This window comes from Bos javanicus, chromosome 7 (assembly GCF_032452875.1).
Source record: "Bos javanicus breed banteng chromosome 7, ARS-OSU_banteng_1.0, whole genome shotgun sequence".
In the NCBI taxonomy this organism is placed as follows: Eukaryota; Metazoa; Chordata; class Mammalia; order Artiodactyla; family Bovidae; genus Bos; species Bos javanicus.
Genome location: NC_083874.1, coordinates 38,166,731 through 38,446,538, shown reverse-complemented (window position 1 = coordinate 38,446,538; position 279,808 = coordinate 38,166,731). Strand labels below are relative to the sequence as shown.

Below are 279,808 nucleotides of genomic sequence, written 5' to 3'. Positions count from 1 at the left end.
AGGAGGCAGGTGCTGGGGTCTCCATTTCCTAGTTGGGGAATCACAGTTCTTAGAGGTCAAGTAAAACTTGCCTGGTGGCACACAACCACTGGCAACGTGGGGTGAGGCCTGCACTGTCTCCACGCACCCGGGGCCTCTGTGAAAGGACCCACTGAGGGGAGGATGTGGTTCCCACACGGAGGGTGTGGTTCCCACCCAAGGGATTGTGGGTCAGCGGTGGTGTTCCCGTTGGTGTCATGGCTGGTCAAAGGTGGTTCAGGACGTGAGGAAAGCTCACAGTAAGTGCCACGTGTGGCAGCCTCTGCGGCTCACTCCCAGTGCAGCTGGCTGCTGCATTCAGTCTCCCCTGACCCCCGCCCACCATGGGACGGGCCCCCATCCAGCCCAGCACCTTCCCACTCCCAGATAAACATTTCAGCCACCACTGACTTTTATCATGTTCCTTCTCCACAGAGAGAGTCATGGGACATCCGATAAATTGAGAGTGTTTCTTCACAATCTCCTTTATTCTTCTTTCCTCCAAGAACTTGGTTAGGTCTTTCAGACACAGAATAGCCTTTGTTCTTCGGCCCATAGGTTTGCCTCTAATGGTCCTAACTGGACGATCCTCCTACAGAAGGCTCTAGTGGTGATAACAGCCACTTTCAGTAGCCAAAGAGGTAGAATAAAACCCAGCACCAAACTGTTCTGTCACAGAGAGCTCTGTAGCAGCCTGCAAAGCCTCTATGAGTGCCTTGGTCCCAGACTTGCAATAGCACCAGGGTTATCGATCAGCACATCCTTGGTCATCCCTATTTTGGTGTCCACCGCCCTGAGGGTTCGATTTTACTCGTCTGGAATGAGGTTAATGTGCAGCTCTTTCCCACATTTTAGTTTACTGGTGTCTGTCAATCTTTTGTATCATAATTTTGTCCAGAGCATCTGATGATTTAGAACAAAGCTCCCTCAGAGATGACTGTTTGAGTGGTAGTTATTGCTGCTCAGTAACATCAACTGGGTAATTGCTTCCTGAAAGGCAGACATCTCAACCTCCTCCTCTGTCAGTTGGTCTGGGGTCTGGGTTTCCTCAAACATCTTGGCTAAAGAACCACACGGGTTTTTTTTTTTTTTTTTAGCGTCAATGCAGCACCAGGACACAGAAGCAATAGAACCTCCATCTTAAAGCAAGCGCAAACGCTCGCTTCCAGTTGTGGGCAGGCTTTTTGTAATTGACATTATCAGACTTTCATTGTAGAATAGGTAATGTAAAAGTAGATGAGGTGAAGAGTGAGAACTTATTTTCTCAGTCTTTCAGGCTCACTCCCAGAGCTCTTAGTTGGTCTACTCTTAACCATCTCCTGTCCCCCTCGATGTTTCCTGTGTGTATGGCTTAGGTGTAGAGAGATTGTTCACACACTTGACTTCGAGAGGTCTGAGCTGTGGTTCCATCATATGGGTTTGGGAGCTTGTTCATGAAGCCATAAGAGTAAATATGCTGTTCCTCACTGAAATGTTTTATTAAGCACTTACCTCAAAATGGTTTCTTTACTCGAAAAGTAGCTAATGTGGAATGTGCACTTTGTGCCCAAGGATTTGGTTCTAAGCGGTTGACAGGGGTTAACTCACTTCACTCCATGCCCTTGTGGATGCAGGAGATCTGTAGGGAGAGCTTGTTGAGGCTCCGCCTCATTGAGCATTTCCCTCTTGGAGAGGAGCTCCATGTCCACACTGACATGCACAGCCGAGGCCTGGAGCCTGGACCCCCCTCCATGACCGCAGCAGCCATGTCATCTGCAGCCCACTCGCCATACTCTGTGTTCCCTGAATTCCTGACGTAGACAAGTTGGCATCTGCTACTCTATAATTCTCACCCTTGACTGTATGTTAAAGTCACCAAGACAAGGAAAGTGAGCCTGCCTTCTTCTCCAGCTCTGGTATAAAAAGGTGGGGCCTCGGCAAGGGCAGGCTTTTTTGGCTTTGTTTTTTAAATATATATATATATTTATTTATTTTAATAATTTTATGTATTTAGTTTTTGGTGGTGCTGGGTCTTCATTGCTGCAGGCTTTTCTCGAGTTACAGAGAGTGGGGCTGCTCTCTCGATGCAGTGCTCAGGATTCTCGTTGAGGTGGCTGCTCTTGTGGAACGCGGGCTTCAGCAGTTGCAGCTCCTGGGCACTAGAGCACAGGTAAGTAGTTGTGGCACCTGGGCGCAGCCACTCTGTGGCATGTGGGATCCTCCTGGACTAGGGATTGAACCCATGTCTCCTGCATTGGTAGGTGGATTCTTTGCCACCGAGCCACCAGGGAAGCCCAAGGGCAGTTTTAAAAGTACTCCCTCCCTCGCCCAGGTAATTCTGATGAGAATCCAGGCTTGAGAACCAGCAGGTGTCAGGTCACTGATTTGAAGGCAGAGCGTAAAGTGATGGTGTTGGTCTTTGCTTGACTGTCAGGGTCTTGTTTATATTCCTCTCAAAATTCACACCCAGGGGTGCTTCCTCAGAAAATTAGATGGTTAGATGTATGTTCTTAATATGTCTTTTCATACCTGTGGGGTCATGATGCTGTAATCTATGTTTTTGCCAAGTGTGTTTAAAAATTGAGTTATTTGATCATCTGAAAGTTATATCTAAATGCATATCCCTGGACTTGCTGTGCGGTGTGAGAAAAAACATTTCAAAATGTTTCATACCTCTTCATTCTCTGCCCTAAACCTGTGCCCTCCCCTCAGATGTGACCACTGCTGGTTCTGACTTTTTATGTGTTTCTAAAAAATTTTACCATGGAAGTGTGTATCCCTCAGTACATAGTACTATTTTGCATTTAAAAAATTACAAATGGTACACAGATGTATTCCTCAGTGTCTATTTATTTTTGGCCTCACCACTTGGTTTGCAGGATCCTCATTCCCTGACCAGGGGTTGAACCCTGGCCTGTGGCAGTGAAAGCTTGGAGTCCTGACCCCTGGACCACCAGGGAATTCCCTTTCTCAGTGTTTAAAAGTCAGCGTTGTTTGTGAGCCTTTGGACTACATGTAGCTCAAGATGTGGCCTGAGCAGACTCCAGTTCCATTCTGCACTGCTGGACATTTAGGCAGTTTCCAGGATTTGCCCTTAGAGCTCTGCTCTGCACAATTCGTGAGCAGTCTTCATGCACAAGTGTACAGGAGCTACTGTTGTAACCCCCATGAGTTTCAGTTTTATTACAGGTCAGGATGCTCTCCAAAATGGGTCTCATCCATTCCACACCCATCTTGGCTGCCAGCCCACTGCCGCTTCTCAGCACTTGATGATGTTAAGAGTGCTTAATTTTTGGTAGTCTGATGAATATACAAAAGTCTTCATTTGTTTTTCTTTTCTCGTCAGTAGAGGATCTTTGTATCCTCAAAGAGGCATTAAGAAATTGGGGTGCCCTTTGGTTGGGGCCCAGACTTTGGAGAAGGTGGGACCTGGCAGATACTTGGACTCCCAGCAGGGAGGGAGCGCAGTGTAACAGTTGCTTCTGCTGACGAATGGGGCAAGGTCTGTGCTGCTGTGAGTGCTGAACGGGCGGGAGCCTCTGGCTACTGCTGCTTCCCTTGGAAAAAAGGAGAGCAGTCCCATCTGTCTGTTCTCCTAGTCTCCATCCAGGACTTCCCAACAGCAGAACCCAGCAGGAGGCTGGCTGGCTAAGGAGCATGGCAAGCATAGTTTACAGAGTTCCAGACACAGCACCACACAACAGTATAAAAATGTGGGCTTGTGGCTTAGAGACAACGACTAACCCGCAGACAGCAGGCTGCTGGGCACGCGGCTGCCTGGGGGGTGGCACACCAGGGTCTCTGGGCCCGCCACTGCTGCAGAGGGCATTCACAAGGAGAGAAGTCAAACTTGCATGCGTGTGTAGTTTCCTTTTACTCATGGTTGAAGTTAATTCCAACTCAAGCAAGGGTGATCAGAAGGAGAATCTAATATGTACAAGGAGGAATGACGTTAAATGGCTAAGTTGGTAAATTTAGTAGAAACTTCACTTGTCATTGAGAATGTGGGAGGGAGTGGATCTCGTGGAGAGGGGATGTTAGGAGGGGAGTGGGCAAACCCTGCTCTGCCTTGCTTGAAGCCTTGTGGAGGAAACAGGGATTCATAATAAACTGGGTGGCTTGAGGCAGACGCTCCCAGTCTTAGCTGATGCACTCAGACACCACTGCTTGGCTGAGCACTCCAGAAATCTCAGTGCCTGAACTGGGGTCCCCTCAGTATCCTGTGGTACTAATCTTAAGTAATCAGCATTAAACCGCCATTCTGAGGGAGGGGCAGAACAGGAAACCAACAGAAATTGTTTGGGATTTTGGTTATAAATGGCTGTTTTAAAAATATGCACTGACTTGCCTTCCTGGTCTCTTTGCTCTCCAATTCTTGTGTTCCAGGTCCTTTTGCATTTTGTGTTGTGTTTTGTGGCATATGCCTATTAGATACTCTCTTAGAGATGGTTCAGGGGAAGTTATCATTCTGAATTCTTCTCTGCCTGAAAACAGGTTTATTTTGATTTTATACTTGTGTTTAGTGAGGTCAACTGTAAGTCTGATGTCATCTTCTGATTCTTGCTCCTCTCTGATTCTTCTTTCCAGAAGTTTTTAGGAGTAGTTATATTTGATGGTTTGAAACATGGCCAGGATGTTTCTGGGTCTGAATCTTTTTTCTTTTCTTCTCCTCCTTGGCACTAGGCATCTCCTTTCAATTTGACATTTGTGTCTTTATTTAGCTCTGGGAAGTTTTCTTCTGTTACTGTCTTATATCATTCACTCTTCTGATGACCTGCTGTGTTCGTTTTACAGCACTGCCCAAAGTTCTTTCATGTTCCTCCACTCAGGAGGTAGGGTCCATGCTCTGTCTGTCCCCTCCTTGAGTCTGGTGGGTTTCTGTTTGCTTCCGTTAGTGGAATGTGGCAGAGGTGAGGTGCTGTGACTTCTGAGGCCGGCCTTAAAGCCCAGGCAGCTTCACCCGCTTGCCTGGGACACTGGCCCTGGGAACCCCGAGCCACCATGGAAGCAGGCCTCCAGTCCCAGCTGGTCCCGTCCCTCACCCTCCGGGTGCTGACATGTGAGGGAAAAAGCCATCCGGGCTCCTGCATCAGCTGTCAGGTCCTTCAGCAGAAGCCCCAGATGTCGTGGACTGGATGTGGAGCAATTCATTTGCTCCTTCCACATCCCTGAACCACAGAGTCCTAAAGGGATTTCTGGGACTTACCCGGTGGTCCAGGGTGGTCCAGGGGTTAGGACTCTGTGCTTCTACTGCAGAGGGCATGGGTTCAGTCCTTTGTAGGGGAGTTAAGATCCTGTGCATGCCCGTGGTACAGCCAAAAGAAAAAGAAATATTCTGAATGTCCATCGGTAAGTGAACGAATAAACAAATTGTTAACAACAACAAAAAGAGATTGCTGTTTTCCATCACCAAGTTTCAGGGTGGCTTTTTATGCAGCAGTGGGTAATTGGACCATGCACACACCCCCACCACTGCTCCTCACCATCTCCTGGTTCTCTCCCGAGCTCCAGTTGAGAGGAAGTGCCTTGGCCTTGATCACCCTGCTGTCCTGGGCTCTTGGTCATCCAGTTGTTGGAAGACAGTCATTTCCCCCAGCAGATGTGAGCCTCTTGCCAATGCCTTGAGTTGACTCTGCTGACCAGATGGGCGATGTTTGGACTGACATGTGCCAACCCTTAGGGACATCACTCTCGGCCTCCTCCCACTTCTGGTGGTGGGGAAGGGCAGTCCCTGCACATACAGGGCCACAGGGTGGCTGTCGGGTTAAGTGGCTGCTGACCTCCTCCACCTGCGTTAACATACTGTAGGCATGCTTGCAGCTAATAAAGGAGAAGTCCATCAGAGCACTGGGTGCCAAAGCCCAGGTCTTTGAGGACTGTAAGTGTTCCCCTTTCCCGTCTTGGGAGGGCTGGGTGCAGACATCCAGGTATCAGCATAAGGTAGACCATGGCTCTCAGAGTGGGGTCTGGGGGGCACCAGGCCAACTGACCCAAACTGCTGGGGGGCAGAGCCTGGGAATATGCATTTTTTTAAAAAAGAGGACGTCTGTGCACACCATAGACACTGAGTCAGCTGTCCATGTTAGCATTCTCTGGTGGCTTCCACAAACTCACTACAAAGCATTCTGAAAACCTATGATAACAGTAAAACAGTCCAGTAGAAATATTGCTTTATCTAGGATGAAACTGGAGAAATTTCAGTGTTCATCATCTTGGACCCAAAATCCATTTGGTAACAGTACTCCCTACTCTCCCCAAGAAAGCAGACAAGCACAGCATTGTAACTCAAGAGCCCAAGCATCAATCTCCTTAACCAATCTCCATTTAAGGGTGAGTGCAAGGAACAGGGTCAGGACAAGCCCCAGAAAGCACTCCTTGGCAGCTCATTCCTGCTAACACTCCAGTCAAATATTACCTAGTAAGGTAATTCCCAAACTTAGGATGGAATCGTTAGAATTTTACTCTCATATTCTGTCTCTTGGAGACCCAGTGTCAGAGTTCCCTCAGTTTCCAAGAACATGGTCTCCCTTGAAGGGAACTTCATTTGAGGGAGAGCCTCCACTTTTTCCTGTGCTAGTGTTTGAAGTCCCAGATTTGTGGGCTGGAGTGACATTTTGTGGCAGCTCTGCAGCCTTGAGCATTCTGATTCAGAATTTTGATAAGGAGACTCTAAAATCTACTTACAGAAATATAAACCTGGAATGCAAAAACAAATGCTTTTAGGATGCAGCCTAATTCTTAACATTGCTTGAATTGCTTATGTTTCTATTCATCCATGCACATCATCTGAGAACAAAGTTAATGTCACGTAGAGTGTGCACAGCAATACAAGTTCCTGTAAATAGGCCAACTCGCCATTTAAGTAAGAAGGTGTCATCTCCCTGACAGACTCTAGAGAATCACACCCCAGAAACATTTGTGACTGAGAAAGGAGACCCCCTCAAAGCAGAAACTTTATCAATCACATCAGGAACTGAAGTTTTTGCCAAGGAGAAAAAAGACTTTGCTAAAAAGAATTACATGGGTTCACTGAAATAACTTACAGGTAGTATCAATTCTGTTGTGTGTTTATTTTAAAACACACCAAATAGGGACTTCCTTGGTGGTCCAGCTAAAGCTGAAACTCTAGGACTTTGGCCACCTCATGCCAAGAGTTGACTCATTGGAAAAGACTCTGATGCTGGGAGGGATTGGGGGCAGGAGGAGAAGGGGACGACAGAGGATGAGATGGCTGGATGGCATCACTGACTCGATGGACGTGAGTCTGGGTGAACTCTGGGAGTTGATGATGGACAGGGGGGCCTGGCGTGCTGCGATTCATGGGGTCACAAAGAGTCGGACACGACTGAGCGACTGAACTGACTGACTGAACTTGGTGGTCCAGTGAAGACTTTGCCTTTCAGTGCAGGGGATACAGATTCATTCCCTGGTTGTGGAGCGAAGATCCCACATGCCTCTCAGCCCAAAGACCCAAAACATAAAACAGAAGCAATTATTGTAACAAATTCAATAAAGACTAAAAATGGTCTATATCAAAAAGAAAAATAAAACCCACATCTAATAATACATGAAATGATTTAAAAATCAAATATATCAAAGGCCATAGCAGCAGCAACAAAAATGACCATTCTCCACGATCCCCAGTTCGCTCTCCAGGGGCAGGGAGTTTCAACTCTTTTAGCTCTTTTTCCTGGCAGTTAGTTTTGTGTTTCTAAATGATATGCCTGTTTTGTCTGAATATCTAAGTGTTCAGCATTATGTATTCACTTCCTTGTACGATACTTGAGGTTCAGCTCTTTTACATCCGCCTTCTCCCCAACCTCCAAATGTGATTATGTCCCTATTTTTAGCTAAATAAGTGATCATTATCACGATGCAAATGTATTCTACTTTCAAGCCAGGTAGAGCCGACCCAGTTCCAGTGCCTGACTGTGCAGCTTTGAGCTTTTCCTTGGGTTGCCACTCGCCTCGTTTTTAACTTGCAGTGTTTCCCGTGTACAGATCCTCAGGCCTCCCTAAAGCTCCTCCACAGCATTTCCGCCTCCTTTCCCAGTTGTTCCCCCTCCAGCCCAGGTGCCCCATCCCTAGGTTCTTTGCCCTCCTGAGTCAGAGCTCCTCCTCCTGGGCTTCATTCTCTTTCTTCCTAGGCACGAGTGCCTACTTTAGCTAAAATCTAAACTCTGACCCCTGGTGTGACCTTGGGTTGTCTTTCTCCTCCCAACTCTAGAGATAGGACAGACAGAATTTCAATCAAGCGTCCGCCTCAGCCTGTTACACGCACCCAACAGCTCCAGACCCCTCCTTCCCAAACATACCTTAAAGACAGTACCTTGACCCACATGTTACATGTCAATGGTACCTCAGCAAAGCTGGGAGGAATTATGTGAAATTTTAGATTGAAATACTGACAAGTGCAGTGGTTGTAGATTTCTGGCTGTGTTTGAATCCTTCCTTCACCCTTGCATCTTGAGAGGAGCAAGTTCAACTCCTGGGTGTCTCTGTGTCATCTTAATAGGGGGTCAGGTGCATCTGCCTCAGGATTGCTGAGAGCAACGCGTGCATGAACCCATGACATGGAATAATAATGTCTGTCTGCCAAGACAGAGCCCCCAGTAACTGTTACTGTTAATACAAATTATGCTGCTCTTTCCTTCCATTTTGTAACATGGACTCTCTGGCTGTGGAAATTAGTTGTCCCTCAGTAAAGTTGGTAGTTTTCTATCTAAAAATTCCTATTTCTCATGACTTTTATTCTAATTATTTTATTGTATGTTGAGCTCAATCTAGTTTTATCAAATTTTTTCTAATATATTTCCTGATCCCTCTTTTAAAAAATAAGCAATTTTAATTTTGAGCTAGTTGGAATCCAATAGCTTTTTTTTAACTTTCTAATCATATCACCCTCAAACCATAAAAGATTTTCTAGATCTGAAAAATGAAAAATACCCACAGGCTTCACACACTCAGTTGGGGGAACGCTGTCTTCCAGATAGGTGCTATCTCCTTCATGCCGGTCAAAACCTAGATTTAATCCAGGGTGACCTTTTCCAGCTCTGTTGCTGGTGAGGTTAGAAGTTAGTGGGAGTCATCAAGTGGTGCTTCCAGCATGTTCTTTGAAGGGGCTGGCTCAGCCTGACGCTCACCCTTCTGCCCCTGCCCCTGCTCCTTCCTGGGATGTCCACCTAATGTTTGGAAGTGCGGTGGCCATGCAAGAGGTGAACTCCAGGACAATGTCCCGTGTCACAGCAGAAAGGCAGGAGTTGCTGGCTGCAGCAGTCCTGCCAGCCCTGCACACCTGATGCTGAGAGAAAAGCAAAATATAACAAAACAGACTGGGACTTCTCTGTCCGTCCAGTGGTTAAGACTCCACACTTCCACTGCAGTGGGGCTTGGGATCCCAGGTCAGAGAACTAAGATCCCGCATACTGCTCATTGTGCACCCGCCTCCCCCGCCCCCTGCCCCGCCACAAAGCCAAACAGAAACAGACTCACAGATACAGGGAGCAAACTGCTGGTCACCGCAGAGTGGGGGTAGGGGCAGGGGCGACATCAATGGAGGGGATTAAGAGGTACAAACTACTGTGTATAAAGTAAATAAGATGCAAGGGTATAATGTACAGCACAGGGAATATAATCAATGTGTTATAATAACTTTGGTATGCAATTTATAAAAATATCGAATCACTGTGTTGTGCACCTGAAACTGATATAGTTAAAGTCACCCATACATCACTTAAAAACAATTAAAAGCCCTATGGGACTAAGCCCCAGGTTGGCCCTCTGTCACTGGCAGCCTAATTCAGTTTCAAATGGCATCACTGCCTCAATGGACAAGAGTCTAAGTAAGCTCCGGGAGTTGGTGATGGATGGGGAAGCCTGGCGTGCTGCAGTCCATGGGGTCTCAAAGAGTTGGACTGCACTGAATGGATTCATGAGAGACTTCAACTATTTACTGAAAAGACTGGTTTCCCTAAAGGATGATTCTGAAAAGTCACAGTTAACTATGAAGTGATGTACGTTTACACGAGAATGTGTCTAGGACCTAATTCTTCATTCCGGTTCACTGCCTGTTTGTAGTATGTTTATTTTTATTGAAGTATGTTGATTTACAATGCTGCGTTAGTTTCTGCTGTACCGCTAAGTGATTCAGTTATATATATATATATATATTTATATATAATATATAAATACAAACTCTTTGTGTGTGTGTGTGCATGCTAAGTCGCTTCAGTCATGTCTGACTCTTTGCAACCCTATGGACTGTAGCTTGCCAGGCTCCTCTGTCCCTGGAATTCTCCAGGCAAGAATACTGGAGTGAGTTGCATGCCCTCCTCCAGGAAAAATTATATATATATATATATATATTCTTTTTTAAAATCTTTTCCATTATGGCCTATCATAGGATACTAAATATAGTTCTCCGTGCTATATACAATGGGCTCAAGCCATATTTGAAAGTAGAAAAGGAATAGCTGCATTTTCACTAAAAATGTTTATGATTCTGCTGTCATCTCTTGTGTGCTGTGAGTCTCACCTAAAGGCTCACGTTTACTCAGCTGTTTCTGCTTCTGTTTCCCGTTCCCTGAAGTTTTTCGGTTCTTTCTAGAGCTCTCTACTCCCCCGGATATTTATACCCAGTCTACTCTGGTCTGCTCCAGGATCTGCTCACTATTTGTAGAGGAAATTACATGCCCACCTCCCTAGACCAGACAGATGGAAACCAGTGTCTTACTTTGGTTCTCTTTCGTTGAGTGCTGTCCACCCGAGTCGCTTCCTACTCGTTCTCCTTGGTGTTGTGCTTAACCTCTGAATAGTCTCATCCTGTGTGTTTTGGGCTTTTTTTGGTGCTTTCATTTTTCTGTGAGTCTGTACTGAACTTCTAGAAATTTCTCTCGAAATTATGGGATGTGTGTTTTCTAATGATTTTAATGGGGTTTTTGGAGAGGAGAGAAGTAGATGCATGTGCCTTCGCTTGGGATCTGGTCTGTATTCTTCTGGTAGTGAGGTGAGCTTTTCTTTGTGGTGTAAAATGTAGATTAGCTTTTGCATTGTGATCGCACAGTTAGTTTTCAGAGGTGGAGTTTGATCTGTCTGTGTTAGATCGGCCTTGTTCTATTCCTCAGATGCTCTGTATTTTTCCTTTTAGTTTTGTGTGATGAAAAATGAGAAAAACCAACTGAGGTCATTTGTTTTAGAATACTGTTGGTATTTCTGATAACTTTTTATTCATGCATGAACATAGGGGTATTTTTTTTTAATGTTCTTTTTTCTGAGCAGCATATGAGGAAGCACTTGACCTTTTTTCTTGCCTATCTTTAGTCTTTAGCTTACCAGGCTGTGCTTGTACAAACTAGAATGAAGCAGTCTGTGAGTGATATATTGTTCCAACTGAATGAGAACTGTCAGTACTAAGGAAAAATATCCATTGGGAGATCATGTAGATTATAGGCTAATAATTAGAGATCTTAATAAGATATTGATTCTTTGAAAATAGGACGTATTGACTTGGCTTTATCTATAAAACTTGGAGGAGGCAATGGCACCCCACTCCAGTACTCTTGCCTGGAAAATCCCATGGATGATGGAGCCTGGTGGGCTGCAGTCCATGGGGTCGCTAAGAGTCGGACACGACTGAGCAACTTCCCTTTCACTTTTCACTTTCCTGCATTGGAGAAGGAAATGGCAACCCACTCCAGTGTTCTTGCCTGGAGAATCCCAGGGATGGGGGAGCCTGGTGGGCTGCCGTCTATGGGGTCGCACAGAGTCGGACATGACTGAAGTGACTTAGCAGCGTAAAACTACCCAAGTTTGTGGACTTAGTACTGACCACATTTTTATAAAAATTTTTAATAAAATGTACATAACAGTAACCATTTTAACCATTTTTCAGTATACAGCTTGGTGGCATTAAGTTGTGTGTTCACAGTATTATGCAACCATCACTATCGTCCATTTCCAGAACTTTTTCTTCATCCCAAACGGAAGCTCTACCCATTAAATAGTAACTCCTCTTTGCCCCACCTCAGCCCCTGGGAACCTCTGTTCTACCTTCCGTCTCTGAATTTGCCTATTGTATATTCCACGTTTAGTGGAATCATGTAATATTTATCCTTTTGGGTCTGGCTTATTTCATTTCACATGTTTTCAAGGTTAGGATTAGGACTTCAAGTTAATGAGTATCAGGGGGACTTCCCTGGTGATTCAGTGGCTAAGATTCCAAGCTCCCAATGCAGGGGGCCTGGGTTGAATCCCTGGCCAGGGAACTAGATCCCACATGCTGCAATGAAGGTCAAAGATTGAGTGTGCGGTGACCAAGACCTGGCACAGCCAAATAAATATTTTTTTAAAGGTTAATAAGTATCAGCAATGATGACCAAATAGTGTTCCATTATATGGCTATACCACATTTTATTTGTTCATCTGCTGATGGACACTTGGGTTGCTTGCACCTTCTGACTATTGTAAGACTGCTGTGGGGCCACTGAGCCCATGCTGCTCTGGGGCCAGGGAGTCACAACTACTGAGCCCACGTGCCACATGCTCTAGAGCCCGTGCTCCACAACAAGAGAAGCTACCACAGTGAGGAAACTGAGCACACAGCTAGAGAGTAGCCCCACTCACCGCAACTAGAGAACGCCCAGGCAGCAAGGAAGACCCAGCACAGCCAGATACGTTAAAAAGGCTACTGTGAATGTGGGTGGACAAGTATTTCTGTTTGAGCCTCTGCTTTCAGTTCTTTTGAGTATAAACCTAGGGTAGCATTGCTGGGTTTTATAGTAATTCTGTGTTTAACTTTGTGTTTAACCTGACTTTGCCTGGTGCTGTAATCTTTGGCATAGGCCCAACCAGGCTGCCTTCCTACTGCTGGATAGACTGGACTTGTGACTATGACTCGCTCAGCTGTGTCCCACTCACTCAGGGCTGGCTGCCCTCCAGGGAACACACATGGAAAAGATACCTGCAGAGTATTTCAGGAAGCTGACCTGCTGCTGGTTTATGGCCTGCGTAGTCCCAGTCTACAGGCAGTAAGGAGGTCACTTCCTGGCAGGTCAGACATGCTGGCGAACTTGGGATCTCAAGAAAAATGATACCCCTCTAGTTAAAGGTTATGCCCATGAAACCTGGTAGAGGCTAGTTGTGATAGCCCTTGGTTCCTGAACTCAAAGTGGAGGAACTGACGAGAACCTTAGCTAATACTTCTGGCTTTATGGAAACTGTGACTGGGGGCTTTAGCAAGCCCCATACTCAGTGCCAAGGTGGAGTGTTGTCAGCTTCCTGAGGAGGCTCTAAGTGTTAAAGAACAGCTCTTACCCTATAGGGAAAATGCGCCAAATAGCCCTGCACATCAGGGTAATTACATACATTCAAAACATGGTGACGGTTCCCACCTCACTGGTGGAATTCTTGGTTCCTTGGTGTAGTGTCAGGATGAACGGGTTGGCTTTTCCAAGGAACAGTGTTGTTGGTGATCAAGTTGTAACTGTCTGACGTACTTGCACGTGTGTTGTGATTTTGTATCACAGTATCTTATTGAGCAAATACTGTTCAGTCTGTGCCGAATGCCCGGGGGCACCTCCTTCCTCTTGGCCATTTTGAGCCTCAGTGACCTACCGAGGTTACCGGGTCGCCGAAACCCCCTGGTATTTGTTGACTTCCTTGCCTCTCGCTCTCATTTCCTTGGCCTCCATTTCTGTTTATTTGGATTGTTTATCAAAGTAACCCAGTCCAAAGCACACAAGCCCTGGTGGCAGCCACAGCTTTCAAGGAGGGGAAGGACCTAGCCTAGAAACCCATCTAGTCCAGCCTAAACACTGACACCTAATGCTTGTTCCCATCCCTGCCAAGTGCAGAATGTGGCCAAAAGGGAAACTTAGGAAGGCCCTGACCACAGTAAGTATTGGACCCTGTCTTTGTTTGGTTCCTTGCTCTGGGTTGGCTTTGCCACCATCAGCAGAGGACAGGCAACAAATGGGCACAGCTCCCAGAAAAAACAAAATGTCATAGACTGGATAAGCCAACACAGTCTTCTGGAAAACCGCAAGTTCACAGATTAGTAACCAGCCCAACCCAGCCAGTCCTGAATGGACCACCCACAGGCTTCACTAAATGGACCATTCAGTCTGGAGATTGTGGTTTTTGATCTTGTTGTGGCCTTTGTAAGCTTTGCCCTTGTGCTTTGTTCAGGAGAAAATCTTAAGAGAGGCTGTTCCCTCTGGCGTGAAAAACACCAGTTCTATGGTCCCCACCCTCCCAGGGAACAACTTTTTAAACTCTTCTAGTTGTTTCTTCCAACCCGGAAGAATAGCAGTGGGCGGACACAGGCCCACAGAGAGGCAGAGGCTTAAGAAGCGCCTGCCCCGATGAGAGCAGAATGACACAGGACTCGGGGTGGGAGTAGATTGGGGGTGGTAGCAGCATATCCTGGGGACAGAACATCTGAGAAGAGAAATGTATTAGGTTAAGAAAAGTGCACACGAAATATATTGGGTTTTAGGGTTTATTAAGGTGTATGTATGTGATAAGATGGGCTTGGAAATAGTCTATGATATGCCTGGTGAAACAGAATTAATGGACTCATGAGCACATAGCTTGGTTCCTGTGCTAGTTTTCTATTGCTGCTCTAACAAATGCCTGCAAATGTAGTGACTTAACACAGATTTCTTTCTTACAGTTCCATTGGTCAGAAGCTCAAGGTGAACCTCAACCAATTGAAATCGAGGTGTCATCAAGGCCCTGATTCTTTCTGGAGGTTCTAAAAGAGAATGGTGTGCTTGCTTATCCAGGTTGTTGCCAGGATTCACTTCCTTGCAGACATAGGGCTGAGTCCCTGCTCTCTCACTGGCTGTCGGCTTAGGACCATCCCCTGCTTCTGCTTCTGGAGGCCAGCCACATTCCTTGGGTCGTGACCTGCTTTCTCCATCTTCAAAGCCCTCGATACCAGACCAGTCCCTCTATACTTTGAGTCTCTTCCATCATTGCATCTCTCCATCTTCTGCTGCTGCCTTTGAGAGCCCATATCATTACATTGGGCCAACATGGAAAATCCAGGATAATCATCCTATTTTAGAGTCAGCTCATCTGCCACTCTAATTCCCCTTTTGTGATGTAGCATTAAGATATTCACATGTGTGATGCCAGGGGTTAGGATATGGACACCCTTGGGGGTCATCGTTCTTTCTACCGTGGTCCCTAAGCTGAGAACAGGGTAAAGCAGACAGAATGGACTGCTAAGGATTTATATTCAACATCTGCTGGGAGGGCAGAAGCCTGAAACACAGAGTAGCTGCCCTAAGCAGAGGGTCCCCTGGGTCTGAGCTTCACAAATATCAGGGCTTTTCCTACTGTTTGGATTTTTTTTCCACCGTAGACTAGTCTTGCCTCCTTTAGAACTTCTTCTCAATGGAGTCATACAGTATAATTTTTTGTGTAAGGTCATTTTCACTCAGAATAATGTTCTTGAGATCTGTCTTGGTTGTGGTGTGTCTTAGCAGCAACATGTCATAGATTGGGAGATGGTATTCACACATAACTGTCAAAGAACTTGATCTAGGATTTCCCTGGTCGTCCAGTGGTTAAGAATCTGCCTGCCAATGCAGGGGACGTGGGTGATCCCTGGTTTGGGAAGATTTCACATGCTGCAGGGCAACTAGGCCGTGCAGCACAGCTACTGAAGCTTACGTGCCCTAGGGCCTGAGTGCTGCAGCTGCTGAAGCCTGAGTGCCTAGGACCAGCGCTCTGCAACAAGAGAAGCCACCATGATGAGAAGCCCCTATTCGCCCCAACTAGAGAAAGCCCACACACAGCAGCGAAGACCCAGTGCAGCCAAAAATAATAATTAATTAAATAAAAAACTTGATCTAGAGTCTATGAAGAGCTCTTAACACTCAGTGATAACAGTGTTTTTTCTTATGCAAATGAATCTGTGTGCATTCTTTATTGCCAACTTTTTATACTTAATGATAGATTGTGGGTGTTGTAGGCTGATTAATGGCTTCCACAAAGATGTCCACATCCTGATACCTAAAACCTATGAATATGTTACTTTAGATGGCAGAAGAACTTGGAAGTTGTGATTAAATAAAGGATCTTGAGATGGGAAGACTGGCCTGGTTACCTAGTTGGGCCCAGTGTAATCACAGTGACCTTAAAAGAGGGAGACAGAAAGGGCAGAGTCGGAGAAAAACAGATTTTTGAGGATGTTACATTCTTGGCTTTAAAGATGGAGGACTGGGTTACAAGTCAAAAAACACAGGTGGGTTTGGAAGGTGGAAAAGGCATGGAAATAATGATCCTCTAGGCTTTAGGGGGATCCCAGTCCAGCTGTCCCTTTGATGTTAGCCCAATGAGATTTCTGATCTACCTGACTATAATATAATAAGTTTATGTTGTTTTAAGCCAATAAAACTCCACTCAAAAGGCAGTAATAAGACAGTTGATTCAATATTACAAGTGCAAAAGATTTGAACATACACTTCACAAAAGGAGACATACATATGGCCAGTGAGCACGTGGAAAGTACTCGGCATCACTGGCCCCGCCTGCTTTTCTGGACCTTTCTCTCCCAGGAAAAATACTTAATCTTCTGGGTTTCCTTTCACTTTATTTAGGGTGTCCTTCACAAGTTTTACATTTTTAAAAAATAAAATTTTGATTTTAGAAGAGTTTTACAGGAAAATTACAAAGATTGTACAAAGAATTCCCATATACTCTACACCTGGGTTCCCATGTTATTAACATCTTACATTGATATGGCACAGTTGTTACAATTAATGAACCAATATTGATACTCTATTCTGATTTCTTCCATTTTTACCTAATGTTCTGCGTCTGTGCCAGGACCCCATCCAGGGCACCGTGTCACATTTAGTCATCATGTCTCCTTAGGCTCCTCTGGGTGGTGACAATTTCTCAGACTTTCCTTGTTCTTGATGACCTTGACAGTTTTGAGGAGTACAGGTTAGGTGTTTTTTTTTTTTTTAGGATGTTCTTCAGTTTGAGTTTATCTGATGTATTTTTCTTTTTTTATTTTTAATTGATGTATCTCTCTTAATTAAACTGGAGTTATGTCCACACTCTGTGCAGCCTCCATGTAAGGACTGTGGAGTTATGCCAACTCCTTGAGGGCAGAGTAGCCATATACATTATTTAGAATTCTTTTGCATGGGTGACTTGTCTCTTCTCATTTATTTAGTCAGTTGTTTATCTGTATCAGTATAGACTCTTTTATACACCATGACAACTTTATTTTGTTGCTCAAATTGTTCCAACTCTGCTTTCAGCTTGTCCTGGGTTCCTTTGACATTTTCCCATCACTGTGTGTGTGTGTGTTTGTTCATCACTTACTTACTTTCTGGCACTATAAGATGTTTCAGTCTCATCTTATATAGTTACTACCTGGTCCTACAATCAGCCATTTCTCCAAGGAGCCCTGGTTCCTTTCATTGGAGAATGGTATTTGAAATCAAGATCTCTAGTTCATCAAGTACTAGATGTACTCATGAAGTTCAATTTATCTGTGTTTTGTGTGTGTGTGTGTGTTTGATGTCAGATCTAAAGAGGCTTTGCCTAACCCAAGGTCACAAAGGTTTACTTTTACACTTTAAGAATTTTATAGTGTTAGTTCATTGATCTAGGCCCACAATCCATTTTGAGTTCATTTTTGTGCATGGTATATGAAAGAGGTCCAACTTCATTGTTTTCCATATGGGTATCCAGTCATCCTGGCACCATTTGTTGAAAAGACTTTTTTCCCATTGAATTGTCTTGGCACCCTTGTCAAAAATCAATTGATATTTCTTTTTTTAAAACATTTATTTATTTTTGATTGCACTGGGTCTTCATTTCTGTGCATGGGCTTTCTCGTTGCAGACAGCAGGGGCTATTCCCTACTTGGAGCGCCTGGGCTTCTCATTGCGGTGGCTTCTCTTGTTGCGGAGCACAGGCTCTAGGCATGCAGCCTTCAGTAGTTGAGGAATGTAGGCTCAGTAGTTGTGGTTCTTGGGCTTAGTTGCTGCACCATATGTGGGATCTTCCTGAACCAGGGATTGAACCCGTGTCCTTTGCATTGGCCAGTGGTCTCTTAACCACTGGAGGGGAAGTCCCTCGATTGATATTTCTTCAATTCTTGAATGTACAATTGGAAAAGAGATACCTGGCAACTGGATGAATGCTGATGTTGGTTCCCTTCCCCTTGGAGTGAAAGCTCCAGAAGCTGCTCCTCTGTACCAAAATAGGAACCTGGAAACAAGACTGCCTCCCAAGGGGAGTTGCAGAGCTTAATGCCACATCCCCACGTAACTCAGCTGTTGGCTGCTGGTGACTCAGATTGCAGCTGCTGTCCCAGGCGTCACTGGAGCCTGTCACTGGAGCAATTCAGCACATCTCCTGACAGTTGGTAGCTGTTGATCTAGCTAATGCCTTTCTCTCTATACCAATTTGTAAGGCTCTCCAAAGACAGTGTTTTTTTTTCACCTACTGGGACCAGCAACTTGCCTTCGGTCTTACCTCAGGGATATGTCAGCTCTCCTGCTCAGTTGTAATATAATCCATAGACCACTTGACCACCTTGACGTTCTAGAAAACCTGATGCTGATCCTCTGCACTGACGTGATGTTGACTGGTCTGATAAACAAGAAACAGCAGATACTTTTGATATCTTAATAAGATGCACGCAAGTCATATGGTGAGTAGTATGAACCTCATAAAACCTCATAAAATTTCAGGAGTCCACCCCTTCTTCATTTGGGAAGTCTAATGGTCTGGAATATATCTCTTCTCTGATAAAAGACAAACACACCTTCCACAACCTACCACCAAAAAAGAGAGGCACAGTTCTTGGTGAGTCATTTCATAGTGGAGAGACAACACTCACCATGTTTGTGTCTGATCCCTTACCCAGCGAGACCCGCCTGGAAAGCCACCTGTTTTTTATATTATTATTATTATTTATCTATTTGGCTGTATCAGGTCTCAGTTATAGCACTCTTTAGTTGCAGAATGCAGAATCTTTTAGTTGAGGCATGTGGGATCTATTTCCTTGACCAGGTATCAAACCTGGACCCCTTGTGTTAGGAGCTTGGAGTCTTAGCTCCACCAGGGAAGTCCCAGCCACCTGGCCTTGAGAGACCAGAACAAGGGCAGGCTGTGCAGCAGTAAAAGCTTCCCTAACACTTGGGCCTCATGATCCAGCAGAACCAATGACACTCGCTGTGTCTGTGACAAATAGGAATGCTGTGCGGAGCATCTGGAAAGCACCAAGAGAATTACAGTGCAGACCTCAGGGTTTTAGAGCAAATTCTTCCCCTCCTTTGCATATAGAACCATTCTCCCTTTGAGAAATATTTTCTGGTTTTGGGTTGGAAAGGCCTAACCATGGCACATCAGGTGATGATGCAGCCTGAGCTGCCCACAACAAACTTGGCGTTGTTGTCCTTATATTGTCCTTTGGTGCACCCAGCAGCAACAGAGCAGACTAGAGACTGGGCTTGGGCATGTCCAAAGGCACACATAGGGTACACCATGGGGGGCTTGGACTCCTTTGCTGCCAACTCCTGTGTTTGCCTCTTGCCATCAGTCCAGGCCTGTGACCTCATGGAGAGCCTTCCTGGCCAGTTGACTGAGAGAGAAAGAACTTGAGCTTGGTTTCCAGATGGTCTGCTTGAGAAGCTTTTGACATTCAGAAGCGGACAGCCCTATTGTAGGTCAGAAATCTCACAGGCTAAATCGAGGGGACAGCAGGGCTGGGTTCCTTCTAGACACTCTAGGGCTTTATCCATTTCCTTGCCTTGTCCAGCTTCTAGAAGCCACCTGCATTATTTGACTTCGAACTTCTTTCTCCATCTTCCAAGCCAATTGTATAACATCTTCAAATCTGTTTTTCCCTGACTCTGACCCTCCTGAATTGGGGTCAGAGGTGAAGAGAAATCCTCTGGGCAGCACATCTGGCTGTGCACTTTGGAGTGAGAAATGCCTGGAAGAATGGGTGTACCATGATTTATGGGCAGTGGCTGATTATTTGGCTGGATTGTCAAAAGTCTTAAGAGGATCAAAATTGGAAAATGAATAATGAGGACATCTGGAGAAGAATATGTTTGGACCTCTTGGAAGGAAGCAGACTGTGAAGTTTTTGTGTTCTGTGTGGATGCCCACTAAAGGGCATCTATGCAGAGGAGGCTCTTCATAATTAGGTGGACAAAATAACACCTGTGGGTGTCCATCAACCTTTTCCCAGCCACAACAGGCTCAGTGGACCCATGAGCAAAGTGGCCTTGGTGACAGCAGTGGAGCCTGTGCACGGTTCAGCACCACGGACTTCTGACCACACCTGATTGGGGTCATGCCCCTGCTGAGTGAGCTGGGTGACAGCTGCAGAGACCAGCCCTGAGCCCCTGATGAAGGAAGAGTAGCCATTTTCCTGGTTTCTGGTTGACTGTATTCTCTTTTCCATAATGGAGGGGAAAGAAATTCACTCTTACAGAAATAGACACAGACCCTTAATCTAGATCTGAATGTAGATTTGTCTTCCTTGGCATATCTTTGGGCGTCCCTGGTGGCTCAGATAGTAAAGAGTCTGCCTGCAATGCAGCAGACCCAGGTTTGATCCCTGGGTCAGGAGGATCCCCTGGAGAAGGAAATGGCTACCCACCCCACTATTCTTGCCTGGAGAACTCCATGGACAGAGGAGCCTGGTGGGCTACAGTCCATGGGGTCGCAAAGAGTTGGACACGACTGAAACGACTGCCACTTTGACTTCACTTGATCTAGATCTGAGACTAGATTTGTCTTCCTTGCTTCTGATGCTTCTTTTAGCTCCACCGTTCTGGACTCACACGATGATCCACCCACTATCAGGGTGCTCGGCACAGTGTTGCTTCTGACCACGAAATTAATTCCACTACAAAGACGCAGCATTGGGTCCATGCTAATGGCATTAACTGGTCTTGTTACTGAGTCCAAGCTCCTACTCCTCCCTGCATATTATTGTTTGGTTGAAAATTTGTGTCCAACTCTTTTTGGCATCCCCAGGGACTATAGCTTGCCGGGCTCATCTGTCCATGGGATTTCCCAGGTAAGAATACTGGAGTGGGTTACCATTTCCTTCTCCAGGGGATCTTCCTGACTCAGGTATTGAAGCCGCGTTTCCTGCATAGCAATCTCCTGGATTCTTTACCTCGAGTCACAGGGGAAGCCCCAAGTCCCAGCATGACTGGCCAATAAATCAAGAGACAAGGTGTTGATACAAGGAATAACGACTTTATTCAGGAAGCCAGCAGACCAAGAAGATGATGGACTAGTGTTCCAAAGAACCATTTTACCCGAGTTAGAATTCAGTCTTTTTTTGTACTAAAAGGGGAGGAGGTGTGACTGGTTGTTGCAGACTTCTTGATTCTTTAATCCTTTGTTCTTGCAGCTGTCTGCATAGATCTGTTCACATATAATCTTCCAACAAGACAGTTGTTACTTTCTGTTCTACAACTTTTTATCTCTATTTGAATGGAAAAATGTTATACTTGTAAAGCCTGTGAGGCAGAGCATTGAGAAGGAGCTAGTATGTATATTTCAGGCTGCAAGGAATATTCTTTTACAGATGTTCAGAACCAGCATGACCAGGCACAGGCAACACAGTGCAGAGGTCACAGCTACAGGAGTAGATCCAATATGCAGGCAGGTTTATTCTTCTCTGTCATAGTCTTACCACATAGTCTGTCATCCAGAAGTGGCTGACTCAATGGAAATGTGGAATGGCTCTCTGAAGACTCAGCTGTGGTACCTTCTTGGAGACGGCACCTCGAAAGAATGGGATTCTGTCTTGCCAAATTCTGAGCGCTGCAATGAAGAGTAGCCTCCCTTGCTGCAACTAGAGAAAAGCCTGAGCAGCAACAAAGACCCAGCATAGCCAAAAATAAAATAAAAATAAATATAAATAAATAAATTAAATTAGGTAATAATATTTTTTAAAAGAAACAGTGTATGAGAGTGTAAACCAATAACTTTATATGCAGACAAGTAATCCTTTAAGTATTAAGATGCTAGGGAAAAAAACAGCTTTAAAAATACAGAAACAGGGAATACCCACTCACAGGTCCTTTGAGGATGAAATTTATCCAAAAAGGAGATGATTTGAGAAACTGGCAAAAACCTCTTGATGCCTGGAATATGTCATCTGTGGGTCAAACTATAAAACAAAGATAGGAAAAAGGGTGGAGAAAATATGTGTAAACCTCGTGTGTGCTGACAGTGACTGAGCAGTGGGGGTGGGGAGAGCCTGGGGAAAGCATGGTGAGCTCACAGATTCTCACAGAGAGAACAGGTCAGCATCCAAGGATGGCACTCAGAGCTGGCAAATAAAATAGCAGAAACCTAAATGAGGACAAAGGCCTGAGGGCCTCATGGAAGTAATTAACCGAAAAATAACCACTAACCGGAAATACAAACCTCCTCACCTCCAAAAGAAATACAAAAACAAAAGCAAACTAATCATACAGAGAATTTGTTGCTGTTTCAGTCACTTCAATAGTGTCTGACTCTTTGTAACTCCATGGACTGTACTCTGCCAGGTTCTTTCCATGGGATTCTCCAGGCAAGAATGCTGGAGTGGGTTGCCATTTCCTTCTCCAGGCGATCTTCCCGACCCAGGAATCAGACTTGGGTCTCCTGCATTGCAGGCTGATTTTTTACCACTGAGCCACCTGGGAAGCCCTAAAAATAAAACAATGCGGAGTGAATATGACATGGCACAAGATAGTTGACACCACAAAGTATCAGTTATATCAGTAAACGTAGATGAATTGAACTTACGTAACAGAAAATTATGTATAATATATAATAGCGGAAATGAAGTTAAGCATTTCAGTTTCAGTCATTTGACCTTGAGTGATCTCAGGGCTTGCAGACAGAATACATGAGTCACAGGAGTGAGAGAGCAGGGAGGAAGCAGGAGTGAATCACACAGTACGTCTCATAGAAAACGGCTTCTGCTGGGGCTTCCCAGGTGGCGCTAGCTGTAAAGAAACCTGCCTGCCAGTGTACTGAAGAGACGTGGGTTAGATGCCTGGGTGGGGAAGATCCCCTGAAGGAGGGCATGGCAACTCACTCCAGTATTCTTGCCTGGAGAATCCCATGGACAGAGGAGCCTGGCGGGTTATGGTCCATGGGGTTGCAAAGAGTCAGACACGACTGAAGTGATTTAGCACACACACACAGGCGCGCACACACACACACACACACACACACGGCGGGGGTATGTGGGGAGGGGGTGAGAAAATGCAGAATGATGGGGCCAAAATGTACCTGAGAGGCCTCAGCCCTGAGGTGTAGTCTCCCCCACAGTAGGTTCACCATCAGGGCCGAGTTGACAGTACACTCACTTGGGCCTCTTTTATTAATACCAGGCAGGTAGGACTGTGGGTCCTCCAGGGATCTGAGACTTGCAGGAACTGCAAAGAGGAAATGGAACAACGGGTACTAGTGAAGCCACCTGCATAGACCTGCCAGTAAGGATTTCCTCAGACCCAGGAGGCTGCTGAACATGAAGAAAGAACAAGCAGTTAGAAAGAATCTGCTGGAGATATGGGGCCTGAAATGTGTCATTGTTGACATAAGGAACTCAGTAGATGGGTTGAGTAACAACATGTATTCAACAAACTAGTAAATCAAAAGATCCAGTCAAAGAAGTGTGGATGAAAACAATAAACAGTCTATAATAGGACTAGAAAAGAATTTTATTTGAGCCAAACTGAGGGCTACAGCCCAGAAGACAGCCTCTCAGATTACTCTGAGGGACTGCTCCAGAGAAACATGGTTTATAGCACGGTTTTATGTCTGGTCAGAGCAAAGAACATCAAAGTCAGGGTTACAGTCCTTCAGGATTTTGTTTAAAAAAAAAAAATCAGATCAGCACATATACATTGAATCAGTATGACCTTGGCATGTGAAACGTAGTCTTATCATCTAAGGGTACCAGCATTGGTGTTCCAGGAAGCGAGAGACATTTCAGTTCAGTCACTCAGTTGTGTCTGACTATTTGCTACCCCATGGATTGCAGCAGACCATGCTTCCCTGTCCATCACCAACTCTTGGAGCTTGCTCAGACTTATGTCCATAGAGTCGATGATGCCACTGAACCATCTCATCCTCCATCATCCCCTTCTCCTCCCGCCTTTAATCTTTCCCAGCATCAGGGTTTTTTCAAATGAGTCAGTTCTTCACATCAGGTGGCCAAAGTATTGGAGCTTCAGCTTCAGCATCAGTCCTTCCAATGAATATTCAGGACTGATCTCCTTCAGGATGGACTGGTTTGATCTCCTTGCAGTCCAAGGGACTCTCAAAAGTCATCTCCAACACCACTGTTCAAAAGCATCAATTCTTCAGCGCTCAGCTTTCTTTATGGTCCAACTCTCACATCCATACAAGACTGGAAAAACCATAGCTTTGACTAGACAGAACTTTGTTGGCAAAGTAATGTCTCTGCTTTCTAATATGCTGTCTAGGTTGGTCATAGCTTTCCTTCCAAGGAGCAAGCACCTTTTAATTTCATGGCTGCAGTCACCATCTGCAGTGACTTTGGAGCCCAAGAAAAGAAAGTCTGTCACTTTCCATTGTTTCCCCATCTATTTGCCGTGAAGTGATGACACCAGATGCCATGATCTTTGTTTTCTGAATGTTGAGCTTTAAGCCAACTTTTTCACTCTCCTCTTTCACTTTCACCAAGAGGCTCTTTAGTTCTTTGCTTTCTGCCATAAGGGTGGTGTCATCTGCATATCTGAGGTTATTGACATTTCTCCCAGCAATCTTGATTCCAGCTTGTGCTTCTTCCAGCCCAGCATTTCTCATGATGTACTCTGCATATAAGTTAAAGAAGCAGGGTGACAATATACAGCCTTGACGTACTCCTTTTCCTATTTGGAACCAGTCCATTGTTCCATGTCCAGTTCTAACTGTTGCTTCTTGACCTGCATACACATTTCTGGGGAGGCAGGTCAGGTGGTCTAGTATTCACATGCCTCAGGGCAGCTAAGCCTGTGCTCCACAACAATTGAACCAGCTGTTTAGAGCCCATGTGCCCTAACTACTGAGCCTGCAAGTCCTGGAGCCTGTGCTCCACCACAAGAGAAGCCGCTGCAAGAAGCCCAGACACTGTGACAAAGCATAGGCCCTGCTCACTGCAACTAGAGAAAGCCCAGGCACAGCAACAAAGACCCAGTGCAGCCAAAAATACGTAAGTAAAAATGTTAAATATATATTAAAAAATCAGTAATAGAATTTAGAAATGATAGAATCCATTCCCACAGAGTTGGTTCACTGGATGCATAAGGAAATCAAAAGTAACAAGAAATAAGCAAAAACAAACAAACAAACAAACATTCTGCCTTGGTTATTATCTGTAATTGCTAAAATGAAAGCAAAAGAGTGTTGCAGATCCTGAGACTGGGCCAAGCTTGGATTACAGCTGGTCTGAGCTACAGGCACTAGTATCAGGGCCACTATCGAAGGGAGAAATGATACTGGAACCACAGTGAGGATATGTATATATTATATATGTTATATTATGGGCTTCCCAGATGGCGCTAGTGGTAAAGAACCCACCTGCCAATGCAGGAGACGTAAGAAATGGGGGTTCGATCCCTGGGTTGGGAAGATCCCATGGAGGGATGGCATGGCAGCCCACTCCAGTATTCTTGCCTGGAGAATTGAAGTTATATATATTTTTAAACTTGGAACGCTTTACAAATTTGCACGTCATTCTTGCACAGGGGCCATGCTAATCTTCTCTGTATCATTCCAATTTTAGTGTATGTGCTGCTGAAGTGAATACAAGCTCTGATAGTGAAGGGCCCTAAATAAGTTTGCTTTATTTATTCTTTGTGGAGGAATTTTTAAAGCTGGAAGACAAAGATGGCTAGAGGCCTCCAATTATCTGGGGCAATGGCCCTGCAATATAATCAAGATAAGAACTGACCCCTGCTGGAGACCCAAGGCCATCCGAACTTGAGTGAGTAAAATGGTCAGAGGATGGAGAAGAGACTTTTCTGGGACTCCTTGATATGGGAGCCCCGTGCACTGTGATTCCAAAATCTGTATGTGAAGTCCTAACAGTGCTATAGCTAAACTGGGAGGATAAACGGGATAAAGGTGAAAGTCTGGATGAAAATCTAAGGCATGAACAGACTGTATGAAGTGGTTGCGTCTACTTTGTTGTTTAGTCACTCAATCGCCTCCGACTCTGTGACCCCATGGACTATAGCCCGCCAGGCTCCTCTGTCCATGGGATTTCCCCAGGCAAGAACACTGGAGTGGGAATCTTCCTGACCCAGGGATTGAACCCACATCAAGACTGTATGAAGTGGTTGCGTCTTCTTTACCTGAATGTATTGTGAGGATGGATACTGTGTCTGACTGGGGAAGGCTTCCCCTACCAGCATTGTAAAACAGGAGGCATGGAAATCTACCCTTCTTCCAATATGGATTGGAAACATTAAATGGGAACCTGTGAGAGTGCCTGAGCCCACACAGGTTGTTGATTTGCAATTCCAAAGCCCAGTGTGCAGAGGAGACTGGCGTTTATAGCAAAAGCCTGTGAGTGCCACCTAGTGGCAACTTCTGGGATTTGGGACCAGAACATTCACATTTGAGAGAAAATTATTTCTGAAAGACTTGGACAGGACTGAGCCTCTAAGCACACACACACAGCTTGCTATTGGGCTTTGAGATTTCCCCTATGACTGGGAGACATCAAATGACCTTGAACCTGAAACACTCATTATGCCTTGGGTGATGATGGAGAAATACTCTAATGGGGAGGGCAATGCCCAGGAGTGTTCCGTCATACAATGGAAGTGTTTCGTACAGGAACATGCCACAGAATGCCAGGTGATACTTACTCTTTTCCTCTAGGGCTGACTCGGAACCACCTAAAGAGCTGCTGGATCATCATCAAAAAATTCTCAAACAACAAATGAAGGGAACCTTCCAACACTGTTGGCAGGAATGTAAATTGGGACAGCCATTATGTACCAGGTGGTGCTAATGGTAAAGAACCTGCCTGCTAATGCAGGAGATAAAAGAGATGTGGATTTAATCCTCGGGTCGGGAAGATTCCCTAGAGGAGGGAGTGACAACCCACTCCAGTATTCTTGTCTGGAGAATCCATGGACAGAGGAGCCTGGCGGGCTACAGTCCATGGGGTCACAAAGAGTTGGACACAACTGAGCGACTTAGTGCACGGCCACTGTGGAGAACAGTATGGAGGTTCCTTAACAAACTAAAAATAGAGCCACCATATGACCCTGCAGCCCCACTTCTGGGCATATATCTGGAGAAAAATATGATCAGAAAGGATACATGCCCCCCAGTGTTCATTGCAGCACTTTCTTACAATAACCAAGACATGGAAGCAACCTAAATGTCCATCAACAGACAGATGGATAAAGAAGGTGTGGTAAATATATACAATGGAATATTACTCGGCCATTAAAAAGAAGGAAATAATGTCATTTGCAGCAAAATGGATGGACCTAGAGAGAGTGATACTGAATGAAGTAAGTCAGACAGAGAAGGAGAAATACTGTAGACATCTCTTATATGTGGAATCTAAAAAGAAATGATGCAAATGAACTTACAAAGCAGAAAGAGACTCATAGGATTAGAAAACAAACTTATGGTTGCCTGGGGAAAGGGGTGGTTAGGAAGTTTGGGGAGGTTATGTCACAGTGCTGTATTCAAAATGGATAATCAACAAGGACCTAGTATATAGCACATGGAACTCTGCTCAATGCTATGTGCCAGCCTGGATAGGAGGGGGCTTTGGGAGAGAATGGATACATGTATGCATGTCTGCTAAGTTGCAAGTCACTTCAGTCCTGTCTACATCTGTCTGTTTATGGACTGTAGCCCACCAGACTCCTCTGTCCATGGGATTTTTCAGGCAAGAATATTGGAGCAGGTTGCCATTTCCTCCTCCAGGGGATCTTCCCTACCCAGGGATCGAACCTGCATCTCCAGTGACTTCTGCATTGCAGTGGATTCTCTACCGAGCCACCAGGGAAGCCTGGATCCATCTACATGTATGGTGGAGTCCCCTCACTGTTGACCTGAAACTACCACAACGTTGTTAATCGGCTATACCCCGATACAAAATAAAAAGTTTGAAAAAAAAAAAAAAAAGAGCTGCTGGATCTTCTGGCTACAGGCTACTTGGGCAGTGCCCTATGAGCCGTTTGGTTTGCGGGCAGAAGCTCCACAGTGAGTGGACACCTTCCTCTTTGGCAGGCTACCACTCTGATAGAAGAAAATCAAAGCAAGTCAACTCAGGGGGCTGATTTGCATTTTTCCTAGCAGTGGTGGAAGGACTTAATAGTAAAAAGACCCTATATTTGGGTTTTTACTGACTCACAGGCAGGGTCCAATGGCCTGGCCATATGGCCAGGCAGAGAGCAATGGAAAGCTGGCCTGTTAACAGGATGACCATATGGGGTGCATAGGACATGTGATGCCCAGCAGAAGAACACCTGCCGGATTTGGAAGATGATTTGAATTAACAAATAGGTTTCCTAGGGTGCTCATTTGAGGTGGCCACCTGGGTCCATGAAGTAGATGGACAGAGAGATGTCATCCTCAGAGTAAGTTTGATGGAGAAATGCACAACTGAAACTTCTTTTAAATTGAAGTATAGTTGATTTACAATGTTGTGTTAGTTTCAGGTGTACAGAAAAGTCTTTCAATTATATTTATAATTATATATAACTATTCAATATCACGGTAATCCAAGCCTATGCCCCAACCAGTAACGCTAAAGAAGCTGAAGTTGAACAGTTCTATGAAGACCTACAAGACCTTCTAGAGCTAACACCCAAAAAAGATGTCCTTTTCATTATAGGGGACTGGAATGCAAAAGTAGGAAGTCAAGAAACACCTGGAGTAACAGGCAAATTTGGCCTTGGAATACGGAATGAAGCAGGGCAAAGACTAATAGGGTTTTGCCAAGAAAATGCACTGGTCATAACAAACACCCTATTCCAACAACACAGGAGAAGACTCTACACATGGACATCACCAGATGGTCAACACCGAAATCAGATTGATTATATTCTTTGCAGCCAAAGATGGAGAAGCTCTATACAGTCAACAAAAACAAGACCAGGAGCTGACTGTGGCTCAGATCATGAACTCCTTATTGCCAAATTGAGACTTAAATTGAAGAAAGTAGGGAAAACCACTAGACCATTCAGGTATGACCTAAATCAAATCCCTTATGATTATACAGTGGAAGTGAGAAATAGATTTAAGGGCCTAGATCTGATAGATAGAGTGCCTGATGAACTATGGAATGAGGTTCGTGACATTGTACAGGAGACAGGGATCAAGACCATCCCCATGGAAAAGAAATGCAAAAAAGCAAAATGGCTGTCTGGGGAGGCCTTACAAATAGCTGTGAAAAGAAGAGAAGTGAAAAGCAAAGGAGAAAAGGAAAGATACAAGCATTTGAATGCAGAGTTCCAAAGAATAGCAAGAAGAGATAAGAAAGCCTTCCTCAGCAATCAATGCAAAGAAATAGAGGAAAACAACAGAATGGGAAAGACCAGAGATCTCTTCAAGAAAATTAGAGATACCAAGGGAACATTTCATGCAAAGATGGGCTCGATAAAGGACAGAAATGGGATGGACCCAACAGAAGCAAAAGATATTAGGAAGAGGTGGCAAGAATACACAGAAGAACTGTACAAAAAAGATCTTCACGACCCAGATAATCACGATGGTGTGATCACTGACCTAGAGCCAGACATCCTGGAATGTAAAGTCAAGTGGGCCTTAGAAAGCATCACTACGAACAAAGCTAGTGGAGGCGATGGAATTCCAGTTGAGCTCTTTCAAATCCTGAAAGATGCTGTGAAAGTGCTGCACTCAATATGCCAGCAAATTTGGAGAACTCAGCAGTGGCCAAAGGACTGGAAAAGGTCAGTTTTCATTCCAATCCCAAAGAAAGGCAATGCCAAAGAATGCTCAAACTACCACACAATTGCACTCATCTCACATGCTAGTAAAGTAATGCTCAAAATTCTCCAAGCCAGGCTTCAGCAATACATGAACTGTGAACTTCCAGATGTTCAAGCTGGTTTTAGAAAAGGCAGAGGAACCAGAGATCAAATTGCCAACATCTGCTAGATCATCAAAAAAGCAAGAGCGTTCCAGAAAAACATCTATTTCTGCTTTATTAACTATGCCAAGCCTTTGACTGTGTGGATCACAATAAACTGTGGAAAATTCTGAAAGAGATGGGAATACCAGACCACCTGACCTGCCTCTTGAGAAACCTATATGCAGGTCAGGAAGCAACAGTTAGAACTGGACATGGAACAACAGACTGGTTCCAAACAGGAAAAGGAATACATCAAGGCTGTATATTGTCACCCTGCTTCTTTAACTTATATGCAGAGTACATCATGAGAAACACTGGGCTGGAAGAAGCACAAGCTGGAATCAAGATTGCCGGGAGAAATGTCAATAACCTCAGATATGCAGATGACACCACCCTTATGGCAGAAAGTGAAGAGGAACTAAAGAGCCTATTGATGAAGGTGAAAGAAGAGAGTGAAAAAATTGGCTTAAAGCTCAACATTCAGAAAACGAAGATCATGGCCTCTGGTCCCATCACTTCATGGCAAGTAGATGGGAAACAGTGAAAACAGTGTCAGACTTTATTTTTAGGGGCTCCAAAATCACTGCAGATAGTGATTGCAGCCATGAAATTAAAAGATGCTTACTCCTTGGAAGGAAAGTTATGACCAACCTCGATAGCTTATTCAAAAGCAGAGACATCACTTTGCCAACAAAGGTCTATCTAGTCAAGGCTATGGTTTTTCCAGTGGTCATGTATGAATGTGAGAGTTGGACTGTGAAGAAAGCTGAGCACCGAAGAATTGATGCTTTTGAACTGTGGTGTTGGAGAAGACTCTTGAGAGTCCCTTGGACTGCAAGGAGGTCCAATCAGTCCATTCTAAAGGGGATCAGTCCTGGCTGTTCATTGGAAGGACTGATGCTAAGGCTGAAACTCCAGTACTTTGGCCACCTCATGTGAAGAGTTGACTCATTGGAAAAGACCCTGATGCTGAGAGGGACTAGGGGCAGGAAGAGAAGGGGACAACAGAGGATGAGATGGCTGGATGGCATCACCGACTCGATGGACATGAGTTTGAGTGAACTCCGGAAGTTGGTGATGGACAGGGAGGCCTGGCGTGCTGCGATTCATGGGGTTGCAAAGAGTCTGACACGACTGAGTGACTGAACTGAACTGATATATATCATATATATATTATTTTTTAGATTATTTTCCATTAGAAGTTACTACAAAATATTGAATACAGTGTTCCCTGTGTTACACAGTAACGTCTGTTGTTTGTCTATTTTATATAACATGGTGTGCTTAGTTGCTCAGTCGTGTCCAACTCTTGTGACCCCATAGACTGTAACCTGTCAGGCTTCTCTGTCCATGGGATTCTCCAGGCAAGAATACTGGAGTGGGTTGCCGTTTTCTTCTCCAATATAACATGGTGTGTATCTGTTAATCCCAAACTCCTTGTTTAATCCTATACCACCCCCTTTTCTCCTTTGATAACTGTAAAGTTTATTTTCTATGTCTGTGAGTCTGTTTCTCTTTTGTAAATAGGCTTATTTGTATAATTTTTAAAAACAATTTTATTTACTTATTACGGGTCTTCATTGCCACGTGCGAGCTTCCTCTAGTTGTGGCGAGCGGGGTCTGCTCCGTCGTGGAGCGCAGGCTCATCGTGGTGGCTTCACTCGTGTGGAGCACAGGCTCTAGGCATGTGGGCTTCGGTGGTCGCAGCACACAGGCTCAGCAGCTGTGGTCAAGGGCCCTAGAGCGCACAGGCTCCGTAGTTGTGGCGCATGGGCCTGGTTGCTCAGTGGCATGCGCAGTCCTCCCAGACCGGGGATCGGCTCTGTGTCCCCTGCATTGGCAGGCAGATTCCCATTCACGGTACCACCAGGGAAGTCCCATCTGTACCATTTTTTAAGATTCCACATATAAGCGACACCATATGCTGTTTGTCTTCCTCTGACTTGCTTCACTTAGTATGATCATCTCCAAGTCTATCCATGTTGCTGTAAATGATGTTATTTCATTCTTTCTATGACTGAGTAATATCCCGTCATGTATCTTCTTTATCCATTCATCTGTCAATGGGCACTTAGGTTGCTTCCATATCTTGGCTATTGTAAATAGTGCTGTGGGTATATGCGCAGAAGTGGGCTTTCTCTGGCAACTCTATTTTTAGTTTTTTAAGGAACTTCCATACTGTTTTCCACAGTGGCTGCACCAATCTACACTCCCGCCAGTAGTGTAAGAAGGTTTGCTTTTCTCCAGCATTTATTTTTTATAGACTTTTTGGGATGGCCATTCTGACTGATGTGAGGTGACACCTCATTGTAGTTTCGACTTCCATTTCACTAACCACTAGCAATGTGGAACTGTTTTGGAGGTCTAAAACATGGGGAAATGAAGGCATAAACGGCTGGTTTACACACCATTATGAGTGTGGAGTTATACACAAGTGGGTGGGGCAAGGGATAGTCCCCCCTAGTTAGAGTCCTCTGCTTTTGGGGGGATGGTATTTGGGAAAGAGGAGGTGGGAAAGATGGTGGTATCATTCTTTTTCTTTTTTCCTCACATCACTTCCACCTCTTTTGTCCTACCTGATGCAGTGGTCCAGGACCAGGGCTGCAACTGCAGGTGCTGAACGCAGGGATGACCCCTAAGAAACTGTCACTATGCCTTTAAATTTTTATGTCAGATTCTTAAGGGTCTGATGCGGTGGGTTGTGCCTTCACCCAACTTGGCAAAACTGGGGCTGAGGGTGAATACTGCTGTATTGCTTAGTGGTTGGGATAGCCCACCAGTTCTGTGTCCTTTCAACCCTACCCACAGGAATGAGAGTGGCCTTGGGGAGGGTAGGTGCTAGATGAGATTTGTATTGCTGCTGGCAGTCTGGACCAGGACAGTGGCCACCGCTAACAACCCTCTCCCCAGGTGGGAACATTAGGGTTTGAATGGAGAGGAGGAAGAGGAATGGGGTGTGTGTGTGTGTGTGTGTGTGTGTGTGTGTGTGTGTTGGTCTCTCAGTAGTGTCTGATTCTTTGTGACCCACGGACCTACCAGGCTCCTCTGGCCATAGAATTCTCAAGGCAAGAATACTGCAGTGGGGAACCATTCCCTTCTCCAGGGGATCTTCCTGACCCAGGGATTGAACCTAGACCTCCTGCATTGCAGGCAGGTTCTTTACCATCTGAGCCACCAGGAAAGCCTGTGAGGAATGGTAGCTGAACATAAAGTTTAATGATTTATGCAGTTTACATTGGTACCTCAAGAGAGGCTCAGAGAAAGATGTTATTGTCTCTTAGCTCAGTTATACCAGATGCCTGAAAGGATGATGACATGTTGCTGAGACCACTCCTGCTTTTACAGCCTGCAACAATTGAATGGAAGTCGCCAGCCTGAATGACATCCATCACTCTGGGAGACATTTCCATCACTGAACTAATTCTCACTGGCTGAGTGGGACTCTGGTCATGTGCCAGAGGTTTTTCAGGATATGTCTGCTGCCACACCGCGATAGTGTGCAACACTGGCCTTGTTATAATACTTATATTCATAGTCACATGTATTGGGGAAATTCAGTTAAAGCCCCTTGAGGAAGTCAAATAGGTGGAAAATGACTGGTCTCAGGAAGAACTGGATTTACCTAATTATTAGCTAATTTCTAAGGTAAATAGTTCTGTACAACTGTATCATAAGATACAAAGGGGACAATGAACAATTGAGTTAGTACAAAAATATGAAAATGCTTGTAGGACAGATGAGCTGTTTGTTTATCCCTACTCTGACAGGGACACTTGACCCTGTACTCAGGTCAGGGAGCAACAGTTAGAACTGGACATGGAACAACTGACTGGTTCAAAACTGGGAAAGCAGTACAACAAGGCTGTATATTGTCACCCTGCTATGCAGAGGACATCACACAAAATGCCAGGTTAGATGAAGCACAAGCTGGAATCAAGATTGCTGGGAGAGATATCAACAACCTCAGATATGCAGATGAAACCACTCTACTGGCAGAAAATGAAGAGGAACTAAAGAGCCTCTTGATGAGGGTGAAAAAAGTGGGTGAAAAAACTTTTTTGAAACTCAACATTCAGAAAACTAAGATCATGGCATCAGATCCCATTGCTTCATGGCAAATAGAAGGGGGGAAAATGGAAGCAGTGACAGATTTTATTTTCTTGGGCTCCAAAATTACTGCAGATGGTGACTGCAGCTGTGAAATTAAACCGTGTTTGCTTCCTTGGAAGGAAAGCTATGATAAACCTAGATGGCATATTAAGAAGCAAAGACATCACTGTGCCAACAAAGGTCCGTCTAGTCAAAGCTATGGTTTTTCCAGTAGTCATGTATGGATGTGCGAGTTGGACTATAAAGAAGGCTGAGCACCGAAGAATTGATACTTTCGAATTGTGGTGCTGGAGAAAACTCTTAAGAGTCCCTTGGACAGCAAGGAGACCAAACCAGTCAATTATCAGGGAAATCAACCCTAAATATTCGTTGGAAGGACTGATGCTGAAAGTGAAGCTTAATACTTTGGCCACCTGATGCAAAGAACAGACTTAATGGAAAAGACCCTGATGCTGGGAAAGATTGAAGGCAAAAGGAGAAGAGGGCATCAGAGGATGAGATGTTTAGATAGCATCACCAACTCAGTGAACACAAATTTGAGCAGACTCTGGGAGATAATGGGGGACAGGGAAGCCTGGCGTGCTGTAGTCCACGGGGTTGCACATCATTGGACATGACTTAGTGAGTGAACAAGAGCAACAACCTCAACACTTGTCCCCCAGCTGTTAGGCAGTTTGATCATTTTGCTGTCAGAGGCTTGGCCACAGGCAAAGGTTGTCCTGTGTCTTAAAGAATTTAACTGTCCCAAAAGAGGTCTGGCTTTTGCCCTCAGGTCCTGGGAGACACCTTTGTTTTCCCTAAATTATGCTTTATTTTCTGGGAGTGTTGGGCTCAGTTCAGTTCAGTCGCTCAGTCGTGTCTGACTTTTTGCTACCCCCACGGATTGCAGCACGCCAGGCTTCCCTGTCCATCACCAACTCCCAGAGCTTGCTCAAACCCATGTCCATAGAGTTGGTGATGCCATCCAACCATCTCATCTTCTGTCATCCCCTTCTCCTCCTGCCTTTATTCTTTCCCAGCATCAGGGTCTTTTCAAATGAGTCAGTTCTTCACATCAGGTGGCCAAAGTATTGGAGTTTCAGCTTCAGCATGAGTCCTTTCAGTGAATATTCAGGATTGATTTCTTTTAGGATTAACTGGTTGGATCTCCTTGTAGTCCAAGGGACTCTCAAGAGTCTTCTCCAACACCACAGTTCAAAAGCATCAGTTCTTTGGCACTCAGCTTTCTTTGTATCCAACTCTCACTCTGTACATGACTGCTGGAAAAACCATAGCTTTGACTAGACGGACCTTTGTTGGCAAAGTAATGTCTCTGATTTTAATATGCTGTGTAGGTTGGTCGTAGCTTTTCTTCCAAGGCGAGTTGGGCTAGCCAGAGAAAAAGACCTGATTTAGGGTGGGTGCTGACCACACCTCAGGGTGGGGACTACTCACACCAGAAAAACCGCACAGGTGATTTAGGGTCACAAAGTGTCAGTTGATCTGCAGACTGAGATCAACCAATCAATGTCTTGCCTGAGTAACTCAGAACAGCCTCCTGAGTGCACAGTACACTGTGTATGTCCTGGCTATACAGAGAGGAGCAGACGTCCCACATTCCCACTTCCGTAGACTCATGAACTTCTTCACTTTATATCTTAATTTGTATCCCTTCTCTGTAAGAAACTGTATAATACAGTGTATATAGGGAGTATAATAGCTTTGAGCAGGTTCTGTGAGTCCTTGAAAATTGCCACTCCCAACAGTGCTTTGGTGAAACCGCTGAATTTGCAGTTAGGGTCTGAAGTGATGGTGGTCTCATGTGAGTGTGATCCTTCTCATCTCTAACCTGTACCGTTTGTTAATCTTCTCACAAAGCTTAGTAGGAATCTGAATGATGAGCCTCTCCCTCTAACTGCCAAACAGGTAAGGACTTGCACTCTTAAGAAAGTAAACAAAACAAAATAATATAGGACTTCCCTGGTGGTACAGTGGATGGGAATCCATCTGCCAGTGCAGGGGACATGGGTTCAATCCCTGCTCAGGGAGGATTCCACATGCCACGGCACAACTAAGACCCGTGTGGCCCAATTACTGAGTCAGTGCTCTAGAGCCCGGGAGCCGCAGCTTCGGAAGCCTGTGCACCTAGAGAAGCCACTCCAGTGAGAAGCCTGCACACCGCAGTGGTGAGAGCGGCCCTCACTCACACAACTAGAGAAAGGCCGTGAGCAGCAGCGAAGAGCCAGCACAGCCAAAAAATAAATAAATTGAAAAAAAAAAACCCAATATATACTTTGATATGGTTATACTCCATTATATTTCTCTCACTTTTTATATTCTAGAATCAGTAAAAAATTATAAGGCATGAGAAGAAGCAAGAAAACATGCTTTATAATAAAGAAAATATAGTCAATGGAAGCCCCCCTCCCAAAAATAAAACCCTAAGTTATTGGAATTAGCAGGCAAGGACATGCAACAACTATTATAAATATATAAACTAATTAATAGCAAAAGAATAATTGGGATAGAGAAGGGGTAATAATAAGTTGGATAGTGTCCCTCAAAAACTCATGTTCACCCAGAACTTCAAATGTGACCTAATTTGGAAATAGGATCCTTACAGATATAGTTATAAAATGAGGTCAGTCTGGGACCCTCAGGAGGGAACCAACCCTGCTGACACCTGGAGTTTGGACTTCTCCAGAACTGTCAGAGAACAAATTTCTATTGTTGTAGGCCACTCAGTTATAATATGTGCTATAGAAGTCCATAACACATGGGTAATGTGATATTCTGGGATATGGGTAGAAAACTTTACATAAAGGACTAAGTGAAAATTCTAGATCTGAAAAATACAGTAGCTGAAGTAAAAACTACAATGGGTGGGCTAAATGCCAAATTAGATGTTACAGAAGAAAGAGTAAGCAAACTTGAAGCCAAGTAAATAGAACTTATCCACAGTGAAGCAGAGAGAGTAAAACACACACACACACACACACACACACACACACACACACACATTAAGAATGCTGTATTGTAAAGAATTAGCCTTCAATTTAAAAAAATAAAAAAAATTAACAGCATCAATTCCCCTTGATATATTATGAAACTGGGAAACATACATGAAATTGAGATCAGATTAAGAGAGGGGAGGGACAAGAGAGGTGGAGAAAAATATCTGAAGAACTAAAGACTGAAAAACATTCCAGATGCTTAAAACACAGCAAGCAAGGCAAACTCAAAGAAAACCACATGCATGGGTGTGTCATAGCCAATGAAAACGAGAGTGAAAGTTGTTCAGTCTTGATGAACTCTTTGTGACCTCATGGACTGTGGCCTGCCAAGCTCCTCTGTCCATGAGATTCTCCAGGCAAGAATACTGGAGTGAGTAGCCATTCCTTTCTCCAGAGGATCTTCCCAACCCAGGTCTCTGACATTGCAGGTGGATTCTTTACCATCTGAGCTACCAGAGCCAATAACTGAAAAAAAGAAAAAAATTGGAATAGAGGAAATAAATACATTACACACAGCAGGAAGTGCTAAGAATTCTGGCTGACATGGAAAAGAAATACTAGTCAGAAGGCAAACCAGTAACATAATTAAAGTGCTGAAAGGCAGTCAACCTAGAATCTTATAGGTAGTGTAAATACGCTACAGAAATGAAGATGAAATAAATACATTTTCAGTGAAGAAAAGCTGGTTCAGTTCAGTTCAGTTCAGTCACTCAGTCATGTCCGACTCTTTGCAACCCCTTGAATCACAGCACACCAGGCCTCCCTGTCCATCACCAGCTCCCGGAGTTCACCCAGACTCACGTCCATCGACTCAGTGATGCCATCCAGCCCTCTCATCCTCTGTCGTCCCCTTCTTCTCCTGCCCCCAATCCCTCCCAGCATCAGAGTCTTTTCCAATGAGTCAACTCTTCGCATGAGGTGGCCAAACTACTGGAGTTTCAGCTTTAGCATCATTCCTTCCAAAGAAATCCCAGGGCTGATCTCCTTCAGAATGTACTGGTTGGATCTCCTTGCAGTCCAAGGGACTCTCAAGAGTCTTCTCCAATACCACAGTTCAAAAATATCAATTCTTGGGCTCTCAGCCTTCTTCACAGTCCAACTCTCACATTCATACATGACCACAGGAAAAACCATAGCCTTGACTAGACGAACCTTTGTTGGCAAAGTAATGTCTCTGCTTTTCAATATGCTATCTAGATTGGTCATAACTTTCCTTCCAAGGAGTAAGCGTCTTTTAATTTCATGGCTGCAGTCACCATCTGCAGTGATTTTGGAGCCCAAAAATAAAGTCTGACACTGTTTCCACTGTTTGCCCATCTATTTCCCATGAAGTGATGGGACCGGATGCCATGATCTTCGTTTTCTGAATGTTGAGTTTTAAGCCAACTTTTTCACTCTCCACTTTCACTTTCATCAAGAGGCTTTTGAGTTCCTCTTCACTTTCTGCCATAAGGGTGGTGTCATCTGCATATCTGAGGTTATTGATATTTCTCCCGGCAATCTTGATTCCAGCTTGTGCTTCTTCCAGTCCAGCGTTTCTCATGATGTACTCTGCGTATAAGTTAAAGAAGCAGGGTGACAATATACAGCCCTGACATACTCCTTTTCCTATTTGAAACCAGTCTGTTGTTCCATGTCCAGTTCTAACTGTTGCTTCCTGACCTGCATACAAATTTCTCAAGAGGCAGATCAAGTTGTCTGGTATTCCCATCCCTTTCAGAATTTTCCACAGTTTATTGTGATCCACACAGTCAAAGGCTTTGGCATAGTCAATAAAGCAGAAATAGATGTTTTTCTGGAACTCTCTTGCTTTTTCGATGATCCAGCGGATGTTGGCAATTTGATCTCTGGTTCCTCTGCCTTTTCTAAAACCAGCTTGAACATCAGGAAGTTCACGGATCACATATTGCTGAAGCCTGGCTTGGAGAATTTTGAGCATTACTTTACTAGCCTGTGAGATGAGTGCAATTGTGCGGTAGTTTGAGCATTCTTTGGCATTGCCTTTCTTTGGGATTGGAATGAAAACTGACCTTTTCCAGTCCTGTGGCCACTGCTGAGTTTTCCAGATTTGCTGGCATATTGAGTGCAGCACTTTCACAGCATCATCTTTCAGGATTTGGAATAGCTCAACTGGAATTCTATCACCTCCACTAGCTTTGTTCGTAGTGATGCTTTCTAAGGCCCACTTGACTTCACATTCCAGGATGTCTGGCTCTAGGTCAGTGAAAAGCTGGTAGAATGTGTTGTTAAAAGACCCGCACTGCAAGGAAGGCCAAAGGCAGCTCCTTTGGCTGAAGTAAGATGGTACCAATAAAACCCAGCTCTATAGCACAGAATGAGGAATGCTGGAAATGGCAAAAGTATGGTGAAATATAAAAGATTATTTGTTCTTAATTTTTAAAAAGTCAATTGACTGTTTAAAGCAAGATTGTAGCAATGTATTCTAGGAATTTTAATACATATAGAAATAAAATATATAATAACAGTAGTAAAAAGGATGGTAGAGAGTAAATGAAGCATAATGATATATGTTTCTTACCTTATATTTTAAATTGTATAATATTGATTCAGAGTAGACTGCTAATTTAAAGACATTTGTTATTACAGTTCTTAAAGTGAATACTTAAGAGACCACTTGAAAGAGGAAATGATAAGCCAATGCAAGGCTGACAAAGACTCAAATAATCCAAATTAAGTCAGAAAAGGAGGGAAAAGTGAAAAAGGACAGATGGGACAAATGTAAAATAAAAATCAAGATGATAGACCTTAAAATCAACTATGTCAAAATAATTGTATTAAACACAATTTAAAGGCAGAGATTATCAGCCCACAGGGGAAAACTCCCCAGTCATATGCTATTTGTAGGATAAACATGTTAAATACTGAGACACTGTTAGGTAAAAAGTAAAAAAGATGGGAAAAAACACGCAATGAGAGCACTAATCAAAAGGAACTCTTGTGACTATATTAATATCAAAGCAGTGTTAAAGAAAAGATTGTCAAAGATAAAGAGGGATATTTCAGAATGCAAAAATAATGAAGTCAACAAGAAGATAAAACAATCATGAATCTATATGCACCTAGAGTTTCACAATATATAAAGTAAAATGTGATAGACAATTTCACAATTAAATTTGGAGATTTTAACACTTACCTTCTACTAATTGATAGAACTAGTAGACAAAAAAGATCAGTAAGGATATAAATTTTTTTTTTATACAACACAGTCAACCAACTTACTCTGATGCTTTTAGAACACTGCAGGTAACAGCTGGAGGATGCATGTTATTTTACATGCGTATAAAACATTCATCAAGACAGGTCATATACTGGAACACACAGGCTTTGATAAATTTGGTTAATCAAATGATCAAATCATAAGAGTATATTTTCTGACCACCACAGAATTAAATTACAAGCCAATAATAAAAAGACATCTAGAAAATTCCCAAGTATTGGACATTATGGAAAACACTTCAGGTTACCCACAGGCCTCAGGTCAAAGAAAATTTCTAAAAATATCTCTCTGTGAATGAAAAACAAAACAAAAACAACACCTTAAAGTTTGTGGGACGGAGATAAAGCAAGTGCAGAAAAGAAGAAAGGAAGAAAGCGAATTATGCACATTTCCATGTTAAGAAACCTGGTAACAAAGGAGCAAAAGAAATCCAAAGTTGATTGTTTAAAAAAAAATTAACAAAATTGGTACACTCCCAGCAAAACTTATCAAGGGTGGTGGTGGGGAATCTACCTATATCAGGAATAAAAATGTGGACATACTACAGGTCTTATAAAGGCCTTTTCCCGGCGACCCCACCCAGATAACCAGGACTGTCAGCGGCTTCTGAGACGTAATCTAGCCAGGCCTGGCCTCACAACCTGTTCCCCTGCACTTGCAGAGGGAGCAGAGCCTTCCTGACCATCAGTCACTGTGTTGTGCAGCTCCTGACAACATGCCTGGAGTGGCATTCCGGCTGTGGCCTCCAAGTTGGGGGCCTGTTGATTGCTATGCCACTGGCCTCCTGTGTACATAGAGACCCAGGCCCACCACGATCTGCTGTCCCCTCCCCCACGACAGCTTGGCCAAACCCCTTTCTTAGTACAGGCTTCCTCTATTGCTGTGCTCATAGGCAGATAGAGAAGGCTGACCCTGAGGGACACAGAGCCACTGCTGTTTTCAGAAGGATGCTCTGCTGTTTTCAGAAAAATGGAGGCCTGAGGACTTCCTGGAGGAAGTGACATGTAAGCCAAACTAGCAGGGTTAGGGAAGTGGGGCAAGGGCAGTGCATGTGGCCTGACAGGTCAGAAGGAAGGCACAGCCAGCTTGAACTTGTCCTCAGGAGTCTTGGAGGGACTTTCAGCAGGGACACGGCCTGGTTAGCTCAGTGACCATGGAATGCTACTCTCTGGGAAGAGGGGAGGTGAGTGAACTGGGAGAGGCTGGGACAGGGAGCATAGAGAAGAGGCTGGGCAGGGTCCCGGGTCTGAGGCAGGCCTCAGCTCCGGTACTGTCCCAACCCTCCCCCCTGCCCCCACTATTACTCTCACCTGCAGGGAAGGAGGTTAGAGGGTCCTGGGGGAACGGCAGGAGCTGTCTCCTCAGGCATCCTGTCCATAGCGTGAGAGAGCATGGTGAGCCCGGGGCTGAGGCCCTGAAAGCTGCCCTCTTCCAGATGTCCTGACTGGGCCAAGGCAGCAGGGTGGGGGTCCCCTTCTCCCCTCCCACTCAGGGCACAGATGCAGGCTCTGCCCCTTGGAGCCCAGAGGACACTGGTTTCGGACAGAATCTGTACTGAAGTGTGGGCAGTAAGGGCTGAGGGGTGGGGAGGCCATACGCCTTCAGTGTGCAGGCTGAGCTCGGCAGGACCTGGGGGTCTGGGGAAGAGGCTCTAAGAACAGTCACTGCTGAAAGGGCAGGACCACTGGAGGCCTCTGCCCAGCACTGTGCCCAGATGAGACTAGTGCTAGCGTTGCCTTAAAAGGGCCCAGAAGGGCATCCAAAGGTTTGGGGCAGGCGCCCTGTCCTCCCCTGCTTGCCCTGCTCCCTGGGAAGGATTGTTTCCTGCTCTTCTAGTTAGTGGCCCTGGGAGGCCTGAGGGCCATGTTGTTCCCTAGCTCAAAGCCTACCCTTCTAGGATGAAGTCCAAACTCCTTGACATGTTTACTCAAGTCTGCTTTGCAGCTTCTGCCTCACTTCCACAACCTCCAGTTGGAGCAGCCCTAACTCTGAGCTTCCCTGGTAGCTCAGCTGGTAAAGAATCTGCCTGCAATGCAGGAGACCCTGGTTCGATTCCTGGGTCAGGAAGATCCTCTGGAGACAGGACAGGCTACCCACGCCAATATTCTTGGGCGTCCCTAGTGGCTCGGATGGTAAAGAATCTGCCTGCAATGTGGGAGACCTGGGTTAAATCCCTGAGTGGGAACATCCCCTGGAGGAGGGCATGGCAACCCACTCTAGTATTCTTGCTTGGAGAATCCTCATGGACAGAGGAGCCTGGCGGGCTACAGTCCATGGGGTCCCAGAGTTGGACACGACTAAGCACACAGTACAACTCTTTAAGAGCTCCCTCCTGCTGCTGGGAGCTCTTATCCTTCACAGCTCTCCCCGCCCAAGGCTGGGCCACCTGGGACCCAGATATCTTACTAGCTGGTTTGTGCCTACACTGTGTGGGTGCTGACTTTAGTGAAATAAAATGGGAAATTCATTCACACGTCTTGTAACTCTTTTCTGTGGACAAAATTAATTGGGGGTGGGGGTTTGGGGAACGCTTCAGTCTCTTCTGGGCCCTGCAAGCCTCTCCAGTGTCAACCTGCACCATTATCTTTGATCTCTCTATGCTGGCCACATTGACCTTCTTTCCATCTGCATACATCCTTTCAGTCCCAGGGCCTCTGCACCTGCTATTAGTGTGTCTGGAATTCTCATACATTCCTCCTATACGTAGATAACACCTACTCATCCCTGCCCCAGAAAAACCTTTGACCTCTCTGATTAGGTCAAATGCTCCTTTAGGAAGTGCGCTTACATTGTGTCTTTTCCTATGTGGACCTGTCACAGTGTATCTTTACGGTGTGATTACTATGTCAGTCTCCCTCATGCAAGAGCTTGTCAGAGGGAAGGACCCTGTCTGGTTCTGTCCAACCTTGTGTTCTCCAGCCCCCAGCACATTGCCTAGGGTCCTGAAAGTTCTCAGCAAATATTTCATGAGTGAACGGGTGGGTGAAAGGGTGGATAGTCCCAGGCAGCAGTTCTTGGCTGAGCATGTCAGTGATTCCTCTAGAAGTGACTCCTAGAGAAACTCAAAGGTTTTGTCCAAAGAACTGAGAGGACGGACTGCCGTGTGCCATGTGTTTACCCAGGGCTGTCTATAAAGAATCTAGTTCCTCCTCCCTCCTCTCCATTTCCGGGCCATAGATTCAGCCCCAGCCTAACAGTAATGCTCAACTCTGTAACAGCTGCTTTCATCTTCCGGGCTCCACCCTTAGACTGTCACTGTCTTCGCAGGGGCGGTGCTGCCCCTAGAAGTCACTGCATCATCTCCTTCTAGAGGCTAGACAGTCAAGTCAAAGAAGGGCTCATTGACTCTGGGTAAGGCAACTATGGGCTCTGTGGGAGGAAGAAGCCTGTGTCCGGTTACAAAATCAGCAGCTCCTACAAACTGCGCACGGCTCTGATCCTTCAGTGCCCGGGTCTTCAACGACAACGGTTTCGCAGGGCTTCCCGAACTTACAGGAAAGAGGGCACTTCCCGAGCCACACAGCTGAGAAGTAAAGGTGAGAGAACTCAACTCTGGTGGCTCCAGAACCCAGGACTCTAGCCATCTGGTTCTCATAAATCGGTACCCTTCTGACGTTTTCGTAGCAACAACAGCTTCCCTGCAGATGAGGAGAAGCCGGGAGACTATTCCCATTCGCCACAGTAGGAAGCTGAAGCTCAGCGAAGAGCTACGGGGGCAGAGGGCAAGCCTGCAAGGATACTAACCCTCTAGCGCCCGAGCCAGATCCGCGCCCCCTCCCCCGGCGCTTGCGCACTGCGGCCCCATTCCGCCCCCCCCCCCCCCCCGCCCGCTTAACCCCGCCCCCACCGCCGGGGTTTTCAAATTTGAAACCTGCTCCTTTTCCCGCCCGAACTTGTTGACCAGCGGCGGGAGAGGGAGGAGCCGCGCGCAGCCAATAGTGCCTCAGAGGCCCTCCTGCTCCGCCCACAAGGTGACGTCAGCGAGCCACAAGCGGTGGAGAGCAAATGGGCGAGGGTGTCAGCCGGCCCCGCCTCCGCGGCGCCCACGTGCAGCGGCAGAGCCCGGGGCCTCGGGTGGACCACCCGCCCCCAGAGCACCATTCAGCGTGCGGGCTTTTGGTCACCAGTACTGGGTTGGAGACTGAGGCCCAGAAACACCAAATGATCGGCGCGGGGTCGCTGAGCGAAGCGGCAAGACGCGGCACCCCAACTCCAGCCCGGGCGTTCGCCCGAGGGCCGGGCCTAAAGCCGGCGTTGGTGGAAGCCCTACCGGAGTCCTAGGGGCCGGGCAGGTGGGCGGAGGGTGGGCTACGGTTCCAGGGCGCGTTCCAGGAGGGCGGGGCCAAGAGCTAGGCTGTCCCGGGGCGGGGCGTCTTGGGGGCGGGCCCGGCGCCTGTGTTTGTTGCCCCGTGTCAGTTACATTGTAACAAAAGTGGTGCCGCCGCTGCTCTGGTCTGCACCCCAGGCCCGCCCGCCTCCGGCTGTCGCCGACATGGAACCGGTGGCCAGCAACATCCAAGTCTTGCTGCAGGCGGCGGAGTTCCTGGAGCGCCGCGAGAGAGGTGAGGAAGAACCTTTGATCGGACTCCAGGCGGCGACCTCGCTGACACTGGCCTGGGCTGGGCTTGACTCCCGACTTGAAGAATGCATGGCTTTAGGGCAGTAGTCCTGCGGCACCGCTGCGCTCAATTTAAGAGGGGTCCGCGGGCAGTGGGCTGGAGGGGTTGGGGAAATGGTCCTGTAGCCCCAAATCCCTTTCTGACGGTGCCGTGCCTGGGGCGCCCGCTGGGACCAGCCTGACGCTGGCGGGGTCTCTCTCTGGCAGAGGCCGAGCATGGCTATGCGTCCCTGTGCCCTCACCGGAGTCCAGGTCCAGTCCACAGGAGGAGGAAGCGGTCTCCCCAAGCTCCTGGCGCGCTGGACAGTGGGCGGTGAGGAGGGCCGGGGGCAGCGGGGAGTAGGGGGATGGGCGCCGTCCTTCATCGGGTCTCTCCACTGCCCACTTCCTTCTTGTTGCTTGCATCTTCTGGGCCAAGTACCTTGCTCTGGAGGCAAACGGACTCCTGTCGTTTCCCCATCCTCCGAACACACACTTCGTTCAAGGACTATTTCTCAAGCACTTCTGATGTGTTTGGAACTGTGAATAATAGTTCTGGGTCCTGCTTCCACTCACACTCCTAAAACAAACCACTTGCTTTCCTTCACAGGCATTCTTCTTTTCTCTCCTCTCAACCCTTTGCACACGCGTTCCCCCTCAATTTGAATGCCTCTCCCCCCACTACTCTTTTTGGGTGACTTGTGTGGCTGGGCTTAGCTCAAATGTCACTTGTGTTCAGGAAGCCCTTCCTGATTGTGCCTAGGGGACTCTCTTTGAACCTCACATCACCTGGGCAGACCTCTCTCAGCATTTGACCTCCTTACTATCTCTGCCTCTGCCTAGGACTCAGCTGTCTGAGGCCAGCACAAGGTTCCCACAGTGGGCTAGTTTGGGGCACACATCTGTAGTGAATTTTGAGCCCCTGGGGACTCTGGGACTGAGGGTGTGGACACTAACTGACACTCCCTCACCCCATCCTCTCTGGCATTGGCAGGTCTGTGCACAACGAGCTGGAGAAGCGCAGGTGAGTCCCAACCCTGCCCTGAGAGCACCAGTCCCCAGGAACAGCCTCCCTCTGGCCTTCCTTCCCCTGCCATCCCTCATCTGGCCAGCGAGCCTGGGCTGGCACTGCCCTCTAGACCCCTCCCTCTGCAGGAGGGCCCAGCTGAAGCGGTGCCTGGAGCAGCTGAAGCAGCAGATGCCCCTGGGGGCTGACTGTGTCCGATACACCACACTGAGCCTTCTGCGCAGGGCCAGAATGCACATCCAGGTAAGACACTACCCTGGGGCCCAGGGCCAGCTTGCCAGGATGCTGGTAGAAGCGTAATAGAGAGAGACTGTGAGGAACTAGGAGCGAAGTCTCATGTAACAGACCAACTGTGTGACAGTGGGCTCTGTGCTTTTAGTTTCCAAGTTTAAGTAGGAAGAAAAGCAGGAAGTAACCCAAGAGGATTGTTCTGAGGCTTTAAGCAAGTTTTCCCAATAAATGTTCACTTGTTATTACAACGATTATTACTTGAATCCCAACTGTGAGACCTGGAGCGAGTTAGGTAGCCTCTCTGGACTTCATTTCCTCCTCTGTATGGGGGACATTCTGTGATGGGTCACTATAAGGGTCCCTCAGACTGGAGAGGGCTGTTTCTCACTCCTCCTCTCCTGCATCCTCAAGGCCTCCTGTTCTGAGGGGCCTGTCCTGCTTTGAGAGGCAGGTCCAGAGGCCAGAAGGGGGAAAAGGGTTGAGAGGACGCCAGTGACCCGTCCTTCCCGGACTCAGCTCAGCGCCCCCTGGTGGATGGGAGTGGGATGTGCTGACTCAAGACGAGGCATCACCACGGAGTGGGGGCGCTTAGAAGCGACTTGGAAACAATGGAGGCCTTTTCCTGCCCTCCTGGCCCTTTTGACAGAGGAAGAAATGGAGGCACAGCCGGCTGATGAGAGGCAGATTCAGAACTGAGGCCTGTGTCTCTTGACTTGCATTCCTTTCTGCAACAAGTGCACATCTGCTCTGCCAGGCCTTGTTGTGGGCACAGGCAGCTGTGGCAGAGAAGGCTGGAGGGGCTACGCAGCAAATAAAATGGTGTGGAAACTGTTAGCACTGTCCTCACAGTGCCTTATGGTTGAATAACACCCTGGTTGGAAAGTGGGCTCCAGTGTCTCACGTGGAGTTTGCCTGACTTGGTTCTGAGGGATGTGTGTCTTGGGTGCTGGCTGTCCCATGGGCGGGACCTAGGGATTGCTCCTCTCTGGACTCCCTGCTTCCTGTTTTGCCTCCATCTGGCTGTCCTCCCCACCTTGCCCTAGAATGTTCTTTGCTGCTCATAGATCTGTCCAGGTCTGTCCCCTGCTGAAAACCTTCCATGGTTTCTGACAGGACACTTTCAGTTTTTTACATCCTGTGAAACTCAAGGCCCTTCACAACACAGGCCTTGCCTCTGGTCTCATCTTGCCCCATGTCCCACTAAAAAGCTGAACTCTCCATACTCTTCCCGTTTTCACTCTGCCTGGATGTTTCCTCCTCCATCTTTACCTGGATAGTGCTTATTCATCCGTCTATACCCAGTTAAAATATCTTCTCAACCAATTCTCCCCTTCTCGTTGACTGAATGCATGTTTTTGCCCACTGAGGGCCTGATGGGAGAACCCTTGGCCCTCCAGTCCCTGGATCTCAGGGCTGGCAGAGCTTGCATGGAGGCGGCAGGAGGGGACAAATACTGAAGCCTTAGAGTTCCTGGGGGGGTCTTGAGGAGGAGTTACAAACTGGTAGCCTTTGTTTAATTTCTTGTCATTTAGTTGCTCAGTCGTGTCAGACTCTTTGCAACCTCATGGACTGTAGCCTGCCAGGCTCTTCTGCCCATGCGATTACCCAGGCAAGAATACTGGGATGGGTAGCCATTTCCTTCTCCAGGGGATCGTCCCTACGTCTTCTGCATTGACAGGTGGATTTGTAGCTTTCTAAAAATAGTGGATGCAGGTTCTATGTCTGGTCAGGGAATGAAGATCCCACATGCTATGTGGCGTGGCCAAAACAAAAACAAGCCCTAGGAGATCTGGCAACACTGGGCTTGTTTCCACGTGGCAGTAACTGCCTGGGACACCTCCTCCGAGCCCTAGTATGCACTTGCTGGTGTGCCTCAGTCCCTCTCCCGTCTCCATCGCCTGATACCAGCACACTCCACTCCTTCACATCACTTGACAGCCCTGAGGGCCTTTGAGATTGTGCAGCCCTCCCTCCCAACCATCCAGACAGAACTCCCAGGCCACTTACGTGAGATAGGAGGGCAGCAGGCCCTGGCTTCCTGCAGGATGTGGGAGCAGCCCTCTGGCACCCACATCTAGTGAGCCTGTCACATCACTGGTCTGCTACCGAGCGGTGCATGAGCCCAGCCCCTTGCTCCCCTGGATTTGCAGAAGCTGGAGGAGCAGGAGCAGCGGGCCCGGCAGCTCAAGGAGAAGCTGCGCAGCAAGCAGCAGAGCCTGCGGCGGCAGCTGGAGCAACTCCGGGGGCTGGGCACGGTGGGCGAGCGGGAGCGCCTGCGGGCGGACAGCCTGGACTCCTCGGGCCTCTCCTCCGAGCGCTCCGACTCAGACCAAGGTAAGTGCCCTGGAGTGGAGGGGTCGGGTGGGATGAGTGGGCCAGGCCTCCTGACTGGTCCTCTCCCTGTGCAGAGGAGCTGGAGGTGGACGTGGAGAGCCTGGTGTTCGGAGGTGAGGCTGAGCTGCTGCGGGGCTTCAGCGCAGGCCAGGAGCACAGCTACTCACACAGTGGCAGTGCCTGGTTATGACCCTCACCGCCCAGAGCGGCCTCTGCCCTCAGCCCACTCTGTGCCGTCAGGCCAGAGCCCTCACAGAGCCTCCAGGGCTGCTTGGAGTCACTGTTGGAATGGACTCAAAGGACCCTGTGTGGGAGCAGGTGCTCCTTGTACCCTGCTGCTGGCGGCTGGCAGTCCCACCTGGGAGAGGGGTGTTGGGCCCCCTGAGCCCTGCAGGGCAGGCAGCTTGGGCCCAGGCCACCCTCCCAGGCATGTTTATAGCACTTGGCCCAGCTGCCCATGGCAGCAGGAAGCCTCTTGGGCCCTCATGTTCCTTCCTAAACAAGGGCCCCTGGCCTTTGCCCCACGCATACTGTATTTTCATTAAAAGCCTCTTTCTTAACTTCCTGTCCATGGTCTTGCCTGATGAAAATGTGGGAACTTCCAGCCACAAACTGGAAAAGAAGAAATGAGATTCAAAGCCACCACAAACCCTACTGACCACACCGGGCAGCGCCCCTTTACTCTCCACAGTTTGGAGGGCATCTGTCTACACTTCAACAGTGGGACCAAGGCCGAGTGATGTGACCAGCCTGAGGGCCAAAGCCAGAAAACAAGTGGGGTCAAGATTCAAGCTTTCTGACTCCAGAGCTGGGTCCGATTGAATTCAACAAGTATTTATTGAGTGCCTGTTACACGCAAGATTTTGTTTCAGATACTTGGGACACATCAGAGGATAAAACAACGGTCCCTGCCCTCATGGAGCTTACAGTCTAGCATTCATGACCACTTCACCTGGATGCGGTGACCGTGGGCAAGTCACTGTGCCTCTGTCCTCAGCCACCCGATGCAGGGGTAAGGAAGCCCGGCTCAGATATGGGTAACCAGCTGGCTGTGCTGGAGATGCCAAACAGGGCACCTACCCTCAGCCCACCACCCAGACAGTCGAGAGGGCTAGAAGCTGGCTTTTAATAATAAAGTACAAGAGGAGGGGGCACAGGGACTGGAGCTGGTAGTCTGCTAGGCTGCTGCTTCAGGGCCTGGGCTGGCTACACGAACTGCTGCTGCTGCTGCTGCTTCTTGGTGGCTGCCTTGCTGGCAAGGTCCTTGGCCTTCTCTGTAGCTGCCAGTGCCGTCTCCTTGGCCTTCTCCTTGGCTTCCTTGGCTGTTTCAACAAGGGTTTTGGGAGGGGCCTCACCTGGAGCAAAGGGTGGGGGCTGGTTTTAGAGAATGCCAAGAAAACCGACCTAAATTACTTCTCAGGACATTTATCTCCTGGGGGCCAGGCTCTGAAGGAAATACTCAGGGTACAGATGAGTTGAGGGTGGGCTCAGAGTAGGCTCTGGCCCAGTCATGGCAGTTAGGACTTGACAGCCTCTGTCTGTGTCCCGAGCCCTCACCTTGCAGCTTGGCCAAGATGTATTCAAAACCCTTCATAGTCTTGGTCACGTTGCTTTTGAACCGCGCGAGACCAAATTCCTGGCAAAAAATGACAAGGGGAAGGATTCAGAGTTGCCCATGGAACCCCAGCCCAGACTCGATGATAAATGGCTTTGGCCCCAGCACCCCAACGCTGCTCACCTGGACAGCTCTGGAGACACCAAATAAGCTAGAGGAGACCCAGGCTTCCCGGCGGATTTCGGTCCAGCCGCTATTATCAGAGTTCACACGGTAAACACATCGTTCCTCCACCACCTGTGCAGGCAGGCAAGTCAACCACAATCGCGTGGGAGTCCTTCACTTGGCCAAGTTACACATCAATTTGATCCCCTGCCTCTTTTCATGAAGGAAAGCATTCTTTCCCTTACCTTACTGCAGTCTCAAATGGCACTTCAGGAAGAGAGTAGGAAGATAAAAAGAAAAAGTCATTTTGCTCTCTCAAAATGACTCTCTTTCCTCTGACCCTTTACACTAAAAGGCACATAAACTCAAGAAATGTCTGTGGTGTTTTCAGCCTGCCTGCCAACCATTTTGGGCTTCCCTTGTGGCTCAGATGGTAAAGAATCTGCCTGCAATGAGGGAGACCTGGGTTTGATCCCTGGGTCAGGAAGATCCTATGGAGAAGGAAATGGCAACCCACTCCAGTATTCTTACCTGGAGAATTTCAGGGCCAGAGGAGCATGGTGGGCTACAGTCTATCAGGTTGTAAAGAGACACAGTTCAATTGAGTTCAGTTGTGTCTGATTCTTTGTGACCCCATGGACTGCAGTACACCAGGCTTCCCTGTCCATCACCACTGAGCAACTAACACTATGACCACCCTCTTTGGCCCTTAAGCTGCCAGCAATCCAAAAACAGAAAAGGAAATCTGGCAATTACCACAGCTATCCTTATCAGAGAGGAGAAAGTGGACCTGCACATCCAAGAGAAACACTTAAAAAGACACCTGTCACAGCTGAATTGAAAGGTCTCAGAGATCTTATCTTAGTAATTTACAAAACACAGAGATAGGGCCCTCAGATGACTCTGGGGCAAAGCATTAAGGTGACTCATTCTGTGATTTTGCAGCACACTTCCCCTCCCTGAACTTCACTATTCTCTTTGCACAATAGAGTAAGACCCACTTCCCTGTGTTACTGTGCCGATTAACAGAGAAAGAGAATAAAAGTGTCCTGAAAGCTTTCAAGGTACTCATAGATGAAATGTTCCTTAAACTAATAAACCATGGGTTTTCAAGTCTTTTTTTTTTTTTTAAGCAAGAAATCAAAGGTATGTGGAACTTCCCTCTCCTTGCCCTAAAATCTCAGGCAGAAATCCATTACATTAGATTGTCAGAGAAGGGGGCAGGCCCAGTCCTCTCCCCTCTGAGGTACCTGCAAGGTACCCTGGAGGCTTGATGTTTGAAAACCACTGTCTCCTCTCAGCATGACGCCTGTGGCCCAACCCATACTCCTGCCAGGCACAGTTTGAGTGCCCTGCATTTAGCACTTACAAGTGGAAAACAGGTATTCCTTCTCCACTGTATGAACAAGTTAGAAGACAGGCCTAGAGAAGGTAACCGGCTGGAAAGACCACCCGAGTTTGTACTCTAGAGCCATCACTATACAGATCTGCTTGAACCATAGAAGCTCTCTCATGGTTCCTTAGCCACATGTATCCAGAGCTCTCTAGTTTCGGGGGGGGGGGGGGGGGGAAGTGAGAGGGGTCTCACCATCAGCCGGGCGTGGTTGATGTTCCAGGTGAAGGTGGTCATGGTCTGGTTTTGTGGGTCCACAATAGAATCCTCCAGGATGTACACTGAGTGAGCAACATTGGCAGGAAACAGTCGCTCAGCCCAGCGGGGCATCCTGTTCGTCTTGGTCAGGAGTCGTCGGGACAGGAGCTTCTGGTCAGAGGTCACCTCTCGGTGCACTATGTCTTCCGTCAAGACATGTTTGCTGCAGGTGTCAGGGTGAAGGTCACCCTCAGGAGCCTGACCCTGGGAGACTGCCTGCTGAGGTTCCCATCTGGAGCCTCCACGCTCAGAATGGCCAGGCCCTTTTCCAAACTTTCAGAGTAAGCTGTGGTTGTGGCTCAGACCTAAACTGGAGCCCTTGAGCCTCTCCCAGGGCAAATTCCAACTCCCGCCCCCTCGCTGACCTGGATTCCTGGGCATTCCAGCAGGGATGGACCTCCAGATTTATTGCACCACTGGAGAGCAGTCAAGGGCAGAGAAGCAGGCAAGTGCTCAGACTTCCAACCCCAAGATCCCTCCCCAATTCCTGTGCTGCCTCCTCTTCCTGTCTCACCACACTGAGATGAGAGAACCTTAAGACTAGGGCTTCAAGTAATCCACTGCCCAGGCCCAGCCTCCTTCCAGTACCTTGCGGGCCTAGTCCGGCCGCTTATCCGATAGGGTTCTTCTGCCCTAAACATGGCCAGGCTCTGGAGATCCCCCCACTCGAAGTCGATTCTTTCCCGGCCCCCAGACTCCGATCTCCAAACAGCGAGGTAGGAGGGTTGCTCTTCCCAGGACCACGTACCTATAGGGATTCGGGTACCGCTGCCAGAAGGCAGCAAACACTTGGTCCCAGGAACTCCGGAGCACGCTCTGGCCCAGGAAATACTTCACCATCGTCCCGGCCGGGGCGGGCTCAGCGCCCGAGCAGCATCAGGGGTGCGGAGCCCGAGGGGCACGCGGAGGCCGGGCTGGAGCTCGACGCTCAGCCGCCAGGCTAGCAGCAGATCAATCGCTACAGCGCCGCACCCAACCAGCCGCCGCCGCCGCAGCCGCCGCCATGAGGAATTATCGGGCCGCGCGCCACTTCCGGCTCAGCAGTGAAGTACCCACCTCTTCCGGTGCCTGCCCACGTGACCCGAAGACCCCGCCCCCAAACTCTCCTTCCCCCTACACCCCTCTCCCCTTCCCCGCCCCCGCCACCGCTGGAGTCGCGGCGCTGCGGGCCGGAGCTGGGTTGGAGGAGCCCCCTGGCTCGGTGGGGAATCTGTGCCGGCGCGGCCTCTAAGCTAGGTGGGCGAGCGAGCGGCAGAGCGAGCTAGCAAGTCGGGCGGCGGCGTGCGGCGCCGTTAAGGGCGCTGCCCCGCGCGCTCCCAGGCCGCCCCGGGTCCCAGGCTCTTAGGAGAATTCCTGGGCCCTAAAAGCCGGGGCGGACGGAGGCGTTGTCGTCGCTCAAGCTCGTTGCGGCGTGTGGAACCTTAGATTGGCGCCTGGGGTCGGGGACTGAGGTTAAGGGCGCTGCCTGTCGGAGCGGAGATCCCGGTTTGCCTCGCGCCCCGGCTCAGGACCCTGACGCGGGTGAGGCGGCCCCGGGAGCATGAGCGGGCAGCGCGTGGACGTCAAGGTGGTGATGTTGGGCAAGGAGTACGTGGGCAAGACGAGCCTGGTGGAGCGATACGTGCACGATCGCTTCCTGGTGGGGCCTTATCAGAATGTGAGTGCGCCCGAGGGGGCCCAGCGCGGGTGTTGAGGGGGATGTGGGGCTAGCCGACACGCGGGGTTCTGATCGCTTCCCCTTGGTTGCAGACCATTGGGGCCGCCTTCGTAGCCAAGGTGATGTCTGTCGGAGACCGGACGGTGACTTTGGGTATTTGGGTAAGTTCTCTGGGCACATAATCTGGGAAAACCCATTCTTGAGGAGGCGTAGGTCCTGCCTTGTACTGACTTGTGGGCTCACGGAGGTTTCTGTTCTCTAGACCCCAATTTAAAAATAGGGGTCTGGAGGACATATTAGTTTGAGGTCGTGGGGAGTATAGCTCCGTAACTCAGGCCAGGGCTGAGCCTCCCCCTGCCCTTCAGGACACAGCAGGCTCTGAGCGCTATGAGGCCATGAGCCGAATCTACTATCGGGGCGCCAAGGCTGCCATCGTCTGCTATGGTAAGAAGAGTTTGGGCCTGTTCCTCAAACAAGAAGGGGAGGATGCCAGGCTGGCCTTACAGAACAGCTCCTCACCCTTGGTTGTGTTTCCTGTGTTCCACACCAAGACCTGACAGACAGCAGCAGCTTTGAACGGGCAAAGTTCTGGGTGAAGGAGCTGCGCAACCTAGAGGAGGTAGGTGGCCTGACCTCACCAGACCAGGCAGGGGCTGGGGGTCTGGTGGTCCAAGGGAAGTGACCCTGACCTTGTCTTCTGCTCCAGGGCTGTCAGATCTACTTGTGTGGCACCAAGAGTGACCTGCTGGAGGAGGACAGGCGGCGGCGACGAGTGGACTTCCACGACGTTCAGGATTATGCAGACAGTAGCTGCTCCTTTGCTCCTTGGGTTGGGAGTGGGGTGGGGATGGAAGTGGCGGCTTGGGTGGGTCACAGAAAATGGGGGCTGCCTTGGCAAGATCCCCCACAGTAGACTTTCTCCGGCCTCCCTGCATCTGTGGGGTTCGGAAGAGTCCCTGAACTGCTAGTCTGTCCCCACCTAATTCTCAGGTAAGAGGCTTTAGTCATTTCTCTTTACAGATATCAAAGCTCAGCTCTTTGAAACATCCAGCAAGACAGGCCAGAGTGTGGGTGAGTGCTGTCCTTGGCCTCACAGCAGAGCACACAGGGGCAACAAAGGAGGCAGAGAAAAGCCCAGAGGGCTGGGTTACTATGTGATCCCTGGGCTCCTAGCATCTGGTCCTCACTGATCGCCCTTTTTCCTGCCAGACGAGCTCTTCCAGAAAGTCGCAGAGGATTACGTCAGTGTGGCCGCCTTCCAGGTGATGACAGGTGTGTCCTTCCTTAGCTCCTGTGGAGACTCCCTTTAGGCCCATAGCACCTGACCCCCGCCCCCCAACAGTATGTTGAGCTATACCACCTCTCTCTTTGACAGAGGACAAGGGCGTGGACCTGGGCCAGAAGGCAAACCCCTACTTCTACAGCTGTTGTCATCACTGAGTCACCACTCACTTGGCCTGGGGGGGGGATTCTCCCAGGGAAGCTGGCCCTAGCTCTTGTCGGGCTTGGGTGATCAAGCATCTGAGCTACCTGGTTTCCCATGGCAGCAGAGGTGGCACCTGCCTGTGCTGGCCCATGGAGTGGAGACAGCATTGGGGCTGACTGATGGGCACAAAGAGGGTAAGGGCTGATTTGGACCCCAGGCTTCTGCCCTGGACAGCAGTTGTGTCTACAGATTATTTAAATGGCTTCTGATTTGTAAATAAAATCAATGCACTGTGAATTACACTCAACCCCTTTCCCTGCTGTCTGGATTGGGTGTCAGGACACCTAGGACTTTCTGGGGCCAACTGGTTGGCCTCACTTCCTATAATCAGGGTTCTTCTCAGGTCTTATTTTCCTGAAGCCAAGTGGCTTCACCCTAGGGTTGCAGCTGAGATAATGGAGAAGCAAAAGGGCCCTTTGCTGGGTTCTTTGGTGGGGGCAGAGATAGGGTGAAAAGCTGGAGTTGGGGCAGTGCAAAGTTCACATGGTTCCTTCTTGGTGTTAAGAACTTGAAAGGCACTCAGGTGGTATCCAGAGATCAAAGGGTCAAGCATTTCTGCCTCAGACTGGCTGGCTCTACTGCACCTCTGTCACGTCTAGGTCTGTGAGTCATCCCTGTGGCTCAGAGCCTAAGCTTCCCAGCAACATGCTATAATGTGGCTTAATAGTAGACAAATTACAGGTTCTGCAAGACTTAGAAAGGTCTTAAGAGATCCAGATTGGGCTCTAACTCAGCTACCCAGAAAAGGGACTCAAACTTGGCTGTGTTCTCCATTTAAAATGAGGTGACTAGTACCCAGTTCAAGACTATGAAGAGTATGGTTGAAATGTTAACTGCAGGACTAAATGCTTGTTTTCCCCTATTCTTTCCTGGGGCAGGAAGTTCAGGACAAAGTCAAAAAGGGAAGTGATTTCCAGGGTTCCCTGAAAGTATTATTTTCGGGCCTTGGTTGTCAAGATACTTCAGAAGAACCAGATGTTACTGTCCACAGGACTGACCTTTCCTTTTCACAAGGAAGCATTATAGCAGCCCTCCCTTTCTGGCATGGGATGCTCAGCCTCTTTGCCTCACTATCCCATTTTAGGCCTGGGCTGGGTCTTCTGCAGTGCTTAGCACCTGCCTCTTTAAAAACTTGGCCAAGATGGCTAGACTCATAATCAGAAAAGTGCTTTGGTTCCAGTTCCTTTTTAAAAACCAATTCCTCAAAATAGCCCTTCCTTTGTGTGGGTGATGGAGGCCTCCTGGGCAGGGACTGAGACTGACACCAGCCACTCCCAAAAGCAGCAGAAAGACATTCTGACAGCAGTGGCTACTGGGAGGAAACCCACACCACTTCCCTGAGAGGCTTGGAGGAAGGGCTCAGCTCCATGTCCCCATCTGGGAACCACCTCAGAGTCTGGCTTCTGCTCTCACGCCACACCCTCCCTCCTGTTAGGCTCTATCTCCCCACGGACAACAAAACAAAACACAGGGCAAGGGCCATAAGAGTAAAGTTAAACTTTACTTTACAGTAATTTTTTTTCTATATACAAAGAATTACAGTACATGTTTATGGGGACTCCTAGCACAGGCTCCCCTCTTTTTCACTAAGAGTTTCACTTACCGCTGACAATCTATTGGGGTGAAGGGGGGCAAAAAGAGTGATGGACCTCAGCTGACACCCCCTTTTGCCCCTTAAAAATATAAAGAGATCTCTTATTGTCAGCTTATTTTTTTTTTTTGCCAAGACTTAGAAAGCTGCTCTTCCATGAGCTCCTGTGTGCTGCACTCGCCCATCTTCAACACTCTCACCTACATGCACACAGGCAGCACGCATCTCAGACCTGGAGACTGCCTGTTCTCTGCCCCAACCCTGCGAGTCTAAAGCACCAGAACCAATCATTTCTGCTCCTGCTCCCTGGGCTCACCTCTTATCTGCAAAGGTTTGCTGGATTTCCAAGGTGTTATACCTGAAGCCCCTAAAGAGCCTGATGTTTTGAGAGTCACAGGAAAGTAACTCTAGAAAAGGGACCACATGTGCTATTTTTGCTTATGTTGATAGGAAATGTTTCTGCCCAGGCTGTGGATTTTTAATTAAAATAAACTCTTTCCACTTCCTTAAGAAATAATATCCTTAGTCTTCATAAGCAATAGAGGTGCTCCCATGAGAGTGAAGAGGTAGTGGGGCAGAAGGTATCTGAGGGAGATCCCACACCTGGAGCTCTCTACCAACCTGTTCAGGCAGTGTGGACGGAGGCTGTGGACAAGGTAACACCAGCCCTGAGAAACTCAAAGAATTCCCTCATCTGCAAACAGCGTGTATTCCGCTTCTGGACTGCACTGGATCACCCCAGGGTCGGGTGCAGGACTCACCAAGGCTCTACCTTCTCCTAACAGAACCTCGAGGAAACTAAGACATGAGATCTCTTCCTCCCAAACAGGATTCTAGGTTTCTCAAGTCACCAGTCCTTCAACCCTTGGCAGTGCTTATTTTTACCAGGAAATTAGCACCATCATTACATTTTTGTGTGTGTACAAAGCAAATTACCTATTCTTTTTTCAATTTACACTATAGCAACCGCTGGCCCTGCTACACTAGCCCTAGGAAGCTCAGCTGAGAGCTAATGGGCCACAGTCAATGAAAGTCTCATGCAGCAGCTACTGAGCTCTAAATGATCTGGAATGTCGGACACATGGAACAGCCCAGTCATTATTCAGGAGGAACAGGGGCTTGTCCCACCTCCTTTCCTGGTATGGTCTCAGAGAGGTGAGGACACTGGGCTAACTCTGACCTCCTGGTTGACAAATACCAAGAGGATGAAGATATCCCCCCCCAAAAAGCCTTGGAGAAAACCCACTTTTTATAGGAGCTGATGCAAAAAATAAAATAAAATCCATCCACGTTTAGTGCTCTCCTGATTCTTCTCCACAGGGGAAGCTGCCAGGACCAACTTCCTTCCTGCCACTCTGTTTCTCATGAGGCAACGTGCGAGTCCAGCTCCAGTGAGTAGATGCTGCCAAGCCTGGAAAAGGATCGCTGATGCACTTCATGCCCTGACTGTAGTGTGGGGTGGAGAATGTAAAGAATAAAACAACTATTTATATCAATGCTAAAGAGGTGGATTTGGTAGTTGTTCAGAAGAGTATCAACACAGTGATTTAAATCACTTCAAACTTAGTAACTTCAGGGGGAAGCAGACATTTAAAAAAACCTAAATGCTGTTGTAGCAACAACTATTTTGCTATGAGAATGGGTTTGCTCCAGTAGAGAAGCAAATGAGGCTTTGAATACAAATTTCAAGTCTTCATAATTTTCTTCTGAACAGGGCTAAGGGAGGTATTAGTTCTCCAGCTACTTGTGGAAGCTATGGCTTCCTCCTCAAAAAGGCTTCCTGGGGAACCAGCTTAGAGGCAGACTCTTTGAGATCCTGATTTATAAGCACTTGGCCAAATGCCAAAATACCACCTTACACAAAGATCAGGAGTTTCTAAGAGTAAAGATTTCCTGTTAACTGCCAATTCACAGTCCCTGGAGAAAAGGTCTCAGTACAGGCTCCAGGAAAATCCCCAAAGGCTGGCAAGGTCACCACCCCCCTTTCAATGCAGGAGTCTCTTTTTCCAAAAGTCTTTCTGACTCTGCTTCTAATTGTACAGTGACTGCTTTCATGATGTCAACAATCTAGTATCCAATGCTATTCATGGGCCTGAGTTGAATGTCTAGTTTCCAATCAATCTAAGAATCTTTCAATGGCCCCCCCAAAACTCTGGCTGGCTGTCCATCCATTTAAAGAGCTACCCTGCCTCCCCCAATCCAAGCACAGTTCAGAAGTTGTTTACTAGGCAGGTCTGGAAGGAAGCTTCCAGTGAATGATGGAGAATGGAAAACTGAAAACCACAGAGTGGTCCACCTTTCCCTCACTCCTTCCTGTCCTGTGAGACATCTAGAGTGGCTGTCAAGTCAATTACCTACCAAAGCCTATATCAGAGAAGCTACTTCATGATCAGACTTCTCCTCTTAAAAATTTTACATAGCCTGCATACCCACCCCCCCAAAAAAAATTCACAGTTTATTTCATGAAACAAAGAGCTACGGTAATTGAACACACAACATAGTGGAAAGATTCTGACAGCGCAGTGCAGTTATCTTTTTCTGATCACAACTACAGATGACAGGAGAAAAAGGGCACAGGACTGGCACCAAGCAGATCCTACTCATACAACCTAAGAGATTAGGGAAAGGGACCTACTAGCTGCAGTTATATACTTCTTATTCTCACACATGATAAATACTTAATATAATGAACTTTAATGTTTTGGGTGGATTTCTTTAAAAATATCTTTTCCATGGTTTAAAATTTTTTAAAAGAAAATAAGATGCTTTGTTTTCTCTTCCTCTTAAACAAAGAGCTTTTCCTCTCTGATGATGTGGGAAGAGAGAGGATGAAAGGGGAGAACTAGGCAGGTGGAATTTACAGAGGAGAGTCTGAGGTCTAAGTGAGATGCAAGAATAGGCCCCTAAACTCAGGGCAGCTCTGCCCAGCCTCTTGTCTCTGCCTGAGTTCAAATGTCTCAACCCCAGAGACAGACTTTGGGAAATAAAAGCAAATTCTTTTTAAAATCTTTATATAAAGCGCAAATGCTTCTAAAACAACTATTGTTCCCTCCTTAGAAGTGACGGGAATAACCTCAATAAAAACTCAGGAGGAAGAAATTGGGACAATACAGAATCCTGTTGAGGGTATAAAAGCCATAACTGAGAGACAGAAATGGCCAGGAGACACTGGGGCCAGGAGACGGCCTGTTGGCTAAAGCTGCTGGCTGCATTGGCGAAGCAGAGGTAAACATGTTTGGTCTAGGGACGAGGGGGTGGGTGAATGGGAAGGAACTGGCCAAACAGCACTTCCTGTTGGCAGTCAGTGAGCTGGGTGAATGGTAGGGCGGGGTAGCACCAACAGATTTCCCAGCCCTTGGGCCCCAGCTCAGGGCAGCAGTAACAGATAATCAGCAGTTATGAGGAGTCATCTCTTAGGCTGGACATTGCTCTGTACGCCCCATCTTGCCAGTCATAGGGGAGGGGTTCTGGCTTGCCCTTAGGCTAAGTCAGCAGGTAGGCGCTCTCAACACGGAACACACCATTTCTCAGGGAGAGGGTGATAGGATCCACTAGTGAAGATGACGACTCCTCCATTCAGGTAGGAGGGCAAAGGATCAGAAGATAAGTAATTTCTCGCCAGGATCTGGCATTCTTCCTGAGCTGGTGGTGGATCTAGCCCAGAGTTTGCCAGATTCCCTAGATCTACTGCCCGAGACTCTGAAATCTGAAAGCACCTGAGTGTTTGGGGGACAGGCTTGGGGTGAGTTGATGTAAAAGGAGGAAAGTTTGTAGAAAAGGAAGGTAAGCTTGCCAATTGCCTTCTTACACCGAGGGAAAGCTGTGTCCTCATAGAGCCCAGCCCCTCAACCAACTGCTCCACCAAGGACAGATCTTTAGACTCTGCAGAGCCCAGCCAGAGGCAGCACCGGCTGCCTAGCCACAGCCCTTGGCTTTGGTGCAGCCCCCTCCTGCCTATAGAGGAGACCTCTGCATGAGCTTGCATGCATGCACACGCACACAGGGACACCTGACCAGGAGACACTCAAGAACAACCACTTCTGGGGCCACAAAGGACATTACAAAATGAGCCCAGAGCCCCAGGGCCCCTCAAACTTCCTGTTATTTATTTCCTGGTCAAAGGTTCTTTAAAAACAACCTGAGAACCCAGGCAGGCATGTTAGGCTCACAGGGATCAGGTCTTAGTTATCTCTATATTTCCTGCCAGTGACTAGTACCACACCTAGCACACACAGATGTTCAAGAAATCACCACCGACTTGAATGGGTATTAGTTCCTCCCAAGGATTCATCAGGTACCCTCAGTGGGGCTTGGCAGGATTAGATAGAGCTTTGAGAGCCCTACTACCTTCCAACCTGACCAGTGGAATTGAATCCCATGCTTGACTCCAGAGTGGACTTTTTATTTCAAGTTCACCATGAGTAAAGGTCGGGGGGAAAGAGACCCGCGTCTGTCTGTTTCCTTGGCTGGGGCCCACTTGGACTTCCATACATGGCTCACACAACCACAAGCCCCCCCACTGGCTAATGTCACAAGAGTTCTGAATGCTGGGATATAAGGAAAGAATAACAGTGGAAAAGTGTTGGGGTCTGTTCTTTTTAAGAGGGAAAAAGATTTTTCCCTTCCCCAAGAACCCTGGGGGTGGCTGGTCTGGTCACGTGGCATTTACTGGTGTTACTTCTGTTCTGACTCTGCACACTTGTGACTGGAAGGAGCCTGGTTAAGAGCTGGAAGTGTACTTTGCTCTGGTTTAGGGTCTTTCCCTCTTCCAAGAGACCAGCAAGTCTGTGCCAGTGTCTGTGTGCTCCCGGAGGACCAGCAAGACTGTGCCAGTGTCTGTCCAGCCACCATGGGCCAGAGCCCTGGCCCTGGCGAGGCCTTGCCCAGGGCCCAGGGACTCTGCTCTGTGGGTGCCAGCTTCTTCTCTTCAGTGGAAAGGGATGACTTCCCAAGAGGCCTGAAGGACTGCCCACTCTTGGCAGCAAGTCCAGGTAGTTGCTGGCCCCCAGCCATCTGCTTCACCTGCTTCACCAGGCCTGGCGCTTGACTGGGAGGCCCTGGGGTCTGTTCAGCCCCTGCAGGTGCTCTTCCTGAGGCCTGAGTTGCTGGCTCATATAAAAAAGCCTTGGCAGGGGGCTGAGAAAGAAGTCTGGCCTGGGTGAGTGATTTAACAGCTTGCCAGGAGTGTTCTGAAGTGGCCGCTGCTTTGCCCAGTGGCTGAAGGACAGCATCTGACACACTGCCTCTCTCAACAGCTCGTGGTATCTGTCCTAGACCTTTGCTGGCAGGCCATGAGCTCGACTCCAACACCGGCATCTTCTCATCAGCCTGTGGTGTGAGCTCATGGGGTGAACCTGCCCGATCCTTCTGGCGAGGAGTTAGGTCTATGAGATCCATCACCAAAGCAGCTCTATTTTTTGACTGAGTATTCTGGTCCACGGGCCTCAGTGCTTTTTCTTTAGCTACCAGGGTCTGGACCACAGCTGACAGTACTTTGTCAGGAGGTGGAAGTCTCTGGGACAAAGAGACATGGGATTTGTCAGGGGGTCTGTCTGAAGTCTGGGGTTTGGGACCGCTGGTGACTAGCAGTTTCTCTGGCGGTGGAAGTCTCAGGCCCGTAGGGACAGGGGTTTTCTCCAGTGACTGGGGCCTTGGGCTGGCAGCACCTATGGATTTATCCAGCCTTGGGTCAGCTGTCCCCAGAGGTCTTTCCAGTGGCTGAGACCTGACTGAGGGTGAGGAGCTTGGGCCGGTCACGGGAGAGGGTTTGTCAGATAATTGGGGTCTTGGTCCTGCCACTGCAGGTGGCCTGTCCAATGGCTTCTGGCTGGATACCAATGATTGGGGTTTGGTCCCTGACCCAGCAAGGTCCCTGACCCTATCTACAGGCTGGGGCCTGGAGTCAGTTCTGTCAGGAGGCCTTTCAGGCAGCGGGGGCCTCTGACAAGTCCCTGCCAGAGCTTTTTTGGACAGCGACAGCGACGGGTTGGTGTCAGCGGATGGCTTGTCCGACATCTTGGGCCCTTGAGCAGCCACTCCTGATGATTGCTCTGCCAGGTGAGTGCTTGGGCCTGGAGGCAGTGGTACTGGAGGAGGTACATACTCACGGATCTCCCCCGGTTCCAGAGGGTTGGGCCCACAGGGATCATGCTCAGTACAAGACAGGCGCCCATCCAGTTTGGAGATGAAGAGCATCCCTTCCCGATGCTGCTTGCAGAAGGAGCTGGGACACATCTCACAGAAGGAGGCTGCTTCCTTTCCGCATATGTCACACTGATGCCAAGGACACTCCCATTTCCCTGAAAATACAGAAGTGAAACACAAACTAAGGAAAACAAAACATGCCTGAGATGGGCCACGGCTCTGGAACGAAGTCAAAGGAGTGATTGCAAACTGCTGCCTCCTGCGGAGAGCTTGTGCCCCTTGCCCACATCCCCTCCCTCAGGATCTGGGCTTTACTTTCTGCGAAATGTGTACAAATAATAGCCAAATATTGTCACAACTAAGTATCAATTAAAAACCAAGCAGGAGTAAACAATAGCCAAGGAGTAAACCTTGATTTCTATGACTACTTCCAACAAGGAGAGAAACAAGGACAACAAAACAAAACCGACCTGGTTTTTAATTGATACTCAGTTGTGACTTAATATTTGGCTGTTGTTTCTACATGTTTTGCAGAAAGTAAAGCTGAGATCCTGAGGGAGGGGATATGGACAAGAGGCACAAGCTCTCTGCGGAAGGCAGCAGTCGGTAAACAACCAGCACCAAGGAGTAAGCCCTGATTTCTATGACTAATTCCAACAAGGAGAGAAACAGCAACAAAACCAAACCCAAAGCTCCCCTTAGATGGAATGTGAACATATTACTTTTCTATATTTAAAAATTACATTTGTCCTACGTGGCCTTTAAATATTTAACTCTAGGGGGAAAACATCAGCCAATTAAACTGCTTACTTCATTGTTACTAGGAATAGGGAGTAGATACACACGGTGAACAATGGAAACAGATTTCTCTCTGCTCAACATTAAAACTGGAAATTAGAACAAATTTAATCTGTGTTGTCTACAAAGAATCAGCAGAAAAGACCCAAAGCCAACCTAAGCTGTTCTCTTTTATCCTCATTTCATGATACCAGAGTCTCTGACATGGACAGCTGTTTCCATCCCAGCTCCTTCCAAGTGAACTATGCTAGAGCTCACTCCTGGCTCTAGAATTGGCAAGATGAGGTCTATCACAACCCATGCCAGCTATGACCCCGAGTAATTGCTTCTGAAACAATTCCCCATTTCCTGGCACTGAAATCAGTGTTATGGCCTTGCCCCCAAGGTATCTCAGTTTCTATTATTTCATTATCCTGGCAACCACATACTGAAGAAAACCTAATTTTCAGACAAACTCCTCTCACTCCCAACCAAAGTTCTCTTTCTGCAGTTCCCAGAAGCAGGCCGCTAATGGTGCGTGTCACCCAGAATAGTTTCTCACCTTTGTTGTTTAAAATACATAGCACACACCCAAATCCCTGAACTCCTCTTACGTCAAATTATCATCCAAAGATCAGTGACAATTTTTCAAGCCACATATTTCTGAGTACCACACCTGCTTGCATAGGTTCTCCTGTGTTTACTAACACAACTGCATCTCTTTCAGAGGGAAGTGAGCCAGAGGGGGCTATAATCACCTAGAAGCTCCACTCTTTCTCAGCGTCTCTTTCTCTAGAGAGTGAACATGATGTAGTGGGCTTAAAGTCAGAAAACTTGTGGCTTCAAGCCAGTCCCTGCATCTATACGCTTTAATGTGACAAGTCAAGACTCAAGTTTCCTCATCTGGAACATGGGAAGGTAAAAAGGCCTCATCTTTACGGGCTGGTGGGAGGATAAACTAACGTAAAATGCTTCATGGAGCAAATGAGTTTCTGTTCCCTTTTCTATAGTCTTTGTTGTCATTTATTTTGATAGTGAGAACATGAACCATACCACCCCTCAATATTATGCATGGGAAGACCAAAGGGCTCTGAGAATTCTAGCGGAGAACAAAGAGAACTCTAAATGGATTTTGGCACCAACCTGCTGGTCGCTTGGTTAGATTGAGACAGTCTGCATGGTAAACTTTGGGGCAGCCTGGCTTCTTACAAGAGACGAGCTGGCCAGCATCCCCACAGCTGAAACATTCATCCTCTCGCTCCTTTGTGACTTCACCCTGGGTTCTGCGCTTCCCCTGTTGCTTCTTCTTGAATTTCTTTGACTTTTCCTCTGTGGCAATGGGTTGATTCTAGAGGTCAAATATTGTTGACACATTAGTTGTATGATCTTGACCAGGTTAACTAATCTCTCTGTGCTTCAGACTCTCCTCTGGAAAGACAGTCCTCATAGACTATTGTGAAGATAAAAAAATGCAGAAAAAGGCACAGGGCATATCATTGGTACCCAATAAATGGTAGCACTAAGTGTATCTGACATCAACTACTCCTACCACCTGAGTGCAATAAAAGAGAAATATGCTGCTTTATGTTGACACACAAGACTGGTATTAAAGATCATCCTTTAATGATACGTTTTATTTTTATTCTTAAGTTTGTCTAATTTCAAAACTAAGGGAGACTTCTCTGGGTCACACACATTTCTAAATTTATTCAACAAACCTTCACTGAGCTCTTCATATGAGCCATGTTCCAGCAAGACACAGAAAACTAGTGTGTGGTCTTTGCGTTTTTATCTACATCAATTTAGGTTCGTATCCACCACTTGCCAAGACAGACCCTGGAGCAGCCAGCAGGTCTACTGTGTGCTCCCTGCAGCCCACATGCGGCCACCAAACTGCATGGTTTTATCACATTATTTACCTTGGCCTAGAAACATCCAGGACCAATCCAGTTTATTGCCAGCCCACAGTGATCTCCTCCCATTTCTAAACTTCTGTTCTCAAATTTCTCTCTCACTGATTCACCTGTGAAGTGCTACACAGACCTTAAGGATACAGAAACAGACATCCCAAGTACACCAAACACCATTAAATTCTGTTACTATTTTAATTTACAGGGACTAAATCCACTGAATACCTTAAGAAACAAGACCATTTAACCAACCAACAAAACAAAAAACAAAATCCAATATACATTTTCTTATTTAATAGATAAAAGAATAATTACTGGGTGTTCTTCATATATTATAGGTCAAAATGATCCTTTTATTAAATAGTTTCATGCTAATTTTCACTTTTCAGTTCTTAATGTTGACTTCACTATCAAAGACGTATAATAAGAAATACCCAATTGGAGTCACTGTGTACTTTGTATCAAAGTTAAACTTCAATTTTTAGCATGCTGTTACTTATGGTAAGAGTAACTCAGGAAGCATCCAGATAGTCACCTATTATGGTTCATTCAATATATAAAAACTTTAACAGTCATTGAAAATGATGGTTAATAAATAATGTAACAGCAAGAAAGTATTTTAAAATAATATCTATGAATTATAAACAACAATTTTTAACATAGAATTATAATTCAGTTAACGTATACATAAAAAAACAGGATATAAGATACAACAAAGTTTATACTCTGTTACATGGCACATGGTTAAGATTAAGGGTTCTTGTATGTATACACTGTTATTCAGCTATACTTCAATACAAAATAAAATGTTAAAAAAAAAAAAAAAAGATTAAAGGTCCTTAAGAAAAAAATAAGGGTCCTATGTTTATCTACAATCTTATACTACATTTATAATCTTAAATTCAATATCAGATTCTCTAATATCTTTAAAAAGAAAGACACAAAGAGAGACTGAGAATCTAAGTAGTTTCTTAGGAAATGTAAGACTGACTAAGAGCAATAGAGATATGGGAAGTAACCTACCTTATAGATTCCTATTTTACATCTTTTTTAGCTTCAAAGGTATCATTAATTAGAAGTCAGATTACTCAAAACACTTCAACAATACCCAAAGACCTTCTCTAGTGTACCAAACTGGTTATTAGAAGGCTTAAATTGCCAGTGTCCCTAATGACAAATATTCAATGTCATCATTTCAAACAGACACCTTCTTAAATACTCAGTCCTGCCAACAGGTTAGGAGAAATGACCACACCATTATCCTTGATGCAAACGTTTAACAGGTACCTTTGGCCTTACACCCAAAAAGCCACTGCAGTTTGGGGCTCCACATTTGCAAACGGTCTTTCCATTCCCAAGACATTCTAGATTGTAGTTGAAGGTAAGTTCAGTGCCTGCATAAGAGACCATGAAAATATTAGTATTAATAGTTTTAATTACAACAGTTCTGTATTAACCACAAAAGATACAGACTACCAAGAGAACAAGGTTAGTTTTTAAGAGGAATAAAAGGGGCATATTAACTTTAATCCCACTATATTAATAACATGTTAATGAATTTGAATCTAATAACAATATTAATCAACTAACGTAACCGAACAACAGAAAAACCTAACAAGTATGACCTAACAAGTAATACTTAAAACAATTTTTACCATCGAGGTGTTACCCAAGTTGTTTTGAATTTTTTTTCTAACCATTCAGATTCAAATTGTATTATTACCAAAAACAACAAAATGCGATTTATGCACTGATGTGCCAGGCATCGTGAAAGCTAAGTGTGAAGGAAGCCTGTCTGTCGTCTGTCCCAAAGTGAACATCTTACCTGGCAGCACTCGAGAGACAAGTCAATACAGAATAGTATTAGGAACTCTAGACAACAAGACCTAAGCCCTGGCTTTACATCCCAGTTACACCACAGTCTAGCTGGGTGAGCTGAGCCTGAGAGTCCATTTGTTAAATGCAGATAACAATCTTACAAGCTTACTGAGAATGACATACTGCACACAGCAGGAATATGTCAACTTTAATAGGAGAATTACAAATTTAACATACAAAAATTCCCCTTTTTCTCACAAGTGCATTTCATCAAAATTGAGAGCAAATAAATCACACAAACATTCAAAATCAAAGTGTGTTAGGGAAAGCCTAACAAACAGAAGAATTTTACAGAAATATACAACGAGACTGTCCCTGGGTAGGGGTAATGGCTTACCATTAATGTACAAAGTGATAATTCTTCAGTTAAAACTGTCAAAACTGAGGAAGATTTCCCACTGCAGAATGATATATTTTCTATCAGTGAGATTAATTAATATAGATTTTCATCTAATATTGGAAAGAGATTATTATTCCTTAAATTTGGTTGAGTAAATTATAAAGCAGCCGGCTTCTATTTAGGAATTTTAATGGTACTAATGCTAGAATTACTTGTGGCCTGGTAAGAGGTTCACATTGTGAAGAGCCTGAAGGAACTGAGACTGACCAAGGGTATCAGCAGGGTCATATCTAACCTCTCACACCCACTGTGAACTTACTGGACTGAATGATGGGTACTTTTATTCACACTAACCTTTTTTAAAATTTTCTGAATATATAGCTGAATTTTCACAAATTTAATGGGCTTACAATGCAACTCAACCAAATACACAAGTATAAGATAGCAGGATACTTGTTATTACCTGCTGCTCACTCAACATCCATTATACAAACAAAACTACAGGAGGGGTTAATCAGAGGGTATCAGTGTGCACACAGGAAAGCCATTCTAGAAAAGAGTCCAAAATACAGATATCTGCAATTTGGGGGGAGAACAAAGGGCACTGGAGAAGAGATAAACAAGGAATGAGAACAACACGTGGAAGATACCCCTGCAGTTTGGGAGGACAGGAACAAGGTCGGTCAGTTCCCACACAGCGCTAGGAGCAGAGAAATTTGTGGCTGCACATGGTAGAACAGGCATCCCCACAGACACAGACTAAAGTCTGAAGTGGAAGTGTGGTACTAAAAGCAGTCAGGACAGAGATAGGCACTGAAATCATATGACTAACATTTGAATAATTAATACAGAGGAACACTGCCCCTTCTCCCCCTAGGGTGATTAGAGAGAAAAACAGGTAAAAGATGGAGAGAAAGATAAGGGCAAAGAATGCAGACAACACAGGTATGATAACACATAATTTATAGTACTTTTTTAAGGATTGGACTTCCCTGGTGGCTCAGATAGTAAAGCGTCTGTCCACAATGCCGGAGACCTGGGTTTGATCCCTGGGTCGGGAAGATTCCCTGGAGAAGGAAATGGCAACCCACTCCAATACCCTTGCCTAGAAAATCCCATGGATGGAGAAGTCTGGTGTCCATGGGGTCGCAAAGAGTCAGACACAACTGAGCAACTTCACTTTCATTTTGTAAGGATTAAACAGCAAGCTTGGAACAAAGTTTGGCATCTGATAAATGTAGCTCTTAACAGCATTCAGTTGATAATTCCTCTTACAAATCAGAAATCTACCCAATTTACTCTGAAGCCATCCATTCTAAAAACCTGATACACACTATGATTTTTAAAATCAGTTTCATTTAGTCAGCAGAACATAAGTGCACAGTGATGCTCAAATATTGTTACTTTCATCATTTAATACCTCATATGAAGCAATGCAAAACAGGAGAAAGGAACTAGTGGCTCAATTTTAAAAACAGGAAAACTGTCAAATTTTAAAATTCTAAAGAGCCTAAAAGACTCCTGGGCAGCAGTATATTTAAATTAAAGAGAAAAAATATATGGGGGAGGAGGGGGGAAGAAGAGAGGAGAGGTTTTCTACAGATGAAAAAAAAGGGAACAGACAAAAAGCTGACCAAATTACTCTTTATTTCGATTAGTGTTTCTTGAGGTAAACATGAATAACACTGACTGGGCTCATATAGGATTTCCACTTTGAGAATCATTGGACTATGCTACTGTCAATTATGAACTGCCCAAGCTGCGAGTTGCCCTCCAAGGTGCAACAACAGCAAAGACAGAACTCATGGTAACAATGCCGCAGCAGTTGCCCGCTGAGCACAGGGTGGGCACCCAGGGACGGGGGCCGCCAGGGGCTCCACCAGTAAAGTCTGTTTTGACGAGAGGAAAAAAAACCCTACTCAGGCCAGTCTCATTTTGAGTTGGTGGGGGTGGGGGTGGGGCGGGTAGTAGAGAGAGAGAGAGACAGTGTATGTGTGCGCATGTGCTCAGTCTCTCAGTCGTGTCTGACTCTGTGCAACCCCATGGACTGTAGCCCACCAGGCTCCTCTATCCATGGGATTCTCCAGGCAGGAATACTGGAGTGGGTTGCCATGCCCTCCTCCAGGGGGATCGTTCCCACCCAGGGATGGAACCTGCATCTCTTATGTCTCCAGCACTGGCAGGAGGATTCTTTACCAGTAGCACCACCCGGGAGAGTGATCTTTAAACACTTTGCTAGTACTCCTGCAAAAACTTACTTTGAAAAATTAGGTATATCCTTACACTCAAACTTTACATAAGTCTAAATATTAAAAAAAAATTTAGAGCGTGTCATATAATATGTTTCAAATTTTTCATAAAAACCTTGACACTAAATATGAAGTTGCTTTAATTGATGGAAAATATCCATCATATACGTTTACGTTCAAACCTCTCAATCTTACCAGATGTACTTCCAGTTTACTAAACATTTGAATATTGTACTGAACACAACAGGCTCACTTGTTCACTCTGAACTCGCAGAGGCATGGGCATCCAGGCCAGCCACAACATAAAAGTGCATTCTCCAAACGTCCAGTTCTTTGACACCCAAGAGGTGAGGGATTTTGTTTTTCTTAGCTTTGGGCTCATAAACCATAAAGTTCAGATGGGTGAGAGATGGCTATTTGGTTTACAAAATGGATGAAAGTCAACTGTGAAAGGAAACCTAGACTGCTGACGATTTTTAAGGCAGCCCGATTTTTATGGAGTTCATATAAGTTATGGAAAGGTCTGGAAATTCATTCCTTTAAAACCATACAGGGAATTATCTGGCACTTCAGTGGTTAGGACTCAGTGCTTTCAATGTCACAGCCCCAGGTTCAATCCCTGGTTGGAGAGCTAAGATCCTGCAAGCTGCATGGTGCGCCTGGAGAGCATGCCCAAACCATCATGCTAAATAAAATTAGTCAGTCACAACAAAACAATTATTATATGACTGCACTTACATGAGATTCCTAGAGCAGCTAAAAAATCAGACCCAGAAGGTAAAATGGTGGTCACTAGAGGCTGGGGGAGTGGGGAAAGAGGGAATTTTTGTTTAATGGGTATCTTCAGTTCAGGAAAAGAAAAAGTGCTGGAGATGAATGGTAGTGATAGTTGTACAACAATGTGAATGGACTTAAACGCCACTGAACGGCACACTTTAAAATGTCTAAAATGGTAAATTTCAGGTTACATGTGTCTTACCATTCCACCACCAATAAGAACAGACCTGGTACCCGCCAGGCACCACCAATACAGTCTTGTGTCCTCGGGGGTTTGCAGCCTCATTTTGGATTACAGGACAAATGGGGTTTTTAGATAATAAAAACTGGTCCTAGTCCTGGTTCCAAAATCCTTAAATGAGTCTTACCTGCTTTAATGTCACTCAGGGCAAAAAGGCCAACCCGGGTGTCTCCATTCACAGACCACTTCTGTGTTTCACAGTTAGGCTGGCAGCAGTGATTCATGAATCGAGCATAGTTTCCTTTGGGGCCAGCATCAATAATCCGGTCCTAGAATTCCAAGAGATGCTGTTCAGCAGACCTCCACTATTACTGAGTAAAATTAGAGTATTTTAATAAGCTGGAGTTTCTATTTGTAAACTTTGACTTTTCCAGAATGTAGTGCCTAGACTAGCTCTAGTTATCACCACCTCGGAATCCACTAAAAACGCAAAGTCTTTGGTGGCACTTCAGAGATACTAAAGCAGGAACTCTGAGGCCCAGCAATCTATGTAGTAACAGCCCTCTCGGTGTATCCTCTTCTGAACCCTGGCTATACATTAGTAATCACCTAAGATTTTAATAATGACATCCAGACCTCATCCCAAATGATCAGAGAACCTTGAGCTGAGGATCTCACAAACCATCAAAGTACAACTGGGTAAATACAAAGTTTCACACTAAGAAAAGTCTATTATAAAAGCTGGGGACAGGGCAAAACCTAACAGAACCCAATACTCAGATACAAAGAGGAATCTCAGCATACACAGAAACAAAATGCATTAGGATGCCAGAATTAGAAATAAATCCCATAAGCAACAAGGTCCCACTATATACAGCATAGGAAACTATATTTAATATCTGGTGATAAATCATAATGGAAAAACATATGTATATGTATAACTGAATTACTTTGCTGTACAGAAATTAACACACCATTGTAAATCAACTATACTTCAATAAAATATTTTTAAAATAATAAATTTTAAAAAAGAAATATGAAACATGTTGGAAATGACATATGGAAAAAAAATAAAAATCCCAAATATAATTCTAGACACTAGTGGAACACAGCTCATCAGAAATTTCAATAATTGGAGAGCTGACTTGGGTTTGTAAGATTGAGTTCTATAGTCAATTTTTATGACTTTCTCAATGTACTAACTAAATATTAACAAGTCAGTGTTTCAATCTGTAAAATAAACAGTAAAATAATTATTATTTATTTTTCTGGCTTCAAGTTTTAATCTTATAGGAAAAACACTAAAAGAACTCATCCCAAACTTATGTTGGACAGTTGAAAAGCAGCTTTAGTGCCTTTTGCTCATGGATATACAGCTAGAAATGAGTAACCTTATCCAACTCCAGGACCCTGAGCAAGCAATTCCTATGAACATGGGGGAAAGACACTGTTTTATGCAGTAAAACCCTTTTTAGGCATGTATGACATGCCTACACAGAATAGCTGGGACAAGACTAATTAAAAACAAGCTTATAACAGCGGAAATAGCACTTTCCATTACTTACTTTGTCTAGAGTTAGCATATAAAAATTAGTGATATCATGTTCTTGGGCATAACGGATTCGAGCTCTGCACTCTTCTTCATCTATTAGCTCACCCACATATTCATTCACAAATTCACCCTGGAACGAGAAATAACTTAAATGGCAAAAAGTGCCAACAGTGTTCATAGGTATACCTTATTTTTAAAAAATTAAAGAAAGTAATAGATTCACAAAAGCTTCCCTGGTAGCTTAGACAGTAAAGTGTCTGCCTGCAATGCAGGAGACCTGGGTTCAATCCCTGGGTTGGGAAGATCCCCTGGAGACGGAAATGGCAATCCACTCCGGTACCCCTGCCTGGAAAGTTCCATGGACGGAGGAGCCTGGTAGGCTACAGTCCATGGAATCGCAAAGAGTCAGACATGACTGAGTGACTTCACTCTGTACTTTTGTACTTAACAAAGGTTGTGGCTCAGATGGCAAAGAATCTGCGTGCAATGCAGGAGACCCAGGTTTGATCCCCAGATCAGGAAGATCCCCTGGAGAAGGGAATGGCTACTCCAATAGTCTTGCCTAGAGAATTCTATGGACAGAGGAGCCTGGGGGGGCTATAGAGTCAGACAGGACTAAGCGACTAACACATTCACTTCACTTATTCAAGATAAAACATAAATATGATGCTTCAACTATTAAACAGTAAGAATGATCTCCCCACTCGTACCACAGCCAGCAGCAGAAAACTTGGAATTCACCTTAAGATCAAAATGGATGTTAAATAAACTAAAGCTCCACTATAATGGTTTATCCCTTTACCTATCTAAGAAGCTAAAAGTCAATTTTCCTAAACTATATTCTTTTTTCATGGAACATGCCCTGCCTACTGCCCATCCACATTTCACACCACTGTCCTAATTATTCAGTATACTACTGTCATACTGGTTTTCTTATGTGCTGTCCCCTCTACCCAAAATGCTAAAATGTTCCACCAGCTTAAGCCAACAACTATTTATCTTTCAAGTCTCAATTTAAAATATTCTCAGAGATAAGCTAGCTTCAGGCCCTTTGTCACATGCCTACAGAACCCTTTGTGCTTCCACAGTGAGTGATTACTTGTTCAATATCTCTCTCCATCTAGAAAGTAACCTTTAGGAAAGTATGGAACATGTCTTTCTTACTGAACACTGCATCACACAGCAACATGCCTGGCACAAAGGAGATATACAATAGTTACTCAGCAAATGACTAAAGGAGACCAACCAAGTCATATTCACCTCCTTTCCTAGAAATAAACTTCAATAAAATTCTTCAGAAAATATAATCAGAGTAAGACTTATTACATTCAAATGTCAAATATGATTTATTCCACTCAGAGACTGTATGCTGCTGCTAAGTCACTTCAGTCATGTCGGACTCTGTGCAACCCCATAGACGGCAGCCCACCAGGCTCCCCGTCCCTGGGATTATCCAGGCAAGAACACTGGAGTGGGTTGCCAATTCCTTCTCCAATGTATGAAAGTGAAAAGTGAAAGTGAAGTCTCTCAGTCGTGTCCGACCCTCAGCGACCCCATGGACTGCAGCCCTCCAGCTCATCTGTCCATGGAATTTTCCAGGCAAGAGTACTAGAGTGGGGTGCCATTGCCTTCTCCCAGAGACTGTATAATACTATCTATTTATCAGAAATTTGTAGGTCCTTCCAAGTTTCAAGTTGAAGATGTTACTGCATTTTCATTAGAGAAGACCTAATCCTCTTTTCCTTCATGTTCTATGAACCCAAACCTATTTTTATCTAAGTAAAAATAAACTTTATTTCATTAGTTGATGATTAACACCTGTATCACACTCTTTCTATTCTCTCTCTTAACTACAAGTTACAGGATTTCCACAAATGAGTGGACAAAACCATAGTATCTCTATGAATTTCCCTCATTTTTTTCATCCTCATACATAATGAACATGATCAGTAAGTGAACATCATATAGAAAAGAGACCATATAGTCTACAAGTCGGAGAAGGCAATGGCACCCCACTCCAGTACTCTTGCCTGGAAAATCCCATGGATGTGGGAGCCTGGTAGGCTCCAGTTCATGGGGTCGCTAAGAGTCAGGCATAACTGAGCGACTTCACTTTCACTTTTCACTTTTATGCAGTAGAGAAGGAAATGGCAACCCACTCCAGTGTTCTTGCCTGGAGAATCCCAGGGACGGGGGAGCCTGGTGGGCTGCCGTCTATGGGGTCGCACAGAGTCGGACACGACTGAAGCGACTTAGCAGCAGCAGCAGCAGTCTACAAGTCTCTCAATTTTGGAAGGATATGGCAAGATATTATAATAAGGCTAATCCTTACACTTTAATATTAATCAGAAGAATTACTTGTATTAAGCAATTGCAAAGAAGGAAAAAAAAACTGAAGATTAAGTTTCCTCACCTTTTTAATATCTGTTTTTGTTCGGAGACCCCAGCCCCTCTGTAATGTGCGAAAAATTTCCACCTCTGGGTACTGGCGCTTGGTAAAGCACTGGTTCTGGCAGCGACCTCCAGCAGGGCACACGGTAGGGTGGCACTCATACAGCAGCATGCGGTTGATGCACTCAGAGTCTATGCCGCAGGGGTTCTCATCCGTGGCTTTACAGTTGCAACGGGGGATCTCAGACAAGTCTGCAGTGAAGATCTGTACCCTGCCAATAGGACGGTTCACCTGGAGAAGAAACACATACTACAGTACATCAGGCAAGTCAACTAAGGACAGTTCAGGGCCTGTGAAAGGCAGATTTCTTTAAAGTTGAACATCACATTTTACATGATTTTGAATTATCAAGATTTGGCAGGATTATTCATAACATCTAAAATATGGCAACAACGCAAGTGTCCACCAGTACATGAATAGATAAGCAAAATGTGGTAAAAATAATGGAGTATTATTCAGCTTAAAAATGAAGGAAATTTGACACACAATACGCAACATGGATAAACCTGGAGGACATTATGTTAAACGAAATAAGTTAGTCAAAACAAACAAATACCACATAGACACAAAGAGATAATGGCAATAGTTATACACATGAATGCATTTAATGCCACTGAAATGTATAGTTAAATATGGTTAAGATAAAAAAAAACCTATGTATCTATATTTTTACAATTAAAAAGGTGAAGGAAATAAAAATCTAGGCAGTTTGATATAAAAATAAAGCCTCACTCAATACATAAAATATAAATACCACAAATAGGAAAAAAAAAAAAAATCATCTCTGGGCTACCCCAGTGGCCCAGTGGATCAGAATCTGCCTTCCAATGCAGGAGACATGGGTCTGATCCCCGATGTGGAAAGATCCCACATGCCACAGAGCAACTAAGTCCACGCATCACAACTATTAAGGCTGTGCTCTAGAGCTGGGAGCCACAATTACTGAGCCCACGTGCCACAACTATAGAAACCTACACAGCCTACAGCCCACGCTCCAAAACAAGAGAAGCCACCGCAGTGAGAAGCCCTTACGTTGAAAGAAGAGTAGCCCCTGCTTGTCCCAACTAGAGAAAGCCCATGCATAATGAAGACAGAGAAAAGCCTGCATAGCAACGAAGACCCAGCACAGTCTAAATAAACATTTAAAAATAAATCATTTCTAAAGAATTCATAATTTCCAGCCTGGGTTTCCCTGGTAGCTCAGTGGCAAAGAAACCAATTGCCAATTCTGGAGACAAGAGTTCTATCCTTGGGTCGGGGAAGATCCCATAGAGAAGGAAATGGTAATCCACTCCAGTATTCTTGCCAGGAAAATCCATGGAGAGAGGAGCCTGGCAGGCTACAGTCCATGGGATCACAAAACAGTCGGACACAACTGAGCAACTAAACAAGCGAAGTCAATTGTAAATTTGAGTTTCCACTACTGCCACATGGTGGCGCCACATTAGCTTCTATATTAAAAAAAAAAATTCACCTTTCTCAAGTGGTAAATCTTTAACATGAAAAGGTCTCTGAGTAATTGAGTTACAATATATGAAGATATATTTTAAAATTGACTATCACAACTTGAAATCTTTTTAATAGACTACAACAATGTCACCTAAGCATTCATTTTTAGTGGTGCTAGTCCTGAATATCCAATGTGGTAGAACAAAGGCCAATTGCTATGATACTGAAGCCATTACTTACTAACAACAGTGTTGGAAAAAAGTAGACATTCCATAATACAGAGAGACTTATGCACTATAAGAATGAGTCCTGGGGACCTCCCTGGTGGTCCAGTGGGAGACTCAATGCTTCCAATGCAGCGGTCGGTGGTTCAATCCCTGGTAGGGGAACTCAGACCCTACGTGTCCAGCTACATAGCCAGGGGTGGGGGATTGGGAGTCTGGGATTAGCAGATGCAAACTATTATATATAGGATGGATAAACAACAAGGTTCTACTACATAGCACAGGGAACAATACTCAATACCCTGTGATAAACCATAATGAAAATCCATGTTTTATATATATAAAACTGATTCATTTTGCTATAGGCAGAAATTAACACAACACTGTAAATCAACTATACTTCAATAAAATTAAAGGAACGAGTTTCCTCTACTTGATATTATCTAAATGGGAACAGTCAAATCACGAGTCTTCAAAAACCTATCCTATATATAAAATTTGATTGTCTAGGAATTGCATTATTTGGTGAGTCAATTTTTACTTGCAAGACCTAAATTCCAAGACTGTTGTGGGGAATAATCTACAATCTGTGTGTAAAAATATACTGTCTTCAAATGTTCTCCAGAACAACTTAAAATGACAGTAAGTCTCACTGCCAGATCTCTTCCCAGCTTCTTCAAAATACTGGTAAATGCTTGACAATGGAGGAGCACTCTCACCACATGCCACTGCAAACCACAGACCTACTAAGGCAAACTCCAAGGCAGCAGACCAGGGCTGAGCTCAATCACCTGGTCCCACATAGGGCCATCTGAATATTCACCTTGATTGAAGGTTATCTTTACCTGACACTCCCCATCCAAAATAGTTGCATTCTACTCCTTTTTTCTACATAAAGGTATGTTTCAATCATTCTTCCTTGACATCTGATCTAAACTGATATTAATCTCAAATAAGTTTCTTGCCTAACATAATATAAAGCAAGACAAAACCCCATACATGGTTAAGTAAGAACAACATAGAGATATATTTGTAGCATTTACACTCACTCTGGGCTGGGGATTGACAAACCTTTTCTGTAAAGGGTCAGACAGTAAATATTTTATGTCTTCAGGACATAGATCTCTGGTGCATGTTGCTCAACTGTCACTGTAGCTCCGAAGAAGGAGCAGACCACATGTATATGAACAAGCATGGCTGGGTGCCAATAAAGCTTTAATTATGGACACTACTATTTGAATTTCATAAAATCTTCATGTGTTAGAAAAAACTCTTTGGAAAAAAAAAGTTCTTCTGGACCATGCATGGTAGGCCAGAGTTGGGACTATAATTTACCAACCCCTGGTTTAATCTTTTCCCTGGAAATACATCTTTGTTTTAAAGATGGAGAAAGAAGGTGGTGTCTAAATTTTATGATTAGATCACACAGGACATTAGTTGGTCTCTCAATACTCAGGTTCAATATGGTTGACAAGCTACCCTGAAGTGCCTAACTTCTGTTATATGTGACATCTATGACTGTGGAAACAGGAATTACTTTCCCTTTTATTGAGGATGAACTACAATTCAGTGTTGTGTTTCCATGAACAATTAACTCCATTTAACTCTCAGTCTTTGCAATTTTAAGTTTTCTTTTTTCTTTTCCAATAGTTTTAACTATTTGTAAGGACTGATATTTTAACTCATTCTATATTGCATACTACCAGGCAGATCCATTATGCTCTTTTATAAATTTAAGCTTCATTATGGAGTTTCAGTGTTCTAAACACTAAATGTTTAGTGTTTCCTTTTCCTGTATCTCATAATTCTTTACTATTTCATCACCCCATTTTGTTACTCAATGATTCCCAACTATTCTAAAAAAGACAAAAATAAGTGGAAGAACGACAGAATCGTAAAGGCTTGATGGGACAGTGAAACAGGCACAGTTTAGTTTCTGCACGGCATTACTCAAAGTACTATAATATCTTTCCAGAAAGCAGAGAAGACAGGAGATAATATCAGTATACCTTTAGTGGGATTGTTCGACTTAGCAAGTAAAAATCTAGGACATACAACTGAATTTGAACTTCAGATAAATAACAAAATAGTTTAAGAATGTCCCACAGACATTAAACACTTAAACACACTAGATTCTAAAAATGGTGGTGAAATTGATCTCTAAGTGAAAACCTCAGACTTCAGAAACTCATTAAAAGAAAAAAAAAATCAATGAGTACACAACTAATTCATTACCAATGACAAAAATAAATATATATAGTTGTCTTATCCAGGAATGACAAACATTTCACAATAAGAACTTGGGCAATTTCATTTTGTTAATAGAGCTTACAGTATTCTTTCATGTGGTCTGATATTTGAGCACCAAAACTAACTTGATTAAAAGGTTTTCAAAAGATGTTTTAGTACTTAGTAAATTAAATTCTTCACTGGGCTTCCCTGGTAGCTCAGATGGTAAAGCGTCTGCCTACAATGCAGGAGACCCGGGTTCGATCCCTGGGTCGGGAAGATCCCTTGGAGAAGGAAATGGCACCCCACTCCAGTATTCTTGCCTGGAACATCCCATGGACAGAGGAACCTGGTAGGCTACAGTCCATGGGGTCGCAAAGAGTCGGACACGACTGAGCGACTTCACTTCACTTCAAATACTTCACTAAGATTTCTAATACGTTTGTTCCTCACTATTCCTTTATTTTTACCTCTGTAAATTCTTCATAAAAATGACTTAACAATTACAAATACACAAGGTCTACCAGACCCAGATGATAAATGACAATGACTTTTACCAAGTAGACTAGCATACCTAAGTACACTTAACATGAATTCTTGTGACTTTGGGAATTCTAGTCAGACTAGTCACCTAAAATATCTTTAGTATCAGCTACTACCAGAAGAAATTATCATGTGTATTATTCGCACTATCTCAGGGCCGTTTATCATTTTTTATCATGGCTCTTTGGTGCCTGCCATTCAAACCGCAAGATGTTGACTGTGAACAGAATCTATTCCATTCACTTTATGAAGACTTTCCAAAGCAACAATAAAACAGTATCATCAGACAGTTGATTTTATAAAATATCAATACAAACAATGTCCTAAAAATGGTCCTCTGGCACTTTGTTCTTGTATTCCTTTAAGCTCATGCCTCTACCTAAAAGCAACTGTGTTTGTGCTTCCAGTTCTCACCATGAACAGAGTGGGAAGGGGGCAACCTATCACATGGTCGCTCCTGAAGTCTGTTCTCACCTTTATATGTTTGTAAGGTGGTGGCTTCTTGTCATTCTTTCGATCTTCCTGCAGCTGTCTTAGCTCTTTTTGGGCCTTCAACTCCTCAAACCTTGCTGCAGCTTCCTGAAGAGCTAAGAAAACACAACACAGTCACTTTCTCTCTGGGTAGAGTGATTTTGCCTTTTCTCCATTATAAGTTGGAGAAAATTCATGTTTTAGACAAAAATCTAAGACATACATACAATTTCTATTTTCAAGTAAGTCACAGTCCCCAGGGTATTCATATATGGCATTAAAATAAAACATAACACATTACTCAATGGCCCTATATGGACTACCAGTTTCAAAGGAAAATTTAAAACAAAACAAAAACATAGTTAAATAATCTGAAAAAGCTCACATATAATATCTCCTAACAACAACCAGGCTGCATCCACTCAGCAATGTCACTGCCTAGAACCCCAATTCTTTTCCTCAGACCCCAATTTTCTGCTTCCACAAATTACGTGCCTCATAGGTGTCCAGAAAATATAGTGTGTTCCTTTGGAAGAAATGAAACTTTTCTTTTTCTTCCTATCTATTCTCTGGAACACCTAGCCTACTCTTCTTCTAAAACTCATTCTGTAAATATCAGTGGTTATCCCAATACAGCTTCCTAGGTGGCATCAGTGGTAAAGAACCCGCCTGGCAATGCAGGAGACAGAAGAGACTTGGGTTTGATCCCTGAGTAGTAAAGATCCCCTGGAGGAGGGCATGGCAACCCATTCCAGATTCTTGGCTGGAGAATGCCATAGACAGAGGAGCCTGACAGGCTGCAGTCCATGGGGCCACAATGAGTCAGACACAACTGAGTGACTAACACACACACACACACACCAACCCTAACACAAAGACAGATCTTCACAGCTCATCTTCATTCCAGTCCTGTACTTTCATATGTTTAAAAGACTGGAGTATCTGAAAAGTCCAACAAAAACCCTAAGAATCTCATTCTTCTCCACTTAAAATTTTAATTAATCACTCTTGATTCAGGTTAAAAACTCTGAAAAGAATTCCAAAATTTCCCAGTTTCTTCTGTTGCTCTCGCCATGATCTGTCAAAACAATAAAGAATATCTTCCCTCTGATCCACCCCTTCTTTCTCCATTTCCTCATTACCATCCAGCAGTTTATGTTGCCTGCAGTTGTTCCCTCCTTCCTTTATCCTATTATTTGGCATGTGCTACCTAGCTGATCTACTTACTGTCTAAATAATCTGAAAAAGCTAAATACCCATCATCCTCTCCACCCCACGGACTAGTCCCTGTGACAGTCACATCATCTCTGCTTCAAACTACTAAAACAGCTATCTCATCGACATTTCTGGCTATATAGCCTCTCACTTTCCATGGTCCTGAAATTCTACTCAGACTGAGACTTATAAAAATCTATTCTGACCATGTAACTAAACTACCTTATCAGTAAACAGTGGTACTCGCCCAACCCTACGCTTAAACTCTACCAAATACTTAGAGATCACTAACTCATCATGTTAGACTCAAGGTGCACTTTTACATACGCTGTCTTCTTGTTACATTTTAATGTAACTTTTTCATAGTCAGTGTAGTGGTTAAGAGTGTGGATTCTGAGGTCCAACTGCTAGAGTATGAAATCTTCCCATATCACTTACTGGCACAGGGACTTTGGGCAACAAATTAAACTTCCTTTTGGCCATGCCATGTAGCTCGTAGGATCTTGGTTCCCTGACCAGATACTGAACCTGGCCCCTCAGCAGTGAAAACACATTGTCCTAATCACCAGAGAATTTTCCCAATTTAACTTTTATGTGCCTCAGTTTCCACATTAGAAGATAAAGATAATAGCATCTAACTTATAGGGTTGCCTCAAAGATTTAAAGTGGGAAAACAAACTTTGAATAGGGACTGGCAAACAAAAAATGGTAATTATCTTGAAAGCATCACTTAAGAAAGAAGTCATCCACGACTTCCATACTGTCATCCTCAGCACTGTTTTGCATGCTCTTGGTTGGCTCCCACAGCATAGCATGCACATTTCTGCCACAACACTCTCAAAGAACGACCATTTGACTGTGTCCTCCCACAAAACCTTGTGTTCCTTAAAGGCAGAGGCATCCAGCCAGCCGAAGTTCAAGGCATAGAGAGCAGAATCACAGAGCTTCAGCAGGCTCAGATTTGCAATATTTCCTACACTCCAACTTCAGCCCTAGCCTTGATGGTGGCCAGCTCTACACAGGCAAAGATGTTGGTCACTTGGTCCTTGACCATCTGAGAGTCTAAGGCTCAAGACCAAAACTCCTGTACTATTAGTACTGACAGCCCATATCTGCACAGAAAGCACATTCCAACAGGTAAATGAGGACCCTTGAAATAACAGGAGGCAAACAAAACTTCTGTCAAACTTGTTCCTTATGTACATCATCTTCATTCCCCATCTAAGAAGTTCTACCTGCTTGGAATCTCTTCACCTCATTATGTAGACAAAATATTACACATCACTGTCCAAACATATTCAAATAATAAGAGATACCTGTATTGCCTTTTAAAGGACAGCTAAAGGAAGAAGCTAATTATCATCGATGGGATACCAACTATATGTGTTGCAGGCTGATTTTTATATTATCTCACTGAATTCTCAAAGCAACTCTTACTCATTACATAGGGAGAGATATCGCTGTCAGACCCTCCTGGCCTCAAAAAAGCCTCTTCCCCTTCACTGCTAGGCCAGCTTAAAAAAAAACTCTTGATTTAGAAAATGTATGTGCTTTCACTATCTTATATTGTTCTAAAATTTTGGTTGAATTTCATTTCTTCTTAACAACAACAACAAAAAAAACAACTCTCCTTGGAACAAATGTAGCTCTGCTAGAGATTCTGGTCCTTGCCAAGCAAACTGAAGTATTTATTCTATAAAACAGTTCCAAAACTCCAGTACTTACTTGATGGGATGCTGATAAAACAGGATTGATAAGAAACACCCCTTAAGGAAATTCTAGTTAAGTAAAGGTTAGCTTCAAAAATACTGATTTATATGGGTCAACTTGTCTGCAAAATTCTATAGCTGCAGCCACATACTGCTCCAGAGGGTAGAACACAGCTGCTAATAGACTGTATATAAATTCTAAAACATTTAATTCAAACAGAGAGCAGATACTCAGGCAACAGAGATCTACATTGGCCTAAGAAACAAAAAAGATAAAGTTACCTTTTTTGTATGTCCCGTCGACTCCTTTGCCCATCTTATCCTTGCTGCTCACATCCCCCTCCATGTAAGGAAAGACTCGGGCCTGGTGAGTCCACAGATAGTCATTAGACCCAAAGAAGAGCACAGGGAACTCGCCTACATCATGTCTCATCTTGTCAATATTGGAAGGTACAGCTCGAGGATGGCAGATCTCAGCTGGCCACCACCTGGAAAATGTAAAAACAAGGAAGAAAACCTCTAGAAGGCTGCAAGGCACTAAAAAGAATCCTACTTTGGAGAGAGGAATAAAGAATAGCAATGTCTCCCTAACCTACATTAATGTCTGACCCAGGGCATCCTTACAATATAACTAGAGAAGAAACAAGCAGTATGTGCCAAAAGCCTGGAGAGGCCGCCCTCACGCACATGCTCACAGACCCAAACATATGCCCTCAGATTGCTGTTCTACGTCAAGGAATGTATAATAGGAAGTAATTAGAGACATGGACAAAACTTTACGACTATAGTGTTCACTGAGGAATCTGAAAAAATGAAAATCTGTAAACAATTTAAATATTCAACATTAAGGGAATGATGGAAGTTGCTGTGGGACACTATACAACAAAATATAAATTGGCCTTTAAAGAGGGCAACTTTGAAAAATTACTAGAAGTATACAAAAATGGAACCCCCCAAATAATACCCCACCCCCATCAGCTTGGCAAAGCAAGCATATAAATTACAACAACAACCTTTAGGAAGACAATGCTATTCTACTGTGAGAATGCGGTAAATAAACTCCCGTGCATATATACCAAGAAACACAGACAAAATGTTTATAGTTCAAACATGAGAATACATAAATAAATAAATACACCACACTGCATGTAAACATAAAGGAACACTCTGGAAGAGTGAAATACAAATGAACCGAGCACTGCACTAACCATAATATCTAAGGAGCAAAAGAAGAAATAAAAAACCATGCTGCAAGAAAATACAGCAACAATTCCTTTATATAAAGGACTAAAACATATAGAATCAAACACACATATGGTAAATGTATACAGTCAGGCAAAGAAAAAACACAAAATGCAGTACTGCAGTTACTTCTAGGGATGGGGAGAGAAGATTCAGATAGGGGCAGAGAGGGAACCTCAAAGGTGCTATTTTTTTAAACTGGGAGGTACACACACAAGTATTTCTTTAAAATCATGCATGTTATTATATTTTTTGTGCACTCAACATCATGTGAAATTCCGGGCTGGATGACTCACAAGCTGGAATCAAGAGAGCTGGGAGAAAAATCAACAACCTCAGATATGCAGATGATAGCACCTTAATGGCAGAAAACGAAGAGGAACTAAAGAGCCTCTTAATGTGGGTGAAAGAGGAGACTGAAAAAGCTGGCTTAAAACTCAACATTCAAAAAAGATCATAGCATCCGGTCCCATCACTTCATGGCAAACAGATGGGGAAAAAGTGGAAACTGTGACAAATTTTCTTGGGCTCCAAAAGACTGCAGCCACAAAATTAAGAAACACTTGTTCCTTGGAAGAAAAGCTACGACAAATCTAGATAGCTATTAAAAAGCAGAGACATCACTTTGCCAGCAAGTCCATATAGTCAAAGCTATGGTTTTTTCAGTAGTCATGTACAGATATAAGAGTTGAACCATTAGAAGGCTGAGCACTGAAGAATTAATGCTTTCAAACTGTGGTGCTGGAGAAGACTCTCGAGAGTCCTATGGACTGCAAGGAGATCAAACCAGTCAACCCTAAAGGAAATCAACTCTGAATATTCACTGAAGGACTGATTGATACTGAAGCTTCAAAACTTTGGCCACTTGATGCAAAGAGCCAATTCACTTGAAAAGACCATGATGCTGGGAAAGATTGAAGGTAGGAGGAGAAGGGGATGACAGAGGATGAGATGGTTGGATGGCATCACCAACTCGATGGACATGAGTCTGAGCAAACTAGGAGATAGGGAAGGACAGGGAAGCCAGGCGTACTGCAGTTCATGGGGTCACAAAGAGCTGGACATGACTTGGTGACCAAACATCAACAATATGCAATACAAGTAATTTTAAAAAGAAAAAGCAACACATACAACTGGGTACAAATAACAATAGGTCAGTTATCTTGAAGGTGCATGTATTGGTGTGTCTGAAAGTAAATATGCCAAAATGTTAGCGATGCATCTTCATTGTTTGTGATATTATGGGTTTGTTTTCATTAATAAAGCTTCTACAGATGATATATAGTTTAGTATATAGTTTTTTTCTTTTATGATGGAAAGTTAATGGGGGAGTGGGTAAACCTTCTTTAATTAGGCCATTTATTTAAAAAGTTAAACACAAGAAACACAGGCTGGTGAAAGAACTGTCAGTCTCCTTCATGCTTACTCACCTGTATCTTCCAACTTTTACCCAGACAATTTCTCTGTAATGTGGCTTTTTGCCTGCCTTACAGTCATTGCAATACCAGTTTCCTTCAGGGATATCAATGTTCAGGCATTCACGATGAAAAGCAGCAGGGCAAGAATCACAACACAGAAGGCTGCCTCCTGTGGGAATCAAAAAATCTGGCACTCAGAATCACAAGGCTGCATACAAGGACCCAGCTGAAATAGGTTTTGCTCAGTTCCTAACCAATTATCCTGCAGCCCAGGGCTTGGTAATTTAATTAGTTATTTACAAAGACTTTTACATAAGAGTATTCCCTCTCCAATGTACTTGAACCATACCCCTGGGGATCTGTTAAGAGTCACAGCAAATCATGAGATCTTACTGGCAAAATTAGGTTAGGGCAATGAGGGCAGAAGTAAATCCCTAAAAGTCATGTATGTACACAACCCGCCTCCCCCCCAACTTCTTCATTAAAAGACAACACATTATAAATAAATATCAATGATACACAATGACCAGAGTATAAAGAGCACAAGCTTTAAGTGATATCAGATTTGAACTCTAAGACGTATCAGTCTGGGGAATTCACTTTCCTTGCTGAACTTTAACTTCTTCAATGGTAAAGTATTTTCTGCAATGAACACTAAATAATCATACCTATCTGAGAACTAAATAAGAAAATTAATTGCCCCACAGTGCCTGGCACATTAGTAGTCTCTATAAGGTCAGTTCTTTCTCTTTTTTTTAAATTACTTTTTAATCATTTTTTGTTGGGTTCTCTCCTAACACCTTAAGGGCCCTTTGCAGAATAAACTTTATAAATGCATAAAATTAATACAAGAACATAGAATAAAATGAACAGAATGTTAGAACAAGACATTAGAATTATATACAGTCCTCTGTAACACACAAATAAGATCTAGCAGTAGTAATGACTGGACACAAGGTTTCAAGATATCTATAATAATATCTGATTTTTACTGGTGACAGAAATCACATGTACTACTGTGATTTTTTGCCTGAACTTCAGTTAGACATGAGATCTCCCCTTTCCTGCTAAGTTTTCAGATACCAGATTAATTATATACATTGCAACGAGAATGAATTTTCACTTCTTAAAAGATTTTTACTCAAAATGACTCAGTTTACATATCTGAATGTGAAACATCATGGTTACAGATAAAGAATTTCAGGTAAAGAGATTTCACGTATACGTAATATGATAAATGCCTTATTTATCTCATGCCAGAAACTAGCATGTTCAAACACGATAGACTCAAACATGTAATTGCAAGTTTCATCCTGAAGAGATAATGAAGGACAAAGCCATAAGCAAGGTATACATGTGCATCTTCCTGGTTTAACTGTGCTTCTTTTCCCACATAAAAATCTATGAAAAACTTACTTTTGTGACACCATCCTCAAATGATTTCTACTGGGCCTTTCCTTTTCTCAATAAAACAAATTTTGGGGCATTTGTTTTGTTGCGTCCAGAAATGTGCTTTTAAGACCCAACTCTGGCTTCAACTAGAGAAAATCTTCTGTTTTGTACACTGGAGTTCAGATTCAGAATAAGGCTTCATTTCATAAGAGGTTCTGTTGCTACAAAACAAGTTTCCAGAACTTGTTTATTTAACACATATAAGCTGTACTCTATGCTCTCAAAAGTCATATTTGGCTATCCTTGTACATTTTATGGAGAGGGCAATGGCACCCCACTCCAGTACTCTTGCCTGGAAAATCCCATGGACGGAGGAGCCTGGTGGGCTGCAGTTCATGGGGCTGCTAAGAGTCAGATATGACTGAGCGACTTCACTTTCACTTTTCACTTTCATGCACTGGAGAAGGAAATGGCAATCCACTCCAGTGTTCTTGCCTGGAGAATCCCAGGGACGGGGGAGCCTGTTGGGCTGCCGTCTATGCAGTTGCACAGAGTCGGACACAACTGAAGTGACTTAGCAGTAGCAGTAGTAGTGCATTTTATAGATGGTATAAACAGTCAGCACAAGACATAGAGTCACATGAGTTTAACCACCCCAATAATGGAATACCCTCTAGAAAATTCCTCTCTATGCTTATGTATCTGCTGAGTCAAAATTTAATAACATGCTAATTACATGGCCTTTGTAAAACAGAAAAAAAAATCCGCCTTTTATTCACCTGATATTCATGACAACTACAAAATATATACAATAAGGCATTTGAATTAGGGCTTCAAAGAAGGCATGGGAAAAAAAGTCTGGATTGAAGAATAACCAGTGATGAAAGGCCAAGGGTGGGAAGCACAACAGTTTTGCTGGGAAGGACGTAATGGGATGAGCTAAGGGAGGATATGAAAAGAAACTGACAGGATTACTCTGGGTGATGAATGGGAGACAAGCAGGAGGATCTGTCTGGTGGGAGTAAAGGAAACACATAGGAAAAAGAGAGGAAGAAAAGAAGGAAAATCACATGAACCATCTTAAGAAACCAAAAGATGAAAAGATGGTATTTGGTGCAATAAGGTAAAAGAAAATAAAGTGTAAATAGATTCTTGAATCCTAGTAATAGATTACTTTCTAATTTATGATTTACCATATTATTACCCTAACACTGATAACCACCTTCAGTTTTCTCCTACACATGGACAAAAAAAAAATGACTTAAGACTACTCTTTCCTTGTCTTGTAACAGCAGGATAATCTTAGATACTCAGGCCTTTTAATAAAACAGTTTGCCAATTACATGGCCTTGGTAGAAAAATCTTCCAGGAACATGTTATAATCTTGAAAAATAAGGAGATTCCCAGCGAACTTTTGTTGATATGGGCTAAAAATAGTATTAATTCATTAAAAAGTAACAATGAACCTATTATGTTAACATTAAGTAACACTTTAATGGATAACTTGGTGATTGTGAATAGTGCTGCTATGAATATTGGGATGCATGTATCTTTTCAAATTAGAGTTTTCATCTTTTTTTGGACACATGCCCAGGAGTGGGACTGCTGGATCATATGATTAACTCTATTTTTCGTTTCATAAGGAACGTGCTTCAGAAGATAAAGACTCTGCCTGCAATGCTAGGAGACCCGGGTTTGATCACTGGGTCAGGAAGATCCCCTGGAAAAAGAAATGGCAACCCATTCCAGTATTCTTGCCTGGAAAAGTCCATGGACAGAGGAGCCTGGTGGGTTACAGTCCATGGGGTAACAAAGAGTCGGACACGACTGAGTAAACATTCTATGCTGTTCTCCATACACCAATTTACATTTCTACCAATAGTGTAAAAGAGTTCCCTTTTCTCCACATTCTCTTCAGCATTTATTATTTGCAGACCTATGATTTTGATCAATGGCCATCATACTTTTTTGCAAATATTTTTTTACTTGAATTTCTTGCAAAATGTGATCTGGTGAAGAAAATCTGGTCTCTCACAAATGAACAGTTAGAGAAAGGGTACTGTAATTCTCCTTCTTTGATACTATACACTAAAACCTCACAGGGTAAACCTTAGTTGGTGTCAACTCTGAAACTATAACAATAAACTTTCAGTACTATTACATTAAAATTCATTGATCTGTCTTGCACTTTGAATGGATCCTTTACATATGCCTGGTTTTTTAAAATCATGCATTGTTCCTATGGAAAATATTAGTTAACTGAGTCTGGCAGATCTTCCAAATATTTTTAATACTTATTTCTATTTATTTGGCTGCACAAGGTCTTAGTTGTGGCACACTGGATCATCAATCTTCACTGTGACATGTGAACTCTCAGTTATGGCATGTGGGACCTTGTTCCCTGAAGAGGGATTGAATTTGCGGCCCCTGCACTGAGAGCATGGGACCAACAGACCACCAGGGAAGTCCCAGACCTTCCATATTCTGACCTGTTTCATTACATACTACTAAAATGTCACATTTATTAGTGTCACCGTGATCTCATCAGTAAATACTAGGAAGTCATTAAGCTCAGAGTCAGTAGGTATAGGTTTTCCAAAATTCTAATTTCCACTAAAGAACTCAAATTTTATCATTGGCAACACTTTGTCAGTTGTTTTCCCTTGAATTGACATGCTCATTTTTATCCATTCCAAGAAAATATCTGACAAATATCCAAGAATGAAGAGCCATGGTTTTTCAGTAATTTTTAAGACTAAAAATGGTGTTCCACAAACAAGGCAGGTAGTTCAGATTGCAACTCAATTACATGAATGCTTAACTTTAGATCATGATCAGTATGCAACAGAACTGCTTTATGTATACCTAAAACCACATCTATGTGAGAGTTGATATTTAATAAACTTTACTTACTTTTTGCATCACTGATTCGATGGACGTGAGTTTGAGTGAACTCCGGGAGTTGGTGATGGACAGGGAGGCCTGGTGTGCTGCAATTCATGGGGTCGCAAAGAGTCGGACAAGACTGAGCGACTGAACTGAATTGAACTGAACTGAACTTACTTTTTAAAATCAAAGACATTGTGGGACTTCCCTGGTGGTCCAATGGTTAAGCCTCTGTGGTCCCAATGCAAGGGGCCTGGGTTCGATCCCTGTTCAGTGAACTAGATCCTGCATGCAGAACTAAAGAGCCCGCATACTGCAACTAAGACCCAGTGCAGCCAAATAAGGAAATAAATATTTTTAAAAACTAAATAAATAAAATCAAGGATACTGTTACATGAAACTTCCATGTTTTTACTGCAAGTGGGTAAGTGACACAGAACACAGTTACTGCTTTTACTTGTACAGTTTAGAACCACCACCTGGATTTGTGTTAAGGTGTTGGTAGTTTTACTATTGGCTATATACCACCAGTGCAAATGTCAACAAAGTAAAAAAGGCAAGTAACATCTAGGAATTATTATGAAAAGAGCTATGATGTCATGAAGGCTTCTGAACGTGTCTCTGGGTCCTCTCCACTTCCCAAGGATTCATGGCTCACATTTTCAGAGCCACTGCTACAGCTACTATGTTTTCTTGGGTACTCATTACTATGCCACAACTTAAGACTGCCATCACACAGAAACCACACTACTTTTGAAACCATCTCATACTACTTATGTAATTAAAAACAGTCTAGTGCTAAAGCTGTTTTATCTCCCCATTTTCATGAAACATGGAAAAGTTTTGGAGCCTGCATTTCAGCCTCTCAGACAGATGTCTACCTTTTCATTCTAAGAGACAAGACAATCACAAAGCTAACATGTCTAAAACCAAATCCAGCACAATCCTTTGTGCAGTAAAATATCCATAACTACATAAAAATTCCATTTCTACCCGAATGATTGCATTTAATACTCTATTTATTCTATATTAGCACCATAACTTAAGGATGTATTGATGCAAACCCTAGTCATGTTACATAAATCTTAAGAGCAACAACAACAAAGTCCTGATTGACCATTTTCCATCACATAAAGCAGTCATAAAACTTTTTTTGGCTTTAGCACTCTTTAGTATATACAAATTTTTCAAAAGGGATGCTAATTCAAATACAAATGCTGACTCTTAAAAATTAATCCCTCAGAATGTTTGCAACCAGTCAAATTTTCATGCAATTGTATCACCAGTAAGTAGATCTTAAGAAATAGAAAAGTCAAGAAAATTGTTTCCCTCAAATTACTAACCAACAAATTTTAGTCAATTTGAGAAGGAAATAAAAAAACTAGATAAAAGGATGTTGGTACCACCCTCAACACTAAAAATTAGTAGAGTAATATCCTTAAAAGTTTTAGAAAAAGAACAAGTGGCCAACAATCTTATAGTAGCCCAATGTATGCTTCTAGAACAGAGGTAAAAGTTGAACAGTCTCAAGCAGAGAAACGCAGGCCTCCTGGGTGCTTCTCAGAAGTCTGGCCAACTAAGAGAAAAATTGAAATAAGGAATTCAGAACTATAAGCACCACAGTAAACAGACTGGTGGAGTACTAAATATTCCACTTAATGTAACTAGCAAAAATCAGGCTGTGTTTAAGAAGGAAAATATTGATTCTGCTCTAAATTAGAAGTAAGTATGTTTTAAGTAGGGGGTGTAGGGGAGATACAGATAAAGGCATATAACTTATTCTTCCTTCATAGAAAACTTTATAGAAACTAATATATGTTATAGTGAGGAAATATTTAACAGAAGTTCATAAATTCTTTTACTTTCCCCTTATTTATTCCCTTTTAAATATAAAATTGATTTTAAAAAACCACACACAATCACGTAACACCAACTTCTAGAGCTATTTCTATCCAAACTTCTGCCCCTTCTACTTACTTATATGCACCTCTGTCTGGAGTGTTATGACCTAATATTAAGCAATGTTTTTTTCTGATATAGGACTTGGGGCTATTCAGGGTTTTTAAAATTTCTTATTTACTTCCAATTTATTTTTTACTCGCCTCCACCTTTACTGAGATATAATTAACATATAATATTGTGTACATTTAAAATGAACAACATATATGTACTTGATATGTATATATACTGTGAAAAGATTACCACAATAATATGAGGTAACACATTCAATACCTCACGGACTTCCCTGGTGGTGTGGGGTTAAGAATCCACTTGCCAGCGCCAGGGATGCAGGTGTGATCCCTGGTTCAGGAAGATTCCACATGTCGTGGGCCAACTAAGCCCCATGTGCCACAACTACTGAAGCCTGTGTGCTCTAGAGTCTGCACGCTGCAACTGTTGAGCCTGTGCTCCACAACAAGAGAAGCCACTGCACCACAAGAGAGCGCAGCATGCAGCAACAAAGACCCAGCAAAGGCAAAAATTAAAAACACCTCAAACAGTTACAATTTTAATCAGTGTGTCTGTGTGAATTTAAGATCTGATTTCCCAGCAACTTTCAAAAATATAGTATCATTAACTATAGTCACACACACACACACAAAAACTATAGTCACAATATTGTACATTATATCCCCTAAATTTATTCATTTGACAACAATCTCAAATTTTCCAAGAATGACTTTGTTTTTCTCTTAATCTTTTTAATTGTTTCAACTGTTTATCATTTTGTTAAAATTAAATCATTATTCAAAATAACAAAAAAAAAACTTCTCCCTATTAGGGAACAAAACCACTATACTGTTATCAGTAATTCAGGACATCATTTCCCAATATAGTTTCTAGTGGCAATGGAAGAAAACTATATATTTGTTGCAATTTAACACTGCTAAATTAATCTCTCTTTACACTATCCATACAGCAACAAGTTAAGTCTTACCTTCAGAGCACACAAAACACCAGCTAACATTAACATGCTCATGATTTCGGCAGCCACGCCTAGGGGTAAAGTGATTAGGGCAGATGATGCTATTGGATGCAAGGATCTTTGACCCAGCAGCCAGGCAAAAGTCATTGGCATGGTATGCCACTGGGCAGCGGACACAGCGCATCAGTCGACCTAAAAATACAAGAAGCAGAAAAACCAGGGAGGGACAAAAGAAAAAGAGATTAAGTATAAAGACAATGTGAGTGTAAGTATAAAAGCAATGTTATTCAAGTCTATTTGCTAGCACTGGGAAAATGACACAAACAAATGGAAGCACTACTAGGTCAAGAGATCTTAAACACTCAATTCTCTATGAAAAAGCTGAGATGGAAACCATACAACAAACAGCCTTAAGGAGTCAAAGACACCACAACAGTAAGCAAGCCTGCTTCAGCAAGGATAAGCCGTACTCAAACCGCTGTCCTGACTCTTTGGAAAATGGAATCAGCTGCAGACTAAACAGTGGTGGTACGTGTGTATATGATCAGACTAAAAGACCAGATAGTAGAAACATTAATGGTTGCTTTTGTTGACTTTTACTCTGTGATTCTTTTAGATGAATGAACCTCTCTACCTCAAACCCACTTGAGATATATCTTCTAACGTACTTTACCAACTAAAAACCATTACCAAGTCACCTGAATGCAATCTGCAATAGCAAATGAGAAGGGGAAAGTAGCTGATGGTTAAATTGCAATTTTGGTCAAGAACGTTATGGTATCTACAGGGCCAGGAAATCATCTACAGAAGGTACTGCCAGTCTGCTTAAAAGAAAAGCCAACACTGCTGCATTTTTCCTGCTCAGTCCCCATAGGGAGAAGGGAGGCTCTTTGGGCAAATAAGGATTTAATAGTGGAGACACTATATTTGACTTTCAGTGAAATCAGTAAGAGACCCACTATTACTAAGCAGAAAGAATTTAGACACTTGAGTTTACCTGTGCCCACATATAGTTTGGAAAGCTCAGCTCTCAGCCTAAGTATGACAGACTAAAAAATTTTCAGGATAGGAATTTCCATTTTCAAAAATAAAACCAATCAGCACAAAATAAATTCTGCCCTATATCATGTCCGAATGATATCACATCTGGTAGCCACAGATACAGGGCCCACAGGAGAAGAATACATTTTATTCTAATGGAGGAGGACATCCAGCAGAGGGAACTCCCTACCAGTCCAGTGGTTAGGACACTGCATGTTCAGTACCCAGGGCACACGTTCAATCCCTGGTTGGGAAACTAAGATCCCACAAGCTGCATGGTGCAGTCAAAACATGTAAGATATCCAGCAGAACACCTTTGCAAACTAAATGTCACTTGAGTTCCAAATATTTACTGGGCTTCCCTGGTGGCACAGTGGATAAAAATTCACCTGCCAATGTAAGGGAAAGATTTGATCCCTAGTTCTGGGAAGATTCTAAATGCCAGGGAACAACTAAGCCCACGTTCCACAACTACTGAGGCTGCACTCTGGAGGATACGAGCTGCAACCGCTGAGCCTATGTGCCACAACTACTGACATCCATGCACCTAGAGCCTGGGCTCTGCAACAAGAGAAGCCACTGCAATGAAAAGCCTGTGCACTGAAATGAAGAGCAGACTCTGCTTGTCACAACTAGAGATATCTGTGCAAAGCCAACGAAGACCCAGCACAGCCATAAATATATAAATATTTTAAAGCTACTACGTAATGCCAGGGCTCCAAAAAGCACATGTAAAAATGTGGTGGCTGCTAGACTTGTCTATTATTCTCTGACCTCTCACGGTAGATGCTGGTACGCTAACAAAAGCTAGACACCATGAAGATAGATAATAGATTCCATCTGGAAACATCCACTGCCAACGAAGCTGAGGTTCTGTAATTAGATTGGCCCACACAAGAAACACATACCTTTAGACGCAGAAACACTGGCTGGATTGGCAGCATGGCAGGTAGTACATATGTGGAGGGAACACCGGAAGCCCTTGTTCTGCATCACGGTGGGGGGGTACTTCTGGACGCACTCTTCATGGTAAAACTTTCCACATAAGGGCAGAAGGCACCTTTTCACATCTTCCCCACTCTGCTTGCATACAAAACAGGTATGTATTCCTAGGAAACAGAAAGAAAACAAATTAATATAAAACACGAGGATTCACTCAATGCTAACCCATTAGGTGGAGAGTTAGTGAGTACACAATTACGCATGAAATTCCAGCATGGGGTGGGGATGGAAGGTTGCCCACACCACAAAGCAACTCTCGGACACCAGCTGGTATCCTGCAGTTCAACTCAATTCTGACACTATCAACTTGGAGGTAGTATCAGATTCCTCAGGTTAAATAAGGGCTCAGTCCTATAAGACTGTCCTCCACATCCACTCTTTCAGACACCAGTTTTAAGACAAGGTTGTCATCTGCACTTCTGACCAACTGGCTATAAATCAAATGCTGGGTTCGATTACCTTGCTCAGGTGGCTCATAGAACTCAGAGAATCATTTTACTTACTAGATCATCAGTTTACTAAAAAAGAATATAATTCAGGAACAGCTAGATAAAAGAAATACACAGAACAAGGTATGGGGAAAGGGCTCAGAGCTTCCAGGCTCTCTCTAGGCATGTCACATTCCCCTAATCTCTATGTGTTCACCAACCCAGAAGCTCTCCAAACCCCATGCTTTTGAGGTTCAATGGAGGCCACATTACTTAGGCATGATTGATTAGATCACAGGCAACTGAGGACTAATCCAACCTCTAGCACTCTCCCCTCCAAAAAAGTCAGGGGGAGATGGATCCCTTTAATCATACGATTGGTTCTCCTGGCAATCAGCTCCCATCCTTTAGGTAGATCCAAAAGTCATCTCATTAACATTAAAAAAAAAAAGGGACAAACATCTTTATAGCTCTCATCACTTAGGAAATTTCAAGTGTTTTAGGACCTCTGTACCAGAAACTGGACAAAGACCAAATATGTATTTATTTAAAATCATAATATCACAGTAAAGAACGTTATAAGACTGGTCAGGATGACAACGTGAACCCACTGAACAATCTTAGTGTTATTATTAAGTAGAAATTTTAATACACACTTGCTGAAGTGATGTAACAGGAAGTATACATCCCCCACAAAGTACTCTTGCCAAAAGAAAGCTGACCTGACCTAACCCAGCCTCCAGATCTAACTACACGTTTCTGGGAAATATGGAGGATAGATGAACAAATTAAAAAGATACATTAAGGATATATCAACCAAATTTAGAATATGGAAAACTTAGCAGACAAAGGTGCTATTCCAAGAAATAAAGAATACTAAAAATGGGTGAAGGGCCCCTGAAATATGTGCAGGTATTTGGGTCCAGCTATAAGGTTCGTCATGTAGGGGTGACAGGTAAGGTATGGTTTAGCACAGGTGCAACAGGGAAAGCACAGGTGCATACTAAGCACTTAAAATGGGACTAGTCCAAACTGAGATGTGTAGTCAGTGTCAATACACACTGGAGCTTGAAGACCTGGCAAGCAAAAAAGAATGGAAAAAATTTCAGTCATTTCCATATTAACACATTATTGACTGAAGACAATGTAACACCATGGGCATTACCTTCTGCAAAAATTCCCCAGTCAATAATGTGTTAATTATATTTTTTAATATACTGGACTAAATAAAACATATACTTCTCTTGTGGAAAAAAAAATCAGGTGAGGGGAATGGTACTGTTGTAGACTAAGAGAAATTCAAGAGATGAATTTTTTTTTTATCAAAAAATACAATACAGGGACCTTATTTGGATCTCGATTCAAAACACTATATAACAATATATTCAAAGACAAAGTGGGAAAATCTGAAAGTGGGATTGAGTAGCTGAAGACACACAGGAGTTACTGTTTATACTGGATATTATTTAAGTTTAAAAAAAAATATGCTAGTTACATATATTTTGAGTAAAATGAGGCCAAATGTTGTAATTACTGAAGCTAAGTGATGAGTACATTCAATCTTTTATACCTTTATCTTTTATAGTTTTCTCTCTACTTCTGTGTATGTCTGAGGAATTCTGTAATAAAAAATTTAAGACAGAAAAAAAAAATCTACCTCTCTCTGAGAAGCAGCGTAATATAAGGGAAACAGCCCAGGTTTGAGAGGCAAGACAGACTTGAACATGAAGCCTGCTTTTGGCACTTGCTGGAAATAGGAACATATTAAAATTACCCACTTAAAATCTTTATAAATAGTGATATCACCCAAATAATAATGACTTTATGAAAAAAATCTTAAATAAGTATTTGAAAAGAAGCTATCTACTTGCCTGATGTTGAATAACTGGCAGCCAATACTGAAGTGGAGTAACCTAAGTTATGGTGTGTTCATCCGACTACAGGAAAACAGGGTGAGCCAAGTAAGAAATGACTCCTTTATGCTTACTCTATTCACCTTTACTTAAACTAGGGTAAAATTTTCTTCATTCAAAAATAATAACCTTGGATTTCCCTATGGTCCAGTGGTTAAGAATGTGCCTGCCAATGCAAGAGACATGGATTCGATCCCTAGTCTGTAAGATTCCACATAATGCAGACCAACTAAGCCCGTGCTCTAGAGCCAGAGAGCTGCAACTGCTGAAGCCCACAAGCCCGAGAGTCCGAGCTCTACAGTAAGAGGAATCATGGCAAGGAGAAGCCCATGCACCACACCCAGATGCCCACTCACAGCAACCAGAGAAAGCCTACACGCAGCAACAAAGATCCAGCACAGCCAATAATAAATAAATAAATAAAACATCTCTCTTACCTCACATAATACATAAAAAACTTAATTCAACATAGACTATAGACCTAAATGTGAAACCTAAAATTATAAAACTTTTCAGAACAAAATCTTTTCAACACTGTGTTTAGCAAGATTTCTTAACCAAAAAAAGAAAAAAGATTTAATCAATTAAAACAAAAATTTCATAAACTAACCTCAACATTAAAGAAAAAACCAAACCCAATTTTAAAAAAGCTTTGAGCATTCTTTCTTCCTCAAGACAGAAAACTAAGCACATAAAAAGATGTGCAATATCATCCATCATGAAATGCACATTAAAACCACAGTGAAATACCACTACTCATCTGTCAAATGGCTAAATTAAAAAGACTGACACTACCAAGTGTTGACGAAGATACGGCAGAATTAAAACTCTCACACATTGCTGATGTGAAGCAAAATGGTACAAGGACTGAATGTTTCTTAAAAAGTAAAGCTGACCATATAAACCACCATTCTGCTCTTAGATAAATATACAACAAAATGCATGCATTCAAAGGATACACAGTTCTTTGTTTAAAATAGCCTGACCTGAGATCTATCCAAAGGTACATCAATAGATGAGTGGATAAACAAACTGCTATATCCAAACAATGGAACACCGCTGGCAATAAAAAGGAATGAATTCTCAATACCAACAACAGTGTTGTTGACTCTCAAGATAACTACAACAGAGGGATGGTTTCAAAGGTGTGTACACACACACACACGAAAAACTTATCAAAATATACACTTTGTGTAGTTTACTATACACCAATTAAACCTCAGTAACACTATTTTAAGAAAGAATGAATTACTGATACATACATCAACACACATGAGTCTCATTATGGTGAGCTGGACACAAACTCTAAAAAAACGTAAATCTAATGTGCTATGAACAGAAAGCAGATCACTGTTAACCTGAAATGGATGATGGGGGTGAAGGGGTGAGGTGCAAAAAGACTGACTGGATCTGATCACAAGGAAAGTTTCTGGCATCATGGCAATGTTCTAAATCTTCACTGTGGTCATGGTCGCATGGGTGTATACATTTTATCAAACCTATCAAAACATGTATTTAAAAGAAGCACATTTTATAGTAGGCAAATTGAACTTCAATAAAGATGATTTTTAGCTAGCATATGATCCTGAAATCCCATTCCTGGGCATTATCCAGAGAAAAACAAGGTTCAAAAGGACACATGAACCCCAGTGTTCACTGCAGCACTGTTTACAAGTCGAGATACGGAATCAACCTAAATATCTATAGACAAACAGATAAAGAAGATGTGGTACCTCTATAAAATGGAATATTACTCAACCATTAAAAAAGAATGAAACACTGCCATTTGCAGCAACATGGATGGACCCAGAGACTGTCACACTGAGTAAACTAAGTCAGATAGAGACAAACAAATACAGTATGATAGTGTTTATACACAGAATCTTGAAAAAAATACAAGTGAATTTATTTACACAACAGACTCATAGACTTAAGAGAAAAAAACTTATGGTTACCAGTGGGGTAGGGATAATTAGAGAGTTTGAGATAGACATGTATAGAGTACAATATCTGAAATACATAACCAACAAGGACCTACTGTATAGTATAGGGAGCTCTGCTCAATACTTGTAACCTAAATGGGAAAAGAATTTTAAAAAAATAGATACAAGTGAATCACTGTGCTGTACACCTGAAACTAATACAACATTGTTAGTCAACTACACTCCAATATAAAATGAAAGTTAAAACAAAATTAGAAAAAAAAAAAAAAGATCTTTCTAACAAGATAAGGATAACAGAGATATGCACATACCTAAAATTTGTTTCTAAATTTCATTTACAGGGCTAGATGGCACCATATGGCACAAAATGATCAAAAGCCCAACTATGCAGAAGGCAAAATTAGCCCACAACTATCTTGTCTTCCAACTTTTGTTCCTATACTGCTGAAAGTGGTGGCAGAAAGATGAAACAACTCAATCTGACATAGCCATCTACTTACAGACACCAGTTAATTCTGTCTCTTATTTTCCACAAGGGCTAGTCTAAACCTATACTCTTTCCTTCAAGTTACAAAGTTACAAAACCTTCCCCACCACTCTCACCATGTCAAGGAAAATGTCTGTCTTCCTCATAATTACACTGTACATTCCTCTTTAATCTTTTCGTCTCTTCAAGACTATCCTCTCCTGTCTCTGTGACTGTACTCCATCAATAATTTCCCCTCCTATTATGGAAATTTATTTCCCTACATAATTCTCAACCTTCATTCTACTAAAGATGTTCTTCCTCCTGACCCTAAAACATCCTACCTTCAGCTCCTTTTCTCAATGAAGTTAAGTTTCTGTAATACACAGTGTACACTGCTACCCATTCATCTTTCAGTCTGGTTCAGTAAGGCACTCTCTCTTGCTTCCAAAAACAGATTTCCTTTTCACTCCAGAACCTCCTTGGTCTATCTGACATGTCTGCCTCTCTACGGATATTCTTTTTTGACTAGTTCCTCAGTAGCCACATTTAAGTGGATATCTCCAGGTACTGTTATTAGCCCTCTTCTCATACTACAGATGCTTTCTATTTGCATGACATCATGCACACCTACAGTTTTAATGACTTATAAGATCTTTATTATCAGCCCTATTTTCATACTGTAACATCTCATAATGCTGAAAAAAGAGCCATCTCTTTAGCACAGCTGTGGGGTCTCATCTGACCACTCCTACTTACTGACCCGATATATATATCTTGTAACTCTCACAAAACAGCTTTCTCATTTTTTTGTTAAACAATTTGTGCACTTTGTTAATTATACATTAATAAAATTGTTTAAGTTCACAAATAATCATGAAGTGAATACATTTCTTACCAGTCAGATCAAGAAACATAAAATATCAGTAACCCAGAAGTCCTCCTCATCACTCCCTATGCCTCACCTCCTCCCTAGAACTCCAAACATACTGAACTATGTTATCTATTCCCCAAATAGTTTACATCTTATTTACTGGACCTTCCATCCTTCTCCTCCACAGACCAATTTCTATTTCTCTCTTTAAGCCAAACTCAGACACCTTCTTCCCTGGCACTATGCATCTTCATCACACAGCACTTTAATGTTCACAACACTGTTTGCATTACGTGATGCTACACATTCATTATTCACTTTGAGTTCTTTGGAGGGCAAAGACCACAGAGCACCTATCTCTGTGTCTGTAGGAATTAGTTAAGTATTACCACAAAAAAAGTGTCTCTAATAAACAATTTTTTCCTAAAAAACTTAAAGCTCAAAACTTCCCTGGAAGAAGACCTATCTACTTTACCTGTGCGACATTCATTGCAGATAAACTTTCCTCTGGGCATTTCAGTTAATCCAAGGCACTCCAAGTGGAAAGCCCCACAGCACTGAGCCTCACATAATAGCAGCTCACCCAGTTTCTCACAGTTCTGTTAGGAAAAAGAAAACAGATCTGTCTATAGAGAAAGGTTTTAAAAATCCCAAGCAGAAAGTCTTCATTAAAGCAAAAATTAAGAAGCAGCTCTGGCAGAAACAAAAAATACCACCATTCATTCAGCTAGTATTTAATTACCTCCTTTATGCCAGGAACAACAAGGTCCTGGCTCCCATCATCCTTACATTCTAAGGATACGAAGATACAAGTAAATGAATAAACAAAAATATCAGAAAATAAGTATCTGGGTAGAATTCAAATAGCAAATTTGGACTAAGTGGTTAGGATTGGCCTCTTAGACTGGCCTCTGAATAAGTCAGCCATGTGATATGAAGAGACCAAAATGACAGAAAGTACAGAAAGCCCACAGATAAGAAAAACCATTGCATGCTTATGAATCACAAAGTCAACATCATTGGACAAAAGCAAACAAAAGTTAGAAGTGGTAGAAATGAGAAAAAGACAAACAAGAGCCTGGCTGTGTGGTCTTATAGATTATTGCACAGAGTTTCAGATTTTATTATAGTTACAAAGGTGTGTCATTATAATGAGAGCTATACCAAGGGAAGGTTGAAGTTAGGTATTTATCTAAGCACAGGTCCCTATGACTACATGAAAAATTAATTGAAGGGGGGAAGCAGAGATAATCAAAGAGGCTACTGCAATCATTCAAGCAAGAAATACTGCCCAGTTGGGTTGGGGTCACAACAGTCCAGAAGGGCTCTGGTTGACATCTGAACAACCCTTGAGATACATCAAGAACTGTATGAGAGAGATCACCTTTCTAAATTAATCTCATCTAAAACAGGGTGTGAATGATGATAGAATCTTAGGAAATAAAAATCTGACTTTGTTGCTTTGAAAACATTTAAAGAGTTATTAAAATTCTGGAAATTCCCAATATTTATTACACCTTTAAATATTTTCCCCCATAGTGATTTTCCACTTGTTTCCCTATAGTAATATCAGCAGAAAAATGCTAAACATGAAAAAAGTCTTATACTTATTTTGTAAGACAAGAAAAAGGGAAAGATGGCTAGGCAAGTCTAACATTTTCAAGAACCGAAAGAAACAGAACAGGTCTTGGCCACCTAACATCAAAGTTTAAATAAGCAAGCAAGGAGAAAAGCTTTGGGAATAAAGGGCTAGAGACAGCCAGGAATTAAAAGGGGAACCGCAAAAGATCCTGAGCCAGTATCACGTTTGGCCCTCCCATCATCTACTATTCATACAAATCCACCTTCATCACTCAAACAGGAAAACTTCAAGTATACTATGTACTGAAGAATAGATTTTTCAAATTAACCATATATTACAGACTAATCCTTTAATTGGGATGACCATGTAATTCATCTTTCCAATTGGGACACCAGAACATGAAAGAAGGTGCTGTCAATAAATAAGTTATACAAGCACAACAGACTGAAACAAAGACTGATCCAAACAAACCAGGACCACAGGGTCATGATACCTTATATTATATGACAATTTTGGTGGGCTTAAGTCTCTGAGGACTAACACCACGAGCAGGACTGAATATAATCAACAAGAGACAAACTGAGTTGAAATTATATTGGCCATAATAATAATATTTTATACCTGGAGTACTTTTATTTTTTAGAAGTTTCAATTAGGAAAAAAGACACTAATATTTTCAACTTTCTATATGCAAGTTTTAATGCATTTACAAGGGTAAATTAAGACTGTGAAAAGAGAATATGTTACCAAAGCATCCATTTAATTGACTCTATTCCCAAGTAAGATAAAGGCATTTGACATTATAGCATCACATTTCACAGAAAAGCAAGACAACATAGCAGTTAAGGCTCAAATCCAGGCAATATGGGTTTGAATCCTAGCTTCACAAAGTGACTACAAGCAAGCTATTTAACACCCAGTGCCTCAATTTCCTTATACAGTGTATTAAAAAGCAAAGACATCACTTTGCCAACAAAGGTCCATATAGTCGAAGCTATGGTCTTTCCAGTAGTCATGTACGGGATGTGAGAGCTGGACCATAAAGAAGGCTGAGCGCTAAAGAATTGATGCTTTTGAATTATGGTGCCAGAGAAGACTCTTGAGAGTCCCTTGGACTGCAAGGACTCAATCCTACAAAAAATCTATCCTGAATATTCACTGGAAGTACTGATGCTGAAGCTCCAATACTTTGACCATTTGATGTGAAGAGCTGACTCACTGGAAAAGACCCTGATGCTGGGAAAGACTGAAGGCAAAAAGAGAAGAGGGCAGCAGAGGAAGAGATGGTTGGATGGCATCACTGACTCAATGGACATGAATTTGAGCAAACTCTGGGAGACAGTGAAGGATACTGCAGTCTGTATGCTACAGTTGATGGGGTTGGAAATAGTCGGAGATGGCGTGGCAACTGAACAACAAAAATGACGATAACAAAATCTTATGAGATTGTTATGATACCTAAATGATGCAGTATTCAAAAAGTGAATGTAAAAACACTTAACATATAACAAAAACACTGTATGCTTATTAAACAGAAATACAAACTGTAGGTTCGCTAAAGTAGTAATAACTCCTTACGCAAACAAAACAAAACAGACCAAGAAGATCTCAAAGTGACAATTCTCCTTGAAAAATTCCCTAGAAACCCAAAGATTCTTACACCATGAGTGCAGCAAAATTACCTCTGGCTGAGCAACCACAGAGTCTCTGCCACCTCAGATCTAACTTTATGTTATCTACCCAGGGACAACACTATTTTACTTCTCTTTTTGTGGGGAGAGAGCAGAGTTAAAGCCTTAAAGAAGATAAGTAATTCCACTGGAATCATCGCAGAAAATTTTTATTCTAACCATGACTAAGTCATCAAGAGATGGGAGACAACGATTTCTCTTAAAAGATAAGCATGCAATCAAAATGCAAGTTGGCAAACATTCTCTACCTGACAGACATTCTCCTTGAGTGCGGCTCCACCTCCTCGTTCCCCCTGCAGCTTTTTAGATGCAGGCATTCCATGGTCGTTTTCTACACCCTCCTCAACAGTCTCCTTGGGGCTTGCAGCTGTCCTGTGTGTCATCAGTTCTCCCTTGCAGAGAAAAAAATAACATCCCACATCTGTATTATTGATGTCTCCGCCATCTGACCCCCTCCCTCTGGGCTGCTATTTGTCTATCCATTAAGCACTTACAGATGTTCAGCCAATCACGCGGGCGGACTGCATGCAATGTTAGTTCTAACCCTGCTGTGATTGGGCGGGTAGTGGGCGCCTCATGCCCTGCCACTAACTGCTCTGAGGCTGTTCCACTGGAACTTTTTGAGCTGTTCCATTTTAAGGTTTCACTAAGGGAGAGAAAACATTCTTAAGTTTATTTGATTACTTATTTGTCCTTCCAAGATCAGTATTTCCTAAATAATGCCCCCCTTGGGCATTCTATTCATATTGTCCTGGAAAGAAATGCTCTGCACCATGTGTGATGCTGACCTGACTTGTTCTAATTCTCTCTTAACCTGAATTGGAAAGTGAGGGATAGCATCAATGACTTCAGTGATGCTCTGTAAGGAAATGGCTTTAAACTTCTGTTTCCTAAAAGTCACCGTTTACAAACATTACTCTAAATTAAGTAGTTGGCAGTTTCAATATATAAGCAAATGAGTTTTTCCCTTAATTGTAGCAGTCTCAACGTTTAAAGGGCAATATCCAAGTTCATTTGGATCATGTATTTTCTTGGTATTGGTGCTCTCTGGTTTTAGAACAATTTTACTTCATGATGAAACAAATTATGTATTTCATCTGACATTTAGAGCATGAGGTGTGATCTTTTAAAAAGGTCATGCCCACAGGTACCATATGTGTTTTGACTTACTTCTACTAGAATCAGGTTCTCCTTTTCTCCAGTATTCCTTATCACTACTAACAATAGAATACTATTTTCAGGTAAACTCAAGGGAAAGAGGGGTGTGGACTCTACTGTGAAAAGAAGCTTCACTATGGAAGGTCAAAAGATGAAGAACTGAGTAATACCTCAGAGTTTGGAGTTTCTTTTGATGAGATGTCATTTTTCACTTTTTTACAATGCAACTTGGCTGTAGCATGCCTCTGTCGTTTTCGCTTCCTTGGTTTATCAAACAGCTTGGTGGTGCCTAGGATAGGACAACAGGTGTTACCTGATGGCTGATAATGTACATGTCTAAGAACTTCTAATCTCGATTAAAGATATCTCCTAGAATTATGGAATGTCAAGAGTGAAAACCAACCTTAATTTTAATTCTCTGACTTTGTAGATGAGGAAAACAGGGGAAGAGAAAAAAAAAAGAGACTTACCCATTAGTATATATGTAGCTGGGGAAATGGCTATACACATACATATATATGTATGTATGAAGTGAAGTCGCTCAGTCGTGTCTGACTCTTTGCGACCCCATGGACTGTAGCCTACCAGGTTCCCCATCCATTGGATTTTCCAGGCAAGAATACTGGAGTGGGTTGCCATTTCCTTCTCCAGAGGATCTTCCTGACCCAGGGATCGAACCTGGGTCTCCCACATTGTAGGCAGACGCTTTAGCATCTGAGGTACAGGGAAGTATGTATGTATGGGTGTATATATATGTTCTGTTTCATACAGATTAAACAGTAAATGTATAGATTATTAAAGCAATTTCATTTTATATGATTGATATGAAAGACTTTCTAATTCCAGAAAGGACTTTAATATCATTCAGATAGGGAGGAAATGCATTTAGTAGTCAGGTAAAGATAACTAAAACCAGGCCTCCAAGATTAAAGACAATAAAGTATATCACTCTCTGAGTTAAGGATTAAGATAAAAAATTGAAATACATAAGATGTGGCTTACAGGAGGAGAGAAGAACACCTCCCTACCCCAACCAATACATCTATCAGCCAAAAGGATATATTCATGCAGCGGTATTATAACCTCGACCATCCAACAGGGTAAAATAAATGCCTAGTCTGACATATTTAGAAAATGGTCTAGACTCTCCTTCAATTTATATTCTACATATTTCAACTTTCTGTTATAGAAACATTAGGAGGACTCTAAAGAGGTATTTTGTAAAATGTTCCTGGATATTTAGGCTAGATACCAATGTGAAGGTTGGACTTTGGAAGACTGCTTTAGGGTTCTCTTCTTGAACTGCCTGATCGAGATGGAGAAGCTCTGCTATCAAAGTAGCTGTCAGACTAGACTAAAAAGGAAGAGTCAATATGGTAGCAGAATAAAGGTTCAAATTTCTCACAATGAAAACACTTAGATGAAACTTACAAAGGATTACGTACGGGCAGTAGATTTTACAAAAAGCTGAAGTACAAGTGTATATGGAAAGAGCAGATATCATTTTGAAGGTACTTTTTGTTTTAAATCAAAGAAACAAATTCACCACCCTATATTATAGCTGCATACAGGGTTAAAATAAGTTAATATACTGCTAAACTTACTTGCTGAAAAACTTAATAATCACAGATCACATTTACAGAAGTGTACACTGAAGACCACAAAAAATACAATCTCCCTATAATACCTTTTGCTGATAGACCATATCTGATGTACTGTGCTCAAATATAGGCTAATATTTCAGGGATGACACATTAATACATGGCACTGGCAGACAACATGATCAAAGGGGTAGAAAGAATTCGAATGGAGAAAAAAGAAAATACAGAGTGGATAACGAGACAGTAGTGTGACAATAACTTTGGTCAGATTTGAATATCCCAACTCTGCCAGCCTCTTTCATCTTCATGTTTCTTCTACAAATAGGGATAATATAGATAATATCCCAATTCTTGTAATGCTTTAGACTGATTAATGATAACAGTCCTTAAGCAAAGAACCTGGTAGATACTATAACTATTATTATTTCATCTGTTATTGAATGAAGCACTGTCAATTCTTCCTGTGGGCAGAAACAAGGTGACCAAACAGAAGTTCCAGGAAATAGATTTAAATTTAATCCAGAAGATTCCCAAGGCCTTAGGATGCAACTATAATAGACTAGGCTCAAATGTTTAAACTCTTCTCTGACCAAGGTCACGGGTGTGATAAAAGAATATAAGACTATAAAAGACTTAAGATGATTTGCAATTTCCCCTTAACTCAAATTCTCTATTTCTATTCTACAGAAATAAGAACTGAATCAAAGCCAAGAAAGTAATGAATGATGCAGTATAGAGAATTATCTAGTAAGAACAGGAACTGATTTTTCTCTGCTATTCCTAACATTTCCTTAACGCTAATATAATTCTAATAACATTTAACTAATTTCAACATAAAGATGGAAATGCATACAATTTCCTAGTGTTATTTGAAGCACATATTCAGCAAACAAGTCTTAGAACTTGCAATCTCACTGTTCTCATTAGCCAACTTCACAGTTATTTCTGTAATACACTTTTTAAATCTCAAGATACTCACCTCCACCAAACTCTTTAGAACGAGGTGCAGCACATGATTCATTAATGTCATTCTCCAAGTGACCAGCTTCATAACACTGTAAATAAGTAAAGTGCATCATGTTTTACACAGGAGTAGAAATTAAATCCTTTACATTATGTGCCAAAAGTGGGACTGCCTATTGACATAGATATAGAATCTTAGGTATTTTGGACAATTAAAGGAACAGTACAATAATAAAGAAACTTTGTGAGTAAAAGCATCAGATTTTTTAAATGCTCTAAAACTCAGGAACATCACATGGGGCAGACAGGCACTGGCTGGGCGGGACACACACACAGGACACTGGTGTACTCAGAGATTTCCAGTGTTTAGAGCATATGCAGAACACTGTTCTAATTGAAGTGGGAGTGAAAAAGTATGTACTCATATACCCACCAGCTCAATTCTATTCCACGCCACCCTGTTTTTAAAAATCTACCTTCCTAATATTATACTTACGGCCACTGGATTTTACAGACTTATTTACTTGGTGAAATCTAAACATAAAGTTTGTATCATGGAAAGTCCTTCTAATTCAAGTTGCTGTACATTAAGAAATATAAATTAAAACAACACAGAAACTAAAAACAAAACACTTAAAATATTGTGAATTCCCTGGCAGTCTAGTGGTTGGGACTCCATGCTTTCACTGCCAAGGGTCCCTGGTTGGGGAACTATTAATAGGATTCCGCAAGCCATGCAGCATGGCCAAAAAAAAAAAAAAAAGCCAACCTTAAACATCAAGAATAATTTACTATGCATTTTATTCCCCTACTACTAATGCCTGTATCAATTAGTTCTATTCCAAGAAAATGTCTTCTCCTACAAGAATAATGTTCTTCATCATGACTGTAAAAATTTAGTGGCCACAAAAGCAAATTTAACAGACGTTATTCTTGCTATGAAGTTCCCAGAGTTTGAGGTCAAAACAACATAAAATGCAGCTGTGAATTTCTGAACGCTTCTTATATACATTAATAAACTATAAGAATATAACTTTCGTCATGTTCAGTGTAAATCAGTCTTATAAAGTCAAATAAAATCAAAGAGCTAATGTTAGTTATCTAGTTAAAAGGAATAAAACACCAATAGAGAAACACATAAAAGAGATTACATAATTTAAAGAAAATTACCATTTATATTACTTTGATAATTGATTTATACTTCGTTTTTTAACACTAACCCAAAAGTTGTGGTACAAAAAAAAATCAGAATGTTCCCAAAACTATAGTCAGAGAACAATACAGAAAATATTCTCATGTCTGATATCAACAACTTTGTTAAGTTAAAATATAAATAACAAGGTACATACACACAAATCACACTATGTGAATAAAAATCCATTTGCTCTGCTTGTAATAAAAAAGACCACAGAACTCTGTAAGTGCCTTAGAGAGTACATGAAAGATTCCATTTATTTTATGTGTAGCCTGGTATGGATATGTATTAAGTCAGTGCACTCTTAAGGTACCAATACCACAATAGACTACCTCTTTCTCTGAGCCACCGACTGATCCATTTATAGGAAAGATGTGGCCTGACTGTTAAGCCATGACGTAGTCCCAAGATTGAGCTGAATCATGGTTTCAACCTGATGGTTTCAAAATACAGTTTGGAGTAGCCAGGAATTTAACTGTGAAGTTGACTAGGTCAGACAGTAGAATTGACTTAGAGGTCACTTTTCTCCAGAGTCTGGGTCTAACCATCACCAACAATTCTAATTTTCACTTGTTCTAACACCAAACCTGATTCCTATCTCCCTACCAAAAAACTAAAAATTCAACAGTGACAGGGTCATTAATTATATTTAATGCTTAAAGAAACCAAAAATATGAAAAATAATTGGATAGCAATAGAGGTTTTTAACTAATGGTACTAAAACAATTGGATATGCACTTCAAAACTCCATCTCAAAAAATGAAGATCTACCCTGGAGAAAGAAATGGCAACCCACTCCAGTATTCCTGCCTGGGAAATCCAAAGACGAGAGGAGCCTGGTGGGCTACAGTCCATGGTGTTGCAAAGAGCTGGACATGACTTAAGGACTAAACAACAACAGCTTCAAACAAAATGACCTCATGGGCTTCACTTCCCAAGTGGGATTTTTGGATGTGAGTGGCTTGTACCTCCTCATTCAACGGGTCATCATCTGCATATTCTTTTTTTATTTTGGGGTTTTCAAACTCTTTTTTTAATTAATTTTTTAATTGAAGTATAGTTGATTTACAAATGTTGTATTAATTTCAGGTATATAGCAAAGTGATTCAGTTGTATACAACACATAACTTTTTTCAGAATCTTTTCCCTTATAGGTTATTAGTAATACAAAATATTGAGTTGAGTTCCCTGTGCTATACAGTAGGTCTTTGTTGGCTATCTATTTTATATATGGTAGTGTGTATATGTTAATCGCAAACTCCTAATTTATCCCTCCCTCTCCTTTCCCCCTTGGTAACTATAAGTTTATTTTCTTTGTGTCTGCGTCTGTTTTTTATATGTTCATTTGTATCATTTTTTTTTAGATTGCACATGTAAGTGATACCATATGATATTTGTCTTTCTCTTGTTTACTTCACTTAGTATCATCATCTCTAGGTCCAAGCATGCTACTGCAAATGGCACTGTTTCATTCTATAATCTGCAGTTTTCATTCAACACACTAGCTCCGGCTTCTCAATACACCTGCAGGAGCTCAGGCAAAACAATGCAGACACTTACTGGTGCGGGGCTGAGAGAATCAAAGTGGACCCTGGGGTCTGAGTTAAAGTGACCACTGACCCAGATAAGGACTCTTCTTCCAGGCATCATGTTGCTGGTCAATGGAGGTCCCAGGATCCCCTTCATTCTTATTCAAACTACAGAGATGAATCCCCGAACCCTCCCCTGAGACCATGTGTATGAGTATGAGTGAGTGAAGGAATGAGTGTATGACATCAGAAAAAGATGACTGTCTTAGCCTCTCAGAGCAGGACATGCTCAACCCAGGTAGAAGAATTTGAAAAAGACCGTGTCCCGGCGGATTCATGTCAATGTACGGCAAAACCAACGCAATATTGTAAAGTAAATAAATAAATAAATAAATAAAACTAAAAAAAGAAAAAGAAAAAAAGACTGTTTCCCATTTTGATTATTGATGGCACCCGCTCTGCCTTCCTTGGAACTGGGCAAGACTGAAGTCCTACTACAATGGAACCTCCAACTTTTATCAGTCTTTCTCTCTGGACAAGACATTGAAGAGCATGGGGGCTACCAATTTTCCTGGGACTTCCCCCAGATCTCCTCAGAGGCCTGTTGACCCAGAGGACAACACCAAGCATGCCCAGGAGCAGGGGTACCTTCAGGAAGACCAGGGGCAGGAAGTGGATGCTGCCCAGCAGGGACCTGTGGGGGAACACGGTGACAGGAAATGAGTTGCTCCAGGCCCCCTCCTCCCAGCTCTCTGGGTGCCTGGGTCCTGGTTCCAATAACCTACATGAGGGTCAGCCTGGGACCCTACGGTAACAATGGACTTCACTCCCCCAGACTCTCCTTCATTTCTCACTGTTCATACCCTTGCTGCTCTACTGGGCAGGAAAGGACTAGTGTCCTCATAAGAAGAGCTTAGAACATAGACACACAAAGGGGAAACCACGTGATGCCCCCAGGGAGGAAGACGGATGTCTACAAGCTACGGAGAGAGACCTTAGAAGAAAGGAATTCTGCTGAAACCTTGATCCCAGACTCTGGTCTCCAGAGTTGTGCAAAAATTAATGTTGTGTAAGCCGCCTGGCCTGTGTTGCTTTGTCATGGCAGCCAAATTAATACAAGTATTATCCCTTATTCTTCACTCTTCACAGAAATCTATTGAATAAAGTCATTAATCAATTATTTTTTTTAAAAAATGAAGATCTACACATAAAATCAAAATCATAAAATCCCTAAAGAAATCATAACAAGTACATCTTTGTGTTGATGTGGTAAGCAAAGATTTCTTAAAATAAACACAAAATATAAATCATAAAAAAAAACTTTAAAAATTCCTTTTCATGAAAGATACAACTTAAAAATGAACAGGCAACCATCAGACTGGGAAAAAATATTTACAGTATATATACCTGACAACAGACTCATATTCCAAATACAAAAAGTACTTCTAAAAAGGCAACTATAAAAAAGCTGAACAGCCCAACCAAAAATATGTGTGCTTGAATAGTTGTTATGGACAGTAAGCACATAATAAGGGGCTCAAAATCATTAGTCACTAGAGAATACAAATTAAAACCATAATTAGGTATCATTTCATATCCACTACAATGGCTAAACTTTAAAAAGACCAGTAAACAAAACGCTGTTAAAGATGTGGAGCAATCAGAACTTTGATATAACGCTGGTGGGAATGTGAAGTTGCACAAGCACTTTGGAGAAGTGTTTGGCATTTTCTTTAAAAGGAAAACATTTATGGGCCAGCATTCCCAACCCTAAGTATTTACAACACCAAGGAAAATGAAAATATGTGTATACAAAAAGATTCTGAGTATATTCATATCAGCCTTATGATTAATAGCCCCAAAATGAAAACACAAATGTGCCTCAACAGGAAAAACGACAAGCAAACTGTACTTGAACTACTACCCAGCAATAAAAGGAAATGAACTACTGAAATAGCAACTTTGTGGATGGATCTCAAATAAGTGTGTTGAATAAAAGTAGCCAGCTAACAAAAACAAAACAAAATATATGACATTTAAGAACAAGCAAAACTGGATTTCCCTGATGGTCTGGGGGTTAAGAATCTGCCTGCTAATGCAGGGGACACAAGTTCGATCCCTACTCCAGAAAGATTCCACAGACCACGAGGCAACGAGGCCCATTTGCGACAACTATTGAGGCTGTAATCTGCAACTATGGAAGTCCATGCATTAGAGAGCCCATATTCTGCAACAAGAGAAGCCATCACAAGAGGCCTGCACACCACAACCAGAGAAAGCCCACCTGCAGCAATGACGACCCAGCGCAACCAAAACTTTAAGAACAAGCAAAACTAACCTATGGTAACAGAAGTTAGAAAGTTTTGCCTCTCGAAGAGACGAGAATGGATAATTAATGAAAGGGGGCACAAGAGAACTTCTAGGGGTAGTGGATTTATATAGCATACTTAGTTTGGCTGGTACTTACATGGTATATTCAACTGTCTATCAACTGACATCAAACAATTAAGATCTGTGCATTTTATTGGTGTAAATTAAATCTCAAGAGTTCTGGGACACATTCGCTTATTAAAATTAAGTGTATTAACTATATCAGCATCCAAGGTGGAACAGTGGAAAAAGGTTCCACCAGGAAATGCAGAAGAACACTGGTTTGATCCTTGGGTCAGGAAGATCCCCTGGAGTAGAAAATGGCAACCCACTCCAGTATTCTTGCCTGGGAAATCCAATGAACAGAAGAGCCTGGCAGGCTACAGTCCATAGGATCACAAAGAGAAGGACACAACTGAGCAAGTGAGCACACACACACACACACATCAACTAAACCATGTGTTTTCTGCCCCCTGAAGTAGAAGTGAGGACTCTTTTAACCACTGGACAGCCAAGGAAGTTCCAACTAAATCATGCTTTTTATCCTCTTAAATTTCAGATTAGAAACCTACTTTGGACAGAGCAAGGTTACACAGATTAACTTTTTTAAAATACAATTTTAAAGGTCTCCATTTACAGTTATTATACAACAAATTAACACTATTTTTTAAGTAACACAGTCTCAAAACCTCAAAACTGAGGATTCGAATTTCATCTTATTTCTTCAAATCATTAACTTAGGTATGTCAAATATAGCTCCGTGGAGCTTCCCAGATGGCAGCAGTGGTAAAGAACCTGCCTGTCAAGGCAGGAGATGTAAGAGACACAGGTTCAATCCCTGGGTCGGGAAGACCAACCCCCTGGAGAAGGAAATGGTAACCCACTCCAGTATTCCTGCTTGGAGAATCCCATGGACAGAGGAACCTGGTAGGCTGCACTGCACAGGGTCACACAGAGTTGGACATGACTGAAGCAGCTTAGCACAAAATGGGAGGAGGGGATCATTCACTTAACTCGCCTGAATTCTTACTTGCTTTTGATATTTGCAGTGCTGCACTTCTAGCAGTAAGACAACAGGCCTCCCATGACTCACCTATTAAATCTATCATCTGACTGCAAAAGTCACTTCCATGCTCAACTGAATCCCAGTTTCCCTGGCCCTTTTCCAACAATCTTGCAAAGTGGCTATGATTTGAATAATACAAGTCAGGAGAGAAAGCACTGCAGGAGATATTCTCAGCCTTACTAGAGTATAAGGAACAACAAGAGGTAGTGAGTTGGAGACATATTGTCACTGAAGGTTGCACAAACTGCAGAGAAAATGCAGAGGGCAGGAGATGAACCTAAGAAAAACTGAAAAGTCCATGTCACATAAGATTGCTTTGAGAAGAAAAACTAAAGTACATAAAATGACTTTTTAAAATAATATATTAATAAAAATACAAATAAACTTTACATTTACTGGTGGGTGACTAACAAAAACAAGGGGACTTAATATAGGATTAAAGATTAGAAGTTTGCCAGGGCTAAGAAAAGAATTCCAGAAACTCAATTTATTTATGACTTGATTACAATCTTACATTTTTTCTTTAAGGAAAAAGAATTTCTAAAAACAGGAAATCTGGCGGTTTCCCTGGTGGTCCAGTGGTTAAGAATCTCCTTGCAGTGCAGGGGATGCAAGTTCGATTTCTGGTCAGAGAACTAAGATCCTACATGCCACAGAGCAATGGACGCCATAAGCACTGAGCCCAAGTGCAAACACTAGAGAGTCTGTCCACCATAATGAAAGATCCTGTGTGCCATAACTATTGTAAGACCAAATGCAACCAAATAAATATATATATATATTTAAAAACAGGAAATCTGTGCATCCTACAACTGAAACTTTAACATATACTTTTTCCTCAAATACAAAAAGAACAGGATATATCCTAAGAAATCAATATCCAGTTATCATCCATTATAGAATTAGAAAATAATTTTCTATTTCTAACTACTATAGAATTATGCCTTCTTGGCTAATTGGAACCAAGTTCACAAAACTGAAGATGAAATGTTTCTGCCTGGAATATAGTTGAACAGGGTCTTCTCTGAGGTATTACACAGACAGTGAATGCAATGGCATTAACTTACAGTGGCTTGTAGAGACAGAAGTGAAGTAGAAATCAGGTAAGAGGTTTTGAGCCCAGAAGAGAGATTACAACAAATGCAAACTTTACTCAACTGTAAAGGCTTTTTTCATTCTCACTTGAAAAGAAAATCTAAAACCAACAGGTACATATGTCCATGCAAATGCAAAATGGTCTTTTAATGTAGAATCACTCAGATCAACCATATATATTCTGACATTCTAGAATTTCTATGTACATGTTATAGGTATTACTAAAAGATTTGTTTTTAAAATCCCCTATTTCCTGGATGCAACCCTATTTTAGAATTGACTAAAATTAACATACCTTTTTAGTAAGGCCAAGATCCCCTTTCTTGGGCATAAATCCAGGGTCTAAATCATTGGATTCAAGAAGTTTCTTAGTTGGTTTTCTCTGACGCTTACTTTCATAATTTCCTGAAATGCATGTATCTTTTCATTAGATGATTTAGAAACTGGGCACAAGCTGATTTCTTAAAAAACCTATATATCATGCAAAAATTAGTCATCCTATTTTTTTGTTTTTCTCATGATATTCTGGGAAGAGACAGGGTAAAAATTTATGTATTCTAAAATACTAGTTAATGTAAAACAAAATAAGAAAATAGTTCTGAATATAGACACAAACTAATGTGAGGCTGTTCTTATGTCAATGTGTGTGTATATACACAAATGAACTAAGGGAGAAATCGCAAGGGCAGAACTGCCTTTAGAGTAATCAACTGGTGGTTTAAAAAAAAAAAAAAGAGAGAAGTGAATTCAACAGAGCCAGAATTCTGGGCATAAATGGACCAAAAGTAGAACTTTTGTTCTGTTCCTAAATAAGTAGAGACACTTATTTACTATATAGGACTGCTCTTAAGAATTATATAAAACAGCCAAATAACAGTTTGGCGCATAATGGGGAATGAACTGCTGACCATCTTTATTATTCTTTTTGATTCTGTCTTGTTTGATTCTGCACAACTGGACACCTTTCTAAAGAATAACATCACAAGCAATTCTTGGGAATTTAAGAAAGTTACATGCAGAATTTTCCTTGGCTGACTACAATACTCAATAGTCAGTATTAAAAAATATATAAAATTAAAAACACCTTCCCAAGTAACACAAAGATTGGTAAAATCAGTATCTGAAGTATAATTTTTATGTGTTTACTCAACGAGTATGCAGTGCTCTTCCCCAGAATCCTAGTCTGAGTGCTGATTCACACTGTGGTTGATCAACAATTATGAAGAGCAGTAACAGTATAAGGTGCCTAGTTTTTTTTTTTTTAATATGTCTTCCTGACAGTACACCACCAATTTATGATCAGTAGCTGTATCCATTAGCCAATACTATTAGAATTTCCCAGGATCAAAATGGATAGTTTGTTGTACACAGATACACTACTGGCTTTCCATCAAAATATACTAAAATCTCCTGCGTCCTCCAAGTATACCCACTTACATACTGAGACCCATCCCCATCTTACCTGGTGGTTTAACTAGCAATTCCTCAGACTCAAGGGCAGGCCGTGGAGAGACTTCCGGAGCCACAGGTACAGATAAGGTCAGCTGTGGCAACTCAGCATGTCCACCTCCAAGTTCTGACTGAGCCAAGGGCCCTTCCAAAAATGGAGCCTCCCTTTCAAGAACTGGAGGCTCTTCTTTGGTTGAAATCAAAGAATTCTCATCCACCTGTTTGTTCTGAGCACTAGATCGACATCGGGCTAAAAGGCTTTCCTCTTCACAGCGGGAACTTACCTAAGAACAAAAGATAAACGGGCAATCCATAGGCCAAAAGTGTTGTGGTTTAAGGGTTAAAAAGAATAATGCACTTATAAAGGAATGAAATCCTGACACATGCTACAAATGGGAGAAACCTGAAGACATAACATTAACTGAGATGAGCAGACACAAAAGGACAAATATTGTATGAGGTGAATTCTGTAAATAGGAAAATGCACAGGACAAAAAAATAGAATGGTGGTTGCCAGGGGTTAAAGGAAGGGGGAAGTGGAAACATTTTAACAGGTACTGAGTTTCAGTTTGGGAACATGAAAAAGTTCCAAAGACAATGATGGCATACTTAATGCCACAGAATTTTACACTTAAAAAATGGTCAGGGACTTCCCCGGTGGCACAGTTGGATAAGAATCTGCCAGTGCAGGAGACACAGGTTCAATCCCAGGTCTGGGATGATTCCACATGACACAGAGCAACTGAGCCCGCTGACAACACTACTGAGCCTGTGTTTTCGAGGCCGCACACTGCACTACTGAGGCTGGCACGCCTAGAGCCTACGCTGCACGAGACAAGCTACCACCATGAGGAGTCTGTGCACCACAACAAAGTGCACCCACTACGTGCCACAACTAGAGAAAGCCCACGTGCAGCAAAGAAGAGCCAGCACAGCCAAGAACAAAAATAGGCAAAAATTGGGAGGAAAAAAGGTTAAAATGATCAATTTTATGTTATATATATATATATTTCACTATAATTTTAAAGGGTAAAAACGTCATTGACAGATACAACAAAAACGACAAAATGATCTCAGGGACGACAGAATGATCTTGGTTCGTTTCCAAAGCACATCATACAACATCACAGAGACTGAGAAACACTAAAGCTATAAAAATTCATTAAGGCCATAGTGATGATCTAAAAAAAGACAAAAAAGATTCCCTAAACTGAAAGTGTTAGTTTCTCTGCCGTGTCCGACTCTTTGAGACCCCATGGACTGTAGCCCGCCAGGCTCCTGTCCATGTAATTCTCCTGGCAAAGATACTGGAGTGGGTTGGCCATTTCCTTCTCCAAAAGATTCCCTAATGTGTCAACAATAAAAGCAGCTAATAATAAACTTCTAACGTTGAACTGATACATTAATGGGAAAGAAACATACCCATTTCTATACTATAAAATGAGACTGCCAGATAATATAAGCAGAAGAAATAATAAAATCTGAAAGTCTTCAATTTTATAACCTCAAATGAAATTATTGATACAGACAAGGAATTATAATTGATTTAAAAAATCAGGGAAATAGCTGATGGGAAACAGGATATTCTGTTGGAGTCAAATTAATTATACATGTAGTGTTGCTTGATCAAAAGAGGTGAAGCATAACTCAAACCACAGACATCAGTTAATCACCATTTTGAGCTAGTGGAGGTTAAATACTTTCCAATGTCATGCAACAGCTATGATGTAATCTAGCCAAAATGTTTAACTTGAATCTATCAAAATATTAGTTAAAACCACCACTTAACAGGGAACCTAGAAGCAAAATGAGAAGGCAGATACTCTTAATATGTCACTCTCATCACTTACATAGGGTCATGAAAGCGGGGACTGTCCCGGATTTAAAGTGATTTAAGAAATACAACAGTAAGATATAAAGTGTAGCCCTGGACTGGATCTTGTTTCAGATAAATTAAATGTAAAGGTTAGGAAATAACTGGAGAAATCTGAATAAGGATTTGTCATTAGATTTTTAGAGGTGCATATTACCTAGGCAAACAGAGTCAAAATATCTCTTCTGCTGCTACTGCTGCTAAGTCACTTCAGTCGTGTCCAACTCTGTGTGACCCCATAGATGGCAGCCCACCAGGCTCCCCGTCCCTGGGATTCTCTAGGCAAGAACACTGGAGTGGGTTGCCATTTCCTTCTCCAATGCATGAAAGTGAAAAGAGAAAGTGAAGTCACTCAGTCGTGTCCGACTCTTCGTGACCCCATGGACTGCAGCCTACCAGGTTCCTCTGTCCATGGGATTTTCCAGGCAAGAGTACTGGAGTGGGGTGCCATTGCCTTCTCTGCAAAATATCTCCTATTTACTTTAAAATATTTTGAGTTTCAAGCAATTCAAGTGAAAAATAAAGCAAATAGATACTGTAACATTTGTTGACAGAATCAGGATCAAGCTATTATTTTTATATTATTTGTATTATTTTTTACTAAATATTTTATCACAGTAATACTTCTAAATCATTAAAATCATTTCAAAAGCAAAAGGGGAAAATATACATACACACACTATATACACATAGTATGTAGAATCATTTATACCTTTTCTGTATATGCTAAATACTATGCCAGAAACTGGAAATAAAAAACTACAAAACAAGATTCCAGTTAACGAAACTATTGTCCCGTTAAGATGAAACATGATATTGAAGGCAAAATTGCAGTATCCTAAAATGACTGATAAAACATTGTTGAAATGTTGGAATATACCTTGTGCACCTGTTCCTGTGTCTTCTTTTGTTTTTTCTTAGGAGCAAATATCTGATCATATTCTTCTGTATATTCCAGAAGCCACTTGCTTGGCTTCCTAAGGCGTTTCTTCTCTGATCGCACAGCTAAAACAAGAGGCACAAGTTCAGTATTAAACAAAAAGTTAGAGAGAAACCCAATGTTTTCATTATAACCATCTCTGCATTCCCAAAGGAAGAGAAATAGGAAATTCACAAAAAACACCATGATTTAAGCTCCAGGAGCGTAAAAATGATTTGCTATGGTTTATCTTATGCAAAAATTGGGAGGAAGGAAGACCTTTGTTGCTCTATCCACAAACAGCCCTCCTAATCTCAAGGAAATTAAACTGAAACTAGTCCTATAGCAGCTTCCCTGGTGACTCAGATGGTAAAGAATCCACCTGCAATGCGGGAGACCTGGGTTTCATCCCTGGGTCAGGAAGACCCCCTGGAGGAGGGCATGCCCACCCACTCCAGCATGCTTGCCTGGAGAATCCCAGGGACAGAGGAGCCTGCCAGGCCGCAGTCCATGGGGTCGCAGAGAGTCAGACATGACTGAGCAACTAGGCACAGCAGAGCACACAGCGTCCTACAGCAACAGAGCTAATAATACAATACAGATTCTAAATCAGGCAAGTTCATAAAGAACACCACGTAGCATCTCTCTTAAGGGGGTTCCCAGGTAGTTCAACGGTAAAGAATCTGCCTGCCAAAGCAAGAGACATGGGTTTGATTCCTGGGTTGGGAAGATCCCCTAGAGAAGGAAGTGGCAACCCACTCCAGTGTTCTTGCCTGGGAAATCCCATGGACAGAAGAGCCTGGTGAGCTATAGTCCATAGAGCTGCAGAAGAATCACACAACTTAGTGACTAAACAACAACTTCTCACTGGATTATGCAGAATATTTGATGAATATCCAGATAGAATATTTACCCAATCAGTACTACAACATGAATTTCAAAAGCATTTCACACGTACTTTCTATCACAGTTGTGATGAGTTTCACTTTAGAAACATCAAAAAAATAGTTATCCATATACCATTAAATGTATGCCAATATAACATTTTAAAATGTATGGCATGTACCCCAACAGAAAAGATAAGATATAGAATTCTGGGTACCTGCTTTAAAAAAATAGCTCTTGCCATGTTTTATAACCAAAATATCAAAGTACCATACCATTTCTCTTTGAATTAACAGTGAAACAAGTATCTATTATAATTTCCCTATAAAACTTTATCCTAGTCTTAATATACTTCACACGTTGTAATCACTTTATTTTTCGTACTGCAGAGGATGAGACAGTTAGACAGCATCACTGACTCAATGGACAGGAATTTGCACAAATTTTGGGAGATTGTTAAGGACAGCAAAGCCTGGCATGCTGCAGTCCATGGGGTGGCAAAGGGTCAGACAAGACTTAGCGACTGAACAACAACAAGAATCATTTTACTATACCATAAACTCTTTGGGAGCAGAGGCTAATGCCTACAGAATGCTGGATACAATCTACTCAAGGGGCCAGGAGTACTTCATATTATGGTGACTTCAGAGAATGTTATTCCTGCCTCATTTTAATGTGGCAATATGGGTGTTCTCTTAATAAAAGGAACACAAAAGAAAAGGTCACAGGCTTAGCAAGCACTGGGGTAAACTAGGGTACAGCACCCAGGGCAGTCAGCATGGGGGCCCAAGACACTGGGCACAACAAAAAGAGGGCAAGCGTTGGAAAGCAGGGAACAGGTAAGCAGAGCCATCCATATCTGCGGCCCGGGTGCCCAGGTGCTAGGTGCACAGAATATAGGGTTCTCAAGACATAGAAAGTTATAAAGTAGGGGTGTTTTAGGCATGGGGCACCCTGAATGTGGGATTTTCCTGGCAGGTGCAGAGAAAGATGAGGTGCCCAGCATGCACAGGACATGGGGCACGCTTGTTGTGGGAGTCCCCGAGTGCAAGGTAGGATGTTCAAAGTGAGGAACACGCTGGAAATGAGAAATATGACATCAGGGACATGGGTAATCCTGGGTACACTGCCAAAATGAGTAAGATATTGCTACATGCCACAATATTAGTAATCCACAGAAACATTATATTAAATGAAAAAACAAAAAGATCATGCATTGTATAATTCCATTAATATAAAATGTCCAGAAAGAGCAAATCTATAGAGATAAGAGAGTAGACAAGTGGTTGCCTGGGACTAGGAATAGGAACAGGGGCTAACTATGATGTATCTTACAGAAATGCTGCTGCTACTGCTGCTACTGCTAAGTCACTTCAGTCGTGTCCGACTCTGTGTGACCCCATAGACGGCAGCCCACCAGGCTCTCCTGTCCCTGGGATTCTCTAGGCAAGAACACTGGAGTGGGTTGCCATTTCCTTCTCCAATGCATGAAAGTGAAAAGTGAAAGAGAAGTCGCTCAGTCGTATCCGACTCTTAGCGACCCCATGGACTGCAGCCTACCAGGCTCCTCCGTCCATTGGATTTTCCAGGCAAGAGTACCGGAGTGGGATGCCATTGCCTTCTCCACAGAAATGCTATAAATATTCAAAAACTGATTTATAGGGATATTTGTACAACTCAGTAAATTTACTAAAAAACATTTGCTTGCACACTTAAAAAGTGTGTGACTTTTGTAGAACGTAAACTTTACCCTGAGTAAGTTTAGATCTTTTCTTCAAAACACTGGTATTTTCCAAGAAACTAGAATACTAACAGCAACATCAATCCACCAATACAGATTTTTAAATCCTCTACTTCTCTGGTTCTGGGATCTCAGAGGAAAAAGAATTTAAAGGGGGCGGGGGAGGCAAAAATATAAACAACTGTTCATAATAATGGCAAGTTACTCAGCCCAAATCACCTGTTGAAAGTAAATATAAATACTGCGTAAATATGTTTAAAAATCTATCTTAAACAAAGTAAAAACTGACTAAACTGTAAAGAATTATAAACCAAAATCCAATGGAAAGTAATAGCCCACGGAAATAAGGAAAGCACTGAAACTGATTTTGTCCTGAGGACTTCTTGGCAACCCTGTTGGGAGGCAGGAGTTTAAAGGAGACTAAACTTGGGCCCCAAAAGACTCTATCCTCAGAGTTACAGTGAAACAGAAGTAAACTGTATCCCAATCCCCAGGAGACCACAAGGAAAGGTGCTTCGGCACCAAGTAGAAGGGGAGCAGGAGAGAGGACAAGTCCTTGAGAAATCGTGACTGATCCTCCTGTCGGTTTACAGTCTGATGGACAGGAAAATTGAAGCCCCCATAAGAAAGTTAATAGGTCATATTAAACGAAATAAACAGGAATAATCATCTCAGTAAGCACACAAAAAAAATCTGAAAGACAAACTAGCTATAGAAGGGAATTTTCTCAGTATGAAAGGCTGTGTATCAAAATCCCAGTAAATAAATATCATAGTTAAATGCTGAAATCCCAGAAGCTTTCCTCCCTAACATCAGGAGTAACACAAGAATGTCTGTTCACTCTACTTGTCCTCAACAATGCACTGAAGGATTAAGCTAGGGCAACTAGGCAAGACAAAGAAACAAAATGTACCCAGATTAGAAAGGATGAAACAAAACAATCTCTTTTGGCTGAAGACATTGCAACCCCATGGACTATAGCCTGCCAGGCTCCTCTGTCCATGAAATTCTCCAGGCAAGAATACTGGAGTGGGTTGCCATTTCCTTCTCCAGGGGATCCTCCTGACCCGGGGATCGAACCCAGGTCTCCTGCATTGCAGGCACATGCTTTACCATGCGAGTTACTAGGGAACCACAGGAAATCCTAAGGAATTCAGAATAAAATGATTAGAGCTTTTAAAAAAAGTTCAGCAAGGTTGCAACACATAAGATCGATATATAAAAGTCAACTGTGGGAACTCAAACTGGAGCTCTGTAACAACCTAGAGGGGTGGGATGGGGAGGAAAGTGGGAGAGAGCTTCAAAAAGGGAGGGTACATATGTACACCTATGTCTGATTCATGTTGATGTTTGGCAGAAACCAACAATTCTGTAAAGCAACTATCCTTCAATTAAAAAAATAAGTAAAAAAATTTTTTTAAGTCAACAATATTGTACTTGTACAATACTTGTACAATACTCATACTAGCAATGAGAAATCCAAGAATGAAACTAAGAAAATAATCTTATTTATAATAGCACCAAAAAAGGATATAAATATTAAGGGATAAAATGAACAGAAGAAGTGCAAGAGTTGTACACTGAAAACTACAAAATATTGTTGAAAGAAATCAAAGATGACCTAAATTAATGAAATGCCATCTCTTGTTCATAGGTTGGAAAACCTAACATTGTTACAATGCCAACACTGCTCAAACTGACCTATGATTCAGCACAACCTCTATCAAAATCCCAGCTGGCTTTTTGGTAGAAACGATAGGAAGCTCCTAAAATAAATACAGAAATGTAAAAATCCAGAAGAATCAAAATAGTCTTGAAAAGGGATAAAGTTGGAAGACTTGCACTTTCTGATTTCAGAACTACAATAATTAATTACTAAAAGATTAAGAATTTGTGGTACTGGCATATAGTTAGACATATATATTAATAAAAAAGAATTGAGAGTCCAGAAATAAACCATCACATTTATGGTCAAAAGATTTTCAAAGAGGGTGCCAGGACCATTCAATGGGGAAAGAATACCCTTCTCCACAAATTGTGCTGAGACAACTGGATTAAGCAATGGTTACTTAGCTATGACACCAAAAGCACAACGAACCAAAGAAAAAATAGGCAAATCAGACTTTGTCAAAATTAAGAATGTCTGTGCTTCAAAATATATGATTAAGAATATAAATGGTGACCCATAAAATATGAGAAAATATGTGCAAATCATACCTAATAGTGGACTTACATATAGGCCATGTAAAGAATTCTTACAATTTAATAATAGAGACAAACAGCCCAATAAACATTTTAACTGATCAAAAAACATATAAAAAAAGATGTTCAATATTGTCAGTCGTCAGGGAAATGCAAATCAAAACCACAGTAATGAGATAGCACTTGACACCAACCAGGACAGCTTTGTTAAATAGGTGCATATGTAGAGGTAGACACCTTTGCAAAACATTCTGGCAGTTCCTCAAAACTTGTATGGCAGGAAGGCAGAATCAGTTAGGAAGTTACAGTACCCCAGGGCAAGTACAAACCCATGAAAAACAGCACTGAAATGGATTAAAAGAGCCAATCCACTTTACCTGAGACTGCCACTCCAAAAGCAAGCACAATTGAGCTCCCCCTTAAAGCTGAATGTTGGAGGTGTCCAACATTGAAGTTTTTGCGTTTCTGTCTAATCTGTCTGGGAACCCAACAGAAGTCACATAGTTTGGACTCTTGGAGGCACTACAAATAAGGGAGAGAGGGAACAACATGTTGTGGAACCAGAGGGGCTATAGTGACATAGACAGGGGCCAGATTGGTAAGACTGGGAGAAAGTACTAAAATCCTGGCTTCTCTCTACAAAGGGAGGTAAAAGAGGGAGCATTTGGAAATCTGGGTTTTTAGAAAATTGCCCAAGGGACTAGTACCTGTTTGGCCTGCTTGTGGGAGCTAACAGAGAGCTGGCTTCTTTAGATACCTGGGAGCTGCTGAGAATTAAAGACAGTGAGAAATCTTGTTGCAATAGCAACAACTAACTTGCAGTACTGCAGAAAAACACAAGATGAAGCAAGAGATTGCAAACTCCTGAAAAAGAAATAGACAAACCTCTCTGATTAGGAAACTACACACACAAGCCCACACAAACCCATTCTACAAAAAAGACTCCAGAGGTCCCCAGAATCTCTAGCCAAGATGATTGGTATGCCTTCCCCTATATGAAGCATCTCTGTAAAGACTCAGAAAAGTGGCTGTTTAATCAAATTCAAATGCATGAAAATAGGGGCAGGGGGGTAGGGGGAGGAGGGATTATGAAATATACGAAGAAACAGGGAAACACATCCCAAAGAATCAAAATAGATCTCCAGAAACTAATCATAAAGTAACAGAGATCTATGAATTATCAAAGAACTCAAAACAATTGTATTCAGGAAACTCAGTGATCTACAAGAGAACACCAATATCTAAAAGAAACCATGACAGTCAACAAAAAATAATAACAGTCAACAAAAAATACTAGAATTCTTTAAGACTAAACTACCATTTTATAGAAAAACCTGTAATCACTTTTTAAAATCCAGATGGATATCAAAATTATCTTGGAATTTCTTGAAGAATACAAATGCCCAAGTATTACTTTTTTCTCCAAAGCTCCAGATGTGTTTCTAATGAGCAGTCATGTTTAAAAACAAGTATACTCTATGATGATTTTTACTTTTATCTAGTTTATTTTACTTCTTCTATTTCAAAATCAGTGCTACTATTTCATTCAGCATGTTTTCCAATTTCTCCATCCTTTTTAAAAAAATTTTCTTTCTTAAGTCTTTATAAGCATAATAGAAAAGCTTTTATGTGGGTGTATGCATATATATATATGTGTGTATACATATATATACACACAATATGTATAACATGTATTTTGGAAAAAATGAGTTATTGTCTAGCAAAAAATTTTATGACATTCATTCCATTTGTTTGACTTAATCTGAATGCGAGATTTCTAATTTATATTCACTCAAAACTTTGATATAATTTCATGTATTTTGGCATCAAGTATTACACCTAAAAGTCTAGAAAGCTTATCTTCTTAGTGATTTAAAAACATTTTTTGAATGAGGCTTGACATTTCTAATTCAATTCTGAGAACCTAAAGAAATACTATGCTTTGTAAAAACAAACAAAAATAGGAAATTAACATGTACAACATTATTAACTACAGATTTTGTTCAAAATTTCACAAATTTTTATCCTAGTGTCCATTATTTGCTTTCTTTTCATACCTTATTCAAAACTCCACGTTGTATTCAACTACACTGAGCATCTGAAGCTGCATGCAACAAATTCTGGAAAACTCTCTTTGCATTTTTATTTTCTATTTTCTATTTCCTTGCTATGGCTTCTTAAGATACACCCACTGTTTAAAACTGGACAATTAATTTCCAAATACATGGGATTTTTAAAGTATCTTTGAAATAAATTTCTCATTCTGATACTAATTGCTCATTTAAATGCTTACTTCTCTGCAATTGCCCTTTGTGCTTTTTCAGTCTTCTAACTTTACTGAAGCTTTCAATGGCTAGGTTAAAAATCTTTCTTGGTAAATGACACATTACACTTGAAAATATATGGGTTATTTTCAAATATCTTTTGCTACTGATCTCTAACATAATTCCACAGTAATAAGACAACACCCTGATTTCAATATCTTTCAGCTCAGTTCAGTTGCTTTGGACTCTTTGCCACCCCATGGACTGCAGCACATGAGGCTTCCCTGTCTATGATCAACTCCCGGAGCTTGAGCAAACTCATGTTTGAGTAAACTCGTGTCTATCAAGTCGGTGATGTCATCCAGCCATCTCATCCTCTGTTGTCCCCTTCTCCTCCTGTCTCAAATCTTTCCCAGCATCAGGGTCTTTTCCAATGAGTCAGTTCTTAGCATCAGGTGGCCAAAGTATTGGACTTTCAGCTTCAGCATCAGTCTTTCCAATGAATATTCAGGACTCATTTCCTTTAGGATTGACTGGTTGGATCTCCCTGCAGTCCAAGGGACTCTCAAGAGTCTTCTCCAACACCACAGTTCAAAAGCATCAATTCTTCAGCGCTCAGCTTTCTTTATAGTCCAACTCTCACATCCAACCTAGATAGCATATTCAAAAGCAGAGACATTACTTTGCCAACAAAGGTTCGTCTAGTCAAGGCTATGGTTTTTCCTGTGGTCATGTATGGATGTGAGAGTTGGACTGTGAAGAAGGCTGAGCACCAAACAATTGATGCTTTTGAACTGTGGTGTTGGAGAAGACTCTTGAGAGTCCCTTGGACTGCAAGGAGATCCAACCAGTCCATTCTGAAGGAGATCAGCCCTGGGATTTCTTTGGAAGGAATGATGCTAAAGCTGAAACTCCAGTACTTTGGCCACCTCATGCGAAGAGTTGACTCATTGGAAGAGATTCTGATGCTGGAAGAGATTGAGGGCAGGAGGAGAAGGGGACGACAGAGGATGAGATGGCTGGATGGCATCACTGACTCGATGGACGTGAGTCTGAGTGAACTCCGGGAGTTGGTGATGGACAGAGAGGCCTGGCGTGCTGCGATTCATGGGGTTGCAAAGAGCTGGACACGACTGAGCGATTGATCTGATCTGATCACATCTGATCTGATCACATCCATACATGACTACTGGAAAAACCAGAGCTTTGACTAGACGGACCTTTGTTGCCAAAGTCATGTCTCTGCTTCTTAATATGCTGTCTAGGTTGGTCACAGCTTTTCTTCCAAGGAGCAAGCGTCTTTTAATTTCATGGCAGCAGTCACCATCTGCAGTGATTTTGGAGTCCAAAAAAATAAAGTCTCTCATTATTTCCATTGTTTCCCAATTTATTTGCCATGAAGTGATGGGACCAGATGCCATGATCTTAGTTTTCTGAATGCTGAGTTTTAAGCCAGTTTTTTCACTCTCTTCTTTCACTTTCATCAAGAGGCTCTTTAGTTCCTCTTCACTTTCTGCCATAAAGGTGGTGTCATCCGCATATATGAGGTTATTAATATTTCTCCCAGCAATCTTGATTCCAGCTTATGCTTCATCCAGCCCGACATTTTGCATGATTTACTCTGCCTAGAAGTTAAATAAGCAGGCTGACAATATACAGCTTTGACATACTCCTCTCCTGATTTGGAACCAGTCTGTTGTTCCATGTCCAGTTCTAACTGTTGCTTCCTGACCTGCACATAGATTTCTCAGGAGGCAGGTAAGGTGGTCTGGTATGCCCATCCCTTGTAGAATTTTCCACAGTTTTTTGTGATCTACACAGTCAAAAGCTTTGGAGTAGTCAATAAAGCAGAAATAGATGTTTTTCTGGAACTCTCTTGTTTTTTTGATGATCTAACAGATGTTGGCAATTTTATCTCTGGTTTCTCTGCCTTTTCTAAATCGAGCCTGAACATCTGGAAGTTCACGGTTCACATACTGTTGAAGCCTGACTTGTAGAATTTCAAGCATTACTTTGCTAGCATGTGAGATGAGAGCAGATTCAGGATAAAACCCACATCTCTTGCCTCTCCTGCTTTGGCAGGATATTCTTAACTTGTGAGTCACCTGGGAAGCACCACCATCATCTCAATTGGTGCAGAAAAGACTGAATTCAACACTTTCTCCTAATAGAAAACACTCAACAAACTAGGAACATAAAGAAATAATCTAAAATAAAGGTTATATATGAAAATCCCACAGCTAACATGAGCATCTATAGTGAAAAACTGAAAGATCAGGAAGAGGGCTAGGATGCCCATTCTTGCCAATTTAACACAACACTGGAAGTCCAAGCCAGAGCTATTTGACAAGAATTATAAACAGTTATAAATAAAAGACATTTTATAAATAAAAGACATTCAAATTGGAAAGGAAAAAGTAAAATGATCTCAGTTCATAGATGCCATGATCTTATGTAAAGAAAACCCTGAAGATTCCACAAAAAAGAGCCGTAAGAATAATAATGAATTGAGTAAAGCTGAAAGATAGAAAAATCAACATTTAAAACTCAGTTGTGTTTCTGGGCTTCTCTGGTAGCTCAGTGGTAAAGAATCTGCCTACCAATGCAGGAGACATGGGTTCGATCTGTGATCCACAAAGATTCCACATGCCAAGGAGGAGCTAAGCCCGTGTGCCACAACTACTGAGTCCAGGAGCCACAACTACTGAAGCCTGCTCACCGTAGAGCCTGTGCTCAGCAACAAGAGAAGCCACCGCAATGAGAGCCCTGAACACTGCAACTAGAGAGTACAGCCCCCACTTGCCACAATTAGAGGAAAGCCCTCACTGCAATGAAGACCCAGCACAGTCAAAAATAAACATTTTTTTAAAAAAACATCAGATTGTGTGTTGATGTTTAGTAGAAACCAACACAATACCGTAAAGTGATTATCCTGCAATTAAAAATAAATGAATTAGGGTACACGTGTCTCTTTCCCTTCTGGTTTCCTCAGTGTGTATGCCCAGCAGTGGGATTGCTGGATCATAAGGCAGTTCTATTTCCAGTTTTTTAAGGAATCTCCACACTGTTCTCCATAGTGGCTGTACTAGTTTGTATTCCCACCAACAGTGTAAGAGGGTTCCCTTTTCTCCACACCCTCTCCAGCATTTATTGCTTGTAGACTTTTGGATCGCAGCCATTCTGACTGGTGTGAAATGGTACCTCATAGTGGTTTTGATTTGCATTTCTCTGATAATGAGTGATGTTGTGCATCTTTTCCTGTGTTTGTTAGCCATCTGTATGTCTTCTTTGGAGAAATGTCTATTTAGTTCTTTGGCCCATTTTTTGATTGGGTCATTTATTTTTCTGGAGTTGAGCTGTAGGAGTTGCTTGTATATTTTTGAGATTAGTTTTTTGGGGCTGGTGCACTGGGACAACCCAGAGGGATGGTATGGGGAGGGAGGAGGGAGGAGGTTCAGGATGGGGAACACATGTATACCTGTGGCGGATTCATTTCGATCTTTGGCAAAACTAATACAATATTGTAAAGTTTAAAAATCAAATCAAATAAAATAAATAAATAAATAAATGAATTATATAAATTAATTTTTAAAAACCAGTTTGTGTTTCTATATAACAACAAACAATTCAAAAAGAAAATTAAGAAAATAATCTCACAATACAATAAAAAAGAATAAAACACTCACAAATAAACTTAAGCAAGGATGTGAAGGAGTTGAGTACTAAACACAAATAAATGAAAAGACAATCTGTTTCATGGATTCAAAGATTTAACATTAACAAAACATCATACTACACAAGTGATCTTCAGATTCAGTACTCTATCAAAATTCCAATGTCATTTTTTGCAGAAATAAAAAAAAGCCATCCTATACTCAAAATACTCTTAACAAAGACTGATCATACATTGTTTTCAAAACATACTACACAACTACAGTAGTCAAAACAAACTTGTTATTACCATAAAGACAAACATACAGATCAACAGAACAGAGAGTACAGAAATAAACCCTTAAACGTATGTCAAATTATCTCTGACAAAGGATTTCCAACACTTTGGACACGTGAAGCAAAGCCAACTCACTGGAAACAGACCCTGATCCTGGGAAAGATTGAAGGCAAAAGGAAAAGGGGGCGACAAAAAGAATAAGATGATTAGGTAGCATTACGAACTCAATGGACATGAATCTGAGCAAACGCCAGGAGCTGGTAGAGGTCAGAAGAGCCTGGCATGCCAGGGTCCATGAGGTTGCAAGAGTTGGACACAATTTAGCGACTGAACAAGACTATACATACAATGGGGAAACGTACAGCATACTTAATAAATGGTGCTGTACAGTAATGCGCACACAGTTAAGATTGTAGTATATACTTTCAACTTGTTCAGAAGGTAAATTCATGTGTTTTTTACCATAATAAATATAAAGTGCTGATATAAACACAAAGCAAAAAAACCCAAAGTACCACATATTATATGATTCCATTTATATGAAATGTATAGAACAAGCAAATCTACAGACAGGGCTGAGATGAAGAGAGATTGATAAAGGCTGCAAGATTTCTTTCTAGGGTGATGCAAATGTTCCAAAATTAATCATGTTTATGGATGCACAAGTCTCTGAGTATACTAAAAACCACTGAAGTACCAATTTTCAAAAGGTGAACTTTACGATATGTGAATTATATTTCAATAAAGCTGTTAGAAAACAGAATCTACATGGAGAAATCTTTTAGGGAAAGTCAGTTCAATGCATAATACTTATATTTTGAAAAATGTATGCTGCTTTCCTTCTGCAGCTAAGGTAGGATACCCTGGCATTTCAGATTTTTAAAAATTTATTCTCAAACTTCATTCCAGAAGGGATGCAAGACATCTAAGTTCTTCAAATAAGTACCACGAAACAGTCACATTTTTTCAAAAACATATCCCCTTTGTCTATATAACAGGAGAGCCTTCCTTAAGCTGTAAGAGCTTAACATTCAATAAAATCTATTTGCTTTCTGTAAACTAACAACTAGATTTTAATCTTACACTCAGAACCTCTCAAATACAGCATCCCCAAAAGCTCACAGATTTAAAAAGGTATGAAATGGGGAACAGATCTTGATACTTATTAAAAGCAAAAGAAAAAAGAGCTTCTTGGTAAAACGTAACTTCTGAAAGTATGTGGAAACCTGGTCATCAAAATTCTGACCCTTCTACATAAAGCCCTTTTTTCGCTTCAAGTAATTAACCCTTCCCTCCCAATTTACACTTAGGTCTTCCGTGAAAACAGACCACACTTGGTAGGGTATCATTATCGTCACTTCATCTAGTCCCTTTCTTTCACAGTTAGGAATCCTTACCTGGTTCAGGGAGCTCAGGTTGAGGAGTCAAACTGGGAATTCCTGGCTCCTTTTCCATCTCCTCATTGCTAGCATTGGATTTATCACAAACATTCAACCGCGGCCCAGCTGAATCTAAGTGGTTGGCATGATTTGGATCTGTCAGTGCATCCTCTAGTTTGTTTGTCGAAGCAGGAGGTCTCTGCTCTGGGAACTCATCTTCCTTCTTTACAGGGTCAGCAGAAAGCAAGACCCCAAAGGCACCCTCAGAGTTTTCTTTTTCCTTAAATCTGTTAGTGCGTTTACGAGGTTTAGTGCGCCTTTGGTTTAAACGTTGCCATCGCTTTTTAGGCACTGCTTCATTTATACTACTGAGTTCATCATTCTCACTGTTCATTTCAGAGTCCAGCTCTGGGACTTTCCTGATTTCAAAAGAGGGGCCTTTTTCAGGAATTTTTTCAGGGTCAGACTGGTTGACTTTATTATCAAAACTAACACTGGAAAAATGGGCACCATCTTCACTTGTTAAATGGCCCATTAATTGAAGGGTTGGTTCTTTACCAGGGTCTTCTGCTTCACCTCTGGAGGAGCTGTTCTCTGAACCCCTACTCTCTCTGTCTCCCTGTAGTGCAGCCTCAAGAGTCACAGCTGGAAGCTCATTCAGTTTTCTTCTGCGTTCTGTTTTTAAGGCTTTACGGTTCACTGTGTTCTTTCCCATCTGGGCTGAAAAACCATCTCGAAATTTGGATGGCTTTGATCGACCACAGTTGCGCCTAGTAACGCAGTTTGAACGATTTTTGCCAGAAGCAGGGAGGTCTCTTTTATCAGACCCCAAGCCAGGCAGGGAAGTAGACAGCTCCCCAGACAGTGCAGAGTCACCCCCACCAGGGCCAGGGTGGACTGGATCCTGAGTCCCATCTCCACTTTTTTCTGAACTGTGATTGGAGCCTCCTGAAACCAAGACCTTAGGAGCTGACACAGGACTGCTGGTAGAACAGTCCCCAAGACCAGGACTCCGATAAGAGACCAAGTTCTGAGCTGTCATTATTCGTTGCTCCTTGGTCTTACTATCATGCATATCTTTCAACATCATTAGTAATGTACTGAATTTGTAGTCTGGTTCAATAGGTATGTGATTCTGACCAGAGGCAGAAGAAAAAAGTAATGGTTTCGATGGCTTTGACGTTCCGGAGTCACTGACATCTTCACTTAAGGATCTGTAAGAGAGCTCCTTCAACTCTGACAGAACGTGTTTCACCACTGCTGTTTCTATGTCACTCGAATCCCTGGTTTTCTCATGCATGTTGCTCAGTAGTTTCAGTCCATCCACTTTCCCGCTTTTAGAAATGCTGGCCAAAGGAGAGCCTTTGTTATCAGAAGAGCAGCATTTCAAACTGCAGTCCTCATTTGCAACTGGAGGTTCTGCTACAACTGGGTTTTCTTTATGTTTGCACTTGATACTTCGAATTTTGGGCTGTTTGCTTTTTGAATGTAACAGAGCTTGATTTTTAGCCCCACCTTTTATTATTGAGTTCTCACTGGAAATACTTGATGATGTGTTGAATTTTGGAGAAAATCCATCGTTTCTAAAATCTGGTTGGGGTTTTCGGACAAGAGTTGACACTTTAAGATCAGAGAGATTAATCTGAGACATCTCAGTTCCAGGCTCTGTTGTCTTGGTACAATTTATTAGGTGGTCCGTGTGTGAGTTAGTAATCAGAGACTTCTGCTTTGCTTTTACCTTAGTGTTTGTGGCAGGATACCTAGAATACTTTACCTTTTCATTTTTCTGCACAGGTAACAAGTTCTCTGATCTATCAAAAGCATCTGTAATTTCAAGGACACTGTTATCAGACTCTGAACTATGATCTACAGGATCCAAATCACTGCTTCCATCATCAGAAGTGGTACAAATACTAATGGAATCACTTCGTTTTTCTTCATCACCTGCTCCAATATAGCAGAGCTGTACTTTCGAACTACACATCAGACCTCGCTGGAATTTCTTCTTCTCTCCAGAACGTTTAGAGATCAAGGCACCCTCAGACAAGCCCAGTAAAGAGTCACAATTTGAAGTCTCAAATTCTTTCTTTGCAGTGTTTTTTGCACAAGAAGAAAACAGGAAACTTCCTGGAGCAGTGCTGGGCCCTGTGAGGCTGTTCGCTATCCGGGAAAGTTCATTCGAGGCCTGCTTATCAGACACATCCCCAGAAATAAAGTTTAAGCCAAGGTTTTCTGGAATCTTTCCCCTCCGTTCTTCCTTATGTGTTTCAAATTGCATATGGCCCTTTTTCACACTAGTCCTTTTTGGATTATCAGAGCTCTTTCTGGCTCGAGACTTAGCACAAGGTTTTTCCTTCTCATCTGCAGAATGTTCAGAGTCAAAAGCCAGAGATTTCAAGCAGCCATTAAGCAACAGGTCATGTTCTGATTCAGGATCATTTGTACAGTCCTCAAATGGCATATCCTCCTCACTGTCCAACTTGATTGAACTGGTGACACACTTTCGGTTCTTCGACCCTTTGGGAATATCATACTGCTCAGCAAGACCAACACTGGCTTCCCATTTACTCAAAATCTTCTGAGGAACCTTAAATGTAAAGAAAAAAAGATGATTACTCATCTAAGAAATAGAAGAGGAAATAGGGAAATGATCACTGAACACCTCTCAAATCAGAAGCTTTTCAAGCCTTATTATATTTCTTTGAGGCTCTTTTATGGGACTGTCAGGCTGTTACCTCCCACAGCCCAGTCAGACCTTAGCTAATGGGGATTCCGCAACACTTCTTCTATCACTAAGATCTATCACTGGAGATCCTGGAAACCCTCCACTCTCCTTACCAGTAAAAGCACAAAAAGTGGACCATAAATTAGACTACTACATTACATTACTAATCAACATTATATTACTAAGTCAAGGAATAACCAGATGACTCCTACTTACTCTGCCAATCATAAAGATTTCCTTCCTGAATTATGAAGGCCAAGCACTTGCTGAGTTGCATAAAAGAGAAAACAAAAGGCTAAAGAAGATGAATGTGGAAAAACTAGAACTGGAAATGAGTTAAGTCAGATCTGCCCTAGAAGACCTGAAATTTGAAACTCAGATTATCACCAGGCCCTTGACTAATCAAGAATTTTCTATACGTTTTATATACAATCTGGATTATAATCAAACAGTGTCCTGGGCTTAATCATGTAGTGCAGAGACACCAATACACCCTGGATAGCTTAACAAGTTACACATGCTCTAGAATCCTCATAGCATAAGGTGGAGAAGGAAATGGCACCCACTCCAGTATTCTTGCCTGGAGAATCCCAGGGATGGGGGAGCCTGGTGGGCTGCCGTCTATGGGGTCGCATAGAGTCGGACACGACTGAAGCGACTTAGCAGCAGCAGCAGCATAGCATAAGGATATCGAAGCTCTGTGAAATATATCTAATTTTCGAGACTCTTATTTCCCTCCCTGGCCTCATACAATAGATGTTAGTCAAGGTTCTAACTATCATTTAGTGTCCACAAATACTTTAATACTTGTGAAAGAGATGTTCTGCTGACCATGTAACAATTCAGGCCACTACACAGGTAGCCTCTTCTTATAAAGCAATATACAGATCATCTGATTTACTTTAGACACAAACACATAGCCATTAATTGTCTAGCTATGGTCATAGTACATCAATTTTCCAGAACCTGAAAGCCCAAGCAAACTCTTTTGAAAGGGGGCTTGTTTAATACACATACTTAAAAGGCTTGACACAAAAACTTTGATATCTCCCCACCACCAACTACCCAAAGTATTAGAAAGGATGCAGTTAGCCTCCTGTATCCTAATAGTAGCACACATTAGTTGTTTCAAAGCATGAATACTGTGACATACAAATTATTTATTGCTAATCCTCACGAGAGTTCAACAAGGTATATATTACTACCTTAGTTTTAGAGACGAAGAAACTCCAGTTGGAAATAGCAGGGACTGCATACTGACTCAAAATTATCCAAATTATGATTTTTATATAATAGTCTAAAAGTAGGAAATACAAATTTAAAAGAAACTATTTCCCCTTTTAGAATGGACTAAAACACAACATCAAGCAAATGAAACAAAAACATCATGTTCTTTATTAAAACAACAAGGTTTGAAACTATAATCTTAAGCATTGATAATCACACACGAAAACCAAAATACAAACAAAACAAGAATGTTCAAAGCCTTATATTTGTCATTTTTAAGAAAAATAATTAATCTAGAGAGGGAGAAGAACATTTCATTTTGATGATCATTTTCTGCTTAAATTAGATAGACCCAAACATGACTGGTCGTGCCATTTTGTACTATCACATGTAAGTGACATGGCAAAAGTAAGCTGAAATCACTTCTCAAAAAAATTGAGTAGAAATATTTGGAAGGTTAGCCCTATCTTATCCCTGCAAAAAAAAAAAAAAATGCTTTCTGACAATTTTCTCACCAACTTGTATTTCAAAAATTATATTTCTTCCTTTGGCTGATCCCATAAACCAGGGGTCCCCAACCCCCAGACTGATACTGGTCCATGACCTGTTAGGACCTGGGCCACACAGCAGAAAGTGAGCGACAGGTGAGTCAGCCCCCATGGCTAACATAAACCACCTGAGCTCTGCCTCCCATCGATCAGCAGTGGCATTAGATTCTCGTAGGAGTGAGAACCCTACTGTGAACTGCATGCTCCTTACAAGAGTCATCCCCAAACCATACCCTCCACCTTGGTTTGTGGAAAAATTATGCTCCCTAAGAGTGGTCCCAGAAAGGCTGGGGATTCCTCCCTCTCTAACCCTAAGAACATAATCTGAGATGCTTTAAAAAAAAAAAAAAAAGAAAATACCTTATGCCTATATCCCTTCTCTTTCTGCTTCCCTCTTCTCCTAAGGACAGGTAGCTCTTCAAATTGATGTCTGCCTTCGAACATAACGATTGCTTTTCCAGCCACCCAGGCTCTCTCAGAAGGATCTCCAAAAGCCTCCACGTAGTACTGTCGATAGGGCCTGCGGTTAGAAACTAGATAAAAACAAAAACCACAATGTCATTACTTAAAAAAGAAAAAAAAAAAAAAGACTACTCATCATCAAGGGAACAGCAACATAGCAGTTGCAAAGAAGCCTCTTGTCACTTAAAAGTAACATAAAAAACAAGCTAAAAACCTATAGAAAAAGAAACTTTAAGGTAGGTCAGATAGAAAGTAAAATTTCAATTTATGTGACAAGAAAATGGTTAAGATGTTAATGAAACAATATAATGTTTTGCTCTGGTGATATGCTATCTATTCCAAACCAGAAGTTTTATACCCTCATTACCAGAAATCACAAAGGGCATATAATAAGTTGCAGTATTGTAAAAATGACAATTACCAAGAACTAACCACTAAACAAACATAAAATATTATGCTAAAATATAAGGAGGAAGACATGTTTCCACATATGATGTGCTAACACTTATGGCACAGCTATTTTGGACAAGCTGCTTTTCATGTATTCTTCACAATCAACTCTAAAAAACAAGTGGTATAACCTCCATTTTACAGACAATAATAAATTCAACAACTTCAGAGAGAACAAATTCAGAATGAAACACTGGATTTGCAGAGAAAGTGGGACTTGATAATTCAAACTACAGAAATTTCTGAAAAATAAAGAAAAGGAAATAAAAAACTAAATAACTATTATTAATAAATAAATAACTTAATAAATAAATTATAAATTAAAAACTGCTGGGGAAAAAAAATCCAGTTATTCTACAGTTTCTTCACTGTCCTAAGTTATATGCATGCAATTATCAAAAATCAATACAAATCTCATCCAGAAAAGATTACAATCTAATTTACATAATATATGTACTTCTATACATTTATTTTCTTATCATTTTTCATATCAGTAAAAAAAAATAAGGTCACAAAAGAAATACAGCCAGGGCTACACAGGTAAAATGATTTGTCTCTATTTAAAAAAAGGAAATTGTTTTATATAAAAATTCACTTTAACTCACACTGAATTACAACCTGGTTAAATTTTGTTTTATTGTACATTTTATAAACAAGTTCTATTAAAAAAAAAAACACACACTGAACTCCTTAGTCTCTATCTAGTAAACACTTCAACAGAAACCACCTATAAAGGAAGACTAAATGTACACATACACACACACACACAGGTTCTTAAAGTCAATTTGAAAAGTCATTCTCCCAAAAACAAGTAAACTCAATTAGTACAAACATTTATGATGTGCCAGCATACAGAGAACTGAAAGCACTTGCTACACAGAGAACACCATACAGAGAGGCAAAATACTCACTGTTACAGACAACGGAAAGAATTCACTGCCTGAGAGGTACGAGACACACAGTATAAAGAGAGTAAAACAGCATGCTAATTGATGTAACATGAACACTGTTTTTTTTTAATCTTTGAGTGCATTGCATACACTCAAATTTATCATTTGATGGCATGTATTGGCAATGGCATTTCTTAACATTAAGGTATAATTAGTTTCAGGTATGCAACATAATGATTTGATGTTTATATCAATATAAAAATTTTTTTTCTTGTGATAAGAACTTTCAAGATCTACTCTCTTAGCAAATTTCAAATATACAATGCAGTATCAACTACAGTTGCCACGTTGATATCCATGTGACTTATTTATTTCTTTTATAACTACTACTTTGACCCCCCTTTCACCCATTTTGCCATTCCTGACCCACCCCACCCTGGGCCTCTGACAGCGAGCAACCTATTCTCACGATCTATGAACTTGGTTTCGTTTTCTGGATTTTGGGTTTTTTAGATTCCACATATAAAGGAGTTCATATGGTATTTATATTTCTCTGACGTACTTCACTTAATACAATGCCTGCCAGGTACTTTCATGCTGTCACAAATAGAAAGGGTGCTTTCTTTGGAATGGGTGAATAATATTAAACTGTGTATACATACCACATTTTCTTTATCTGTTCATCTACTGATGGACACTTAGGTTGTTAATATTCTTTTTTTTTTTTAAGTAAAATCATTAATTGGAGGACAAATGGGACACCTGAGTAGAAAATTTTTAAAGGGAGAGAATTGAGGGAAGAATTCCTATAAGAGGGCCCAGAACGCTCAAAGACATAAATGAACAGAACAAATGAAACAGCTACGAACAATAAGTAGCTCAGAACACTAAATCAAAAAGTTGAAGGAAAGGGAAACTACCTGAAGAGGTTGGATGCCATGTTAAGAGTCTGACCATTATCCCATTATTACTGAACTGCATTTAAACGGTAGAACTACAGGTTCAGTTCTGTACCTTAGAAAGATAAATCTCCTTGACCAATGAATATTACATTTAAGAGGAAACAAAAAGGAGACACAGGAGACCAGAAATTACCACTGCTGCTGCTGCTAAGTCGCTTCAGTCGTGTCCGACTCTGTGCGACCCCATAGATGGCAGCCTACCAGGCTCCCTCGTCCCTGGGATTCTCCAGGCAAGATCACTGGAGTGGGTTGCCATTTCCTTCTCCAATGCATGAAAGTGAAAGTGAAGATGCTCAGTCGTGTCCAACTCTCAGCGACCCCGTGGACTGCAGCCCCTAGGCTCCTCCGTCCATGGGATTTTCCAGGCAAGAGTACTGGAATGGGTTGCCACACCACTAGTGTATACTCAGGATGACCAGAACATAAACTAAGGTGGCTGCAGTGGGGGAAAACAAAATTCGAAAGATTTGCTTAAGAAAACAAATGAAAAGGACTAGATATTAATAAAAAGTCAGATAGGGAAGATAGCTGAACACCAATGTTCATAGAAGCATTATTCACAATAACCAAAATGAGAAAACAACCCTCATATCCACTGAAGGATGTAAAGATGAACAAAATGAGGCATATATATATAAATGAAAATCACTGAGTACCTAGAATAGTCAAATTCATAAGAAAAAGTAGAATAGTATTTACCAGGGGCTGAAAGTTTTGTTAAATTAGTAGAGTTTTAGTTTAAGAATATGAAGAAGTGCTAGAGATGGACAGTGCAAATAATTTCACAAAAATGTTAATGTACTTAATGCCACTAAACTATAAACTTATAAAATGGATGAAATGATAAAATTCTGTTATATATGTACACTGTTTACTTAAAAAAAAAAAAAAAACTCAGGTAACAATTGGTGCTAAGGATGTAGAGAGATGAGAATCAAAGAACTGCTGCTTTCAAACTGTGGTACTGGAAAAGACTCTTGAGAGTCCCTTGAACTGCAGGGAGATCAAACAAGTCAATCCTAAAGGAAATCAACCCTGAATATACACTGAAAGGACTGATGCTCAAGCTCCAATACCTTGGCCACCTGATGCAAAGAGCTGACTCACTAGAAAAGACCCTGATGCTGGGAAAGATTGAAGGCAGGAGGAGAAGGGGGGACAGAGGATGAGATGGTTGGATGGCATCACAGACTCAATGGACATGAGTTTGAGCTCTGGGAGACAGTGAAGGACAGGGAAGCCTGGCATGCTGCTGCTGTTCATGGGGTCGGAAAGAGTTAGACATGACTTAGCAAATGAACAACAAAGAGCAATTTTTATAAAAGCAAACGGGGGTGAGGCTCAAGAGGGAGGGGATGTATGTATAGTTAATAGCTGATTCACATTACTGTATAGCAGGAACGAACACGACATTGTAAAGCAATTATCCTCCAAATAATATTTTTTTAAAAAGATACAAAATATAAAATACAGGAAAAGAAACAATAAAAATTTGGCAAAGCTGAAAGTCAGATGGTGACAAGAGTTAAACCAAATGAATGAGAGGTCAGCCTTGAGAAAAGCTAAGAAGTAATCTGATTTACATTTACCCCTAGATTGCTTTGCAACGGGAACTCCAGAAGTGGAAGCACAGAAAAGCATAAAATATAGAAAAACATAAAAACAAGACTGGCTAAAAGTCTATTCAAGATGAAGTGAGAGTATTTCCAGGTCAAGATGAAGAATTGAGTAAGCACTTCTAAATTCACTCCATCTCCTAATCTCCACTAACACTACAATAAAGAGATGTTCAAGGATAGGCTCATTAAGGACAGGAGAATAAGAGGGAACAGGTGAATAAATTATTAGCATGCAGGTATGTTACACAGTTTCCGAAGCTGGGAAACACCTGGATGAGGATTATGTTAACTTACATAAGAGATACTAAAATCTATCAATCAACAGTGAGCATGGACTTCCCTGGTAGTCCAATGGTTAAGAATCTGCCTGCCAATGAAGGGGCCACAAGTTCAATCTCTGGTCTGGGAAGATTCCACATGCCATGGAGCAACTAAACCTGTCTCTAAAGCCGGTGTGCCCTAGAACCCATGCTCTGCAACAAGAGAAGCCACAGAAATGAGAAGCACCCACTCAAAACTAAAGAAAGCCCATGCACAGCAACAAAGACACAGCACATCAATTAATTAATTTTAAAAAAGGAAATTTCTTTTAAAAAAAACAAAAAGTGAGCAAATCCATGAACCAACTACATCAACACACTCATGTGTGCTCTACTCCATGAAGTAGAGCAAAACAAAAAAAATTCAACCAAAAAAAAAAAAAAAAATTAGTTCAATGCAGAAAAGTCAACATGTGAATAAGACTTACAGGAAAATAAAGGAAGGAAACAATCAATGAAAAAATTCAAGAAAATGTTCCAGAACTAAAGAAAACTAACCTTGTAGATCAAAAGGGGCTTACTAAGTACCCATTACAAAGAATGAAAACAGACTCACAGCAAGGTATAGTCTATGAACTATCAGACCAGAAGAGACTACAAGCTTTCAGAGTAAAGGACAAAAACCACATGCAAAAGATCATAAATCAAAATAATCTCAGATTTAATAGAAAACTCTGGAAGCTAAAAGACAATGGAGCAATGCCTTCAAAGAATTGTGAGCAAAAATTATTTCCAGCCTAGTTATTTTATACAGCTCAACTACCAAACAAGTACAGGAAAAGAACAGAAATATGTCCAGATCCCAAAGGTCTCAAAAAACTTTACCTCCGTGCTTCCTTTACAGGAAACTACTTAAGGGCTTACTATGTATTTTATATAATAGTAAGCAAATCAAAAACAAGGAAGAGATGAAATTTGACACAAGAGTATTGAGGGCAATCTCCAAGATGATAGCTCTTCACCAGGCACAGAAGGTAACCCATGTCTACTGAAGGGACAGAAAAAGTTCCAGGTGGTACTTCCTCAAGATGATGAAAAATAACAAATTACTGATGCATCAGTTCATATGGAGAGACAACAGAAATTAGGAGAGATTGACTACCAATAATAAATACATAGAATACTAAGAATTCTTTCCCTTACCAATACACACATACACACACACACTTCAGCCACAATTGTACCATCAAAAAAGATTACCAGTGATCTCCAGCTCCTTATACCTAATGGACTTTTTATCTCATCTCTAGGCACCGTTCAACCAAACTGACCACACTTGCTTTATAAAACAAATCTAGTCACCAATACCATATGCTTCTGGTGTTTCCCTTTTATCTCTGATTTTTTTTCCATCTCTTTTGCACACTCAGTCTCCTCCACACAGACCTCAAATGCTGGCTTCCTCAGAGCCACCTTTTTTTCTCACCATATTATCTTCTCCCAAGGCCAACACATCCATGCTTTCCTCACGGCTTCAAATAATATTAACAAGAAGATGTCACCTCCAAGTTGTAGATGTTCCAGTGCTCTCAGGAAATGGCTACATTTTTACATGCTGGTGTAGCTAAAAACTTGGGGACCATCCTGAGATACAGAAACCTTAGCCTTCATTCTCCCTCACTTCCCATTATCCATCCATTAACAAATCATACACATTTTACTCCCTAAGTAGTCTTCATTTCCTCTTTACCACTATAATCTTGACATAATCACTGTGAAAACCCATTTAATCATCTCCTGTGCCCCCTCCAAATCATTTTCCACACTGCACTAAGTGAACTTGAAAATATATAGATCAGATCACATCTCCCTCTGCTCACAGCATGTTAATGGTACTGTTCTTAGGAAAAAATACAAAATATTAATGAAGTCTACAAAATGCTACATGATCTGAATCACATCTATTTCTCCAGCCTCACGCCGTACCACATTCCATAACTCTATGGGCTGCAGCCCTCACAGGAGCAGAACATATACTACTTTCTGTGCTTGGAACCTTCTTTTCTACTTGCCCTATCACATCTCAGATCAAACATAACTTTACAGCAACACTGGCCCCGACGACCCTACACCACTGGCCCTGACTACCCCGCTCCAAAAGTTCAGGTTAGGTACCTTCACATCATCACCAACATCACTTCACATCATCAGTATTTTTCCTTGAACACACCTCTCTGTTAAGTAATTAGTTATTTCGTCTATTTGGTGGTGCCTTCTCTTTTCACCTGGACTCTAATTATATATAAGGGCAAGCAAAATGCGTTGCCGATGACTAGATCCCAATACCTAGCACAGTACTTCTAGAACATACTGATTACTTGTTGAACAAATGACATCGACCCAACTACTGCACATAAAGGACACCACAATGAGTAAGAAACCAGCAATGTCACAGGCATAGAAGGGCAGAGGGACTAAAAGAATTTTCTACAGAAGAACTTAAATGTCCAAGGAGGTCACAAAGTTAGGTATCATTTTCTTTAAACAGTGAGCTATAAAAGTATTTGGGTACTTCAATACTAGTATTCAAAATATAAAATAAAATCCAGCATACCACTTGTGGTAAATCATCCTACAGATAAAGACATTAAATACAGTTATTGTTTATAACACTGTTTTGTATGCACACAAACACGTGTGTATGTATATGTATAATATTTTCAACCCAAGATTAAAAACAACCTAAACATCCATCAACAGGGAATGGTTATAATCTCCAAGAAGTCAAACAGGTGAAAAAACTGTACCTACAATATGCTACGTTTATGTTAAATAAAAGGAGGATAGGGAGATGAGAATACATAGTTGTATTTACATAAAGCAAGTTTAGAAAGAAACATTAATAACAATTGGCTACTCTCTGAAAAGAGGTAAAGAATCGGACAGATCAGAGATCTTTTTTTTAAACCTTGTGCATATGTTAGTGAAAAAAGTGCAAGTGAAAGTCTCTCAGTCGTGTCTGACTCTTTGCGACCCCATGGACTATACAGTCCACGGAATTCTCCAGCCAGAATACTGGAGTGGGTAGCCGTTCCCTTCTCCAAGGACTCTTCCCAGCCCAGGGATCAAACCCAAGTCTCCTGCATTGCTGGCTGATTCTTTACCAGCTGAGCAACCAGGGAAGCCCCATATGTGTTAGTAACTTAGTCAAAAACTAAAATACATACATTAAAACTACAATAAAATCACAGAATATCTTAATAGGAAACAGGGAGAAGTTAAGACATTAAGATACAAACAGAATAATCAAGTAACAAACAACAGTAACTGAAGAAAATATTTTAAATCAAGATTTTAAAATTCAAGATAATTTATAAGCATTCTTTGTAATTATTTCAGCTTTAAAACTAACAAATGACACAAATCTGAAGACTGAAGTAGAAAAACATAAATATACTGAAAAATGATTCTGAATAATATAAACTTTACACAATAAAGCCTAACATTTTTCTGGCATCTACAGATAGACTAAATGAGAATTTTTAAAATCATAGAGCAAAATAAAACAAACCTTTTTAAAAGAAATCCAAAAGAGGTTAAAATACATAACTATACACTACTGAACTGATCAAAAGTAAATATAAATTGTTACTAAAGGCAACTGCAAGTTTATAATTCCACACTATATTATATAATCATCAGCTGCAAGTTTTACCTTTCATTTTTGAGTGTGTATTAATCAACGGATCAGAACAAATCCTGCAGGGCCACCATGGGCGTCTCTTGAATTTTGCCCAGATGAGATCTCCAACTTCATACTTCAGCGGCGTAGCCTTTTTCTTGGGTTGACACTTTAGACAGACAAAACATGGAGCATCAATAAAAATCAACACTTTTTAAAACAAGTGTTTAAAACATCACCTTCCCACATGCCTTCTGAGACAAAATGACCTAAAGAATACTAAATGAAACACTCCACCTTAACAACAATTACAAAATAAGTAGAACTAAATTATTTTGTCTTAACTGTTTATAACATATTCCAGTTGGTAGTAGCTCTCAATTTATATTTGCTTGACATAAGCAATCTACCTGCATTCTAGGAAAATAAGTATTTTAAATTCTAAAAAACTAAAAACTGAGTAACAGAGAAACAGAATCATCCCAAGGAAAAGATATCTTTGCCTTAGTCCTTGGATCACAATACAACACAGGGTGGAAGCAGGGAGCCCAAGAAAAATGTTAACAATATCAAGAGACTTTGATCCCATTACAGTGTTACATGCCAACTACATCTCAATAAAACTGGAGGGTGGGGAGGATACCGTGGTCCCTTGGGCAAGTGATACTCTCCATTCTTCTCACACATAGACATTTCTGTTAATTAACTAACAATAAAGGGCAAGTGGTTAAGAATTCTCCAGTCATTGCAGGGCATATGGGTTCAATCCCCAGTCCAGAAAAATCCCACAAGCCAGGGAGCAACTAAGCCCATGTAACAGAACTACTGAGCCCAAGTACCACAACTACTGAAACTCACATGCCTACAGCCTGTGCTCTGCAGCAAGAGATGCCACTGCAATGAGAAGCCTATGCAAAGCAAAGGAAGAGCTGCTCCGGCTCACTGCAATTAGAGAAAGCCCAAACTGGAAAATTCTTAAAGAGATGTGAATACCAGACCACCTTACCTGCCTCCTGCGAAATATGTATGCAGGTCAAGGAACAATAGTTAGAACCGGACATGGAACAACAGGAGTATATCAAGACTGCATAATGTCACCCTGCTTATTTAACTTACTTGCAGAGTACACAATGTAAAATGCTGGGCTGGATGAAGCTCAAGTTGGAATTAAGATTGCCAGGAAAAATATCAACAACATCAGATATGCAGATGACATCATTTTAATGGCAGAAAGCAAAGAGGAACTTAAAAAGGCTCTTGATGAAGAAGAAAGAGTGAAAAAGGTGGCTTAAAACTCAACATTCAAAGAAGATCATGGTATCAGGTCCCATCACTTCATGGCCAATAAGTGGGAAAAAAATGGAAACAATGACAGATTTTAATTTCTTGGGCTCCAAAATCACCGTGGATGGTGACTACAGCCATGAAATTAAAAGATGCTTGTGGCTTGGAAGAAAAGCTATGACAAACCTGCTAACTGCTAAGTCACTTCAGTCATGTCCGACTCTGTGCGACCCCATAGACGGCAGCCCACCAGGCTCCCCCGTTCCTGGGATTCTCCAGGCAAGAATACTGGAGTGGGTTGCCATTTCCTTCTCCAATGCATGAAAGTGAAAAGTGAAAGTGAAGTCGCTCAGTCATGTCCGACTCTTAGCGACCCCATGGACTGCGGCCTACCAGGCTCCTCCGTCCATGGGATTTTCCAGACAAGAGTACTGGAGTGGGTTGTCATTGCCTTCTCCAATGACAAACCTAGACAATGTATTAAAAAGAAGAGACATCACTTTGCCAACAAAGGTCTGTATAGTCAAAGCTATGGTGTTTCCTGTAGTCATGTACAGATATGAGAGTTGGACCATAAAGAAGGCTGAACACCAAAAAAAAAAAAAAAATCAGTGCTTTCAAATTGTGGTGCTTGAGAAGACTCTTTAGTCCCCTGGACTGCAAAGAGATCAAACCAATCAACTCTAAAGGAAATCAACCTTGAATATTCACTGGAAGGACAGATGCTAAAGCTCCAATACTTTGGCCATCTGATGCAAAGAACCAACTCACTGGAAAAGCCCTTAATCTTTCCCAGCATCAAGGTCTTTTCCAATGAGTCAGGAAGAGAAAGGATTGAAAAAGGATAAGATGGTTGGATGGCATCACTGACTCAATGCACATGAGTTTGAGCAAACTCCGGGAGATAGTGAAAGACAGGGATGCCTGGAGTGCTACAGTTCATAGGGTCACAAAGAAGTCACACACGACTTGGTGAATGAACAACAACATCATCTTTAACATCCCATCAACAGTACAGGTCTCCTGCCCTGAGAGAAAGATGACTTTGTGTTTACTAGGACTGAGTTTCCCACCTGATAAACCACACAAAGGAGTGGCACATATGCCAAACTGTTTCTAGGTAGCTAAAAACAGCACCTAAGATACTTGGACGAAGGATCTATACATTTACTCCAAGAAGGCAAACAAACAATATGACTTTCCATAAATTCCAAGTCTCAAAAGAGGCTTGATGAGTTCCTGTTTCAGACCTGATTGTCCCTGCTTACTGCCCACAGAAGTACCCACCTGAAATATATTGAGTGTTCAATAAAAATATGCTGAATAGGGTCTTCCCTGGTGGTCCAATAACTAAGACTCTCACTCTCAATGCAAGGGGCCTCAGTTTGACCTCTGGTCAGGGAACTAGATCTCATGTGCTACAACTACGAGTTCAGATGCTGCAACTAAGACCAAGCACAACCAAATAAATAAATAGGAATTAAATGAAATATTTGTGAATGAAAAGAGTGAAATCATTCAAATAAAAATAATGATCAGTAATATCTGGGGCTCAAGGATACCAAAGTACTAGGCTCAATTCCATGATTTGTAAGTTACCATTCAACTGTAAGACTGCATTCAGAGAAAGGTAATTCTCACAGAATACACTTACTAAAAATAGTCTCAGGCATCCCTGGTGGCTCAGTGGCAAAGAATCCACCTGCCAAGGCAGGAGACATGCATTCAATACTTGGTCCAGGAAGATCCCACATGAGAAGGAACAACTGAAGCCTGTGCACCACAACTACTGAGCCTGTGCTCCAGAGCTCAGGAGCCTTGGCTACTGAGCCCATGTGTCACAACTACTGAAGCCCACTCATCAAGCCTGTGTTTTGCAACGAGAGAAGCCACCACAATGAGAAGCCCACACACTTCAACTACAGAGTAGCTCCTGCTCACCACAACTAGAGAAAAGTCTGCACAGCAATCAAAACCCAGCACAGCCAAAAGTAAAATAGTTAAAAATAATACTAATGCCTAGTGTGTCTGTCAGATAGTAGGTGCTTAATAAATTTTTAAAAAACAGTGTCATTAGTTCTTCATGTATATACAGTTACTAGGAACACAGACAGAAGCTACAATGTTTTTTTAAAAAAACTTTTTCAAAAGCACCATGCAAAGGCGCCATTTTTGCCTATTATCATTCTGTAAGTTATTAGGGGAAAAAAAAATTACTTCAAAGCTAGCAATGGCTTCAAAACTTTAAAACCATGATACCAAGATGGGACAGAAAAACAAATCTGGTCTTTCTTGCTGGTCCCATGGTTAAGAACCCACCTGTGAATGCAGGGGACATAGGTTGGATCTCTCTAGGCCAGGAAGATTCCACATGCCATGAAGCAACTAAGCCTGCGACCCCCAACTACTGAGCCAGAGTCCAGAGTACCACAATTCATAAGGCCCACACGCCATAACTACTGAAGCTTGTACACCATGAGCCTGTGCTCCACAACAAGAGAAGCCACCACGAGAAACCCATCATAATGAGGAGCAGCCCCTGCTCACAAATCCCACATGCTGCAACTAAAAATGCCACACAGCCAAATTAATGTTTAAAAGGAAGACAGAAGATCTGGACAGATATTTCTCCAAAGAAGATATACAGCAGGCCAATAGGCACATGAAAATATGCTCAACACTGCTAGTTGTTAGAGGAATGCAAATCAAATATGCAAAGCTATAACAAAGTACCACCTAATGCTGATCAGAATGGCCATCATTGAAAAAATATATATATCTACAAATAATAAATGCTGGAGAGCTGTGGAGAAAAGTGAAAACTGGAAAACACTTCGGAGGTTTCTCAAAAACTAAAAAGTAGAGCTGCCATATGATCCAACAATCCACCTTCTGGGCATTATCCAGAGAAAATTCCAATTGGAAAGATATATGCACCTCATGTTCACAGCAGCACTATTTACAATAGCCAAGACATGAAAGCAACCTGAATGTCCATCAACAGATGAATGGATAAAGATGCAGTATTCATATACAATGTAATTCTGAAAGTGAAAGTGTTAGTCGCTCAGTTGTATCCGACTCCTTGCGACCCCATGGACAGTAGCTCGTCAGGGTCCTCTGTCCATGGGATTTCCCAGGCAAGAGTACTTGAGTGGGTAGCTATTCCCTTCTCTAGGGGATCTTCCCAATGCAGGGACTGAAGCCAAGTCTCCCAAATTGCAGGCAGATCGGCAGATTCTTTACCATCTGAGACATCACGGAAGCACAATAGAATTTCTGCTCAGTCATAACAAGGATGAAGTAATGCTCTTTGCTGGAACATGGATAGAACTAGAGAGTTTAACACTAAGTGAAGTAAACTGGGCTAAGAAAGACAAACAACATATGATATCACTTATATATGGAATCTAAAATGTTACAAATGAACTTATTTACAAAACAGAATCAGACTTAACAGAGTATGAATTTATGGTTACTAAAGGGGGAAAGGAGTATGTCAAGGCTATATATTGTCACCCTGCTTATTTAACTTATATGCAGAGTACATCATGAGAAACGCTGGGCTGGAAGAAGCATAAACTGGAATCAAGATTGCTGGGAGAAATATCAATAACCTCAGATATGCAGATGACATCACCTTTATGGCAGAAAGTGAAGAGGAACTAAAAAGCCTCTTGATGAAAGTGAAAGTGGAGAGTGAAAAAGTTGGCTTAAAGCTCAACATTCAGAAAACTAAGATTATGGCATCTGGTCCCATCACTTCATGGGAAATAGATGTGGAAACAGTGGAAACAGTGTCAGACTTTATTTTTGGGGGCTCCAAAATCACTGCAGATGGTGACTGCAGCCATGAAATTAAAAGACACTTACTCCTTGGAAGGAAAGTTATGACCAACCTAGATAGCATATTCAAAAGCAGAGACATTACTTTGCCAACAAAGGTCCGTCTAGTCAAGGTTATGGTTTTTCCTGTGGTCATGTATGGATGTGAGAGTTGGACTGTGAAGAAAGCTGAGCGCTGAAGAATTGATGCTTTTGAACTGTGGTTTTGGAGAAGACTCTTGAGAGTCCCTTGGATGCAAGGAGATCCAACCAGTCCGTTCTGAAGGAGATCAGCCCTGGGATTTCTTTGGAAGGAATGATGCTAAAGCTGAAACTCCAGTACTTTGGCCACCTCATGCGAAGAGCTGACTCATTGGAAAAGACTGTGATGCTGGGAGGGATTGGGGGCAGGAGGAGAAGGGGACGACAGAGGATGAGATGGCTGGATGGCATCACTGACTCTTTGGACGTGAGTCTGGGTGAACTCCGGGAGCTGGTGATGGACAGGGAGGCCTGGTGTGCTGTGATTCATGGGGTCGCAAAGAGTCGGACATGACTGAGTGACTGAACTGAACTGAAAGGGGAAAAGGGGGGTTGATAAATTAGGGCGTTTGGGATTAGCAAATACAAACTACTATATATAAGGTAGATAAACAAGGTCCCAGTATAAAGCAAAGGGAACTATATCCAATACATTATAACAAACTAAAATGGAAAAGAATCTGAAAGGAGAATGTGTATAACTGAATCACTTTGCTTTACGCCAGAAACTAACGCAATATTGTAAATCAAATGTACTTCAATTTTTTTAAAAAGTTAACAACCAACAAGAGGCCTATTAAACAAATTAGGCAGAAAACAATGAAATACGCAAAGTGCAGATGAAGTTAAGGGATACTGAAAGTGTATTACAAACCTTACGTAAGTTATACCAACTATTTAGAAATTATGCCTGAACTACAATGATGAAAAAAAAAGTCGCTGAGAAACACAAAAGTTTCATTAAACTAAAGGTATCATGGGTGAAGATCTTCATAAACTTGAAACATTAATTTTCTCATTATTTAATTCATTTACCAGGACAACCAAGAAAAAAAAAACAATATGATAACCTACTGGGAAAAAAAGCCTATACAAATACATATTAGTAATGAACAACAACACCCAAATACTAGTGATCTTTTTAAATTAAAAAAAATTGTTTTTAGTTATTTTGGGTTAGCTGCAATATCTTCATCACAGCACATGATCTTAGCCCCTCCAAGAAATATGGGATCTTAGTTCCCAGACTGGGATGGCACATGATTCCCCTGAATTGGAAGGCAGATTCTTAACCACTGGATTGTCAGGGAAATCCCTATAAGTGACCTCAATATATAAAAAATTAGAAACAGGCAAGAATTTCAGACCAAAAACAGGCTTCCAAGCATGAAAATAGAGAAAATAAGGACAAAGGAAAATTAAAGGGGGGAAGGGATATGACTCCTCAGAAGCTTAAAAATACCTCAGATAGAAAGACTCTGGAACAACTCCTTGTAAAAGCCCATAATTCAACTAAAAACCTACATACAAAGCAAAACAAGAAACACAAACATGAATTCCTGACTCCAAAATTCCTGGACAATAGCAACAAAGACTAGAGTGAAGAAGTGTCATCTAAGCTTAGAATGGAGGACAGGCATTATTGCAGAACAGCTCAAGTGGCTCAATGGTAAAGAATTTGTCTACTAAGCAGCAGTCATGGGTTTGATCCCTGGGTCGGAAAGATCCCCTGAAGAAGGAAATGGCAACCCACTCCAGTATTCTTCCCTGGGAAATCCCATGGAAAAGGAGCCTAGCAGCTATAGTCCATGGATTCTCAAAGAGTTGGACACAACTTTAGTGGCTAAACAAAAACCTAAAATATAAGGAAGTGATGTGAAGGCACAGGGAGAATGCTCTCTACAAACCAAGGTTCGACAGAGGCCACCAGACATTAAGAAAGGCATGGGACAGATTCTCACCACCCTCAGAAGGAACCACCCCTTACCAACAATTACTGGACTTCTAAACTCCAAAACTTTCACTTTCCCTTGAATTTCCATCAAGAGATCCAAACCAGAACTATAATGGTTTTCTAAGATGAAACAAGCTCAGGTGGTACAGGCTAAGTTGTGTTCTACCTGAATGCTACCACAGAGTAGATAACCCTTAGATACCAGATTCTTCCCAGGCATACGAAGTAAACTATTCTTCAACCAAATCATACTACAATAGTATCTTTCTTCCCTTTAATTAAAAAAAATTTTGTAGTAAGGATAACTGGGCTTCTCTGGTGACTCAGTGGTAAAGAATCCGCCTGCCAATGCAGGGGACAAGGATTTGATCCCCAATCCAGGAAAATCCCACATGGTGAGGAGAAACTAAGCCTGTTCACCACAACTATTGAGCCTGTGCTCTAGAGCCCAGGAACCACAACTACAGAAGCCCCCGGGCTGCAACTACGGAAGCCTGTTTTCCCTAGAGCCTGTGCTCTGCAACGTGAGGGGTACTGCAGTGAGAAGCCAGAAAGCTACAATTGGAAAGTAGCCCCCACTTGCCACAACTAGAGAAAAGTCCACACAGCAACGAAGATCCAGCACAGCCAAAAGTAAATTAATTAAAAAATAAAAGAAAAACTTAACTGAGATTATCCTCTTAACAAATTTAAAATATAAAACCCATTAGTATTGTATATTGGTATATCAAACAATATCTTCTAAAATAACTTTTTAAGAGTGTACAGTGAGGACTTCCTTGCTAGTCCAGTGTGCTTAACCTGCCAAAATAAAGGATACTGGCTTGAACCCTGGTCCAGGAACTAAGATTGCACCTGCCTCAGGGCAACCAAGCCTGTGCACCACAACTACTGAGCCTGCGCACTCTAGAGCCCGAGCTCCGCAACAAGAGAAGCCACTGTGGTGAGAAGTCCATGCACCACAAACTAGAGAATAGCCCCCGCTTGCCACAATTAGAGAAATAAACAAGAATGTACAGGGATATAGGTCTTAATGTGGGGAGAAACTAACACTGTCATGACAATTATCAGAGGACTCAGTTGTCATTTTAGGTAACAATAACTGCATAAAATTAAACTCACATTAGAAGACAATAGCAATGTGTAAGACAAAATGCATCTCTTTAGATGCTTGATTATTTGATATCTAAAAACTGATTTCGGAGAAGGCAATGGCACCCCACTCCAGTACTCTTGCCTGGAAAATCCCATGGACGGAGGAGCCTGGTAGGCAGCAGTCCATGGGGTCACACAGAGTCGGACATGACTGAGCGACTTCACTTTCACTTTTCACTTTCATGCATTGGAGAAGGAAATGGCAACCCACTCCAGTGTTCTTGCCTGGAGAATCCCAGGGACGGGGGAGCCTGGTAGGCTGCTGTCTATGGGGTCGCACAGAGTTGGACACGACTGAAGTAACTTAGCAGCAGTTCAAACCATCCATTTTGAGAACAACTTCAACTCAAACAGAGTATACATACATAATCCTCTCTCTGGTTTATAAACAAGTAAAAATCATATACCAAAGATCTGTTAGCAGTCTGCTACTGCTTCTATCAGGTTTCCCTGGTGGTTAAGTGGTAATGAATCCACCTACCAATGCAGGAGACATGGGTTTCAATCCCTGTCAGGAAGATCCCCTAGAGAAAGAAATGGTAATACACTCTAGTATTCTTGACTGGGAAATCCATGGACAGAGGAGCCTGATGTGCTAGAGTCCAAGGGGCTCTAAAAAGTCAGATAAGATTTAGCAACTAAACAATAACAACAACTGCTTTTATCAATTCCAAAAGGAGAAAAAAATATGTTTAGTAACTTATTTAAAATACCAAGTTTGGGGACTTCCCTGGAGGTCCAGTGGTTAAAATCCTGTGTTTCCACTGCAAGGGGCAAGGGTTCAATCCCTGAAAACTAAAATCCCCCATGACTCAGGACACAATCCAAAAAAAGCTAAAAAAATATTACAAAATACCAAATTTTAAGTATTATTCTAAAGAATTACATTATACAGGGCTATCTGAATTTTCCTTTGGAATTTCAACTTTTTCCTACCTGTTCCTTTATTCTTTTTTTTTTTTTTTAGTTCTACCAGTTTATTGCTACCAACCCGTGACCCTCCACCCTCATGCACACATGCTCAGTCATGTAACCCCATGGACTGCAGCCTGCTAGGCTCCTCTGTCCATGGACTTTTCCAGGCAAGAATACTGGAGTGGGCTGCCATTTCCTTCTCCATGTTCCTTTATTCTTATGCTGAAAGTAGGTAGTTTCAGTATTTTACAAGTAGGACACCTAAGGTGACAGATTACATAAAACTCACACTGTTGTTCCTTTAAGATACGAATTTTTTGAGTAAATAAAGTAAAAATAATCTTACATTTCTGTAAGTTGGGTGGCTTATAAAGCACTTTCCAATATGATTTCATTATAACATGATAATAGCAAAGCTTATCTTTAAGTCTACAGGTAGTAGACCTCAGAGACTATAGTCACCTTAACGAAAAGGAGACCTCTCACACTATCTGTGTCCAACACTTAGCCCTAGCAGTACTTGGCAAACAGTGGGTGTTCAATAGTTACTGTCTGGCTAATTCCCCAAAATAACTAACATGATATTCTTTATTATTGAAGAAACACTTAAGCATATTATTATTGTTGTTCAGTCACTCAGTCAAGTCCAATTCTTTGTGACCCCACGAACTGTAGCAAAAGAGGCTCCCTCTGTCTACTGAATTTCCCAGCAAGAATACCAAAATGAGTTGCCACTTTCTCCTCCAAGGGATCTTCCTGACCCAGAGATAGAACCCCTGTCACCTGACTCTCCTGCACTGCCGGCAGATTCTTTAAGATGGAGCCACTGGGGGAGCCCCAAATTTCAAGGGACTTCCTTACCAAATCTGCCCTATAAGAAATACCATTGAGGGGCTGTGGTTCAGTGGTTAAGACTCCGCCTGCTCATTTAAAGGACACGGGTTCGATCCCTGGCCTGGGAAGATTCCACATGCCAAGTGACAACTAAGCCCGTGCATCACAACTACTGAGCCAGCTCTCTCTAGAGCCCATGCTCCACGAGAGACATTGTTAATAGAGCAGTATGAGCACAGCCCTTATCAGGCAGCCAGTGCTGTGCCTTATTATTCTGCACCCTATTACTAGGCAACAGTTCTTGCTCAGCCATTGGTCGGTGCTTCGGTGGACCCTGCCCACAAGCAACCATCAATGAGGAACCATCAGGGAAATGATTCAGCCAAGGGTCAGTGGTGTGTGGTGGTCATCAGGTAGAGTGTGAGGTAAGAGTCAGATTCAGGCCTTGTCCTAAAAGGCCTCCAGCTAACTTAGCTTCTAGCCAGCAGGTGAGCTGGAGGCCCCAAGGAACAGACTGGGGACTATGTCCTTCAGGGCTTCAGAGTCCTCACTAAGGCCCTCCACTAGCCTTGGCCCAGGCTTTGAGGAAGTGGTGAACCTCTCCCCCACCCTTGTCATTTGTCTAGGCTGCAGTCAGTGAGACCTGGTCTCCCCTATTTGGGTGGCCTGAGGATACTGAGGGCCATTTGGGTTCGGTGCCTGGCTCCCTCAGTGATGACAGCTGGGCAAGATGTGGGAACCTGGCCCTGAAGGAGCTGCCGACTGAGTTCTGCCTCCTCTTAGTCAGGACTGAAAATAGTCCTGAACATTCATTGGAAGGACTGACATTGAAGCTGAAACTCCAATACTTTGGCCACCTGATGAGAAAAACTGACTCATTGGAAAAGACCCTGATGCTGGGAAAGATTGAAGGCAGGAGGAGAAGGGGACAAGAGAGGATAAGATGGTTGGATGGCATCACCGACTCAATGGACATGAGTTTGAGTAGGCTCTGGGAGCTGGTGATGGACAGGGAGGCCTGGTGTGCAGCAGTCCATGGGGTCACAAAGAGTCGGACACAACTGAGCAACTGAACTGAACTGAGACCTTGGAGAGTACAAGTAGTGCCTTGGTACCTTGCCCTTTCTTGTAAAGACAGAGAATAACATTCATTTGGTAGAGATTTATAGGAACCCTGTTACCTGACCATCACCTGACCTCAAGAACAAAAGATCTAGCACCAAGAAGTTTGAAACAACTAATCACACCCCTCCCCCATCTTTTGCTTTTAAAGGGGCTTGTGATGTAACAGTTATGTGAACCTAGCTGGGATGGCAGGGGGCTTGCTGATAGACTGGATGTGTATGCTAAAACAGAGAACTCAAGGATCACTCCTTTATGCCTTAAATACTGCAAAGATGGAGTTCCCATTTATTAAAATGGAGAAGACTACAGGAAAAGCAGGTTTGGGGAAATACAATCTGGAATTTGGTCTTGAACAAGTATAAAACTCCATGGGACTCCCCTGGAGGTCCAGTGGTTAAGACTCCCCACTTCCCACTTCCACTGCAGAGGGCACAGGTTTGATCCCTGGTTGGGGAACTTGAGTCCCACATGCCTCGGGACAACTAAACCTGCATGCCACAACTGAGTCTGTAAGCTCTAGAGCCCATGCTCCTCAACAAGAGAAGCCTGCACACTAACTAAAGATGTACTTCAAGAGGGTTAAAGTGTATCCCAACCACATCATACATCGAGTAACTGCTAAGGAAAACAACTATACTAAGTATAACAATCTAGCCAGGTACATTTAGGCACAATAAAAAATCAGACACTTTGCTGAACACTTAATTATTTCTGATGTCACAGTAGCTTCCAAGAACAGGGTAGGAGGGTGTTTTTCTCCATAGCATGCATGCAAAAACTGAGGCAGAAATTAATTCATTTACCCAGGTTCACAAAACTATTAATAAAATATCAATGCAGGGATTCAAATCTAACTCCAATAAAAATGCTTTTAACACTGCATCATCTATTTGCTGAAGATAAACCAAAATTTTCTTTACATAAGATTTTACACTTTACAAATAAATTTTCCACACTATTTAAATATATCGTAACCCCCTAACCATTTTAGAAATTCAAATATTCCCCCATCTAGAACAGCTATTGGGTTGACCAAAAGGTTCATTCGGTTTTTCCCATAAAATGGCTCTAGTAGTGCTTAGTTGTCTTTAACTTCCTTCAAAACAATTCTGTTACACTGCATTGTTATAGCTGTCATATCACCATGCATTAAAAAAAAAAAAACTTATCAAGATTGGTGACTTGTTGTGTAGCAATTTAATATTGAAGATGGAAAGAAAAAAGCAACACTTTTGGCACACTATGTTTTATTAAAGAAAGGTAAAATGCAACTCTTCCTCTTGAGAAATTTGTATGCAGGTCAGGAAGCAACAGTTAGAACTGGACATCGAACAACAGACTGGTTCCAAATAGGAAAAGGAGTACGTCAAGGCTGTAGATTGTCACCCTGCTTCTTTAACTTATATGTAGGGTACATCATGAGAAACGCTGGACTGGAAAGAAACACAAGCTGGAATCAAGATTGCCGGGAGAAATATCAACAACCTCAGATATGCGTATGACACCACCCTTATGGCAGAAAGTGAAGAGGAGCTCAAAAGCCTCTTGATGAAAGTGAAAGTGGAGAGTGAAAAAGTTGGCTTAAAGCTCAACATTCAGAAAACTAAGATCATGGCATCCAGTCCCATCACTTCATGGGAAATAGATGGGGAAACAGTGGAAACAGTGTCAGGCTTTATTTTGGGGGGCTCCAAAATCACTGCAGATGGTGACTGCAGCCATGAAATTAAAAGACGCTTACTCCTTGGAAGGAAAGTTATGACCAACCTAGATAGCATATTCAAAAGCAGAGACATTACTTTGCCAACAAAGGTCCGTCTAGTCAAGGCTATGGTTTTTCCTGTGGTCATGTATGCATGTGAGAGTTGGACTGTGAAGAAGGCTGAGTGCCAAAGAATTGATGCTTTTGAACTGTGGTGTTGGAGAAGACTCTTGAGAGTCCCTTGGACTGCAAGGAGATCCAACCAGTCCGTTCTGAAGGAGATCAGCCCTGGGATTTCTTTGGAAGGAATGCTGCTAAAGCTGAAACTCTAGTACTTTGGCCACCTCATGCGAAGAGTTGACTCATTGGAAAAGACTCTGATGCTGGGAGGGATTGGGGACAGGAGGAGAAGGGGACGACAGAGGATGAGATGGCTGGATGGCATCACTGACTCGATGGACGTGAGTCTGGGTGAACCAACCGGGATTTGGTGATGGACAGGGATGCCTGGCGTGCTGCGATTCATGGGGTCGCAAAGAGTCGGACACGACTGAGCGACTGAACTGAACTGAAAAATGCAACTGAGATGCAAACAAAGATTTGTGCAGTATGTGGAGAAGGTGATGTGACTAATCAAATGTGTAAAAAATGGATTTCTAAGTTTTGCACTGGAGATTTCTCACTGGGCAATGCTCCACAGTTGAGCAGACCAGTTGAAGGGGATAGCAATTAAATCAAGATATAGAGAACAGTCAACATTAGACCATGCAGGAGACAGCTGACATGATGAAAAGTGGATAATATATAATACTGTGGAATAGAAAAGATCATAGAACAAGTGAAATGAACCCCCACCAACCACACCAAAGACCAGTCTTCATCCGAAGAAGGTAATGTTGTGTATACTGTGCTATTGGAAGGGGATCCTCTACTATGAGCTAATTCTGGAAAACAAAACAATTAATTCCAACAGGCACTACCCCCAGTTGGACCAACTGAAAGCAGCGCTTGACAAAAAATGACCAGAACTAGTCAACAGAAACCACGTTATCTTCCATCAGGATAAAAGCAAGACTACATTGCATGTTTCTTTGATAACCAGACAAAAACTGTTACAGCTTAGCTGGGAAGTTCTGATTCATCCACTGTATTCACCCGACAAGGCACCTTTGGATTTCTATTTATTTCAGTCTTTACAAAATTCTCCTAATGGAAAAAATTTCAATTCTCTGGAAGACTGTAAAAAGTACCTGGTACAGTTCTTTGCTCAAAAAGATAAAAAGTTTGGTAAGGTAGGATTATAAAGTTGCCTGAAAAATGTCAGAACGAAGTAGAACAAAACGGTAAATGTGTTGTTCAATAATTCTTGGTGAAAATGTGTCTTTTATTTTTACTTTAAAACCATAGGAACTCTTTGGCCAACTCAATAACTTTAGGGAATTCCTCGGAGAAAAGCCTCTTGATGAAAGTGAAAGAGGAGAGTGAAAAAGTTGGCTTAAAGCTCAACATTCAGAAAACGAAGATCATGGCAGCTGGTCCCATCTCTTCATGGGAAATAGATGGGGCAACAGTGGAAACAGTGTCAGACTTTGTTTTTTTGGGCTCCAAAATCACTGCAGATGGTGACTGCAGCCATGAAATTAAAAGACGCTTACTCCTTGGAAGGAAAATTATGACCAACCTAGATAGTATATTCAAAAGCAGAGCTATTACTTTGCCAACAAAGGTCTGTCTTGTCAAGGCTATGGTTTTTCCAGTGGTCATGTATGGAAATGAGAGTTGGACTGTGAAGAAAGCTGAGCGCTGAAGAATTGATGCTTTTGAACTGTGGTGTTGGAGAAGACTCTTGAGAGTCCCTTGGACTGCAAGGAGATCCAACCAGTCCATTCTAAAGGATACCAGTCCTGGGTGTTCATTGGAAGGACTGATGCTAAAGCTGCAACTCCAGTACTTTGGCCACCTCATGAGAAGAGTTGACTCATTGGAAAAGACCCTGATGCTGGGAGGGATTGGAGGCAGGAGAAGGGGACGACAGAGGATGAGATGGCTGGATGGCATCACTGACTCAATGGACATGAGTTTGAGCAAACTCCGGGAGATAGTGAAGGACAAGGAAGCCTGGTGTGCTGCAGCCCATGGGGTTGCAAAGAGTCGGGACATGAATGAGCGACTGAAGAACAACAAATACATTTGAATGCTATACAGAAATTTTCTGGGGCTTCCCTGGTGGCTCAGTGGTAAAGAATACGTCTGCCAATGCAAGAGACGGGTTCGATCCCTGATGTGAGAAGATTCCACATGCCATGGAGCAACTAAGCCCATATACCACAACTACTGAAGCCCGGGCACTCTAGGGCCTGTGTTTCACAACAAGGAAGCCATCACAACGAGGAGCCCGTGTAGCACAACTAAAGAGTAACTCTCCGTATCTAGAGAAAAGCCTATGTAGCAAGGAAGACCCAGGACAGCCAAAATTAATTAATAAATTTAAAAAAACATTGACTCTCTGAAGTCAAACTTACAAAGTTATAAAGGGCCTAACACAAAGTTACAACTCAAAAGCAGCTGCTATATTATTATTCACTGTGTTTCTTTGCAAAGGTATTATTTCAATTATTTTAAGAATTAATATGGCAGCACAGGCACTTAACCTCCATTTAACACTATGTTTAGAGAAATATTTCAAATTCAAAATAACTGACCTAAAAATATTTAAATAGAAACACAATTCCAATGCTATTATGTAATTTACATAGTATTATAACTTATTAAGATTCCCTGGTAGCTCAGCTGGTAAAGAATCTGCCTGCAATGTGGGAAACCTGGGTTTGATCCCTGGGTTGGGAAGATCCCCTGGAGAAGGGAAAGGCTACTCACTCCAATATTCTGGCCTGGAGAATTCCATTCAGTCGTAAAGAGTCGAACATGACTGAGCGACTTTCACTTTCTGCTGCTGCTGCTGCTGTCACTTCAGTCATGTCCGACTCTGTGTGACCCCATAGACGGCAGCCCCCCAGGCTCCCCTGTCCCTGGGATTCTCCAGGCAAGAACACTGGAGCGGGTTGCCATTTCCTTCTCCAATGCATGAAAGTGAAAAGTGAAAGTGAAATCGCTCAGTCGTATCCAACCCTCAGCAACCCCATGGACTGTAGCTTTCCAGGCTCCTCCGTCCATGGGATTTTCCAGGCAAGAGTACTGGAGTGGCGTGCCACTGCCTTTCACTTTCTAGAACTTATTAAAAATGAGTGTCCTCTCTGAGGGATAAACTACTCCCAAAGAGACTGTGAAAGACAGAGGGACCAAATGACTTGCCCATGACTATGAGATAAGTAGGGTAACAAGATAAATAGCTATACTATTCTGTGCATATGTAATTCACTAATACTTTGGCCACCTGATGAGAAGAGCTGACTCATTTGAAAAGACCCTGATGCTGGGAAAGATTGAGGGCAGGAGGAGAAGGGGACGACAGAGGATGAGATGGTTGGATGGCATCACCAATTCAGTGGACATGGATTTGGGTGAACTCCGGGAGTCTGTGATGGACAAGGAGGCCTGGTGTGCTGCGGTTCACGGGGTCACAAAGAGTTGGACACGACTGAGTGACTGAACTGAACTGAACTCAGAGTGACTAAATTTAAAGTCTTAATCCTTCATATACATTTGCTTATAATTAAATGAGGAATTAAATACACTGCCAGTCAGCATAACAGAAATGTACGGGCTTAACTCCTGCTATGCTCTTAAACCACCTGTGAGACTCTGAAGAGTTACTCTACCTCTCTTAGTTGGCAGTTTGTTTCTCTGCCTGTGAAGTAGGAGAATACCTCCAATTTTGTAGGAGGCTGAACAACTCTAATACTATTTTTAATTCAGTACAAGAAATCAAAAATAAATTATAGCTATTTTTAGTCAGTGATTACAATTCTTCTACCTTATGAGAATTGTGATTTCCTTTCCCATTATCAACCAGAACTGTAAAGGAAATGTTCAACTCTAGAATAGAAAGTAAAATAGTACTTTAAGCATCTGCTTTACTCCCACCTTGCTCACAGCTACATAGTCAAATAAATGTTTGTGTGTATTCTAGTTGTCAAAGCTCTTTTAACATCCATTTGATCATATGAATCTCAAAAACCACCAGGTGAGGTAGGCAGCACAGTTTTTATTATCCCATATTTACAGCAGACCAGGAAAGAGAGACAAAGAGTGATCCTGTCAGAAGTGTAGAGAGCTTTAACAAAAGGTGGGGATTAGAAGTCAGCATCGTCTGATCCCTACTTCACCATACCAATCACAGAACAAAGGAGTGAACTGGAGTCCTTAAGTCTCCTCTCACCAATCCTCTCTACAGTGCAGATGGCAGTCAGAGCTACGTCTATTAACTTTCACTGAGAAAAAAAGGGGATCTGGGACCCATGTAGCAAAAAAAAATCTAGCAAAGAGTAGTTAGATAAACGATTTCTGGCAGCATTACAATTTTAACCTACAGCAAGCTGAGGCAAAAGACTAAAGATTATTGTGTACAACTTAATTGTTATGAGTAAGAAATGACCTCTTGTTTATTGGCTAAGTATCAGAAACAAAAGATCAAAGAGAAAGTCATTGACAATAGATCAAAGAAAATCACTGAAGTCTTGGAAAAGGACAGCAGAAAAGCAGGGAACTGGTCCACTGAAAGCTGGAAAGTAGAGCAGCTGCTAGGCTAGTCATGGAAACAGGTGTATTGAGGACCACACAGTAATTAAGGCTGAGGCTAGGAGACTATCAGTGGAAGCCCCGCCTGGATGTAGCATGAAGCTGCTCACAAAGGGCAGCCTGCTCACAAGGTAGAACAGAAACATGCAGGCCAAGGCATTCCTGCTTAGCCCAGACCTTTGGCTTTATGCCATAAAAATTCTCAAACCCACAATAAAACAGGTTTGATAACAGCACAGAAGACAGGCCTGAAAGGGTGCAGCCCTCTACAACCCCAAAAGGCTAGAACGAGAGAGGAGAGCTATACTCTCTGGCCTGATGCAAGAAAAGAAAATGGCATGTATGCCATTATGTCTGTACGTTATACTGGAACTGAATGATTTAAACATTAGTTTGGAGATATCCTTGAACTCTTAATCTGGAGAATTTCGTAACACTGACAAGAAGCATTTTTGCTACAATAGAAAACTTAGTGCCAAAACATTACAGCATAAATCACTTCATTTTTCACAGTCTTTCTGTCCACAAATTTTTCTTTCACTGTTTGAGAAGCTATTATGTCCCCACGATTCCCATTCATCATTATACCATGTAACTATTGGGTACGACCTGGGGCTTATTTCCCCTCTGACTTCTGCTTTAGTCTATGCCTTTTACGGATTTGCTTCTGCTTCAGAAGAAGCAGATCAACGGTTCTCAATCCTAGCCAGACCCTCATACCCACCCACAGGCCTGGAGACTCTGATTCAATATACACAAAGTGAGGTTTTTGGCATCTAGTTGTGCATCTGATGAACAGCCAAGGTTGAAAACAAACCATATAGCTAGCTAGTATTTTATTGTAATTACAGGCCTGAGTGAGTTTGTTTTGGTGGGGGAGAACAGGTAAGAAAAATTTTTTAAAAAGGTATTCTGACACCAGCAAGAGGTAACTGACTATACAATTCCAATGTAAAGTCACACAAGAAAAAGGAAGTGTTTTTCTGATACTCCAAGTAGGAGAAAATGAAAATGTATATTCTTTCTATTTTAAATCTCATAGTGACAATGAGGCAGATATCAATTACTATCTGTTTTAGGTGTAGAATCTGAGGCTCAGAAATGGGAAGTGAGCTGGTAAATGCCAAACAGAGCCATGTCTGTGCTCTGTTCAATTGCCCATACTCTTTTCACTAGATCACAACACAGAAAAACAAATAAAAACATGAGCCTTTAGTATCTGTAACTATACTCAACCTCAACACAATCAGTGACCTTACTCTCTCATTCAATAAGGGGATTCTGCTCATAAACTCTCACCAGGTAATGTTCCTCACAACACCTTTACATCATAATTCAACTAACAGAAGATGCCTCAGTCTCTTCAAAAAAGACATCTGTTCTCCTTACTGTACTTCTTTATCTGAGTCAAAATTAGTCAATACTGTTAAGAGAAATTAATCAATACTGTAAGGAGACAAGTCACTAACGGATAGTACTAAACTTGAGTCAGCTCAAGTTTAAAACAAAGATGCCCTCAGAAAACACAGTAAAACAATTTGTATAGCTTTCTGCAATTTAAAAAAAGGGGCAATAAAACTGGCATGGAGAAAACATAAATAAATAAATAAAAGGCAAATTTTACCCAATCTAACTTTATATGTCCCCATGTACCTTAAAAAAAAAAAAAAAAAAAAAGCAATGTTTTTTGCCATACCTAAGTGATTTCCTCAAGATAACAAGAAGACTAGAATATGTGGCCTTCTATTCTAGTGTCTTTTCCCTAAGGCTATGCTGTCTTTCCAGTCTTAATACCCTACAACACCAGCCCTCTCATACAATGGAGAGACCCAGGATGCATGAATTTTGGTACAAGCTGTGATGATCTACAAACCTCATGTCTTGATTATTTTGAAGCAAATCCCCAGATATATTTTCCTTCATGATACTTCAGTATGTATCTCTAAAGGAACGTTTAATTAACATTTATTATCTATTAATAGACTATTCTAAAGAACAGAAATAGACAGCCCAAACACAGGTGAACTGGCTTCCTTCCCCCTTGCCCTCCTCCACATGTGACACCAACTGTTTCCCCCTGTAACAACACATTTTACATTTACTGGTTCAGGTGATCTCTCCCTCTGGACTTCTCAAAATCCTTGTGCTGAAACTCCATCCAAAAAGTAGTTTCAATTGTGTTCCTCAGAGAGTGTATCTTGAAGAGTCCCTCAGGGTCTGCCCAAGAGAGGAAGAAGAAAATATGCCTTTTCTCCATCCCAAATTAAAGCAGCGCCATCTTTTTTCTGTTCTATACTGATGTTCTGGATGAGATTCCATTTCAAACATATGATATTGATTATATGAGGAAATTTTTTTAAACGACATAAATTAACTTATTTACAAACAGACTCAGGGCCTTACATAACGAATTTATGGTTATGGGGATTGTGGAATAGACCAACTGGAACTTTGGAATTCACATGTAAACATTATTATATTTAAAATAAACAGGGAACTCTCTGGCTGTCCAGTGGTTAGGACTCCGTGCTCTCATTGTGGAGGGCCCAGGGTTCAATCCCTGGTGTGGGAACTAAGATCCCACAAGCTGTGTGATGTGGCCAAGAAAAAAAAAAGAAAGAAAATAGATAACCAACAAGGATGTATAGCCCAAGGAATTCTGATCAGTACTCTGTAATAGTCTAAATGAGCTGAATCACAACATGTTAATCTAACTGTACTCCAATATAAAATAAAAATTCTAAAAAAAACCTAGTTATTAAAATATTTTTACACTAAAAAAAGTAATAGTGTGCACCACCATTATTTAAAAACAAAAACAAAATGGAGTGAATAATATATGCATTTGCTTATATATGTATAAAATATCTCAAAGGATAACACATAAGAACTGATAAACTGATTTACCAGGGACAGAAACTGGCTGATTTAAATACTTTTCACTATAAATCTTTTATAGCATATAAGGTTGTAAAATGCCATTTTCAAGCAGGAAACAAAAAAGAATGGCTCTAAAATCTTAACTGAAACAAATAATTTATTTAGAAGGCATCATGAGAGAGAGAGGAAAATCTGGGCATTGGTATAAAGAGTTTCCTCTCACCATAGTCAATGTGAGTACACAATCTATCTCTGAATTAAAAAAAGAAAGGAAATCTGAAAGGCAGATTCTCAGGATGCCCAGGATTCAATCATAAGCTCACAGACTTTGCACAATTACTAAATTACTGTAGTTCCTTTTAGCCTTTACTCAAGCTTGTTCCTCTGCCTAAAATGGTCTTTTAGTTCCCTTCCCCCCTATAAAAAGAATGAAATAATGCTATCTGCAGCAACATGAAAGGACCCAGAGATTATCTTACTAGTGAAGCCAAAAAAACAATCCTATCATATACATGTGGGATCTAAAAAACTGATACAAATGAACTTATTTACAAAACAGAAATAGACTCACAGACACAGAAAACAAATTTATGATTACCAAAGGGGAAAGAGAAGTGGAGATAAAGTAGGAGTTTGGAATTAAAATATACACACTACTATGTCTAAAATAAATAACCAACAAGGACCTGTTGTACAGCACATGGAACCATGTTGTAATAACCTATAATGGAAAAGTATCTAAAAAAAGAATACATGTATAACTGAGTCACTCTGCTGTACACATTAAACTAACACAACAGTGTAACCATATTTCAATAAAAAATTTAAAAAGAAAAAAGATACACATTCAAGAAAAAGAAAATTCATTTCTCCCACTCTCACCACTACCCTCCCAATCTCTTTTATGTCCAGTTAACTCTTACTTAATCTTTGGATTCCCAGTCTCCACATTCTCAGGGAAAACTCCCTAAGTAAGCACCAAACTATATCAAGTCTTCCTGGGATGCAAGCTCCAAGTTCCCTATACTTTTCCTCTCCCCCTCCCCCTTTCTTTCTTTGTGAGGGCGGAGGTGGGGATCGCACAGTGTGGCTTGTAGGATCTTAGCTCCTGGACTAAGGATCAAACCCAGGCCCCTGGGAATGACAGAGTCCGAACCACTGGACTGCTAGGGAATTCCCTACTTCCCTTCCTAATCCTCAGTTTAACTGTAGTTACATAGGTATTGTGAAGTATCCAGTTTAATGTTAGCCTCCCACACAGTACTCAAAGGAGGATCACTATATTCCCAGTACTTAAAACAGTGTCTGGCACATTGTTAATGCTCAATATTTGTTGAATAATGAATGAATAAATGAAAGATAAAAAAATAACTTAATGAGATATTGTAAAAGTTTGTATCTTTCATTTTACTCCCTGCAACATAAAGCAGCTTTAAGTCCTACTTACATGTAAGTGGGAAAACAACAGCTGCATGCACAGAGGTGCAAAGTACCTGCTAAAGTGTCACACTCATTTAAAAACCACAGCCAATGGGCATTTTCTCCTTTGGCTGCCAGTAGTCTACTTGGAATATTCCAGAAATTTAACTAGTCCCCTTCAGTAGTGTATGGTATGATTCCCACACAGAATCAGAAATAAAAATACAAAGATCTGTTGAGAAAAGAAAGCTACAGCATGTGCTAAGAGGACCCTGATACAAACTGGAAGGAACCAGAAAACAAGTTTCACAGTTTATCCATGTAGATTCTCAATGCTAAACCTGTTGCATTTATGAAAATGATGTATCTGAAGTTTCTGGTGAACAAATAGGATCAAACACCAACTCAAATGATGAAGAGCCCACAGGTCTTAAATCTACTGAAGTTAAGTAAATATGCTGAGCTAATCGGTGACCCACATAGCTTGAAAACCCAATGTTTGTGGATCAGTATTTGACTCTTTAAAGAAAAACTTTGACCCTTTAGAAATTGGGACCAACGTGAATCTTTGGTTTAGAGGAAAAAACATTTCTGAAAACCTTCAACCATGTGCCAAGACCTTTTACATGTAATATAATGGAATCATAAAAAATGCTAATAGGTGGGGTATTAACCTCCATTTTACTACTGAGAAACCCAAAACAGAAAATTTCCAATGGGACATCATTAATTGTTGAGCTCAATTCTGACTGATTCCCAAAGTTTGGGTACCTACCATCTTGCTCTCTGCAAAAAGTCTGGGCTTGGACTCTGAACTAAGATCTAGAGTTAAAAGAAAAACCTGAGCATATCACCAGAGGCAGATTTTTGAAAACCAAATTTTTTTTTTAATTTTTCTAAGTTAGTATAAACTCTTTCAACACAATCCTTTTAGATTTATACTGTACTAATCAGGAAAAGTAATGATAAAACCTATTTTAAACATATCAAATAAAATGTAGACAGTATTCAAAATTTGCAATCATAAAATTTAAAAGAACAATTTAGTTTTTAACACTTCAATTTTGAAACACTGTTTGAAGAAACTAAAATGAAGAAAAAGTAGAATTTTCTAATTTGAATGTTCACATCACAAATAAGCTTTACTGTAAAATGCAGACAGGATGTATCACTTGCCATTCTAGAGATATTTTTAGAATTTTACCTTGTGTATTATTATTTTAAGTGACATACAAAATATCCTTTTCCATGTGGTTTAAATACTACTATGTATCATAGACAAAGCTTTAACACTATTTGCCCTTCCAAGAATAACCTCTGAATAAGACTTTAAATACTATTTCCAATAACGTAAATGCAATTCAAATTATCTTTCTACTGACCACAGAAAATTAACCCTCGTTTTTTGTGATCACATAGTTGATGACACAGCCCCAAAACAAAATCAATGAAGTAATAAATACGTACAATCTATACTTTGGTGAGTTAAAAGATAGTAACAGTTTTGGCCAGTAGTATTTGAATGTATAACAATTTCCTACAACTGATTCAGTCTCTGACAAGACCCTACTTATTTTAATTCACATCTCTAAAATATACATCTAGATTTAATCTCTTTCCTCTCTGAGGATCAAGAATGAGAAATGACTTAGATATTTCTCTAACAGAATATTCATTCTTTCCTCCTAAAAATATTTGTTGCTTACCTACTTATGAGAAACTGTAGCAGGGCTCAAAGATACAAAATAAAGACAACACAATCCCAAGCTTGAAGTTGTAAGTTTACTGGGGGGATACAGGACAGAACAATAATCAAAACATATATGAAAAATGCTGTAACAGTATTATGGGAACACAGAACTTTTTATCCACCTTTCTGAAAACCAAGGAAGAGTATTAAGAGAGTAAGAAGAAATGCTAACCAAGTAACAATATGAGTATCAGACTACCTATAACATCTTTCCCATTAACCAGCAAAGTTGTATCTGTAGTTAATTTAACTAATGAATTAGTTTTAATTCATTAAAACTTAAAATATGAGATGTGTTTATGAACAATATTTTGACATAACACACCAGAATTTGTAAACAAGTATGGTCCTTACAAGACCATTTAAAATAGTTCTCAGGATAACTTACACAGGAGAGTGATAACTTTTTCTGTTAACGTCCAAATAGTAAATATTTCATACAGTCTTTTTCCCAACTACTCAGTTCTTCCATTATAGTACAAAAGTAGCCACAGACAACACATAAAAAACCCAAGTTTCAGCAGAACTTTTTGGTTACTGAAATTTTAATTTTGTATCATTTTAACACGGTACATAATATTTTCTTTTTGATTTGATTTGATCCCATTCAAAAACAAAAAAACTATTCTTGGCTGGTGGGCTGTTACAAAGACAGGTGGTAGACAGATTTATCTGTAGTAAAAAACTACTAACAAGTCAACTCTACATACCACATGATAAAACTCTTTCATATTAATTACAAATTACATGCAGAACCTAAACTACTATCTATCAGTTTAACTTCTTCACCAGATTCCATTCTTACTTGATTTTCCCTAATAAAAGCAAGGTCTGGGGACCTTCTCCAGTGGTCCAGTGGTTAAGACTCCCCTCTTCCACTGCAGGGGGTACAGGTTCGATCCCTGGTCAGGGAACTAGGATCCCACATGTCGTAAGGTGTTGCCAAAAAGAGAAAAACGAGGCCCAACAATGAATACAAAAAATAAACTCCCAAAAAACTGCACAAAGGCTGTAACGGTCAAATATGTCTCGAATGGCAACGTTAAAGGCCAGTCCCTCCACAAAAATAACAACTCAACAGGAGAAAGAAAAACTACCACAAACAACTACACAACCATCCTGAACAACTAAAAAGGCCTGCAACAATCAAGCAAAACATTAATCAAGAAAAGGGGCGAGGCTGCCAGCTTTTTATACTCAGTACCTGTGGGACACCCAAGTAGACAATGGGTGCCCCCAAGGCTAGGACAGGTCTGGCCTTAGCAGATGTGGGCTGTGTGGGAGTATGCACATGGAGGCTGGGCCAGGGTCTGAGCTGCTTCCATAGTTCCCACACTGCAATTACTCTGGTCCTGGTACCAGACTTCACTGGATCTGAGCTGGTAGATACACACCGGTAGTTTTGTAAATGCAGTGCCTGAGGGACACCAGGGCCTACAATCAGCATTCCCACAGTTGAATCAGGGATGAGGACAGTGCCAGCAACAGTGTACTTTGTGAGCTTACACAATAGGTTTTAGGTGACACCACAAAGCACACTCCCCAGTGGACAGCTCCAGCAGAGGAATACTCAGTGGCTCCTCTACCAATGGGAATGCTCCAATCCCATCTACCTCACAGCACAGCTCAGAAACTGAGGGCTTCTACTCCTACAACTATGGGCTTCCCTGATAGCTCAGTTGGTAAAGAATCCGCCTGCAACGCAGGAGACCCCAGTCAATTCCTGGGTTGGGAAGATTTGCTGGAGAAGGGATAGGGTACCCACTCCAGTATTCCTGGGCTTCCTGTGGCTCAGATGGTAAAGAATCTGACTGCAATGTGGGAGACCTGGATTTGATCCCTGGGTTGGGAAGATACCCTGGAGAAAGGAAAGGCTACCCACTCCAGTATTCTGGCCTGGAGAATTCCATGGACTGTAAAGTCCAGGTGGTCACAAAGAGTCGGACACGACCGAGTGACTTTCACTTTCGCTCCTACAACTAAGGAGCAGACTCTGCCCATAACAGGGCTATGACAACCACAGAGCAAAGAGGTGGCCACGCTCAACTTCCAGTGCAGGCTCTGGTCACAACACAAGGTACACCCCTTTATCAAGGGGATAAAAGTCAGCACACACTGAGGAAAGAGGTAGCAGGCATCCATACTAAAAACAGCCCTCACACCAAAAATGTTAAAACTTGGAGACTACAAGGGATGCTCCCACATAAAAAGACCCCTCGAAGACCACAGCAAAAAACTGTTTTTCATAAACTCATAGAGTAAGAAATATAAGTAAAATAGAAAAGCAAAGTTACCACTACCAATTATAAGATCAAGAGAATTCCCCTGAAAGAACAAACCATGAAACAAATCTCTTCAGTTTAACAGACACCAAGTTCAAAAAGGAAGCAATGAAAGTAATCAAGGAATTAAGAAAGGCTATCAATAGAAATGTGGACTACTGTAAAAAGAAACTAGAAACTAGAAAGGGAAGCCAAGAAAAATTAGGAAACTCATTTGCTGAGACAAAACCCAAGCTACAGGCAATAAATAGCAGGTTAAATAATGCAGAAGAATGAACATGTGATCTGGAAGACAGAATAATGGAAATTATCCAATCAGACTATCAGGCAGAAAGCCAAATGGAAAAAAGAAAACTGAAAGCAATACAAGAAACCTATGCGATATATATATATATATATATAAAATATAGTGTGCCAATCTACACATAATAGGGATTCCAGAAAGAGAAGAAACAAATCAAATATGTATTTGAAGAAATTATAGCTAAACATTTCCCAAACCTCACGAATGAAACAGATAATCCAGGTAAGGAAGCATTAACGGGTCCCAAACAAGTTGAATCCAAAACAGACCTATACCAAGACATATTATAATTAAAATAACAAAAGTTAAAGAGAGTATGGATTCTTCTCCAAGGCAGCAAGAGGAAAACAAAAGTTAACTACAAGAGAAACCCTGTAAGGCTATCAGCTGATTCTCTACAGAAATGCTGCAGAGGCCAGAAGTGGCAAGATACAATCAAGGTACTGATAGGGAGAAATTTGCAACCTAGAATACTCTACCCAACAAGATTATCATTTAGAATATAAGGAGAGAGAAAGAATTTCTCACACAAGCAAAAACTGAAAGAATACAATACTAAACCTATTCTAAAAGAAATACTGAAGTCTTCTCTAAATAAAAAAGGAAAAAAAATCAAGCAGCTATAATAGAGAGAAAATCACAATTCTCAAGTAAATTATTTAAATAAGCCAGTATACAAATTAAAAGAAAAAATAAAATTTTCTGAAAGTTACAATCAATATGAACAACAACAACAAAAAAGAACAGCAAAATAAACACAAAGATGGAAAAGAGGACATCAAAATCAGAAAATGTGGATGAAAGTAAAAACAAAAAGAGAACACAAGCATAACACAAAAGAAAATCATCAAACCACAAAAGGAAAAAGGAAAGAACAAAAAAGAAATACGAACTCAAAAGTAAAACAAGGATTAAGATGGCAATAAAAACATATCTATCAATAATTACTTTAAATGTCAATGAACTAAATGCTTCAATCAAAAGATATGGAGTAGGGAAAAGCAGTCCAGTGGCTGGGACTCTGCCATGGGCACAAGTTTGATCCCTGGTCAGGAAACTAAGGTCCCACAAGCCACTAGTGCAGCCAGAAAGAGGAGAGAGAGAGAGAGACCCACTTTAGGGCAAAGAGAACACACAGACTGAAAGAGAGGGGATGGAAAAAAATGGAATGCATGACAACAAAGCAAGGCTGTCAATATTCATATCAGATAAAACAAAGGCCACAAAGAAAATGATAGAAGGATCAACACAAGGAGGGGGTATTACACCCATCAGCATGCGGCCAATATAGGAACACCCAAACACATTAAACAAATAGTAACAGACAGAGAGAAACTGATGGGAATATAATATTAGGATACTTTAATGTCCCATTTAGATCAACAGATGGATCTTCTGGACAGAAAATCAATAAGGCAAGAGATCCTAAATGATACAATAGAACAGTTAAAACTTACTTGATATTTTCAGGAAATTACATCCAAAAAAAAAAAAAACCCCCACCAGAATACACGTTCTTTTCAAGTACATATTGAACATTCTCTACAGCACAAAACAAGCCTCAACAAATTTAAGAATACAGAAATTATTTCAAGCATCTTTTCTGACCACAACGGCATAAAAAGTACAAATCAATCACAGAAAAAGAGAGGAAAAAAAAGATTACACGGAGACTAACCAACATGTTCCTACAAAACTAATGGGTCAACAATGAAATCAAAGAGAAAATTTTAAAAAATACTTTGAGATAAATGAAAATGAAAACAAAGCAACACAACATCTATGGTATGTAGGAAAAGCAGTTCTTAAGAGAGAAGTTCACAGTAATACAGGCCTTCCTCAAAAAACAAGAAAAATATCAAATAAACAACGTAAGCTACCGTCTAAAAGAATCAGAAAAAAGAACCAACAAACAAAACCTAAAAGTCAATAGAAAGAAAGAGATAATAAAGATCAGGTAGGAAATGAAAGAGATTTTCAAAACAATAGGGGGAAAAAAAAATCAATGAAGCCAATAGCTAGTTCTTTGAAAGGGTAAACAAAATTGACAAACCTCTAGCCAGGCTCACCGAGAAAGGACCCAAATGAAATAAGAAATGAAAAAAGAAAAATAACAATTGATACTGAAGAAATGCAAAAGGTCATAAGACAACACTATGAACAATTGTACGTGAAAAAAATTCAACAACCTCTAAGTTTCTAGAAACTTACAACCCACAAAACCGAATCCAGAAGATATACATAATTTAAACAGACCAATCACTAGAAGTGAAATAGAATCAGTAATTTTTAAAAAAATCTGAAAACCTCTCTACAAACAGTACAGAATCAGATGGCTTTCACAGTTCAATTCTAACAACCATACAAAGAACTTATACCAATTCTTCTCAAACCTCTTCCAAAAGACTTAAGAGGGAAAACTCCCAGACATTCTATGAGGCCACCATAACCCTAATATTAAAACTAGACAAAGACACTACCAAAAAAGAAATCCACAGGCCAATACCTTTGATGAATATTAATGCACAATTCTCAGTAAAATACTAGCAAATTGAATCTAACAACACCTTGAAATGATCATACACCATGGACTTCCGATTCAAGACGGCGGAGTAGAAAGACATGCGCTCATCTCCTCCTGTGAAAACACCAAAATTGCAAAATTGCAACTAGCTCCTCCTCCACAGGAGGATGCTGGAACCACCAAAAAAAGATACCCCTTGTCCAAAGACAAAGATGATGCCACAGTGAGATTGTAGGTGGGGCACAATCACGATAAAATCAAATCCCATATCCACCGGATGGGGGACAAACAAATAGGAGAACAGTAATAGCAAAGTTATCCAACTGCTGTGAAGGTTCTGAACCTCACATCAGACTTCCCAACCTGGAGATCCGACAAAAGGACTGGGAACCCCCATGGAATCTGGCTTTGAAGGACAGCGGGATTTGATTATAGGACTTCCACAGGACTGGGGGAAACAGAGACTCCAGTCTTGGAGCACACCAACAAGGTCTTCTGCACACCAAGATCCAGAGGAAAGGAGCAGTGACCCCACAGGAGACTGAACCAAAAATACCTGCTAGTGCTGGAGCATCTCCTGTGAAGTGCGGGTCAGCGGGGGCTCACCACAGGACGGAGACACTGGCAGCATTAGGCCAGGAAGGTCCCCCTTGGCGTAAACCCTCTTGGAGTTCACCAGTTAATTCTACCGCACAATTGCACTCATCTCACATGCTAGTAAAGTAATGCTCAAATTCTCCAAGCCAGGCTTCAGCAATATGTGAACTGTGAACTTCCTGATGTTCAAGCTGGTTTTAGAAAAGGCAGAGGAACCAGAGATCAAATTGCTAACATCCGCTGGATCATGGAAAAAGCAAGAGAGTTCCGGAAAAACATCTATTTCTGCTTTATTGACTATGCCAAAGCCTTTGACTGTGTGGATCACAATAAACTGTGGAAAATTCTGAAAGAGATGGGAATACCAAACTACCTGACCTGCCTCTTGAGAGATTTGTATGCAGGTCAGGAAGCAACAGTTAGAACTGGACATGGAACAACAGACTGGTTCCAAATAGGAAAAGGAGTACGTCAAGGCTGTAGATTGTCACCCTGTTTATTTAACTTATATGCAGAGTACATCATGAGAAACGCTGGACTGGAAGAAACACAAGCTGGAATCAAGATTGCCGGGAGAAATATCAATAACCTCATATAAGCAGATGACACCACCCTTATGGCAGAAAGGGAAGAGGAACTCAAAAGCCTCTTGATGAAAGTGAAAGTGGAGAGTGAAAAAGTTGGCTTAAAGCTCAACATTCAAAAAACGAAGATCATGGCATCCGGTCCCATCACTTCATGGGAAATAGATGGGGAAACAGTGGAAACAGTGTCAGACTTTATTTTTCTGGGCTCCAAAATCACTGTAGATGGTGACTGCAGCCATGAAATTAAAAGACACTTACTCCTTGGAAGGAAAGTTATGATCAACCTAGACAGCATTCAAAAGCAGAGACATTACTTTGCCAACAAAGGTTTGTCTAGTCAAGGCTATGGTTTTTCCTGTGGTCATGTATGGATGTGAGAGTTGGACTGTGAAGAAGGCTGAGCGCCAAAGAATTGATGCTTTTGAACTGTGGTGTTGGAGAAGACTCTTGAGAGTCCCTTGGACTGCAAGGAGATCCAACCAGTCCATTCTGAAGGAGATCAGCCCTGGGATTTCTTTGGAAGGAATGATGCTAAAGCTGAAACTCCAGTACTTTGGCCACCTCATGCGAAGAGTTGACTCACTGGAAGAGATTCTGATGCTGGGAGGGATTGGAGGCAGGAGGAGAAGGGGACGACAGAGGATGAGATGGCTGGATGGCATCACTGACTTGATGGATGTGAGTCTGAGTGAACTCCGGGAGTTGGTGATGGACAGGGAGGCCTGGCGTGCTGCGATTCACGGGGTCGCAAAGAGTCGGACACGACTGAGTGACTGATCTGATCTGATCTGATAGAGCCCAGGGCTGAGTTGCCTCAGGCCAAACAACTACCCATCAGCAATCCACCCATCAGCAGATAATGTTAAAGCTTTACTGAGTGAGGTTCTGCGCACCAGTTTTTCCCATCACCCATCCCTCCCATCAGGAAGCATACACCAGTCTCTCAGCCTATCCATCAGAGGGCAGACAGAAGAAGCAAGAAGAAGCACAGTCCCACAGAAAAAAAAAAAATTTTTATTTTTGTTACAGAAAATTAGACTACAGAAAACTAATCACGATGAAAAACAGAAAGTTATGTCCCAGATGAAGGGACAAGATAAAACTCCAGAAAAACAACTAAATGGAGATAGGCAACCTTCCAGAAAAAGAATTCAGAATAAAGATAGTGAAGATGATCCGGGATGTTGGGAAAACAATGGAGAAGAAATGCTTATTAAAGACCTAGAAGAACTAAAGAACAAACAAACAGAGATGAATAATACACTAGAAGGAATCCATGGCAGAATAACTGAGACAGAAGAATCGATAAATGATCTGGAGGACAGAATGGTGGAAATAACTGCCAAAGAACAGAATATAGAAAACACAATGAAGAGAAATGAAGACAACCTAAGAAACCTCTGGGACAACATTACATGCATGAACATTTGCATTATAGGGGTCCCAGGAGGAGAAAAGAGACAGAAAGGACCTGAGAAAATATTTGAAGAGATAAGAGCTGAAAACTTTCTTAACATGGGAAAGGAAACAGTGAACCAAGTCCAGGAAGCACAGAGTCCCAGGAAGGATAAACCCAAGGAGGAACACACTGAGACACATAGTACTCAAACTGACAAAAATTAAAGACAAAGATAAAACCAAGAATACTCTATGCAGCGAGACTTTTATTCAGATTCAATGGGAAAAATCAAAAGCTTTTCAGACAATCAAAAATTAAGAGAATTCAGCACCACCAAACCAGCTTTACAACAAATACTCAAAGAGCTTCTCTAGGCAGGAAACACAAGAGAAGGAAAAGACCTACAGAAAGTAAACCCAAAACAATTAAGAAAACAGTAACAGATCATACACATCAATAATTAACTTAAATGTAAATGGATTAAATGCACCAATCAAAAGACACAGACTGGCTGAGCAGATGAAAACATGTGCATGTACTTACTTCCACTTACCACATCTGCTTGACTCCGGCCCGCCCCCCCCCGCCCTCAAGTTGTATGTAATTATTTTATATTGTTAAGTTAATGTTCCCATTATGGCTTACAACTGTAATTATCTTTTATTTTTGCCTGGCTATTGATTGAGAAAACTGATGAACATCTTTTACTATTGTGATTGTGTAACTATTACTCAATACTATTGTATCATGATTGGTTTGGTGTGTGTCGTGTATGACTCTTGCGACCCCATGGACTGGAGCCCACCAGGTTCCTCTGGCCAGAGGATTTTCCAGGCAAGAATACTGGAGTGGGTTGCCATTTCCTTCTCCAGGGGATCTTCCTGACCCAGGGGTTGAATCCAGGTCTCCTACATTGCAGAGATTCTTTACTAACTGAACTACAGACCCCACATAGTGTATCATGATTGGTCAACAGAAAAATTATAGAATTCTCTATCACCAAAACTACCATTTAATAGAAAAACCTGTAATCACTTTTTAAAATCCAGATGCGTTATCAGAATTACCTTCCAATTTTTGAAAAATACAAATGCCCAGGTATTGCTTTATTCTCTCCAGAGGTCCAGATATGCTTCTAACGGGCAGTCATGTTTAAAAATAACTGGACTGTGGGTTGCCATTTCCTTTTCCAGGGATCTTCCCAGCCCACAGACTGAACCTGGGTCTCCTATATTGCGGACGGATTCTTTACCTTCTGAGCCACCAGGGAAGCTCTAACCTATTAACCACTTTTACTCGGAAGTGCAAGATTGGTGGGTTATCATCCAGTTAATGTACAAGTAAGGTGAATTCCATGGACAGAGGAGGGTGACAGGCTACAGTCCTTGGGGTTGCACAGAGTCGGACATGGCTGAAGGGACTTAGCACACACAAAGGGTTACTATAAAGTAGGACTCATTTGTGTAAGTAGTTCATGGCATTACATTTCGTCGTCACAGCTTAAATTATTTCAGTGATGGGGACTGATGTGACGTCAGATTTTCTGATGTGTGGGTCTTTAAATAGTCTTCATGATCCTTTACAGCAGCTTAGCTCATTTCTTTTACCTGTTCTAATACTGTTGACACTTTTGCCATTTATAAGGTAATAGAAACCATTAAAGCAAAATAAATTATTATAAAAAAAACTGGACTATATGATGATCTTTTATTACTTTTATCTAGTTTGTTTCACTCTATTTCATATTCAGTGTTTCCATTTCATTTAGTTTATATTTTCCAATTTCTCCATCTCTTTTTTTGATATTCTTTCTCAAGCCTGTATCGGCATAGCAGCAAAGCTTTTGTATAATATACATAAATAATATGTATAATATATAAATTTTAGAAAACTTAATTTTTGCCTAAAAAGTTTGACATTTTGATTCCACTTGTTTGACTTAGTATGAATAGAATGCTAGATTTCTAATTTAAAAAAACAGATATGCAACAAGCAACAAAGTATTGTATAGCACAGGGAATTGTAGTCAGTATCTTGTAATAACCTATAATAGAAAATAATTTCAAAAAATACATGTGTATAACTGAATCACCCTGCTGTGCACCTGAAACACTGTAAGTCAATTATACTTCAATAAAATAATATATATTTTAAAACAACTAAAAGAAAAAAATAAAAGGCTACAAAAAAAAAAAGACCATACACCATGATGAAGCTGGATTCATCTCAGGGTCACAAGGATGGTTCAACATATACCAATCAGTAACTGTTACACTTCACATCAACAAAAGAAAAAACAAAAACCATTTCAACATCATTTCAGCAGATGCAAAGAAAGCATCTGACAAAACTCAACTTTCATTCATGATAAAAACTCTTACCAAAGTGGGAATAGAGGGCATATTAGGTTGGTGCAAAAGTAACTGCAGTTTTGTATTGCTGAACTTAGCTGTTTGATATTGGAATACACTCAAATAAATGTGGTTGTGTTATATATCACTTTAATGTGCATTTCTCGCCTTATTTTTTTTGCTAATGACTTATTACTTGCTATTTATTTTAGACTAGGGAAACAATGTTAGACATAAAGCAAATTCAAGCAATTTTCTTATTCAAGTTTAAAATGGGCCGGAAAGCAGCTGAGACAACTCGCAGCATCAACAATGCATCTGGCCCAGGAAGTGCTAACAACATACAATGCACTGGTGGTTCAAGAAGTTTTGCAAAGGAGACAAGAGCCCTCAAGAGGAGGAGAGCAGGGGCTGACCACTGGAAGCTGACAACGACTAGCTGAAAGAATCATCGAAGCTGATCCTCTTACAACTATACAAGAAGTTGACAAAGAACTCAATGTTGACCATTCTATGGTCATTTAGTATCTGAAGCAAACTGGAAAGGTGAAAAACCTCAGTAAATAAGTGCCTCATGAGCTGAATGAAAATAAAATCGTCATTTTGAAATGTCATCTTCTCTTATTGTATACAACAACAACAAATCATTCATTTCTCAATCAGGTTGTGACATATGACAAAAAGTAGATTTTATATGCAACTTGGAGACGACCAGCTTTGTGGCTGGACCGAGAAGAGGCTCCAAAGACCTTCCCAAAGCCAAAAACTTCCACCAAAAAAAGGTCATGGTCATTGCTTGGTGGTCTGCTGCCTGTCTGAACCACTACAGCTTTCTAAATCCCGGAGAAACATTACATCTGAGAAGTACGCTCAGCAAATCGAGATGCACCGAAAACTGACACGCACGCAGTGGGCATTGGTCAACAATATGGGCCCAACTCTTCACAAAAACGCCTGACCGCACATCACATAATCAACGCTTTCAAAGTTGAATGAATTGGGTTACAAAGTTTTGTCTCATCCACCATATTCACCTGACCTCTTGCCAACCGACTACCACTTCCTGAAGTATCTCGACAACTTTTTGCAAGGAAAATGCTTCCACAACTATCAGGCAGCAGAAAATGCTTTCAAGAGTTCTCTGAATCCCAAAGCACAAATTTTTATGCTACAGGAATAAACAAATGTATTCCTCTTAACATCTTACCTTAATATAGCACATACATTAGAACTGATGAGTCTATGTGCTCAGTTGCTTAGTCTTGTTCAACTCTTTGTTCCATGGACTGGAGCCCACCAGGCTCCTCTGCCCATGGAATTTTCAGGCAAGAATACTGGAGTAGACTGCCATTTCCTATGCCAATTGATGAGCCGATACTGAATTATTATTAGTTACATTAGGGTTTATACTAGAATTTACTCTTTGTATTGTACATTATGTGGGATTTTACAGTTTATGATGAGGTACATGAGGATTCTTTGTCTTTTCCACTCAATTTTTCTGTAAACCTAAAATTGCTCAAAAAACAAAACCTAATAATTGTTTAGAAGGGCTAAGAAAGTGGGGAGCAGTAAGTTCACACTGAAAATTGCAACAAAAAAATGTAAAAGAAAAATGAAAAGTTGTAAACTGTAAGGCAAAATTTCTCCCTTGGAAATCTTCAAATATGAATAAAAATCACTCCCAAACACCAAAAATTTTAAAAAAACTTATTTCTTGTTGGCAAAAATGTGTTGATTGTAATGGTTCTTATTTTGATTAATAAAGATGTGTTTGAGCCTAGTTATGACTGGAGAAGGAAATGGCAACCCACTCCAGTACTCTTGCCTGGAAAATTCCATGAACAGAGGAGCCTGGTAGGCTAGGTAAGGCTATACAGTCCATGGGGTCACAAAGAGTCGGACACAACTGAGCGACTTCACTTTCACTTGTTTTCATGATTTAAAATTCATGGTTCAAAACCGCAATTACTTTTTCACCAACCTAATATCTCAACATAATAAAATAAACTAATAAGTCATTTTATTTATCAACAAAATAAAAGTCATTTATGCCAAACCCACAGCCAAGACAATATTCAACACAGAAAAACTGAAAGCCTTCCTGTGAAAATTTGGAACAAAACAAGGATGTCCACTCTCAACACTTGTATTCAAGTGTTGGAAGTCCCAGCCACAGCAATCAGACAAGGAAAAGAAGTAAAAAGTTTGCAAACTAGAAGGGAAGAGGTAAAATTGTCATTATATATAGATTGACATAATACTATACTATTACAGAAAACATGAAAGATTCAACACAAAAACTACTAGAACTAATAAACGAATTCAGCACGGTAGCAGGCTATAAGATTAACACATAAAGGTCAGTTGCATTTCTTTACACTATCAATGAAATATCAGAAAGGGAATGTAAAAAAAATAAATAAATAAAAATAATGGAAGCAACCTAGATGTCCACCAGATGAATGGATAAGAAAGCTGTGGTACATATACACAATGGAGTATTACTCAGCCATTAAAAAGAATACATTTGAATCCGTTCTAATGAGGTGGATGAAACTGGAGCCTATTATACAGAGTGAAGTAAGCCAGAAAGAAAACCACCAATACAGTATAATAATGCATATATATGGAATTTAGAAAGATGGTAACAATAACCCTGTATACGAGACAGCAAAAGAGACACTGATGTACAGAACAGTCTTTTGGACTCTGTGGGAGAGGGAGAGGGTGGGATGATTTGGGAGAATGGCATTGAAACATGTATAATATCATAGCATTGAAACATGTATAATATCATATATGAAACGAGTCGCCAGTCCAGGTTGGATGCACAATACTGGATGCTTGGGGCTGGTGCACTGGGACGACCCAGAGGGATGGTATGGGGAGGGAGGAGGGAGGAGGGTTCAGGATGGGGAACACGTGTATACCTGTGGCAGATTCATGTTGATACATGGCAAAACCAATATAATATTGTAAAGTTTAAAAATAAAATTAAAAAAAAAATCCTTTTAAATTAAATCCAAAAATATTCTTAGGAATAAACCTAACCAAGGAGGTAACTGAAAACTATAAAATATTAATAAAACTGAAGATAATTCAAAGAAATGGAAAGATATCCCATTCTACTAGATTGGAAGAACACTGTTAAAATGGCCATACCAAAGGTATCTACAGATTTGATGTGGTCCCCATCAAATTACCCATGACATTTTTCAAGGAAACAGAATAATCTTAAATTTTATATGGAACTATTAAAGACCCAGAAATGCCAAAGCAATCCTGAGGAAAAAGAATAAAGCAAGAGGCGTTACCCTCCCAGACTTCAGATGATAATACTATAAACTGAAATCACTCAGTCGTGTCTGACTCTTTTGTCACCCCATGGGCTGTAGCCCACCAGGCTTCTCTGTCCATGGAATTTCCCAGGCAAGAATACTTGAGTGGGTTGCTATTTCCTTCTCCATAAAGCTAATCAACAGCATGGTATTAGAACAAAAACAGACATCCTGATTAATGGAACAGAATAGAGAGCCCAGAAGTAGACCCACATACCTACGATCAATCTTTAACAAAGAGACAAGACTACACAATGGGAAAAGACAAGAGTCTCTTCCAGCAAGTGGTATTGGAAAAGTTGGACAGCCCCAGGCAAATCAATGAAGTCAGAAAACATCCTCACACCATACACAAAAATAAACTCAAAATAGCTTAAAGACTTAAATACAAGACATGACACCATAAAACTCTTAGAAGAAAACAAAAGCAAAACATTTTCTCTGACATAAATCATATCAATGTTTTCTTAGGTCAGTCTCCCAAAGCAATAAAAATAAAAGCAAAAACAAACAAAAGGGGCCTAATCAAACTTACAAGCTTTTGTATAGCAAAGAAAACCATAAACAAAACAAAAAGATAACCCACAAACTGGGAGAAATTATTTGCAAATGATGTGACTGACAAGGACTTAATTTCCAAAATATACAAACAGTTCATACAACTCAAGAACAACAACAACAAAAAAAACAACCTAATCAAAAAATGGGCTGAAGACCTAAATAATCATTTCTCCAAACACATACAAATGGTCAACAGGCACATGAAAAGATGCTCAACATTGCTAATTATCAGAGAAATGCAAATCAAAACTACAATGAGGTACCACCTCACACCAGTCAGAATGGCCAACATTAAAGTCTACAAACAACAAATGCTAGAAAGGGTGTGGAGAAAAGCAAACCCTTGTATACTGCTGGTATGAAAATAAACTGGTACAGCCACTATGTTAAACAGTATGGAGATTTCTCAAAAAACTAAAAATAGAGTTGCCATATGATCCAGCATTCGCACTCCTGGGCATATACCCAGAGAAAACTTCAATTAGAAAACATATATGCACCCCTATGTTCATAGCAGCACTATTTACAACAGCAAACACATGGAAGTGACCTAACTGTCCATTGATAGAAGAATGGGCAAAGGTGCAGGATACATAGCTGTAAAAAAGAAAGAAACAATGCCATTTACAGCAATATGGATGGACCTAGATATTATCATACTAAGTAAAATAGACAGGAAAGAGAACAGGAAATACCATATGATGTCACCTACATGTGGAATCTACAATATGACACAAATGAACGTACCTATGCAAGAGAAACAGACTCACAGACAGAAACAGACTTGTGGCTGCAGGGGAAGAGGGGGCATGGACTGGGAATTTAGGATGAGCAGACACAAACTATCACATAGAGAATGGATAAACAACAAGGTACTATTGTACAGCACAAGGAACTATATTCAATATCCTGTAATAAACCATAATGGAAAAGAATATGAAAAACAATGTATATACATGTGTAAATGTAATTGAATCACCTGGTTGTACAGTATAAATTAACACAATAATGCTAACTGCCCAAGCAATATGTCTGCCTTCAATATGAGTTCAGGTGGATGGGCACTCCCCAATATTTCTGCCACCAGTTTTTATGACCCCCCCCCACACCCCTGCCTCCCAAAGAGACCCTCCAAGACTAGCAGGATCAATTAGAGAACTGAAGTTACCAGGGCCTAGAGAGAAAGCAATTAGTTATTATTTAAAGGGTAGAGATGTTGGGGATAATCAAAGTTTTCACTCCAGTTAACAGTAATGGTTACATAGCAATATGGATGTAATTTACACCACCAAATTGCATACACCAAATTGCATATTTATTGCAAAATAATAAATACTTCCACAACAACAAAAAAGGGTAACCATCCAAAACAATTCAATGTAACACATCATGTTAATAGAACAAAGGAGAGAATTCCCTGGCAGTCCAATGGTCAGGACTCAGCGCTTTCACTGCTGAGGTCCCAAGTTCAATCCCTGATCAGGGAACTAAGATCCCGTAAGCTGCTAAGAGTGGCCAAAAGAGAAAAACAGCAAAGAAAAGAACACACAGTTACCATTATATATACACACAGAAAAACCATCTAACAAAATCCAACACCCTTTCATGATTTTAAAAAAAAAAAAATGAACTAAGAATAGAAGGGAATTTCCTTAACTTAATTCAGGATATTTATGAGAAACCCACAGTTAACATCATATTCCACGGCAAATCAAAGACTAAAAGCTTTTCCCTTAAGATCAGAACAAGACCAAAATATTTTCACAACTCCTTTTAACACTGTGTACTGTAAGTTCTGGCCAGAATAATAAAGCAAGGAAAGAAAAAAAGGGCATCTAAATTAGAAAGGCAGAAGTAAAACTACCTCTATTTGCAGATGACATAATCCTATACACAGAAAATCCCTTATAATTCACACACACAACACAAACACACATATAGGCACATAGAATACTAGAATAAATTCAGCAAAGTTGCAGGATATAATATTACCTCAACTATTACCTTTGTTTCTATACAGGAGCAATGAACATTAAAGTAAGAAACTGGAAAAAATTTCACTTTACAATAGCATCCAAAGAATAACAGTGAAAGACGTGTACACTGAAAACTACAAAAGACTGCTGAAAAGAAATTAAAGACCTTAAATAAATGAAAAGACATCAATGTTCACTGATCAGAATTTTTAATTTTGTTACTATGGCAATACTTTCCAAAGTAATCCATATATTCTATTCACTCCCTATGAAAATTCCAAAGGACATTTTTGGAGAAATGGACAAGCCAATTCTCTAATTCACATGGAACTGCAAGTAAACAAAATAGCCGAAATAATATTGGAAAAGATAAAGAAACAAGAGGACTCAACCATCCTGAATTCAAAACTTACTACAAAGCTAAAGCAATCAAAACAGCATGATTCCAGCATAAGAGCAGAAATATAGATCAAAGGAATAATACTTAGAGTCCAGAAATAAACTCTCACAAACATCTTCGGTAGACTTGACAGTGGCTCCAACACCATTAAATGGAGAAGGAACAGTCTCTTCTGTATGCAAACAATGGTCCTGCAACAACCTGATCACCACATTCAAAAGAATAAAGTTGGACTCCTTCCTCATTCCATATACAAAAATTACTCAAAGTGGATCACAGACTATCTGCTGCTATTTAGACGCCAAATCATGTCTGATCTTTGCAACCCCATGGACTGTAGCCTGCAAGGCTCCCATGTTCACGGGATTTTCTAGGCAAGAATTCTGGAATGGGTTGCCAATTCCTTCTCCAGGGGATCTTCTCAACCCAGAGATCAAACTCATGTTACCTGCACTGGCAGGCAGATTCTCTACCACTGAGCCACCAAGGAAGCCTATTTAAGAACTGATATAAATCAAAGGGTTGTCTTTAAGACCTCCAACTGGGCAAAGGATTCTTAGATTTGATATCAAAAGGATAGGCAACAACAAAAAAAGATAAATTACACTTCATCAAACTTAAAACTTTAGCCAATCAAATAACATTATCAAGAATATAACTGAAAAAGACACATGTACCTCAGTGTTCACTGCAGCACTATATACAATAGCTAGGCCATGGAAGAACCTAGATGTCCATTTGAAAGATGAAATGCATCTGAGTCAGTTCTCATGAGGTAGATGAACCTAGAGCCTATTATACAGAATGAAGTAAGTCAGAAAAATATGTATCATATATTAATGCATATACATGGAATCTATAATGATGGTCCTGATGAACTTATTTGCAAGGCAGGAATGGAGACACAGACATAGAGAACAGACTTACAGACACAGAGGTGGAGGGAGAAAGGAGAGAGTGGGATGAATGGAAAGACTATCATGGAAACACATACACTACCCTATGCAAAACAGATAGCTAATGGGAATTTGCTGTATGACTCAGGGAACTCAAAACGGGGTTCTGTAACAACCTAGAGGGGTGGGACGAGGTGAGAGGGAGGTTCAAGAAGAAGGGGACCTATGTATACCTGTGTCTGATTCAGGTTGATGTATGGCAGAAAGCAATACAACATTGTAAAGCAAGTATCCTTCAATTAAAAATAAAAAAAAAATTTTTTAAGAATATGAGAAGACAGCCTACCAACTGGGATAAAATATTTGCAATTCATAAATGGTAAGAGCTTAATATCCTCTCTATATATAGAACTCTTAAAACTCAACAACAAAAAGGTAAACCTAATATTAAAATGGGCAAAGAATGTGAACAGATATTTCTATGATGAAGGTATTCAAATGGCCAAGAAGCACATGAAAAGATGGTTAACATTACTAGTGAGTGAGGAAAAGCAAATCAATACTACATAAGATACCACTTCACACTCATTAGGATGGCCCTAACTTTTAAAAGAAAAGGAAAATAAAGCACTGGATAGGCAAGAATATCAACAAATAAGAACTCTAGTACAGTGCTGGTGCAAATGTAAAAATGGTGCAACCACTGAAAAAGTTTATCAGTGCCTCAAGAAGTTAAAATGTAAAATTACCACATAGCCCAGAAATTCTACTCCTAGGTATATAGTGAATATAAATGAAAAGTTATGTCCACAAAGAGACTAGTACACACATGTTTATAGCAGCGTTAATCAAAATAGCCAAAATGTGGGAAGAAACCAATGTCCATCAATGGAGAATGAAAAAAATGTGGTATATAAATACAGCAGAGGATTCTTCAGCCATAAACAAGAATGAAGTTCTGGTGTACATGCAATATGGATAAACTATGAAAACATTATGCTAAGGAAAAGAAGCCAGAAACAAAAAAGTCACACATATGTGACTTCATTTATATAAAATATCCAGAATAAGCAGAATACATAAAGACAGACTGCTGGGAACTAAGATGAGAGGTGTATAGGAAATGACTTTAATGGTCATGGGATTTTCATTTCATTTGAGTTGATGAAAATGCTATGGGAACTAGATAGAGGTAGTAGTTCTACAATGCTGTGAATATCTATACTAAATGCCAATGACAGATGAACTTTAAAATAATTAATTTTATGCTAATTTATATCAATTTTTATAAAAAGTAGGGAGAGACTACTGGGAGTATGCAAGGAAGCAGCTATAATTTTCATAAATAATAATTTTCTTAGTTGTGACATTTAATTTAAAAATTTTGAAAAACATTAAATGTAAATTCAAGCTCAGAATATACTCGAGAGAAAAAAAAAAACATAAGCGTCCACACAAAAACTTTTACTTGAACCTTCATATTAGCATTCCAATAGCCAAACTGTGGAAATAAACCAAAGATCCATCAACTGATGAATGGATAGCAAAATGTGGTATGTATCTATGCAATAGAATATTATTCAACCACACACAAAAAATTGAGGTACTAATACATGCTATGACATGGATAAACTTGAAATTATTACACTAAGTTGAAGAACTCATCATAAAAGACCATACATTATATGATTTTACTTATAGGAAATGTCCAGAATAGGAAAATCCATAAAGAAAGAACATAAAACTGCTGGTTACCTCAGGCTGAGAATGATGATTGCTAATAGAATAATAAAGTCTTACAGGAACTTCTCTGGTGGTCCAGTGGTTAAGAATACACCCTGCAATGCAGGTTTGATCCCTGATCAAGAAACTAAGATCCCATATGCCTCGGAGCAACTAAGGCTGCATGCCCCAACTGAGCCTGAGCAACACAACTACAGAGTCTGTGTATCCAACAAATGATCTCCATGATGCAATGAAGATTCCTAGGCCATAACTAAGACCCAACACAGCCAAATAAATAATTTTTTTCAAAAAAACTTATAGTTAGACTGTGATGATGGACGTGTAACTCAATGGATATACTAAAAATCACTAATTATATATTTTAAATGGATATATTTGTGTGGTAATTATATAATAAAGCCATTCAATTTTTTTTTAATTTAAAACATGAAGTTAGACCCTTACCTCCCACCATACACAAAAATTAATTCAAATGTATCAAAGATCTAAACGTAGAAGCTAAAACTATAAAAATTTTAAGAGAAAACACAGCAGTACGTCTTTACAACCTAGGATTTGGCAATGGAGTCATAGTAAGGACCCCAAAAGCACAAGCAACAAAAGGGAAAAAAGATTAAGCTGAACATCATCAAGATTAAAGTTCTCTTTGCAGAAGAGGGCACTATCAACTAGTAAGAGTGGTAACACACTCTGTGCAGAAGAGGGCACTATGGTAACACTCATGCAATGGTAGCAAATATTTGCAAACCGAATATCTGATCAACACCCAGCATCCAGAACACATAAATTACTTCCACAAGTGTTGATGAGAATACACAAAGAAAAGGGAACCCTCATATATTGTTCATGGGAATATAAATAGGTACCATGGAAATCTATGTGAAAGTTCCTCAAAAAATTTAAAATATGATCAGAAATCCCACTTCTGCCATATATACCCAAAAGAATTGAAATCAGGATCTCAAGTAGATATCTGCACACCCATGCTCACTGTAGCATTTTATTTGCAACAGCAAAGACACCGAAGCAACTGTGTCCAACAGATAAGCATATAAAGAAAATGGGATATATATGTACAATAGAGTATTATGAATTTTCTTAAGAAGGAAATTTTGCCACTAGCTATTATATGAACATGGAGGACACTATGTGGAGGGAAATAAGCCAGATGCAGAAGAACAAATTCTATATGATCCCACTTATACAGAATTCATCACAGTCAAATTCATAGGAGCTAAAGGTGAAGGGTGATTTTCAGGGGTGTATCAGGGATTGGAAGGTTATCAGGACTGGCAAGAGGGGGAACCGGGGATATGAGAATCAAAGGGTACATAGTTCCCCTTACGCAAGACAAGCAAGACTGAGAGAGGTACTGTATAGTGCATATAATAAATAATACTGTATTATATACTTACAATTTGTTGAGTAGATCTTATTGTTAAATTAATTGTATGGTATTATATATGGCATCATATATGGTGAGTTTCACAGATGCATACTTATCTTCAAATTAAGATAAATATACTAAGTATGTATAGCTTTTTTGTATGTCAATCATGCCTCAATAAAAAAAAATAAAAGGGGACAAAAGATTAAACAAAATTAGCATATGACCCAGAAATTCCACTGGTGGGTATACATCTGAGATTTAAAAACTGGTAGTCAATCAAAAGCCTGTACACAACTATTAATAGCAGCATAATTCATCATAACTGAAAAGTGGAAATAATTCAAATGCCCATCAACTGACGAACGATAAACAAAATGTGGTATATTCAAACCATGGAATATTATTCAGCCATAAACAGGAACAAAGTGTTGGCACATGTTACAATACGGATAAACCTTGAAACATGACAGTTAAAGCAAAGGAACCAGACACAAAAGGTCACATACTTTGATTCCATTTACATAAAATGTCTAAAATAGGCATATTCATAAAGAGAAAAAGACCAGTGGTTGCCAAGGACTGAAGAAAAGAGGGGTAATTGTTCTAACGATTAAGTGCTTTCCTTCTGGAGTGGTAAGAGTGGTCTGGAATTAGCAGTAATGGTAATATAACAATGTAAATATAAAAAATGCCACTGAATTATACAGTTTAAAGCTGTTTAAATGGTAAATTTTAACTAATTTAAATCTTATTTCAATTCTTAAAAAAGTCCTAGCTTTCTAAGGTAATTATTTTTCAAGTGGAACATTCACATCTAGTTATGATAAACTGAAAGAACATTTTATTACCACATAGCTACACTTACACTGTGGTTATTTATTCAGTTATTTATTCATAGAAATAACTCAGAATTCAGACAGAAATAAATCCTCATGCTGGACAGAAGTTACATTTGACTTTGAAGTACAGGACAGGACAGATTAGTTAATGACATATCTTTCTATTCATGTTTTCAGGCCAAATTGACATGTAAACTCGAGAAAAACTTATTGTCAAATTTCTACCTCTCATTTTAATCTCCCACTCCCAACAAGACAAGAGTCCACTAAAAATACATTATTAATGAACAGCACCCTTGCAGTAGAGCAGAGAAAATGCTCTGAAGCCAGATGGCTTTAGCTGAAACACCAACACCATCACCAGGGTTCCATTTCTTAATGTGTGAACCTGAAGTAACATTTGTGCCCAGCAACTTATGTGGGCTTGTTCTGAGGTTTAAATGAGCTAATACTTGTTAGGTGTTTAGTACACAGCCTAGCTGCCTACCATAGGGCAACATATGTTAACTATGTTAATTAACAATAGCAGCAAATACTCACCATGTTCTATGAGTTAATTTTCAAAACAGCTTATAGATTAAGAAACTAAGGGTGAAAAGTCACTTGTCCAAGGAAAACAAAAGAATCAAGTCTTGGTCTCAAATGGAGGCATGTCCAACTCCAAAGCCCACAATTGTTTTTTTGAGAGTTATGTTTTATTTGGTTGACATAACTGAGCACTTAAGCCCAAGACACATCTTGCCAAATAACTCTAAGGGTCTGCGTCCTCCCACATTTTTTCTACAATCATAAACTGCCTTTCTAATAAGGTAAGAGTCTTACGATTTCTTTTAATGGGATTTAATCTATGGTTTTTCCTAGTGAGCAGCAATCAAAATTTAATAAAGAGAAACAGGTTAACAATAGATACAGATGTCAAATACACATAGAAAAAAAAAAAAAAATCACTTCAACAGGGGATTTCCCTGGTGGTCCAGTAGTTAAGAATCTGCCTTCCAATGCAGAAGACATGAGTTCAAACTCTGGTCAGGGAACTCAGATCCACATGCTCCAAGGCAACTAAACCTGCACAACACAACTAGAGCGAAGCCCACAAGCTGCAAAGGAGAGCCGACACAGCCACAAGCACATAAAATGTCACTTCAGTCATGTAAACAAACAAACAAAAGAAATGGGAAAATTCAAGGAAAGACCTGGACCCTAACTTCTCCCTTCAATATCATCCCTTCCTACCCCATCTTCCCAAACTAATCACGCCATATTCAACTTCTTATCCTCCCAAAGCAGCAGCTATTTCAATCCTTAGAATCCTAAATCACACTCCCCTCAGCCTAGCAGTTGCCTGCCTCAGCTTCCACCATATTCCCATCTTAGGCATTCCTGGCACATAAAAAAGTATTGAGTCATGAATGAAGAATGTATTGTCTCAATGTTAGCAATTTTCAAAATGCAAAGTTAGAATAAAATGTACCTGATAAAATTACGCCTAACTGAAAACTTAGAATGTAACTCTTACTATTAAAAATAATCACGTTAAAAAATGAAATTCATTCTATTAGAATAGTATCAAAGCCTTTGACTGTGTGGATCACAATAAACTGTGGGAAATTCTGAAAGAGATGGGAATACCAGACCACCTGACCTGCCTCTTGAGAAATTTGTATGCAGGTCAGGAAGCAACAGTTAGAACTGGACATGGAACAACAGACTGGTTCCAAATAGGAAAAGGAGTACATCAAGGCTGTAGATTGTCACCCTGCTTATTTAACTTATATGCAGAGTACATCATGAGAAACGCTGGGCTGGAAGAAACACAAGCTGGAATCAAGATTGCCGGGAGAAATATCAATAACCTCAGATATGCAGATGACACCACCCTTATGGCAGAAAGTGAAGAGGAACTCAAAAGCCTCTTGATGAAAGTGAAAGGGGAGAGTGAAAAAGCTGACTTAAAGCTCAACATTCAGAAAACGAAGATCATGGCATCTGGTCCCATCACTTCATGGGAAATAGATGGGGAAACAGTGTCAGACTTTATTTTGGGGGCTCCAAAATCACTGCAGATGGTGACTGCAGCCATGAAATTAAAAGACGCTTACTCCTTGGAAGGAAAGTTATGATCAACCTAGATAGCATATTCAAAAGCAGAGCTATTACTTTGCCAACAAAGGTCCGTCTAGTCAAGGCTATGGTTTTTCCTGTGGTCATGTATGGATGTGAGAGTTGGACTGTGAAGAAGGCTGAGCGCCAAAGAATTGATGCTTTTGAACTGTGGTGTTGGAGAAGACTCTTGAGAGTCCCTTGGACTGCAAGGAGATCCAACCAGTCCATCCTAAAAGAGATCAGTCCTGGGATTTCTTTGGAAGGAATGATGCTAAAGCTGAAACTCCAGTACTTTGACCACCTCATGCGAAGAGTTGACTCAATGGAAAAGACTCTGATGCTGGGAGGGATTGGAGGCAGGAGGAAAAGGGGACGACAGAGGATGAGATGGCTGGATGGCATCACTGACTTGATGGACGTTGAGTCTGGGTGAACTCCAGGAGTTGGTGATAGACAGGGAGGCCTGGCGTGCTGTGATTCATGGGGTCGCAAAGAGTCGGACACGACTGAGCGACTGAACTGAACTGAACCCTGATACCAAAATCAGAAAGACATTACAAGAGAACTACAGACTAGCATCCCTTATGCATAAAGATGCAAAAACTCTAACAATCCAAATATAGCAACAAATAAAAAATATTAATATCATGAACAAGTGAAATTTATCCTAGGAACACAAGGCTGCTTCAACATACAAAAGAATCAATTAATGTAATATACTGTACTAAAGAAGGAAGGGAAGGACTTCCCTGGTGGTCCAGTAGTTAAGAATCTGCCTTCCAATGTAAGGGGCAAGGGTTTGATCCCTTTTCAGGAAACTAAGATACTAAGATCCCACATGCTACAGGGCAACTAAACGGAACTCAAGAAGCCTGTGCGATACAGCTACTGAGCGTGCAAGCTCTAGCGCCCGTGCTCCACAATAAGAGAAGTCCAAGCACCACAACTCTTAAGTTACCCGCTTGCTGCAGTGAAGACTCAAAGCAGCCAATACAAAAAACAAAAAAAAGGCGGAGGGCAGGAGGAGGCAGCCGGGAGGGCTTCCCTGGTGTTCCAGGGGTACAGAATCCAACTGCCAAAGCAGGGGAGACGGGTTCGATCCCTGCTCGGGGAACTAACTATGCACCACAACTACTGAGCCTGTGTGCACTGCAGTCCAAACACTCCAGTGAAAGATTCTGCATGATAGAACAAAGATTCATCAGCAACTAAGATCTGTACAACAACTAAGACTAGACACAGCCAAATAAATAAGTTACTTAATTATATATTTATATATGTGTGTGTGTGTGTGTGGCATGGACTTCCCTGTTGGTCCAATGGTCTCCCACTGCAGGGGTCCTGGGTTTGATCCCCAGTCAAGGAACTAGATCCTGCATGCAGCAACTAACAGTTCACATGCCACAACTCAAGATCCCACATGCTGTAACAAAGATTAAAGATCCCGAGTGCCACAACTAAGACCTAGCACAGCCAAAAAAAAAAAGATTAAAAACCTTTGGGATTTCCCTGGCAGTCCAGAAGTTAGGATTCCATGCTTTCACTGCCAAGGGCCCTGATTTAATCCGTGGTTGGCTACTCAGCATGGCCAAATTAAGAAAATAAAGACCTTTGTGCTTCAAGGATACCATCAAAAAAAATGAAAAAAGCCATAGAATGGGAGAAAATATTTGCAAATCCTATCTGATAAGAAACTTAATCCATAATATACAAGGAACTATAACTCAACAATTAAAAAAAAATCCCTATTTTTAAAAAATACACAAAGAATTTACAACACAGACTCTCCAAAGTAGCTATACAAATGGCCAAAAAGCACATAAAAGGAGTCTCAACATCAGTCATCAGACAAATGTAAATCAAAATCACAACGAGATAACTCGTTAACACTCACCAGGGTGGCTAAAATTTAAAAAAAAGAAAGCAAGTGTTGGCAAGGATATGAAGAAATTACAACTCTCATACATCATTAAAAGGATGATAAAATGGTGCAGTCTGTCATTTCCTCAAAATATTAAACAGTCACCATGTGACCCAGCAACACCACTCATAGGAAGATACCCAACAGAACTGAAAACATATATCCATTAAAAAAACCTATACACAAGTGTTTCTAACAGCATCGTGCCTGCATGCATGCTAAGTTGCTTCAGTTGTGTCTGACTCTGGGACCCTATGGACTGCAGCCTGCCAGGCTCCTCTGTCCATGGAATTCTCCAAGCAAGAACATGAGTGGGTTGCTGTGCCTTCCTCTAGGGGATCTTCCTGACCCAGGGATCGAACCTGTGTCTCTTACAAATACCTGCACTGGCAGGAGGGTTCTTTATCACTAGTGCCACCTGGGAAGCCCAGCATTACGCCTAACAGCCAAAAAAAGTGAAAACAAACAAAATGTCCATCAAATGATGAATGGGTAAACATAATATGATTATCAATATAATGCAATGTTATTTGGCAATAAAATAGAATTAAGTAGTTATAGTAAGACTACAATATGGATAAATCTGAAAACATGCTAAATGAAAGACACAAAAGGCCAAAGGTTGTATAATTCCACTTACATGAAATTTATATCCAGAACAGATAAAATACTTTGTCATAGAGACAAAGTAAATCAGTGGTTGACAGGGACTAGGAGAGGGGAAAATGAAGAGTGACTGCTGGCTATGGGTTTCATTTTGGGTGATAAAATGTTCTGGAATTAGACAGTGGTTTTGGTTGCTCAACTCTGTAAATACACTAAAGCCACACTGAGTTGTATCCTTTAAAAAGGTGAATTTTACAATATGTTGATTTTATCTTAATTTTTTAAAACGCAGTTACTATGCTTTTTTAATTTGTAAGACATATACTCAGAATTGAAATGTTGAAAAAAATTATACATAACATAAAGGATGTTTGATTTTTACAGGTCCATGCTTTAAACAACAAAAAATACCTTAGAAAAGGAAGAGAGGGAGGGAGGGAGAAAGAGGGGGGAAAAAAAAAGACTATCCAAATTACAAGTCATTTAGGTATCAAATAAACATTTATTATTCCTTCTTCTCCCTTGGGTATAAGAAGTATCGTAAGAATCCCCACAGGAGGACTTTGCTGGTTGTCCAGTGGCTACGACTCTACTCTGTGCTCCCAATGTGGGTTCAATTCCTGGTCAGGGGACTAAGCTGACCACAAGTTGCATAGTGTGACCAAAAAAAAAAAAAAGGGAACACCACTGAATCTAGAAGACATATCTGTACACCTATGTTCATATCAGCATTATTCACAATAGCCAAAAGGTGGCCATCAACTGATAAATAGATAAAGAAAACATGGTATACTGCAGAATATCTTTAAAAAGAAAGAAAACTCTAACAGCCTACAACATGGGTAAACTCTTGAGGACATTACACTAAGCAAAATAAGGTAATCACAAAAAGATAAACACTGTATAATTCCATTTACAAGAGGTTTCGAGAGCAGTCAAATTCAGAAACAGAAAGCAGAATGGTAGTCGACAGGAGCTGGCAGGAAGGGAAAGTGCACAGCTGTTTAACGGGAGAGTTTTCTAAGATCGTAAGAGTGCTGGAGAATGGCTGCACAAAATGTAAATACACTTAATGCTATCAAACTGTACACTTCAAAATGGTTAGGATGGGGAGTTCCCTGGTAGTCTAATGGTTAAGATTCTAGGCTTTCACTGAGGTGGCCCCAGGTTCGATTCCTGGTTGGGGAACTGAGATCCTGCAAGCCACACAGCGTGGCAAAAAAAAAAAAAAAAGCTAGGATGCTAAATTTTATACTATGACAAATGAAATAAAGAATACCCATTGAAACAGGCAAATACATATACTACTGGCTGAGAGTATAAGTACATATACTCTTTTAGTGGGCAATTTGGCAATATTTTCAAAATCAAAAACATTTAACTTTGATCCAGAATTCGGTCCTGGAGATTTATCCTACAGATTTATTTGCATACATTCACAATGACTTATGTGCACAGTTGTTCCCTTTCAGCAAAAGAATATGTGGAATGAAAATGTTCATACATTCATACAATAAAATACTATCTAAGTATATAAATGAATGAGAAAATATTGCTCAAAAATGTAAAGATTTAGACAACAAATTAAGTGAAAAAGAAAGAGTAAGTGTGCATAATCTGCTACCTTTGTCATACAAAAAGGTAGGAAGGCCCATAGGAACTGAAAGTATTAATTAAGCAGGCAAGGTAGAAGAGTACTTTAGGGTACTTCATTAGTTATCTTTCTATATTATATTTTTCAATCATACACCTAATTCAAAAATCCAAGGTCCATTAGCTCAGCTTAAAAGTTTTAAGTATCACTACTATGTATACTTATGCTTTCTGCTTTAATTAAAACTGTTTATTTCTTCCTGGGTGGGCTGGTAACTAGTTGCCCTTGTGGCCCCCAGTGATCCACATCTCAAGGTACTCCCCTCCCACACTGTATATTTCTTTGGCTCTCCTTGTTAGGCTTCTCCTCTTTTGAACCACTCACTCTGGGGAAAGCCTGCTACTCACTGTGAGCAGCCCTATGGAGAAGCCCACAAGGTAAGGAACTGAGGTCTCCTACTGTCAACAGCCATATGTTATTTTTTTTCCCCAACAGCCATATGAGTGCGTCATCCTGGACAAGGATCCTGCAATAGCCTTCCAATGACTGCAGCAGTGAAGGACATCGTGCTTGTAATCTCAAGAGAGAAAGGCAGAACCATCCAGCTAAGCCACACCCTTATTCCTAACTTCGTATGACAGAAATGTTTATTGTTTTAGACTACTCAATTTGTGGGTAATTTGAGGGTAATTTGCTTCCCTAATACAAAGGGAATTAGCTAAAAGAATTTGTTTCCAAAAAGAATACTAAAGACACAATAAAAATTATCTGTATAGTGCTGGATATTAAAATAAAATCTCTATTAAATCAGTAAGACTGTAGCAGACAGGATTTCTTCAAATTTTTACAAGCATGTAAAGTTTGTTTATCGAATATATAGAAGCACTGCTGCTGCTGCTGCTAAGCTGCTTCAGTAAGCTTCTAATTAGTAGAAGAAATTACTCCAAAACACCAATTTGGCTATATGAAAAATGAAACTTCAGCTCTACAACTATACAAAATTATTAACCAAAATGAAAAACAGATTGAGAAGAAATAGTCATGTCCATAAAATAAAAGGATAATAGCTACAAAACACTACAATCTAGATAAGTCAGCGAAGGATACAGACAGCAAAGGCCACAGAAGAAATACAAACATAAACAAATCACTTTCAACAATAAAATTGTATTAATTAAATCAATCTTTCAGTAGCAGTATGCATCTATTTAATTATGTAAAAAACTTAAAAAAAATGTTATCAAAGTTGTTTTGTTATCAAAGGGAGGAAAACGTCAGACTCATACACTATTGAGAACTGTGTAAAATCATACAATCCTTTTGGAAAACCATACAGAAGTAGGCACATCTGAGACACAAAGAAAATTAATCCATTGCCCTGATAATTCCACCATCACCAGTTTATCCTTAGGAACAACTGCACAGGCATTACTATGAAATTATTAAGGTACCTATCAAGGCTTTACTTAAAACTCCAGTATCTACTCCACCAACTAACTAATTACAGTGGTATAATTACCGACACTGTAAAACTTCTGCCCCAAAGCTCTACTACATTAAAAAAGCATTTCAAATGTAGCACTTTGTTACCTCTCAACTACTGCTCTGCAATTCTTTATAGATTATGGCATGGCAGAAGTGCTTTTTCTTCATATGTTAATAAGAAAAATAGAGTCAATACACTGTCAACTGAACCATCTGCAACATTAAAGAGATGCCTTTAGACATAAAATTTCAGTAACAATTAGCATGGCACTAATGTCTATTATTTTTACTGGGTATAGACAGAACTTGCACCATGCACACTGCCGACGTCATCAGGGATCCCCAACAGCTCCAATTACTGCGTCACGAGAAATTATAGAAATGACAAGGGGAATATACCCTCATAATTTACAGAGAAAGATTACCTTCAGATTCTTCTTGGTATATGAGGGGATATCATATAACCAATAATTATTTTTAATTTAATGTGTAAATATAATTGTTCATCATCCAAAATGAATTTTATCCTCCCAGCAATCTTAAACACAGTATTATGGTATTTCCTGTAAGTTCACTAGACATGTGAAAAGAATTTTAGAGGACTTAATAAAGTAATTTTACCTAATAACAGTAACAAACACTAAAATCTGTTCCAATTTGTTAAGGGGAAACCACAAGTTTGTATGATTATATAGTTTCTTTAATAAGTCATCTAAAAGATGTAATAGTTAAAAATTAGGATTTGTATACAGGCATAATAAAGAATGCAGATCATCTAGAATACATAAAGAACTCTCAAAACTCAACAATTAAAATCAAACAAATTAATTAGAAAATGGACAAAAAACATGAGTATATTTCACCAAAGAGGATATACAAATGGCAAATAAGCACACAAAAAGATGCTCAACACCATTAGCTATCAGGGAAATGCAAATTAAAACCATAATGAGATATTATTACATAACTATCAAAATGGTTAAAACAAAAATAGTGACAACACAATGATGGTGAGGATGAACAGAAAGTGGATCACTAATACACTACTGGTGAGAATGTAAAACAGTATAGCCACTCTAGAAATCAGCTTGGCAGTTTCTTATAAAAGCAAACATGCCAGTAACATATGATTCAGCAATTGTACTCTTGGGTATTATTCCCAGAAAAATGAAAACTTATGTTCACACAAAAGCTATATATGAATGGTCACAGCACTTTTACTTCTAAAAGCCAAAAGCTAGAATAAACCCAGATGTCCTTCAACAGGTGAACGGTTAAACAAACTGGTGTGTGTGTGTGTGTAATAGAATGCTGCTGCTGCTAAGTCGCTTCAGTCGTGCCCGACTCTGTGAGACCCCATAGACGGCAGCCCACCAGGCTCCCCCGTCCCTGGGATTCTCCATGCAAGAACACTGGAGTGGGTTGCCATTTCCTTCTCCAATGCATGAAAGTGAAAAGTGAAAGGGAAGTCGCTCAGTCGCGTCGGATTCTTCGAGACCCCATGGACTGCAGCCTACCAGGCTCCTCCGTCCATGGGATTTTCCAGGCAAGAGTACTGGAGTGGGGTGCCATTGCCTTCTACTTAGTAACAAAAAGAAATAAAGTATCGATATACTCAGTAACTTGGATGACTCTCCAGGTAATTTTAACTGAAAACACCCAATACATATATATATACTGCATGATTCCATTTACGGGCACTTTTTAAATGACAAAATTTTAGAAACAAAGGACAGGTTAGTAGTTGGCCAAAGATGGAGGAGGAATTGCCAGGAAGAAGATGGATGTGATACAAAAGGAGAGACCCTTGTGGCACTGAAACTGTTAAACATCTTAACTGTGGTACTGAGTATACAAATCCATACAGGTGACAAAAATGCAAAGAACAGAGTACACACAAACAAATAGAAGTAAAACCAGGGACATCTGGAATATGTCCTTATAGAAATAAAGAATTTTCTTTAAAAAATAATACGAAAAACAAAAACTGGGTCATCTGAGTAGGTTTGGTGGATTATACCAATGTCAATAATCTGGTTGTGGTATTAGATGCTTTCACAAAACATGCCACTGCAAAATCAAGCAAAACACACATGAGATCTCTGTACTATTTCTTACAACTAACTGCATGTGCACTTATACTAATTTCAATAAATAAAAATAAAAATCTACCTACATGTTCATTTGAATGCATGTCCTTAATATATTAAACAAAGCATCAATAATATGTATATGAGGCCACTTGTGTGTCCAAAAGATTAAAAAAAAAAAGGTCTACAAACACAAAGAAAATTCTAATAAAATATTAAGAGTGAAAATGAGGGAGCATTGGGAATTCCCTGGCAGTTCAACGGTTAGGACTGGTTAGGGAAATAAGATCCCACAAGTGGCAGTTTGACCCAAAAAAAGAAAAAAAGAGGGAGCATGTGAAGATGACAGAAATAAAGATCCTTTTTTATTAACATTCTATCTTTCACTTTTACTATGAATTTATGTTACTTTTCTAACTAAAAAGATTCCTAGCAATTTCTTCATTTGAGATCATTTTAAAGTTTCAGAAATGATCATTCAATGAAAATCAAGTCTACCACCAGAAAAGAGGTGGGCTCTCCTACAAACCAGGGGGTGGAAATGAAACATTTATATCCAGGACAAAGAATACCCAGCAAAGAGCAACAATGTAATAAGTTATACCACTTCACAGCTGGAGTGTGGAAAGATACTGAATTTATGGCCCAAATTAAATTCTCCTGATTACCAATCAAAAAATGGATCCAATTCTCCTGATATTAAACAAAAACTGAAACTGTCAAATAGTCCAATGCCCTTATCTTACCAATTAAGCAAGAAGAGTTTGGATAAACAGAAAAAAGCAAAACTGTAAAGATATGTTTCTCAAAATTCACAATTCTTTCAAATGTGCATTTGGCTTTTGGCATAGAATAACATGCATCACTTACTGAGCACCTACTTCAAAAACAGCACTGTGCTAGCTGCTTCAGATAAATTATTTTGCTGCATCCTCTCAAATGTGCAAGGCTGCACAGTATATGCCCCATTTAGAAATGAGGAATGGGCTCAAAGAGATGAGGGACTTCTACTAGTAGCATCTGTCCTACGAAACTATTATGACTTAATATCCTTAAGAGCTTATACATAATACGAAAATGAAACCTTGAGATATAAGGAGCACAAATTCAAAGCCCTTAGAAACTGAAGGCATGAGGGAATGAAGTCAGAAAAAAATCTCTGAAGTTTTGAAATTTGGTACATTGATCTGATCACCTTCCTACCTAAAATTTACTCCCCTTCCCAACTTGTATCTCTGTAATAGTACCACTCATTCTTCTACTCCATAAGTACATTGAGTGTCTGCTACAAAGAAAGCATCACACTACACACTGTTAAGATACTAAATGCTGAAATTAGACCAGGAAGAGAAAGGCATAAGCCAGGGGATGGTGAAGTAAGGCACCACTAATAGTTCAGGTTGGCTGAACTCAGGCCAGCCAGGATATCTCAGCAGATGAGATTTGGGAAAGTCAAGATGAGGTCTTATCAAAGACACTGAATTTGGGCTTTATTTGTTAGGCAAATGGGGAGAAGAGTTAGGCATTGAAGGTAAAGCTTTCATCAGAGACCTGTGTTTTGTTTGTGTGCTTATAGTCGCTCAGTCCTGACACTTTGTGACCCCATGGACTGTAGCTCACCAGGCTCCTCTGTCCATGGGGTTCCAGTCTAGAATACTGGAGTGGACTGCCATGCCCTCCTCCAGGAGATCTTCCCAATCCAGGAATCGAACCCAGGTCTCCCATATTGCAGGCAGATTCTTTACCATCTGAGCTACCAGGGAAGCCCCATCAGAGACCTCACCTAGTATTTCTCATTTTGAAGGTCAAAGGTAATTCTGTCTCTCCAGAAAGACTGGAAAGAAAAACAATATGAAGACCAGTAATAAAGGTTACATAATAGAATGGAAACAGCATAAAAATTCAACCCTGTAACATGGATTACAAAGCCTATATTTATACCTATCTCCTGACAACCCTGCTCCTCTCAGATTCCTATTCAAAGAATTTCTTGCCACTTTCATATGCTATTCCTCCTTACTTACTGGCATGCCTCTGCTTAAATATATATAACCTTCTATGAAATTCTTCCACATTACTCCAGGCATGACTTTTTCCAAACTCCCACAGTCCTGCTCTGTAACTTCTACCAGGCCGTGTGGTATTCTGTACTGTCATTGTTTACACCAGTCTTCCTTGGATGGTAAAGTTCCTTAAAAGCAGACTGTATCTTTCCTTTTATACTAGCAATGCCTGGCATCGAGAAGGCACTCAAGTTCATTTTGATCATATAAACAAGTGATTCCAAGGTTTCCAACCTTGAAAAGAACTGGAGGATGATGCCATCATTAAGACAGGAGGGGATTTCCCTAGCAGTCCAGTGGCTAAGTCTCCCTGATTCCAGTGCAAGGAGCCTGGGTTTGATCCCTGGTCAGGGAACTAGATCCCACATGCAACAAGTTTGCATGCTGCAACTAAAAGACCCCCCCAGGCTGCAATTAAAAGACCATGAATGCTGCAGTGAAGATCAAATATGCCTCATGTTACGACTAAGATCTGGCATAGGCAAACAAATAAGTAAAAATAAGTATTTTTTTAAAAAGACAGAAGGAAAAGCATGTTTGGCAAAAAGAGATGGTCAAAAGTAGCCAAGTATGCTACAGGTGGAAGAGAAACTCAGCTGGAAATTTGTTTCTTGGTCTGAAGCTCAGAAGTCAGATCAAGAGTTTTCACACAGCAGAGAAGTGAATTAATAAAAGCAGATAAGACTGCAGAGAATGACAGAAAAGAGGAAGAAAAGAGAACAAGCAGTCCAAAAAGGACTGTTTAAAGGAGCAGTGGTCAAAACACTGCACATCTAGTAGGATAAGTCTGGAGGTGTCATTTGTAACTGAAAAGAACAGTTCCAACAGAGTAGAGAAGCCAATCCACAGGGCTTTAAGGGGGGGTAAACAAAGAAGACAACTCTCAAGAAATTCCCCAGGAAACAGGAAAGTAATCACAGGGGTTAGAGGATAGAGGAAGATTCTTTAGAATAGAAAGATGGCATTCTGTTTTTAGGCAGAAAAAGTGATGCAGTGAAGGTTGAGAATAAAGATCCTAGCAGAAAGCAGAAAGTAATGATGAGAACCAGGACCTCCAGCAGGGACAGAGTCAGAGAAAAAGCAGAAACTGAGAAGTGTGGAGACAGGAAAGGAGGAAGCAGAGAAATGCTGAAATGATGAGAAGGGAAGAGCGAACCCCATTTCTGTCTCAGGCACCAACACAACAAGCCTTGAACATAGTTTGTACTTATCTCTTTCATTCCTCAAATCCAGGCTCCAACTTTATTTCCAGTCCAGGCAACCCTAAAAGGGCTGCCAATTTTCTCTCTGAAATAATCTCTCAGATTTATCCCCTTTCTACTACTGACTCTGCTCAATTCTAATTTTTAATTACTACTGCAAGACTCCACAACCTAACATTGCCTCTACTCTCTCCCAGCCAAAATTTCCCAAATGCAGATTTCATCATCACTTCTCAGCTAAAATTCCTCACTGGATCCCAGTTTCTATCACATCAACATCAAACGCCAATCCGAATTTCTAGGCCCTATTTCGCAAGAACGGGCTTCCCTGGTGACTCATTGGTCAAGAATCTGCCTACAATCCAGGAGACAGGAGTTTGATCCCTGGATCAGGAAGATCCCCTGGAAGAGGAAATGGCAATCCACTCGAGGATTACTGCCTGAGAAATCCCATGGACAGAGGAGCCTGGCAGGCTACAGTCCGTGGGGTCACAGAGTCAGACATAACTGAGCAACTAAACTATCCTACCCAACCCTGTGAAAATACTGTTTATTTAATTCTTTTTATCCAAAGTACCTTTCTAAACCTAACCAAACCCAACCCAGTCAATGAACTGAAGTCCCACTCTTCACTGGAGCCTTGATCGCTCTAGGTTTCATTCATGTCTCCATTGATCTCCGTAACCAGCTGAACATCCACAGCACAGAACTTAGTACAGAGAGTGGTTTGTATTTTCTCCATCTCCAAGACTGTACAGGGGTATACTGTCACAACATCAAGATATCTATCTTGAAATGGCTCCCAAAAAAGTCTCTATTTAACATCCATCCCACGTACAATATAGTGTCTGTCTCTACCTAATGAAACACAAGCTAGTATTACAGTGTAAATCAATAACAAGGTAAAACTGCAAACAAATCTGGCACAAAGATGCTGTGTTTCTTAAAGTCAATGCAAATAATAAAGAACTACTCCAATTAAAGGCAAGAAAAAGGTGATCTAGGTCAACCAATAAACAAGTGACAACTGACAAGGAGAACAGGACAAGAGCTTCAAAGAGAGAGATGATGAACATCAAAGGATTAAGAAAAGTTAGTGAAATGACATAGTGGAGGGAGGATAAAACAAGATTGGCAAAATATCAGTAATTCTTAAAGCTTGGTGAGGAGGACATGGAAATTCAACCATTTTCTCTTCTTTGGTATATAACTGAAACTGTGTATAGTGGATTTTTTTTTTTAAAGAATACCTTAGTTAAGACTAAGTCTTTAAAAAAAAAAAGACTAAGTCCTTAAATATTTTATAAAAATGTATCCTTATGATCATGGTAAGAAAATGAAGTACAACAAAGTATGCCATCTACCTATTGTACAATTTTGCTGGACAAAATTTTTAAAAACCTACTTGAGGGCTTCTCTGGTAGTCCAGTGGTTAAGACTTGCAATTCAAGGGACACTGGTTCGATCCCTCGTCCAGAAGGATTCCACATGTCACTGAGCAACTAAGCCCCTGCGCCACAACTACTGAGCCAGCACTCTAGAGCCCAAGGTCTGCAACTACTGAAGCCCGGGCGCCTAGAGCCCATGCTCCACAAGAGAAGCCATTGCCACGAGAAGCCTGAGCACCACAATGAAGAGCAGCCTATGCTCACCGTTGACTACAGAACGCCAATGTGCAGCAATGGAGACCCATCATAGCCAAAAATAAAAATCTATTTGATTCTTGCCTTATTATAAAAAAATAGTTGCCATCAAAATCAAAATTTTGATAAAGGTTTAAAACTGACTTTTTTAATTCTCAATTTTACATTTCAATATAAAATCTAAATAAACCTGTTCCTCCCTATTTACTTGTGAAATTTTAGTCCTCAATTTTAATTGTGTTCATTTTTAGTGGTCTTCTTCAAATAAAGAATCACTAATATATACTTTAGACTACTCTGGAGGCTGCCTACATCCTAAGAACTTTGAGGATTCCCCAAATTCATGAATACTGCCACAGCATAAATTAACTCAATTTTACCTCCATGAAATATCTAAATGAGGAAGAATATCAAACAAAGAATTGCTGCAATCTAGTAAGAAAACCAGGAGATACTTCAGGCCCAGGCAAGAGTGTCAGGGACCTTCAAAAGTCCCTAAAGAAAACCAAGAATACTCAAATAATTCTATGGTTTCAATAGTTTTCAGTCTTATCCCCAATAATCTTAAGTACCTTTAAGGTAGACCTAGACCTTCCATGACATTTGTTTTTTACTACAAAGCTATGAAGACCCAGTGAGACAATACAGACCAAAGCACTTAAAACTAAGTTATTGCCTGTTATAACTTGGAGCTCTGGGAACCAACCTTCCTTGAAGATTTTTTCCAAACACCTACAATATACAAAGCACTGTATACTATATATGTACACTGGCAGAAATTAGACAGTATCAACCCAATTAAATATAAAAATACCAGGTCAGGATTATTAACTATAGTGAGAACCATTTCACATCACTGTATGCAGAAAAAGTAACTGAAGAGTATGAAGGTAAACTGAAGAGGCTGCTCCTTTATGACAGGAGACAGTCTGCTGATAGCTAGTTGTACGAAAACAACTGGCAATACAACGTTGAATCATGTTGTCATTTCTAGTTCCAGACAGAGAGTTTAAAATCCTAATAAGTACTCGTTACTCTTGCCAGGAGACTCTTATTCTATCACAGTATCAGACAATAGCATGTGCAAAAGATTTTCTAAAACTTCTAGCCCTAAGCACACGCTCTAATACAAAGTGCTCTCCATACCTGCTGCATCAACCAGTCACTGTGAATAGTCTGAATACATCAAGTAGCTACATAGAATTTCTTTTAATTACACCTTGCTCAAGCTTACTGTTCAACTAAATTTGCATTTTGAGACTGACTTCACTTTAAATTCTCAGAAAATATCAAAGGCGAAAATGAAAGCAATAGATTTTGGATGAAGCTCTTCAGATTAATCCACAATCTGTGAGAAAGACTTAAAGAATAAAGATTCGAATTCGCTGGCGTTCAGTGGATAGGACTTTCACTGCCATGGCCTGGAACTAAGACTGAACTACTGTACTGTTCAGTCTCTGATCAGGGGAACTAAGATCCAAAAAGCCACATGCAGGACAGTCAAAAAAAAGAATAGATACTGGTTTCTTCAAGTCCACAGTCTTTGAGTAATTTTATTTTCTACATGAAAAAAATTTTTCTACACTTATACAAGTTTGTTAACTCTCATTTTAGATGCATTACGTTTTTTCTAAAGGCTCTAGTATTTTAGAACCAATAATGACACCTCTTTGATAAGAACCACAGAGATTTACACTTACACTTCTAGAGAAACATGGATCTCCACCTTCTGATCTAAGTTTTTATGTAGGGACAAAACTATATACATGTAAAATACATTTCAATGTAACAAGAAGAATTTGTCTGAGCTGCTGATAGGCTGCCAACACAGCCTATCCACCCTAAAAAATATCTAGGACAAAACAGACTCAAGATAACTACCGAAACAAATTTTTTAAATCTGCAACTGCCAAACTAAGAAATCAAGGAGTAGTACTAACGCATATTTAAGATATGAATCAACAGAAACAAAAGCGACACACCCACATTCTCACTCTTAATTTTAAAGAACAGCAGGGCTATATAGTAAAATGAACGTTTAATGCACTCAAAACTATCACCACACACCAAAAAGTTTTTCCTATCTAAATCTTAACAGAGTATTTCAGAGGCATCTTGAGGAGGGAATGGGATCCTCTTTGGTGATGTAACAGATGACCATGACAAGTGTGTCTGGGCAGAAACAAAATCAGAATCAAATACTTAAAGTTGAAAGGAATCTTTTAACAATCAAGCTGGTTCAGATTTTTAAAGTGAAGAAACAGGGTAAGTGAAGTCAACTGGTCATTTAGCTAACTAGGGACAGTCAAAAATTCTGGGTGAAGACCAGATTTTTAAAAAGCAAGTATCATTTACCACAATCTAACAATAGTAGGTAGCGCTACTGAGTAACTCAAAGTACATTTTTTCCCATTTCTATACACATACACCCATACCACACACATAACTACACTTCAAAATTTTAAAGCAGAAAAGGTTTAAGAGTGTACTCTGATAGTGGCTGTTACCATAGGATGCTGTACAACACGTACTTCAGAAAAAATAGCCTAATTTAAGTTTTGACTGATGTCCAAAAAGGCCTTTTCATCTGAGCTACCCTGAATGTGAACCCAAAATGTACTTCAACCTGAAAGTCATCCCATCAACGAAAAATATAAGCCATGCCTTATGCAAAAATAGGACTCCAGGTAATTCACTGATTCCTGTACTCATGACACAAGCAAGCCAAAGCCAAGGACACTTTTAGAAAAAAAGCTAAACAAATGTATACCTCTATCTTGGAAACTTAATTCTGAACTCAATCAAATGCCCTTAAAAGCTTAACTCTTAACCAATCCTCAATGGAGAGTTGACTTGGAAAATCAGAAAAGAATCAAACTCATATAAGACAGAAAAAAATTTTAGATCAAAGTAAAATTTTCCCAAAGAGCTTATTATTAGCAATAAGCTTTCATCTGTGAACTGGTAAACAACCAAAAACCAATTAGTTATAACCGGTTTTTATAGTTTCCCTTTAAGTTGCCTGTATATATACATTAATGTATATATTTAAGTTGTACCAAAAACTGCTTACAAATGGCAATTCCTGTGAAGTAGATGATGATGAAGTTCCAGGTAATTCTAGCATGTTTCCTAATGTACTGGTACTGGAGTCTGGATCATCCTGAAAAGATAAATTTATTGAGTTTAATTGCTCTTCTATGGTAACGTTTGTATCTCCTAGCGAAAGGGGGGCTGGGAGAAGGGCTGCTTTTTCATGGCTGCCGTCCACGTCACTTCTTTGCTTATTTCTCTGCGTTTCGGTCTGAGGAGCTAATGGCAAGAATGGCGGTTTGCCTGCACCGTGTCTACTGTCTGGTGTGCTGTCTTGTTCATCTCCCATGGCCACGTCTACACCATTCTCTGATTTAGGCTCATAATTGCAGGTGGCATTGGTTTGAGTTTCCTCAAAGATCTCCTCTATACTCTCATCCTCTGTGACTGGCTGTTCTGGGTCCATTTCAGAATCTACATCTGCATCGTCCACACAAGTAAAATTCTCAAAGTGCAGAAAGCCATTCTTGACAGTCTTTGTTACTTTTACCTGGAGTTCAGGGGAGTTATTACAAGAGGGTTCCTGTTTCATAGCAAGTGCTGTTGGATCACCAGGATTCAAGGAAGTGCAAACAACTGGCGACTGAGCTCTTGAATCACTTTTTTCAGGGTCTTGAAAGGATTCTGATCCATCAGCAGACCCATTTAAATACTCTACATTGATCATGGAGGCCAAATCCTGTAGTTTCCGCAGTGGAATGTAACAAGATGGAGAATCTTGTCCATAAGCATTTTGGGATGTTCCACTGGCAGTCGATAACTGCATAGTACACCCATTAAGTGGCTCAGAAAAATTGGATTGACCATTACCGAAAGGGCTGTCCTTGTCTTCAGGGGCATCTAAATTCACTGGATTGGAAAAGGGCAGCAGACAATTTCTTCTAGGTAGTTCACAGGTCTGATCCATCCTGGGCCAGCATCAACCTGGAATCCAAAAACACGTCAATTAATCTGAGTTAATGGGCCATTTGACTCTTATCTTCAAAATGGCAGCCACTTCTCAAGGCCTAGTGGCCTCGATGCTTTTCTGCTGCACTTCCATGAGTGGAAAAAGTTCCCCAGCTGACGATGGAAAAACAGCCTCGGTGAGCCTCCGCGAACTCCATCTTCCCGGAGACGGGTAGATCTTGCCACATGGAAACAGCCCGTCCCTTTTTCCTGCAGACTGGTGGGCAGTTGGGCTGATCTAAAATTAAAATCCCGTTGGCAGTAGAAATTTCCAAATCTCAAACAGGATTGTCTTTCCCCTCCCCCGCTAGGAGTCCAGCGGCCGGATCTCCCAAAAGCAGGGGGCTGTAGGGTTCGAGGGGGGCTCCGGGACGCTGCACAAAAAGGTTACCCCCCCCCATCCTTCCTGGCTCGCTCGGGCGCAGCGGTCACAATAGCGCTGCACCCTGCGCCCCAACTGGCGCCCGAGCCTTTGCAGTGGCCGTGCTCAGGCCGCAAGCAAGTCGGCGAAGCGGGTGCACCCCGAAGTTCTCCTTTCTGATTGCAGGCCTGCTTGGTCCACAGCTGCAGGCCCAGAGGCCGGAACGCGGCAGGGGGAGAAACGGAGGCAGTCGGTGAAGCCGAGTCAGGGCAGCAGCAGCAGCTGCTACAGCTTGACAAACATGGCTGCTGCCGACGCCGCCGCCGCCTGCCCGGGCCGCGTTCCTTCCCGCAGCGCCGGTAGCACCTTCTGGCCAAGCCGATCGCACTCATCAATATTCAGCACCAAGCAAAGTTTGCTGCAGGAGGGCAGCCAGCCCCGTGCCCCCCAGCCGGCTACCTGAAGGGAGGCGGAGGCCGAGGTGCGCGCGGGAGGCCGGCGGGGCACGGGCCGCGCGGGGAGGAAGTTCGCGGAGGCCCGGCCGGCTAGGCCTGAGCCCGGCTGGTAGTGATGTAGGGGGAGGGGGCCTGCGGCTGCAACGCCGCGGGCCACCAACCCTGCGCCGCGCCCGGCCCTCCCCCGCGCCCCTCACCTCACGGCCACCACCATCTTCCCCGCCCGGCCGCCTCCCCCATCCGCTCGCGCCAGCCCGCCGCCCACCCCAGCGCACTAGTTACCGTGCCCCGCGCCCCCTCCCGGGCCGGCTGGGGGGAGGGGGTGACCCTCATTACACTGGGGCGCGAGCGGAGCGGTGGGGAGAGCGTGGAGCCGCTCGCCGCACCCCCCTCCCCCCGCGTCTCTCTTCAGGAGAGAAGGTAGCAAGCGCGACCTGCCCCGGCCTATTCCGCCGCCGCCTCCTCCTCCTCACACCCCCACCGCGCGCGCCCCCGCGGTGGCGCGTGCGACCGAGCGCCTCGCGCCGGCCCGCGTGCGGCTGGGGCCCCGAGTGCGCGCGCACCCCTTCCCCCAAGGCGCGCGCTCCTTTGCCTCACTCTTCGGGGTTCAGGGCGGGTGAAGTCGGGCTCGCGAGCGCGCCACCCAATCAGCGGAGCCGCCGCTGCCGCCCCCTCCCCTCCCCCTGCGCGCCCGCTCGCGGCCCGGGCCTACGGGCCGGCCCGACTGCCCGGGCGGGGCCTGAGGCGGGCTCCCCAGGGGCCTCGCGCGCCTCCCCGGAGTGTCGGGGCCTGCGGGCGTCGTGGGTGGCACTCCGATCCCCTCACCTACCTCGGGGAGCTGCGCCGGCCCCGGGCTGCACACGTTTCCAGAACCCTACCGGTCTGGAGCCCCAGCCCCGGCGGCACCTGGCTGGGCTGAGGCCTGTCCGACCGCCCCGCCAGCCCCGCTCGGGCCCGCGTCAGTCCCGGCCTCCATCTTAGGTTACAGCCCGGGTTCCCTATCCACTGGGCACCTGCCTTCAGCCCGCTCGGCTCGGGCTCGAGACCAAGGCAACCCCCCTCCTACCGCGGGGCTCACCTGGGGGCTTGGGCTGGGGTCTTCGAGGCCTCAAACCCCGAGCAGGCGCGGCCGCAGGTGAACCCCCTGCCGGGCCGCACCCCAAGCCCACATCACCACCACCACAGACCAAGCAGAGCAGGAAACAAAATGGAGGCAGCAGCTCGGGTCTGCCTCCCCGAGCCAAGCCTGTGCAGCCCCAGGGCTCCCTTCTGCCGCAGGCCCGACGCCTGCGAGGCCGGAGGCTGGCTCGTCCCAGGCACCAAAGGCAGCCGCCCTAGAGCAGCGCAGACAGGCCGGGGACTCAGCCCTGCGGTCCCCACAGCCCCTCACCCACCATCCCTTCCCTTCCCCCTCCCTCCATTCCTCTTCCTCCCCCTGCCCGGCCGTGCGGGGTGAGCGGCTCCCGGGAGCTGGGTCGGGTCGGGTTACCCGCCCGGGCACTGCCCGCCCAGCCTTGGCCTCCGTGGGGGGATGAGGCCAGGCGACCCCCGCGCTGAGCCCACCCCCCGCACCCGAGCCGGGCAGCAATCTGACAGCACGCCCGCACCTCGGCCTGCCGCGGTGCGGCCCCCGCCCAGTGAGGCCGAGTCCCGAGCCCGGGCACCGCCGGGACGAAGCTCCCTCGTCACCCCCGGGCCCAGGGGTCCTCGCAGCCCCGGGCGGGGCTAGGGGAGCGCTGGGGGAGGGGTCCACTAATCCCTGCACCGCCTCCCGCGCCTAGTCCGGGTCTAGGCCTGGCACTGGGACTCGGGCCGGGGGCGCGGGCGGGCGTCAGTAGGTGTGTGCGCGCGGGGCAGTGGACGCGGGCTGGGGGCCCGGAGGGGCCGAGCCTCGCACCGCGGACGCTGCAGTTCTCTGCACCCAGGCAGATGGCCCTCTCGTGCCACCTCCGCCCCGCGCAGGCCGCCTGCTCCGCAACCCTGCTCCCCGGGGAGCGCGCGCCTCGCCCCTGCGGGCCGGACATCGGGACCCCGGCGGAAGAGGGCTGGGAGGGCGGACCGCCGGGCTGGCCCCGCCAAGACTGCTCGCCTAATTCCTGGTCTGGGGCGCTCTGCCCTCGGGCGCCTGGCACATCGAGGCCTGCACCCAGTACCCGGGGCCCCGCAGCACTGGCCTACTGCGTCCAATCACCAAAGACACCGCGAGGGCAGGTGGGGAAACCCAAATAACGACCCCGCGACGCCGACCTCCCCCAGGCCCTTCGCCTAACCCGATCCAACTCTGACCCTCCCTCCCCCTTCCGGCTTGATCCCCGACAAAATGCTCACCTGGGTACCTATTTGGTCCCTAGAGTGCTAAGTTCATCCTATATGTTCAGAGAAAAATCACAAACGACCGCCATAAAAAAATTCCGCCTCCTCCAGAAAGCCTTCTGTGATTAGTGTTAACTCCATCTCAAAGCTGAGGGCGCCGCCCTCGAGAGCCACGTGACTACCATTCCTCCTAGGGCTTAGTAAATGTGCATAATTATTGCCTCAGTGGAGTGTTTACCCGCCATCCTTCTATCTGTTAATGGCGAGCCCACCTGGGAGAAAGGCACTTTTGGCGTTGTCTTCCGCGGTATTGGCTTTCGCTTGCTGCTCCCTAAATTCCGTCCTTCAGCCTTCACCCCGAAACTGGCCCCAGTAGACTTGGAGCTCAGGATGCCCGTAGCTTCCTTCCCTCCAAGTCCCACAGACCAGCCAAGGAGATAGACAACAGGTCCTTACCACACCTGAGTGCTGGGATGCATCCCTGCCAAGAAAGCAAGCAAGCTGTCTTGGAAGGAAGGTGTCCCCTGGAACCAGTGTGATGAGGGGAGCACTGTGACCTCAGGTGGCCTCCTGTTGAAGAGAATGAGGTATCCTGACTGTTCCCAAGTGCATAGTCAGGTTGGCAGTGAGTTGAAGAAGAGCTGGGTCTACACTCCAGGGTCCCGCCCTACAAGGACCCGTCCTTTGTTCTGCTAAGGAGTGACTCCTGCTAATCCTTTCTAGTCAATTCAATGGGGGAGCTCTGACTGGCTCCTTCTTCCTTCTTGCATGCTAAATTGTTTTAGTCGTGTCCGATTTTATGTCACGGTATGGATTGTAACCTGCCCGGCTCCTGTGTCCATGGGATTCTCCAGGCAAGAATACTGGAGTGGGCTGCCCTCCTCCAGAGAATCTTCCCAACCCAAGGATCGAACCAGCGTCTCATGTCTCCTGCCTTTGCAGGCGGGTTCTTTACCACTAGCGCCACCTGGGACTCCCTCGCACCTAATCTTTTGAACTAGTCATTTCCGACTGACAGTTACCTCCTATCAACTGCCCCAATTCAGATTACTTGCAACCCTTTATTCTCCCATGACCATCCTGAGGGCCTGTGAGGTGCCACTCAATGAATGGCCTTGAGCCACTCAGTTAAAAAGCCACAAGCCTCAGTTTACTCACCTGTGGTTTCCAATGCACAGGGTGGCTCTGAGGCTCTTGCAAAGCAAAGGTGTTTGGAGCCTATACAGACTACATACTTGATAAATGCTGAGATGTTTCACTGCTGCTTTCAGCAACCATTTTTTTGTATTCCAGGCAGTTTTGCAGGATGCTGGGGAAACAAAGGATGAGATCCCTACCTTAGGAAGCCCCCAGCCTTAGGAAAAAACACTTAAATAAAGGTGCAAAGGTGTGAAAAGGGACAAGCACAATGCTTCCTCCAGAGCTGATCTCTAGACATCACTGACCTAAACAAACCTCTCTCTCCAACTTCACAGGCCCCATGGAATAGGTCTAGTGCCTATGTGCTCAGTTGTGCCCAACTCTTTGCAACCCCATGGACTTTAGCCCGCCAGGCTCCTCTGTCCATAGGTTATTTTCCGGGCAAGAATACTGGAGTGGATTGCCAGTTCCTCTTCCAGGGGATCGTCTCGACCCAGAGTTCGAACCCAAGTCCCCTGTGCGTCTCCTGCATTGGAAGGTGGATTCTTTCCCACTGCCCCACACAGAATAGCGTAGGAGCTAAAGGAGGACAGGCAGCTGGGGATGAACAGCTTACTGATGATGGTCTTAGGGAAAAGACTGAATCCCAGAGAAAACCTCCTGGACTTTCCTGGAATGACTCAAGGGTCCCTTTCTGCCTCTCAGAATAGAATTTGGCTACAGAGGTCTCACCCACAGCAGCTTCCTTTGGTGACTCCCATTCAGAAGGCTAAGCACCTGTTGGGTGCCAGCATTTTGTTGAGGGAACACACAGGACCCTATATTCTCAAAGGACACTGGCTCCCGAAGTAGGGGAAGAAAGGATAGGGCTGTGGCCTGCCCTCCTTGTCTCAGCACAAGGAACTGGGCCTGTGCCTCTCATCCTAAAGACAGAGATTAGAATCAGTAAATACTTGCTGAGTCTATGCAGCATACTGGACACCATGCTGGGTACTTGACATGCATGAGTTCCTTTAAACCTTTAGCGGCCCTATGCAAAAATGAGGCCTGAAAGATTAAGCCCTTCTGCAAGGTGTCAGAGTCTTGTCAGTTCACGTCTTCTGCTCCTGGCAAACACACCTTCCAGGTACAGTAGGTGAGAAGACCCGGTACAGTGCCTTGCGCATAAGGACTCTGGAATTTGAGTGGTGGGCAGAGTGAGATTACCTTAGCCTCAGTTTCCTCATCTGTAAATTACCGATACTGGTAACTTGCTGAAAGAGATACCTGTAGAGACATTCTGCCAGTGTACTCCTTTTTTCTTAGAACTGCCCTCCCCTTTCATTCATGAATTCAGCAGATATAGCTTCCCACGTGGTGCAAAGAATCTGCCTGCCAGTGCAGGAGAAACAGGTTTGATCCCTGGGTCAGGAAGACCCCCTGAAGTAGAAAATGGCAACACACTCCAGTATTCTTGTCTGGAAAATTCCCCTCAGAGGAGCCTGGCAAGCTATAGTCCATGGGGTTGTAAGCTATGTAATTAGGAAAAGAAAAAAAAAAGGCTATACATTGATTCAGCAGATACTCATTGTGTTCCCCCTCAGAGTCTTGTGGGAAAGGCAGAGAAGTAGTAATAAGATAGAGAGCTGAACACTGAGAGAGAACCCAGAGGTGCTGGGGGAGCTGAGGAGAGCTCAGAGACAGTCAGAGAAGGCCTTCCATGGAAGTAACATTCACAGGGAACTCAGAAGGATATACAGGAATAACTGAGAAAGGAGGGGATAAATTAGAGATTCCAGCAGAAACCGGGCTTTGGAGGGCCTGACCACAGTTCAGTGTTGTCAGAGGCTAGTGCAAGGCAGGAGCGGTAGGGGTGACGAGTGCAGTTAAGAGGCCTCAGACGAAGATGGGGAAAGCCACAGGGACCTGACAATTCAGGACTTTCTTTTTTAAGCTAAAGAATTCAGCTTCTAAATGGAAAGGCAGTAGGGAGCCACGGAAGGTTGAGAAGCAGATTAAGAATCTCATCTGTGCAGCTGAAAGCTCACTCTGCCAGCAGTGCCCAGAAGAGATGGATACCTCCTCTAGAAACAAGAGGGCTTTGCCTTGGGGTATGGTATGCTAGGACTGTTTTGTTACAGTAACAGTTGTGGCTTCTCTTCTGTGCTGGCTACTCTGCAAGACACTTCTCATCTACTCCTGAGATGGGCACTCTTGTTATCTCCATCTTCCAGGGAGGAAGTGAGGAAATGTGACTTATTCAGAGCTGAGCTCCCACCCCAACTCCCAGTTCAAGCTCTTCATCAATGCTGGACAAGAGCAGCATATGCTTTCTGATGAAATAGCCAGGCTTTGTAGGGAGGTTTGGAGGCCTGTGGTGATTAGTCCCAAACACTGCTGGTGAATACTACAACCACTCCTTGTGATGGGTCTAAGACTTTCTGTCCCACCGAGTGGTTTCTCCAGAACTGGATCAGGCTTCCACTTAAGATTGAGGAAGGTTTGGCATTTGGAGCCATACAGCCCTCCAGCAATTTCCTTCCTGCCCAAAATACCAGGTTTCTGTCAGCTAACCTGACCCTGTAGCCCTAGCCCCAAGGATTCAAGTTTTCACCTTCAAGTGTTCTGTTTTTCAAATGTTCTCTTTGGAAAGCCCTGAGTGTAGTGGCCTCTAATCTCTGCCCTCCTGCACTCCTCAATTTCCTGGCTGCCCAGTATATCACTGTGCCAGGACAGGCCACATCCCATCCATCCTGTGCTCAGGCCCACCCCTCTGCCTTTTCCCCTGTCATGCAAACTTGCTTCAGAGCCCAGTTTAGAAGATTTCTCCTCCTGGAAGCCTTCCCTGTTTCCTCCCTTGCAGGCAGTCATTTTTTCCCCCTGTATGAGTCCTTGCAGTAACTATTGGCTTTACATATCTAGTCCAAGCCAGTTGGTGAGCCCCCTATGACCGCCAGTGACCAAGCCCAGGACTATGAGGATCAGAGTAAGTGCTTGGGAAACATTTCCTAATGATCACCTCTTTTCTAGTCTGTGTCTTCAAATGACAGAAGAATTATGGCTCGTGGCTCAGATGGTAAAGAATCGGCTTGCAACGTGGGAGACCTGGGTTTGATCCCTGGGTTGGGAAGATCTCTGGAGGCAGGTATGGCAACCCACTCCAGTATTCTTGCCTGGAGAACCCCATAGACAGAGGAGCCTGGCGGGCTACAGTCCAGGGGGACACAACTGAGTGACTTCCACTTTCACATGAACCACCTGGTCATGTCAAACCATCCCTCAAAGGATTCAGGGATGTTTGGGGAACACTCAGGCCTCTGTGCCAGATGAGACTTTCAGAAAGTATGAGAGCCTATAGTATTTGGAGTCAGACAGATGTGGGTTCAAACTGCAGTGGGGCCACTTACCAGCAAATCTTTCCCTTTCCTGAGCCTCACAAATGAGGTCATTGGGCAGACTGAATATGTCAATGTAGGCAGGACATGGTAGGAGGTCTCATGGGCTGCCCATGAGACACCTGCTTCAGATGCCACCAGGCTCCCCAGCCCAACAGGTCAGTCTTCGCTCCATTCCAAACCTCTCCTCTGAGCACTTGATTTTTCAGAGGCACCCTTAGTTTCCAGACAAGCACTTCTGAAGGTACTAATTGCCAGGGGAGAAAGGGGGATGTGGAAGAACGCAGTGCTCTGGGAAGGGGGGAGGGGGATGAAGTCAGAGGAAGGAGGAGGTCTGCAGCTGGTGGCCGGGACAGCACTGTACCTTCTGCCTGCCTACGGGTCACCATTTTACACCCACCCACCCTTCATCTCCCTGCAAAAAGAGGATATTGTCCCATTTTACATATGAAAACAGAGGCTGAGAAAGAAGCAGTGTCTTGTTCTGGGAAGTGGTCGAAGGCTCAGAGTTTACACCCAGTAGTCACTTAATGGCTCACCAATAAAGAATTCTCCTGTAATGCAGGAGCTGCAGGAAACACAATTTCGATCCCGGGTTCAGGAAGATCCCCTGGAGAAGGAAAGGGCAACCCACTCCAGTGGTCTTGCCTGGAAAAAATTCCATGGACAGAGGAGCCCAGTAGGATAGGGTCACAAAGAGTTGGACACTACTGAGCAACACTCACTCACTCATATTATATATGTGCTTTAAATACATCATAAAGCCCTGGGGCTGTAGATTCAGCTCTATCAATTTATAGAAAATGTCTCTCATGTGTCTAAAATGGCAAAACCGGGCCCCATCATCAAATGCCTCAGCCAACTGAGACTGACTTTAATATAAGAATATGGAGTGCTCTATGAATTTGCGTATCATCCTTCCACTAAGGCCATGCTAATCTTCTCCATAGCATTCCAATTTTAGTATACGTGCTGCTGAAGCAAGCACTCACACTGATTTTCCATCAGAAAAGATTTGACTCCATTCTCAATTAAAACCAGCGTGTTATAGTATGCGTTCCCATGACAACCATGCCCTTGCTGGGTTCTAATTCTAGGACTGACAGACAAGGCTAAAGCCCTGCCCTGAGTTTACTGGATGAAGTAAGTCCTTAGGAAGCTCTGAGGGCTCTCCAGCACCCTCTCTTTGGAGTGCTTGGCCCACAGAGATTCATCTGGCTGGGATGTGGCTCATCTCTCATGAGCAGGAAGCCATCTGAAGGGACTGAAGAGAGGTGTTTTCTGAGGCAGATCAAGGAGTTCAAATGGAAGTTAAAGGTCTGGGAATTTGGACCCTTAACTCCAACTAAGCTCGGAAAAATCTGGAAAGTCTTCACATGCCCCAGGTGACAACCTTAGGCAAAAACCATGATTGGAAAAACAACTATGCTCCAAATAATCTGGAAAATCTTCACAGCCCTCAGGTAAAGACCTTAGGCCAAAACCATGGAAAACAGGTGGCCATGTAGGACAGGAGGATGTTGGAGAGCGACTAGGAGGGAAGACTTTTTCTAAAGGCAGAAGAGACTCAGTCTTGTGTAAACTATTCCACCTCAGGGTCTGTGTTCCTGTGTCTGGAAGATTCCATTCCCACCTCTGCCAGGACTCTTTCTATCTATGAGTTCAAGAGTCTCTCTTCAGACAGGCTTCCCTGGCTCCTCCCTCAACTTGAGGACTTCCAATTGACACCAGGTCACTCTGTTACATCTTCCTGTTGAGGTAACTTACAGCAATTACCATTCCCTGAAATTATCTGATTTTCCCCTACTTATTTATTTTCTTTTTATTGAGATATAATTCACATACCATAAAATCTGCCCTTCTAAAATGTACAATCTAGGAGTTCCCTAGTGGTCCAATGGTTAGGCCTCTGGTCTTCTACTGCAGGGGGCATAGGTTCAATCCCTGGTCAGGCAACTAAGATCCTGCAAGCCATGTGGTGCAGCCAAAAAATAGAAAAATATATAAAATAATACATAAGTAAATAAATAAGTAAAATGTGCAATCCAGTGATCTCTTTTTTAAAATTAATTTTTAAAAATTGTTTTTGGCTGCACCTTGAAGTTTGTGGGATCTTAGTTCCCTGATCAGGAATCAAACTGGGTCCCCTGCAGTGGAAGCACAGAGTTCTAACCACTGGACTGCCAGGGAATTCCCCAGTGGTTTCTAATACACTGGTAAAGTTGTGCAGCCATCACCACTATCTAATCCCAGAGCACTTTCATCACTTAAAGAGAAACTTTGTACTCTTCAGCAGTCTGTCACACCCTACTTCCTCCCTTCCCCTAGGCCCTAACAACCACTCATCTACTCTCTGCTGCTGCTAAGTCGCTTCAATGGTGTCGGACTCTGTGCGACCCCATAGACAGAAGCCCACCAGGCTCCCCCGTCCCTGGGATTCTCCAGGCAAGAACACTGGAGTGGGTTGCCATTTCCTTCTCCAATGCGAGAAAGTGAAAAGTGAAAGTGAAGTCGCTCAGTCGTGTCCGACTCTTTCTTTGAGACCACATGGACTGCAGCCCACGAGGCTCCTCCGTCCATGGGATTCTCCAGGCAAGAGGACTGGAGCGGGGTGCCATTGCCTTCTCCGCATCTACTCTCTATCTCTGTGGATTTGCCTGTTTTGGACATGTCATATAAATGGAATCAAACAGTACATGGTCTTTTATGTCTGGTTTCTTTCACTGAGCATGATGTATTCCAGACTCATCCATGTTGTGGTTTGTAGCAGTATTACATTCCTTTTTATGGCTGAATAATACTCCATTATATACATATACCACATTTCATTTATCAGTTGCTGTTTTGTTTTTCAATGATGCTTTCACTTTGGGGCTATTATGGACAATGTTGCTGTGAACATTCATGTACAAAATTTTGCATGGACATGTGAATTCATTTATTTGTAATATATACTAGGAGTGGAATTGTGGAATTGTTGATCATATGGTAACTCCATGTATAATCTTTTCAGGAATTATCAGGAACTCTTTGAAGAATGTTACCAAAGTGTCTGTACCATTTTACATTTCCACCAGCAATGTGTGAGAGTTCCAATTTCTCCACATGTTCACCAATGTTTTTTATTATCTGCCTTTTTGAGTATAAGTATCTTAGTGGGTACAAAATCGTATCCCTTTGTGCATTTTCCGAACAACTAGTGATGTTAAGCTCGTTTTCTTGTGTTTGTGGACCATTTGTATATCTTCTTTCGAGACATGTCTAGATTCTTTGCACATTTTTTAATTGGGTAATATCTTTTTTTGTTGTTGAGTTATAAGGATCCTTTATGTATTCTGGATACAAGTCATTTTTGGTTATAAGATTTACAAATATTTTATCCCATTCTGTGACTTATGTTTTCACTTTCTTGGTGATATCCTTTGAAATACAAAGGCTTTTAATTTTGATGAAGTCCAGTTTATCTGGTTTTTATTTCTTTTGTTGCTGTGTTTTTTGTAATATCTTAGAAACCATTGTTTAATCCCATGAAATAGTTTTAGCCCTTACATTTAGGACTTTTGAGTTAATTTACTATAGTGTGAGGTAGGGATCCAACTTCCTTCTTTTGCATGTGGATAGCTAGTTGTTCCAACAGCATTTTTTTTAAACAAACTGACTTTTCCTCTTCAATAATGGTCTTGACACCCTTGCCAAAAAATCAGGGACTTCCCTGATGGTCCAGTGCTTAAGGGTCCATGTTTCCAATGCAAGGGGTGTGGGTTCAGTCCTTGGTTGGGGAACTAAGATCCCACATGCAGCACAGTGTGGCCAAAATTTTTAATTAATTTAAATTAATTAAATTAATTTCAACAAATTAATTAAATAAAAATTAATTGATTAAAAATAAAGAAAAAATCAGTTGACCATAAAAGCATGGGTTTCTTCTTGAATTCTCAATCTATTCCATTGACCAATAGATCTTTTATAAAATTTATTTTTAGTTGGAGGAAAATTGCTTTACAATGTTGTATTGGTTTCTGCCATACAATAACTCGAATCATCCATACTTATACATATATTCCCTCCTTCCCCTCACCCTTCTAGGTCATCACAGAGCACCAGGCTGGGCTCCCTTTGTATATATAGCAACTTCACACCAGCTGTCTATTTTACACAATAGTGTATACATATCAACGCTACTTTCTCCATTCGTTCTACCTTCTCCTTCCCCGCTGTGTCTACAAGTCCCTTCTCTACATGTGCATCTCCATTCCTTCCCTGCAAACAGGTCAATCAGTACCATTTTTCTAGATTCCATATTTATGTGTTAATATATGATATTTGTCTGACTTATTTCACTCTGTGTAACAGGCTCTAGGTTCATCCACCTCACTATCACTGACTCAATAGACCTATCTTTATGCCAATAGTACAAAGTCTTTTCTTTTTCTTTTTTTATGGAAAAGCATGTTATTTTAACTATAGCAGTGTGTACATGTCAATCTCAAACTCCCAATCTATCCCTCCCTCTCCTTCCCAGCCTTATAAATTATAGTCTAAATTGCCTGATTTTTTTTTTTTTTCGTCCCATACCTCCATCTTTCTCAATGTCTACAATAGACATACCAAGAAATTAGGACTTGTTCACAGCTGTGTTCCCAGTGCCTTGGTGCAGAGTAGATGCTTGACAGATAATTGTGGATTGAATGAGTAAATCAATTGAAACTTATTCAATGTCTTATTGAATGAATAACATTGAATAAGTACAGTGTTTTGGGAAGAAGTCAATTGGGAGGGGAAAGTTGAGGGTACAATAATGATGAGAGGTCACTGAGGTCAAGGAGGTACAGGGTGTTTGAATGGGGCCATAGCAGGATGGGTGGCCCAGAGAGCAGATGCTGCTGCTGCTGCTAAGTCACTTCAGTCATGTCCGACTCTGTGCGACCCCATAGATGGCAGCCCATCAGGCTCCCCCATCCCTGGGATTCTCCAGGCAAGAACACTGGAGTGGGTTGCCATTTCCTTCTCCAATGCATGAAAGTGAAAAGAGAAAGTGAAGTCGCTCAGTCGTGTCCGACTCTTAGCAACCCCTCGGACGGCAGCCCACCAGGCTCCTCCATACATGGGATTTTCTAGGCAAGAGTACTGGAGTGGGGTGCCATTGCCTTCTCCGAGAGAGCAGATGAGAAACCCCTTAATATTTGAGACGTGCAGGGAAAGGCAAGGGGCCTCAGTTATATTTTAAGTGGGAAGGGAAGGAAATTGAGAGAGGTCCCACCCAGTACCTCTGTGTTCTCCAGAGATAGGAAGTGAGTGGGAAGGGAGGGGCTTGCAGGCTCAAGGAAGCAGAGGACAGCCGAGTGACCTTGGGGCCAGAGCCCAGGCTTGGACCTAACAAGTAGGCACTCTCCACTCATGATTGTATCCCCTCCAGGGTTCTAGGGGGAAATGGTTACCAGATGAAAGGTCAAGGGGTGATGGGCTAGAGAGGATGCATGTGAAGTCAAGGCCTTGGGGCCCAGGATGGCTCAAGCAGGGGAGAAGCCATAGCACAGGGCCCCTGACCTCAGGCAACATTTCCTAAACCCTACATACCAGCCACCGCTGGACACACATTGGTTAGTGTGGAGCGTTACCTCCTGTGGGAGACTTCTCAAGGCTAAAGTGACCTGAGGCAGATCACAGGCCAACATGGTTGGGGTAGGAGCAAAGGCAAGCCATGAAGCCAGTTTGAGAGTGGAAGTGAATGAAATGAACCCTGCCTCCCTCAGTGAGTTTGGCTGATCTCTGGACTTGCTGGCTACATATTTTCATCTGTAGATTTGTAATATTCTTAAATCTTTGGGAGATCTTAGAAGATTTTTTTCTTAATTCCTTATATTCTTAATTTTAAACTTATATAAGGAGCTCCTTTAGATTTACTCATAGTTTTAAAAACTCATATCATTTTTGTGCATTCATAAACAGAAAAATAAAAGTACAATAAATTAATTATTTTTAAAACTTCTTTACATTTGAATGTAGACTCCTGAATCACTTTTTTTGGTTCAGAATTGTTGATGTTCATGTTAATTTGCTCAATTATCCTTTGTGTTATCAGATCATTTGTGACATGGCCTTTCTTAAGGGTGCTCCATGGAACTTCCTTGGTGGTCTAGTGGTTAAGAATCTGCCTGACAATGCAGGGGACACAAGTTTGATCCCCGGTTCAGGAGGATCTCACATGCCTCAGGGCAACTAAGCCCGGGTGCCACAACTCTGAGCCCACACTCTAGAGCCAGGAGCCTCAACTACTGAAGCACACATGCCCTAGAGCCCGTGCTCCACAACAAGAGGAGTCACCTCAATGAGAAGCCTGTGCACTGCGATAAGAGAGTAGCCTCCACTCGCAACTAGAGAAAGCCTGCATGCCGCAACAAAGACCCAGGGCAGCCAAAAAGAAATAAATGAAGAAACAAATATTTTAAAAAATTTAAAAGGGCTCCATTATTGTCCCCAGGATACTTCAAACCATTGATACCCATTCTCTTATGTGGATACTTTCCCATTTGATGAAGCTCATAAATTAGGTTTTTCTCAATTAAATACCTCAGTTTAATAGGATGGATTTTTTTTTTTTTTAACAGCAAAGCCTTCAAACATGCTTTTAAGAATTAGATTTTTCTGTTTTTTAACAGTGTCTCAGATTGAATTTATAGCTTTCTAGTTACTTTTGTTTCAAGACTCAGTTCTTAGAAGATACTTTTGTATCTTTTTTTCTTTTCTTTTCAGAAGATATTTTTGAAGGGTATAAAGGAAATGTAAAGGGGTCTGGTTGAGTGGCTGAAAGGGAGAGAGAACTGTAAGAAGTCATCAGGAGCAGACTATGAAGAGCTCTGAGGACTGGAATTTAATTCCACTGGCATGGGGAGTGCCACAATCAGATACAACATTGAAAAACATGAACTTGGGACTATGTGGGAGATGAGTGTGAAGGCGGAGATACCTGGGAAGATGCTGGGACCATGAGTCAAAAGGTAGCTGTGGTCTTTACCAGAGCAATGGCAGGGAAATGGGGATAAAGGATGGACTAAATCTGGGGGATGTTATATATAGCATGATGACTATAGTTAATAATACTGTTTTGCATATTTGAAAGTTGCTGAGAGAGTGGATTTTAAAATCCTCATCCAAGAAAAAATTTTTTTGTAATTGTATATGGTGACGGATATTAACTAGGCTGATGTAGTGATCATTTCATAACATGTACAAATATTGAGTTATTACATTGTATACTTGAAACTAACACATGTTATATATCAGGTATACCTCAATATAAAAAAAAAAATGGACTAAGAATGGCTTCAGAAAGTAGAAAGGGCAGGACATGGAGACTATATGGGAGCATCAGGGAGTATGAAGAGCCAGAGCAGGGGTGCAGACTTCCAGGCTAGAGAGATGGCTGCATCAGCCACTAAGATGGCAGACATAAGGAATACAGCTGGGACAAGGAGGGGAAATATATGTTAGTTTTTTTTAAATAAAAAAATTTGTTTAATTATAGAATACATTATCATTGTACACATGTCAGCACAAAAAAATTAAAATTCCTCTATTCCCACCTGTTATGGACCTTTTGATAATTTCTCATATACACATACACATAAACCTTCGTTAGTTTTTCAAAATATGTGTATATATATATACATAGGTTAACACTGTTTTGTAACTTGCTTTCATTCACGTCTCAGTAGTACACCACGAACCCCTTCTGGTTCAGTATATACAGACCTGACTCATGTTTAATGGTTGGATGTGTCACTCATATTCAGTAACATGAATATACTGTAATTTATTTTACCATTCCTTTACTGATGGACACGTAACTTCATTGTTTTGCCATTACAAGTAATGCTGAAATGAATATCCTCTTCACATATAATTAAGTGTAACTTTTTCATTATATATTCTCTCTCTGTATATATAATATGTAAAATTCAAATTATATATATATAATATATATATACTTACTTGCATTTGTGCAAATATTTCTATAGGCCTGATTCTTGGGTAAAAGGAAATACTCTTACTTGCCTGCCTTTTTCTGGATGACAAATTTTTGACAATTTTACTTACTAAGAGATGACTTCAGTTTCAAAATATGCCAAATGCACTCGGCTTTAAGTAGCACACACTGTAGACTAGGACTCGGTGAACTTGTGGACTGACAGGGTTTCCCGGCCTGCTTACTTGGAAAGTGCAGTGATGCCTTGTAAATCTTTTGTTTTCATTATTTTCAAAATTTCTTATGGATTGTTTTCTCTAACGGTGACCAAATAGAACAATCCTCTTGGTAAAAGGCGATCTGGGGCCAGTGGTAAGCATCTGTCCATTACTTCACTGCCGTTTCTGCCACCAGCCCAAGCTGCCTCTATCAATCCCGTGACTCCTTGGATTAAAGACCAGAAGATCAACTTTTTCCTTCAATCTTGGTAGCAAGCTTGGAACCAAATCTGTAATAATTGGTTGAACATGGACTCTGTTACAGTGTGCTGTCTCCAGGGTACACGCTGCTGCCTTGGGGTTGACATCAGTGCAGATGTACAGAGCTTGAAGACGGATCATAGTGGCTAGGAATGCAGATACCACCGCTGCTTGGAGTATGTCCAGCAGCAGAAACATGTCCTCTGAAGGCTTCCACACTGAAGGGCCTGAGGCCCATAGGCTTGTGCAACAGCATTAGGAAGCTGGGTGCTACCATCTTTTTCTCCCTATGTTAATTTTTCAAATATACATTTTATTGTGATATTTTTCAAACATACAAAACAAAAAGATATAATCAATACACCTAGAGTGTCTGTTAACATTTTGTTATATTTGCTTCAGAGATAAAGATTTTTTTTCCCCTACATGCAATGACCAGGATTAAATTCCCCCTGCAGTGGAAGCGCTAAGTCTTAACCACTGGACGGTCAGGGAAGTCCCAGAGATAAAGATACTTCTTTTCTGTACAATTTCAAAGTGAGTTACAGACATTCTGATACTTCTCACCTAAAGACTGTGCAAACTTCTCCAACGTATGAGGGTGTTCTCCTATATAACCACAGTACCACCTATCAGACCAGATCAGTCGCTCAGTCGTGTCCAACTCTTTGCGACCCCATGAATCGCAGCACGCCAGGCCTCCCTGTCCAACACCAACTCCTGGAGTTCACTGAGACTCACGTCCATCGAGTCAGTGATGCCATCCAGCCATCTCATCCTCTGTCGTCCCCTTCTCCTCTTGTCCCCAATCCCTCCCAGCATCAGAGTCTTTTCCATTGAGTCAACTCTTCGCATGAGGTGGCCAAACTACTGGAGTTGCAGCTTTAGCATCATTTCTTCCAAAGAAATCCCAGGGCTGATCTCCTTCAGAATGGACTGGTTGGATCTCCTTGCAGTCCAAGGGACTCTCAAGAGTCTTCTCCAACACCACAGTTCAAAAGCATCAATTCTTTGGCACTCAGCCTTCTTCACAGTCCAACTCTCACATCCATACATGACCACAGGAAAAACCATAGCCTTGACTAGATGGACCTTTGTTGGCAAAGTAATAGCTCTGCTTTTGAATATGCTATCTAGGTTGGTCATAACTTTCCTTCCAAGGAGTAAGCATCTTTTAATTTCATGGCTGCAGTCACCATCGGCAGTGATTTTGGAGCCCAGAAAAATAAAGTCTGACACTGTTTCCATTGTTTCCCCATCTATTTTCCATGAAGTGACGGGACCGGATGCCATGATCTTCCTTTTCTGAATGTTGAGCTTTAAGCCAACTTTTTCACTCTCCACTTTCACTTTCATCAAGAGGCTTTTGAGTTCCTCTTCCCTTTCTGCCATAAGGGTGGTGTCGTCTGCATATCTGAGGTTATTGATATTTCTCCCGGCAATCTTGATTCCAGCTTGTGTTTCTTCCAGTCCAGCGTTTCTCATGATGTACTCTGCATATAAGTTAAATAAGCAGGGTGACAATCTACAGCCTTGATGTACTCCTTTTCCTATTTGGAACCAGTCTATTGTTCCATGTCCAGTTCTAACTGTTGCTTCCTGACCTGCATACAAATCTCTCAAGAGGCAGGTCAGGTGGTTTGGTATTCCCATCTCTTTCAGAATTTTCCACAGTTTATTGTGATCCACACAGTCAAAGGCTTTGGCATAGTCAATAAAGCAGAAATAGATGTTTTTCTGGAACTCTCTTGCTTTTTCCATGATCCAGCGGATGTTGGCAATTTGATCTCTGGTTCCTCTGCCTTTTCTAAAACCAGCTTGAACATCAGGAAGTTCACGGTTCACATATTGCTGAAGCCTGGCTTGGAGAATTTTGAGCATTACTTTACTAGCGTGTGAGATGAGTGCAATTGTATGGTTCCCTAATATCTAATGTTCTTTCCATATTCACATTTCTGCCAAATGTTTCTGATAGATGGTTTTTCTGAATTAATCGAATCAAATTTCATATACTGCATTTGTCCTCGTAACTCTTAAGTTTCTTACAACCTTGAATGCTCCACCTCCTGTTTTTCTGAAATATTGACTTTTGCAGGAACTGGGCCAGTTATCTGGCCCCATGTTCTGCATTCAGCTGATGCTTCTTCATTACCTGTTCATATGCCCCCTGTATTTCCTGTAAACTGGATATAAGGGCAGAGGCTTGATTACACTTGGGTTAATGTTTTTACAAGAATGCTTTGAAGTAAGGCAGGTGTTGGTGTTCAGGCATGTTAGGTTTGGAGAGCCTGAAGGACATCAGGAGCACATGTCATGCTAGTGGCTGGAAATACATTTGGTTTGAAGACCTAGAGGAAGAGCCAGGTGAGAGAGAATATCTCAAGAGTCATCATAGAGGAGGTGGGACCAGAAGCCTTTGATAGGGTCAGGACAGGCGGTGAGAAAACCCAGGGAGTATGAGAAGACTGCCAGGGAGTTTCCAGAGAAGTCAGTGATAAGACAAGACTGATGAAATGAACAACTGAGGCTCAGTGGTCAACAGGAGCCCTGCCTTGCTCCCCTGAATTCTGGGCCCCTTGCCTGGAGAGTCAGTTGATGTGTCTAGAGTTCATAATAAGCCCCAGGGAGACATGCAGAGGCTTTAAATAATGAGGCATCTCAGGGTTTACATAGTGGGAGGATAGGAGGATGCAGTTGACTTCAGGCCTACCTAATTAGTCATATTAATGAGCCTAAGACAATTATGAGACCAGAAAGGAGGAGTTGGGGTGGCGGGGGGAGGGGGTGGGCAAGGTGGTGATATCTCTAGTTCTGCCCAGGGAGGGGACCCTGGGGGACAGCCAGGGTACTTAGGGCTATGATAGGCCCTGGATCTCCAATCCTTATGCTAAACCATAGTAGAAGAAAGATCACTGCTGCCTTCTGCATCCCAGGTCTGCAGCAACAAAAGGGTCAGAAATGCCTGCGGAGGGACTTCCCTGGTGGTCTAGTGGTTAAGACTCCGTGTTTCCAATGCGAGGGGTGAAAGTTCAATCCCTGGTTGGGGAACTAAGATCCCACAAGCCTCGCAGTGTGGCCCCCCCCAAAAAATGCCCTTGGAACGCCTAGTCATATGCTTCTGCCATGCTAACACCAGCTCCTCACTGTGGCCTAGACATCTTAAAGATGTGGACCTGCCTGCAAGTCCAGGCTCGTCATCTACCTTGTTCCCCTCCCTCTCCGCCCTTCAGCTACACTGGCCTCCTTTGGTTTGTAGATGCAGAAGACTTTGCCCTGTTAGCCCAGACCTCTCCATAGTTTTGTACTGTGTGCCAACTGCCTGTGCTGGTGCCTGAGAGGTAGCACACAGTGCAGTTATGGGTGTAGACTCAGACCCAAAAGACCTTGTTTGAACCCCCAACTCTACCACTTAATAGCTGTGTGATCTCAGGCAAGTTACAGAACCTCTCTGTGCCTGTGTGTCCTGTCAAGTGGGATTGTGGACAGCTAATATAAGCTTCACATAGTATTTAGCAGCTGGTTAGTCCTGCAGTTGTTACAGTCATGATTATTGTTCTCATGATGAGAGGCTCAGAGAGGTCAAGATCTGCCTGAGCTCACGGAGCTGGTACCTGGTAGTCTTCTAAGACTTTTTTTTCCCTAGTACATTAATGTTACATTATAAATAGCCCCACCTAACTGCTGAGATTCTCCGTGCTATAAATTCCTTGATTTTGTATACTCTATCCTGCTACTGTTTATTTAAGTTAAATTTACCCTTGTCAGACCAAGTGAAGGGACCATGGAGCTGGAAGACTAAAAAGGTATACAGGCACATTCCCGTGGACAGTTTCCATTCTAATAAGAGAACAGGAAAAACAAATAGCTTAACACAAGACCCTGTATAATGAGGACTGTGAATTCCTGATAGGTAGAAATATAGACAATAGTAAAAAATATATATAATCAATGTTTTGGGGAGCTCACCATGTACCAGGCGCTGGGCTTTACAATCCTCACAAAAACACCACAGTAGGTATTAGGAGTCCCGTTTTATAGATCAAGCTCAACAATGTTAAACAGTTGCCATCGGTCACACGATGACTGGAACTTAGGTCTGTCTTCCTCCAAACCACCACTTTGGACCAGTCAAGGCAGAGGGACAAGGATGAACACACCTCTGCTGAGTCACAGAAGCGGCCAAGAGAGGAAATTTAGCAAAAGGGTTTGGGGGTTGTAGTAGCCGGATAGGCAGGAATCCGGCGGGGTTGGGGGAGGCCAGGCCTCCTCTTGAGTTACTTAGCGGCTGAGAACTGTTCTAACCTCGCTGTCCGTATAGCCGCCGGGCCTCACAGCAGCTCAGCCTTGCACCAGGGGCCACACATGGGGCCCCCAGTCCTTGTGAGAGAGCCTCTGATTGGCCGGCTCGGTCAGGTGGCTCCCGTGGGCCAATCAACAGCGGCCAGACCGTGGGCCGCGCGATCCGCTCTGCCCTCTGGAGCAGAGGGTGGTGTAGCCTGGGGAAAGGTGATCTTACGCAGTGGGGCGCGCTCGGAAAGGGCCGGCAGTATCTAGTAATGTCCGGCATGCCGCAAATCCAGCCAGGGATTGCGCCCTGCTCCGTCGTTTTGAGATAGAAAAGAGGACTGGGCTGGGTTGGCCTTCCTCCTGGGCTCTGGGTCCCGCCCTAATGCTTCAGCCCTCTTTTGTGCATCTTTCTCCTTTCGCTCCCCTGGAGCTCCAAGCCTTCCTGTCTTTCTCGCTCTTTCTCGGCAGCCCGCAAGCCATGGAGTCTTTCCTCCTGGTAAGAGAAAGATCTCCTTGCGTCTACAGCGAGGCTCTCTCTCTTTTCTCCCCCGCTGACTCTGGCCTCCCTTTCTCATCCCACTTTAGTCTGGCTTCAGGTCACCAGCAGTCCTGCTCTGGCTAGGACCGGTGGTATTTCATAATCTTTGCCGCTCCGCTTTGCAGCGTTTGACTCTCTTGACCCCTGGGAACTAACAAGGTTTCCAGAAGCTCCCGCTCTAGTCTGGTCCCTTCCTACCTCTTTATCAAGCCCTATCTCTGCACCATTCTGTCATGGGTATGCCTCCCTTTTTTCCCGTTTGGCAAACAGAGGTTCACCTTGCTGATTGTTTACCCAGATTTCCTGAGGAATCCCGTCTGGTCACTAGCATGTCCTAAATGCCAGTAATTTCTGAGCCTCAATCTCTAGCTTAGATTTGTCCCAGAGTTCCAGACTTCATACCTGCATGTCTCACGGGTACCTAAGGCTGAAAGTAGGTGTTTTAGTCAATAAATATTTTTTAAGCTGAGGGCTCATTTACAGTATGAGTATTTTAAAACGTATCTCTACACCTAAAGCTTCCCTGGTGGCTCAGACGGTAAAGAGTCTGCCTGCCATCTGGGAGACCTGGGTTGATCCCTAGGTCGGGAAGATCCCCTGGAGAAGGAAATAGCAACCCACTCCAGTATTCTTGCCTGGAGAATCCCATGGACAGAGGAGCCTGGCAGGCTACAGTCCACAGGGTCACAAACAGTAGGGCAGGACTGAGCGACTTCATTTTCTTTCTTTCTTTCTTTACATATAAAGTAAATATATAAGTGTTCATTGCTGTGTGGCAAAAGCTTGGAAGTACTGTGTCACCTGTGACCAGACAGCAGTGGGTGCTTCATTACTGTGTCCTGAATTAATGTAGGAATGAATGTTGGTTGGTATAATGCCTGGCACAGAGAAGGTGCTCAAAATTAGTTACCTCATCCCTCAGCCCAGCTTCTCTCTACCCCAGGGATGGGAACTGTCCCATCACCTCACCTTCAATGCAAAAGCTGCATAAGGGAGGTAAACAAGAGAGAAAAAGCAGAAGTGAAAGTCCTTCTTGTCCTGTATAATATTCTACTCCCTGTCTAATCTGTCTGCTCCACAAAGGTAGCACCGCCCAGTGATGGGGCAGAAGAGACAGCCTGAAGCTGTCACCCCAGGACAGGAAGCTGCTGCAGGCAGACTGGGAGACAGACAGACCAGGGCTCAAATCCTGGTTGGATTATCTTATGGGTCCTCCTGGACTTCTGTGAGCCCACGTTTCCACCTGTAAGTTAGAGATATAAAGAGACTCTACGTCATACAGATTTGTAAGGATTCTCCCTAGAGCCTTTGAGGAAGCTGACAAGTATTGGTACTTGGCTGTTGTTTTGGCTGAAAGACAGGTAAAGTGGCACACTATCGCCACCGTGTGTCAAGATGGGAAATTACATAAGAGAGGTTCTTTGGCCTGAAAAGGCCTACCTAGACTTGGGTTTTCTTTTCTTTTAAAATATTTATTTATTTGTTTAGCTGTACTGGGTCTTCATTGCTGCACCGTGGCTTTCTCTAGTTGCAGTGAGTGGGGGCTACTGTCTATTCATAGTGCATGAGATTCTCACTGTGGTGATCTCTTCTGTTGTGGGGCATGGACTCCAGGGTGCATGGGCTCAGCAGTTGAGGCACAGGGGCTTAGTTGCCTTGCAGCATGTGGGATCTTCCAAGGCCAGGGTTTGAACTGGTGTCCCCTGCATTACAAGGTGGATTCTTAACCACTGAACCACCAGGGAAGCCCTAGACTTGGGTTTTCTGAAACCTGAGAACTTGGCTCCTTGCTGCCAGTGCTCTGCTGTCTGGGCTCCCTCTGGCCTCCAGTGTCAGTGCTGTCACCTGTGGAGGAGAAATCATTCCAGCCCTAGGTGCAGGGCTCTGGTTGTGCCTTCTCTAACTATAGAACTTTCAGTGGTTCCTCACTGTGTCATTCAAACCTTTTCAGAGCTAGTAGCCTTGACACCTGCTGTGTGCTTGAATCCTAGGGCCACCTAGCTCCAGACCTGCCTCAAGATGCTCGCTGTTTTCTCCTTCCTTCCCATCCCTCCTGAGCTCACTTTGTCTTCCTCATAATTCACAACACCGAAGTACATTTTCCCAATGAACGTGTTAAGTTCCTGGGACAGTGTTCACGTGAACAGCAGCCATTTATTGATCACCTACTATGTGTCTGGTGCTGTGTTGGGCTTCTTATGGGCATTTAGTGCATATACTCTTCACAAATCCTGCAGGGCAGGTTGCTACCATTGTCCCTATTTTGTAGACAAAGATACTGAGGCAGAGAAAGGTAAAGAGACCCACCCAAAGTCACATTGCCATCAGGGGACAGAAGCCTGCTTACAACTTCTGTGACACCTGGTGTGGTGGAGGAGGCAAGCAGACCTCAGTTCAAATTCTATCTCTGTTGCTCACTACTGACTTCCCAACTTTGAGCCCAAGTAGCCTATCTTCCTCTAAAATGAGATGACAGCTCCCACAAGGCAAAGGCGCTGACTCCATGGGGCAGGTAGTGTCTGGGGACATGACACCAGGGCTGAGAAGTGGGGAGGGTATCACAGTTGGCAGTCGGAGCTGGTATGGAACACACTGAGGTAAGTCAAGGTTCTGTCAAGGAAGCTGCAGTCAATGACTGGGAGCCCCGGCTCAGGACCCAGCCCACAGAAAGTAGGGGTTCAGGTGTCCAGGCTCCCATCAGCTCTCACCTGTGCAACCCCTGGGACCTGTTCTGCCCACACCCATTCTAGCTTCTCCAGTGCCTTTCCCACTTTGCAGCCTTGTGTTGGCCTTTCCAAACACACTGCTGATCATGTCCTTTGCTACTGAAAAGCTTGTCCTTTCACTGCACGCTGGGGTCTCAGCCCCTCACTGGAGCCTGTGATTCTATGGATTAATTGCTGTAGCCCTGTCTGCTCTGCCACATTCTCTGGTCTCTGGCTCTTCCCAGCTCCTTGAAGCCACCTTTGACTTTTGCACATGCTGTTCCCATGGACTGACACACTCTTCCCTCTTCTCTTCACCTAATTGATGTGGAGGTGCTGGAAGGGGTAGAGGGTGGGGAAGGGAGTGGAGAATTTTTGTTTGTATTTTAAAACTATGAAGCTTCTTGAGAATTTTTAAAAAATTATTGTTCTATTTGTTTTTGGCTGTGCTAGGGCTTCATTTCTGTGGGGGCTTTTCTCTAGTTGCCACAAATGAGGGCTTAGTTTCTAGTTTCTGTGTGCCGGCTTCTCATTGCAGTGGCTTCTCTCATTGGAGCACGGGCTCTGGGGTGTATGGGCTTCACTAGTTGTGGTTCCTGGGCTCTAGAGCACAAGCTCAGTAGTTGTGGCACACAGGGGGGCTTAGTTGCTCCAAGGCATATGGGATCCTCCCAGATCAGGGATCGAACTCGTGTCTCCTGCGTTGGCAGGGGGATTCTTTACCACTGAGCCACCAGGGAAGCCCTGGAATGGAGAATTTGGAACCTGCAAGAGTGTTTGGGAAAACTGGTTGGAGGGGAAGAGAAAACTGGTTCCAGGAAGAGAGAACAACCTGTGCAAAGGGATGGAGGTGCACGTGTGGCAGGGTGGGGTGGGGGACAGGTAGGGATGGAGACTAACAGGAATGAGGCCTCCCTAAGGCCAGGGCCAAATCCATAGTTGCTATGCCAAACAGCTTGGCTCCAGTGCCGAGGGCAGTGGGAGGGTTTTTATCAGGGGCAGCTACAGTGGTTCCCTTGGGTAGGGTGGAGAGCACCTCAGATGTCAGCACCTCAGTAACAAATGGAGTACCCAGGCCTGAACAGTCCTCCAAGAATGACCTGATCATCACCAACATGAAAGCTCTATGGATATGGCCCAAGGCCCCATCCCCACCCGACATGAGGCTGAAGCAGGATGCTACACTACTTGTGGCCTCCAGGAGGTGGCACCATCACCCCAGCGTATCCCCTCTACTCTGCTCCCTGCGCTGGAGGCCCCTCCCAGGGTGGAATTATAGGACAAAAACCCAGAGAGGAAAGGAGGCCATGGGCCCAAGGGGTGGTTGGGATGCAAGGCACAGGACAAGGGGAGTTGGGCTGTACTGGCTCCCTTTTGATTTTTTTCAGGATCAAGCGCAGTATGTCAGTCTGACTCAAATGTTTTTTTTAAAAAATATTTATTTGAAAAAAAAAAATTTATTTGACTGTGCTGGTTCTTAAAGCTCAACATTCAGAAAACAAAGATCATGGCATCCAGTCCCATCACTTCATGGAAAATAGATGGGGAAACAATGGAAACAGTGTCAGACTTTATTTTTCTGGGCTCCAAAATCACTACAGATGGTGACTGCAGCCATGAAATTAAAAGATGCTTACTCCTTGGAAGGAAAGTTATGACCAACCTAGATAGCATATTCAAAAGCAGAGACATTACTTTGCCAACAAAGGTTCGTCTAGTCAAGGCTATGGTTTTTCCTGTGGTCATGTATGGATGTGAGAGTTGGACTGTGAAGAAGGCTGAGTGCCAAAGAATTGATGCTTTTGAACTGTGGTGTAGGAGAAGATTCTTGAGAGTCCCTTGGACTGCAAGGAGATCTAACCAGTCCATTCTGAAGGAGATCAGCCCTGGGATTTCTTTGGAAGGAATGATGCTAAAGCTGAAACTCCAGTACTTTGGCCACCTCATGCGAAGAGTTGACTCAATGGAAAAGACTCTGATGCTGGGAGGGATTGGGGGCAGGAGGAGAAGGGGATGACAGAGGATGAGATGGCTGGATGGCATCACTGACTCAATGGATGTGAGTCTGAGTGAACTCCGGGAGTTGGTGATGGACAGGGAGGCCTGGCATGCTGCGATTCATGGGGTTGCAAAGAGTTGGACACGACTGAGCGACTGATCTGATCTGATCTGATCTGACTGTGCTGGTTCTTAGTTGCAGCACGCAGGATATTCAATCTTAGTTGTGGCATGTGGGATGTAGTTCCCTGACCAGGGACTGAACCCGGCCCCCCTGCATTGGGAGCATGGAGTCTTAGTCACCGGACCACCAGGGAAGTCCCTAGATTTTCATTCACCATTGTGTTCCCCGCCCTCCTCCATGCAGCCCCTCCTCAGGCCCCTGAAACAGTCACAAGGACCCCACCTGTTCACCCAGTTCTTAGCCATTGTCAAAAACCACCTTCGTTTCCTTCCGGCCTGCATTAACAAGCCCTCTCATTCTAAAGACATCCTTTGATTTCCACTTCTGTCCTTCGCCTGGCTACCATAGGAGCCTGCAATGGGGCTATGAAGGATGGTGTTGGTCCCTAGTGAGAAGATGGGAGGATAACTGGATGGTCCCTCCTTAGATGCATTAACGCTCATTGCTTCCATCACCCTGGGAGACTCCATGTGTCCTTTGGGGGTGCTGTCCCAGTTTCCAGCTCTACTCAGACACTGTAGTGGCCCCTCACCCGTTTCCCCACCTCTGTATTAGCAGCTCTGCACTCAGTGATCTCTTCATTCCTCTGGGAATGAAATCCGAGGCCTGCAAAGCCCTCTATGGTGTGACCTCACCTGGGACCATGCACTCCCTCATTCTGTATGTGCCCTCTCTACTGGAGCAGCTCGGATTCTCCCCACTCCTGCCTGCCTCCGGACTATTGTGAGACTGTCCCCTCTGCCTGGAATGCTTTTCCTCCCACTCATCACAAGGCTAAGCGCTGTCCTCCTTCTACCAAATATCACTTCCTCTTGGAGCTCTTCCCTGCGTCGGATCAGGATCGGTCCCCAGTGTAGACACTCACAGCTGCAGTCGATTGATCTTCAGAGTCTGTGTTAATTATAGTCAGTGTTTCCCTGGGTGTTTATTTAATGGCTGTCCTCTCCTCTAGATTTCCAGCTCTTTAGGGTAGGGTATAACCACTGACTAGAATGGCACCTGGTATACAGTAGGTGCTCAGTAAACATTTGTTGATTTACTGTGCCTTCCTGTCCTCATCTGTCCGATTTCTTCTTCAGCTTGGGCCCCCACGTCACCTCCTCGGGAAAGCATCACTGAACCCTGCCCGGGGTGCACACAGCTCCTGGGCTTTATTCCTTTGTTTGGTTTTCAGTTCCCTTTGAGCCTCATTCTCCTCTTATCAGCCCGTGCCCCGGGCATCAGTGCTAATGGCTTTGTGTGTGTACTTATAACATGTGTGTTCTCTGTGTCATCATCATTTCTTTTGTGCAAATGGCTTTATGTTTTAGAGCCCATTTCATTTCTTACCCTTTCTACTCAGCACTAGGCTTCTGAGGTCCTTCCACATGGCTGTGCATCCACTGGGTCCCCTGTACATGTAGTCCATCCACCTCCCAGGATGGACTCCCGACTGCTTCCAAGCCCTCCTCCAAGCTTCCCCATGTGGGCCCCTATGTGTGAGGGTTTGGGAAGAAAGGGTGGTATATATTCAGGCCAAATTGCTAGATCATAGGGCATGCATTTATATAATTAGTTGAAAGCTCCCAGGCAGCTCTCTGGGATAGCTGCACCCACAGTCCAGGTGGGTACCCGCCCACTCCCACTCCCTGTCCCTGCTGGCATTCTCCAGCTCACTAACTTTTGGCAGTGTGATAAGTGACATCTCTTGAGAGCATCTCTTGCATTATTCTTGAGTTTCAGGATCTCTTCATAAGCTTGCTGACCTCTGGTTTCCTTGTTTAATCACCTCATCATACTCTCTCTTTAGTGATTTTTTGCCACTGTTGTTAAATTTTGGCTGCACTTTGCAGCATGCAGAATCTTGATTCTCCAACCCGGGATTGAACCTGTGCCCCCTGCAGTCAAAGTGTGGAGTCTTAACCACTGGACTGGCAGGAAAGTCCCTGTAGTGTTTTGAAGTGTCTTTTCCTTGTGGATTTGCAGGTCCCCCCTTGGATGCTTCATGCTGTCCTGACACAGGCTGACTGGCTTACAGGCAGACACCCTGAGCCTCGGTGTGGCAAGGGTGGTGATGGTCCTGAGCCTTCTCGGGGTTCCCAGCCCCACTCAGAGAGGGGAGGAGGGTTGACCATCCCTTGGTGGACACTATGGGGCTCATCACTGTGATCCCCTCAGGAGGCTATGTGTGTGTTCTGAGGAGACTGTCTTAGCTCCCGGCTTGACAATCTGGAGTTTGAATTTTGAATCTGGGAAATTCATTCAACACATATTCATTCCGTGAATATCTAGGGAGCACTTATCCACAAGGCCCCCAGATCCTGTTCTTGATAAGTACAACTGTGAACAGAATGGTCCCTTGGCTTCTCAGAGCTTGCCTTCTAGGGAGGTGGCAGTCAGTAAAGAGTGAGCAAATAAGATAATGGTAAAAGAAAACAAACAAGAGGCTAAAATATGGAATAATGAAGGGGGGACTTTGGCCAGAGTGGTCAGGAGAGGCCACTCTTAGGAGACGACCTTTGTTCTGACAGCCAACCCAGAAGCATCGGGGGACTGGTATTCCCTGCAGAGACCTGCAAGTCAAAAGCCCTGAAGTTCTCATGAACTTGGGGTGGCAGAGAAACAGAAAGAAGGTGACTGGGTCTAGAGACTTGATGAGGGACGGGTGTGCAGGGAGTTTGGGGAGTGGGCAGGGGTCAGTTCAAGCTTTGTCCAATGGAACTGGGTTCATCCTGGGCTAGCATGTGAAGCAACAGGAGGACAGAGGGGCTATATAGGAGGGCGCTGGCCCCGGGAAGCTCTGCGGCTCTCTCCTGGGACAGCCTGAGCTTTGTGCCAGGCCGCTGTGGAAGCTGATGTGTACTCAGAGGGGATACTTTTCATCTCTAGTATATTTTATTTTCTTTTAATGAATTATTATTATTATTTGTGGCCATGCTGCATGACTTGCAGGGTGTTAGTTCCCCAACTGGGGATTGAATATGGAAGGACTGATGCTGAAGCTGAAGCTCTGATACTTTGGCCACCTGTTGTGAAGAACTGACTCATTTGAAAAGACCCTGATGCTGGGAAAGACTAAAGGCAGAAGGAGAAGGGGAGAACAGAGGACGAGATGGTTGGATGGCATCACCAACTCGATGGACATGAATTTGAGCAAGCTCCGGGAGTTGGTGATGGACAGGGAAGCCTGGCGTGCTGCAGTCCATGGGGTCACAAAGAGTTGGACACGACTGAGCAACTGAAATGAACTGAACTGAACCATGGCAGTGAAAGTGCAGGGTCCTGCCCACTGGACAGCTAGAGAATTCCCTCTTTTCTTGTTTTTAATATGCAAAATTTTTATTACACAATATTAAGTAAACACAGTAAATATAAGAATAGTATTGATACATCTGCTGCCTTTATATATTTTTTTAAAAAATTTCAATTTTGGTAAATAACAATGCACGTATCAAGTTTAAAAATCAAAAGAAACAAAGGTCCCCTCCCTCCGTGCCCCATCCACCGAGTTCCTCTCCCCGGAAGCAGCCATACTGACTGCGTGCCCACCCTTCACAAGTGATTGCATCCCCACAACTGGAGAAAGTGCTTCATGGGGACAGGGGCACACCACTTCATTTCAAAATTTCCCCTCAGCATTGTCAGGTGGAGAGAATTCCCTATCAGGACACTTAAGAGCCCCTTTGTGAAGGCTCTGAAGCTGTCTTGTCAATGCACAGCTCTTTAAACTTGTATTTAAATGAACTAAAATAATCAATCCCTTAGTCGCATGAGCTGCGTTTCAAGTGCTCAGTAGCCATGTATGGCCAGTGGCTACTGTATTGGACAAAACGGATAATTTCCATCATTGCAAGAGGTCCTCCTGCCAGTGCTGCTTTAGAGAATTCTATGCCATCCATCATTTATCTCTAGCCTGTCTGCTTCAGAGCTTCCCTGGTAGCTCAGACAATAAAGAATCTGCCTGTAATGCAGGAGACCCAGGTTCAGTCTCAGGAAGATCCCCTGGAGAAGGAAGTGACTACCCACTCCAGCATTCTTGCCTGGAGAGTTCCATGGACAGAAGAGCCTGGCAGGCTATAGTCCACGTCTGTTTTCAGCAGTGACTTGGAAGGGGCCACGGTCATCTAGGCAGAAGCTCAGTTGTGTGAGTGAAGCCATACTTAGCGCATGCAGTAAGTCCCCCAGCAATTATAATAACCTCATTCCCCCAGGATCTGAGGGCTAGCCCGTTGGCAAGGTTGTAGAGCTGTGCTGTCCAATATGGGTCTGGCTGTCTCAGTCTTCCAAGCCAACCCTCCTCTCCTGGAACCTGGTTTCCTAGGGTCCTCGGCTGTGAAAGGAAAGGGCCTATACCTCCCTGACCAGGAGCCTCATCATCGTCCTTACCAGGTCATTCAGTCATTTCACAAACCTTTGTGGGCCTGCCCTGCACTGGACCTGACTTCAAGAGGGAGCCCATGAGGATCCTGTCCTGAGTGAGACAGAGAGGGCCATAAATGGGTCACTCCAGTTGTACATAGAAGCGCAATGCCTAGGCTGTGCTGTGAGATCAGTGTGGGCTTCTTGGAGGAGGTGAACGCCGAACCACGCCCTGAAGGGAATAAGAGTGGTCTGGAGATTGAGAGTTGGGAGGCGCCCACAGCCATAGGCCACAGGGCCAGTGGGTGCGATTGGTAGGGCCAGGTCAGGCTAGGCCCCAAGCAGCAGCACAAGAACTAGAGGCTGGCACCAGAGGCCTGGAAGGGACTGGCGCTGTGGAATGTGAGTGGCGACTGAGTAGGAGAGGATGCGGGAAAATGCTGGGTGAGTTCAGCTGTTGGCAATTTCACGCCATCTCCTCAGCCACTTCTTGGGGACAGGCCCCAGCCTAGGGGCCCAGGTGCTGATGAAGGTCAGATTTCGGTAGCAAGAGAATAAAAGGAGATTTCCTCTGGAGGGGGGCCCTCTCCCTGCAGAGAGAACTGCAGCTGCCTCACACACATACTCTGGGATTAGGCTAAATCCAACAGCAGGTGGAGGGATGGGAGGGGGGCTCCCAGTTAGGGTCCTAGAGTGTGGGAAGGGGCAGATGGTGGTGGTACGCACCTGAGTGTATCTGTTCCGGGGGGTGAGTCTCCTCCACCTGTCCTCCGTTCTGCCTGGTGCTGCCCTGGATGGGAGTTGGGGGGCAAGGACAGTAACTGCTGCCCTGGATCAAGGGCTGCATGAACACGGGGGGAGCAATGCAAGAAGACTTAGAAAATGTGGGCAGTTTTTCTTGGGAGCAAAGAGGGTGGGACAAGGGGGTAGTTTTTCATGGAAAACATTTTGTGCCATTCAAGTTTTTGTTTCAGTTTTTAAACCATGAGCACAGAATCCCTCTCTAAAATGTGGTTCTCAAAGTGTGGCCTCAGACCAGCAGCATCCCCTGGGAACTTGTTAGAAATGCAGATTTCCAGGATTTACCTCAAACCTCTGTGTGTGTGTGTGTGTGCTTAGTAGCTCGGTCAGGTCTCACTTTTTGTGACCCTGTGGACTGTAGCCTGCCAGGCTCCTCTGTCCATGGGGATTCTCCAGGCAAGAATACTCAAACCTACTAGATACAAAATTCTGGGGTAGGACCCAGCAATCTAAACTCTTCAGGTAATTCTGATACATGCTAAAATTTTAGAACTACTGGTTAAAAATCTACCAAGGCAGTGCTTGCTTCCTGGGGATCACTACTGGGGAAAGGAGATTCTTGTGAGCATCCTGCTGTATAGCAATGAAAGCATGAAGTGGGGCGCAACTTGGAAGGAGGCCTTGGGGAGGCTGCCCCCAAAAATGAGGTTTAAGTGAGATCTAAAGGGCATGAGGAAATAAATAAATAAATAAAGAGCATGAGGGGCTTGGCCAGTTAAGTAGGGGAGAAGAAGGAATAGCCCATGTGAGGCCCAGAGGTGGCAGAGATGAAGGTCACAGGGCTGGAGCTCAAAGTGCTGGGCCCAGCACCTCTGTGCTTAGGTGTCATGAATGACCATCCATTTGTGTGGACATTCCATTTCTACTTCGTGGAAATCCAGAGCCTCTCCTGGCCCTCGGAATGACTGGGCCACCAGGGCTTTGGGAACAACCCCTGCAGTGGGAAAGGCACCCGTTCCTGAGCACTGATTCTCTCACTGCCCCCATGCGACCTTGGGAGGAGGAGGAAATGGCAACCCACTCCAGTATTCTTGCCTGGAGAATTCCATGGATAGAGCCAGGTGGGCTGCAGTCCATGGGGTCGCACAAGAGTCAGACACGACTGAGTGACTAACAACTTCAGGCCAGTCACTTCCTCGTTCTGAGCCTCAGTGTCCTCACCTGGGCAATGGGGATAAGCATGCCTTCCAGGGAAGAGATGCCATAAAGAAGGCATGAGATCATGGCAACCCAGACCTGGGGGCCATGCCCTCCTAATCCATGTAACAACAGCCATTTTTGACCAAGCATTTCCTACCACTCTCCAAGGCATGTTGTCATTCCCGTGCTTCAGGCTCAGAGAGGGTAACTTCAGTCATAGCTCATAGCTCAACCTCCTCCCAACCCCCTTACCAGGGCCAGCTTACCCCTCCCTCCCAAGCACTGATTCCCTCCCAGCAGCCTCCTGCCTCTTGGCTCTGGCTTCTGAGATCTGAGTGGCCGTCTGTCTGTTGCTCCTACCAGAACCTTTGGCTGACCCAAGCAGCGAGCGAGTGGCAGAGTCCGGAGGTGACCCAGTGCTTTTCGGACAGGCTCTTGCAGTTGGTGGTGGTGGGTGGGCACTAGCTCAGAAGCTGCTTGGAACCCAGGCAGACCGAGGGTGTCAGCTCCAGATGCTGCCACGCTGCCCAGAGCGAGTTTGGGGGAGGGGGGATGGAGCAGCAAAGCTCGCATGGGGGAATTAGTAGCATCTGTCTCATTCTGACATGGGACGTGAGGAATGTGGAAAGGCCCAGTAAGCACGTGCCTGCCAGAGAGGCTAGCAGGGAGGGGGCACAGGGAGGGGCAGCTGAACCCCTCTGGGACCCCAGGACCTACCAGGCAGCAGCTGCCTCCATCACTCTGATGAGTCTCCCATGTACATAGGACCTGCTGGGAACCTGGTGTCGGGATCAACTGGGCTCCTTCCTTAGACCCTAATCCTTATGACCCTGGGGCCCGTCATATCCTCAGTTTCTCTACCATTAAATTGGGAAAACCAATCTTTATCTGGGCTTCCCAGGTGGTGCTAGTGGTAAAAAAACCCGTCTGCCAATGCAGGAGACATAAGAGACTTGGCTTCGATCCCTGGGTTGGGAAGATCCCCTGGAGGAGGACATTGCCACTCACTCCAGTTTTCTTGCCTGGAGAATCCTGTGGACAGAGGAGCCTGGCAGGTTGCAGTCCTTAGGGTCTCAATATCTGGCAAGGCTGCGATGAGGGACAGTGGTGGGCCTCTCCCTCCACTGTGCTGAGCCTAGCACAGCAGTGGGCTCACGGTGGGAAAGTGGAAAATGGGGGTTCTCATTTGCCACTCCCTTGTCCTTACGCACTGCTCTAGCCTCCCAGCCCTTTTCTTCCCTGGGTGGGCTTTGAGGGATCTGCCTGTCCTGTGTTTGACTAGGTTAATGAAGGCAGTCACTAGCCAATGACCTCAGTGGGAGATAGGGGCTCAGTCAGAAAGTTTGGAGGACTCCTGGGAGCCAGAGGGGGTTCTTGAGTGGAGGAGGAACGTAAGCCAAGAGCTGCTTTTGGAAGCTGTCTGTGGAGCCACCTGCAAGGGAATAGGAGGGGAGGGGATGGAGGAGACCTTGGGCAGGAAGGAGACCCTTTGAGGCAGCCCTGAGACTCAGGGATGCGGCAAAGGCGAATTTCACCAATTCTTAGGGAAACACTCAGCATAACCCATGTGAACTCTGCAGGGCGTCCTTCCCCAAGCATGTGCTCATCTGAGACTCATTTCATCCTAAACCCTAACCCCTGGAGGTAAGCAAGCAGGACTACACCACTCGTGTGGGTGAAGAGTGATGATCAATAAGTGAGAACAGTGGCCATGGGACCGTGGAAGTGGCAACTCTGAACTTCCTAGCTCCAAGTCCAGTTTTCTCTCATTCTGTTGGGGAACAGGGCTCCTGAGGGAAAAGAAGTGGTCAGAGAAGACTCCCTGGGTTTTTCTCTGGTGCCTTCTCCAAGATGGGGGCTCCTGGAGGAGGTACAGTTTTGTGCAGGAAGATGGGACATAGTGAGGCAAAGAGGAATAGAAAGAGGAGACAAAGAGGAAACCTGGACTAGGAAGAGAAGTGTGGCTGCTGCTCCGTCTTCCAGGATGGCCCTAGTCCCAAATCCGTATTCCTAGCCCCTTCTGACCCTGTTTGTACTTTCAGCCACCATCCCCTAGAGGTTCTGGGGGCAACCCAGGAGCTTCCACCAAGGGTCTGTCCTGGATGGGAGCTCCTGATTCAGCAGGGCCGAGCAGGGCCACAGAGAGTGCCAGGCACTGGGTCAGGAACCTCTTCTGTGGATTGGGGGGCTGAAGAGCAGCAGTGACTGCTGGGATGGAGCCGGAGAAGTTCCAGGCTTAGAGCCCTGAGAAGCTGATCTCTCCACCCTCCCCCAGAGGGTGTTTGAGAACAGGGCCATGACGGCCTCCCCAGGGGAGGACCAGGCAGGCAGAGACAGCTGCAGCCCAGCCAGGCGGCAACCAGCTGCTGCCTGGGAGACTGGCCAGGGTGGGGCGGGGTGGGCAGAGCCCCCACCCTGAGCGGCAGAGCGTGGGAGCGGGCAGCAGCCTCGAAGCTGAGTTTCAGGCTTTCATGCTGTGTTAACGGTCAGCTTGGTTAATGCTGAGCAGATGGGGGCGGGGTGCTGCCAACTCCCTTGGGGACAGTCCTGGGCACGTATGCACATAACACATGTGCAGAGGGTACAGGAGTTCCGCCAAGTGGATGGTGCCATGTGGACTCACCTGCCAGTTAGCACGCTTTCACACTATCGTATATCCGACGAGGCTGCTGAGACAGACAAACCAAGACAGAGGGGCACAAAGTCTCCTGGGTCCACCCCAAGGCAGCTGGAGGTGGATATTCACCCAGGGCCTGGCGTGGAGCCCTCCATCTGTGTCATCCCCAGCAAAACTCCCAGCTCAGGGATCTCTCCACCCTGTTCCCCCTCCATCCGCTGTGGGGAAGACACCAGGCAGGCACACGGAAGTTCATTTCAAAACAATAATTTATAAAAGGTCATTTGCTTCTGTGTTTTGGCAGGCTCCCAGCCTCTCAGCCAGCACGGGGCGGTGTGGGGATGGGGTGGGCACGAGCGCTCCTTCCATCAAGATGCTGGGACAAGCAGCAGAGGGAGGCGGGGGAGGCCTGGGGAAGTGGGGTTCAGAGGTCTAAGACCTCTCTTGGTATGGGGAAGCGGGGAGGTTTAAGACAGCCCTGCAGCCAGGTCCAACCAAAGCCCTGGAACAAGAACTTCTACCAAGGCCCAGAAGTCCAAGCAGAACCTTAACAAGCCATTAGAACACTGGGGCCACGACTCCAAAGAACAGGGCCTTGAGGCTGGGATTGAACTCTGGCTTGAGACCCAGAGGCCAGAGAAGGAAGTCTCGAGACTAGGGACCCCAGGACCAAGGACAGACCTCCCCCAAACAGAACCAGAGATCTGGGATAGTACCCTTAGGTCAGGGCCTGGGGCTGCCAAGGACGAGTGCCACCTGGTTTCAGTTGAGCCAGGAGGCCCAAGGCTGGCAGCTGACCCTGCCCATACAGCCTGTGCCTCTGCTCACGTCTGCACCCCAGGGAAGGAGAAGGAGCTGGGCCTCAGTGGTAGGGGGTCGTGGCTGAAGACAGAGTCGCTAGAGGAGCAGGTGCTGCTGGCGTCCCCGCCGGCAGGGGAGTAGGGTCCAAAGGTTAGGCGGAGGTCGAGGTACTGTGGGGAACAGTGTTGGTCAGCCCTGGTGGTCAGGTGGGATGAGGCCCAGAGGGCAGTGGGCATGGGGGCGGGGGGCGGTCTTGGGACCATAGGGGCACAGTACCTCCTCAGAGATGGCCAGCAGGACCTTGTCCAGTGCCTCCACCAGTTGCTTGAAAGTGGGCCTCTGAGAGGGTGCTGCATGCCAGCACTCGCGCATCAGCCCGTATCTGGGGGAGGGGCGGGGGAGGGTCAGAAGGAGCCTAGGGCCTGGGTGAGGGGGTGTGGTGAGGGGGTAGGAGGGTTTGACACAAGGTGAGGCCATTCAGCAAACGAGTACCCTGCCAGGCCTTCCCTGCCAGGCTGAAGAGGGGGTGACCATGAGTGAGAGCTGACCACTCTGTATGACTGGACCGTGAGGTCAAGGTTAGGACAGAGAATGAGGACTAGAAAGTGAGGGAGAGTGGGGTGAGGCCTCACAGCTCTGGGGGGCAGTGTGGAGGCCGGTCCATTCGATGCCCCTCTCGTAGCAGCGAGAACAGCTCCTCCACGGGGATGCCAGGGTATGGGGAGCCCCCGAGGGTGAAGATCTCCCACAGCAGGATTCCAAACGACCACCTGGATGGAGGCAGAACCCAGGCTCAGCAGGGTACAGCTTCACCCACTAACCCTGCGGCTAGGATAGGGGACCCCACAACTATGATCCACCATGTGGGTAGGAATACGGGCTTCTTTTAGAGGTCTGGTCCCACTCAGACCCAGGGCAAGGGCTTTAGAAGGACAAAGGTTGCCTGTAGATATATCCCAGGGCGCAGCTTCCAGGACTCACACATCACTCTGGTGTGTGTAGACTCTGTCAAACAAGGCCTCTGGTGCCATCCACTTGACAGGCAGGCGGCCCTGGAGGGAAGAGGGCACACTGCTGCCAAGGGCCACGGGTCCCAGTGCCTGGCCCCAATCAGCTGCGCCCCGCCTCCCTTACGTTGCTAGTTTTCTTGTAGTAGTCAATGTGGTGGATGCCACGGGCCAGCCCGAAGTCTGCAATCTTCATCACGTTGTCCTCGGTCACCAGTACATTGCGGGCAGCCAGGTCCCGGTGGATGCACTGGGGGCGGGGCAGGGGTCTTAGATTGAGGACACATGACTGGGAAATGGGCACAGAGGACCTCACAGCAACCCGATGAGTGGGAATCATCCACCCATTTTACAGATGGGGAAGTTGAGAGAGGGGAAACGTAAGCCAACTAACTTCAGGGCCCACACCTTGTCTCTTGCACCACCGCTCCTGCCTGTGGGATAGGAAGGAATGGGAACATGCAGTGTTAACTGCATATAGATGAGGCAGTACAGAAGGACTCAAGGACGCTTAGAGTAAGGAAAAAGAGGAGAGAGGGAGAAGTTGGTGGCATTTAACACAAGGCATGGAAGTGCGGGGATGGGTCATTACCTTCCGGGACTCCAGGTACTGCATGCCCCGGGCCACCTGGTAGGCGCAGGAGACCAGGGCAGGGAAGGAGAGCGGCCCCTCGCTGCTCCGAGGCCCGTCAGGGCTGAGGTCAGGGCCTGGGGGGCGGCGGGCCCGCAGGAACTCCCGCAGGTTGCCCTTGGCAGCACACTCCACGATCACGTACAAGGGCCCTGCAGAGGAGAGGGGCGACAGGGAAGCTGACAAGGCTGTGGCTCCATGCCCCCACCGTCCCTGTCCCTCACCCCGCCCCGCTCCCACCTTCCTGGGTGCAGACACCCAGCAGGTTGATAATGTTCTTGTGTCGGCCAATCAGCTTCATCACCTCCATCTCAGAGACCAGGTCTGCCAAGTCCTTGTCGGAGGCGTTGTCTGCGAGGATGACAGCCAGGGTGATTACATAAGGGAGGCTTTGGGTTGGGGACAGGACATGGAGCCCTAAATTCCATGCCAGGAAGGTCTGGGCCTGAATCTCTGCTAGGCTGTGCGGCCTTGAAACAGTCTCTTAACTTCTCTGAACCTCAGGATCCTCTTGTATGAAATGGGACGATGGATTATGCCCTACTCTCATAGCAGTTGCAAGGATGCGACACGATCAGGATCTAAAAGTGTTAGGCCCACCAGTGAGTGCAACCAGGAAAAAGGAGGGAGGGGAAAGAGCTCTGAACAGGAAGGAAGCTCCGTCTGGAGGACTTGGCATTAGTCCCCGAATGGGGTGACAGCTCCTGGAGGCGGGAAGTAGGCTGGCGCCCTGAGGTCTGTCCGACCAGGGCCTGGCGTCCATCTGGCCTGGGAGTTCAGGGAGCTGCTGGTAGGGCGCAGCCAGGGGAGGCCAGGAAGAAGCTGCTCTAGTTTCTCTTGAGAAAGCTAAGGACCAGGGGCTGAACCCCTGGGGCTGACCTGTGGCCCTGGGCCAATGACATACCCTCCCCGCCAGACCTCACAATGCACATTTCTCAATCCCTGCCTCCCAGAAAGTGCCAGGTGGCCCCAGCTGTGCAGAAAGGAGGGGCTGGCGGGAGTGGAACAGCAGTTTGGGCTGCTTTTGTAGAGGGGGCTGGGGAATAGCAGTGAGAGGCCTCGATGGTGGGTCCCGCCCGGGTGTCCTGAGCCTCCTGGGGCTGCTGCTTGGGCTGTTCTTTGAGAGAGTGGTGGACACAGGGGGAGATCTGGGAAGGGCCTGGGGGAGACCAAGGGTGCAATCTGGGGGGGAATCATGGGGTTGAGGTGGAGGCCTTCAAGGCTAACAAGGTTATTTGAGGTCAAAGCTGACACAGGGTAGCAGACCCATCACCCTAAACTCTGTGGTCACCATCATCCCCGTAGTGAAGATTTTAGGTGTCATTTTCCACCAACCTCAGGCTGGGAGGTGGGGACTATTATTTATCCCATGTGACCTGTGAGGAAATCGAAGCTCATAAATGACCTGCCAGGGTTGGTGGCACATTTGGGCACTGGGCCCAAGGAGTGGGGGCAGTAACAACCTTTCCTGGTCCTCACCCACTAGCACCCTGAGCCCTGTCTGTTACTGCCAAGGTCATAGGGTCTCCCACAAGCTGCCACACTCACCCTTAAGCATCTTGACAGCCACGGTGCTGGCTTGGTCTGGCCGGGTGGGGTCCATGCCGAAGGCCTCTGCGCACACCACCTGCCCAAAGCAGCCCTCGCCCAGGGGCTTTCCCAGCACCAGCCTGGAGATGAGAGAGACGAGGCCTCAGCCACCAGGCATCACTCCCGCACAGGGTCTGATCCCCATGCTCACTCGGCATGGCATACCTGTCCCGGGGGAACTCCCACAGCGGGTCAAGAGGCAGGTCGAGACTCACGAGGCCAGCGAGCAAGGGGGGGCCGCTGGAGGAGAGACGGACACCCCGCACCAGGGACAAGCTTGACTTGGCTGAGGAGCCTGACTCCAGCGAGAACTGCAAAGGGAGAGACTTGGTCGGTCTGCTGAAGCTGAGCTGGGGTGGGAACGTAGGCCCTGAGCCTTTGCTATGAGAACACGGAGGTGGGGGACAGCACGCTGGATACCTGTCGGGCCAGAGGAAAGCGAGACAACTTCTGCACGGTGGCGGGCTGTCGGTGGTGTCGGGTGAGGAGCGTCTGCCTGCGATATAGCCCGACCAGCAGCAGGAACACGATCAAAGCCAGAGAGCCTGACGAGTACAGGATGATGTCCGTGTACCTGCCTTCGGGTGCTGTCGCTGTCCACGTGAGATCCTCCTCTGCCCGCAGATGGACACATGGACAGAAACTGATTGGTCAGTCAGCGGTCAGATGGCTGGCCCCACCCCTTCTGAGGCCCTTGTAGCTCCTCACACAGAGAGACACACAGCAGTAAAACTGCATTGATACCCCGTCCTGCGTACCCACAGACTTCCCTGATGGCTTAGACAATATAGAATCCACTTGCAATGTGGGAGACCTGGCTTCGATCCCTGGGTTGGGAAGGTCACCTGGAGGAGGGCGTGGCAACCCACTCCAGTATTCTAGCCTGGAGAATCCCCATGGACAGAGGAGCTGATGGGCTACAGTCCATGGGGTCACAAAGAGTCGGACATGACTGAGAGACTAAGCACAGCACATCACTGCATACCCATGTCCCAGAGGGTCGCACAGACAGTCGTATGTGGACATGCATAGCAGGACATGCATGCAGAATCCCAAATCCACACGCCACATCCCAAATCCATATCTCACAGACCAAGGAAGACTCTCTCTATCCAGCAGGTCACAGTCCATGGCTGGACCACTGCAGAAGCTCACCTGGCAGCACCGTGAGCCAGGCCGACTGGTAGGAAAGGCCGATGGAGTTGCCCGCCAGGCAGGTGTACTCGCCTGCATCCTCAGTAGATACATTCCGAAGGTACAAGACCTCCACCTCTGAGCTATTGATGTCCGCTGTCTGGGGATGGGGGATACACTCAGGGGTCACAGCAGGGCCTGAGGTCCTGCTGTGGCCAGGAAGCGAGCTGGGGACTCCCCACCCCCGTGGGAGGATGGTGGAATCAGGTGCCAGCAGGGACTAGACCTTTAAGACTTGCACATAGGGGAAGCCGTCGGCACCGAAGCTGCTGCCGTTGATGACGATGTGCTTCAGCCACTGGATGTGGGGCTGGGCATCGCTGTACACCTTGCAGAGCAGTTCCACGTCACTGCCCACCACAGCCGTGGTGTTGGCTGGGAGCCCTGCCTGAAGGATGGGCCGGTGCGGGGACCGCTCTGGGGGTGAGGCCGGGCCAGGCTGTCAGCCCTGATCGGTGGCACCTACCTGCCTCCCGTCTACCCCCCAGCTCAAGGGAGGAACCTTCCTGATACTCAGCTCAGACCTTGTTCATCCCCTCCTTATACCATTCAAACCTTCCGTGGCTCCCCATTGCCTTTGGGGACAAGGAGAACTTCTCAGCCAAGCACTCAAAAACCCTCCAGGTCTGGCTCTCTGCTTAAATCCCACAACCCAGGCATATACCTCCCCACAGAAGCATTGTATTCTTCATGCCTAGGGCCTTGGCTCCACCTGTGTCCTCTGCCTGGATGTCTTTCCCATTTCCCCACCTCAGCTGGGCCCTGCTTCTCCAAGCCCACGTTATTCCCTGTGCTTCCCTCGGACCCACCTGGACACTTTGAGTAGCTTGAGTGAGTTGCCTAAGACTAAGTCCATCTGGCTTGTCAGACTGGGTCCCACCTGAAGACAGGGACAGGGCTCCCACCCCCACGCCACCTCACCTGCCTGCCCACCCACTCACCCAGCACGTCCAGCAGGTAGCTATAGCGGATGCTGCCCAAAGAATTCTCCACGAGGCAGGTGTAAGTGCCACGGTCAGAGGGCACCACGCTTTCCATCACCAGGCTCCAGTGCTGGTGGCGCAGCTAGGGGGCAGGCAAGCATCCATGAGAGGCCACCGAACCGTGCCCACAGGGGTCTTCTCAAGCTCTCTGAGCCCCGGGGAGACCAATGCCAAGGGTAGGGACTTTGGGACAAAGGAGAAGGCTCCCCAAATATCCAAACCGTGGGTTTGAGTCTTTTGAGTTTTAGCTCTACTTCTTCCAAGCTGGGCCACCTTGAACCAGTTTTTGCCCTTTCTGAGTCTCAGCTTCCTCTGAAACAACAGCTTGGAACTGACCCTGTTGTGGTCTCATCCTGAAAATGGGCTGCTAAAACACTGATACCTGCTGGTCAGTGATCCTTCCCACTGTACACATGGAGTTGCTAAGGTCGGCAGGTTAAATCACTTGCCAAGGAGCAGCAGAGTGGGAACTTGACCCAGAGCTGTCCATGTCCAGGGTCTCATGCCCCTTCTGGGGCCCTCGGCTGCCTTTCTCATTAGAAAAAGAGCTGTGGGTTTGACTTGAGGGCACCGATGAGGGAACCCAGAGACTCACCCGAATGCCTCCAATGCGATGCTCCCCGTGGAAGTCCTGTCCATCCTTGAGCCAGCGGATGGTGGGCATGGGGTTGCCTGCAGCTGGACAGCGGAACTTGACGGTGTTCCCGGCAGGCACAGCATGCAGTTTCTTCTCCATGCGCTGGGGGTGCGTCCAGTAGGGTGCTGAAGAGGAGGAGATGGGAGAATTCAGTGTCCACTAGAAGACCTGTTCACACACAGATCTGTTCTCAGTGGCCAGCAGGGAGGCAGGGTCTTTGAGGACTCACACTGACCTTGCTGGGGGTAAACGTGCCCATTCAAGGGGCCCCTGTGGATCTTGGGGTCCTCGTCGCCATTGCTGGAGGTCATGGAGTCTATGTCCGGGACAGAAGGAGGCGTTTAAGGCCCAGGACAGAGAGTCTCTCCCCAGGCATCCCTTAGCCTCTGCTGGTCCCCCTTACCGTCCACAACCAAGGTGACGTTGTGCAGAAGCAAGGAGCCTCGTGATAGGCAGAGGTACTGGCCAGCATCCTCGGGTAGGAAGCTGGCAATCTCCAAGCGGCCTCTCCAGCCTCGTACCCGGCCAGCAGGTGTCAGGCGACTGCCCTCCTTGTACCAGTGGCCACTGTGCTCAGCCCGCCCGCAGCATAACCGCACAGGCTGCCCAAGGGCCACCGTCAACTCCTGCTCTTGCTGCTGCGGGCTGGGGGCCAGGCAGGGCTCTGCGGGTCGAGGGCAGAGGTCCGTGAGCCCCGCAGCCCCCTGCCTACAGAGAACATGCTGCACACACAAGACACGAGCACGCTCGACACATGCTAAACACCTGCTGCCCCTTCACGGACACACAACCACATGCTGCAGACGCTATGTGCAGGGCAAATGCCGCCCCTCTGGTGCAGAGCACACACACACGGCACATAGCAGACATGCTGCACTGCACATGCCACCATCTAAGGAACACACACGCACAAGGCACATGCTATACGTGCCACGCACAGGCCACACACCACACCTCCGGGGCACATCACACTCACAGCGCATACACCACACATGCTGGTGGGGCCCCCCAAGTCCCACACACCCAGTGCACAGAACACACGCGCGCACATACACACACGCACACAACCAAGGGGCTCACCACCAGCTCTGCGGCCCAGCTCGGGGCCCTGCACCCTGCAAGGCCAGTCCTCTCTTGGGGACACACAGATAGGTGGACGCTTGCTGGGAGCCAGACACCAAGTCTCCACGGCTGAGTCCTGCCCTGCTGCCACCTCCTCAGGGCCTAGGCCAGGATCCTCTCCAGCCTTGCTCAGCCAGCAGCCCCCTCCTGAGGCCCACTCTTCCCACCCCGGCCACCCTCTCCCTTCTTAGAGGCCATACCCAGCTCCGTTTCCTCAGAGGCCTCAAAGGACAAAGCTGGAGCCCCAGGTGCCCCCAGCAGGACCCCCAGGAGGACCAACAGCAGCCGCATCTCCTTCCTGCCGCTCTCGAGGACCCAGGCTGGGCCTCCTATGACTGCCTTTCTGAAACAGAGAGGGTGAAGAACTCCTACTAGACCCACACCTTGGCTGCCTCTCTGCTCCTATTTTGCAGATGAGGAAACTGAGACAAGAAATGGCTGGCTGACTTGTCCAAGCCCGACAGGCAGCGTCAGAGCAAAGACTAGAACCAGCTCTGCCGTTAACCAGAGCTCAAGGCTTCCCCATGGTAGGTTGGGGGTGGGGTGGGGGGGTTGCTGGAAGGGGGCTGGGCTTCCTGCCCTTCTTGGGTCCTGCTGAGACCTTCCTTGGCACAAATTCACAGAAAGGGCAGTTTTGGAATTCTTTGCTTGGAGGGAAACAGAGAATGGAGACACATCTTCTCCCTCTCAGCACACATAATTTATTTTTTGCTGAATAAATGTATTACTGAAGAGCCAAAAAAAAAAAAAAATCTGAAATATAATACAAGGCCAAGCTTCAGCATTTGGATGTTATCTGATCTGACCCCCACTCCTTAGAGCATTGCTTACATTTCCATGACCAGCTTCGGAGACCTATAGTGGCAGGGTGGGTGTGTGCTTAGTCGCTCAGTCGTGTTTGACTCTTTGCGACCGCATGGACTGTAGCCTGCCAGGCTCCTCAGTCCACGGGGATTCTCCAGGCAAGAATACTGGAGTGGGTTGCCATTGCCTTCTCCAGGGGATCTTCCTGACCCAGGGATCAAACCCAGGTCTCCCACATTGCGGGTGGATTCTTTACCATCTGAGCCACCCAAGAAGCCCTGCAGTGGCAGGGTGCTCACTGCTAACAAGGCCATATAGCCCATGGCCAGGAAAAATTCTGAGCCAGAATTGCATTCTGGGGATACTTCTGTTTTTTGTGCTCCTGCAACTCCATCAGAGGTGACACAAGCTCTTGTCAAGCAGGTAGACTCTAGTGTCTGACAGAGCCAACTTCAAATCCTGACTCTTACCAAGTGCAAATCACTGTCCCTCTCTGGGCTGCTGTCCTTACAGGACTGCTTTGAGGATAAAAGAGAACATATGTAGGGCCAGGCGCACAGGATGCGGCAGTGTTTTCTTCCCTTTCCCCTCTCCATGACTGTCATCCTGCGTCTGCCCTCAGCCAGTCACCTCCAATTCCAGTGCTGTTCCTAGCAGGTGTGATGTACACTTCCACCCCATCTAGGTACTCTCCTCCAAACACTATCAACGATGTCTCCATCCACCAAAAGGAACACTCAAACCTGAGGCTCAGCTGGCAGGGGAAGAGGGTGACTAGTATAGTTCCAGGGGCCTGCTGGCTATCACGTGGGGCTGAGTAACAGGTGTCACTGAGGTCTCTGCATCCACCTCACTCAGGTATCTCACTGCACTCCTCCTCAGCCACTGCTCCCCCTGTCCTGAGTTCTGAGGCGGGGGGCGCTTAGCTTGTCCTGGCCAAAGCCATCATCTCCCCCTTCAAACGGTTTCTTCTTTGGGCTGCCCCCACAGCTGGGGCATCACTTGTCCAGTCCCTCTCCAGCCCATCTCACCTTCCCTGCCTGAACCCAGAGCAGGCGACGGGCATCTCTAGCTTGGGCCTTTGCAAACATCTCCCTTAATTCTCCAGCAGGGTTTTAGAAATTTATGAGCCTGTCATGTCCCCCCTGCTCAACACCCACCAGCTTACAAGCCCATAATGGCTGCCTGTGTGCAGCAGCATCCAGTCCACACTGTTTATCCAGCGCCCAAGGCCTCCCTCCTTGCCCCGGTCATTCTCATTGGCCACACAGTCTGCTTCTTCAGCACTGAGAAGTCATTGGCTTTCAGAACTGGGTATGTCTTCTCTCTTGCCCATACCTCTGTGACCCCACTTCTCTACCTGGCTCAGGTGCCACAATCTGTGCTCTGTCTGTGCCCACCTTCGTTTTCCATTGCCCTCCTCTGTGAAATCCCCTCACCCTGCTCTGCTCTTCAAGGATGTAGCTCTCTGGGTTGGGAATGGAGTGGGAGGCCCAGGGATTCTATTCCCATTCCGGGGCTACCCTGACCTCACTTAGTCGGGTCACCCGGGCGGCTGACGGGACAGACTGCCCTGCACCTGGGGTCGAAGGGTCTGATTCTGACATCAGGTAGTTCTGGGTTCTCCAGTCTCCCGCACTCAAGCGCTGGGAGAGCCTGGGCAAGTAACTGCACCTCTCGGAGCCTCAGCTTCCTCATCTCTCTATTTGGGGCAAGCAGACCGTCCAGCAGCCGAGGGACCAGCGCGTCCTTCCTCCGCCCCTATCGGGCCACCCTGGGGAGCAGTGCCAGTCGGCGGGTCTCGAAAGGAGCTGCAGGGACAGTCCGCCCGCCCCCGCCCCGGTGGGCAATGAGTAACCAGCTCCGCGGCCAGGGTGCTCTTTGGACGGAGCGGGACAAAAGGCCCTGTGTGCGATACGGGTTACTGATTTACCTTCTCCTTCACCCCCACGCCGAGCGGACGCCCAGGTCCCTAGTGCTGGGAGGGGTCAGCTCCCGGAGCCCCGCTGCCGCTCGCCCCCTGGCGGCTGGGAGCGCAGCACAGGCCTGCACGGGATCCCGGCTCACCTCGAACCTCAGTGGTCCCGCGACTGGCACAACGTCCCGACTTACCTGGGTCCTCCGCGGCCTCGCTCTCAGCTCCCGCCAGCCCCGACCCCCACGCCCAGCGGAGACAGAAGACTGCTCGGGAGTTGCGCAGCCCCCGGCCGCAGAGCCAGGAATGCACCCGAGACAGCGGCGTGGCCACGGGTAGCCCAGCGCCCCGCCCACCTCGGGTTTCACCTACTTCGGGCTCCGCCCCTCCTGGACCAACTCTGTCCTTAACAGCGGCTTGGCGGGGAACAGCCCAGCGCCCCGCCCATCTCGGGTCCCGCCCAGCCGGGACCAGCTCCTGACAGCTGGTGGGTGGTACAGCGTCTCGCGTACCTGGAGACTCCTCGAACTCAACTGCGCCTCGTAGCCTAAGGGGTCGGCCCAATGCTAGCTGGCACACCCCTTCAGAGTCCGCCCCTTTTGCCCCACCTGGGCCAGGCTTCCAAGTTCTTGACCATCGCTCCGTCCCTTGGTTCTTACACCTCAGGGAACAAGACTCAGCAGTTCAGACCTGCCACCTCCTCAGAACTTGGCATAGCCTGGCTCCTCTGTCTTCTGTACAATCATCATACTCTCTGCCCTAACCCTCATCCTTCTCTGCACAACTTTTAGTGGTGTTTAAAATACAAATCTGACTGTGCCAACCACAAGTAAAGTGAAGTCGCTCAGTCGTGTCCGAATCTTTGCGACCCATGGACTGTAGGCCACCAGGCTCCTCCATCCATGGAATTTTCTAGGCGAGAGTACTGGAGTGGGTTGCCATTTCCTTCTCCAGGGGATCTTCCTGACCCAGGGATCGAACCGTGGTCTCCCACATTGCGGATAGACACTTTACCGTCTGAGCCACCAGGGCTGCTGCTAAGTCACTTCAGTCGTGTCCGACTCTGTGCGACCCCATGGACCGCAGCCTCCATCCATGGGATTTTCCAGGCAAGAGTACTGGAGTGGGGTGCCATTGCCTTCTCCGCCACCAGGGAATCAATCACAAACATCTCTTTAAAACGTTCCGATAGCTTCCTGTAGAGATCATTGGCCTGACCTGGCCCCGCCCACATGTCCAGAGGAAGCCTTCCTTACTTCTTCCCTGCTCCCACCCTACCTCTGGACCTTGCACAAATGGTACCGCTTCCTGAAACAATCTTTCTGCTCTAGGTCTGATTTGCTGTTGTTTAGTCATTAAGTCGCAAACTTGGCTTAAAACTCAACATTCATAAAACGAAGATCACAGTATCTGGTCCCATCACTTCATGGCATATAGATGGGGAAACAATGGAAACAATGACAGACTTTACTTTCTTAGGCTCTAAAATCATTGCGGGGTAAGAATACTGGAGTGGGTTGACATTTCCTTTTCCAGGGTATCTTCCCGATCCAGAGATCAAACCATGCCTCCTATTGGCAGGCATATACTTCACGTCTGAGCTCAGGTCCCCAGAGAAGCCCTCTGAACTTGCCAGGTTCTTCCATGTCTTTTCTCCTGTAAGCATGGGAAAGAAGCAGGTAGCGAAGTGATTTAGAGCACAGACTGCAGAACTCAAATTTAGCACCATGACACATGGCCTTGTCAAGTTACTCCATCCCTGTGTCTACATTTTCTCATCAGTAAACCAGTGATATGATATGATGATATCATATCGTATATGATATGACAGTATCATTTTCAAGAAGTGGTTGCAAAAAGTAGACATGTTCTTCTCACACACAACAGTAGGAATATAAATTCGTGGGGTCCCTGTGGAAAACAGTATGGTGGTTTCTCAAAAAATGAAAAAAAGAACCACCATGTGACCCAGCAGTTCCATTCCTGAGTATATATGGAAAAAAATGAAAACATTAATTTGAAAAAATACATGCACCCCAATGTTCATAGCAGCATTATTTACAGTTGCCAAGATATGGAAGTGACCTAAGTATCCATCAACAGATAAATGAATGAAGAAGATATTATATATGTATATATATATATTAGAATACTACTGTATATATAATGGATACTACTCAGCCATAAAAAGGATAAAACTTTGCCATTTGCAACAACATGAATGGACTTGGATGGTATTATGCTAAGTGAAGTAAGTCAGAGAGAAAAAGACAGATAATGTAAGATATTACTTGTATGTGGAATCTAAAAGTTAAAACAACCTAATGAATATAACAAAATGAAACAGACTCACAGATAAAGAGGACAAACTAGTGGTTACCTGTGGGGAGAGGGAAGTGGGGAGGGGCAAAACGGAGGGGAGTAAGAAGTCTAAACTAATACGTATAACAAGGATATATTGTACAACAGAGGGAGTATAGCCAATATTTCACAATAACTATAAATGGAGTACAACCTTTAAAAATTGAGAATCATCTTGTTGTATGTCTGTAACTTAGAACGATTGTATAGCAACTATACCTCGATAAGAAGGAAAAATAAGTAGGCATATTATGAGTAAGCCTTCAGAATGCTGGTGCTGCTGCTCCTCAGTCGAGTCTGACTCTTTGTGACCACAGCCCACCAGGTTACCCTGTCCAAGGGGATGTTGGAGTGTATTACCACGCCCTCCTCCAGGGGATCTTCCCGGCTCAGGGATCGAACCTGTGTCTCCTGCATTGTGGGCAAATTCTTTACCGCTGAACCCAAGCCTTCAGAATTCTGCCTGACATATAGCATTAGCTTTATCATGTAAGCTGTGATTATTTAGGACTTGTTATTCCCTCACCACATGTTCAAAAAATGTAACAGCTAATTCTGTAAATAGAAGGCAGGAACGGCCCGTAGGCCATACCATTACATCTCAGTTGCCTGGTACACAACAGGTGGACTCTGAATAGTTCCACCATGTCCCTTCCGGCTCAGGTCTGCCTCAACTGGGAGCACTTCTCTTGAAAATATGGTGTCATAGGTCTGCTGACCTTTGATTTCTATCCAATCTTCACCTTAAGTCCAAGCCCTGTGCTCCTCTTAAGATTTCTGCAGGAGAAAGGAAACCCTGCTGTGGAGTCTCAGTCCTGCCTCCCAGTCAACCCCCAGGCTGGTGGAGACCCTGCCCTTGAGAAGTAGCTTCCTTTCCCTTTGTTATGCAGAGGAGTCCAGCTTTCTCCACCCTGACTCCCAAAGAACTACAGGCTTTTCCTTTGCATAACTAAAGTGAAAGAAACTGAAGTTGCTCAGTCATATCCGACTCTTTGTGACCTCCTGAACTGTAGCCTACCAGGCTCCTCCGTCCATGGGATTTCCCAGGCAAGAGTACTGGAGTGGGTTGCCGTTTCCTTCTCCAGAGGATCTTCCCGACCCAGGAATCGAACCCAGGTCTCCTGCATTGTAGGCAGACTTTTTACCATCTGAGCCACCAGGGAAGTCCTAAAAAGCCATCAAAGTGATTTTTCCCTTTTCCCTCTCAAACAAAAGAAGGGTCTCTTCCCAAAGATAAGTCAGAAAATAGTTGGTTATCTTTTTAAAAAAAATATTTTATTTTATGTTGGAACACAGTTGATTAACAATTTTGTGTTAATTTTAGGTGTATAGCAAAGTGATTCAGTGATATGTGTACATGTATCTTTTTTTTTTTTTTCCAAATTCTTTTCATTCAGATTATTACAGAATATTGAGCAGAGTTCCCAGAAAAGAGTTGGTTAGCTTTTAAAAACTGTTTGTCCTGATTCCCCCATGAGGGTCCTTCCTTGTGGAGCACCCTGGAAAGATGAGGCTCCGGGCACTGGGGAAGCCAAGCAAATGGGAGCCTCCCGCTCAGACAGGGCCTCAGACCTCCCGGATTCAGCTCCCCACCGCTGGTCCTCTGCTGGCTGCTCCGTGGATGTGGTTGGTGGGGGGAGTGGGGTGAGCTGCCAGCAGGAGCTGGACCCCACATAGCTTTCATTCAACTTCCAGGCACTTCCCCGGTTTACCTGAGCCAAAAGCAGAATAAGGCTTTCATAGTCCAGGTTGTGCAACCTCCCTGTCCCCTGAGATGCCCAAGTCCTTCAGCCTAACAACCCTGCCCCCTCTCCCTGCATCGGCACACGTGTGTCCAGCCCTCCTCCCACACTCACAGTTTCTCACACTGAGCCTGTGCAGAGTTTGACACTCTCTCACAAGGTCTCTCATTCATTCACTCATTCACCAAGCGTGTATGGAAGGTTCATTATGTAGCATATACTGTTCTAAGTCCTGGGGTTAAAGCTGCTGACACAGTAATAGGGAAAGATAGATAAGTAAACAGAGCACAGAAGGAGACATGCGGGGGAAGTCTGGGAGAGGCACCCAAGCCTGTCTTCCCTTCACGGTCTTGCTCTGTTGCTAATAATCTTTCACCAGTCACATCTGCAACCTTTCTCAAAGATGGTCAAACATGCATGGACACACACACACACACACACACACACACACACACACCCCACACTCCTAACGGGCTCAGGAGCCTGCCATCCTGTGATTTTGTCTTTAGTTGTCTCAGCCTCAATTTCTTTAGCCCCAAAATGGGTTCACCCTACTTCCTTTTCCTAGGGGTGTTGGAGGAATTGAATAAGTTAAGAGAATGGGTTTCACCAGAACAGGAAGTCGAGAAGAATTCCTCATGTTGACTGAGTTCCCACTGTATGCCAGGCACCGTGCTAGGTAAGGTATTATCCATCCATTATATCCTTTGATCCTTCCCTCCAGCCAAACAGGGGAGGAGTCCTTAGCTCCCTTTTGGTGGTGACAGAGCAGGCACTCAGGCAGACAGAATGACTTGTTCAAAGTCACGTAGCAAGTGAACTTGAATGGAAGTGAGCCGTGAACTCTACTCTCTTGGGCCAAAAAGGGGAGGGAGAGCTCAGGGTGACTGTCTACAGAGCTGGGATGGCTGGTGCTAATACATCAGCCCACTTTCTGTCTGCATCTCTCTCTCTCTGTGGCCTGGAAAAGCGGCGATTCACCTAAGGTGAGTATGTATGGGAGCTGGGGCTGGGCATTGCTCTCTCTACCCATTTGGCCAGGATTGATGGGGTACTTATGAAGTGCCAGGCCCAAGGCAGGGGTTGGCAGGCTCTGGGATCCTGGATTGCAAGGCTGGGCCAAGAGGGACTCCTGAGGCCAGGCCCCACCCCCCACCTGCCTGGGAGCAGAGTTAGGGGGAGGGGGTAGACATTGCCTGGTGCCGACCATGTTGTTCTTGGATGGCAGCCGGGCCCAGGGAACACTGGGGCTGTTGTGCAGAAGGGCTGCCGTAAGCCCCTGCCCAGGCCCCACTCCAGCACAGGCCTGGCCCCATCCTCTGACCCAGTCTTGTGCTTTCTGTTCTTCTTTCTTTTGGTTTTTCTTTTAAAACAATTTTCGTTTTGAAGAAGTTTTAGAATATGGAAAAAGTACCCAGGGTAATAGATTAACAGTTGCTACTCAGAATTGACAATTAGTATCACTTTACCATTTTTTCCCAAACCTTTTCTCTTCTGGTTTCTCCCATAGGCTCTGGGGAGGTCTGGCTTGGCTTGCAAAATGGAGGTGACACTGACAGCTATTGAGTGGTGAAAGGCTGGGTGTTAGAGTCAGACAGATAAGTTATTTGAATGCTGAAAGCTTTGTGACCTTAGATAAGTCACTTAAGTTAAGCTTCAGTTTCATTTTCCATAAAATGGGAACAACAACTCTTCTGTGAGGGCGCAATGTGATAATGATGTGTCTAAAATATGATGCACACAGCTCATATTCAGGAAAGAATAGCCAATACTGATACTCACAACTATGGGCCTAGGTAGGACCTGGTCCAAGGTGTGGGAAATATACTCCTAAGACCAGAAGGGAGGGACTCTGAGGGTCTTCTCTCCTCCAGTCCTCATATCTCCTCATAAGCCACCCATTGGGCACATCTACATCCAGTTTCTACTCTGGGGACAACAAAGCCAGGAATTACAGGCTGCCCAAGATGTTTGTAGTCTGGGAGAGTTCTCAGGGAGGCCCCCTGAACCAAGAATGATGGATAAGAATGGACTACAAGGGATATGAGGGTCCCTCTGGGTCAATCCTGCTATCTCCCAGAGTCTCAGCAGCATTCTTGGTCCCCTCATGCCTGGTCTCAGATACTGTTAGCCTATGTCTTGGCATATTAGGACCAGAGGTGTCTGGGGGCTTTTGTGGTTTGCCAGCCTCAGGCCTCCCTTAGCCCCAAGTCTGGAGGTAGGTGAAGGTCATCTTGAAGTCATCAGGATTGTAGTCTCTTCTGGTCACTAGACTTTTACCTCATGGTTGCAAAATGGTAGCTTCAACTCCTGCCATCACATCTGTGTTCAGGCAGGAAGAAGGAAGAAGCCACAAAGAGTTGAATCTGTACCCAGCAACTTCTGATTTTATTTCTTTGACCAAACTGTGACACATGGCCATGCCTAGCTGCAAAGGAGGCTGGGAAGTACATATATTAATTCTGGTGGACACATTGTCTTCCCTAACAAAACCTGGATCCATTAAAAAGAAGGGGTGGCTGAGCATTGGGCAAATGCCTAATGGTGATACAGTCTCTGTATCACTAGTCTCATCGGCCCTGCAGTGACTTGTTTAAAACACAAACCTAACCCAGTCACTCCTCAGCTTCAACTACTCTCTGCCCACCACCCACTGGTATCCCCAGCTCTTTAGCCTAGCACTCAGGACCCTTCAAGACTGGTGTCTACTGCTCTCTCCTGTCCAATTTCCCCTCTCTGATTTCCAGCTGCACTGAACTTTCTCCTGAACAGACTTGATTTTTCACATCTGATGCCTTTGTACTTGCTGTTCTTCTTGTTGCGATTATCCTTCCTTCGTGTCCCTCCTTCCCTCTCTCCCTCCAGTTATCCCACCAGATGCCTGCCATTTGGGTTTCTGGATTCCTCTCAAGCATTCCATCTTCTCTGAGACCCTTCCTGACCACCCCGATCTGGACATTTAAATCCTTTCCCTCTCTGTGGAAACAGGACCTCTTCTCTGAGGTCCTGGCCCTCTCTTACTCTGAATTCATGCGAGGTTTGGGTAGGGCCAACACCTCTCCCTGGTCCTGTGGTGGGCATGTGTCCCTTCACCCGGACAATGAAGATATTCCATCTTCAGCCTACTATGACCAGGCTAGGGATGAGCATACGGCTCTAGCTGGGCCAGTGAGAGGCTGGCTCGGCCTTTTATTGGAACTAATGGGAAGCTAACACTCTCAGAGGTTTCTGAGGTATGAATATGAAAGTCTAGAGCTGCTTGAGTAAATTTGCCTGTTAGTGAAGCCAACACAGGAAACAAGAGGGCCAAGAGATGGAGTGTGCTTGGATCCAGCCATGCCTGCAGCCATTACCTCTTAGAACCTTCCATTTATATGAGTCAAATACTTTTTTTCTTAAGTTAATTTGACTTTTGTTTTCTCCCAAACTCTTTATACGAAAGGCTCTTAATAGATATATTCCCCAGGAGAAATTATTCCTCCCTCCTTTGTGTCCCCCCACCCTCTGTTCGCTCTTAGATCATACTGTTCATCTGTTCACATGTCAGCAAATTCATCGTGTCTCTGCTTCCATTTGTTTAAAACCATTCAGTGGCTTCGCATTGCTTTTAGAATAAAGACCTGTATTAGTTATCTATGACTGTATAACAAATTACTCCCAAACCTAATGGCTTAAAATAACAAACATTTGGCTGGCTGTTGACAGGAGCCCTTCACTTCTCTCCACGCAAGCCTTTCCACAGGGCTGCTTGAGTGTCCTCAGGACATGTTAGCTGGTTTCCTTCATAGCTGGTGATCCAAGAAAGACTGACTGCATGTCTTTTATGATTTACTCGAGAGTCATACTCAGTCATTTCTACATTATTCTAGTTGTCAGAACTGAATCACTCAGTAGAGGCCACTCAAGGTAGGGAGTGGGGTTGCTGCTGCTGCTGCTAAGTCATATCAGTCGTGTCCAACTCTGTGCAACCCCAGAGACGGCAGCCCACCAGGCTTCCCCATCCCTGGGATTCTCCTGGCAAGAACACTGGAGTGGGTTGCCATTTCCTTCTCCAATGTGTGAAAGTGAAAAGTGAAAGTGAAGTCTCACAGTCGTGTCTGACTCTTAGCGACCCGATGGATTGTAGCCCACCAGGCTCCTCAGTCCGTGGGATTCTCCAGGCAAGAGTACTGCAGTGGGGTGCCATTGCCTTCTCCAAGGGAGTAGGGTGGGGGAGAGGAAATTAAAACTTGAATTCCTGAAGAGAGGAATAGTTTAAAACATGCATGGCTATATAAGATCACTATAAGATTATAATAAAACCACTATAAGACCAGATCCTACTCTGGTGTTTGTTGTCTGAACCCTTTTCTAAGGTTTGGGAAATGCCCCCATTTTCTGCCAAAAATGTTAGCTGCTCTCCAGGTTTCTCTTCTATCTAAGGCCCAGGCTCTTCCAGTTCACACCATCTCCTCCAGAGAGCCAGTGATGCCCACAAGTTGGGTTGGGGAGGCCCAGGAGCAGTTTTCTCTGGTGGGGGCTGTGGTGACAAGACTGAGGTCTTGGGCACAGCGTCAGGACGGGCTGGGCTGCTGGCACAGGCAGCAGCGTCCAGAGCTTAGCGTAGGCGGGGAGAGCCGTGTCCTTTCTGCGCCCGTTCTGTGATGTGAGAGGGGTATATACCTCAAGCCCAGCTCTTTAGCGCTCTTGGTAGTTTCTTGAATTTGAACTAGCTGGAATTTATTTCTGCTGCTTTCTGCTGAAAATCTTGACTCACCCCGAGGGACTTGGCCCTGCTAGTCTCTCCCCTTACATGGTGACATAGTCTCCCTCCTTCCAGATGACAAGCATATGCTTGCCTCAAGGCCTTGGCACACACTGTTCCCTCTGCCTGGAATATCCCCTCCCCCTCCCCTGCACCTGTTACCCATCACCCCAGCCTAGTTCCTATCCAACCTCCCAGTCTTAGTTTGATGCTTGCTTCCTCAGGGAGGCCCTTCCTGCCCCTCCCCCAGCCTGGGCTCAGTCCCCCAGTTATACGCTTTAGCTGCAGTCATTTTCCTTCCCAGCACTTTATCACAACTGTAATGAGTAACTTGTACCCATTGGGTCCTCTGAGACAGAGATCGTGTCTCATTCCAGGATCCTGGCATACAGGATGCCCTGTGGAAAAATAAGTTCACTGTCCAATACACTCCAGGGAGCTCTCTCCTACACTAACAGCCCTCTGCCAGAAACTGCTCAGCTCCTAGCCAACTTCCTGGCCCTCAGGTGCAAGTAACAGATTTCCCAACTCTAATCAGCTTATTGAGATTGAAGGTGGGAGGAGAAGGGGAGGACAGAGGTTGAGATGGTTGGATGGCATCACCAACTTGATGAATGAGTTTGCATAAGCTCTGGGAGTTGGTGATGGAGAGGGAAGCCTGGCGTGCTGCAATCTATGGGGTCGCAGAGAGTTGTACACGACTGAGCGACTGAACTGAATTGGTTTATACAAAATAGTGAATTGATTGGCCTTTGTGTTTTAAAGTTCAGGGGCAGACAGTCTCCAGGAACAGCTGGATCAGGACTCATTCTCTTTCCTGTTTTCTTCCCAAGGGCTCCTTTCTCCAGCAGATGCTCCCCAAGAAGTAACAAAGAAGGTCACCAACAACTCTGGGCTCAAGACCTTCCCAAAGCTTCTAGCAGAATCCAGGAGGGTAGAGTCAGACCCACCCAGACCACAGGAGCTGAGGGTGGGGCTTTTCCAGGAAAATCTTATCATAGGAAGAACGGTAAATAGATACAAGGAAGCCAAAACAAGGGATAGATACTGTACTTGGTGATTCTGTGATCCTTTACTGTGCAATGAATCATCCCCAAACATAGTGATTTAAAACATTATTATTATTCCTTGTGATTCTATTGAAGTCGAAGATGTTCTCCTTCATGCATGTGAAACTGGCTACTGGCTTCTGTCTCCATGTGGTCTAGTCCAGACTTCTTTTCAACATGGTGGGAGTGGAAGCTTCAAGGCCTATGCCCTAGCCTTGAAAGTTGCACAATATCACATTCCTACATTCTCTGAGCAAAGCAAGTCTCGAAGTCAGTCTAGATTCAAGGGATTGTGAAATGGACTTCCTATCTTGATGCCTGGGTTTTCCAGGTAGCACTAATGGTAAAGAACCTGCCTGCGAATGCAGGAGATGTAAGAGACTCAAGTTCAATCCCTGGGTCAGGAAGATCCCCTAAAGGAGGACATGACAACCCACTCAGTATTTTTGCCTGGACAATCCCATGGACAGAGAAGCCTGGTGGGCGACAGTCCATTGACTCGCAAAGAGTTGGACACAACTGAAGCAGCTTAGCATGCACGCATGCATCTTGATGCCTAGAGTGACAAAGTCACTTTGCAAAAGGGCTCAGACCCAGGAGGCCAAAAAATCCTGAGAGGTCATTATTGTAACAATCTACTACACCCCATAACTTCTATGTCCTTTCACTCTCTTCCCACCCAGCAACCTGGTTCCTTTGACCTTGATAATCACTAGAGGCTCTGCTCCTTCAAGAAGTCTTCGTGTAAAATTCCAGCAATGGTCCCTACGAGCCCATATTCACTTACCCATTAATTTACTCATCACAAAACAGTTATTAAGATAATCACAGTCCTATGCTAAGCACTGGGGACTCAGGGTAATGCATAAGGTCCAGTTCCTGACCTCAAAGAGTTTCTAGTTTAAATGAAAGTGTTAGTCGCTCAGTCATGTCCAACTCTTTGCCACCCCATGGACTGTAGCCTGTCAGGCTCCTCTGGCCATGGGATTCTCCGGGCAAGAATACTGGAGTGGGTCGTAATTCTCTTTTCCAGGGAATCTTCCCAATCCAGGGATTGAGCATGGGTCTCCGAGCATTGCAGGCAGTTTCTTTACTGTCTGAGCCACCAGGGAAGTTGACCATAACAGAGAATATTAATAGTAATACTAGAGGAGGCACAGGGCATCTGGGAGCAAAGAAAGGCAGGCAACTTAGCCTTGAGGGTCAGTGATCTTCTCAGGATGAGTAGAAATGTATTAGGGGCACTCTTGGTTGAAGTGATAGAAAGTCAACTTAAACTGACTTAAGGGAAAAGGAATGTATTGATTCAGAACTAAAAAGTCCTGAGAGTATTAGCTTCAGGCATGGTTGGATCCAGGTGCTCATTAGAAATCAGTCTCGTCTTATCTCTCAGCTCTGTTTTCCTCTGAAAGCGAAGTCGCTCAGTCATGTCTGACTCTTTGTGACCCCATGGACTGTAGCCTACCAGGCTCCTCCCTCCATGGAATTTTCCAGACAAGAGTACTGGAGTGCGTTGCCATTTCCTTCTCCAGGGGATCTTCCTGACCCAGGGATTGAAACTGGGTCTCCCGTATTGCAGATGCTTTACCATCTGAGCCACCAGGGAAACCCTATGTTGGCTTAATTATCAGGCAGACTATCCTTATATATTGGCAAAGATGGCTACTAACAGCTCCAGACTTATGATTCTGATTGCCCATGTTTAGATCACAGGTTCACCCCTGGAACCAGGGAGTGGGTGGGGTCAGTCTCTCAGAACCACAGGGTCTAAAGAACGGAGCAGAGACATCACGCAAGTGAAGAGTTTTAAAAAAAGGCTGATGAGCAGGCTAGACATCAGGTGTACTCCCGGGCAAGTGACTAAATTAGAGCCCTGAGAGTTCTCCCCCAGGGGACACCTGGTAAGGTGTGCTAAAACTTGGGATCATGGGGGTCATATCTCTGCACACTATGTCTTAGTTGTGTAAGCTTTGCAAGAGTTTGCCTCTGTATTTCTCCTGTTAAAATGAAACTTTTCAAATTGTTTTGAGGGCTAAATGAAATATCAAATACAGGGGCTCAGAAAAAGTCATTCTGTTCTCTCTGGCATTAAATCAAACAGTACTTTGGCCACCTCATGCGAAGAGTTGACTCACTGAAAAAGACTCCGATGCTGGGAGGGATTGGGGGCAGGAGGAGAAGGGGACGACAGAGGATGAGATGGCTGGATGGCATCACTGACTCGATGGACATGAGTCTCAGTGAATTCCGGGAGTTGGTGATGGACAGGGAGGCCTGGCGTGCTGCGATTCATGGGGTCGCAAAGAGTCGGACACGACTGAGCGACTGAACTGAACTGAACTGAAAGGTCCTGAGACTGGTCTACTTTGTCCAGCAAAAAAGGGAGCTTTCTCCACCTAGTGGCCAATGGGGTCATTGCACTACAGAGTTGACCTTTTCACAGAACTGTAAGATTTCTTCCCAGTTTTGAAGCTCCTGGATGGATAGAAGCAGCATTTGTGGAGAACAGCAAGCTTGGGAGTGCTAGAGCAGGGCTGTGTCTGCCCTGTCTGTAATGTGGGCTTGACACAAGGCAGAGTAGGTCAGGTCATTAGGTGGAGAGATGGTGAGAGGGAGTTGTTTTACCTATTTGACACTATTGAGTGCCCATCAGAAAGCCTGGTTAGGGGTTGGAACAGCTCATCGGACAGGGGCTGTTGTGAGGGAAGGGCTTTCTTTTTTACTATTTCTTGGAAGCATCCCTGCCCATCACGACCTCTTTAAAACTCTGGTTGAGAACTCTGATTTCTTCTAATTTCTACTTCACAAGAAAATATCAAGGCCTCAGGACACATGAAGCTGGTGGCAGGGTTCAGACCAATACCCAGGGATCCAGAATCATATAGCTCCTGGCACATACACAATCTTGTGTCTGCATTGAGTGGTTGGTGCATCCAGTTCTGAGCTAAGAGCTTTACCTGCACGATTCCATTTCACCTTCTCTTCAGATGTCATTGGCTGTAGGGCTTGGGGTGCAGCGATAGGTTGAGGTCCCATATCAGTGGAAGATGACTTCTTGCTAGAACCCAGGGGAGAATCATCTTTGGCCAGCATGTTGCCTTTTCTTCCTCCCTCAATCAGATTGAAATAGGTTTCTGACATTTCATAAATCACTGAGTTTTAATACAGGGGGCTGAGCCAGATGCCATCTGCCTATAGACTTCCCTCCCCAGAGAGACCCAGAGCTTAATTCTGGCCAATGGTAGAAACAGTAGTCATCATTCACATAGTTTCTATCATGTGTCAGTCACTGTAATTTTTTCATACGTATCTATTCTTCTGGGCTTTCCAGGTGGCACTTGTAGTAAAGAACCTGCCTGCCAATGCGGGAGACTCAAGAGACTCAGGTTCAATCCCTGGGTTGGGAAGATCCCTTGGAAAAGGGAATGACAACCCACTCCAGTATTATACTTGCCTGGAGAACCCCATGTACAGAAGAGCCTGGCAGGCTACAATCCATAGGGTCACAAAGAGTCATACATGACTGAAGTGACTTAGCACACATATATTCTTTAAATAACCCTATAAGGTAAGTGAGTACTAACATTTTACCCATTCCGGAGCCTGAGCTCTTAATAGGTACTTTTGTTTTTTTGTTTCCCCTTGGCCACGTTATGTGGCAGGCAGGATCTTACCTAACCAGGGATCAAATCTGTGCCCTCTGCAGTGGAAGCGAAGTCTTAACCACGGGACCCCCAGGGAAGTCTCAGAGCCCGAGTTCTTTGCGGCTTCACTAGGCTGCCTCTCCAGGGCTGGTACCCTTCTTCCATGAGAGCTTCCTTGGCCAGTGGAGTCATGGGCAGGGTTTCCCTCTAATGTTTATCTGCTGGGTTGTGTATGGTAGGTCCTGGGCCACACTGGAGAATATTCCAGGCTACAGAAATTCAAACCTGATTTCAGGGATGCTCAGAGTAAAAGGATCATTGATGAAAAGATAAGACTCTTGGGTTCAAGTTCCTGGGTGCCACCAGAATGGTCAAAATTAGAAAGATGAACAATACCAAGTGCTGACAAGGATGTGGAGCAGGAACTCTACACTGCAGGTGGGAATGTAAGATGGTAGAACCACTTTGGAAAGCATTTGGCATCGTCTAGTCCAGCTAAACATGCAACTACCCTACGATGCAGCAATTCTATTCCTGAATGTATGCGTGCATGTGCACACCAAATGACAAAGAAAAATTTTTTATAGTGGCTTTATTTATAATAGTTCAAAACTAGAACCAAACCAACTGTCCATTAGCAGTAGAATGGGTAAACTACAGTATATTCATAGAATGGACTACTATCCAGCATGAAATAAATTTTTTGTTTTAATGAACTTCTGATCCACACAATAACATGGATGAATCTCACAGACATAATATTGAACACAAGGGATGCACGGACGAGTCCCTTTTTATAAAATTGAAGGGCAAGCAAAATGAATCTATGGTAAGGCAGGTCAAGATAGTGTTTGCTTCTGTGGGATACTGACTAGGAAGGGAAACCAGGCCAGCCTCCAGGGACTGGTGATGTTTTCTGTCTTGATCTGGAGGCTGACTGACCATATGGATACAACCATCCTCATCAAATTGTACTCTAAAAAATTTGGCTCACATTATTGAATGTATGCTGTATCTCAAAACATTAGAAAAGCAATGATCAAGTAAAGATAATCTTTGAATATGGCTGACAACAGTTATTTTTGCCCTCCACATCCACTATTCTCCCTTGGGACAGAGGGAGCTCTGCACTTTCTTCTTTGACGCAAGCACATCTTTCTCTCTTTCTGTCAGTGCATTGTAGGTGGGACTCACTCCTTTCCAGGTGCCCAGACGACCATTTCCCCTAGCTGCAGCGACTGGTTTAGGGATGGGAACAGATCCAGATGGGCTAATGAGTCAATCCCAGCATTTTTTACTGGTACCAAGAAAAAGATGTTCTTTCCACTGCAGTTACCAATCTATTAGGATATAAACCTGAAGCTGCCAGAGGCTGTGTCCACCTTCTGGAGAAAGTCTGCCCAGGGCAAGAGGCCACACAGAGCAAACCAGAGTGAGACAACTGTGTCAGAACCTGAATCTAGCCATCCCCGTACAAGGCTGTTTCATTTGGAGACTCAATAAATTTCCTTTTTTGATAATCACTTTAAGTTTCTTACAGTTACAACTAGAGTCTAATACACCAGGAATCTTGGGTAAAATTATGAGAGGGGAAGGGGGATGGGAATATAATATAACCACAGAGCCTCGTCCAATCTCATTTTGATGGTGCCGCTGCCGCCCCTGCCTAGTGGCTACTCACTCTGTGAGACCGTGGCCCTGCCAGATGAGTGAGACAGGCCCAGGGGTCATGGGGGAAGCACTCTGGTCCTTGTTTGTAAAGACAAGGAATCTAGAGAACCAGATTCTATGCTCCATTTTGCTCTTAGCAGTGAGACCTTAGGCAAATCACTATACCTTTTTGAACCTTGTTCTTTTTCTATAAAATGGAGTATCATCTCCTAGCTCAAAAGGTTGTTATAGAGATCAAATGCTAGTTTCCCAATTTCTTCAGTGTCTTCATACCCTTGGCTGAGTTAGTGCCTACTAACTTTGTGCATTCCCAGAGCATCCTGTGTAACCCTCTATCACCATAATGATCTTTGACTGTATGAGCTACCCAAGAATGTTCATTCCTGCATCCCCAGGCCAACAGGGCTGGGCACACAGCTGGTAGGACTCTTGAATCCTGACTAAGGGATCCTGCAGGTCAAGGGCTCATACTCTGGCAGCTCACTCATCTCTCTGCCTTTTGCTTCCTTGCCTGGCAGGTGGGGCTGATCATGACATCTTGGTTGGGGTAGAAGGACTCTGGGGAAACTGCTAAGGCAGTTAGGCTTTGGAAGCTGAGAGCTGTGTAGGACCTTTCCCAGTTGGTGAAGAGCAGGTTCCCAAGAATAATTTGCTGAGTGAAGAATGGGAGTTCAGGCCGCCTGGGCACCTTCCTCAGATCTGGCTGTCTGAAGCAAAGAAGGCTGCTGAAGTCATCGCATGCACTCCTTTCCCAGCTCATTTCTGGGTCATGGAAAAGGTTTTCCAAGAATGACAAGTCCCATGGCACCAGCCTACTGCTACGTATTAGCTGAGCAGGAGAAGCCCATCCCTTCTTATGCATCCTCATTCATTCATTCTTTCATTCAACAAACACTGCACGACAAACCACTCTGTCCACCAGAGGAATGGAGATGAATGATGCTAGGTCTCTGCCCTGAAGGAGTTAGCCTGGAGAGAGTCAAATTGGACACCGCTTCCCTTTTGGCCTCCCTGTACATCTCCTTTCCTGATCCCCTGAATTCCTTCTCACACAGCAGCCACACGATCATCTCAAACAAAGTAGATTCCCAGCTTAAAGCTTCTAAAGACCTCTGTGAGGCCCTCCAAGATAGCGGGAGGTACATGAGCAGATAAGCTTGTATTGAATTTAGGGCACCTGGACTCTGTAGGACTTCTACAGAGCTGCCAAGCAATTTGGATACCTGTTTCTGTCCCCGCTCCTAAAATTACTGCTTAGGGTGCTGGAAGTCTGAGCAGGGTGAGGGCAAAGGGTAAAGATACACATACTAGACGATTCAAATCCCAGATCTGTTGAGTTGCAGTCTGGCTCATGGGAGAAATTCTTTATTTAGATGCTTCAGTGACCAAAAGATAGAGCATAAGTGCGCACAAGCGTGCGCACACACACACACACACACACACACACACAAATACACAAAGGCATTTACAGGCAAAGGGACAGGGAGTGGAGGGAGGAGCCCACAAGAGCAGATGTGGACTTCTCTGACCCAATGAGGAGGGACCTCAGAGGGTGACCCTCCATGGAATTCCTATTTGAAAGCTATGAGGTAAAGTCCACTCCCAGTGAAGTCCCAGGCCATAAAGCACAGCAGTGTTGTAGAAATCTACATTTGGGGCTGGGGACATAGCTGTTTCCTCACTGCAAAAGCTTACGCCAGCTCTCTTTTCTATTCCCTTAAGGGTCCGTCTTGCTCCTTGGTCTCAGAGTCTCCTAGTGGGTGATGGGGGAGGACTAGCACCACAGCAGCCTGGGTGGATGGTCTGCTCGCAAGGGGAACAAGAGGACCAGTAGGGCCGAAGGACAGCGGCCAATCTCGGAGCTGGCTGGTGTGAGGGCAGTTTCCCTTTAAAGGGAGAGAGCCATCCAGGAAATTTTTACGTGGGGACCTTCCCACATGACCCTGTGCCAGAGCACCTCTGATGGAGGAGAGGAAAGGCCTCTGTTGGCATTTTCTGTGATCCCACTGGGCGCTGAGGCCTCCTTCGGCTCTAGCTTGTCCCCAGTTGCTGCAGGTCCTTAGCACCATTCAGGACTGTGGAGAAGGGGAAAGCGGGAGAGCAGTGCTCTGCCAGGACTGTGTCACCGCTCCAGGAGGAGACTTCACAGTGGGCAGAAATCTGGACAACTGGCCAGCATCAGATACCAGGCTCAGGAAAGCTCACACTCTTTGCAGGGCGGGAAGTGTCACATGAACTCCAAGCCTCCATGTGGCAGCCACTTCCATCTGCCCTTTCCTACCTAGGCCAAGGCTTAGAGTGAAAATTCCGGGTTTCACTGGAGATGCCTAGAGCCTAGGGAGACCTCTGTTCTTTAGCTGCAAGGAGTGGTCCATAAGCGACCTCTAGTGGAAAGACAGGCCTGGGGTCTCATGACATATGGCCCAGAAGGGCTGATGAAAGGGAAAGGCCATCCTCCAAATTATCACCCTGGGAAAAACCGAGTCCTGTCAACATCTCTGCTTCCCTTACCCTGACCTACAGGGCCGATTCCAAAGGGGAGGAGAAGTAGATTTGCCTGGGCCAATCTGAGGCTGTCTATGGTCTACTCCTGCCTCAGGCCTGTGTACTCTCCAGGTGTAAGAAAGGAAGAAGAGGGAGCCAAGGGCTGACCACAGTAACAGGAAGCTGGCTCATGGCTGGTTCAACTTGGGTTGCTGGACAGAAACACCTCTAGTTTTCCAAGGTGGTTGAGTCTTTCTGAATGGATTGCCTTTGCGTGGGAATCTGGCCCAGAGGTGATGCCACGGTTTTTGGTGACCTGTAATTTGAGAGGGAACAAAGGCATAGGATTAGTCTGTGGTGGTTGTGATGGTATCCCAGGTAGCTTATTCTAATGATAGTACAGCTCTTTCAGGGTGTGGAGTAATAAGCAGGGCAGCTCTCCTTTACTGAGGACCACTGCATGCCAGGCACAAGGCCGGGTGTTCTGCTTTCAGTATACTGTTTCATTCTCTGCTAATTTTGCAGGCCGGGGGGACCAGCACCCCCATCTTATATACAAGGAAACTAAAGTTCAGAAAGTATAAGTGACCTGCCCACAGTAAGCTGTTTTAAAGTGTGGTAGATTCAGGACTGAAGCCCATGCGTTTCCTCTATACTGAACCACTTTTCTGCCTGTGGGGCTCTACATGACCTGGATGGGATAGAAAGACCATTCTCCTCAGCACATGGAATCAAGTGGCTCTCCAGTCATGACCTCACTAGTATCACCTGATACTGTCTGATTTGTTTTGGATTTGTTTAGGATCTCTTTCTACCATCAGAGGGGGATCAAATGGAAAAGAGAAAAGCATTGGTCTTGGTTCCTACCATAGCCCTGGTGCTCAAAACAGGGTTTGACACATAATAGGTGAACAATAAATCGTTGGTGAGTGAATGAAAGCTTATCTCTAATAGCTCCTCTTATCAGGACTAGGACTTCACATATATTATCTCTAACACTTACTTCTTCCCATAAGGTGAGGAAGAAGAGCTCCATTTGGAAACAGCAGAGCAAAATGAATGGGCTTTGGAGTCAGAGGTTTGAATACTGGGTCTAACTCCAAGTAACCATGGGATCTATGGCAAGTTACTTAATCTATCTGATATTAGGTTTCCTTGGGTTGTAAAGGGTTGGGGGAGTCCTAGTTCAGAGATGCTGTTGCAAATTAAATGAGATTGAATTACGTGTTCAACAAATTATACTATAGTCTTTGTTTTGCTTTTTTGTACCATAATCTTACAGAGAACAAATCGGAGGCTCAAAGAGGTTTATTGACTCACCTAAGGTCACACAGCTGGAAAGTGTAAGAAGAAAATAATAAACAACACTAGCACTTTCAGGTCTGGGTAGCCCCACGGTAGGGTTCTGACTGGTTCCGAGCTGTTTGCCAAAATTGCCACCAGCCAAGCTGCAATGCTAGAAGCGAGATGCAAGCCAAGTTGCGAGGGCTTGTCTCAAATCATATCTAAGGGGAGCCTCACGAGTTCTCCCAGTTCAAGATGCATCTATCAATAAAGCCAGTGTGGGAGAAGAGACTTCAGGCAGAGCAGAGAGGACCAAGAACATTTTGAGCCTAACACTCTGCACTTCTACTACCTTAATTCACTTGCTCTGTAAGCAATGCAGAACCAATCATCAAAGTCAAAGCAGTCATCTCAGCAGATCTGCCTGAAACTGTTTCCTCATCTGTAAAACAGGGATAATTCCTATCTCTGAAGGTTATGCTGTGGCACACCGTCCACACTACCCTCCTGAAAAGCAGGGACTGAACCATCTGAGCCCTCCCAGCCAGATGTGGCCTGTTCGTATCACATGGCACCACAACCCCCTAGTCAGCATTGCCCTGGAGGAGCATGCTGTGAGCCTGCCAAGCCTCAGTGTGAATTGTAGCTCTGCTGGTTGCCTATGTCTGTAAATTAGAATAACCCTTTCCTCCCAGGACTATTGTGAGGATTACCTGAGAGAATCTGCTTGGCATATGGCCTGCAACAGACCAGGAGCTCAACCAAAGAATGTGAGTCATTTTCAAGATTATTACAGACAACTCTGTTAGTCTCTTCCCTTTAAAGCACTTACCACCATTTGTAATTATTGGTGGTTTGCATGGTCATCGTTTTTGTCTCCTCCCATCAGAATGTTAGGTTATCAGAGCAGGGACTGAGTCTGTCAGACTGGGTCTGTCTGGGCTACCACTAGGTGTTCAGTATTTGATTAATGAAAGAACCTGGTCATATTTGGTAAAAACCTGTAGAGGGAGCTCTTGCCACAGAACCAATGGCAGTGAAGACTAGGGTCTTCAAGCCAGTGGTGGGTTGGGGTTGGGGAGTGTCCCCAGTTAGACTGATAACATGTTGCCAAAAAACTTAGGAGACCACTAAGAGAATCATTTCTGTTTTTCTACTAAAACCTTCAGCCCAACAGGTCTAAAGACTGGGGAGAAGCTGACAGGAGAACTCACATAGGGGATACTTCTGTTGACTGACTGAGCTTCTGCTAACTAAAAAGAAAAGACCGCCAGGATTCCTTTTTAGCCAAGGAATACCTGGCTTTGTTCTGATTCCGAAGCCCTGAACTCCTGCTGCAGACCCATGAATTTCAAAGTGTGATTACTTACTGGTTCTTGTGTTTGAAGCCGCTGACATGAGCTTGGTACTGTTCTATGGAGTTCAGCACTATCTTGCATGTCTTGCAGGGGTAGCCCTTCCCGGCTGAAACACACATAAAAGTCAAGATGCTTAGTAATCCAATAAGAAGGGACCTGGGGACTCTGTGCTTCTCACAGCATGTGCAAATGCCCTTCTGAAGATGGACGAGTGGAGTGAGGTTAGGTCGTTGGCCCTGGTAAGAATCCCAGAGGCCTCAATGACTCAATGATCAGGGGCACATGTATGCCTGTGTGTTCCCTGGAGCTGGGAACCTCCTTGTTCCCCACTGCCCTGTACCCTTAGTCCCAACATGGAGCCTGGTCCAGAGTAGCTGTCTGCTGAGGAAATAAATGATTGATAGAACAAAGAAGTGACATTTGGTGTCACTCTTTTCCAACTGGACTGTGCCCTTAGATGAGAGATCTCTGGGAAGGCAGCCCTCTCCTTGGGCTTGCAATAACAGTAATTAACGAGAAGGCCTATAAGGAAAATTAATCTCTCTACTGTGGGGCTCACAGACACCCTTTTTCACTAACAGGGCTGTTCCAATGACAAAGTGGCCTTTCTTCACATGGTCTAGCAGAGACAGCATGGGTTGGGAGCCAAGAAATGGGGCTGGACTCCTGGCTCTGCATTCACATGACCTTGGCTAAATCCCTTTGCCTTTCTGATCCTCAGCTTTTCTCAACTATAAACCAATTATACCATACCCATAATATTTACAATAAAAAGCAGTTATTATTTACTACGTGCCTGATATAGTCATGCACTTTATATTATTTTGATTGATGCTCATAAGGATCCCATGAAAACCATCCTTCTCTTACAGAGGAAGAAAATAAGGCATGGTCACATGTCCACAAACCCAGAGTTAGTGAATGGCAAACAGGAGTGGCTGACTATGAGGTTCTACTTACCCAGCATGCCTGGTGCCAGCTGAGCAAGGCAGGCCACTGTATACATGACTTCAAGAGCCCTCTGACACACCTTTTGAGTCATCTGCCATCCTAAAACCTCACGGCTCTGGAGTGAGATCACCTAGGTTCAAACCCCAGCTCCATCATTTCTTACCTGTAGGACCACATGCTAGGTACTTAACCTCTCTGATATGTGTAAAAGTGGGGCTTCCCTGAGACTTAGGTTCCATACCTATAAAATACAGTTAATATTAGTATCAACCTTATAAGGTTATTGTAATCATTCAAATAAAAGTAACTGACACATAGTAAGTGTCCAGTAAATATGAGGTTTTGGCTTATTTGTATTTCACTCTTATAGGTTCCATGAGTGATGCTGGCAAAAAAGTGGAGAGTATCTTTTAACCAGCCTTCCATGGCAGCTGGGAACACCAACAATCTCCTCTAATTCAATAAGCTAGCCAATGTTCCCAGCTACCTTTGTTTCTCTTGTATCTTCAGGTATTTCCTGGAAGACATATCCTTTTAAAGTATTTAAGGGGAAAATTATTGCAATTAGAATTCAGGTCTTTTTTAGACACTGAAGGCCAGAATTCATGGTTCAACACAAACAGGCAAAAGACTCATAATGGACTAGCAGAACCACCATCCCTGCAAGGTCCAGGGTAGAACCCGCGGCTGGTGTGGGGGTAACAACCACCAATGGTTAAGAGTCACTGATGCCCAGATTACAACAGCTCACTCATCATCTATTAAACACCAAGCACCATAACAAAATTTTAGATACATATGCCCTTGGATTCTTATAACAATACTGGAAGATAGGTAGGTGGTTTTCTCCATTTATCAGAGCAGGAAGCAAGCTCAGGGAGGTTAAGTGACCTGGGGTCACAGCTGGATTTGCCCTCTGGTTTGTGAAGCTCTCATCCTTTCTTCTGCACCACAGGTCTCTGGACTCTTCTATGCAAAGTACATCTCAGTGCAGAGTATACTGATCTGTAAGCTAGATTCAAATCGTCACTTGGGGTAAGTGAAGAATTCATTGGTGCTTCTAAAAAACAGCTTTGTTCAGTACCCACACTCATCCATTTTTATCTGGTTTTCATTTGACATGTTTGATATTCTGGTTTCCCCCTGTGATCTTATGAAAAATAAGTCACTAGAGCTCATTTTAAAACATCTGATTTATTTGGAAAAGCACCTGTATCTCCTCCCTTTACTGCCAAGACTTTGAAAGCCCTGTTTACAACTGCTTCTCCATTTCCTTGTCTCTCAATTATTCTGCAACCTATCCCTCTACATGCACACACGCTCTTTCTGAGGCCAATGGAGGCTTCCCTGTATCTAAACTTAATGGACAAATGGATGCTTATGCAACACTTTTGTATTTGGCTTCTCAACAGTGCCTGACAGCACGGGTGATTCCTTCCTCCTTCAGTCTCTTGCTCTTGCTTTCAGCATGCCACACTCTTGATTTTTCTTCGCTGGTGGTTCCTTCTCAGTTTCTTTTGCTGTCTCTTGTTTGACCTTTACCATTTACTATTGCCAGTTTCAGAGGTTTCAATCTTGGTTTTCTTTCTTTCCTTTTTTACTATTTTAAATTGTGGTAAAATACAAATAACAGAAAGTTTACCATCTAATCTATTTTAAGTGTCCAATTCCGTTAATGTTAAAGGACAGTTCTGGGTTAGAGAAATTTGTGTTTTCATCATGTTAAGTATCTTCACATTATTGTGCAGAACTTTTGTCATTTTTGTGAAACTGCCAATCTATACCCATTAAACTCTCATTTCTCCCTTCTCCTAATCCCTGGCAACCACATTCTACTTTCTGTTTCTATGAGTTTGACTACTCTAGATATTTCGTACAAGTGAAATCATATAGGAATTTTCTTTTTGTGACTGATTTATTTCACTGTGTATAATATCCTCAAGGTTCATCCATGTTTATAGCACATCAGAATTTTCAGAGGGCTCAATCTTAGGCCCTTCACTCCTCTCTCTCCAAATTCTCTAAGGGATCTCATTCGTTTCCCTGATTTCAAGTACCACTTATTAGCTTCAAACATATGAAACTATCAATATTTAGCAGTTTCTAACCACCAAAATGGTGGTATCTCTAACCAAGACCTTTCTTTTAGGTCTACACCTATGTATCCAACTGCCTCTTGAACATTCCTACTTGGATATCTCATGGGTGTCTTAAACTCAGGCTGCCAAAACCTGGTTATTCACCTTGTGGCTTAAGGCTAAACCCTGACTGCTCGCTTTCCTTCAGCTCCCACACTGAATGGCCAATTCTACTTCCTATCTACCTCCTGAATCCATTTACTCCTGTCTATCTCTACCAATGCCACCTTAGTCCAAGCTCCCATATTCCCCACTACGAATTACTGCAACAGCCTCATTGTTGGTCTCTCTCCACTACCCTTCCTCCTCATTCTAAACCATTCTCCACTTTGTAACTAGAATGCTCTAACTAATAATGCTGAAGATGTGAATGGCTTCCCAGTGCTCTTAGGATAAAGGCTCAAATCTCAAACATGACCTACAGTGCCATGATGGGATACCTGCTCATCGCCCCAGCATCATGTTGCCCCACACTATCCCTTTTGCTTCTGGGAGCCTTTGATCCTTGCTCCTCCATCTTAAGTTATCTTCATAGCACACCATTTGTTTCTCTTTCTAAAGCTTGCCACACTTGTAGTTAATTGCTCAATGCCTGTCTGCTCTGCTAGACTCTAAGCTCCATAAGAACATGGACATGTAATTAATATATGTTATATACACAATGCCTGGCGTATATTAGGAAAGAGCTCAACAAACATTTCTTGACTTTGTATGAAATGAATAGACCTGAAAGCCTGTCCCATGTACAGAGGTTGAAGAAACTAGGGGATCAGAACAGGGCAGAGAAAGCAGACCTGCTCTGTGCAGGAGGCAAGGCCCTAAGGAAGGAGGAGCGAAGGTGATAGGGGGTACAGAAAGAGGATTCCAGTAACCCAGGAGGGATGTCGAGAGCTCCAGCGACTGAAAGCATTCGGCTACCTGAATGATATGCAGGGCTTAGTTTGGCATTCTTGAATAAATGAGAGAAATGTGGGCCTGGAGTACAAAGCAAACTCCAAGTCTTGTTTAATCTGCTTGGTAGAGGCTACATCTCACCCTTGTGGGAGACATCTGGACACTCTGGGTCATCCATCTCTCATTTGACTCATACTTGTCATGATACATGCCAGAAGCCCCATGGAAACTATTCTGTGGACCTACCACAGAACCTTACCTGGATTTCAGTGTTGGCTGCCACAGTCTAGCATGGGATCCAGAACAAACCATTTCATCTTTCTGATGCTAATGTCCTCATTTGTAAAATGGGAATAATCAACTGTGCACAACAGAGTTGCTGTGAGGATTAAATCAGGTAATTACACGTGAGAGTATCTAGCCTAAGGCCTGGACTATGGCAGCTATTGGTAAGTGCAGGATGACTGTCTGAAAGAATGAATGAACAAGGGTGGACTGAAGCCAGCAGGGAAAAAAAGCCAAGCTGCGAACAACCTAAATCGTTTGGGAAGGCAGAAGTCCTGTCAGTGGAAGTCCCTGCTTGCACATCCCAGGTCAACACCCCACCTCTGTAAGTAAGAAGGGGGTCAGAGTCAGTTCGATATTTCTGCTGACACCCTGTACCTGGAGCACCTCCAGCCAAGTACACTTAAAGCTGGAGGCAGGGGGAAGGAGTGTAAGTTTTGGAATCAGACAGAGCCAGAGACCCCGACTGATGCTGTCATTTATTAACATCAGGTCATATCAGCTGTATGACCTTAGCATGTCACTCTGAGTTTCATCTTCTTTACTTGTAAATTGGGAAAATCACAAACTATTTTATAGGAATGCTGTGGGGATCAAATTATGCTGTATACATTAATATCAAAGTGGGATGTGATACCTTTTCCCCCCACCTAGGTTTTCATGAAGGAATTTAGTTGATCTGTAAAGAAATCAGATGATTTAAGCAAGAAAAAAGTATCTAGGAGACAGTTCTAGGATTAAATATGGTAATTCAGCCTTAAATGGAGGAGGGTGAATACAAGGAGAAGGCTTTGGCTTGAGATACAAGAAAAGAATGGATACAAGTTAAGATAAGCGGCCTGAAACACTGCAGTGCCTGAATCCTGCCAATAAAAAAGAGACAATGAGGGAATGGCCAGGCAGGACCAAGTAAAGCAGGGGCAGGGACTAGAGCAAAAGAGGGTCAGCTGTAAATCTGGCTTCCAGAGTCTTTCAAAAAACTGAAAGATACGGTAACAAATGTTTAGCACTGCCTAGGAGAGGCACGTACTCTTCAGCTGACTACATCCCTTTCTGGCTTTTTCACTTATCAAAATTTCCCATCTAGCGTTTGCAAGCATTTGAATTTGCAATGCTTGCTTCAGAAGACCTAAAGAGGAAAGGCACACCCTTGATGGTCCAGGGAGCTCTAGCAGTCAAGCCCTGATCCAGCTCTGGGTGTGAGCTAGGCCCCTTACCTGAGTCAGTGACAGCAGGGTCGGCCAGCCGTCCGTAGTGTGCCATAAGTTTGAGTTTGGTCTCCTGTTTCCTGTGTTTCTTGCCCACATAATGTTGCTGAGCCATGACAGGGTCATTGAAAGTCGCGTGGCAGAGGCTGCAGAACTTGTCTGGGTCTATCATCTCTCTATTCTGGTGCAAGGCTAAGGTGGAGGCCATAAGGAAAGGGTTTGTAAGGCGTTTCGACAGAGCTGTGGTGAGAAAATTCAAACAGAAACAATGAAAAAACCCAGAAGGTGCGAGGCTTTTATGTATGCTGAATGCAAAGAAAGGCTGGGTCACTAGTTAATCATACTTGCATATGGGGCATTGCCTGTATGAATCACACAGTGAAAGCCTTCTCTAATTGAGAAGATATGGGGGAACCCCAAGACTGGCTCCTTTGTTTGGCAGCTTAAACTACTTTAGGCACGTGAATCCCTATTTTCTCATATTCCGAGGAGGTTCTGTACTTCTGCTACCCATCTGCCAAATTACAATAGATGAGAGATGTACATGCTTGCAGTCTTTTCATCCCTCAGAACTCCCCAGAATGTTACAGCACATAGGACAAGAAATGTGGGTGTTTTATTCCCATCCTTAAAGTACCCGTTATAGATCTGGAAGCCAATGCACAGATGCACAGCCTGAGGGTCTAGAGGATCATTTAGAAAAGGCGCCACACTAAGGGGGCCTTTTGAGCTGCACTGCCTTCTATGCTGAGTTGGGAGAGGAGAATGACACTGACATTTAGTTACCAGCTTTGTATATACATTTTCTCTTCTGGTCTTCTGAATTATGCTCTGCAGTAGGTATCATCTTGCCATGATATAGAGAAAAACCAAGGCTCAGATGGGTGAAATGACTTACCAAAGATCACTCAGTTAATGAGTGAATCCAGGTCTGTGTGACCCTAAAGACCATGCCCTCT

The 279,808-nt window shown here is 43.4% G+C and overlaps 6 protein-coding genes, 1 long non-coding RNA gene and 2 other non-coding genes across 25 annotated transcripts in view; 3 read left to right on the top strand and 6 right to left on the bottom strand.

Moving 5' to 3' along the window:
• Positions 1 to 25,703: 25,703 nt before the first annotated feature.
• Positions 25,704 to 25,810, bottom strand: LOC133252275 (U6 spliceosomal RNA). The gene has a single exon (XR_009737887.1). It is a non-coding gene; the product is annotated as a U6 spliceosomal RNA (small nuclear RNA).
• A 17,159-nt stretch (positions 25,811 to 42,969) lies between these two features.
• MXD3 (MAX dimerization protein 3) lies at positions 42,970 to 49,220 on the top strand. Of its 2 annotated transcripts, none has more exons than XM_061423066.1 (7): positions 42,970 to 44,007; positions 44,937 to 45,033; positions 45,297 to 45,402; positions 46,063 to 46,092; positions 46,224 to 46,338; positions 48,477 to 48,660; positions 48,735 to 49,220. In XM_061423066.1, exons 2-7 carry the CDS (start codon positions 44,964 to 44,966, stop codon positions 48,848 to 48,850), a joined length of 621 nt encoding a protein of 206 aa, XP_061279050.1. In that variant the 5' UTR covers positions 42,970 to 44,007; positions 44,937 to 44,963; the 3' UTR covers positions 48,851 to 49,220. The 2 variants fall into 2 exon arrangements, with proteins under 2 accessions (XP_061279050.1, XP_061279049.1); XM_061423065.1 differs by lacking the exon at positions 42,970 to 44,007 and adding an exon at positions 44,465 to 44,763.
• A 258-nt stretch (positions 49,221 to 49,478) lies between these two features.
• PRELID1 (PRELI domain containing 1) lies at positions 49,479 to 53,076 on the bottom strand. The gene is made up of 5 exons (XM_061423064.1): positions 52,780 to 53,076; positions 51,969 to 52,194; positions 50,399 to 50,512; positions 50,218 to 50,296; positions 49,479 to 50,015 (listed from the first exon to the last, which is right to left on the bottom strand). The coding sequence occupies exons 1-5, from the start codon at positions 52,869 to 52,871 to the stop codon at positions 49,867 to 49,869; spliced, it is 660 nt and encodes a 219-aa protein (XP_061279048.1). The 5' UTR covers positions 52,872 to 53,076; the 3' UTR covers positions 49,479 to 49,866.
• Positions 53,077 to 53,146: 70 nt separating this feature from the next.
• Positions 53,147 to 58,268, top strand: RAB24 (RAB24, member RAS oncogene family). Of its 2 annotated transcripts, XR_009737508.1 has the most exons (9): positions 53,147 to 53,688; positions 53,781 to 53,849; positions 54,054 to 54,132; positions 54,240 to 54,307; positions 54,395 to 54,494; positions 54,709 to 54,759; positions 54,898 to 54,960; positions 55,064 to 55,308; positions 58,086 to 58,268. XR_009737508.1 is itself a non-coding variant. In XM_061423067.1 (8 exons), the coding sequence occupies exons 1-8, from the start codon at positions 53,572 to 53,574 to the stop codon at positions 55,126 to 55,128; spliced, it is 612 nt and encodes a 203-aa protein (XP_061279051.1). In that variant the 5' UTR covers positions 53,147 to 53,571; the 3' UTR covers positions 55,129 to 55,421. The 2 variants fall into 2 exon arrangements, 1 of the variants encoding a protein (XP_061279051.1); XM_061423067.1 differs by lacking the exon at positions 58,086 to 58,268 and having other exon boundaries at positions 55,064 to 55,421.
• NSD1 (nuclear receptor binding SET domain protein 1) lies at positions 56,657 to 210,166 on the bottom strand. 10 transcript variants are annotated; one of them, XM_061423061.1, is made up of 24 exons: positions 209,551 to 209,818; positions 207,519 to 207,632; positions 206,689 to 206,778; positions 144,166 to 144,301; positions 136,168 to 136,340; positions 131,326 to 133,894; positions 118,849 to 118,973; positions 116,109 to 116,379; positions 114,942 to 115,051; positions 107,408 to 107,483; positions 104,998 to 105,116; positions 103,918 to 104,061; positions 100,872 to 100,995; positions 94,679 to 94,879; positions 92,742 to 92,921; positions 85,538 to 85,694; positions 83,148 to 83,353; positions 79,945 to 80,057; positions 74,987 to 75,256; positions 72,587 to 72,703; positions 71,209 to 71,350; positions 66,884 to 66,990; positions 64,830 to 65,034; positions 56,657 to 63,064 (listed from the first exon to the last, which is right to left on the bottom strand). In XM_061423061.1, the coding sequence occupies exons 2-24, from the start codon at positions 207,546 to 207,548 to the stop codon at positions 61,440 to 61,442; spliced, it is 7,290 nt and encodes a 2,429-aa protein (XP_061279045.1). In that variant the 5' UTR covers positions 207,549 to 207,632; positions 209,551 to 209,818; the 3' UTR covers positions 56,657 to 61,439. The 10 variants fall into 10 exon arrangements, with proteins under 10 accessions (XP_061279045.1, XP_061279044.1, XP_061279042.1 ...); XM_061423060.1 differs by lacking the exon at positions 209,551 to 209,818 and adding an exon at positions 208,755 to 208,843; XM_061423058.1 differs by lacking the exon at positions 209,551 to 209,818 and adding an exon at positions 210,080 to 210,166 and having other exon boundaries at positions 206,689 to 207,632.
• Positions 63,062 to 64,912, top strand: LOC133251076 (uncharacterized). Its single transcript, XR_009737509.1, has 2 exons — positions 63,062 to 64,604; positions 64,722 to 64,912. It is a non-coding gene; the product is annotated as an uncharacterized LOC133251076 (long non-coding RNA).
• A 6,014-nt stretch (positions 210,167 to 216,180) lies between the features above and the next one.
• On the bottom strand, positions 216,181 to 216,287 carry LOC133252187 (U6 spliceosomal RNA). The gene has a single exon (XR_009737817.1). It is a non-coding gene; the product is annotated as a U6 spliceosomal RNA (small nuclear RNA).
• Positions 216,288 to 242,603: 26,316 nt separating this feature from the next.
• Positions 242,604 to 253,395, bottom strand: FGFR4 (fibroblast growth factor receptor 4). Of its 3 annotated transcripts, XM_061423050.1 has the most exons (18): positions 253,234 to 253,392; positions 250,518 to 250,660; positions 249,599 to 249,859; positions 249,431 to 249,511; positions 249,154 to 249,320; positions 248,517 to 248,640; positions 247,802 to 247,992; positions 247,537 to 247,675; positions 246,802 to 246,995; positions 246,547 to 246,692; positions 246,340 to 246,461; positions 245,032 to 245,142; positions 244,753 to 244,943; positions 244,288 to 244,410; positions 244,135 to 244,205; positions 243,786 to 243,923; positions 243,430 to 243,535; positions 242,604 to 243,323 (listed from the first exon to the last, which is right to left on the bottom strand). In XM_061423050.1, the coding sequence occupies exons 2-18, from the start codon at positions 250,606 to 250,608 to the stop codon at positions 243,177 to 243,179; spliced, it is 2,403 nt and encodes an 800-aa protein (XP_061279034.1). In that variant the 5' UTR covers positions 250,609 to 250,660; positions 253,234 to 253,392; the 3' UTR covers positions 242,604 to 243,176. The 3 variants fall into 3 exon arrangements, with proteins under 3 accessions (XP_061279034.1, XP_061279037.1, XP_061279036.1); XM_061423053.1 differs by lacking the exons at positions 244,135 to 244,205; positions 244,288 to 244,410 and having other exon boundaries at positions 243,248 to 243,323; positions 253,234 to 253,393; XM_061423052.1 differs by lacking the exons at positions 242,604 to 243,323; positions 243,430 to 243,535; positions 244,135 to 244,205; positions 244,288 to 244,410 and having other exon boundaries at positions 243,542 to 243,923; positions 253,234 to 253,395.
• Positions 253,396 to 269,562: 16,167 nt separating this feature from the next.
• ZNF346 (zinc finger protein 346) overlaps positions 269,563 to 279,808 on the bottom strand; it is a 23,921-nt gene continuing 13,675 nt past the window's right edge. For 3 of the 4 annotated variants that reach the window (XM_061423049.1, XM_061423046.1, XM_061423048.1), the window contains 3 exons: positions 278,859 to 279,089; positions 273,386 to 273,479; positions 269,563 to 271,047 (listed from right to left, as the gene is read on the bottom strand). In XM_061423049.1, coding sequence (XP_061279033.1) covers positions 270,960 to 271,047; positions 273,386 to 273,479; positions 278,859 to 279,089 — 413 coding nt within the window. In that variant the 3' untranslated portion in view covers positions 269,563 to 270,959. The remainder of the gene's footprint in view (positions 271,048 to 273,385; positions 273,480 to 278,858; positions 279,090 to 279,808) is intronic. The other variant, XM_061423047.1, reaches the window with a different exon arrangement.

Excerpts from the sequence above, each read along its gene's own strand:
- NSD1 (XM_061423058.1), bottom strand. The coding sequence starts at position 207,615 with ATGGATCAGACCTGTGAACTACCTAGAAGAAATTGTCTGCTGCCCTTT. Across the intron at positions 118,974-131,325 it reads ACCTGAGCTCCCTGAACCAG|CTGTGCGATCAGAGAAGAAA; the intron begins GTAAGGATTCCT and ends CTCTTGTTTTAG. Across the intron at positions 107,484-114,941 it reads ATCTTGGCCTTACTAAAAAG|TGTTATGAAGCTGGTCACTT; the intron begins GTATGTTAATTT and ends ACTTATTTACAG.
- MXD3 (XM_061423066.1), top strand. The coding sequence starts at position 44,964 with ATGGAACCGGTGGCCAGCAACATCCAAGTCTTGCTGCAGGCGGCGGAG. Across the intron at positions 45,034-45,296 it reads CCTGGAGCGCCGCGAGAGAG|AGGCCGAGCATGGCTATGCG; the intron begins GTGAGGAAGAAC and ends TCTCTCTGGCAG. Across the intron at positions 48,661-48,734 it reads GCGCTCCGACTCAGACCAAG|AGGAGCTGGAGGTGGACGTG; the intron begins GTAAGTGCCCTG and ends CTCCCTGTGCAG.
- RAB24 (XM_061423067.1), top strand. The coding sequence starts at position 53,572 with ATGAGCGGGCAGCGCGTGGACGTCAAGGTGGTGATGTTGGGCAAGGAG. Across the intron at positions 54,495-54,708 it reads CGTTCAGGATTATGCAGACA|ATATCAAAGCTCAGCTCTTT; the intron begins GTAGCTGCTCCT and ends TTCTCTTTACAG. Across the intron at positions 54,961-55,063 it reads CGCCTTCCAGGTGATGACAG|AGGACAAGGGCGTGGACCTG; the intron begins GTGTGTCCTTCC and ends TCTCTTTGACAG.
- PRELID1 (XM_061423064.1), bottom strand. The coding sequence starts at position 52,871 with ATGGTGAAGTATTTCCTGGGCCAGAGCGTGCTCCGGAGTTCCTGGGAC. Across the intron at positions 52,195-52,779 it reads CGGTACCCGAATCCCTATAG|CAAACATGTCTTGACGGAAG; the intron begins GTACGTGGTCCT and ends TGACACCTGCAG. Across the intron at positions 50,513-51,968 it reads TCAACCACGCCCGGCTGATG|GTGGTGGAGGAACGATGTGT; the intron begins GTGAGACCCCTC and ends CTGCCTGCACAG.
- FGFR4 (XM_061423050.1), bottom strand. The coding sequence starts at position 250,608 with ATGCGGCTGCTGTTGGTCCTCCTGGGGGTCCTGCTGGGGGCACCTGGG. Across the intron at positions 246,693-246,801 it reads GCTTTCCTCTGGCCCGACAG|TTCTCGCTGGAGTCAGGCTC; the intron begins GTATCCAGCGTG and ends CTCCCTTTGCAG. Across the intron at positions 246,462-246,546 it reads TGGGAGTTCCCCCGGGACAG|GCTGGTGCTGGGAAAGCCCC; the intron begins GTATGCCATGCC and ends TCTCATCTCCAG.